The following is a 288,358-nucleotide window of genomic DNA, read 5'->3' on the forward strand; positions in this document are numbered from 1 at the left end:
TTAATTGTCTTAGGGCTGTAGGAAATGCAAGGATGTGTAGGAATCATCCCTTGTCCTGGAGAAGCTTACGGTAGAGAAGTGGGCTGTGGAGAACAGGGCCTGGGATGCATGAAAGAATTATTCATTTGAGCCTAGGATGGTGGCAAGATCCGTAAGGCAGGGAGAATGGCGGGGAGGGTGGCTGTACATGGCACCTGTGTTGCCCTGAATTTTGCCACTATGCTTCGTCCCAAAGGCACTGTGGAACCATTGAAACATTTTAAGCAGAGGAGTCCCACGGTGCCATATTGCCACCAGACTGTAAGTGGCACGCTGAGACTACAAACAAATGAGATTGAAGGCAAAAGAGTGTGGCTTATAGAATCATGTATCCCTAGCTCTCAGCACATCCACACAATAGAGGCTCAATACATGTTTGTTGAAGAATGAATGAGTGCATGGAGGTGTTTCAGAATAGCGGCAGAGATGGGACCTCTGGAGATGACAGGAAGTGGGGCCTCATGAAGTTTAGGAAATGTTTGGAATACCCATAATGGGAATCCAGGAGTTAATAAGCAAATGATGGATAAAATGATTGCCAGGTGGCTCAACAGCATTAGTCATCAGGGAACTGCACATCCAAACCATAACGGGGTACCACTTCAAATACGCTGGAATGGCTATAATCAAAAAGATGAATAATAACAAGTGTTGGCAAAGATACGGAGAAACTGGGAACCTCCTGGTGTGCTGGTGGGAATGTAAAATGGCTCAACAGCTTTGGAAAACAGCTCGGCAGTTTCTCAAAAAGGTTAAACATAGACTTTAACATAGGAGCCAGCATTTCCACTTATGATATATACCCAATAGAAATGAAAACCTCTGGCCACTCACAGATCTACATACGAATGCTCACAGCAGCACCATTTGTAATAGCTAAGAAGTAGAAACCACCCAAATGTCCATGAACTGATAAACGAATGAACAAAATGTGTTATATTCATACTGTGACACTTATAATAACAAGTATATATTTGGTCATCAACCTTATTTCTGGCAAGAAGCCCCTAAAACCCTTGGAATTTCCAAAGTGATGAAAGTCAAAATGGTGTCTTTTGTGATGGTAATAAGGTGACTTGGGGACCTTACCTAAGGCTGAGGCTGTTATGCCCAGAATTCGTGATCCCCAAAGACCACCAGGGAGCCGAGTCCAATGCAAAAGCAAAAGAGCCTTTATTCGAGCTAGCTCGAGCTCAATCCCCTACCTGCACCGACGCAGTGGTGAGATACTGTGGAGAGAGCGAGTTTCAAAAGGACAAAGGTTTTATTGGGGCCTAGGGGCAGTTAGTGAGGTAATGGCTGTGGCCTCAGCCGATTGGCTGGGGAAGAGTCCTGTTAGGCAGGTGGGGGGGGTTACTTAAGGGGAAGAGGCGTGGTCAAGGTGAAGGACACAGAACAAGATGGAGTTGGCCGGCGTAGGCCCGCCCTTTCAAGGCCTGATTGCTAGGGGAACCAACCTGAGGATTCAAGGGCTGGAACTTTCGGTCCCACCCCCTGACCTCCAGGAAGGGGAGAGGAGCTGGAAGTTGAAACAATTGCCAGAGACCAATGATTTAATCAATCATGGCTGTGTAATGAAGCCTCCCATAAAAATCCAAAAGGGTTTGGAGAGCTTCCGGGCTGGTGAACACATGGAGATTTGGGGAGGGCACCATGCCTGGAAAGGATTTGGAAGCTCTGTCCCTTTTCCCTATTCCTCGCCCTGTCCTTTTATGGTAAACTAGTAATCAAGAGGTGCTTTGGTGGCTCAGTCGGCTGAGAGTCAGACTTCAGCTCAGGTCATGATCGCCTGCCTGGTGAATTCGAGCCTCATATCAGGCTCTCTGCCGGCAGCTTGGAGCCTGCTTAGGATCCTCTGCCCCCTTCTCTCTACCTGCCCCTCCCCCGCTTATGCTTGCTCTTCTCTCTCTCTCAAAAATAAATAAACACTAAATATATATATTTTAGGGGCGCCTGGCTGGCTCAGTCGGTGGAGCATCCAACTTCGGCTCAGGTCATGATCTCACAGTTGGTGAGTTCGAGCCCTGCGTCGGGCTCTGTGCTGACAGCTCAGGGCCTGGAGCCTGTTTCAGATTCTGTGTCTCCCTATCTCTCTGCTCCTCCCCTGCTCACACTCTGTCTCTTTCTCAAAAATAAAGATTTAAAAATTTTTAAATAAATGTGTATATACACATAAAATAAACTGGTTATTAAGGAAAATGTTTCTCTGATTTATGTGAGTCACTTTAGCAAATTAATCGAACCCTAGGAGGGGGTTGTTGGAACCTCCAATCTGTTGCCAGTCGGTCAGAAACACGGGTCACTTGCAAATGACGTCTAGAGGAGGTGCAGACGGTCTTATAGGACTAACACCTAGGGTGCAGGGGTGCAAGAGCATCTCGCTCCGGGGTCCCCCAAACAGACCAGATTGTACCACTGGCTGCTGACAAGATCCAAAGGCAGAGAGACGAGCAGGGGTGGGAACAAGAATTTATTTCAGAGAGGTCAACACCGGAAGATAGCGGACTATCTTCTCAAAGACAGTTTCTAAAGTGCTGAAAACACTTCCAGGTTTATGTGAGGAGAATGTGGGACAGAGGTCGGTGGGTACAGGAAGGTAGGCAGTACAGGTCAGGCGGATCACTGTCTCGAAATCACAGGCTACCTCAGGGCAGTCATTATTGCTGGAGGGGGTACTTTTGTTTTCCCTCCAGGATGCTTTGCCCGCTGGTCTTTTGCCTGAGTTAAGAGAGAAGCTGGAAAGACTGAGGTTAAAACGCAGTAGTTGAAGTCCTCTTTCAGACCGAACCTGTGGAATCTGATGTTATCTCCAGATAAACAGTGGAGAAATCAGAAGGGATTTCAGTTGTAGGACACCCAGCTAGTGTCGGAGCATTGCTTGTTGGAGTGGAGGAAACTCTCCCCCATGTCAGAACTGAGTCCAGAACCCAAGAAACATACAACGAAGTATTATTTGGCCATAAAAAGGAATGAAGTGTTAATACATGCTACGACATGGGTGAACCATGAAAATATTTTCCTAACTGAAATAAAGCAGTCACAAAAGACCACATATTTCATGGTCCCATTTACGTGAAATGTCCAGAGCAGGTAGATCTAAAGAGGAAAACAGTAGGTTAGTGGTGGTCTTGGGCTGCAGGTGCTTGGGGGGAAATGGAGATTGACTGCAAAAGGTATGGGCTTTGTTTTGAGAGTCATGAAAATGTTCCAAAATTGATTGTGTTTATTGGTTGTACAACTCAGAATATACTAAACCCACTGAGTTGTACGCTTTTTTTTTAAGTTTATCCTTTTTTTTTTTGGTTTTTTGTTTTTTTTTTTTTTTGAGAGACAGCGAGCAAGGCAGAGGGAGAGAGAAAATTCCAAGCAGGCTCCCCACTGTCAGTGTAGAGCCCAACGTGGGGCTCAGACTCATGAACTGTGAGATCATGACCTGAGCTGAAATCAAGAGTTGGATGCTTAACCAACCGAGCCACTTAGGCGCCCTGAGTCGTACATTTTAACTGAGTGAATTGTATGATATGTGAAATACATTTCGATATAACTGTGACAAAAAAAACAAAACCCAGCACAATGACACACATATTTGTGGATAGAATGTTTACATACACACATTCACACACACATACCCACTGATGGTCAGGCCGTGGGGAGGTCCAATGTGGGAGTATAGTGACGCCACAGCCAAAGCAAGCAGTTTGATTCTCTAGCTTTCTCTGAGCAGCCACAATGGCTGAGGGAAGAAAGCAGGTGGAAAGACATCATGTCCTTCCCTACGAGGTAGGTGTTCTCATAAACCCCAGTTTACAGATAAGGAAATTGAGTTCCAGAAAGATGAAGTAACCTGCCTGCAGTCTCACAGGGAAGGTGTGGGGACACTGGCCAGGCAGCCTGCCCCTGAGCATCTGCCCTTAATTCTGATGGATGCTGCCTTCCCGAAGGGTGGGGGCTAGAGGCACAGATGAAGGTCAAGGAGAGTGGGTTGGCAGCACCCTAGGAAGGTCCAGGTGCCAGTGGTCTCAACGAGGGTGAAGAAATGGTTCTGTGCGTGTCGCAGTGTCATGTGGGGCTGCAATGTAAACTAAGGAGCTTGTGGCTACAACTCTTAGTTCTTGGAGAGGGGATAGTTTAAAGCTTGCTGCATTCCAATGTGTGGAGTCAGTGAGGCTGAACAGACTGCATGGGGGTCAGTTGTGAGGCTTGGACAGTGATGACAGGTTGCTCATCATCCCAGATAGCGAAATGATTGAAGTTTTCCAAATCATGAAACTCTATGGTTTTTCGAGGGAGGTACATACCAAGGACATAACCCCTAGGGGAAAATTGAAGGGAACTCTGTCACTTACCAACCAAATGTGGAGACTAAACACGCAAGAACCAGGACCCGGAAGGATACTGTTACTTCTGCCAGTGGTTCCCAGACTTGCCATCACCAAGGGCATCTTTCAGTGATATCCTCTCAGAATGGCACATTTGGCAAGATGTTGACTATCCGATCACATCTTAAAGAGTAATTTGTTTTCAACATTTTCATTAACCAGAGAGATTTACAGCTGCCAGTTAGAGCTTCTGACCAGCTGAGACCACCACCCCTGCTGGCTGGGTTGCTGGAAGCTGCAGGCCAGGAACCACAGATGTCATCAGCCAAAGTGGCAATACATGTAAAACTGTAGAATTTTTTTTCTGTCATGCTATTCAGGAGAGTGGAATGGCCCACATTTACTCTGAAAACACCTTCAGGCTCCTAAGGGCGCACAGGCCTATGTCAGGAACCCTGTCCTCGCCTTGTCCCTATGGTTAGGGCTGGCTCATTACAGGCCGCGTGGAGGGTTGGGGCAGCTGTGCACCGGGCCAGGGTTTGGGACGCTGGAGAACAAGGTACTGCTTAATTAATACCAAACTGAAGGCTAAAGCATTGAGATTACATAAATTGACATTGACAAGTCTGTGTGATTTTGTGCTTTTCAATGATGGCAATACCTTAGGTCTAGAGTCTAAAATGGCGATGTCCAGTCAAAATATAAAACAAGGCAATTCTGTGATTTTTTTTAAAACGTTTATTCATTTTTAAGAGACGGAGCATGAGTGGGGGAGGGGCAGAGAGAGAGGGAGACACAGAATCTGAACCAGGCTCCAGGCTCCGAGCTGTCAGCACAGAGCCCAACGCAGGAATCGAACCCACAAACCATGAGACCATGACCTGAGCTGAAGTCAGACACTTAACAGACTGAACCACCCAGGTGACCCAGTTTTGTGAGTTTTAATTTTTCTAAGAGCCATATTTCAAAAAAGGGAAAGGAAACATAAAATTAATGTTACTACTGTATTTTAAGTCAATATATCTAAAATGTCATTTCAACATTACTATTAATGTTACTGTTTATAATAGTAAAATAGTAATGAGAGATTTGATATTTTACAGACACGAAGTGTTCCAAATCCAGTATATGTTGTACAATCACAGTACATTTCAACTTAGCCTAGCTACACTTCGAGTGCTCGGTAGTCCCATGGGGCCAGTGGCTACCCAGCTAATAAGAGGCGGTGTGGAATTGGGACGCCTTCCTCAGGCCCTAGCAGCGCCACCCCTGCTGCTGCTCAAGCCATGTTTATTCCGACCCAAGGAAATGCCTTCTCTGAAGATATCCTTAACAACTGCCCAGGACATCTACTTGCCCGGGGCGTGGCTGCCTAATGATGCAGCCAGGCATCTGCAGGGACATACCAGCCCCCAGAGGTCCCTTACAACACGTTTTCCTGGTCACTTAGGGTAATCCCGTGGCCTTCAGATGCTTGCAGCCAAGGAGCCTAACAGCCTACCTTCACGCGGAGGCCCCAGAACACGTTCCTTTATGGCGAGAGCCACAGCCTCCAGGGACTCAGCCCACGTTCTGTCTCCTCTTCTAGATGGCCGTGAGGTCACTGCAGGTTCTCCCCACAGCCCCTCAGCATCTCTGGGCATTTTTTCAGCTCAAATTCCAAGCCCACTGCAGGAGAAGGGCAAGGAAGGAGCCTGAGCCCCCTCTGGCTGATCTGTGGGAAGCGCCGGACTCTGTGCCCTGCTATCTATCTCTTCTGCGCTGCCAATGAGGACTTGAGGCCTCGATGGGCCTGTGCCCTGTCCACCTCACACCTGGAGCCTTGTGTCTCCTCTAAGCCCCACACTGCCCTCCAAGTCTCCCCCGGTCCCTGGCTGGTGTCCTATGTCCCTTGCTCTGCACACAGGGCAGAGCTTAGCTCTTGGCTTCCTTCCACCTTGTTCGAGTTGGGAAGCTGACTGCATGCCCAGCATCCTTACTTGGTTGTGAGCTCCTTGATGCTAAGAACAGCATTAGTTGCCTTTTATTTTCTCAGCTTTCTCCCCACCCACCTCCCTCCCTGTGCCCAGTTAGTAGGTGCTCAATACATGTTCACCAAGGGAAGGAAGGTCAGGACTGAGAAAGGGAAGGACAGTGGAGAAGAAGCATCTGTAAGACAGTCATTTCAAGTACCAGATAACATCTCATCACATTGAATTCTGGACCAGCCTTGGCTCCAGCAGGACCTGCCCAGCCAAGGGGACCCAGGGAGCTGTTGCTCCTGTCATCGGAACTACGGCTGCCATGGTGCAGGCAGAGGCAGCCCAGGAACCAGGAACGGCGTCTTTTCCTAGGAAGCCACTGGTATTTATTTGAGCAGTGAGGCCCATCCTTCAGACCCTGGATTTCCTAGGGGATCGTGCAATTCCAGTTTGTTCCTGCTCACACGTCTGCTGCAAAGCTCATGTCTGTGAGCAGGATGGAAACAGTCTTAAAGAGGCATGTGGACAATCGAAATCAACACCTTTAGAGATTTAGAAAATGGATCTAACACCACACTAATGTTTTGTGAGGGCCTATTATTCCAGGTGGTCCGCTGGGCCCTGGGGCAACAGTGGTCAACAAAATAAAGAGACCATTAGTTCGTGGAGTCTCAAGATTGTTGTGTGAATTGCACAAACCAGACTCAAAAGAAAATCAGAGTCTTAAGGCAAATATGTATTAAGCATTTAAGAGGCAAAACTGAGACAATGAGAGGTTTGGCTTCAGACAGAATTGGATTCAAATACTGATTCTGTACCTACTGGCTGTTGACTTTATTTAAAAGAAATCAAAGTTTCACAAATTTCTGATTTTAACGGTCCGAAAAGTTCTACGAGCTTTGCCTACAACTGAGCACTCTCCTGCTCCATCCTCTACTCCCTGAATCCCACTCTCTAGACACAACCACTTTGAACTCTTTTAGCGATTTCTTGGTATTTAGCTCTATATATTCAAACAACACATTTATGTTGCTAGACCTAGATTTTATTTAGATTTTAGATCGTATCAACCTTCCACATGGAAGCTGAGGTTTTGCTCTCTTAAATCTCCTTGCCCACCTCCCCTCCTCCATTCGGCAGAGAGAACTATGTCCTCATTTTGGTTGAATCGATACTCAGGGCTTACACCCTATTGCCGTGTGATTATTAGGCCATGAAGTGCACTGTATATTTTCTTTCTTATATAATTGTTCATTTTTCTTGGAGTTAACAGTTATCACTTTTTTTTTTAATTTTCTTTTTTTTTTCAACGTTTATTTATTTTTGGGATAGAGAGAGACAGAGCATGAACGGGGGAGGGGCAGAGAGAGAGGGAGACACAGAATCGGAAACAGGCCCCAGGCTCTGAGCCATCAGCCCAGAGCCTGACGCGGGGCTCGAACTCACGGACCGCGAGATCCTGACCTGGCTGAAGTCGGATGCTTAACCGACTGCGCCACCCAGGCGCCCTCACTTTTTATTTACTTATTACTAACTCATCACTAACTTCCCTGCAAAAGTAGCAATCCCTCAGTACAACAAAACTCACTCTATCCTGTATCAGTGGCATCTTCTTTCTGGACAGTCCCCACCCCACGTCCTGGCAGAGCTCTCCAAACTCCTGCTCCGGCCTGGACTGGCTGCTCTCCATGCCGGCTCCTCAGAGCCACCCTGGGGCTTCCCTTTCCATCATCTTGGGGATTCTCAGAATGTATCTCCTGGGATGGATCACCACTTTCTTTATCCTATGTCTTCCTCTGTCTTGGATAATTTCGGAGGAACACAACTAAGGATAAACAGGTGTCTAAGTTTTAAAGACTTTGCAATCAATCTCGATTGATGATTTGGGTGTGTACAAAATTCTGGTTTAGAGAAATCATTCTCTCTCAGAATTTTGAAGTCTTGCTCCATGGTTTTCGACCATCTAGTATTGCTTTTTTTTTTTCTTCTTTTTTTTTAAGTTTGATGCCATTCTGACTCCTGATAACCCCTTGCTCTCCACAGAAGAAGCTTTTAGGGTCTCCTCTTCACCCCCAGTGGTCTGAAAAGTCATGATTACTTTCTTTGTTGTGGTCTATTTTCATGTGTGGCGCTTGGCACTTTGTGGACCTTCTCCATCTATACATTCATGTCCTTCGGATATGGGGAAATTTCTTGAATTGTGTCTTTGATAATTTTCTTCCATGTTCTCTTGTCCTCCCTCTATGGAACTCCTATTATTTGGATGTTAGACCACCTGGATAGATCCTATAATCTTATTATGTTTTCTCTCCTATTTTCCATCTCATTTATGTTATTGTTCTACTTTCTCATTTCCTTAACTTCATTTTCTAACTCTTTAATTTTTCCGCCCGCTCTCAAACTTTGAAGTTCCAAAGATTATTTCTGCTCTCTGTTCCCCATGACAACTTCCTGTGCTTCAGTATATATTCTCTGAGGGTCAATCACAAGACCTTGCTGTTGCTCTGGTGGTGGTTCCCTTCTGCCACCTAGATCGCCTGTTAATTCCCAAGTTCATCTTAAATCTTTCTTTGCTTTTGTCTCTTTGATATTAGTGATCTCTCTCAAATGCCTGATAACCCTTGGCCATCCACTCATTTTAAAAATTTTTTTAAATGTTTATTCATTTTTGAGAGAGAGAGTATGAGCAGGGGAGGGGCAGAGAGAGAGGGAGACAGAGAATCCAAAGCAGACTCCATGCTCCAAGCTGTCAGCACAGAGACCGATGTGGGGCTTGAACTCATAAACTGTGAGATCATGACCTCAGCCGAAGTCAGATGCTCAACTGATTGAGCCACCCAGGCACCCCGGCCATCCACTCATTTTTGAGAGTGGGGTACTGACTAGCAGATGGCAACCCTTTGTGTGGGGTCAGGATCCCTCCACTGTGGGATTCACCAGAGTAAATTTTGGGTCACTTTCACTGAGGAACCCCCAATCCTCGGCATTCAGTTCTATGCCCTGTGCCAGTTATCTTCCCCAGGAAGGAATCTTCCAGGCTCCCATGTGGAAGATACCAACCAGTGATCCTGGAGCTGGGTAGGGGAGTGGCCAGTGGTCTCACTGGTCAGTTCATGGACCATCCCCAATGTAAGGAAAGAGCACTGATAAGCAAGTAAGTTCCACGTGCCGCTTGACCAAAATTCTAACGATGTCATCTTGGGGAGTTACTTTGTGTCTCTGAGCCTCTTCTTCCTTCTCTCAAAAAGGCTGCCAATAATGCATACCTCACAGGGCTATTTTAGGAATAAAATAAGGTAACATTTAGGGGTGCCTGGGTGGCTCAGTTGGTTAAGCATCCCACTCTTGGTTTCGGCTCAAGTCATGGTCTCACGGTTCGTGAGTTCAAGCCCCACATCGGCCTCCATGCTGACAGTGTGGACCCTGCTTGAGATGTACTCTCTCTGTCCGGCTTCTGCTCATTATCTTTCTCAAAATAAATAAATAAACTTAAAAAAAATTTTTAATGAGGTAACATTTATAAAGCACTATAATAGTGACTCTAAGGCATATGATATATACTCAGTACCTAATGGTTACTATCCTCAGCAGATCCACTCTGAGAAAATGGCATGCAATGTAGCAAAAAATGCTCAGCTTATGATCAAGTAGAACTTCCTAAATTCATAAAAATTAGACACTAGAAGTAATCATTTGCCAAAGATATCATCTTTGCACACCCATAAAATCTTTAGAATATGATGGAAAGACAGGACATGATGGTTATTTTAGATACAGTCCTTTGTGGAAGCAGGAACTGGGTGAGATGGCCTCTGAAATGACAAGGAATCAATGCATTTCTTTTTTTTTTATTTTTTTTAAATTTTTTTTTTCAACGTTTATTTATTTTTGGGACAGAGAGAGACAGAGCATGAACGGTGGAGGGGCAGAGAGAGAGGGAGACACAGAATCGGAAACAGGCTCCAGGCTCTGAGCCATCAGCCCAGAGCCTGACGCGGGGCTCAAACTCACGGACCGTGAGATCGTGACCTGGCTGAAGTCGGACACTTAACCGACTGCGCCACCCAGGCGCCCCGGAATCAATGCATTTCTGATGAGTAAATAACATAAGGAAACAAGACTTTGGTAATCCAACAGCCCATTGGTCCTGGGAATTTTACATGTTTCATTTCCAGGTGGTAACTTATTGGAATATTAGAACTATCTCTGAGTGATACAATTCCAGGACCAGAAACATGCAGGTGGGTTATTCCAGTAAGCGGTACAGGGTAGGACTGCAAATTGTATTTGCATTAGAACTAGAAAATACATTTGAATTTAAACAAGGGACATCCAGCCCTTAGATTGACCATGAGGCCTTCTAACTAGGATTCTGGACTGCTCAGGCTTGAGAACGCCCATCTCCCTTAGGAGGTGGGTTTTAAAGGGGGTTTTTCTACAGCATCTGGTAGCTTTTTACCCAGGGTGAGTCGACATAATAGAAAGTTCACACAAAGAATACTTGGGAATACATAAATTTTGGTCAGAGAGAGAGAGACAGAGAGGGAGGGGAACATAGCTTCTCTGAGGAGTGATCATGCCTGAACATTTTCAGGTAAAATCAACATACACATTGATGCTAATGTTGGGGGAAAACAGTTGTATGTAATTTATAGATGATGAAAAAACATTTGACAAGAGTCTTCTGCAAAGGCTGTCTTTTTAAAGAAGCCATGGTTGTGAGGAATGTTCTCTTAGGCATAGAGAACTGACTTATGGGCAAGAAGGAAGGAACACTCATGAACAAGAATTGTCCTTGGAGGAGAAATGGAAACCCCCAAGGCTTCTAGATCTTTGGCCTTAGACCACTTTTTTTGCTTCTTTTAAACACTTTTAGTTATTACATCCTCAATGTTTAGGAAAAGGAAAATAAAATAAGTAAAAAGAAAAATTCCTTGAAATCCTACCAATCTTAGCTTTTTCATAAGTGATCTTTGTATAAGAGGAAAGGTTTAGAAAATTCTTCTGGTTTGAACATGGTATTATGTTCCTACAACAATGCCAAGCTTATGGCCTGTGCACAGAGAGCAGTCCCCTAGGGCCGGATTAGAGAGGGCCTCAAAACCTAGTCTACTCTGTTATGGGTCTATACTCTCACCAATACAGATGCCTTCTCACCAGGAAAATATTCAAAGTTCCCTGATGAAAAGCCAACATCTCATTGGCCATTAACATATCTCGGCAGAAATTACTTTGCTTTAATAAGGCCAACAGCTTTAAAAGCAGAGCAGAAGGTCTGAAGGAAAGGGAAGTAATACAGCACTTTGTGAACTGCAAAGAACTATGCAAGAGTGTTATTACGGGTCCTAAGCATGCGATTCTAGGTAAAAGTGTGATCAAGCTGCTGCACCGAGGTCATTAGACTCATAGGCCACCAATGCCAACAAAAGTCAGGTATCAGTGGGAAAACTATGAGTCTCTAGGGACGACCATCTAAACAACATATGCAAACATGAGACATGGAGACCCTGTCTTGCAGACAAGACCCTTGTCTTGCAGAAAGATAAGAGGATCACAGCTGATTGAGATTGTCCTTGGCACTATGGAATTGTGAGCTGGGGAGCCATTGGGCCATTTGGCTTGTGAGCGCCTAGCTTTTAGAGACTGTGATGATAACTGCAGTGAAAAATGCATGAAACCCTCCTTCAACACTGGTGTGATCATAAAATTATGCAGGCACTTTGGAAAACAGCTTGGCTGTTCCTCAAAAGGTTAAGCACAGAGTTCCCTTATGACCCAGCAATTCCTTTCCTATGTATACTGTATACCCAAGAAAATTGACAGCACATGTTCAAAAAAAACCTTGTACACTTATGTTCATAGCAGCATTAGTGACAATAGCCAAACAGTGGAAACAGCTCTAATGTCCATCAACTGATGATTATACAAACAAAATGTGGTATATTCACACAATGGAATATTACCAGCCATAAAAAAAGAATGAATATGGATGAACCCTTGAAAACACCGTGCTAAGCTGAAGTCAGACACAAAAGCTTACATACTGTATGATCCCATTTATGTAAAAATGTCCAGAATAGGCAAATCCATAAAGACAAGAAGCTCATTAGTGGTTGCCAGGGCCAGGAGGATGGGGGGGCAGGATGAAGGGGGGAAAGAGGAGTGACTGGTAATGGATATGGGGTTTCTTCTAGGGGTGAGAAAAATGTTCTGAAATTAGATAGTATTGATAGCTGTACAACTCTGTGAATGTACTAAAAAATCAAGGAATTGTACACTTTAAATTAAAAAAAATTTTTTTTAGAGAGAGACAGAGAGACAGAGCGTGAGTGGTGGAGGGGCAGAGAGAGAGGGAGACACAGAATCCGAAGCAGGCTCCAGGCTCCGAGTGGTCAGCACAGAACCTGACACGGGGCTCGAACCCATGAACTGTGAGATCATGACCTGAGCCAAAGTCAACTGAGCCACCCAGGTGCTCCAAGGAATTGTACACTTTAAATGGTTGAATTGTATGGTATATAAATTATATCTCAATAAAATTGTTATTAAAATAAAATGCATGAAAATCCCCAAACTGCTTACTTTTTCCTTTCTGATGTCCAGAAAAATCTTAGCCCCCATCCAAATACACCAAATAGACATCAACAAACAGCCTACAAGAAAGGGGGGGGGGTCGAGCAGAGGGGAGTAACCTGGGTGCGGAGCTATTCCACTGTGGAGCAGCCAGGGCATTTTTCTTTCATCACTGACAGGGGCTGTGTCTAGGCATTTTCATTATCAGTGAAAACACTGCATTGACAAAACAACATAATCAGAGGGGTGGGACTGGCCCCCCAGGTTACACCTCCGGCTTTGGTTGCCTGTTTCAGGAGGGAAGAAGGCCAGTTCCTACCCTGGCAGGTGTGTGGAGCAAGAAGATGAGCTAGGAGATATTGATGCTGATGGAAGAGACAGGCAGAAGTATACCTGGCCAGACACTGCTCTCACAGCACAGAATGCCGCTCAGTCACAGGAAGAAACAGAAGGTAGAAAACTCAGTCTGATGCCAGGAGCCTTTCAGATGGGTCTTTGCCTCAGCCTAAATGTCCATCAACTGATGAATGGATAAAGAAGATGTGGTTTATATATACAATGGAATACTACTTAGCAATGAGAAAGAATGAAATCATGCCATTTGCAGCAACGTGGATGGAACTGGAAGTATTATGCTGAGTGAAATAAGTCAGTCAGAGAAAGACAGATAACATATGAATTCATTCATATGTGTATCTTGAGAAACTTAACAGAAGACCATGGGGGGGGGGGCGGGGAAGGGAAGGGGAAAAAGTAGTTACAGAAAGGGAGGGAGGCAAAACATAAGAGACTCTCAAAGGGGAAAATGGGTGATGGGCACTGAGGAGGGCACTTGTTGGGATAAGCACTGGGTGTTGTGTGTAAGCGATGAACCATGGGAATCTACCCCAAAAACCAAGAGCACACTTTATACACTGTATGTTAGCCAATCTGACAATAAATTATATTAAAAAAAAAAAAAAGATGGGTCTCTTCCTCAACTGATTTTACCTTCAGCTGACAATTTGACTTCCACATACACAGCTTCTAGCAAAACACCCAGCACATGTGGGAACCCAATGAAGATGTGTTTCATGAATTAACAGCAACATCACTTATGATAGCAAACAAAAAAGAAACAACTTCAATGTCCTACAAAAGACTACTGCTTCATATACATTATAATGAGGCAAGTTATTTAATCTTTCTATGCCTCAATTTCTCTTTTTTAAAAAAATTTATTTATTTTGAGAGAGAGAGAGAAACAGAGAGAGACCGTGAGAAGGGCAGAGACAGGGAGAGAGAGAATCCAAGGAGGCTCTGTACTGTCAGCAAAGAGCTCGATGTGGGGCCCGAACTCAGGAACCATGAGATCATAGCCTGAGCCGAAATCAAGATTTGGATGCTTAACCAACTGAGCCACCCAGGTGCCCCTGAATTTTTCTTTTCGCTAAAATGGAGAGAATGGTGCCTATCTCATATGCTAATCATTTGGATTTAAATGAGCTTATGTATGTAACTTCCTAGCATACAATAAGAACAAAATAAGTGTTAACTATTATTGTTCCATGGAATACCGTGCAGCTCTTAAAACTGTGTTGAAGAAATACTTTTTTTTTTATTTAAATTTTTTTTTTTAATGTTTATTTATTTTTGAGACAGGGAGAGACAGAGCATGAACGGGGGAGGGTCAGAGAGAGAGGGAGACACAGAATCTGAAACAGGCTCCAGGCTCTGAGCTGTCAGCCCAGAGCCCGATGCAGGGCTTGAACTCACGGACCGCGAGATCATGACCTGAGCCAAAGTCGGACGCTTAACCGACTGAGCCACCCAGGCGCCCCAAGAAATACATTTTAAACATGGGAAAATTCATGGTAATTTGAAAAGTAGGTTATGTGATAATGCAAATAGTATGATTCCAAATTTTATAAAATATGCATAGAGAGAAAAAATTCTAGACAAATATACATGAAAATATCAATAGTTATTTCTAGAGAGTGAAACCTCCTCTCTCCTCTCCTTCTCCTCATTCACATTCATACTCATATAATTATTAATCTGTATTTATTAACAATGAATATAAATTATTTGAATAAGTGAAAAAATAAATATTCCACTTGAATACAAAAAAGCATTTGACACAATAACTCCAATTTTGAGATACTGTTTTAAGAAATAATTCCAAATACCAAAGAAAATATTGCCTATAAAAATTAGGTAAAGTATATTTTTTATACATTATAGAATAATATAGTGGTTTTTAAAGATGTTCAAGATGATCAAAACATTCAAAATGTTCAAAAATGTCCAAAAACATTAGAATAATGTTTTTTTGTTTGTTTGTTTGTTTGTTTGTTTGTTTTATTTAGAGAGACAGAGTGTGAGCAGGGGAGGGGCAGAGGGTGACAGAGAGTGAAACAAAGAAAGAGTTTTAAGCAGGCTCCATGCTCAGCAAGGGGGCTCTATCCCACATCCTGGGATCATGACCTGAGCCAAAATCAAGAGTTAGACACTCAACCAACTGAGCCACACAGGCACCCCTAGAATAGAAAATATTCTTGATATTAAGTAAACTAGGATAAAAACATTGATCTCAAGCCTATAACAAAAGAGAACAAATATCACCAGCAGAATAAACTAAAAAGAATTAGAACACAATATTATCAGGGAAAATGGTCATTAGCAGAAGGCATATTTGACTTTCTGTCCTTTGTTGATTAAAGTTAACTCCATTTTTCACCTTTGACCACACAGAGTGGATTCTTTCTCAATGATTCACAAATTAACTTAGAAACTTCTAGACTTATTAGAATGTCTATCCTTCCATAGGTGGACAGTATTCTATGATGTAGAACCCAAATCATCACATCTACTTGTTCTAGGAGGAGAAAGGCCCAGAGGAAATATGCTTTCAATTTATAAAATCATAAAGTTTAGTTTAACAAACCCCTGACCACTTATCAAAATGTGTGACAAAAGTCATTTCAATTCCAACATTTATGAGACCCTCCTACAAAGAAAGATGAATACTGAGACACAGTCTTTGCCCTGGAGGAGCTCACCACATAATGGTGAAGGGAAGAAACAACTATAATCAACTAAGCACAGTCTGAGAAGGACTCCATTAGAACAGAGGGTCAAGGGAGCCCAGAGAAGGGAATGATTTGGATCTAAAGGGTCAGGGAAGGCTTCATACAGGAGGAGACTTTTGCACTAAGCATGGGTACAGTTTTGGCAACTGGTTGAATAGTCAGATCCCAAGCAGGGATGATGTCCCTCATTGAACAACTAACAGGCACTGTGTAACTGATCACTCTTAGAGTTCTGTGTTGGTTCGTGAACGGGTCAATGTCAACCAAATGACTTGGAGATGCTGACGGGGACAACACTTGCATGAAGGAGCAGACATTGCAGAGATCCAGGGGGGGGGGATGTGGCAGGATGCCAACTCACTCAGGAGGGCACCTAATTGCAGCCTGTTTCTGGATCAGGACTGGTCTCTGCTGAGATATGGTGGGCAGTGTGCCATGAGTTCTGCTTGAAGGAGGACCCCATGGCCACAGCCTAACCTGCCCATTCTTGACCCCACATTTCCCATTCCAAGTTCTAGTTTACCTTACACTCAGACAAAAACCTTGTTGCAAGCAACCTTTAAAGTTATGAAATATACTCCTCCTCAAGGAGGGACTATTTGAGGAGAATTCTGAGAGCCAAGCAGATGGTGTGTGGGGTTGAGTTGAGAGTGGGGACATCCAGGGGAAAGAACAAGATCTAAGACACTAAGCACTCCCTTCTACAACGTGTCCTTGCATATTGGACAGCTTGATGTTGAGGTTAGTTTGCATGTCATTCGGTAGCAAATACCTGCAATGAAGGCTTACAGAAACAGCCTCCACAGCTTCAGTCTGAGGACTCCTGGGTTTGGCCACTGTGGTGACTCGTGCTCTCTGCTGCCACCCAGTGGATATACGGAGAAAGGCAGGTAGGAAATGTAATCCAGAGGTTCTCCATGTGCATCAAATTCTTGGCTGTTCTGGAAACTCTGGGAGTGAGGCCAGTAGTCTAAGTTTTAACAAGCCGTCCAGGCTGCTGTGATGCACACTCAAGTTCAAAAAGCACTGATTTGAAATAAGTAGTGATTTGCACCCTAGGATGTTTAAAATGGATAATCAGAGAATTCTCAGTCGGAAGAAGCTGATTCTCCTTATTGATAATCAAGGATCATACCTTTTATAAGAGCTAAGTGTTACCAGCCACTTAAAAAAAAATATTCATCTCCTTCTCAAAAAGGACAAGAAGGCATAAAACTCAACACTCTGGTTTTTGTTGGTGTTTGTTTGTTTGTTTATCCAGAGTCTCTTGTGTATAAACATCCTCTGCTTCCCTGTTTCTGGGAGTGGTGTTAAAAATCTTCCAAAAATATGTTCCCAAACCTGTTTTCTAGCCTCACCTCCAATCATTCCTCCACTTCATTTATCCTAGACTCTAACTGGCTGATTCTCTGAATCCAAGGCAGTCATGCGTTCACCCTGTACTTTCTACCAAAGCGGCACCCATATGAAAGACTAAAATTTCCTCCACAAAGCCTTCCCTAATTGCCCCAGCCAACAGTGGTCTTTCCCCCATGAACCACAACACATTTCACCTGTGTATTAGTGCTTTGAACTCTGCCCCTTGTTTTGTTGTTGTTGTTGTTTTGTTGTTTTTTTTTTTAATTTCTTACCGATCATTTCTTATTCCTTTGATTCCAGGGACTGACTCCTACTTATTTCGATGTAGGCCAGGACAGAGTAGATGCACAGCAAATGCCCTTTGAAAGGTACAAATGAGTAACTTTGGTCTCACGAAATAGCAGCTCACAACAAATGTTAGAATTAAAATCAGTGCAATGCAAATATTGCAACATAGCAGTAACTTAGGAGCCCCAGATGATCTGGGGTAGGCTGGGAAGACAAACCTTGGTATTGTCCAAAGTCCTGTTTGGGACTCCACCACTGATGGGTTACAGGGCTCACTCATCTGCTATCACGGCCAGAAGGGAGCACAGCTCCCCCTGCTGGCTACTGCAGCTGTTGGGCCAGGACTCACCCTGTGAAGCCTTCCATCCCATCAGTCTCTTAGCCCCTTAAAGAGCCCAAACTAGAACACAGAGGCCTTTAGAAAACTTCACACCTTCAGCCACCATTAATATCTGGTTGGGAATGCCACTTCCCAAAGACCCTGAGCCTTTGGTCCCAATCTTCTGTTGAAAATGGGGTTGACCCTGTATTTTCTCTCCTTCCAGGCTACTTGCCTCAATGATCCCCATCCTCACTGCCTTTCCTAGTAGGTGTCCCTATATTTAAGATTTTGACCATGTGGATCTGCTAGAGGAGAGAGACCCACTGGGTCTGACACTAGAACTGGGCAAAGGGTGTCCTTGAAAAAGAACCTGAAAGAAAGCCAGTGGGAAGTCAGAGAGTAAGGAATCTAGGACCTCCCCAAGAAAATGTGTGAGAAGCAGAAAATAGTCACCAAAAGAGGGACCAAGAGATGTGACACCTGAATGGGTAGGTGGGAAAGGACAGTCCACCAAGTTATCTGGGCCTGGATCCCTTTGCAAGGCCTAGCCCTCTTCAGACAGACCATGGCCTCTTGTGGTGAAGCCTCTCATGTGTTTGGCACAAAAGTTACTGGAAAAAAGAAAAAAAACTGTTATGACCAGCTTTCCTTCAGTATCACCCCACTGGGTCATGAGCTCCAGTCCTGAATGTAACCCTGCTAGAAAGCAGTTCAAAGTCAGGTGTCCTTTGTCGTGGGGAAGGTGGGGAAGGTGGGGAGGAGGTACCCTGGGGGAGGGGGCAGTTCCAGGGTCCACACTCTCCTCACCATCTTTCAAATCCCTTAAAATTGCTTTTATTTACTTTTGTATGAATGTGTCCAGTGGGACACTTATAAATTCTGGGGCCTGGATGAAAATCAGGAAGTTGGCTTGGAAGAAATCGAAGAAACCAGAAAGAGTGGTTGCTTCTGGGTGGAGATTGCAGAAACTAGAGTCAGAAATGGAGGAATTTTTTTGTTTGTTTTTTACTGTTTTACTCTGTTACACTATTTGCATTTTATGTTCTATGGTACTTAAAAAACACACCAACCTTAATAGATAAAAATTTAAAGAACACCTTGTGAAATAAGCCCCACTGACAATACGAAAGGAGATGAACCTGATCAAAGAGGTTGTCCTATTACTCAGAAGAGAGGTAAGTTAGCAAAGCTGAGGGATAGAGGATGTGGAGTAACCAGCACATTTGTACATCACTGGTATCTATGCAAGTTGGTAAACCCTTCCGAAAAGCAATTTGGCAACACTTAGAGAGACTCAAAGATTTGTTTTTCACATGACACCCCAGGAATTTCACTTCTGACAATCTACCAAAGCAAGTAATTTGAAATACGGGAAAAAAAACCCTACAGATACAAAACTATTTACTGTAGGAAGGCAAAACTGCAGATCCTAGATACCCAATAATATGGGGATGGTAAATAACAGGTGGTATTCACTCAATGGCTTGTTACGCAGCATTTTTAAAAGTGATAAAGAGGGGCGCCTGGGTGGCGCAGTCGGTTAGGCGTCCGACTTCAGCCAGGTCACGATCTTGTGGTCCGTGAGTTCGAGCCCCGTGTCGGGCTCTGGGCTGATGGCTCAGAGCCTGGAGCCTGTTTCCGATTCTGTGTCTCCCTCTCTCTCTGCCCCTCCCCCGTTCATGCTCTGTCTCTTTCTGTCCCAAAAATAAATAAACGTTGAAAAAAAAATTAAAAAAAAAAAATAAAAGTGATAAAGAGGGGCGCCTGGGTGGCTCAGTTGGTTAAGCGTACGACTTCAGCTTGGGTCATGATCTCGCAGTCTGTGAGTTCAAGCCCCGCGTCGGGCTCTGTGCTGACAGCTCAGAGCCTGGAGCCTGCTTCAGATTCTGTGTCTCCCTATGTTTCTGCCCCTCCCCTGCTCATGCTCTGTCTCTCTCACTCTCAAAAATGAATGTTAAAAAAAATGATAAAGATTATCTAATATTGGGAAACATGCTTTTTCTAATGTTAGGTGACAACAAAGCATATATAAAATCTCATAAACACCATGGTTGGAGTTATGTTTAAAGAAACTGCATAAGGAAAAAAGACCAGAAAGAAATGTGCTAAAAATGCTCATGATGGCTGCATCAGGCTGGTGGAGTTATTTTTCAATTTTTGGTAATACAGTTGTCCTATTTTATATGGAAAAACAAATACATAAAGAAAGAAATGAGGTCTTTCAGTCCCTCTCCCTGACAACCAGGAGCACACAGGAGGCCTCCTTGTAAGTTGAGGGGTGATCCTATTTGCAGAAACTTCAGGCCAGAAAATGCCTGCTGAAGGAAGAACACACACTACAATGATGCTTCTACTGCCATACTGTTTGAAGAGCTATTCCTGGGATGGAAGGATTCCAGCTACGATGTCACAGTTAAAAGGGAAATTTACCAAATGAAGCTCACATTGGGACCATCAAGGTTCCAGACAGAACACAGCAAAAGAAACATGGCGGCCAGCTCCCAGCTGGCCCTGAATGATGTGCACAGTGCCCTCCTCACCATCAAGACAGCAGCCAAAGAACAATAGTAATTCCAGGCCTAGGCTGGGTGTTTCCAGGAATGACAGAGGATGCCACCACCCATGGTTCTCCTGGGGAGATACACAGTGAGACCCGGATCTTTGTGAGCCTGGAACTGGACACAGGGGCACCACAGCCAAGCCAAAAATGCCACTTCCCAAACAGGCAAATCACTGGGTGTTCCTTCAATATTCTTTAATATTTGTTCACCACATTTGAGGGGCAAGGGTTAGGGAAGGAGAAGTAATATCTCTGGGGCAACATTTCACACTTGGGACATTCCAATTCAGCCAAACCAGGGCCCTGCCTGCCTGGGCTCACCGTTAAAAGGCAGCTTAGGGGCGCCTGGGTGGTGCAGTCGGTTGACCGTCCGACTTCAGCCAGGTCACGATCTCGCGGTCCAGGAGTTTGAGCCCCGCGTCAGGCTCTGGGCTGATGGCTCGGAGCCTGGAGCCTGTTTCCGATTCTGTGTCTCCCTCTCTCTCTGCCCCTCCCCCGTTCATGCTCTGTCTCTCTCTGTCCCAAAAATAAAATAAACGTTGAAAAAAAAAATTAAAAAAAAAAAAGGCAGCTTAGTCACCATGCCATTAGTCAAGTATGCCCCTTGGCAGTCTCATGACTCCCCAGTGTGGGTGTTGTCTCTCCCTCTATGGGTCTCACCTCCAATCATCCCTAACTCCATTTAATCTAGATGCTGATACACCTGGCTGATTCTCTCCATAGTGTGTGTGTGTTTCTTTTTGTTTTGTTTTTGGGTTTTTTTTTTTTTTTTTTTTTTGGAGGGAGAAAAGGAAAGAGCAGGCAGTGGGGGACAAAGGAGATATCTTCAACTTTATCCATAACATTTTATTTACAAATGTGAAGCAAGGGCACCTGGGTGGCCCAGTCGGTTAAGTGTCTGACTCTTGACTTTGGCTCAGGTCATGATCTCACTGTAGTGAGATTCAGCTCCATGTTGGGCTCTGCACTGACAGCATGGAGCCTGCTTGGGATTCTCTCTCTCTCTCTCTCTCTCTCTCTCTCTCCCCCTCTCTCTCTCTGCCCCTCCTCTGCTTGTTCGTTCTCTGTCTCTAATAAATAAATAAACATTAAAAAAATAAAAATAAAATAAACATGAAGCAGATACGACCAAATGTTTACCACCATTCATTCTTGATGATGGGAACACAAATTCCTTCAAAAAACATAGGGGAAACTCCTCAAGTGAAAATTCTCAGTGATTTGATGTCATGTTAACCTTACACATTTCTGTCTTCCTCCTATTTGGTGCTTCCTAAGTGTTTTTGTTGCTGATGTTGGTAGCCAAGTCACAGGGTGAACTTCACAGTCGGCCTCCTAACTTCCGGGAAGCAAGCTCTGAATGCAGGCTGGCACCCCTCAGAAAGCCCACACCTGCCTGCATGCCTCTGACTGTCCAGGGAGTTAACGAGCCCTGGTTTTCTTGGTCAAACCTAACCTTTCCATGGGGCCTGGGAAGGCCACCCAATTTTAGTGAGCCCACAAGCACTCTGTACCTTCATTTTAGAATCCAGCAGCAATGAAACACACAAACAAAAGAAAAATTGTCATGAAGGGGAGGAGGCTGTGGGGTCAGTCATTCATTTCAGAAAATGAAGCTGGTTGAGGACGCCATGTGTGGATCAGGCACGAACGTTGCTTGGGAGAGTCACAGCTCTGGACTGTAGCTGCTCAAAGGAGGAGGCTGCAGGGAGGTTGAGTGGAAGCCAGTTCTGTTTTCTGATCCTTTATTATCTAAATGCCAAGAGAAGCTGGACATCCTGGATAGTGACATGGACTGACTCCTAGAGGAGCCAGGAGCACAAGGGTTCTTGTTACCTGTGACAGATCCAGTTTCCCTTGTCTAGCTTTGCAGGTGCCTATCTCCAAAGAGCCCCGAACTCATGCCCACTGATAGGCTGGGAACTGCTAAGAACCACTGGCACCTGATGAAAGGCAAGGCAGCCCCAGCCCCAGCCATGGAACTGAGCAAACCTAGGAGCTGCACAGCAGGCTTATCAGTCCTGCCCTTTCAAAGGCTGGAGGGCATTTAACCGGAGACACCTGGTTTATCTTAACTTCCAAGCCCTTTCCTGGAAAACAAAGTCTGTCCTGGAAGGAACAGAGGACCCAGAGGTTAGCCAGGCTGGCAGCCTGCAGCTGGCAGGATGGGGGCATACAAAAAGGAAGAGGCAGGCCTCATGCTCCAAGTGCAGACTTACAGTCCAGAGGCTGGGGCACTGTGACCTCAGACAAACCATCCAGACTTTGTGGCTAATGGCCTCAGCTAGGGGTCAAGGGTGACTATTTTGGAGGGGTAGCAAGGGAGAATGGTCAAGTTACAGGGAAGCTCTAGGTTGGTAAGAGCAGCGGACCAGAAACTTCAGCCCAGCTCCATTTACTAGCTGGTGACTTTGGACAAGTTTATCTCTTTCTGTACATGTTCCCTAACATGTGAAAGGGGTAACACTACCCACTTCACAGGGCACAGATTAAGTAAGATAAAGTGCAAAAATTCCTGGCCCATGGGTGTTTTCCCAACTGCAGCTTCCACTCTGTCAACGGATTTTAGATGTTAAAAAAGAATCATTCCTATACATTAAAAAGTATCATTCACCACAGTCAAGTGGGATTTATTCTGGGGATGCAAGACTGGTCCAATACTCTCAAATCAATATGATACATCATATCAACAAAAGAAATGATAAAAAAAAATGATCATTTCCATAGATGCAGAAAAGCGTGTGACAAAGTATAATATCCATTCATGATAAAAAAAAAACCCTCAATAAAGTATGTTTAGAGGGAACATACTTCAACATAATAAAGGCCATCTATGAAAACCCACAGCCAATATCAACCTAAATGGGGAAAAACTAAGTGCTTTTCCTCTGTGGTCAGGAATAAGACAAGGATGTACACTCATCACTTTTACTCAACATAGTACTGCAAGTCCTAGCCACAACAATCAGACAAGAAAAAGAAGTAACAGGCACCCAAGTTGGTAAGGAAGAAATAAAACTTTCACTACTTGCAGATGACATGATACTGTATACAGAAAACCCAGAAGACTCCAGCAAAAACCTACTAGAACTGATAAATTAATTCCGTAAGGTTGCAGAATACAAAATCAACATACAGAAATCTGTTGCATTTCTATGCGCTAATAATGAAGTAGCAGAAAAAGAAATTAAGAAAACAGTCCCATTAAAATTGAAACAAAAACAATACCTAGGAATAAACTTAACCAAGAAGGCAAAAGACTTGTACTCTAGAAACTATAAAACACAGATGAAAAAAATTGAAGACAAATGAATGTAAAGATATTCTATACTCAAGGATTGAAAGAAACAAATATTATTAAAATGTCCATACTCCCCAAAGCAATCTACCGATTTAACTCAATTCCTATCAAAATATCAAGAGCATTTTTCACAGAACTAGAACAAACAGTCCTAAAATTTGCATGGAAACACAAAAGAGCCAGAATAGCCAAAGCAATCTTGAAAAACAAAACGTGGGGCGCCTGGGTGGCGCAGTCGGTTAAGCGTCCGACTTCAGCCAGGTCACGATCTCGCGGTCTGTGAGTTCGAGCCCCGCGTCGGGCTCTGGGCTGATGGCTCAGAGCCTGGAGCCTGTTTCCGATTCTGTGTCTCCCTCTCTCTCTCTGCCCCTCCCCCGTTCATGCTCTGTCTCTCTCTGTCCCAAAAATAAATAAATGTTAAAAAAAAAAAATTAAAAAAAAAAAAGAAAAACAAAACTTGCGGTATAACAATTCCAGATTTCAAGTTATATTCCAAAGCTTTAGTAATCAAAACAGCATGGTTCTGGCACAAAAAAAAAAAACAAAAAACAAAAAACAAAAAAAAAACACCACATAAATCAATAGAAAAGAATAAAGAGCCCAGAAATAAATCCATGGTTATATATGGTCAATTAAACTTTGACAAAGGAGGCAACAATATGCAATGGGAAAGTCTCTTCAACACATGGTGTTGGGAAAACTGGACAGCAACATGCAAAAGAATGAAACTGGACCCCTTTCTTTCACCATACATGAAATAAACTTAAAATGGATTAAGGCCTAAATATGAGGTCTGAAGCCATACAAATCCTAGAAGAGAGAACAGGCAATAACTTCTCTGACATTGGCCATAGTAACATTTTTCTAGATATGTTTCCTAAGACAAGGGAAACAAAAGAAAAAATAAACTATTGAGACTAGATCAAAATAAAAAGCTCCTGCACAGCTAAGGAAACAATCAACAAAATTAGAAGACAATCTACTGAATGGGAGAAGATATTTGTAAATGACATATCCAATAAAGGGTTAGTATTCAAAATATATAAAGTACTTACACAATTCAATACCAAAATACTCCCAGATAATCTAACTTAAAAATGGGCACAAGACATGAACAGACATTTCTCCAGAGAAGACATACAGATGGCCAACAGATCCATGAAAAGATGCTCAACATCACTCATCATCAGGGAAATGCAAATCAAAACCACAATGAGAGCTCATCTCACACCTGTGAGAATGGCTAAAACAAGAAACACAAGAAACAACAAGTGTTGACAAGGATGTGAAGAAAAAGGAACCCTCATGAACTATTGGTGGGAATGCAAATTGGCGCAGGCATTGCAGAAGACAGTATGGAGGTTTGTCGAAAAATTAAAAACAGAACTACCCTATGATCCAGGAATTCCACTACTGGAGATTTACTCGAAAAATATGATAACACCAATTTAAAAAGATACATGCACCCCTACATTTATTGCAGCATTGTTTACAATAGCCAGATTATGGAAGCAGCTCAAGTGTCTATCAGTAGATGAATGGATAAAGATGTGAGATATACATATATAGAATATTAGCCATAAAAAGGAATGAATTCTTGCCATTTGCAAGAACAAGAATGAATCTAGAGATCGTAATACTAAACAAAATAAGTCAAAGAAAGACAAATACCATGATTTAACATGTAGAATTTAAGAAACAAAAGAAATGAACAAAGAGGAAAAGAGACAAAAAAAACCAGACTCTTAACTGTAGAGAACAAAGTGATGGTTACCAGAGGGGAGGGGGATGGAATAATGGGTGAACCAGGTGATGGGAAGTAAGAGTACACTTACGATGAGCAGTGAGCCACATATAGAATCGCTGAATCTATACAATGATACTAACATAACACTGTATGTTAACTATACTGGAATCTATGCTATTATTTTTCTCCATGAGAATTATTATCTTTTTAAGTTCATGGATTTATTGAAGTAATCTCTATACCTAAAGTGGGGCTCAAATTCATGACCCTGAGATCAAGAGTCACCTGCTCTTCCGACTGAGCCAGCCAGGCTCTCTTAACTATAATGGAGTTTAAACAAAATAAAAAACCAAGAAAGAATCACCCACAGGGCAAAACTGATTAGATTTGTAGACTCCCTGTGTGGCATCCTGAAGGGGTGCCCTCTGTCTGTTGTGTGGCTGGGGAGGCAGTTCTATCGGCTTCCTTGACCAGCACACACAACCCCCATGCCCAGCTCATACACCCGATTAAGGTGACCAGGCGTCTGGCTTCTACAGCCAGAGCCCTCCCAGTCCTGGAGACAGCTGGGGCGGAGGGACCTCTTTCCTTAGTGATTAGCTGCTGCACACGGCTCCAAGTCCTGAAGTTGGCTCTGCTCAGACTTCCCCCTTCCCTAGACATGCTTTGGCCTCTGCTCACTTGCAGGGATCCAGGATCCAGAGCGCTTTCCCCCTGGGACCACCCCTCCCAGCCTAGCGAGACTATGCCATCACCTCCAGGAAGGCAGCCCACTGCTATGCAGCCCAGGGTTTTCAGATTCCAGCCCACCCACCTGATGTTCTTCAATGAGCTACTCTGAGGTGAGGGGTTTTATTAGTGACCTCAGTGGACAGTGTTCTGTTGAGAACAATCTGCTGATTTCAGGCTGCAAGTGCAGTTTTGAATGTAAGACTAATAGGAAAGGATAGTACACAATGGAAGTTATTGTTAAATACTGCTCTAGAAGGATCTCCCCAGAGAGCAATCTGGGGGCTGGGAAGATAAGTGTTCACTGAGAACCACCCAAATTCCAGGACTTGCTGATGTTCCTGAAAGACCACCTTTCATGCAGTGAGAATGTGGGGAGGCCCAGTGACCACCTAGAGCAGCCATCCCACCCCAGACTGGGAACGGAGAGGTCAGGTTAGCAAAGCACCAAGAGGCCACTGAGGGTAAAATAAGAGATCGGCAACCCAACAGCAAGTGGCACCAGAGACAGGAAGTCAGATGAGCAGCTAAAAATCTGTGACTCACCTCATCCATGAGGTCTGTGGCTCCAAAGGACTGCCGTGCTGAGAGTGGGGGCAGGCCACCAGTGGTTGAGCTGCCTAGAAACCAACAACTGAGGGAGTATCTGAAAAAGGAAAGATCCAGGGGCCTGAGGGGTCCCTAACACAGGATCACATGAAAGACCTCTGCCCCCTGGGGTGGTGAGTGTGGGTGAGGGGCAGCAGAGATTCCTGGGGGTAGAGTGGGAGCCCCAGAACGAGACCCAGACTCCACTCGTGGCACTCCACCTCCACCCACATGCCCTTGGGAAGGCCAGCAGCTAGACATGGGAAAAATACACAAATTTGCTATGTCATAAATGTATGAAGGACTGAATAATTATAATTTTCATTTAGCTTAATCATCACCATTTTATTATTATACTGTAAGCTCCTGAAGGTGCCTGACTGTGGCTTAAACCTTGTACTTGCTGCAGCACCTGACCCAGGGCGGCAGCTTCTGCTCACAGGCTGGCTACTGGCTCCACAGGTGAGCTATAGCCAAACATCTGAGGCTTCTCTGAGCCTCAGATTCCTTACCTCATGAGGTTTCTGCCTTGCTCTTAAAATAGTTTAATTTTGCTTACCCAAGAAACCTCTGGAATCATGCTCCCCATCCCCAAGGAGTTGTTGACAATCTGTTGTAAAGGCAAGCCGGATTCTGCACAGTGGGAAACTTGCAAACTTCCCCCCGCAGGGTAGATATTATTGTTGAATGCCTTTGGGAACTGCACTGGCACATTTTTTTCCAGCCCTGATAAGCCTGGCATGGGGTACACACTCAAATCTCGCCCTGTGGAGGAAGACACGCGTGAATGCCCACAATGATTTTCAGTGCCAGGTATTTGACAGGTGTGAGAATGTGGTCAAGGCATTGCTGATCCCTCTGCAAAGCAGGGGACTTCTGCCTCAGGGCTATTTAGCCCCTAACAGGAACTTGCTGTCAAGTCACTTCCCCCATCATGTGAACATTTCGAATAGAAAACTTCTTGGCTTGTGGTGCCTGGGTGGCTCAGTCCGTTAAGCGTCCGACTTCGGCTCAGGTCATGATTTCACAGTTTGTGAGTTCAAGCCCTACACTGGGTTCTGTGCTGACAGCCTGCTTCAGATCCTGTGTCTCCCTCTCTCTCTCTCTGCCCTTCCCCCACTCATGCTCTCTTGAAAATAAACAGAAATTTAAAAAAACTAAAAAAAACCTTTCTGGCTAATGACTGTCTACTAACAAAGACGGGATCACTGCTGCTATCAAGTTCAAAGAAGAAATGCCAAGAATGTGGAGGAGGGTGCCTCAGGCCTGGAAGGACTTTTCCCTTTGGTTCTGGGCTCACCTTGGGTCTCCTGATCCCACCAAGAGACCCTGGCAGGGGGTCCAAGGAAAGAGCCTAAATCCAGTTTCAAAAGCAGGTAACACTAACAAGAGCACCTTTTACTACAAATGAAAAATAGATACCTCAACAAACCTGACCTTAAGGAAAAACACAGGGGCACCTGGGTGGCTCAGTGGGTTAAGCATCTGACTCTTGATCTCACCTCAGGTCTTGATCTCACAGGGGCATGAGTTCAAGCCCTGCGTTGGGCTCTGTGCTCAGCATGAAGCCTACTTTAAAAAAAAAAAAAAAAAAAGGCAAACAGAATTTATGCAAAGCCTTTGAGGACTAATTAAAATTAGAGAATCTCATTTAATATCTGAGATGCTCCATTCAGTCAGAATAAGAGGAGTCAGGGGCTGCAGAATAGCTGGATGGGCAGGATTATTTACACTGTTGGGGGAATCGACAGGGCAGTGGGCACAGCTCTGTACAGGCCACAGCACCCACCTGCAGTGAACCAAAGAATTCAGTAAAGAGCTGCACTGGAGAGCTGCACTGAGGTGGGGGAGGGGGGTAGGCAATGTTGCAGGAACCCACCAGGGCTGCCAAGGGACCCAGAGGAATAGCAATAGGAAACCAGGACCAGCTTTAGGACCAGAGGCACAAAGGGGAGGTATGGTCACCCAAGTCCTGTGGGTGCTGGAGTCACGAGTCTCCCTAGGAGCCACAGCCCAAAATGTTACATGAAGCATGGAGTGACAACAGGGAAATACCCAACCCCCACCTGCTCCTATGGGCTGACCCCGAACAGGGTGGCCATAGGTCATGGAGGAGGCAGCCTTCAGGCAACAGGGCAGAGGATGTATGTGAGGACAAAGAATGAGCAACATAGGTCCCTTCCATGGAGAAGTAATTCTTTCCTGTAAAATGGGGACCCTGGTACCTGCAGTCAGCCTGTTGTCGATCAAGAGAGATCATGTGTAAACGCTGATTGTTGGAGAACCCATTTTAGTTTAGGTACAAGGAATAAACAGGGAGTATCTGTTTATTCTCAGTTACTAACACACTTCCCATTTTGCCTTGTTCTGCAAGTGGGCAGTTTGGATGTCTCAGCACATCACCAACAGCAGGCATATTAATTCTCTCAGTGTTTATCACTGACCCACATCCACCCTTCTATTTCAGAAACGGGTCCCAGGCATGACAAGTTCCACCTCCTCGAGCAGTTTCCAGCCATTCACCTTGCTGTTTCTTGGTGGACAAAGAGCCAAGCTCTGGAGCAAACAAGGGAGTCAAAATAATGGGAGAGTCAAGATTCCTGCTGGGTGACACCATTTATTGAAAGGCAACCTTGCTTTATCCAGTTCACGCACATGGAGGTAGATGTGCCCGAACGTCTCTTCCCCATGACAAACCAAAGCAATCAGACATACCCAAAAGCCGTAGCCCAACAGAAGAAGCCTCTTGCTTTTGTCAAATGACACTCTGAAGCAGGAAAAAAAATTATAAAGATATACGATGATTGTCTCCTCGGCATTGCATTTGGCCACGTATTTGTTTATTAAATAAAATATTTTTTTCTTTTTAAGCTAGCTAAAGAAAATATTCTTGAATAGGGTTAGTTCTTAAAGCAACAAACAGAAAAAAATGAGTATATAATAAAATCAAATGATAGCATGTCAGAGCTGGAAAGGACCTTGCACCATGGTCCTCATTTATTCCAGGCAATCTCTGGAGCACACGCCCCATCAAGGTCACCCCTGTCAAGGTCACCAGGGCAAGAAGAGCGAGGACTTGAAAACGCCTCTCAAGTCCCAGTCCAATGTTGTTCCCAGCCCGCTACACCACATGCTTCACTGCTAGAGCCATTCTTATGTAGGGTGATGTGTTTGTTAACATCTACAGCGGCCCATCTTTTCCAGTAAGGATTCAACCCTTTTGAATGGTGATCTCTGTTCTCTTTTCATGGGCACCTTTGCTTCTTGCAGCCAGACTCATGGCTACCACAAGGAACTGGCAAGAAAGAGAGACAGTGACTTTCTCACAAACCAAGATGGACACTCACCCCCAAAGTTCTTGCATCTCCGGCCTTTCTCATCTTCCACCTGCAGTTATGAGTGAGCTGAGGCATTTTTAGGCAGACTTCTTGGCAAATTCTAAGGATGGTGGAAGAAGCAGGGAAACCAAGAATATACTGAGGGTCGAAGGGAATTCCAGTGAACCAGGCTTGTTGTGTCCCCAAGAGCACAGAGGAGCTCCAGGGCTAGGTAGGGAGGGGCTCAGCCTCTGTGTTCATTTATGTGACTGTTGTCATCACCCTCTTTCCCCTAACTGCACTCCAGGAGGGGATTTTGGTCTGCTTTATTCGCTGCTGTATTCCCAGGGCCAAGGACTGTACCTGACACATGATGGATGCCCAATAAATATTTGCTCAATGAATGAATAGCTAAAGGGAAGAATCTCTCCACACCTCAAATAAGTAATTAGAGGCAAGAACCACTCCAAGCCAGCAGAGGTGGAAGAGGGTTTGACTCAACTGGAGTGGGGGAGGGGGGAATCCTGGGGTAGGGGACGGTGACACCTGCCCTTAAACCCAGCTGATTACTCTGAATCCTGCTCAGTGGGCTCTGTGACCTCAGGTAGGTAGCACACTGAAACACCCTGCTCCTCTTGGTAACTGTCATAGAGTTCTCTGGTCCACAGGCTTCCCATCAATTAGAATGCCTGGGGACACTGTCAAAGCAACTGAACACTATTCTCTCTGCCCCATTGTGTGTGTGTGTGTGTGTGTGTGTGTGTGTGCACGCATACACACACATCTTACAGTGTTCTCTCCCTGGCGTGGCCCTCCTGAGCTGTTGGCTCTACACTCTGCCCCTCACCTATAGGGGCCCAACTGTGACTGGATTTGGCCTCTGGCCATTCCTGGGAACAATCAAAGTGGGAGGTGACACTAGAAAAGCCAGGAGGAAGTACTGGGATACTGCATGTTCCTGATTCCATGTTCCCTATAATGCTGTCCCAGCAACATGGTCTTGCCACAGACCTCATTGAATCCCAATTACAGTATGCCTGGTGCAGGCCAATGTCCCTCTGTCCCAGGAAGCTGGGAGGAGCCTTCCAATTTGTACAGAAACACCTCCTATCTTTCATGTTTTCCCTTGCTTTTCTGACATAAACTCGAAATCCTACTCAATCTGCCCCTTGTCTACACATCCCCCCAGCTTTCAAGAACTTCCTTCTCTTCCTTCCTCCACATACCCACACATGCCTGCTTACCTCCTCTCCTCCCCTTCCCCGTGACCTTACTTGACACCACCTTTTCTTCCTCACATGGTTGTCCAGGAGCCTTGTCCCCACACCATCCTACTCCCCACTAAGCAACCCTAGGCAGAGGAGGCTACTTGGAGGCCTGATGTGGGCAGAGGGAGGAAAGAACCAATAAGAAATGACAGTAAGACCCCATCCCTCTAGAAACTACACCACTTGCCAAAAGCCTTACTTAAAAGTCTCCCTACCCCAACTGTGGTAAAGACATTGCAGTTGGTGACCAGGAATTGGTCTCAGCAGGGTTCAGAAATGACAACAAAATTCTAGATAAAATAAGTAAGCAGGGCCACAGATACAAGTGATCCTCAGACTTTGTCTCCCTCCATAAGTTATTTACTAGGACCACTTGAATTTCTCTTCTCAGAATTAATTGTCCCTTAACACCACGGCAATTCCTTCTTTCCAACTCTCATGTCCAAAGTAGTCTGTATTCTACCCTCTCTCCCAACTAGGTCTTAATAAAAATCTAATAGCTCTGTGTTTTAAAAAATAGTAAGCTAGAGGTGTGGAGTTTACAAACAAGCCACCCTACAAAGCCTCTGTAATATTCCACAGGGCAACAGAAGCAGTCCATGAGAATCTGGGTTAAAATATGTACAGTTTATACATCCTCTCTCTCCCCTGCACAATTGCTGTTAGATAATAACTAGCACTTTGGACCCTTTTCCTTGGTGGGGGAGGGAGGAGGGGCAGGAGCAGCACCGCAAACGGTGCCAGCAGATGGCGGTGCAGAACCCGGGCTTCCGCCTGCCAAATCATATTCTCCAAACCCTGCAATGAGTGGTGGCTCCTCTGCCTCGGGAGTCAACCAACATTTAAGCTGCAGTAGCCACCTGCCTTAGCTGGGAGAGGCGTGCTACCCCTTAGAGACTCTGGGAGGACCGCGACGTGGAGGAATCAGCCTGTCCTGTGTCCAGGGGACGCCGGGTCTCTGTTCCGCGTGGGCGCTGCCGCTCCCGCTCCCAGCCGCGCGTGCGCAGCTAGCTGCAGGTCCCCGCTGCAGGAGGCTGGCCGAGGGTCTCCGCGAGGCATGACGGGCCACCTCCACAGCCCTGGAAGGGGACTCAGATCTGGCTGATGGCAGTGCTGTCCTTGGGAAAAGTGTAGCTCAGCGGCGCCTCGTGGAGGCTCCCCCCGTCCGTGCTGAGGTCATCATCGTCCGTGTCATCCAGCACCTTGCTCGGCAGCTTCTTAAGTCTGCTGAAAGAAGAGGGGGCATGTTTCCAGGCCCTGGGCTACGGTTCATCTCTGTTCAGGGGATGAAGGAAGGGTCTTGGGTTCCTGTCTGTCCACCCCACTGGCTGGCAGAGAAGCCCACGGGCTGGTGTGCACCTGACAGTTCCTTCAGCAGCAGGGAGCAAATTGCCCCAGGCTGGTGTTGATAGGAAGGGCTGGGCAGGGCTGGGACAAGTTGGGTAGTACTGATTTTTCCTTTTGCCTCAAACTACGATATGTCTCGTCAGGGTACAGTTGTTGATCCACCCCCCCCCCTTTTTTTTTAAATTTTTTTAATGTTTGTTTGTTTGTTTATTTTGAGAGAGAGAGAGAGACAGAGCACAAGTGGGGGAGGGATAGAGAGAGAGGGAGACACAGAATCCGAACCAGGCTCCAGGCTCTGAGCTGTCAGCACAGAACCCGACAGGGGGCTCGAACCCACGGACCGTGAGATCATGACATGAGTCGAAGTTGGAAGCTTAACTGACTGAGCCACTCAGATGCCCCCGTTGTTGATTCCATCTTAAATTTTGGTATCTTGTTTACCATGGGCTGTTGGCATTTATTTTTTATAATATTGCATTAATTATCTATCTTGATTACTGAGATTTTTGGTGCCCCCTTAAATGGTGCACCCTAATGCCAGCCCTGGGGCCAGGTTCTTGATAGAAAGGCCCTGTTTACAGGATTCTTAACGGGCTGGGGTCTTCTGTCCATTTACAAGAGAACCACCTATGCTGCCAGCATAGTCAGCCTCTGAGAAAGGCTTAGCTCTATGGATGAACATGAATCTAATCCACCCTGCACCCCAGTGACCCTGGGGCAGGTAAAGTGATCCCCACCCCCAGTCCCCTTATCACAGCAGGGGAGCTTTAGAAACAGCTCTCTCCTGAGATAGTCTAGTCTTCATGAGGATATGAACCCAAACCTTATCTTATTTCTCCCTACAAGCAGGAGTCCTAAGTGCTGGCCTAAGAGCTGCCTTCTCCATGATGGTATGAGCTGGGCCTCCTGCTTTGAGCCTTGGTTACCCCTTATGGCTAAGAGGGATGAAGTTCCCAGCTGACATCAGGAGACTGGTTTGGGGATGACACATATGAGACCTGAATGAACAGATGGGGTGACCCAAGCGGATGCAGCCACTCTCTAGGATGGGATGACCCCTCAAGGTGACAACAAGGAACTGGCTTCAGACACCAGGAGTGAGAACGCCCTGAAAGCGCCAAGTTCTCCTCAAATGTCAGAGGAATCACGGTCCCCACGGGGCCACCACGCTCACCCACCTTAGGTCCTTCTTCATGGAATTGAGCTGTCCCTGCAGCTGCTCGTTGACATCCATCTGTTCCTCCAGCTCCCTCTGCAGCTTCTTTTTGGAACTTTCTAGTCTGTCAATTTCCTCCTCAGCCTCCTCCACCTGTCGCTTCATTGCTTTCAAGCGCAAACTCAGCTGCATTGGGAGAGAGGGCAGGTTGGGTGCTAGCTGGTCGCCCAGTCCAGCCGGGAAAGAGAAGAGTCCAGCACAGACAGGCCAGCAATCCAGCCACCGTCTCCCCAAGAGACTGAGAGATGGCAAAGGGAGCAATCAGTCTCAGCTCAGGGGCTAGGGCCTACTGAACCCCCTACTGAAGTAGGCTACAAAGGCCACACTGTTCTACAATGTGCCTGGGGTGAGGGGAAGGGACTCAGCCTCCACAACTCCATCGCCCTCCTACCTGGGGTGTAAAATCCCATCTGGGAATAAGGGTCCCTCACCTGGTCCTTCTGATCAGTCAGGGACAGGTGCTCATCGTCCACCTGCATCACCAGCTCCTTCACCTTCCGCTCCAGCCGACGGTTGCTGAGCTGGAGGCTGGCCCGCTCCCTGGAAAGGTGGGGGAGAGAGAATGAGACCCTCTCATCTCAGCCCCTCAGGAGGCCCAGGGCAGTCTGTGGAGGAGGGGAAGCTCCAGCCAGGCAGCCTGGTCAACGTGATGGTTAGGGTGGGAGAACACGACAGTATGGGATGAAGGGGCTGTTCCTGGACAGGTGAGGGAAAGGGTGCCCTACGAAGGGGAGTGACCCGCCTAAAACTACAGAGTCAGCAACAGGCAGAGCTGGGACTGGAGCTGCCCTGAGTTCTTCCAGTCCCAGACTCTACTTTTACAGCAGAGGGTCCCTGACTGCCAGGGTGTGAGCATCACAGATCTCAGGCTGCTCCAGCCCAGCCCCAAAGTCCTACTGAAAAACAGAGAGTGCACAGTGCCATATGCACACGCACCTCACCCCTTCCAGGAAGGTGAGGGGCCAAGAGTGAGAACGCAGGCCAGTAAAGCTCAACCCTGGTGCTGGCCCCCAGGCTGTGACCTTAGAGCTAGCTGCAGAGAATCTGCTGGAAATGAGCGTGGCCCTCTGATCCCAATGCCTCCCACCCACTGTGGGGGTCCCGCCAATCTCTGAGATGGCACTTGCCCTCTGCTCCAATACCTCTGGCCTCTGGGGCAGAGTCAACCTCCTGCCTCTAAACCAGCTCAACCTCAGTAGCTTATAAGGCAGCGTGGTCTGCTAAGGGGTGGGGAGAAGGGCAGTCGCATGGTGGGGAAGCCGGGGACTCAGGAGTAGGCTTCCTGTGCTGTCGTCCTGCTGATGTATATTCAGCCTGGTTACCTTCCTCAAGCACTCACTGGGACGGGTCTCGGTTTTCTCATCCACTGTACCTGCTCTACCCTCCTCACGTGAAGGCTCATGAGGACAAGAGACACAAATGGGAAAGCACTCTGCAGTGTGACCACCACTACGTGCCAGGCCTCTGCACCGCAGCTGGTCCTGGTGGGGCTCACCTCTCCTCGCTCTCCAGACGGTCCTCCAGCTCAGCGATCCTGGCCTCCATCTGTACCACCAGCCCCTCTTTGCTGGACCTGTAGGAACCTTCCAGGTGGATAATCCGGCTCTTTAAGTCCTTGTTCTAGAATCAGACGGGGGTGCTGTGAGGGGTGTGTGTCTGCCGCACTCTCTGTGCGGGTTTATGGGGTGGAGCCAGCATTTGGTGGGCAACTGTGATAAGGCTGCCTTCCGTGACAGGGTGCATGGCCCCAGGGGACCTAGGGAAGCCAGCAGTGTCTCCAGGGAAACAAGAGCACTCAGCTCCTGGCAGGCCAAGAGAAGAGGTTCTACCATGTGCCCTTAGGAGCCCAAGTGAAATCTTTGGCTGTCCTAGGACTCCTAGATGTCAGGCAAAAGGCGTGGCCTTCTCTTCTGTCAAACCTATCGGGGGTGGAGGAGGCAGGAAAAATAGGCTCCTCCGCCAATAACATACATAGTATTCAGTGAAGAATTTACGTCAATGGCATGTAAGAGAAATGATTCAAGTAAGCTTTGAGCAACTCACGGCTTTTTCATTTCTTTTGCGTTAAAATTTAGCCCTCTTAGGATCCAGAAGACACCACCTGCAATTTCTCCTCCCCAAGCTGCTCAACCTCCAAGCAGATTTAATATCATTGGGAAAACCTCTCTGGAAAAGACCTTGGGAACACCTCCACCTCTCGGGCGGGTTATGTCCCAGAGTTCTTTGGATGCCATGCAAAGACGACCCTGTTGGGGGTGGGGGGGGTGGTCTAGTCCAAAGCCAGCCTCACCTGTCTCTCCAGGGAAATCTTGTCACACTCTAAGTCCTGCTTGACAGCTCTCTCCTGGAGTAGCTCGCCCCTCATCTGCTCCATCTGCACCAAGCAGAACAAAGCCAGCAGTGAGACAGGCTGTCTCTAGATCCTTCAGGCTCAAATGGTTCCTGGGTACCAAATTCTAACTGCCAAGCCAGCTCCTCTTCATCAGGCCATCTCCTCTTGGGGGCAGGAGCTGTTTCGCAGATACTCTTGGTTTCGTGATGATTGCAAAGATAATGACACAAAAGGCAGTAATGGTCATAGCAAACCCTGCTGCTATGGACTGAATTATGTTCCCCCTCCCCCCCCCCGCAAAAGATACAGACTCCTTGTACCTAAGATATGACCTTATTTGGAAATAGGGTTTCTACAGAGGTAACCAAGCTCAAATGAGGTCATTAGGGTGGGCCCTAATCCACATGACTAGTGGCCTTATAAAAAGGGGAACTCTGGACGAAGGGACAGATATGCAGCCGGAAAAGATGGCCATGTGAAGAGAGACACAGGGAGAGTGCCACGTGGAGAGAGAGGATTGGAGGGAGACATCTATCGTCAAGGAATGCCTAAGGGCCAGAAAGCTGCCAGAAGCTAGGAAGAAGCAATGGAGCGTCTCTACAGGCCCAAGGGGAGTATGGTTCTGCTGACACTTTGATTTCAGACTTTTGGGCTCCAGGACTGTGAAATAGCACATCTGTGTTGTTCTAGGCCACCCCATTGGGGGCATTCTGTTACAGCAGCGCTAGAAAACTGGTACACCTGCTTAGCACTCCACAAGCACTAGCCTGTTACGTCCCCACAACACTCCCAGGAAGTAGGCAGTACTATCTCTGCTCGGGGCACCGGGGCTTAGAGAAGCTCATGAATTTGTCTGGAGACCAACCACTCCAGCTAGCTCGCCCAGGACCGAGGATGTTCTCAGGACACAGGACTTACGATGCTAAAACCGAGTCCAGGCAAAGAGGGATGAGTCAGTGATCCAACCTGACCAAGATCTACAGAACTAGTAATGGGGGGCAGGAGTATCCATATGAGTTCCTGACTGCTGCATTACAAGTTCAAAGTTCAGAAAAGGCTTCTACTACAGTTAGCATACCTCAGAGGCTGCTAGATTTCTCCCTTCGTGAGCCACAAACAAAAGTCAGCAAGAATACTGGGCGGCTCCAGGTGACCTGGCAAAGCCTAAATGCTACCGAGGATTTCTTCTGTATTAAGAGAAAATGAGGCTAACTGAGCAGCACCCAGAAAGAAGTCCTATCGCCCGCCTCTGTTTCCCATTCCCAGCGGGCTTTAGGCAGCAGTGAAACAAGCACCAGAGGCAGAGGCCCCAGACCCTTTTCCCAGGACTATCCAGCAGAGGGCAGCCTGAAGAGGCCAGGAGAACTGACAGGGGAAATAAAACCCACCCCCTCCCCTATAAGGTGGGGGTTCAGCCTGGGTAAGCGGTGTACACACGGGAGTGCCTGGATACTTGGGGAGCATCTCTAACAATCTCACCAGCCTGGCCTCCACTGGGATTTTCATCACCTGCACAAGCACCTTAGGAAAAGAAAAGCTCACCACCCCCCACCCCCCCCATCTGCCTGGAAAGCAAGACCCGGGGGTCCCGGGAATAACAGGAGACACGACCCTGTTGGGCCACACTTGCATCTCCTCCCTTCTCCCACAGTCCCTGAACTGTGCGTATGGTATGTCTGGCCTGGAGTGGGTGACAGGGAGTGCCAAGGAATAAGGCAGGCGATAGGCAGGGCCTGGACACGGAGGAGGCTGGGACTCTGCCCACAGATGAGGGGGTATCCGTGCAGTCAAAACAAAAAACATTCACATTTTTGCATTTCTGACTGGCAGGCTTCTAAGTCAGCAGGGTTCAGAATTTTACAACAGGAGACACTGATGCCCAGGGCGGTTATACATGTGACTGGAGATAGCAGAACTAGAACCCAAATCAAACCTACTCACAGCCCACGACTCCACCTGCCCTGGACCAACATGCCGAAAAGGCTTCAAATGGATCTAGGGTTCGCATACAGCTGTCTTGTAAAACCCAAGGGGAGAAGGCAGTCTCCTTAGGTCATCCTTGCATGCAGCAGGGGGAAAATGCCAGCAATGCAAAGGGTCAGCAGGCAGAGCGTGGAGAATTCTGCCTCGTGACCTGGCTCCCTCCCTGCATGGCCCCAGAGCCCTTGAGAATCACATGCTATAAAGGTGCCGGAATATTCCCGTAACTGCCACAAGAGCACAAAGTCCACAGCTAATGAATGCGGGCTCACAGCCCACTCGGAGCAGGGCCTTTGCACACACCACACCATGCACGGAGGGTGTCAGCACGGCCGGGCCATGGGACTGCAACGTGCCTCCCGGGAGGAAGCGTCGCGTTCACGCCCCTGGGCAGAGGCCAGGACTCCACTGAGAACGCGGTTAAACTGTCACTGTGATGGGAAGTAATTACACAGACGAGCAGTGGCCGCCTGGCTCTTCTTCTGGCTCCGGGTTCACTTGTGTGTGACCTGAGGGGCCTCACCTTTGGGAGGCAGACTCGTCTCTACAACAAGGCACTCGAACAAAACAGCCTGTGAAGGCCCTTTGAGATGGCCAAAAGCAATGTACAGTGAAAGCACATTTTGGTGGCTCTGCCACCCTCTGGGGTGCTGTGTGGCTCTCCTGAGGAAGCCAGAGGCCCCTGCCCCCATCCCTGCCAAAGAGGAGTCACCCCATCTCTCTGGACTCTGAGGAGTGTCCCCGGAAAAGGCTTTGCCCTGTCAGGTGCCAGTGAGCGTGTGTCTGTGAACACACCAGCTTGCCTGCTGGGGGACAGCGGGTCTTAGGATGATGGGATGGGTCAGGATACACTACACAATCAGCCCCGGGACGCTTAAGACCAACGCAGGACCTGCCCTCAGTATAGCCGTGCGGGGGACAAAGGAACCAGTCCTGTATATGCAGCACATGGCAGAAGTCACAGCCCAAGCTCACAGGACTGGGGAAAGAGACCCTCAGTTGCAACCTACCTGAGAGGTCTGAGGGGAGCAGGAGAGGGAATAGAGCTTGCCAAATCAGGGTCACTGGTGAGTCAGAGTGGCAGGTGGGAAACAGGACGGGCTGCTGGAGGAATTGGACACACAGGGACAGGGGACAAGCAGGTTAAGAGATGGGGGACAGGGAGCAGTCACATAGGGCCCGTCAGAACAGGTGACAGGAGCAAGCATGGAGACTGCACTCACTAAAGGAAATCTTGGGCATCTTTACAGTGCTGTCTCATTTTGTCCTCACCCCTCTGGAGGAGGTAGGTCCTGTTAATAGCCCCATCGGCCCCTGGAGCCCAGGAGAGGCTGTGGACACAGGCACAGAGACTGGGTGACACCAGCTGAAGCCGTGGGACTGATGAGACCCCCAAGGTGAACTGTATGATGAGGACCCAGAAATGTGCCCTGGGGAGCATGCTCCCCCAACTCCATTAGGGGAGGCCGGGAGGAAACCAGGGCACAGCCCTGTCCCCAAAGCCAAGAAGGCAGAGGATTGAGGAAGGTCAGGCATAAGGAAGCCCAGGAAAGAGCACCTGAGCAGGACAAGAAGTCCACTCTGGAATGCTCAGCAGAGGGGGGAACCCAACCACAAAAACTGGGAAGGGAAGGTGCCGGGCATGAAGAGGTGGGTCAATACCTCTCCTTGAACTCCAGCGGTGACAAGAGTCACCTACAACTGGAGGGCTGGGGACATGAGGTTCCCCAAAGAGGACTGCCACAGAGGGGCCCCAAACCTATCAGCAGGCAAGGGTGAGAATCACGGAGGAGAGGGAAATTCTAGATGCTGGACAGTAACGAGAAGGGAGCTGGACAGGGAGACTGACCGTGCACGGGGAGGGACAGGATGCAGGCCTGGTGCCGGGGGAAGCATGGAGTAGGAGAGACCATTCTCTGAGCCTCTGAGAGAGCATAATGCAGGACTTAGGGGAGGCAGGCGCCTGTAGCTCAGAGGCATGGAAGGAAGAGAGTGAGGGAGGGGAGGAAAGGAAAATTATTTTCCCAAAGTGTGGGTTAAGGAAGAACTGCAGGTTAACAGTTGCTGTGAGATATAAGGCCAAAAAGTACCAAAAGACAGTAATAGGCCAGCAGAGCAGAGGCAGAGGTCTCACTGCAGCTGTTTACAGCATCTGCTTTTAGGGGAAAGGTGGTGACTGCTACAGCTGTGCTCCAGGCCTGAGGACCGAGCAGGGACATACCAAGAAGCAAAAGCCCCCGGTGATAGGCACGGTGGGGCAACTGCCAGTGTCCTGGGCACGTGTGGGCCCTTCAATCCTCCTAGCACTCTGTGAGGCAGATGTTATCACCCCATTTTCCAGGTGGGAGGTTCAGGAACTTCGGAAGCAGTTTTGGGATTCTCACCCAGGCTTTCCAGCTAAAAATCATTCACTCCTTTTCTCCCTCTTAGCACATGTGGGAAAACCCCGGTCTCTCAATGAAGGGCAAATCCCACAAGGAGAGAGCATTCTGGCAGGAACTTCCACAGAGGAGTGAGGCAGACAGTGCCAGGGAGGGACTCGAGGACCACCAAGGGGCCATGCAGTGCTGAACCCAGACCGGGAGTTCAAGACAAACCTGCAACTTAAAGACGCAGCCGGTGCCCAAAGCCTTGTTCCCTCAGTGCCCCTTACTGGAAAATCTGGGTCCTACCAGGACACGGGCCTCCCAGTGCAAACGAACACTCAGAGGGTCAGCATGACAGAGGCCTCCACAGGTTCAAGACCTCCCTGGAGAGCCCAGGGCAAAGGGTGAAACTCCAAAGCAAGCAAACACACCAAAAAACCGAAAAACAAAAACAAAACAGTAATTATTTATACTTCACATCCCCTCAAACGATGACTATTAAAATGCAAAATATTTGCACTTAACAAAATGCACTATTAAATGCAAAATAAATCAGAGCAAAGAACAGGAAGGAACAAATGTGCAAGCATTAAACCTAACAGTTAATGTGACCAGGCCATCAATTTTTCTCGAGTCTTTTGCAATCCAAGGCTTTTAGCAGGCAGGACAAGTTTCCTTCCGTTCTTCAGAAAGAACAACCTGACAGAAAATTCCAAAATAAATCCACTGCGTGGAGCATTATACAAGGAATACCATGTGAAGTGACGGATGCCACTCCTGAGGCTGGCATCGGAGGCTGGCATTGAGGCTGCTCAATACAGTGATCTCTAGGATGGGCCCAATGACTTGAGAAGATTCTAGATCAGATCCTTCTTCCTCTTACCCACACTGGCAGGAAAGGAAAGGAAAGAAAAGGGGAAGGGGAAGGGGAGAAAAGAAAAGAAAAAAGAAAAAAGAAAAGAGAGAAGAAAAGAAAAGAAAAAAGAAAAGAAAAGAAAAGGAAAAAGAAAAAGAAAAGGAAAAAGAAAAAGAAAAAGAAAAAGAAAAAGAAAAAGAAAAAGAAAAAGAAAAAGAAAAAGAAAAAGAAAGGAGAAAAGCCTCTGGCTTGGCCAGCTTCCTCCTTTGGACTAGAGAAGTAAATCTGAGTCTGGGAAAATACTTCTTTATAGAAGTTTAGTGCTTCATATGCTGTTTACCCTTCAACTATATTAAATAGACCAAATAAAAACTTCCAATCAAATTAGAAACAGAACAGGAGCTGAAAGCAACAGTTTATCACAGCTGGACTGAAGGAATGTTAAACCTAGAACATTCCAATCGGAAATAACAGTATCAGACTCCAGTGGGGTTTATGTCAGAGGCACCCATGACCTGAGCCAGCGCTCAGGATTAAAAGCAGCTGCTCTGGGTTAACAAGAAGCCAAAGATATTTATGACTGCTAATAACAATATTTCATCCCATCACCTATGTTTACCACTGGGCTGTAAAGGGCCTTGTGACCTACACTCCTGGCTGGTGTTAAAAATACCAGGAAGATCCTCAATCATAAGAGAGGAAAATCATTATTAACCAACTATACACATTAGGTTTGGAGCAGCCCATACAGCAGCAAGCAGTTCTGAGAGTAGTATTGTTTTAATTACAAGGGGAAAAAAAAAACCCATTTTGATCCTTCTGTCACTGACTACAAAGGAGTACCGTACACTAGAGGATGCATCATCCTGGTGCAGACTGAGGAGCAGACTGGCGCCCACCACCTGGGAATGACTGCACAGGCCTGCAACCTTATTCACTGGGACTTCTCCTATAGTTGCCAAGGCAACAGCAAAGCCTCACTCAGCCCCTAGAAAGACCATAAAGCCACCCAAAGCTCTCCAGTTGGTATTTTTCCTCTTGTCTGACAGCTGCCCATGTCAGATCAATCACCTTTCCACTAGGCTGGGTTACCTTGGCCTCTGTGGACAAGAAAATGCCTCTCCATTTAGGCCCAGCCCTACTGTTAACTGTTGGTACTCAACCACCAGCAATGACACAGCAATGCCCAGTGAGCTAGAACATCATCCTGACACATTTAAAACCAATGCTGGGCCTCTTTCACTATGTAAATTCTGGACTCACAGGACAATCAAGAGAAGATCAGGTGAACATAAACCCTCATCCGTATTAAGAGACACCATGGTTTCATCTTTCACTTGGGAATAGAGGCCCTAAATGTATTTGGGGGAGGGGGCAGGTCTTTACCAGTGTTAGTCTAATGCTGGGATGATGGGAACAGGTGGGAAGCAATGGCTTTGGAGCCAAATCCTAGGTTCCCCTCTTACAAGCTTCAGGAGACAACACTTCAAGTCAGGAGTTTTGTTTTGTTTTGCTGTTGTTTTTTAGCAATTCCTACATGAATTTGAACATGATGCTCCACTCTTCCGCTTAAAACAGATACCAGGCTTCACCTTTCCCTCCCTACCTCAGAGAGGGCAGGGCGCAGAAAGGAAACAGAAGAGGAAAACAGAATGAACAGGACAAAGACGCTGGAGACTGCGGAACCCTCTCTTCGGACTTGCAGCTCAGACACAGGGAAGGATGGGGAATTAAAGAGTGTCTCAGACACTTGGTTATATGCAGCCAGTCATGGCACCTCAATGTTAGAATTTGGAGAAGCCTCCAGAAATCTCCTGAACAAACAGCCTCACTTTCACAGACTTTAGAGACTGTGCTCAGAGAGGCTAGGACTTTCCTGGAGCTCCCTGGGGCTGTTGCAGGAGTCAGGCCCTGGACTCAAAGTCTGGCGCTCTTTCCAGCAGTTCTATGCCTCCCATGCTCAGGTGAGAGAAGGAAGAAGAGGCCAAAAGAAACTGATTTAAGCGATCGGTGTTCTTAGTTTTAGGCCATCAGCTGAGCAGAGGGAGGCAACCACTTTCTGTGTCACTGGGTCTGTGTTTTGGTTTTGGTGTAAAACATGGGGTATGGGAGTCTGTTTTCCCTGCCTGGTTAGGGACTGGATGACAGACGTTCCCCCCATTCCCTGCATACATCATGAGAAGCATTAGCAAAACAAATTCATGGCCACTTCTGTTATCACGAATGCTCAGCAGATCCTGAAATGCCCTGTGGCAATGTGGCCGCTCAGCCAAGCTGGCAGGAACATGTCACCAAGCAGCTTTTATACCAGTATAGGAACTTAACAAAATGCAGACTTTAGCAAGAACCCGTGAGGGCTCAAGTGTCAAGGCTGGGCTCCCCATCTGGACTTCAGATTTTCACGAGACTCTTCTCTGAGCTTCTGCAGCTCCGGCTGGTTGGGCTGCCAGCCCCCTAAGCAGGATGCTACCAGCACAGCACAGAACACGCAGGCAGAACTGAATCTGAGCTCAGTGGGAAGGGAGGACGGAGCCTCGGATTGCAAGTTCTTCACTCTCAGAAGCAAAACAGCAGGACTGTTGTGCTTGTTTGCAAAGAGCCGGTTAGTAGGGAAACAGTGGCAAATGGAGAAGAAGCCAGTGATTCCCCTCTGACTCTGAAGAGGAGCTACCAGCTTGGAATGGCACTGTCCCCAATCACTGGCACCTCCAGTTTTGGGGCATCCTGAGGCGGGGCAAAGGTGGCGCATGTGGATAAGTAGAAGACTGAGTGACCTGAGGAAAGTGCTGCTTTGGATGAAGATTTTGCCCAAATCAACTTGCCTTTCTCAGATTTTTCATTTTAATCCTTTATACAGATATTTTTCTCAATTATACGCAGCATCATCCAAGGCTTTTAGGTTTTGTTTGCATTGTTTAATTAAGAAGGTGCCCAAAGCAAGTCAAGTGGCAAAGAGCTTTCCAAATGTCTATGTACAGCTTCTCCAGGACCATGTTCAGCCCAGCATACAACTGAGTTGTCAACCGAGTACATCCCTTCAGAGGTTTCTACAGGCAGCCACATGTATCATTTGTAAATGAAAGGCTGAGATTAGAGAATACAGGTTCTCTTCAAAACTGCCACTGCGTATTTTGAATCCTGTCCCATAATGGTTCCACGTGTGATCACTCTAAACTTTTTTTTAATTAAAAAATGGGAAAAAAAATTCAGAACCCTTGGGATTACACAGAGTGTAGTTTGGGAAATGAGTTCTATTATCTACGGTGTGAGGACAGAGAGAACTGCCCCTGCTATCTCCAGGTGCTGCTGTATGGATAGATCAAAGATAAGGGGAATTCCTTCCCTTTGAAAACTGCAAAAAGCATTCACTTGGAAGGGACTGTTATTGTATGGTGAATGCTTCCTAGGTGTCTCTATTGCTTCTCAAAGGAAAAGTCTGCACCACATCATTCACTTTCCATGGCACTAACACAGTGTCAGCCACAAAATTTCACGCAATTGTTTGTTGAACTAATGATTCTTAGAGCCTCTGCTCTAAAAGCACTTTGCCCATCATGGCCAGTAGATTGTTACCCATAACCACTCTGGAAACTTCCACCTTGCGTGCTTTAAGTTATACGTTATATCTCCGTCTTGGTGGCTTATTATGGGGAAGACTACTCAGTCCTCCATCGTTTCCAAAGGGCAAGAACTTTTCTTCCCTCCTCTGGCCAAACCCGTGGATTTAACTTCTCACATTTCCTTTTTCACGAAGGACACTCCATTCATCATTCAACTACACACAGTACCTGTTCCCTGCTCCGAGTGATCCTCTCAGACAGCAAATCCGAATTATTTCTTTCTTCTTCCAGTTCCATCTCCAGCTGAGACATCTTGTCCTAAGAAAGAAGGAAGACACAAACACGCCCAATGGAACTTGCACTGACCCGGGTTAAGGGCAAGTACTGCCCTGTGGAAAGAAAACCTCAAGGGAAGATCAAAGCAGGGGATCCTTAGCGTTTGGGGAAAGGACGTGTCTATTTCCCACAATGCCCAAAAAACTGTGTTTTATTGCTTTCATAAGGTAAAATATAATTGTGCATTTCTAAAATACATATTACCCCAAACCCTAACATAAGCACTAGGGATATTTTAACATGTTTCCTTCATGTCTTTTTCCCCCCTCATGAATCAAAGATCTACCTAAGGCTAAGGTCTCCAAGTTACCTGTTAAAAGGGAATGTGTGTACTCAGCTATCATCCAAGACATACTTCTCTAAATATTCCAAGCTCTGGAAAATGCTTTTCTCTCTCTGCTGCTCAGGGTTTCCTAAACCTTGCAGGAGTAAAGTCTACGACATACTTTTGCACCTGCCTGTTTCTTCTAGGGAACCTCATGTACTTTGCACTGTGGAGTCCCAAATCTGCACCAAAGTAACACAGAGACAGTGGTGGTCCATTCTGTTAAACCAGTCATTACAGAAGAACTGTCATCTCTTTCTTCCTCTCTGGGCCTTCATTTAACACCACGGAGTGCTAAGAGAAAAGCATTTCGAAGTAGCTGTGTGTATGAAAAAAGAGGCTTCTAACACAAACCACTCTGCTTGTGGGGTTTGCGCACATGTTTCTCCTGTCACTAGCCAATTTGTCATATGTCTGGGTTAACTCAGAGCCACGCACGCTAAAAAGCAATTAGCATGGTGAGTTTTTAAACACAAGTCTGTAGCATCTGTACGTAAACACTGTCTCTGCAATTGTCAAAGTTGGCTGACAAGCTATGGACGCCTCTGTAAATGCCAAAAATAAGACTCACAGAACTCATGCGAATGAGTAAATGTCTGTGAATGCCTTCCCTGTTGGTGAACAAAGTCTTTCGGGAACCTAGAAAGCTCCCTCCCCAGAGGCTGAGAGTCCCAAAGTCCAATCTGGAAGGGAGAGCTGGGTTCCGCACCAAGCCCCGTGTTTGTTCAGTGGTTCCTGACTCCTCCAGGGACAGTTCTGCCTTTGTCAGAAATCACCAAGGGTCCACAAGTGCTGTGTTTACATAAAACAGCCTCTGAGTTTCTGAGTCTAAAGAAAACGCCCAATTGTTGAGAAAGCCCTGGAATCCCGAGAATTAACTTGCTAAATGCAGCGAAGGAACAGGAAAGCTATTAGTCCCAGCAAGACAGTCCTGCCAGCCGCCTATCAGGGGAGGAGACATGCCTCCCATGTGCGTCACAGAGGTAGGCCCTTGAGAGCTACTAGTCCTGTAACTAATGGAGAAATAACTAAACCACGGCACAGGGGAGAGTGAGGCCCAGCTATGCCACTGCCTCTAGACCTGGAGTTGGCAAAAGGTTTTAGTCAGAACATTCTAGAAGATGACACCCCAATGTTTAGGTAAAAGCACCTCCTCACACGGTTCTCTTCCTGCCTAAAATCTGTACAATTCAAAACCCACCAGGAGCATTCAGGGGGCCACTACACCAAAGGTTCTTACACCACTGCCTGATGAGGCTTTAGCCTGCTTTTAACCAGATTGTTTAGGTCCTTGAAAAATCACTTCCTAGTTAACCAGGTTGACCTTAGCTTTCCTTAAAATGAGCCCCTCTAATGAGATCAGAACGAGGACAACAGCAAAATACACAGCAATCCTACAAAAGAACAACAGAACTGTAACCAGGTTATTCCAGCCTCTAACAAGGGCCCTTCTAATAAAATCTTTAATGGTTGAAACATCACTCCCTAGATAAAAATTGCTACTAAGTCTCTTGGAGGTTTTAAAAGTTATTTCTCTTTATTTGCAAAGTCAAATAAAAAATTCCATGGGTTTTAAATTCAAACTCTCTCTCTCTGTCCTTAAGCACTTTTATCAAAACCTTGACAATTTTAACTTCTCCCCTTGGTGTGGGGCTGATTCTCTTTCTCTCTCTAAACTCCATTGAGATGTGGGTGTGTGTGTGTTGGGGGGTTGTTGTGGTTTGGGGCTGGTTTTGTTCTTGAGCATTACTCTGTTTTACAGGCTCAGGGAGACTGACGTTAAGGTCCCTCCTGTCATGCTCGGTAGCCTGCTCATGTTCATATTCAAGTCCTTGATCCACACTTATCTGCCGTGTTGTGTTTTCACCCTGTGAACTGATCACCTCCAGCTGGCGATTCCAGTGAGCACATCCTGACCTACTGTCTGGGGTTATGTACATACGGTGTATCCAAACAAGAATTGAGCCACACAGTTTGCCACTAGCTTGGGCAAGGTGGATCATCTGTCAGAAAAAACGGGCCAGAGTCAGGAACAGGAATGGAGCCATGTGGTGAGGCAAGTGAGAGCCAGCAGTCAGGCAGTGTGGGTGCAAGGCACAGCTCAGCCCCTCTTTAGATGTGCAGCAGTCCTACCTCTTCTATAAGTGGGAAGCATCTCCAAAGCAATCAACAGGAAATGCTCTGTCTGTGTGCCCTTATGTAAAGTCACCTGGCCTCTTTGGAGCTCTGTTTTGTTTCCTCTTGAAGACAACGAGGGCACTGTTTCCATCATTCCTTTCAGCTCTGATGTCCTATGCGTCTACCAACTACAAGCTTCTTCCTCAAATTGAGAAATGACCACAAAGGTCTGGCTGTTCCAGAAAGTAAAAACCAAAGGCTTAGGTGTGCACGGCTTCTCTTGTGTCCCATGCTCGCCCTCCATAGGCCCCAGCTCAAGACTCACGCGGCCTACAGACCTCCATCTGCTTGACGAGTCTGCTTCGGTCATCTTTGAGGTGACTCTTGGCCTCCAGCTCATACTCCAGGTCCTTCAGGGTCTGCTCCAGAAGTTGCCTTTTTGTAAGTGCTTCATCCTGAGCTCTCTGGTGGTCCCGTAACTCTTCCTCCATCAGACGCATCTAGAAGGAGTGGGCGGTTATCTGGCCTGTATCAGGAGCACCTGGACAGCATTTGGACAGTGCAGAGGCTGACCCCAGCGGTGATCAGGGGATGCCCACGTACTGGAGATCAGAAGACCCTGAGCAAGTTCCAACTCCCTCTGGGTCTCAGTTTCCTCTTCCTCTAGCTACAAGTAGTAATCCCTTGGGTTCTAAATTCAATGTAGTAGATGTTCGTTAGCATCTTGAAATTAAGTGTAACAGAAAATATCAGAGTAGAGCAGTACAAGCAGATATTGCTTTGTGAAACCTTTGTGCCAGATATTCATATATTTGTATGGACGTACTTATTACTGGGTTGCGATGCGAGATTTATTTCTTTCCACATAGGTCATAGCCAAAAACACTTGAAAGTCACTGAACTAGGTAAGTGCTTCCTAGAGTGCAATTTATTACCCACCTGTACCGGCATCATCTCAGTGGAGGGTCAAAATCAGGGGAAAATAATAACTGAACTAATGACCCCAAAACAACCTACAGACACAAAATCTAATAATATAAATGTTCAGTATTAGGTGACAACCTCTGCCTCTAGAAGAAAATCCTGTATCAGCTGTCATAATTTACAGTGTTTTTTTCATCCACAAGGTGGCACTGAACTAAAGGCTTTGAAAAACGTGCCACAAAGAGATTCATACACAAGGGGCTGTCCGTGTTTTCTACTTCTCTGGAAGCTCCCTGAGGGAACCAGCCACCTCAGCACACAGTAGGTGTTCCTTACACATCTGTGTGGATTGATTCAGTGAAGACAAAGGCTATCTGTTTTGTTTCCAACTTCCTTCCCTCTTGGAGCTGGGGTGAAAGCACTCTTAGGAATAACTACACCAGGGGTTTATTTCCTTCAGAGAGTATACGACAGTGAGTGGCAAACTCCATTAAAGAAGAGCATCCTTTGGGGGTGCCTGGGTGGCTCAGTCAGTTAAGCTTCTGACTTCAGCCTCAGGTCATGATCTCATAGCTTGTGAGTTCGAGCCCCGCATTGGACTCTGTGCTGACAGCTCAGAGCCTGGAGCCTGCTTTAGATTCTGTCTCCCTCTCTTTCTGCCCCTCCCCCAATTGCACGCGTGCCCGCGTGCACTCTCTCTCTCCCTCTCAAAAACAAACGTTAAGAAAAAAATATAATTAAAAAAAAAAAAAAAACCAGCATCCTTTGAGGGTATTTTCACAGAGAGTTGGGGAAGCCTCAAAGATGGTCTTTGGGGCGGCCCAGCAGGTTGGCCTAGTTTCGGAAGTCCAGTGGAAAGACCTAAGGGAATGGGTTCCTGTCGTGGAGGCTGATCGCAACACCGGACCTTTCTATGACAACAGCATAGCCTTGAGGAAGATCTCTCCAGTTACAGACCTTCATCTGGCTTGGTGGTAACTGAACCAGAGCACAAGGGGAGAATCATCCCAAGGAAAAACAATGATGGAACATTCTTTAGATACTACACTATAGCGCATTAAAAAAAAAAAACAAAAAAAAAAAAACCTCTCCAGGGGCACCTGGGTAGCTCAGTCAGTTAAATGTCCAACTTTGGTTCAGATCATGATCTCACGGTCCGTGGGTTTGAGCCCCGTGTCAGGTTCTGTGCTGACAGCTCAGAGTCTGGAGCCTACTTCAGATTCTGTGTCTCCCTCTCTCTCTCTGCCTCTCCCCTGCTTGCATTCTCTCTCTCTCAAAAATAAACAGTGAAAAAAATTGTTTTTAAATCTCTCCAAAATAAAGTTTTAAATTACAAAAAAAAACCTCTGTGACTCAGTTTCCTTATTTGTAATATGGGATTATCATAAAACCTACCTTAAAGAGCTAAGATGAGAATCAAATGAGATTAATACCCGAAAAGAAGTTTGAGGGTCAGAAAGACTGACAAACCAATGCACAGCCCACACTCCTTTCTTGATACCCTTCCCACTGCCCAGCACATTCCTGTCTTCTAATGCCCAGTATGTCCCTCCTAACGTCTCGCAAGGGCTATGTCAAACTAAGAGTACTCAATACAAATATGCACCAGAGAATACATATAGTGTCTAGAATCACAAGTAAGCAAGTAACTTTTGAACCCACTAGTGTTACCTTTAAGTAGTCAGAACTGCCCTTTGCTAAGTGGGATTTAGAAAATAAACTGAATAGTGAATTCTGAGTCTTAATTCTCTAAAGATTACCTTCATCAGAACTTCCTAGATCCACACCAAAGGCAAAATATGTAAAACATCTATTTCTCTTAAAGCGAAGAAGGCAGTGCTGTGGCCCTGAGGATAAGACACTTTTTTGTTAATGGACAGTTTTAACTCAGCTCAACCGAAACACAGGGTTAGGGGCAGTGAAGAGTGCAGCTTAAGCTTTTCAAGGATCCAGAGTGACCCTAGCCTGTTTATTCATTTTTGTTTTAAACAACTCCACTGATTTCCATAGCTTAATGCAGGGCGGTATCTGACTGCAGTTTCCTTCCCGAATGATGAGGTGTCTGTTTCTGCCATTTATATGGAAACAGTGTCTCATAGGGTTACACCACAGAGAAAAATCTAGGAAGGGCCATCTTTGCTTTCACCCTAAGAAATCCTCTTTTGAATTACTGCTCTTTTATAAACAATATAGGTCTCCTGCTGGCCTTAACGAATCTTTCTGGATCTCAGTTGCCTCATCTAACTAGAGGATCTCTAAAGTTCCTTCCAATCCAAAGATTCTAGCAGAACAGTAACCGTTACACAGAGAGTTAACAGGAAGCACTTTGCAGGGGTCATTGTGACACTGTGATTTTTCCAAAATCAAAACAGCACACCATGTGGTTGTTGGTGTTAAGACACCAAATAATCTGAATCTCCCCTCCCATTTGCCATAGAAATGCAAATGACTTTTTTTTTTTTTAATGCGGAAGAGAACTGTGATGTCACTATGCTAATTTCAATGATCTGTGGAGTCCTGTATCATATGATGCTGAAGCTGAGGGGACCGGTTATCAGGGTCCTTCCAGAAGTGTTCTAGAGGTCTGTAATAAATATCCATTGTTCTCTCACTCGGTTATAGCACTGACTCATGGGTAACATTTCTTTGATCATCAAAGACATTAAAAGTTTGTTTTTTAAAGAAAATCTTGTTTTCCTGTGGAATCTTGGCACTGTTTGTGAAAAAAAAAGCAAGTCTTGGAATTAAAAAAAACCTTAACATTAGTGTCCAGGACATGCAAGCCTCTACTCTATAGTTTCATATGTTATCTCATTTCATTACGAAATGATCATTATTTTGTATACTTTTAAAGAGGAAAGAGGAGATGCTCAGAAAATTGGGGTAACTTGCTCAAGGTCATCCAGCTGGCAAGAGGCACAGCGAGAAATCAGCAGACGCTGTACTTGTATTTTAGAGCCTTCAGCTTTCCATTAAAATAATCAAAAACATTCCCTTTTTCTTAGTTCTTTACGAGTCAAGACTGAAGGGAGCTAACATTTGAGTTACTTTGCTCTATTATTCCTAAATATAAAGCTAAAAATGTTTTAATAATTTCAGTACTCCTAAATTCCTGAGGATTTCTTTTTGTCTCCACCCATTGTTGTTCTGAAGCTCTTGTCTACCCCAACCACCCTAATAAAAGTCTATATTTTCTAAATGAATGGCAAAAAGTGATTGTTTACTATAATACTTGCTCTATGATTAAATTAAAACATTAATACAGAGGAATCATTTGGGCACAGCTGGGTACACCACTCGTGCTCCACAAATAGCAGCTAAACAGTTGAGGCAGAAAATCTTGAATTAATCAAGAAGATGGCCACATTCAAGTTATGTCAGAGGCCCTAGGACTTTGTGTCTTAGAATGCCATTTGCCCCATGTATCCTAAGGGTTAACACTGAAGAATCAAGCACAAATGCCGTCTTAAGATCTACCCCGAGTCTCTCCTAGAAAGGTTTAAAAGCAGTCTCTGAGGATAGTTTGACTAAGGGGTAAACCAGGAACTGATCCAGCCAGGCATTACCTCATCCTGCAGTTTCATGGCAGTCAGACGTGACTTTTCAGCCTCTAGGGTTTTCTCCTTCAACTGCCTTTGCATTTCTGCAAGCTCCCTGCGATTTTTCTCCTTATACTCATCCAGCTGGTTCTGGAGCTCCAGGGTTGATATGCGGGACACCTCGACAATGTCAGCCATCTGGAAGGGGTGACATGGATGTGAGCCTACCCTGTGATGCCCCATGTGGGGCCAGGGAGCTAGGTCTGGGTCCCATCTAAACACAGAACACACATCTCCTCTTCTTTCTTTGACAACCTCCCCCAAAGACTGTGAAGAGAACCTTGTCATGGGCTGTCCAGGCTAAGTCACCTCTAACTTGGAGGCAGCATGGAGGGGTGAACAAGCACACCCTTTGCAGCTCGATATATAGACCTTGGTCATGTCCTTGCTTTGCCACGTACCAGCTACATAACTGGGACATGTACTTAAACCTCTCTGGGCCTCGGTGGCGTCCTCGTCCTCGTTGGAAATACCAGAATCACAGTATCTATCCTACAGGGTTGCTGTCAGAATTAAAACAATACATATAGAATTCTAGTTACAAAATAGCTAGTAAAGTGACTGGTACATAGCAGGTTATCAGAAAACGACAGGCACTCCTGTTGGCTCCTAGAATGTGGGGAAGCCAGTCAGCTTTGTGCCCTTCTCCTTCTGGGTACTCTGGGGCAGAGATGAGCTGAGAAGACAAGTAGCAACTACTGGCGTTTGGAACTGTCTTTCACGCTCCTGGACAAAACAAATGGACGCAGACACAGAGATTGTGATTCAGGTAACACCTGTGAAGTCTGCACTTACATGCCAGGCTCCTTTGGGTAATTGTGGAGAGGAGCTGGGCCCAGATTCCAGAGGGTATTTTCTAGACCAGTTTCCCTTTAACTGGGATTCTCAACAAGGCCAAAGAGCTGCTTCAGTGAATCTGGGAATCTGACACATTTGTGCTTAGACTAAGTACAGGTTTCCTTAGCTCCCACCAGGCCCTCCAAGGGCGCTGGGTCCCAATGGTGTTCTGCCCACACCTCTCCCTCCCCTACCCCTCACCTCCTTCTGCAGTTTCTCAATGGTCTTATCCAGGTGCCATCGCTCATTCTCCATCTCATTCTTTAGTCTCCTTAACTGCTCCTTCTGCTCTGTCTCATCTTTAAGCTTCTCAGACAACTGCTTCTGCTCCTGGGTGGCCCGATTCAGATTTCTCTGCAGACAGCAAGCAAAGTACAGGGCTGTCACCTACCTACCAGGTCAGCCAAAGGGACAGGTGGCAGAGGGAATTCTGCATCCACACAACAAAGTAATCAGACCTGCTACATCAGTGATAAGGAAAAGGAATAAAGCCATCAGAAGACACAAGGACATTGTTGGTTCTGAAATTTGGGAACCCAAATGTGAAGTTGACTTAGCCAAAAACACACATGAGAATGAAGGGGCAGACAAAGGATTTATTATAGAAATATAGAAAATGGTCAAGGCTGCTGGGGGTAGCAATTAAGGACAGTGTCTGAAAACACGGCATTTTCAAGTTCATGCTTGAAAACTGAGGTAAAGATATACATCAAACAAACCTAAAACAATGTGGCAATTTACATCCTGTGCTATACAGCATTATACTTCATGTTCTAGAATCTGCTCTGCTAATGACTCTTACAGTTAAAATAGCTAAAAATCAATCTATGAGGAAAGAGAACATTGTCCCATAGGTCAAGAGTTCATGTGGGTAGAGGAAGTTGTAGTCAACAGAATCGTGTGTTGGACTCATACACAGAAGAAAAGGGAATGTGGCAATCCACAGGTGGGTAAACTTGATGAGCAGAAGGTGTTCAATGGAAAAGGCAGTACTTAGAAAAGTGCAGTGTTATTCAGTGATTCAGCACCAAATCCTGGTACGTACCATAAAATGAAACTATCCTGAGGGCGCTGTTTGCCCTGGGATCCCCCCTGAAGCTCTCACCTCACCCAGTCACATAGCCTGACGTTCTTTTTGTAAGACCATGCAATTCTAAAACAAAATCCTAAAATATCTTAGAAAGATGGCTGAATGTTAAGGCCATTAGAGCAACGATAGCAAGAAGGCGCACAGCTCAGAAGGGAACAGCATGACCCAGATGTGGGCTGGATCATCTGGAAAATGTTATCGGGTCCTGAGGGCTGAATGTGGGTTAATATAGGTACTGCTTAGGACCTGTGTCTTGTGTCCATGTAGACGCTGTGTAAGGACAATGGTTTATATTCATACAGTGCTTAACAGTTTACAAGCTTCTGTCACATGCACCAATTCAGGCATCTTGAAAACACTCCCAAATCGTTTTGGGCACTCCTGGTTTGCAGAGTATAGCCAACCATGCAGCTGGCCAACCCTGTGACCTGGGGCCAAAAAGCCACCCATGGAGGCCTTCTGGCCCCTCCACTCTGTCAGGTTAACTGCACTCCGAGAACCAGCCAACACAACTGGGCTGCTAAAGTTAATTGCTGCGGTAAACCAAGGTCAACAAAAGCTGTTGGGAGAAAAGAAGGTGGTAAAAGGAAGGTAATCAGAAGTTCAGTGTGGGGGCAATTAGCAGGAGTGTGTCCCACCACAGTCCAGCTGGGCACATACCAGAAAGAGGGTCACCTCCTGGGATTTGTGTCTGTGGTTGATTTAGTGGTATTAGGGGCAAAGGGGAGCACACAGGGTAAGGCAAGCGAGGTAGGGTTCCAGGTGTGGGAGAAAACTGTCAATAATGTAAATTCCTGAAAAACAAGCAATATAGAGTGACATCAATGACTTTCTGTGGGATCCAACTCAATGCACGCCTCTACAGACCCCCCAGCCTCTCTTTTCCAACTCCTGGATCCCAATCCTGGAGGCTCCAGGCCAGCAGACAAGCCAGCCCTGGCTCCATCCAACCTCCATATGGTGTATGTGTTTCTGCTTCACCCTTGGCTCGGGCAGGGCTCCCTGCCTGGCCCTGATCTCCTGTGCCACTGGAGACACCAGACTCACCCACTCTGGGCCTGTGGCCTGGCCAAAATCCTGCACTCCCCACCCCAACACACACACATCTGCTTGGAAGAACAGTTTTGCCCAATTATTTAAAAAATATTTCTTGTAGATTGCTCCATTGCAAGGTAGTGACATCTGTCAAGGCAAGCAATAGGTTTTCTGTCTGGGTATGTCTCATAGTCCAGATTCACAATCAGGCATAAGATAAAAACACAGTGGTTGAAAATTAATACCTATCCCCAGAAGTCTTGTATCAGAATCACCAAGTAAGGACAGAGTATTCTTTGCCTTAAATGCGGATTCTAGCCCCTTGGGATGGAATCACAGTTTTTCTTAGACTGGGAGCCACAAATTTAGATTTAGAAGTTACCCAGATAATTCTAACATACTTTAAAGTTTAGAACAATGTTCTGCCTCCTCATTTCTTCAAGAAATGTATTCCAATACATCATTGCTGAGAAAACCTGTTCAGAATCCACATGAAAAGAAGCTAACTTCCCAATATGCAGTCAGAGGAGTAAAATGCTGTTGCTACAGTGACTGTATTTCCAAGACCAGCAATGCAAGCCCATTAACTAATACAGGGACCAAAATTGGGAACAAAATGATCAGTGAGGGGAATCCAAAGCACCAAGTTAGTGAATATATAGTAACACCCTTGAGCTTGAAAACCACTCTCTGTCAATGGACACAGAGCCTTTTCCTAATATGACTAAGACCCTATTCGTCCATATTAACAATAAGCAAGTGCAAGTGAGCTTATGGGCTTACAGGAATGACAGGCTTAATCAGACGGAAGCTGGGGTGACAGCCCCTGAGTTACGGCTGACCTGAGTGAATCCTAGTACAAGCACGTTCCTCTCTGCCCCTGAGGAGGGGGAAGCTGTATTCGGAAAGAAAAGCTGCAATTAAGCGTTTGCAAATCTGAACTCTTGAAAACACTTCTCGGGAGTGTTTTCAGGATGCCCAAGTTACTGCATGTGAGAGCAGCTTATAAACTGTAAGCACTATACAGATATAAACTATTGTTCTCACACAGCCTCCGTGGGGGCACAAGACTGAGTAGGCCCTAAGCGGTATCTTGCCACACAGTAACTGGGGACTGGAATGGCAGAAGCACTGGGGCTTTTCCCCTCTGTCATCTTGATGCACACAAGTCCAACAGAGTGGGAGGTGAAGGCATACGGAATCCATACCATGATCCACCCCCCCGAAGGAGAGAACTGTGGCTTCTCCAGAAAAGGTCTCTTTACTTCTCCACCTGCAGAAGACATTTCTCAGGGGAAACCTAGACATCACTGCCGAATGCAGCTCACGTAGATTTGCACAACAGCACATCCTACCCCAAGCGGGAGGGGCTGAGCCGACAAACTGTGGCATCTTACGACCCACTGCCACCTTCTGACTCTTAATAAATCAGACCTAAGTTCACACAGTCTTCAGCTACTATGTGAAGAAATACACTTCTCAATCATGAAGATGCCAGGGATTGCTAAAAGCACAAAGCCTTCGAAATACAAAATGCTGTGTATGGGGGGGGGGAACCCAGTTACTCTTTCCTCTTCCTTGAAGGGTAAGTTCCCTTTCCCTTGCCAGCTTAAGGAAGAGAGGCGTGCACAAAGTCACAGAACCACAGGAGCTGGATGTCTGGTTCCTGGTTTTAGAGAAAACAAAGTGATGGCACACTTTGCTTCTGAGACCAGGTGAGATAAGGAAGGTAAGACTGTTGGGCCTTTCTGAGCATTTGCCAGGTGGCACACCGGCCACGACTGCCATTTCCAGTTCCCACCGTCCCAACGCCGCTGGGGAAACAGGCCTGAACAAAAGCAACACGTCAGGGAGAATTTCCAAGGCAAGGCCAGAGATCTGGAGGTTGGGGTGGGTGGGGATTACAAGAAGATCTTTAGGCCCCGAGGCTATCATCTGCTCTCTCTGCGAATTAACCCTGAGCTGCAGATTCACAGCTGTGAAACTTAATGGTTTGACCCAAAGATGAGAAAGACAGGAGCCTGAAACAGCTGCACCCAGCATTCAGGGTGGATACGACAGGACACGAAGGTGCAGATTTTTGACCCTGTAGAGAAAATATGCTTTTTCTCTCTTCCCGTCCCCAACCAGCTCACAGATTCGCACCCTGTGCTTCGGGGTCAGGTGTGTAGTCAGCACAGGCCTTTAACAGCAGCACGGTGAATCCGTATTCCATGCAAAATTAACCTAACAAGGGTCTGTAACACAGATCTCAACTGAAAGAAAGAAGGCCACGGTGAGGACACTCAGACACCAGACTCAGAAGAAAAGAGGGCTTTACTGTTTGCAAAAACACAGTCTCTGTGCAAGGCTGGAGAGAAGGCACAGACCACTGATCTGGGGGTGATGGCTGACCTCAGTGAATCCTAGTTACAGCAGGTTCCTCTCTGCCCCCTGAGAGGGGGAGCTGTATATGGAAAGGAAAGCTGCAATGAGGCATCAGGCAGATTTATAAATCTGAACCCTGACTGCTTTGTCACTTTTCATATGCCCCTTCCCCACCTACCCTCGTTGACAAGTGGGTCCTAATGGAAAACGTTAACAATCTCCTTTTTGACAAACTGCTCAAAATCACTGGCTTTTGAATCCTCAGAAACTGCCTGAGGAACACTTGGTGCCGGTTCGTTAAAACCCGAGAGCAGGTAAAGGACATATCTGGTTCACACTGAGGTCGCTGTGCAAAGTCATTTTAGAACTTTAGTGCAGGCTTTGGTTCTTTGTTTGTTTGTTTTTTTTAGAATGTACTTCCACCTATCTTTCTAACCTTCAAATAGGAAAACCTAATTTTCTAAGAATCTACTGATTTTGAATACAGATAGCTATCTCGTTTCAAAAAAACGGACTTCCTCTTGCTCCTTTTAATAGTCGTCCTGAAGGACTGTACTCTATGGAGTCTATTTGCCCAAAGGAGAAAGGAAATTGACTTCTGCCAGAGAGCTGACTCCACACTGCCTTGGGGACCAATCCCGCCGGCCTTCTCACACAATTCATATTTTATCTTTGGAAAGCTGTCAAGTTCTTTAATGTCTATACCGAGGTTTCTCAACCTCAGCCAGATAATTCATTGTTGTGGGGGTCGTCCTCTGCTTTGCAAGGATGTTAGGTAGCATCCCTGGCCTTTACCCACTCGAGGCTGTCGGAGATTGGAGGGGACCAATGGCAGTCTGTACAGGCCTCTTCAATTTTGCTTCTCAGGCTTCCTGTTTGAGGAATAAAGACAACAGCTCTGTGTTTACCTGAGCATCTTCCAGCTCATTCTCCAGGGTCCTTCTGGCTGATGTGGATTCTCTTTCTTCCTTTCTTGCATGCACAAGGGCCTCCTCTAATTGTTGGGCTTCTCTCTACGATGAAACAGGGTCAGTGTGCATTTAGATGTGTGCTATGCCTATAAAGTTGACTCAGTGGCATGGAAGGAACACAAGAGACATATGAAGACACAGCCAGCAGTGGCTGTGGTCACAATGTGCCAGCCACAGGCCCGCGGTAGCTCACAACAGTTTTGTTTGTTTTGTTTTTTAATATTTATTTATTTTTGAGAGAGAGAAAGAGGCACATCCTGAGCAGGGGGGAAGCAGAGAGAGGAGACACAGAATCTGAAGGAGGATCCAAGCTCTGAACTGTCAGCACAGGGCCCGACGCAGGGCTTGAACCCACAAACGGTGAGATCGTGACCCGAGCTGAAGTTGGTTGCTTAACCGACTGAGCCACCCAGCTGCCCCACAACAGTTATTTCTTAGATGTGTGTGACCATCTGCAGTTACCTTCTTAGCCAGATGTGAATATCCGAATCATTTGACTGAAAATACAAATATCAGGCCTCACCCTTGGAACTTCAGAAACAGCAGGTATTGAATGGACGCAGGCACACAGAGTTTTGGAAAAGGCTTCCAGCTGATTCTGACAAATGACCATTTTGGAAGCTCCTGTTGGAATACATCTCCCTTTACATTTCTTTTGTCCTCTCTTTTACTTTTTTTAAGTTCATTTATTTAGAGCTCGAACTCACCAACCGCGAGATTATGACCTGAGCCGAAACCAACAGTCAGATACTTAACTGACTGAGCCACCCAGGTGCCCCTGTCCTCTCTTTTATTTTCAGTGCCAGCTCTCACTGCCATTGGTAGCATGTCTCTTGGCAAGAGCCTCCCGCTTCTAGATATCTGGCAAACCAGACCGTTGGTTTGTTAAAAACTGTAGGGGCGCCTGGGTGGCGCAGTCGGTTAAGCGTCCGACTTCAGCCAGGTCACGATCTCGCGGTCCGTGAGTTTGAGCCCCGCGTCGGGCTCTGGGCTGATGGCTCAGAGCCTGGAGCCTGTTTCCGATTCTGTGTCTCCCTCTCTCTCTGCCCCTCCCCCGTTCATGCTCTGTCTCTCTCTGTCCCAAAAATAAATAAACGTTGAAAAAAAATTTAAAAAAAAAAAAACTGTGCAACTTCAAAATCCATCAACTAAGTGTTCAAAAAGAAAACACAGTCATGAGTGACCGGGTCCAATGGTGGTATTAGGATGGCCTTTCAGACATTTAAAATCCTCTGTTCAGTGTCAAAAGGTTGAGTGTGCCTGATGTCTGGGTGAGTGGGGACCCTGACTTCATCAGCCCTGACCTTCGGCGAAGCCCGTCTCCCATGTTTACCACCCACAGGGAACAAGAAAAGTAGCTTGCAGAGAGGACTTATTCGAGACTGCCTCCACCTTTCCTACTGAATTATGCTAATAAATCCCCTTGCACTTCCAAAACCACTGACACAGGAGAAAAGAAGTTTCTGCAGCTGCCAAACCCGGGCTTGGGGCCCAGCGAGACTTACCTCGTACTTCTTGAGCATTTCTTTCGCTTTGGCCTCGTCGCATTTCATGTCAGCAATCTGCCTCTGAAGCCGAGCGACACTCTGCTCCAGCTCTTCGATACTTCTGCGCAGCTTCTCATTCTCCTCCTGCAGTGCCTTCACGTGCATTTCAGCCCCCAGCTGGCTCTGCTCTGAAGTGTTGCTCCGACTGGCTAGGACCTCAACATTCTGTTAAAAACATGTAGCAAGTGAACATGGGACCCACTGTCAAGGGGCAGTCCCCAGCTTGGAGCAGGGAGGACATTTATTAAAAATCCTCTATGCGCCAGGCACCGTGCTAAGCCGGGGAACGACACGCTATAGCCTGGAGGCCAAATCCAGCATGCCACCTGTTATTAAACATAAAGTGTTATTGGAGCATCGCCACGCCCACTGGTGAGCACACAGTCTACGGCAGCTTTCAGGTTACAACAGCAGAGTGAGTGGCAGATGCCTGAAGGAAAGGCCTCTGATGCTGCAAACCTACGATATTTCCCACCTAGCTCATCACAGAAAAATGTTGTCAACCCTTGCCTGTATTAAGTCTTTGACATGGGATTTCAAGCTTTTAACAGCTCTAGGAGGTGGGTACTATTATCACTATTTTACAGACAAAGAAACTGAGACTTGGGTAGATAAGGAACTTGTCCAAGTTCACTTAGGAGGAAGTGCATTCGGGCAGACTGAATCCAGAACCTGTTCTTGTAACCACTGCCTTCTGCTGAGTTCATGGCCCTGACCTCTCACCACGTGCAGGGCCCCTTAACAGGAGTTCTGGATGAAGGATGCTTTCTGTTTATAGATTTTTTTTTTAATGTCCAATACAAAATGGAAATTAAAATTCACTTAAATTATGATACAGCTCCTGGTGCAAGCTCTAGGCACGATCTTCTGAAAATGAGCTCGTGCTGCACAAAATTCATAACAGAAAGGCATGGTGACAATTACAGTGTGGTTATTGTTAGTTCCAGATGTTGCATGGGCTTTTTCTTTTTTGGCTCAGCAACACAAAGTGATGATAAGTGGCCTTGTCCAGAATTCCACTTCTCCCAGAAGATCTCTTGCCTTCCATCTCTCCACTACTACAAAGACGCCAATGTCAGCAAATCTAGTGCTCACAACACAGCGCTGCAGATGCCTGCAAGGAATGGCATGCCCAGGGAGGGCAAGCTGTGGCTTCGAAGGCTATGTCATGGCCCACTTGGGAGAACTATCTGCCGGAATTGCTTGCTTACTTGCGTAGCCTTACAGAAATATCTTTAAATCTTGTAACAGTACAATAAGCTGTATTAGCCTGCACTGAACCAATTAGAGCATTTCAGAAACCAAAGCATCTTTTCACAACCCAAAAGTTTAATTCCATACATCTTGGAAAGGCCATCACAGCCAAGCTACTGAGTCAGAACATGGTTAGCTTGCAATGCTAAGGAGAAAAGTAAAGTGCCCAACAGCTGGGACTTCTCAGGACTACGTGGGTATCCTCTCCTACTGAAACCAGCAAGATGAACAAGGAGAAATAAAGTGTGGTTGAAAGCCTGAGGAAGGAATCAAAGAATCTAATAACTGGCCAGATGGGGAAGGAGAAAGAAATGTCTAGACTGCTCATTCCTGCCCTAACTTTCCCAATAAACATGAGACTACAAAGAGACAGTTATCAGGACAGTGTGGCACTGGCATAAGGATACATATACAATGCAATAGAATTGAGACCCCCAAAATAAACCCAACATTTACAGTTAACTGATTTTCAATGAGGGCACCAAGAAAATTCAATGGGCAAAGAACAGTCTTCAACAAAAGGTGCTGGGACAAATGGGTACTCACATGCAAAGAGATGATTTCACACCCGTTCCTTACATAATTCACACCTATTCCTTACATAGTACACACAAAAGAACTCAAAATGGATCACAGACCTAAATGTAAGATTTCAAAAACAAAATTCTTAAAAGAAAACAGGAGTAATAAATATTTGTCACCTTGGTTAGGCAGAGTTTTAGATGCAACATGAAAAGCACAAGTAACAACAACAACAAAAATAGGTAAACTGGACTTCATCAAAACTAAACACTTTGGTGTTGCCAATGATACCATCAAGAAGGTGAAAAGACAACCCACAGAATGAAAGAACATAGTTATAAAGCACGTATCTGATAATGGACCCATATCTAGAATATATAAAAAATTCTTCAGCTCAATAATAACAAGATAGATAACCCAATTTAAAAATAGGCAAAGGATCTGAGTGGACCTCCTTCCAAAGAAGGTCTACAAAAGTCCTATAAGCACATAAAAAGATGCTCGACCTCATTAGTTATCAGGGAAATGCAAACCAGAAACCACAACGAGGTGCCACTTCACACTCACTAGGATGGCTATCATCAGAAAGACAGATGATAGCCACTGTTGGGGAGGCTGGAGAGAAACTGGAACCCTTATACATTGCTAGTGGGAATGTGAAATGGTGCAGCCACTTTGGAAAACAGTTTCGGAGTTCCTTAAAATGTTGAACAGAGTTATACGACCCAGAGATTCCACCCTTAAGTTTATACCTAAGGGAAATGAAAACCTACGGCCACACAAAAACTTGCACAAAACCTCAGAGCAACATTAATCTTGATAGCCCAAGAGTGGAAACAACCTAGCTGTCCATCAACTGATGAATGGGCAAACAAAATGGGGTGTATCCATACCATGCACTGGCTCCAAAACGAATGACGTACTGAGCCATGCTACAACATGGATGAATATTGAACAACATTATGCTAAGTGAAAGCAGCCAGTCACAAAAGCCCACATGCTGACATTTATACAACATGCCCACACTAGGCAAATCTATAGAGACAGAAAGTAGATCAGTGGTTGATTGGGGCTGAGGGTGATGAAAATGTTCCCTGAAATTGACAGTCGTGTTGGATGTACAACTCTAGGCACACACTAAAAACTACTGGATCGTGCACTTTAAACAGGTGAATCATATGTCATACAAATTATATCTCAACACAGCCAATTCAAAGAGGAACAAAAGACAAAGGAAACTTGGATGCAGAGTTGGGATGGAGGGGAGAGATGAGGGGTTTACCTCAGTGGTCTGAGGTCGGCCGAGGCACAAGTGAGAGGAAAGAGCAGGATGGAGATACCTGCCTAAATCTGGTAAAGCAAAGAACGCACTCATGCAGTCAATGCTCCTTTGTTCACCCAGAAATCTCATCAAGAACAAGACCACTGACAACCAGATCTCGCTGAACCTGAATTCAGAACTAACTGGCATCCTGACCTGCTAGATTAAGGACCCTTTGTTGTGGTGTGATGTTTAGGACTTGGTATTCTGTCTGCAAGCGGTGGAGGCACATCCTGAGTTCCGAGAACTTACTTGCAGGGAAGCCAGGCAAGTTAATCACTCGGTTTATGGCTGGCTGGCAGGGGTCTGCTCCAGTCCTAGCTTTCAGTAACAGAAACTGAGTGGGACTCCAGGGAGCCTGAATGGGTGGAGACACTTAGTCTTGTTTTGACTATCTGTAAAGTATGTTTTTCTCCTGTCTTCATAGTGTGGTAGACCATAGTATGTTTACAAATCAATTTACCTTAAGCCTCTGTTGGTAAACCTTTCCGGAACCCATCCCTGTCCCTGCCCACAAACACAGTCCCCTATGTTCTATCAAGCCCATAGGACTCAAACTTCCTTTTCCTGAAACCATACCTAATTCCCTGCATATTTCTTTGTTCAAGGCAGGTCTTACATGCAAGTTCTTCTACACGACTTCCCAGTGAAGAAAATGAAATTGGTCTAGAGGACCTCCAAAAGCCCCCCTTCCAACTCTGAACTTTGATCTATGTGTCTTTTCCAAATGCTTAAGTTTGTATCTCAGGAATGCTGGCAAAGGCAGAACTCTACTGAGCCCAGAGCTGGTAAGGACCTATGCAGAGATCACTGGAGACAAAGTACTGCTGACCTCACTGAAGTTACTGGAACCATACTAGATAAAGGACCTTGTGTTGTGTTTTGATGTTTAGGTGATTCTTTGATCTTAAGTCCTGTATGTCATAACAAGATTAGAGAGACTACTGCATCATATATAAAAGTAAAGACCACACAGTTTCTAACGATTCCTTTAGCATATCATTATCACCTATGTGATATCTATTTTAAAAGAATTGCATAAACTTGCTTTTTAATATTTTAACTACTATTTTATTCATGCAAGCAGGCATAAATAGTCAACAGAAACAAAAATTCCACAGCCACTGCAAAAGGCTGGAAACACCATACTAGGCCATCGCCACAAGGGCAAAAGTAGCAGATGTGCTATATTCTGATGTTTTTCAAGACAGATCCACCCCTTAAAATTGCACTGAGATCATTTCTTCACCTTTCAGGCAGCCAAGGTCAGAAGGTGGGTGGGTGGTATAAGGGGAACCCAACACACACACTGCTGGGGGGCAGCTAGAAACTGGTATGAGCTCCTAGGGGGGCAATTTGGTACTATCAATCAAAATTATAAAGTACATTCCCCTGTGACCCTGCAACTTCTCTTCTAGCACTTTATCCTACAGGTGTGCAAAATGACAATACAAACAGGATTATTAATTGCAGCATTATATGAGCAAAAGATTGAAATGAACTAAGTACCATCTGATGGGGCACTTGTTAAATAAGTTCTGTCAGTTCAGTGATAACCTGAGCAGCTGGAAAAATAAAGTAACAAGAAAGCAAGGAAAATGGAAGGGACAGAACAGTACACACAAGAGCAAAGTTTGTGTAAAAGGAAGGTAATGGGAGTTAAGTATGTAATTACCCGGCTACACAAGAAACTGGTAACACTGGCTGGCTGTGAGCAAGGGAGGCAGAGTTATGGAAAGGAGGAGAGGAACATATTCCCTTGCAAACCTTCTTTTAAGTCTTGATTTCTGAACAGTGGAAATTTAGGAGAGATTACATGTTTTGTTTTTTTTTTTTAATTTTTTTTTCAACGTTTTTTGTTTTTTTTTTTTTTTAATTTTTTTTTCAACGTTTTTTGTTTTTTTTTTTTTTTTAATTTTTGGGACAGAGAGAGAGACAGAGCATGAACGGGGGAGGGGCAGAGAGAGAGGGAGACACAGAATCCGAAACAGGCTCCAGGCTCTGAGCCATCCGCCCAGAGCCTGACGCGGGGCTCGAACTCCCGGACCGCGAGATCGTGACCTGGCTGAAGTCGGACGCTTAACCGACTGCGCCACCCAGGCACCCCGAGATTACATGTTTTTAAATAAATACACATTTTCTTTGAAAAGACGATCAACGGCCACAGGCACTTGGAGGACAACCACCTCCCCAGACCAGTTCTCACCTCCTCCAGCCTCTAGAAACCCTTCCACAGCACATTCACAGATACTTCTGGGCCATGGAAGACAGCAGAGCCTGGAGCCTGGGGAGCAGCTGTACAAACAGAGCACAGCGCCAACGAAATCTCCCACGCGGGCTCACATAGTTAAGAAATTCCTTTTCACCACATATAGGTGGGAGGGTGGAAAAGGCCCAGATGGCCCAGGACTTGCACTTATATGAGCATGTCTCCAAAATTTCCACCCAGCAACCTGTAGGAAGAGAAGTCCAATGTGGGCTGATGGGAGGTAGCCAAGGGGCTGCAAAGAACTCCCTTTCAAGGTTTGGGTTTTTCCATCAAAATTACCAATACAAAATTACAAGTACATTCTGCATTCGACTCCACAATATTTTTCATCCTACTCCATGTTCTCATTTTATAAGACACTGCGCCCTTGGTGTTCTGGACGAGGTACCACTTCTCCCCTGCAGCCGTTCCAAGCGCTCTCCCCCCCTCACCCACCTGGCACATGCACACAGATCTCAACCCGAGCAACACAGACATAAATCATCTCAAGAATGGAATCCTCAGTCTTAACTCTAAAAATGTGTATCTAACAGTGTAGAGGAGGGAGCAGAGGGCTCTATGGTCAGTCAACCACATCAGACTCAAACCCAGGCTATGGCTGTTTGCAGCATCTTTCGCTGGGCCTGGCCTCGTAGGGCCTTCCTTTCCTCACTTGTGAAAGGTGGATGAAGTTACCTACTTACTACACTGTTGTAAATATCTGGATAAGAGTCCTCACTACTGACATGACTACCAAGCCAACAAAACCCACACATGTTTTCCAAAGGGTAGGGCTCGGCACAGTTCATCTGCTGTGGTTCTAAATCCCCACACGTGGTTTCAAACTGCAGCCTGCACATTTTTGCCAGCTAAATATCAACCCTACATTGCTCCAAAGAGAGAGTCAAGATCCTCTAACGGTCTTTCCAGGACAACTGCACTGCACAAATTAGATGACCTCCTTCTTATTAGTCCAAGGGCAAATCAGGTTTCTTGGTTGGCTAATTCATTAAAAATTTAGCCTCATTTCCCAACTGAGGATGGTCTGCTAAGTTGATGGCAACTAAAAAAAAAATTTCCAAAACAAACAGCATGTTTCAATGTGTTAAATTGCTATATTTCCACTACTTCTAAAATAGTTGACTTTTAACCATATGCTCCAATTACTATTTAAAAGAAGAGGAGAGAATACACAACTGTATCACAAGGAAAAAAAAAAGCGCAAAATCCCAGTCTTTGCCAGGTACCACCATTCACTGCAAATACTGACTTGCTTATCAGCTGGCACATTTTCATGACTTAATGTTCACATTTAGAAATGCTCACACTGTCTCCTGGGGCCACAGGAAACTTTTATCCACAACAAGCACAAAATTCCCAAACGGTAGCAGAAAAAGCCACGCGTGAGTATTTTTTTTGACCCAAAGCTGCTGATGCACTTTCCTTGCAGGAGCACAGACACCTCGGACGGACAGGTTTGCTCCTGTTGGGTAACAAGTAGCCTAGGACAAGGCGCTCCTGGCTTGCCCTAGTACGGACCCAACGCATGGACATATCAGGCTTTACTAATTAACAAGGCCTCGGTCAGAGCCAGCTTTTGTTTCTTTTCTGTCTCCCTTTTTTGCTGAATGAGTGAAAACAGCTGAGGCATGGAGGCCAGGAGTCCAGGGAATGGAATGTTGCTTTGTCGGTTCCACGTCACTGGCCACCCCCCACCCTTGTGTTGAGGCTGCACGAGCTCAGCTGACCGGTACCCAAAGTGTCCCCTAGGTCAGGTCATCGGCTGGGAGGTTACCGCCTTTTCAACCATCACAGCTGTAGACGTCCACTTTCATTTCCACAGTGAGGACCTGGGTCACAAATAAAGAGTCCCTTTCTCACTGTGAATGTGTAGAGAACCAGGTCCCCTGCATGGGGTCCTCAGCGTCCCCCTCACCTGAACAACAGGAAACAGTTTAGGAAAAGAAACAGCATACAATGTAGTTGTAAGCCACTCACTTCATCTCTTTCCCTAGCTGGCTGGGAATTTCACTGGCCTAAAGCCTCCAAGCCAGGACTTCTCACACTGTGTTGAGCACAGGACTCACCTGGGGATCTTGTTCAATGCTCACCGTGGCTCAGGAACCCTGGAGCAGGGCCCCGACTCTCCATTTCTAACAAACTTCCAGTTGATGCCAGTGATGCTGGGCTGTGGGTCTCACTTTGAGGAGAGACTGCCCGATCTCAGGGCCTTCCTGCGGAGGCTCACAGCTCAAGTCCCAACTCTTCAAGTCCTCTGTGCTTCTTGATATGACTCCCAGTGCCTGGGATTGGGTGTCATGGGACTTGGACACTAGAGCAGGCTTTGCAGCCAGCCCACACTGTGACCTATGCAAACCTCTGACCTCTCCGAGCTCCATTCACATCATTAAAGAAAGTGTAATAGCTCTAAGTAGGTCAGAAAATTAAAAAAAAAAAAAAAAAAGCTAAGAGATAGTAGAGCTTGAAAAAGCTGACACCCTTGCACTAATGTAAAGTGATGGGGTTTCCCTTCCTCCTCTGACTCTGCCTACTTACCATTTTTGGTCACGGTGGGGTTGAGCCACGGAAAAACATCATTTTTTAAACCCCTTCTCTAAAAGCGACATCAGAACTTCCAAAACTTCTCTCACTCTATTTTCCAAATGCCAACACCGTTCTTCCCCAGCATATTTGCAGTTCAGAACTGAATCGGTCACGCAGCTGGACTGCTCAGTAAGCTGTGTCCGTCTGTGTTTTGGCAAGGGAGCAGGGCACGAGCGAGACGGAATCAATGTGGCAAAGGAAACAGCAAAGAACTGGAGGGTACTCGTTACCAAAACCCCAAATATTTCCAAGGAAGAGTTGATTCCAATGCCGAGAACAGTGGGTAGGAGATGTGGATTCTGGACCAGACTCTGCTAATAATACACCGCATGAGGACTTCGGGCAAGTCATTTAACTTTGTCTGCCTTCAGTTTGCTCCTCTGTTCATGAAATGGTCTAGCCAATTTCAGTGTCCCTGCCAGCTCTCACAGTCTGGGATTCTATAATGAACTTGAAGAAACTGGGGCAATATTCAGCAATCATGGGATTAAAGAATTCCAGAAGTTTTACTCTTTAACATCATGCTTAAATTTTCATTTTCAAATGCTGTCCCCTAATCTCAGATCCTTTTTATCAGTGTCCCTTACCTGGCATCTAGAAGTGAGGACCATATCCAAAAATGGGAAACTTCTGGCCAGTGAGCAAAACAAAGTGTCACTAACTTGCCTTAAAAGTCAGTTTAAATGTATTATGCTTACCGAAGATTCTGTTTACATCCTGGTTTGTTCACTGCTCTGGTGGTAGTTTTTCTGCTCACCAAAGCGCCTGAAACATACCCCCTTTTCGACATATTCAATTAGCCAGTTTTCCCTAAGTAACTCCATGGTTACATAGGTTAAAAACATCATTGGTTTTCTTCACCATGTCCTTGTGAAATAAATCAATATAATTCCCTTTAAGTAGTTAAGAAACCAGCAAGATTTGCTCTCTGAATGGCCTGTAATTTAGACACAGGTCCAAAACAAAAGTTATACTAATAAAACACCTCACACTTGCTTAGAGAATGCATTTTACACAGGTTCTCATTTAAGCCACAAAATAATGTTAAAAGAGATACCCAAGATAGGGATAAAAACACCTATGATAAAAATACTCTGCACCTAAATAGGTCAGGTGATTTTCCCAAGAAGCTACCTGCTCAGGCTCTGATATATGGTATGATCCTACTGAAACTAGAATGAATATAGAACATTTCTATATGAAATGTTCACAACAGGCAAATCCAGAGACAAAGAGTAGACTAGGGGTTGCCCAGGGACCAGGGAAGGAAGGAATTTGGATGTAAGGGGCTTCATTTGGGGGCGATGGACATGTTTTGGACTTGAAAAGCGGTAACGGCTACCCAACCTTATGAATACATAAACACTAAGAATTGTATACTTTAAAATACTAAAAATAGTGAATTTTATGTTAGGTGAATGTTACCTTAATAAAAACAAACAAAAAAAGCCTTGGAGTAAGCCGATCTGACTCAGCCCTGCTTGTTCATCTCTAAGCCTTGGTCTTCCTGTTGTTCTAATCATTAAGAGAGACATTGTACTGAGCCTGGAGCAGTCCTCCGGGCACAGGGTAAGAAATCAACCCATGACAGCTACATATTAAGGTTCGGTAGCCAAAAGTCACACAACCAGAAGTAGTATCCAGCTTTCAATCCCTGCCCATGACCTCTGCTACTTTCTTCTAGTTTCTTCAGAGTAGGGCAGCAGCTTCAGGAAAAATTCCCCACAGTGAGCCAGAGAATGGAAACGAGCCACACCTGTCAGCTGGGGTCTTTCCCTATGTCCATTCACTCACCCTGATTTAAAGGGGGGGAAAAAAAGCAATATGCAATTGTATCACCAAAACCATTTCAGGGGCTTCTCTGAAACAGTGCCGGGTTACAGACTTTTAAACATGCTTTTGCCTTTATTCTTGTTTTACACCACTCCTTAAAAAATTCTTAGAATATTTTCCCCAGTGTCCCTGGGTCCTCTCAATGCCCAGGAGATAAAAAGAGGCTCCCATCATATTTATAAGATGCCACTTCCCTCACCCTGAGTGCCACAGTCTAAGATATAATCTTGTAACCAGCATGCAGAAGTTCCTGTTTATGGACCCCTACACCTTCCCATGGTGTAGATGGCCCTTCAAGGATCTCCGGCCGGCAGACAATGCCATGCACCTAGAGCTCTGCATCACCAGGAAAATATGGTGTGGTGGGGGGGTGGGGTGGGGCATGAAAAAAGCAGGGGTTAGACCAGGTTAGATTCACTTTGTCACCAATAGGTCAGACAGCTTTACAAATGGTTAAAATCAGCTTGCTGTCAGCACACACAGGCCCAACAGGTTGAACAGGATTTTTGAAGAGAGACATAAACAAGCAGGTTCTCCAGAGCATTGCCTACTGGGGAGTTATGGGGACCCCTCCAAGATAAACCAAAGGCTCAATATGGAAGCCAACAGGTCCTAATCGAGTTCACAGATCTAGACTGTTCCCTTCTCAGAAATCATGTTACTATGAAAGCTCATCTTTCAACTTTCACATTGCTGCTACCATATTTCCATAAATACTGAAAGGATTAACACTAAGTTATAGAAATCATGCCATTTAAAATTTTTTTTTAATTTTCTTTTTAAAAATTTTTTTTTCAACGTTTATTTATTTTATTTTTGGGACAGAGAGAGACAGAGCATGAACGGGGGAGGGGCAGAGAGAAAGGGAGACACAGAATTGGAAACAGGCTCCAGGCTCCGAGCCATCAGCCCAGAGCCTGACTCGGGGCTCGAACTCACGGACTGCGAGATCGTGACCTGGCTGAAGTCGGACGCTTAACCGACTGCGCCACCCAGGCGCCCCGCCATTTAAAATTTTTAAATAACAATTCTTAGAGCAGTAACTCTCAATCCAATGACCATTCCATTAGTGCTTCCTTAAACCCCCAAACTAGACCAAATTTCCATGCAGAAAATTGCTACCTTTTGCCTTTGTGCCCCACCTCCATGGCTGCAGGAGTGAAGGTAACAGGGAATGGAGAAAGAAAAGGAGGACTGAGGACTGACATCAAGGTCAGGAGGCAAGAAGCTAGACCAAACTTCTCACCAAATTTGAGACTGGTTCCCACAATCACTGGGATTAAGACATACAACAAGGATGACCTTTATTTATTTCCTCCCAAGGATGACCTTTATTTATTTCCTCCTTCAAAGACGTTGGCTGTTCGCTGCAACAGAGTTGAGCAAGACTGAGCTCCTGCAAAGCCCACCCAGGGTCTCCGGACCCCTCCTTGCAGGCCAGCCAGATGGGGTCAGCAGCCAGCTCTGACAAGCAAAGGGAGCAGGGCCAAAAAGAGGAAATGTCCTAATCCAGGCAGGGTCACCTGCCCTTCCTGAGGTGTTGCTCAAGTAACAATTTCTCTGAATCACAGTTTGGTTTTCTTAAAAGCAAGGGTGGTGTTACGGATCCATTCACTGCATGGATCAAGGAAAATGACAAATAATGGTGCCAAATGTCAAAACACTCATCACTACATGAAGAGCAGTGTATTGGAACGAATTGGTGTATACCACCCAGAAGTTATAGAATATAAATTACAGATTTCCTTCCAGACAGAGGCTTGAAGGAGGTGTGGTGAGCTTCTGGCCTCCTTCCCCTTGGACCACTTGTTTCTGAGCCTTGGCTGCACACGACTCTCACTCAGTCCCTCCATTTCTGACTAAAGACAACAAAATATCACCTTTCCTGTTAGAAGAGCTGAGAGAAACAGCGGGGGAGGGATGGAGTAACCAAATCAAAACAAAGACCTACCCCAGGACTGCTCGAGGGCCAGGACCCCATCATTTTTTTTAATTAATTAATTAATTTTGAGAGAGAAAGCATTGGGGTGGGGGGGTGTAGAGAGAGAGGGAGAGAAAGAGAATCCCAGGCAGGCTCCACACCATCAGCACAGAGCCCAGTGTGGGGATCAAACCCACAAACCACGAGATCATGACCTGAGCTGAAACGTAAAGCTGGACACCTAAATAAATGACTGAGCTAACCAGACACCCCAACCCCATCATTTTTTTAAAAGAAAGGCCATTTGGGCACCTACCATGGAGGTCCCTATAAATCACGATGGTGGTCATTAATGCTGTTCACCAAATATATCAGTCCTTCTCACCTCCAGGCACACGGAGAATTATGCTTGCCTTCCCCTTGAGGACCGGTGTGATCATATGACTAGTTCTGGCCAATGAAATAGGAGTGCAAGCAGCACAGGTCATATCCAGGTCCCAGCTCTAAGAGCCACTTAGTGATTCACATATACCCCTCCCACTGTTGCAACAATCACAGACACTTGGGCCCCCAGTAACTCTGATGAGTAAAGCAACCTCCACCCACACAGTGCCATGACCCACATGAGGAACGTACTGTGAGCAAGAAATAGTCTTTTCTTAGTTAAGCTACTGAGATGTTGTTACTGCAACATAACCTAGCCTATCATGGAAAGACCTACCAAACACAGGTTGAGCCCACCTACCTCCAGTCCACTGAGAACAAAACTTTGAGCATATCTTAAACTTCATTCCAGAGAACCAGTGAGGCTATAACAAGGAAAAGGCGTGGGCTTCCATAGTCAGGGAGACTTAGGTTCAAATCTTGACTCTGCCACGTACTAGCCATGGGAGTCTGAGACACTGGATGACTCTTAACTGAGTTGCAATTATCTCAATCTTGAAATGGCAATTCTATTACCCACCACATAGGGTCGTGGTGCAGATTACAGGTAACGAATGGAGAGTACACAGCATGTGTCCAGGTACGCAGCGTGCACTAAAGAAACAGCGTGACTGTAGTGACCCTCACACCATTATCTTAACCCTACTTTGACCATTTACCAGCTGTGCAACTGGACCCTCAGCTTTCTGCTCTGCAAAATGGGGACATAGTGCTGTGTCCACTCTCAGGGCGGCTGTAAGAGCTCAGGGTGAGTGTGTCTGTGGCAGCACACAGCTCAGAAAGTGAAAGTACCCCACGTTCCTCCACATGCCACACTTTATCCAGCCTGTCCTGAGTGAGCCCCAGCACACCAAGGGCCAGTGAAGCTGCACCTTCATACACACAGAGAGCCCAGTCCTTGACTGGCCTTCTGCCCTGGACTCTGCATTGCTCTCTGGGCCCCACCCAATCAGAAGCCTACTCCCCTACCCCCAGCCAAGTCACCGGCTGCCATTTACTAGACCACAAGCACTGCTTCTGTTCAGGGACTCTGACTTTGGGGGCCCCACGCACCAACCTGACCCCTGAGATCCCCACACGAGCCCAGCCGACCCATGAATCTGAGAAGCCCCCTTGAATACTATCCACAGAGATCTGGCCCATTCCTGGGGCCACCTCTGCAGGAGGTGGAGGCTGGGGTCCCTCACCAGGGCTCCTGCTGATCTACTATTGCAGATTCAGAGAGCAAGCCTGGTGGCCCCTCCTAGTCCAACTTTAACACTCAGCACTCCAGCGAGGCTCTGAAGACACCTAACCTCACATCCAGGAAAATCTGCCATTTGCCACCAAACCCCTGGCCCAACGCAAAGAGTGTCCTGAAGTGAGTGTCCATAGATGGTAACTTCATGAAATGCAGTCACTGGTCCTGAAACATCCCAAATACTCACAAACCTCTGAGAGCGGCCTGTGTGGAAGAAATGCTAGAAACAGAACGGAGCAGGCAGCCTGGTCCCAGCTCAGCCCTTCACCTGCTGTTTGACCTGAGGCAAGGCACAACCTCTCTGAGCCTCGTTTCCACAGCCATCAAATGTCAGGAGAGAAGGAAATCCAATTAAGGATCTAAGCTCACACTAGATTGTCTACACTACACAAGTTGTAGGAAGCACAGTGCCATTTGTAGTCTAAAGCCCCACGATTGAGTTAAACATGTTCACAAATGAAATAATAAGTCATCACAGCCTAAACAGAGGGTTGTGAGCACAGAGGTCTAATGGCCTCTAAGACTGTGTCTATCTCTGTGATTAAGAATATGGCGCCTACATGGCAGATAAAGGTGACTTCCTCTCTCTGGCCTCCCGAAGTTTCCATTTCTCCAGATAAGTTAAAACAGACCTGGATATTCACTCGTTCTTCCATATCTTACTCATAAAGTGGTAGAATGTCAGCACTATGTGGGACACCAAATTTCTCTGGTTCAAACCCCAATGTGAATTTCCGATATCCCCCCCATCTCTCTCCACCCTGCCATATCTCTGGCTGATAAGCAGCCATCCAGTCTCTGCTTCCAGAGGTTGGAAACACGCTGCCTATCAAAATGTGCCCTTCCGTTTTGTGACAGCTCTCAGCCATGGAAACATTTTCATGCTGAGCTGATATCTGCATTCCTACAACACCACTGGGATCAACCAAGGAGGAAGCAGATTCCTTCTTGCCCAGAGACCAAGAAGGTTACAGTCCCTCCTCCAAATGACAGCCATTCAAACACTTGAAACCCCCATACCTCCCTCACACCACCTGTCCTGCCCTTTCTTCAGGCTAAACTTTCAAAGGTCCCTCCTTACCCCCTGGGGCGTGACATCAAGTACTCTTTCCAAGTGTGAGGCCCCAAACCAAAACAGTGTTTTCTGAAGAGTCTGGCCTGCCATCACCCCTGATTACCAACCACCCTGGCTCTGGAATCTCCCAGTAAATAAAACACTGAGACCCCTCACAGATGTGTGTCTGCATAGAGGCCAAAGATGACACCAGTGCTAGCTCGAGTTCACAAGCCAAAGAAAACTTCAGCCACCCAGAGACATACAGACGCCCATTAGACCCTTCCCAGGATCCCCCTGTGAGCAACACTGCAGGGACCAAGGGTGACGGTCAGGGTGTCACTGCTGCGGTCCCCCTCCTGCTTCCATCCCTTCTTTGGCTGTTGGCCCCTCTCCACTTCCCCCGCCACCAAGGTACCTCTACCCCCTCTCTGGTCCCCTCTATTTCTCACATAGCCCCAGAGCTCACCCTGTCGCCCCAAAGCATTTTCTGTGCTCATCAACTGTACCTTAACTTTTCTGGACGGAAAAGACTCTTTTCCTTAGCCTCCTTTCCCTCCCGCTCTTCCCTCCCGCTCTTCTCTCCAGTAATGGCCAACACCCTCCACTGCATCCTATCCGTTACCAGGGCTATGCCTGGGGGACCGGACCCGGGGCCCAATTCCCAGCTGGCCCCAAGTGAGCTGCTGGTTGCATCCCACAGGCCAAGGCTCCAGACCAGACAGGGATAACAGCATCTCCTGAGTGCTTGCTCTATGCAGACAGGCACTGTGCCATTCCAGGGGCATCTCACTTAATTCTCACGTTACCCCATCCCTCCTGAGAGAGACTGTCAAAGCCTTTGCTTAGAAGTAAGAACATGGAGACACGAAGAGACCAAGTAACCTGCTTTCAGTCTCAAGGCTAGTAAGCAGTCCCAGGCAACCAGACTTGAGAGCCCAACAGACTGAAAACTTGACACGGAGCCCTTCGCAGGCAGGGCCTGATCTCACTCTGGGCCCAGTCCCGTGCCTGGCACACAGTGCACTCAAATTCAAGTTCAGTGAATTACTCGGTTCTACATATTTTTCAGCACCTAGGTATATTTGCATCCAGTGATATCACCAAACACACACACTGTCCCACTGCACATTTATTTTATATTGTATTTTTATTGTTAACATACACTATCTCAGCTGTCATGAGCCAGACCAACTGTCATTATCTGACGGGAGAACCGAACCCCAATTTATAACAATGTCGCCATGAGAAAATTCTTTCAACTTTCAAACACCCTGTATAAAAATAAATTTATAGCACCCTCCTTTCCTAAACTGAGTCCCCAATTAGCAGATTCCTTCATTAGCGTGTTGTTTACCTTCCTATTACGAAGAGATCTGTCCTGACTGAAGTTGGCTTCACTTCACTGCACCTCTACCTCAGAAAAGATGCCTGGGCAAAGACATGTGTGAACTGGATACTCCTCAAAGGCCCCATTTTCAATCCAAATTTTCTCACAAAATTATCAATTCGGAGAGGCACAGGGTCTTGCTTAACCTGATAAATGAATTTTCAATGGATTTAGCAGGTATAATGCTAAGTGAAATAAGTCAGTCAGAGAAAGACAAATACCACACGATTTTACTCATATGTGGAATTTAAGAAACAAAGAAAAAAAAGAGACAAAAAAACCCAACAGACTCTTAACTATAGAGAACAATCTGATGGTTACCTGAATGGAGGTGGGTGGGGGATGGGTGGAATAGGCAAAGGGGATTAAAGATACACGTATCATGATGAGCACGGAACTGCTCACGATGTACAGAACTGGTGAACCACGAAATTGCACACCTGAAACTAATATAACACTGTACATTAATTATCCTGGAATTTTTAAGAAAATTTTTAAGGAAAAACAATGAATTTTCAGTTCCTTGAGATGGCTGAGAGTTTTAGCTTAGAAAGTGCCAGGTATCTTCTAGCCATTTTCCAAATGAGCAAACCAGGACTTGCCGAAGTTACATATTCAAAGTTACACAGTGGAATTTCCACCGTGGCAGGAACTCGGTGGACTCAGCATTATCTCTTAACCTCAGTAGTACCTTTCCTGCTCTTTCACAAGGACAAGGTGAACACACACCTTCTCTTCCAGCACTGCCTGGGAACCCAAGGGCTCCAGGAGAGTCCTTGTGCCTATCTGGCCTCAAGAAAACAGAAGAGACGCTCTTTCGGCCTCATGCTGCCACAGTGGTCACCACCGAGGACAAAGGGTGTGAAGAAACACCTCTTCCCAGCTCCTTCTCAACCTGAAAGATACATTTTCCCATCCCTCCCCTCACCCACCCAAGCCTAGGCTCTTACCTCCTCACGTCTGGAAAACTAACACACCTAATACACGCCTCCCCACTCCACTCCTTTTAAAACATGTCTTCCAGGTGGGCTTGCCAGGAGGACACTTCCTCCACGACACAGCTCAGCTCTGCATCCAGAGTGACTCCCAACAAAGAACAAACTGAATTCAAACTCCTCCCAATCTGGCCTCCAAGACTTTCTCAGCGGACCTCAGCCTACCTATTCATTCAATTTGACTTTGCCCGAGTCTTCAAACCCTGTGCCAGACTCCATTCTCTATACCATGTGTCAGGTTCGTTCCCAATGACAGCTCTTTGAACAGTATGCAGGGCCCTCTGCCACAAAGTACCCTCCAAAAAGAGATGTATGTAATGCAGCATTTGCCCCAACATATTCTATAAACCAAACTACTGTGGAGAATTCTTTGGGAAAAAAAAAGAGTTGTGTGGTCATATAATCTGAGAAAGTCTTACGGCCGAGTCCTTTCTTGGATAATCATAACCCACATTTAGCCCACATATCAAAGGCTCTGAAAGTCCCGTAATAAGAAAAGCCATTTAAAACTTTATCCCAGGAGTTCCCAAATTTGTCTCAGATCTACCGTCTGTTCTCTCTGTCATGATGCTAGTCCAGACTGCCACCATTTCCTTCCTGGACAAAAGCAGAAGCCCCCCCCGAGCTGGTCTACTAACCACATCCCCTCTTTTGCCCTCTCCAATCTACTCCCCACACACCGGGGCAGGAGAGAGTATTTTCAATCCCAAACCAGATCTGTTGCCCCCTGCTTAAATGTTTCAATGGTTGTCCTGTGCTCTTAAGGAGAAGGGCAAAAGCAAATAGCAAACCTTCTTAACTTGGTCCACCGGGCTTCCATGGTTTACCTACCTTCCCAGCCCCCTCACTTCTCACACTGCTTCTCACTCACCCCATCCCTTCCATTGGCCTTTTCTTCTACCGTGTTTTTTCTCCTACCCCAGGGCCTTTGCACCTCTGCCTGGATGACTCTGCCTCCCTACATCATTAGCTCCTGCTCAGCCCAATCATCACCTCCTCAAAGAAACTGTCCTTGACCCCCCCAGACAAGGTCAAATCCTAGCCCCTCCATCCATGAGCCTTTTCACTTGTCATAGTTGCAATTTTTGTTTACTTATTTGATATTTTTTTCCCCTTCTATATTCTCTTCCACTAGATTGTAAGCTTTCTGAGGGCAGGGAACACATGTCCATGTTTGCTCACTAGGTGTAATACGGTGTGTGGCTCAAAGTAAATACCCAAAATCACACACACACTAAACTGTTAAACCAATCGATCTGAAATATGAACAACGGACGTGAAAAAGAAAGTACAATGCAGTATATTCCATAATGGAGACATAAACCAAACACTATTGGAGAGCAAGGAAGGGAGCCCTAATTCTACCTGGGTGAGGTGGGTGAAGCTGCAAAGTTTTCGGTGCCAAGCGGAGAAGGAAAGGGAAAGGCCGCACAGATGGGAAAAACAAGGAAGGTGTGGAAGTTTGCAAAGGCTGGTTGCTTTCTGCTGGATTCTACCTTCTATCTGCAATCCTCACGGGTAAGGAGACTGTCTTCTCAGCTCCCTCTTGAGCACGGAGCCTAGTGCGCTGGGGGTGCAGATGTGCCTGCTAACGTGAGAGGATCATCTCCCCAAAGATCAGCGGTGCTAAATTCCATACAGGGAGACTTAAGGCCGCCCTCCCCGTGTGCACACGTGTGCCGGTTCACATGTCTGCCGTGCAGCACACACACAGGGCTCCCTGTGGCCCTGAGATTAAAGCCACGATCTGCAGATTCCGCAGGGCCTGCCCCTATGCCTAGCCCATCCTAACCCCTCTGCCCCACTTCTGGAAACTGCAGGCCTCTCTTTAATCCCACTCCACGGCTAGCCAGTGTCCTCAGTAATATTCCTACTGATGCAGAATAAGAAACCCAGACTAAGAGAGGTCAGGTCACCCATGACCCTTTTCTGTGGGCTTTAACTTTGCTGGATCCAAGTTTAGGCACATGCGCTATGCGTCTTTATTCTATCTGCAACAGGGAGACACATGCCAGATACTTCTCCCAGAGTTTGTTTTAACCAACAGGAATCCTGTAAGGAACTGCTCCCACCCCTCGACTCCCCAGCCCCCCAATTTAACCAGGCCTGTTCTTTGCTCTACAAAAACAAACAGCTAGTTCCGCCTGCCAGGGCAGACGAGGTGCACACATACAGAAGCAAACAAAGAGGCCCTCATGCCCAAGACTTTCCTTCCTGTTGGACTGATGTGGCCACTGGTGCCCTTTGTTTCAAGTCACCAGATGTGCCAGGCACCCACAGGGACCTGCAGCAGCTGGGAATATCACCCTCTGACCTTCCACAGCCACCCTCACCCCACCCAACCCGGGAGGATGTGGGGCCGGGTATCTGCTGCTCTGTTCTGCTTGCTGAGTGCTGGTCACCAGGAAAGTACAGCCGGCTCCCCTGCAGGCCAGTCCTCTGGCCCGGGCCTCCGCTCTCCTCCCCTCCCTGGCCTAAGAGCGAACGTCCATCTGTCACATCTGCAGCATGCCAGGGACCTCATGTCACCCTCACGGCGGTTCTATGGCTCTGTTAGTGTCCCCCCCATCCTACTGATGGGAAAAATTAGCACAGACCAATTAACTGACATGCCCCAAATCAGACAGCCAGGGTTCAAACCAGGTCGACCTGACTACAGGGCACAGGCCACCAACCTCTTTCTTGAATGCCTTGGTAGTTCCTTTACAAAAGGGACCCAAACATTGGGTCGAGCATGACTCTCGGTCAGTTCGGTAAATGATTCTGTTGATAATTAGAACAATTTTCTTGGAAATAGCCACATGTTGATTTCAAGACCCTACAAAGAAGGTAAGTGGTTTGGGTTTTGTCTCTCTTTTTTTAATGTATCTGCGGCCTTTGTGAGCACATCCAATTGCACTTTAGATCAACCCTGTGAATATTTTCCTTAAAAACACACATTTTCTCCTCTTGTCTTTCACTCATTTATCTTATCTCCACTCCCCAGAGCCCATGAGGCTCCATTCCACGGTCACTCCCGGTTATCAGTTTTTGCTTTTACAAGCAACATTTCTCTGGATTGCTAAGACATTCTTGGCCTTCTAGAAATATGCTTTCATTTTTCTTCTCAATTAGTTACTATGTATGCTTCCAACGTTATGCTTTCATATGAAAATAGATGCCTTCCTAACTCCCTCACCCGTCCTGTGGCATTAACCAAAGCTACAATGGAACGGAAACATTAAGACTATATGAAAGTCAGTCTACACCAGGAAAAATAATGCTGGTCGTCAACCAAGTCACAGTAAACGCTTCCCAAGACACCATGCACTGGCTTAACCCTCTTTCTTGGTGTTTATAAGCACCTCCCCTCAAATTGTTCATCAACGCAGTCGCGTACAGAACCCGAGAATGGTAGGGTGGCTACCCTTTCGTATCTTCCCAGACGGACTGACAGTTCCTAAGGCTGATGTGCACCGTAATCCTTTCTTTCTCTCCATGGTGGTGTTCCTAGGTCAAAAGGGCAAAGTTAAGCTGTTTATGACAGTCATCAAGGTATGAAACCAGAAGCTCAGGCTTCACGGTAAGTCTGATTTTAAAGAAAGCAGGAAGAATTCTTGACACAGAAAGGAGGCCTTCTATCAAGACAGATCAAAACATCCTGAAGGTATGAGAACTGGAAGAGGTTTCAGAGTTACTTCATTTTATAACCCACGAGGAAGCTGGCAATGAGGCCAACCCAAGGCAAGCCTAGTGGTTAATGAGCTGACTGACAGAGCAAAAAGAATATTAATAATACAATGCAAATGATCTGCTGACAACTGGTTTCTGGGTTACACATGCAAGCCAGTTCAGGGACTTCCCAGGAAAAACTTCCTACAGAAACTACAGGAGGGGCGCCTGGGTGGCTCAGTCAGTTAAGTGTCTGACTCTGGCTCAGGTGATGATCTCGCGGTTCGTGAGTTTGAGCCTCACATAGGGCTCTGTGCTGACAGCTCAGAGCTTGCTTTGGATTCTGTGTCTCCCTCTCTCTCTCTCTGCCCCTCCACTGCTCTCTCTCTCAAAAATAAATAAACATTAAAAATTAAAAAAGAAAAAAGAAAAAAGAAAAGAAACTACAGGAAAGGTCCATGGTTTCATGACCACGGGGTATCACCAAGCTACATGAACTGATTCTGTAACCTATGAAGCCCTTGGAAGGATGTAAAGAAAAACAAGACCCTGTCCTTGGAGCTTGGAGGTGATGAAAGCCATCTTCACAGCTCCTGTCACACAACAAATGGATGATAAATCCCTAAGAAAAGAGCAAAGAGAAAGCTATTGCATACAGAGGAGAGGAGTTACCTTCTGGCTTTCCAATCAGTGTTATACAAGAAGCACACGGAGATATTTACAGGGGTGGCAAATGTGCCAATATCTGAGCTCATGCCTAGACGCTCAAGTTTCCCAGGAACACCCTTGGCCACAATCTGTTGGATGGGACACCAGCTGAATGCTGTGCACCATCACAAGTGGCTGGGGTTCAGGAATGAACAGAAAAACACACAATCTTGTTGTTCTGGGATGGAAAATGTAATACACACCAGTTTGCAATTAGTCTAAAAGAAAGAATCAGGACCATTTAGCCCCAAACAAAAAGAACAGAAAGTTCATGGAATTAGGGCCTTTCCCAAAATAAAATCCATCCTTCCTAATGCTTTTTAATTTTGTATTTCTATTTTTATGTATAGGAGTAGTTTATTGTAAGCTGCTCACAAGTGAAGGGTGTTAAATGCTGAATCTGGGTGCAGAGGGGAAAAGGAACCAAGAAATAGGACAGTGGCTGAGGTGAGCTCTTTCACACCCTGGATTTCAACAGAACCACAGCAGGAACTAGAGATGAGGAGAGAAGAAAGAGAATTCTTTGTATTTCCATCGTAAATACAGCTTTTGGCCTCCAGTTTGGAACATAGATCCCTCTCACACACTATCCAGTTACAAATACCCATATGATGGCTACGATTTTAAAACAATAAGTCACCAGATGAGCCTATAAATGTAAAATTTTTAAACGGCAAGAACACAGGCATATAAAAATGATGGTCTATGGAGCCTTCCTGGACTTGTGAGATTTAAGTGATTTTCAGGTTGAAGTTCCCAATCAGTGTCTCTTACATCTCCAAGTGATTACTGTTTATCTTACCCTTCTGAGCAGTGTGGGGTACAACAGCAGCAGATGACTTCATGCCTCGCCCGCACATATTTAGGAGAGGATTTCTTGGGGATCGAGACCATGTCTCCCTTATCTCCTTGGCCACAGTTCCTGGACCAGTGTCCTATAAGCAACTGGCGCTCAATAGATATTTGTTATTTGCTGAATACCCCTGAGCAGAGAAAATTACTAAGTGCCTATAATAACCACAGCAGATGGAAAGAACAGAACTTAAGAATTTGCAATCTCATGGAGTCCAGTAAGTGGTACTTTGGAGGATTCTGATGTTTGACAGAATGCTGACTTATGCACATAAGGGTATCTATGTTCCTGTCAGGGTTGACGCAATGGAGCTTATGGCCATCCAAAAGGCCTACTAAGCTTTCAATCCTCCATTCTATACTTAATCCCTAAAAATGAAGGAAAAAGAAATAAGAGATGTCATTTATCTCTCTTTTCAATTTAATGAAGCTGATTTTTAATTCTTTGTTTCCACCTATTGAGATCGTTTTGATTCTTGAGTCTGTCATCTAGTAAGTTGCCTAATGTGGGTAACCTACAGACTTGATAAGAATGCTTTTTGTGTCTTCAGGTCACGGAAAACAAGGTAACAGCACAGGGCCAAGAATCCTGTCACCTAGAAAACTCCTTCCAAATCTCTCTGTAACCCCAATCTCTTGCCAATTAGCCCTGTTAAAAGAAAAAGCACATGACTTCAGTGAGTTTTTGACAACTTCCAGGGATTACCTCTTTCTTCAGCTGTCCCTCAAATGTTTAATATTTTCTAAAGAAGGACAAGAGGATCAATGTGATTGAACTGTATTGCCATTAACTTCAAATTTCAAATTTGAAATCATGTATTCATTATTCAAAGCATTTAGCTTTGGTCTAATATACTTACTTTTCCTGCATTGTTTATTCCTGGTGTTGAACCAGACCTCGGAATCATAAATATTCATACCCACATATGCCTGTTTGACTAGTCAGTCCCTTTTTCCACCAATGCAGAAGGACAGATGTGCTACCATAATTCTAAATATGGAAGTAAAATTTGGAAAGAAAATGCCCACACCCAAACAGCTATTCAATACTCCAGGGCAATGCCTTGTTTCTCTCTCAGTGATATGTGAGCTGAAGGCAAGTATAAATGACAGCAGGCACGTCTGGATCTTAGCATCTACCATCTCTCTCTGCTCATGGAGTCTCCATACTCTCAGGCTAGGAAAGAAACGGGTATAATTTTCAAAACTGTGTGTCAAGAGCAGCTTTACTTCCCCTTGAGGAGGAAGACAGCAAAAATCATGAGGTCAATCATGTTTCCTTTTTCACTCTGACCACCAGGAGTCTCAGGGCCACATTTCTAATTCACCTTCAGGATCTTCGGACTATGTGGTTGGGCTCTATTCTGTCCCCTCTACCCCTAGTACCAACTCTATTTGAATTCCTATTTCTCTTGATTTTTTATAAATACACACATTTTTATTTTATTGTACATGCTTTTGTGAGTAGTGTCAGACTCATCCTATAAAAAAAAGTATCAGAATGGAAACAAAGTTGCAAACCTATTGCTCATGGAAATTTCCCCTCCAAATGAGAGCCTGGCGGCCCTTAATCTTTGCACTGTGCTACTTGGTAAAATTATGAGTGTTATTCTGAAATGTGTGTGATGCCTCTGAAGAAGTCAATCAGATCAGACCTGCCTCATATTCTGGGGCCACTAAGAGGGTCAGACGTTCTAACATCTCCATTAAGAGGTGCCTAATTTACTACCCGCCAGGTCTCCTAGATTCTGCACTCATCAGCCTCAGAAATCTAAGTCTTCAGTTGATAAATAAAGTGGGCTCCTCGAGATGGGTCATCCTACCTGTGGATTTCAAAGAGTAAAAGCCTCAAATGAAGAAATAAAGCTTCTTAATGAGAAATCCCTGGGCAGGAAGCTGATGAACTGGGGAGTGGGTGCCACCAGTACCATGTGAATCCCACTTGGGATAAATACCTTTTTTTGAGAGCACTTTTACTGCCAGAATCTCATTATGAACCTTATGCTGGTCTTTACAGTAGACAGAGCAGGCATTTCGTTCTCTTGCCGCATCAAGGCATCAGTATCCATTACTATTCTACCTCTTAGCCACAACTTGAGCACCTTTGAGTACAAGGACCATAATTGTAGCAAAAGGTCATGCACACAGTAGATTCCTGAAATATTTGTTCTTTACGCTCGGTCCTTCATTACATCGGCTAAGAAGTATGTGAGTGCCTCCTGTGTGCCAGAGGCTGGCCATGAAGATGAACGAGGAGCACAGAGCCTAGTAGGATAGAAAAGAGTGCATGAACTACGGTGCAATGTGCAGTGATCTAACAGAGGTGCATGGCGCATACAATGGAGAAATGGTTCCCTTGAAAGGAAGTTGTTCAAGATGACCTCAAAGAACAGGTACTGAACTGTGTCTTAGAAAATTTCACCAGGTAGGTTCACTTTTTCAAATAAAAACTATTTTTCAGAACAGTTTTAGACCATAGAAAGATTGCTGAGCTAATATACAATTCCCATATACCTACACTCAATTTCCTTTATGATTGCATCTTACATTAGTAGGGCACATTTGTCATAATTAATGAACTAATATGGATACATTATTATTAACAAAAGCCCATACTTCATTTAGTTTTCCTTCGTTTTTACCTAATGCCCTTTTTCTGTTCCAGAATCCTGCCTAGGACACCATATAACATTTGGTCATCCCATCTCCTTAGGGTTCTCTTGGTAGTGACCGTTTCTAAGACTTTCCTTGGTTTTTAAAGACTGTCCAGGGGCGCCTGGGTGGCGCAGTCGGTTAAGCGTCCGACTTCAGCCAGGTCACGATCTCACGGTCTGTGAGTTCGAGCCCCGCGTCGGGCTCTGGGCTGATGGCTCGGAGCCTGGAGCCTGTTTCCGATTCTGTGTCTCCCTCTCTCTCTGCCCCTCCCCCGTTCATGCTCTGTCTCTGTCTGTCCCAAAAATAAATAAAAACGTTGAAAAAAAATTAAAAAAAAAAAAAAAAAAGACTGTCCAGATTTGAAGAGTACTGGTCAGATATTTTGCAGCATGTCCCTCATCTGGGATTTGTCTGATGCTTTTTGCATAATTAGACCAGGGTTAATTGTTTGGGGGAAGAAGACCACAGAGGTAAGTGCCATTCTCATCACATTGTACCAAGGGTATCAATGTGACAAATCACTGCTGATGTTGACCTTGATCACCTGGCTGAGTCAGTGTTTGTCACATTTCTCCACTGACCAAAAAGAAAAGTTACTCTTTTTTTCCCTCTTTCCACACTGTCCTTTGTGGAAGCAAGTCACTATGCGCAGCCCACACTTAAGGGGTGGAAAGTTAAACTACCCGGTTGAAGGCAAAGTGCCTGTACAAATTATCTGGAATTCCATAAGGGAGATTTGCCTCCTCTTCCCCATTTAGGCATTTATTCAGTCACGTGTTTACACACGAATAGATATTTGTATGGTCCCATGGGTATTTATTTTATATATCCATTATTACTTTACCTTATTGCTCAAAATTGTTCCAGCTTTGGCCACTGAAGTCTTTCAGTTGGCTCCTTAGTCCTTTTGTCATACCTGCATCAATGTGTGTGTGTGTGTGTGTGTGTACTTGTGTTTCTTTACCTTGTGGCAGTACCACATAGGTTTTTATAACGTGGTTTCTCAACACGTTGAGAAACAGAGTCTCACCATGTTGTCAGCATCTTCAAGTACACCAGCAGCACAGAACTTTAATATAAGAGAAGAAGACCTCAGAGGTTATTAATTCAGTGCCCTCCTGAGGTTACCTCAGTGCCTTAGGTCACAGAGCCATTCTGAGAAATCCCTGCTTTCTATTACTTAACCTCATTTCCTTCCCACCCCCCATCCCCTGCTATTATTCCAACTACTTATTATTGCCCATGTGTGAAAGCCCAGTCAATAAGAGAGAAACTGTGTCCATCACTGAATCTCTCCAGGTAACCAAGGGACCTCAGTAAGGTTGCAAGAAGAGCAGGGTCAAAAATGTGTTTAAGCTACCTGTGTTCAGGGAACACGGCACTCTTTATTTTCTATAACCAGTCGAATTTTCCTGGCAATCTCTCACTCATTTCGGATAGCAGTAACCACAACTTGAACTTAGCAGTTAGGGCTATGTCAGCCCCTTCTGGTTTGAACAGTCTCTTTTGGGGAAATGCTCAAATTCCCTCATGGCCAGTCCCCACCACCAACCTGAATCTGAGAAACAACTGGGGTGATAAGGGGCCTGGGAAGCACACCTTCATGGGGACAGAACAATGCTAAGATCACTCATCAGGACAAGAATAGACTCTTCAACAAAGGGTGCTGGGACAACTGATATCTACATGTCAAAGAATGATGTTGGAATCATATCTCACACCATAATCAAATTTTAACTCCAAATGGATCACAGACTTAAATGTAAGAGCTAAAACTACAAAAACTATAAAACTAAAACAGTAAATCTCTTAGCAAAGTAAGTCATCATAATCTTGATTTAGGTAATGGTCTCTTAGGACATAAGTAACAACACCAACAAATACATGAATTGGGCATCATGAAAATTAAAAATGTTTGTGCTTCAATGGACAATGTCAAGAAAGTGAGAAGACAGTCCAAAGAATGGGAAAGAAATTTTGCAAATTATGATGTGATAAGAGACTGGTATCTGGAATATATGAAGATTACAACTCAATAATAAACAATCCAATTTTTAAAAAATGGGCAAATGATCTGAACAGACAGTTCTCCAAAGAAGATATACAAATGGCCATTAAGCACATGAAAAGATGCTTACATCATCAGTAATACCATCAGTCATCAGGGAAATGCAAATCAAACCACAATGCAACACCATTTCACACCACTGTGATGGCTATAATCTCAAAGACAAATAATAATAAGTGCTTAGGAGAACGTGAGGACATGGGAACACTCAGACATTGCTGGGGGGAATGTAAGATGGCGCAACCACTTTGAAAATCAGTTTGGCAATTCTTCAAACCATTGAACACAGAGTTACCATATGACCCAAAGATTCTACTCTTAGGTATATATCCTAAACAAATGAAACATCCATCCCTACAAAAACCTGTACACTTCATATACTCCATAAGTATATGCAGAGACTGAAGAATACTGGAGACTCTTTTCAAGAAAGGCTATCTTAAGGTTTTTATTGTCCTACCTAGCATACCTGGCACCTCCTGAACTTGTTCCCAACTCTAGTTCATCTGGACAGAAGACATGGCCTCTAATTCTGGATCTACACATTATGAGAAGTAAAGAAGCCAGTATGGGCAAGATTCTTAAAAGCACCCTACCTACAAAGCTAGAAACTAAACACAGTTCTAATCACCCAGCCCCACAGGTATCTGCCTTAACCTTGGGCCTTCCTAAAAATATAAAATAATGTGAAGAGAAAGAATATCCAAGTATATAGATTTGGTAACACACAACGACACTTATATTGTTACCAATTATCAGAGAACACCAACCCCTTACAATTCCTAAAAACACCAGTATATAAAAAAAAAAAAAAATGCATTCTAAGCCAGTATGCCAAATATTCCCACTAAGCATCATTCTAGCCCATAAAAATAAAACTAAACCACCCTCCTCTTTAATAACTTTTTTTTTTTTTGGCTCTGCAATACCTGAAAATAAATAATGTTGACTCAGGCAAAGTAAACTAAGAAGATTAAATAAACTTAAGAAGAGAAAGGAAAAGTTATTCTTTGGAACTCATTTACCATCTTGGAAAAACTCATCCCCCAAGGAGAGGTGGATCTGAACTTCATAATAAATATGAATTGGAAAACTCAACCCCTCTTCTCCAAATACACACACACAATATAGAGAATTTGATCTTATTCTTTTCTACATGCTGTGCAATTAGAGTTTAGTGTGATTGTGCAGGTACAAAGGCGTTTAAGTCTGTCCGCTAAGAAGCTTTCTTCTGCTGAAATCTTGGCTTGCATCAGGAAAACAGTTGAACTGGGCTAGGAAACATAGCGCCAAAGGAGTGAAATATCTCCACAGTATTTCAATGGCAGGCAAGGCCAAGCCTACAATTGCTGTGACATCAGTAAGAAGTTCTAGAACACGTTCTCTCAATGGGAATATAAAACTAGGGCAGAATTCCAACAGCCTCTTCATTAGGATCATTTAACTATTTCAAGTGCCCACTGGGGCCAACCAAAATTGGTAGCTCCAGCCCAGTCTCTCTCTTGTGCCAAAGGCCTCTCCTTGGATGTCCCAAAGGCCCTTCAAACTCAACACAGACTCAATATGAATAAAATGGAAGTCCTCACCTCACTCACTACTCTGCCAAGACCTGGACCTCCTCTGGATTTTCAGTGCCTCCAATACTCATCTAATCACTTGATATAAATGTCTGAAAGTCACTCTTGACAACCTGTTCTCATCCCTTCAATCAAACCATGGCTGTGAGCAGGGACTCCAGTTTAAGGATGCAGATGGTACAAGTGAGGCAGAGGAGGAGTGGGCAGACTTACCAGAGAGGTAGAAGGAAGCAGACTTCACGATAACAACAGTTCACTTCTTCCATAAGCATCCAGTGTCTGTCTTACTTTCCAACCCCGTTTCTCTCTTTCTCACTCTTAGTTATTCACCTCCTTCTTGCTTTGCTCCCACCACCTTCTTCCTGACCCTTTGCAATGATATCATTCACATTTCCACAGAGGAAAACAGAAGCATAGGACCCTAAAATTCGGTTTACATTTTTTAGACAGGTAACTTAATACAGGAGAGGCAGGGAAGCTTGACCTGGGCCAAATTTTCTTTTTGGCCACTTCCGGTAGCCAAGCACTGTGGGAGATAAAGTTCAGACTTCAGCACAATTGAGCTCAACCCTGTCCTGGAGTAACAGGAAGGCAGCTTATCCAACAAGGTCACCACCTCAGCTTGTCTAAGTAGCCTGGGCCCTGCTCCTGACTCACCCTCACTTCTGATTCCAGTCCCCTGACTCAGCTGCTCATAAACTTGAATTCTGGCTCTCCTGACTCTGGCCTGGTTTGCTGACTTACCTTGGCAGGCCCTTTGATTTCTCTAGAAGGAAAGTGCGAGGCTATTAGGAGAGTTCGGTACGGCTGGGGCACCAGAAGAGGTAGCAGGTGGCCAACCCCCTATTGAATCATTGTCCAGCAGGCTGTACTGCTGCCAATAAAGAAAATATGGATGCCCTATGCTTGCTCATCCAATGACACTCCAAATATGCTGGGAGAGAGGAAAATACGTGTTGTCAAAAGTATGATCTGAAAAAGATTTAGTTTTTCCTATATTACACTCTATGCATGATTCAAATTATTTTAAAGTTTTTTTCTATCATTTCTTCTACTAAAAAACTATAAAACAGAAAAAATTCCTTAAAATTATGATCTGAATGGAAAAAGTGGCAAATAGGATACTTCACATATCCTCTACCACTTAATTTTTACCATGCAAATATAGTGTTTGTGAACCACTAAAAAGGATGCATTCTCATTCTGTTGATGCTATAACTAAGGCTATGAGCTAAGTAGCTCATCCAACTAGAAACAATCTTTCTCCTGCACAAGAAATTTATTTTTATCCCTGAGACCGATCTGTATTTACTATTTTAAAGTCTTTTTCTAGTAAAATATACATTCTTTTCAAGAACTCATGGAATAAATACCTTAGATAAACCATAACCTGGGCCCTAAAACAAATCTTAACAAATTGAAAAGAACTGAAATCATATGAGTGTGTTCTGTGACCACAATGGAATCCAAGTAGAATCAATCCAAGAAAGGTAATGGGAAAATACCCAAACACTTAGAAGTTGAACAACCCACTCCTCAATAATGCATGAGTTGAAGAAGAAGCCTGGAGGAAAATAAAAAACAATACACTGACCTGAATGAAAATTAAAATACAACATGTCAAAATTTATGGCACACAGCTACATCAGTGAAGGGGAAATTCACTAAATATTTCACTAAATATTCACTAAATATTTCACTAAATATTCACTAAATCGGTGTAGGGGAATAGCACTAAATATTCACATTTAAAAAGAGGAAAGGTCTGAATTCAATAATGTAAGGCGTCACCTCAAGAACCTAGAAAAGGAAGAGCATTAACAAACTCAAAGTAAACAGAAGGAAGGAAATAACAAAGATAAAGCAGAAATCCGTGAAACATAAAACATAAGAACAGAAAAAAATAAATAAAACAAAAAGCTGATCCTTTTAAAAGAGCAATAGGATTGACAAACCTCTGGCAAATATCACAGACACACACACACACACACACACACACACACACACACACACACAGTTACCAATATCAAGAACAAAACAGAGTATTGCTACAGACCCTACAAGCATCAAATGATAATACAGGAATACCACAAACAACTCTACACAAATGAACTTGACAACTTAGATGAAATGAACCACTTCTTCAAAAAGCATAGACTACCACAGATTACCCAATATGAAACAGTTCATTTAACAGTCCCATACCTAAGGAAACTGAATTCATAATTTAAAAACTGTCAAAATGAAATCTCCAGGGCTAGATGGTTTCACTGGAGAATTCTACCAAATGTTTAAAGAAGAATAAACATGAACTCTACACAATCTCTTCCAGAAAATAGAAGAGGAAGAAATACTCTCAATATACTTGGTGAGGTCAATTACCCCAAAACCAAAACCAAAGATAGTACCAAAACAAGACACACCAAAAAAACCCCCAAAACTATAGACCAATATCCTTCATGAATATAGACACAAAATCCTAAACAAAATATTAGCAAGCAGAATTCAGCATTATATAAAAAGAATTAAACACGAAGACCACGTGGAATTTATTTTAGGGATGCAAGACTGGTTTTATGTTTGAAAATTGGCACGAAAAGCACATGATCATATCAGTGATGCAGAAAAAACACTTGACAAAATTCAACACCCATTCATAAAAACACAAACAAAAAGAAAAATTCCCAGAAAACTCCAACTAGAAGGGAACATCCTAACGTTGATGAAGATCATCTACAAAAGACCTATAACTAACATTATATTTAATGGTGAAAGACTGAATGCTTTCCCCCTAAGATCAAGAATAAGGCAAGATACCCACCCTCACCACTTTTACTCAGCAGAGGACTGGAACTTCTAGCCAGCACAGTACGGCAGGAAAAAGAATTAAAAAGCACACAAATTGAAAAGGAAGAAATAAAACTATCCTTATTGGCAGATTACGTGGTTGTTGATGTAGAAAATCCCAAGGAATCCACCCCTCCAAAAAAATTTAAAACTAGTAAGATACTATTGGCTGATCTGATAATGTCTAGATACAAAGGGGAGGCTATTCTAGTATTGGTCATCAAGGAATGATTTGGAGTAAAGAGAAAATCTCCAATGACATATCAAAGTTGGTTTCACCAAAAAGGGAGATGGCCCCAAGCCAACTGATAGGAACACAAGACCCACCAAGTAAATGTTGCAAGCTCACAGGCAGATCACTGGGAACCAAGAATGTGTCCTCCTCCTCTTTGAAAGGCTGTATAAATTCTCAGCTGAAGTATAAATTTTTAAAAAGGAAATATTTCTCATGTCATTCTCAAGGATGGGACCTGAGTCACTTAAGTTCTTTAGACGTCTTTCCGAGGGTGTCTCTTCAAACTCCTGCCCAGACACCAAAAGAGACTAAAGCTACAACTTATTGTACTTCAGTCCTGTTTTCCTCAAATAAAGCCCTCTTTTAAACATCAAATCCAATCCATATTTTCACACCTATGCTCAAGGCTATGGACAGAGAGTCCTTAGAATTAGAAGGCAGAGATTACCCATCTTGGGTGACACTTTATCTAGGATAAATGTGTGGTGATACTTCAGGGCAGAAATCCCACCCACTGAAACAGAGCTCATGGCTTTATGCTCCATCCTCCGCCCTCCTCTTGGTTCTCTCAGAGTCATCCTTCCTCCCTTTACCATCTGATCTTGGGCTCAAAGTCCTGACTCCTCTGTCTTTCATCTCCTGTTGCTCCCAGCTTCTCCACTTTCTATCCACACCACCTCCCACCTGCTCATCCTGCCCCTGCCATCCCTTCTCTCTTCTGCCTCTGCTACACCTCACCATGCCCATCACACTTCCAACTAGGATTGTCCCTCTTGCCTGTTTCTAATGCTGATTTTCTCTGTAGCCGGGAGCTGGGCCCAGTCCCCAGCCCTCTCCCTTTTAGCTCCCTCCCATCCTTCCTCCTCCGCCTCTCCTTTTTTTCTGGCTTGCTGTGTTATTCGGTCCCCATCCTCCACACAGTCTCATCTTGGCCCAGCTGCCTTCCCCACAAGTACATGCGTATTTACAGAGTATGTATTTGTTGGCTGCATGTAAGTGCTGGCCAGCGTGCTAGAAAAAGCATTGTCCAGGGAACCAAAAACTATATGCAGGAGCCATCTCTAAACAAGTCATGGCACCTTCCTAGAGGTCTGGGAGAGGGGGAAGGGTAGCTGGCCTTCTACAGTGCTTTGCAGCTCTTGAAAGGTAAATAAGTGCATTCACACTTCCAGAGAGCAGAACAAGAACAGCACGGCCCTACCGTGCACCTAACACACAGTCATTCAGACAACTCCCTGACAAGCGAGTCTACCTTCGGATCACTGCGTATTTGCTGGCGACCTAGGCTTAGCCAAGAGTTAACTAGAACTTTTAATCCAGCTCTCTTTTTTGCCCCGAGGTTGGTTTTATGGCAGGGAAGAGAGAGAGCAAATTCTACAATGAGAGCTCCCCCATCCCCGAGTAAAGGGCCTCTAGAAGCTGGCAGTGCTGTTGACTTTACACTAGCAAGTTTACTCAGTTTAACCTTCTCCAAGCACCGGTGGTAGAAGATTCAGACCTGCTCGAGAAAAGGGGCTATGAATTTCAAATAAAGTGTGCGTGTAGGGTGGGGTGGGGTGGAGCGTCTTCACCTGCCTTACCCACCAAGCCCAAATGTTGGACTGCCTCTCCTAACAGGGCTTCTCCCTCATTGTGGCTTTTGTTCTCTACCAGGATGAGTGGCTCACATAAAGCCATGTCCCCTGACCTGGAATGACATCTTTATCTCACGTACACTATGAATATGGTGAGCAAACAGTCGTCCACTACTGAATGCAAACAGGACTGAGGCATATGAATGTCAACTGTAAACGCGGAGGCAGGATTCCCCTCTCAACAAGAAGTTTTTCTGTGTCTTATTATCCTGTTACTTAAATGCCAGGCCAGGCTCTGACTAATTTCCAGCAGAGTTTTGTCAAGGTCAACATCAGTGGCTGCACAGAGGTAGAGTAAATTATTAACCCTGGTTCTCCACAGGGCCCAAATCAGCCACAGAGCTCACCACCTGCCAGCCACATTTTCTCCCCAGTTCAGCAGCGGGAAGTTCACGGTACATAGCACACGTGTCTGCTCCTGCCTTGAAGGGTCACTAAGACAGATACGGGAAAGGGCAGCAGGTTGGAGCTATAAGGGAAACTGGTCATAACAGGATGGGTAGAAGGAAGCCAAGCAGGTAGGGGAGGTGCCTGGCATCCTGGAGTCTCAGAAACCAAGTACCAAAGAGGCAGTGGGAATCTTCTTCTCACACAAGGTGACAGGCTGATAGACATGGAAGAAAAATGCCTGACCAGGCAGAAAGGACCCTCCCTACAGATCAGAAAGTGTGTGGGCTTCAAACAGCATGCTGTTCCTTTGGGCTTGGCATGTGCTGGACTCAAGTTCACAATCATATTTATAAACCAAACTGGCTTAAAAGACTTCCCCATACAGACTCTGTAGGATGACCCCAGTGCCTGTTTTCCAGAGCTTCTTAATGCCCAGGCTCTTGCTCCAAAGCCATGAAGAATTCAGTGCTTTCCAAGTAACTGTGCAGGCATCAGAGCCTTCCCTGCACAGTTGTCTAGCCAACACTTTCCCTGGTGCAGAAGAGACATCTTTAGGCTCTTGGGCAATTCAAGGATGGAAAAGACAGAAAGTTTTCACATCCTTCCATGCCACGTCTCCCCGAATACTTTCAGATCCATCTCAATGCCACCTCTTCTGGGCTCTGTCATTTATTTGCTTGACTTTATCCCCAGTCTTGTTCCAAAAAGTCTCTGAAGCACATCCAGCCCTTTTTTCTAACTATAAGTGGACTCAGAGTTTTCCTAAATCCAGAGACAGCCAGTATTTCTTCTCTCTGGACCACACACTTGAGAAACATGTGCAGAAATTTAACAAATAAAACAAAAAGAAAGAAAATGAAGAGAAGTGTTAAAAGGAGAAATATGTGCACTTGGCCATATTTTCCCCTTCGTCTTTAAGTCCCCAAGGACAAGGCCCATCGCGACTTTGGAATTTCCTAGGAAAGGAACTGATCTCTCCCCTGTCCCTTCTCCCACCCAACTCCTACTCACCACTGACAAAACAACATTACCGTATTCATTACTGCAAAATCTACTACAATCACCCTGTGGAACGAACACCTTGCCCTTGATTTTGTCTCTCATGAAACCAACCTAACAATGCTGGCTCAAACAAGTTCTGTTCCCTGGTGACCACTGGGGCAGGCAGAGTTTTCCATTATATCTGCCTCTGACTTGTGCTCACACACATTTCCAGAATCTTAACATGTGGCCACCACACGTCACATGACTTAATCTGTAGTTCAAAACTCGCTAAACCACATCTAATCACTGTAAAGGCCATCTACTATTCTAACGGTTCTCTATTGCCATCCATCTGCCACCAACAATATGCCTAAATCCATTTATGTCTGTTTAGCACCTCAAATATAGAAAGCACTCAAAAATATTTGTTGGATAAATACATGAACACACACACCAATCTATTAACTGCCTAGGGTAAGACTTTGGAGGATACAAGGAAAATGGCTATCACTGAAGTCTCAGGAGAGAACCCCAAAATGTCCCATGCTGCAGCTTATGAAGTTCCCTCCATCTGGAATGCCCTTTCCCACCCTTAAGTCACCTCACTAACTCTCACTGCTCCCAAGACTCAACCACACCTCATTCCCTCTTAAGGAATTCCATTTCCTGGCCTGCCTACTCGAAGCAAAGTGATCCTTTCTGTGTTTCTGCTTTAAATTCTGGATGCCATCACTTCACACGATGCTCCACGAGCTGAGTGAAAAAACAGCTATTGTCAAAGCAAAACAGTAAATGCTCTAGGAGGGGCAAAGGCTCTGGGGATCTCAAAGACAAGGGCCAGCAGCCGCTGGACCATAGGAAGCGGGCATGTGAGCTCAGTCCTGAGGACAGCAGGGTTCTTACTGACAGAGACAGGGGTGCAGTGGTGGGAAGGACATTGGAGACAGACAGCTAACATGAACAGAGACAGAGGAAAGATGGCAGGGGGACACAGGAAAAGTCCAGGAGGAGGACACAGGAAAGCAAGTCAGAAAAGACAGACTGAGGCCAGAATATGTACAATTCTGGGAGACAGGCTCTGTTAGTATTATTTTCCCAACTGAGAGAAGAGGATTCTGGGGATTACAAATGTGGTTTGCCAAAGTATTCAGTCACTGCTCACCAACTACGCTTAAGTCACACAGCAGTCATCTGTGTAAAAGGAAAAGAAGATATACACACATGCACGCATGCACACACACACGTATGTATATACACACACATATACTTATATACATAGATTCCAATTTCTCAACAGCAACACATGTTAGGAGTAGGAGGGCTGTCCTGTGCATTATAGCATATTTAACAGCATCCTTGGCCTCTACCCACTGGATGCCAGTAGCCCTGCCCCAGTTGTGACAACTAAAAACATTTCCAGACATTGTCAAATGTCCCCCAGGGCAAGTGGGCAGAATCACTCCTAGTTAAGAACCACCAACACAGATTACCTCCCAAAGGGGGAAGGAGTTACAAGGATTTGGAAAAGGAGAAAAATTGAGGGTATTTTGGTGGTTGGTGCATAGAAATTGAATTTTTTTTGAAAAAATCATGTGCAATATCACTCTACAAAATAAAATACAATACTCCAAAAAAGGATCTCCCTGCCAGGAAGCACCATCTACTATGTCTACTGTGCCACACCGGCTTCCAGATTAAAGGAGACTGCATGGCAAAGGCCCAGAGGCAGAAAGCATGGAGTGGGGATGGAAACACATTTCTGTTTAGTGTCTCTGGTGCTGGGTTCATCATGGACAACAGTGAGGACCGGGGTTGAAAGACAGGAGAGAGGCAGCATGTGCAGGACTCTGTAATGGAGGAAAGCCATGGGGGATGGGAGAGGGGCAGTTGTCAATTGGCCCACCTGCAGCAGGAGGTGTGGTGTGGAAGGGCCAAATCCCGGAAACAGGAAGAGTGCTGCTGAAATCACCCAGGCTAAAGATAACAAGGCCTGAAGTAGGGCAGTGTCCACGGGAAAGGAGATGAGCCAACAGAACTGATAGCAAGGGCACAGAAGCCACAGACCAGGCAGCAGATGGAAGGGAAGGGACAAGGCAGAGACAGAGACCCCAGTGACAAAAAGTGAACGTTCATCACTGAACTCAAGGGTTCCTCTTGGCCCACATAGGAGAGGCACAGATCGGTATCCCACTTCATTGTACGTGGGATAAACTCAAATGGTCTGAAAGGTTTTATATGCTATTTTTAAAGAGCTTTTCTCTCCCCCCATCTCCCTACTTGTCCCCAAAGGCAATCACCATTTATGGCTTTGTATCCTTCCTGAGATTGTCTACATGTACACAAGCACATATGCATATGTATTCATTTATCGTTTGTTTTTATTAATACAAATGGTATCCATTTACAATAAAGGCAATAAAAAGCAAGGACCAGGAAACTTCTATAAAGTCCATAGCAGAGCCAGATTTAGAACCCTGACTTCTCCTTAAGCTGTTACTCTGTTTCACCTTTGTACATTCTGATTCGTTTACACGGAGCCTACTTATTGAGTACTCTGCAAGCTATCAGAGATACAAAGAATAAGATGGTCCATCCTTCACGATGAAGAGAATGACGTTATCACCTAACACGAACAGCCCAGCAAAACAAAAACTAGACCAGCGTGTGAGAGGATGCTGTAGTTCTGCTGGAGTCAGCAGTTATCAATAAATGCAACATAGAAGACATGGCTTAGTCAAACTGCAATATTAGTTATTTATTACTGCATTCCAACTTGTCCCCAAACTTAGCAGCCTCAAATAACACTAACCATTAATTATCTCAGAGTTTCTGAAGGTAAGAGTGACTTAGTTGGGTAGTTCTGGCTCAGGGTCTCTGATGAAACTGTAGTTAACATGCCAGCCATGACTGCGGTCATCTGAAGACTTGAGTGGGGCCAGAGGATCCAGTTACAAGATGGGGTGGTCACATAACTGTTGACAGGAGGCCTAGGTCCCTCACCACAAGAGACTTTCCACAGGCTGCCCGTAGGCCCTCACAACAGCTGGCTTCCCCCAGAGCAAGTGATTCAAGAGGAAGCAAGGAAGAAGCTACAGCGTCTCTTATGACCCAGCCTTGGAAGTCATACTCTACCATTTCCTCCTGGTCACCCCCATTAGCCCTATTCAACATGAGAAAGGAGTATGAAGCATCAAGAATATCAGGAAGCATAGATCACTGGGGGCCATTTCAGAGGCTGACTACTACAATTGCCTTACCTATCCTCATTTGCCTTGACATTGTACATATTCCTTTTTCTTTTTTAATTTTTTTTTACATTTATTTATTTTTGACAGAGAGATATGGAGTGTGAGCAGGGGGGGACGAGAGAGGGGGAGACATAGAATCCGAAGCAGGCTCCAGGCTCCAAGCTGTAAGCACAGAGCCCGAGGCGGGGCTCGAACTCACGAACCACGAGATCATGACCTGAGCCAAAGTCAGACGCTTAACCAACTAAGCCATCCAGGCACCTCAACGTTGTACATGTTTCTGTTTCCACACTGCTTCTTATCTAATGGACTTAGAGCTTATGACATGTTCCATTTTCTGCTTCACGTGATCAAATAATAGTGCCAAATTTTTCCACCAAGTAGAAATCTACTTAATGATCTTGGCAAGTCTTTAGAAAAATATTCATCGGGCAGAGTTTAGAGGGTCAGAGAGAGTATAAAGGACCTGAGAGAGTATAACACAGATTAAGCAGGATTTCTGGTAATAAAATTAAAGTGGTTTTCCCTTTCAGATGTCAACGATTTAACTATTTGCAATGTTCTACTGGCTGTGATGGTGCCTGGCTATTTAAAATAGGCCTCTCTCATTACACTGCCCAGTTCTGTGGGCTGACTGTAGCCACACCTGGACATGTGTCTGGTTACTGGCCCTCAGTGAGTCACTACTACCCCTGCCCTGCTCACACACCTGACCTCTGGGTGGTGTCCATGGATGGTTCAGAGATCTCAGAACACTCATTCCATTCAGGGAGACAGACAAGCACTCCACTTGGTTATTCTCACTACTTCTGTAAATGCATACATTTCCAGCATTGAGACATTAGAACAACCATATTAGACAAGAAACAAATGAAACATTCCTCCTACAAACCTCACCACCAACATAGTAAACTTTCCCCTTCATCCCTGGTCCCTATTTACCCTCATCCACTTGTTCCTCAGCACAGTTTACAAATTTAGGCAACCAGCACTTGGCAAAGAGCAAAAACCTCACCAACAAAATGGGGCCCTCCGTGACCCTACTCCCTTCCCTTTCTGCCCTTCAGCAGAGAGAGGGGCAGGTAATAATACCATTAAAAATGGAAATGGATTGCTAACAAGACCTCAGACAGTCTGTGCTTCCATCTTAAGTGGCAGCATGAACAAACTATCCAGGGCATTCCATCTCACTTGTAAAGACCAGAGCAGACTTTTCTACAGAGATAATCTGCTTGTGTCTCTGTGCGTGTGTCTTTCTCTGCCTCTGGCTCCCTCCGCCCACCGCCCCCCCCCTCCCGGCCCTCTCTCTCACGCACATACGCACACTAAAAGTCTCTCATGGGGAGCCTCAGTGGCCCAGTCGGTTAAACATCTGACTCTAGGTTTCAGCTCAGGATGTGATCTCACAATTCATGAGTTCAAGTCCCGTGCTGGTTCTGTGCAGACAGTGTGGAGCCTGCTTGGGATTCTCTCTCTCCCTCTCTCTCTGCCCGCCACCCCCCCCCCTCAAAATAAATAAATATATTTTTAAAAGTCTTTCATGATTTCCATGGCTCTTAGGAAAAAGAACAAAACCCCCCAGGTGCACAAGCCTGCAAGAGCCAGTCCCCTCTTTCCTCTTTACTTCCTCTCACACCAGACTTCCCCTTGCCCTGCAGAGCCCAACAACACTGGCCTTCACTCCACATCTTGCATAGACCACGCTCCCTCCTGCCACCAAGCCCTTTGCACATGCTCTATCCTCCTCCTGGAATATTCTTTGAGTTTTTTCTTTAATATAGTTAATTCTTATTCATCCTTCAGATGTCCATCATTTTCCTCAAGGAAGCATCCCCCCTCCTCTATTTCAAAGCGCTTATCACAACTGAATTACACATTTACACATGTGATTAACTGAATAAGGTCTGTCTCCCCCATTTTGTCCATTTTCTTTCCACAACCCAGCATAGACAGTGCCTGGCATAAATGGAATGCTCCGTAGATAGTTGCTTAATTAACTAATGACTATGAGCGAAGTAGTTACTGACGGAGATTCCACAAACTGTATCAGCAACCCATTCCCAGGGGTTAGGAATTGATGCTAATGTCCAATCTCCTGAATCATTTAAGCCTCACCCTCTGGTCATTCCTCAGTACAGATGGGAAACAGATGGAAGCTCTCCTCTCTCCTCCCAACCGACTCAAAGCCTGTGTCAGGCAAAGCAGGGACAGCATGGTTTGTAGACCAGGCTGTTCTGTTGCTCTTCCTGAGGCCAGGACAAGAGTTTTTCCTTCCCTCTCCATTTCTCTTCACACTGACTGTGAATTCACTATGATTTTCTGGGTCATCGGAATGCTCTGGGTGTCCTGAAAGCTTTCCTTTCCCCACCCCTCCCTTTGGAGCTGCAGGAAAAGGCCCTCCTGTTCAACCACACTCATGAAGCTACACGGTCCAATCATTAAAACCTGGCCAATGTCCTACCTATCCCATGTGAATAATCTTCTTAATGTGATTCGGCATCAGTTCACCCTCCTGCACCATGATGCTCTCCGCAGAACAGCAGCAGCCAAAGCCACTCAGGACAGCAGACCCAAATGAGAGCTCTGTTAATGCTGTGGTCCGAACTGGGAAAAGCAGAGGTCCTCCTTGTAAATATTTTATTTTATGGGGTGCTACCCTCTGGAAATCTTAACTGTAAGTGGAACCTAATTGGCTCTTCAAATAAATGAAATCTATTTTAACTCATCTCCCAGGTCAACATTCTTTCTTTGCCTTGCACTTAGGGTATTTAAACTGTCCAGGATTTCCAACTGTTAACTCTGAGTTTACTAAAAGGAGTCTAGTACAATGACAGTAGGTTCGAGGGGTGCTAAAGTCCAGAAACTCCTAGAGCGGTCCTAGGAAAACAAGTATCTTTTTCGTTTCTAAATCTTAAGTATTTGGTATGTAAAAGACACTCAGGGTGTCAAGGTACAGAAGGGACGTGCTCTTTCTCTCCTGAATTTTGCCATCTAAGGAAAAGCGGTCAGCCTTTCCTGATCTCCCACCCTGCGTGTGCCTCAACCACAGCACCATAACTTTATCATCCTCTTATTTGCATGTCTTTCCAGGACTAATAAAAGATCTTTAAAGCTAGAAACCATGGCGTGCCCACCTTTGTATCCTCAGTGTCCAGCACTGGTCAAACACACTCAAACATGTGATGAAAAAGGAATGGCTGCGTGTGAGACTCTTACCCTTTCTTCTACAAACCACAGCAAGTCAATTTGGCAGCTGAGTGAAAGCACCAGGAGGCAAGTACAGAGATGTCCTGTTTATGTTCACCACGGCTCCCTAAGAGGCGTTATCAGGACCCATGCAACTGGGATCAGAGTCCCAGCAGGGAGGGGGCATGTCTAGGGCTTAAATGGTGGGTCCAAAACAAACATCCTAGGACACCACACCATGCCTCCTATTAAGCTACTTTCTAATCAATACAGAATGCAAAAGAGCAATGAAATTATTAAAAGAGTCATTTCTGGAGGGGAAAAAAAAAACTAGCGAGAAAAAAATGTAGGAGACCTTGTTTAACCTTGAATCTTTGCATTTTACTTTTGCTGATGGAAACTTCTGTGCCACTCTGGGCGCACTTGAGTCGGTGGAAAAGAGATACTTCCCTTTACCTGAGCACCTGCCTGCCACCCTGCCATGTCCCCCGTTCTCAACAGCCGTCATCCAGGGTAAGCTGATTATGTGAAGTTAGAAAGCTGGGGAAATAAGGATTTTTTCCAGGTTCCCTCACTACCCTCGCTCCCGTGGAGAAAACAGAAATGAGATTTTTCACTGAATTAGCCCTATCTTTAGGGGAGGCAATTCCATTGATCCTGAGATTAGCACTGATTTTACCATCTGACCCTCTGGTGACCTTTTGCTTTTAAAGGAACCAGTCACAGATCAGTAGGAAAGAGAGAGGGAAAATATAGAAGTGACACAAGAAAGGGGCACTGAAGCACATCTCCATTTTTATAAGATGAGTGACATTTCCAAATTGTTCGGTGAAACATAAACATAGAGCCATAATTTGAGGACACTTTTGAGGGGGAAAGAAAGCTTCACCATTCTGAATTTGAATACAATTTATAGAAGCGTTACAGGATATAAAATGTGTTAGAAAGAATTTACACCATACAGAGCAAAACAAGATGAAAGCACAGAGATTTGTATGTATATGTATATATACATATATATGTATATGTGTGTGTGTGTGTGTGTGTGTGTGTGTATATATATGTGTGTGTAATGCAAAAACAAGCTGCTTCTAGAAGTTTCTCAAATACATCATCCATTAAGCCAAATGCAACACTCTTCCAACTTGCTTTCCTGTTACTAGACTTGGCCGCTTCTCATCCTGTCTCTGAGCCTGCGTCCTCCCGCTCTTCTACCCTATGCTCCTGTTTTCTTGTCTTGGAGCCATCACGACCCTCCGGGAGTGGCCTCCACCCTTGTGGACTGGCTCACCACCCCACCCAACAGGGCCGCCCTGACTCTCACCAACCGCCTTCCCCCAGAAGCCCCACCTGGAACTTCCCCATCCCCAGCAAGGCCTCAGCACCTGAGGCAATACCTTGGGCTTAGCCCTATCTCTTCTTTGTCCCTCACCCCAATCATGGCACTCATGTGGGGACTCTCCTGCCAGTCCTGCGTCTCCTGGCCACTGCCTCCTTGACCCCGCAGCTCCATCCTCCTATTTCTAACCTTTCTTCCAACTGCTAACTCCCCTACCTGCAGGTCACCACTATGAAAGCATGTCCCTGCTATACAAGCATGTCCCTATTAGGTCTCTGTGACAAATATCAAGTGCTCCCTCATCAATGAAAAACCACTCACGTGTCACGGCATTACGATATTTAATGAGTCCTCATATCCCTCTTCACCTCACCTTAGCTATCTTGTCTTTTTCTGTTCTTAAAAAAAATTATCATGAAAAATTTTAAACATTAGCAAAAGTAGAGTGTGTAGCATAATGAACGCTCATTTATCCATCATGCAGCTTTAATACTTATCAACACATGGTTAATCTGGTTTTATCCACACCCCCAATCACTTTCTCTCCCAACTGGATTATTTTAAAGCAAATTCTAGATAGCCTACCATTTCACCTATAAATACTTCAGTAAGTTTCTTTAAAATGTAAAAGACTCTTGGGGTGCCTGGGTGGCTCAGTTGGTTAAGTGTCCAACTCTTGGTTTCAGCTCAGGTCGTGATATTATGGTTCATGAGTTCAAGCCCGGCATCAGGCTCTCTGCACTGACAGTGCAGAGCCTGCTTGGGATTCTCTCTCTCTACTCTCTACCTGCCCCTACGCTGCTCATGCTCTCTCTCTCTCAAAATAAATAAACTTAATTTTTTTTTTTTTTTAAATAAAAGACTCTTAAAAATGGGTCAGCTATTGGGGCAGCTGGGTGGTTCAGTCGGATGGGTGTCTGACTCTTGATTTTGGCTCAAGTTTTATCTCATGGTCTGTGGGACTGAGCCCCACATCGGGCTCCTCTCTCTCTCTCTCTCTGCCCTTCCCCTCCTGGTGTTCTCTCTCTCTCCAAATAAACAAATAGATGATAAACTTTTAAAAATAACACTATCATCACTCCTAATACTTTTGCATACTCTATTTCTTAATATCACTAAATATACAGATGATGTTTAAGTGTCCCCAATCATTTCAAATATATTTTGTTTTTTGCAGTTCATTTGTTTGAACTGGGATCCAAACATGGTCCATGTGTTGGACCTGGGTCTCTGCCTCTCAAAAATCTCTGTTAATCTGTAACCATCCTATCTTCTATTGCTCTACAAGGCTCCAGCCCAGAGCCACATCTCACTTCCCTACCGACAAGATGCTGAATATGCTGGACCCAGCACCACCCATGTCCTCGGCCTCAAACACCGCTCGCTTCCCCTTCACATCAACCCTGCCCCCAGCGCGAGCCACCTCCCACAGCACTGAGCCACACTTCGCTTGGGACATTTACTCTTTCCCACTCTGTAGTCAGCTTCAGTATTACTTCTCTCCCCTCCAATCTTCTGGAAGGTACACTTCTCTGATTTATCTTCGTAACTTTCACCATACCTTGCACTTGACAATGGTTCAGTAAGTAAACTTATAAATGTTGTATTTACATATAATACAAATGGAGACGTAAAGGATGGCAAGAGTCTCTCACGTATCTCCATTCTCCTTCCACTTCCCCTCATCCACTCATCTAAGACATATTTGTTGCTTAACTGCTGTGTGTTGAGGACTTGAGATGGCCTAATGGCCCAGAAGTCATGTTACACAATACAAAAGTAAAAGTGGCTCTTTTAACACCCTCAAAATACCTGTATCTTTTAGACACAAATCAGTCCTTCGAAGATCAACATTAACATTATGAAACTGCTCTCAACAGACAAGATCTGGTCATTTTCACAAGAAACAATTTAAATTCATAAATCAGACCCTAAAATAATCTAATATGCCTTAGGACTGTCAGGACTCAAAGGCCATCTCTCTTTTGTCTATTCCTGTCCTCCAAAACCATGTATTGAACACCTATTAAATGCCACACACTGGGGATGCCTAGTGGAAAATGATGACAGTCTTGAGTATGAAAGAGAAAAAAAACCTAGAACAAGATTTCCAGCATTCACCAGTCCCTAGAACTGTAAGGTCCAAGAAGCAACCAGGGAACTCCTTGGAGGAGCTAGAAATCTGAAAACACTAAACTGTTTGCACCTGCCTTTTGCACGAGGAGTTGAAGATGGAAAGGAGTACGGATGAAAAAGAGGAGCTATCGGCTTCATTTTTCCACCAGACAACGGTCATTCACATCCCCACTGACTGTCCACTGACTGTCCATTTCCTCACTTAGATTCTAGCAACTGCCACAAACCCAAGAAGAGACAGAACATTTCGCTTTCAAAACCAGAAAGAGTATAAAAGGACATAGCACAAAGAAGTAGCTATGAAATACAGTGTCAAAGTCCTTAGGGGTCCTTTGGAAGAATGTTTGATAGAAATAACCCCCTTTTCTAACAGACGTCAAGTTCCATTTCTCAATGGGAAGGGAACTCAAGTAGCTCACCTAATGACCCAAACCACCACTGCTTGGAGGGGAAGGTACACTTCATTTTGCTGCACAAGGAAACACCACAAAACCACAGCACTCAGGGCTCAGGTCATCATCTCACAGTTTGTGGGTTAAAGCCCCGCATCAGGCTCCAGGCTAATGTGCAGGGCCTGCTTGGGATTCTCTCTCTCTCTGCCTCTCCCCTGATGATGCTCTCTCTCTTGCTCTCAAAATTAATTAATTTTAAAGAATTAAAAACAAAAAAACAAAAAACAAGCACTCATGAATTCTCATCTGGTAAGCAATCATTCTGTTCTTAAAAAGGTGTAGCTGCTTGGGTCTACCAAGACCACTCTTGCAGAGTGTCTATCTGGAATACCTGTAAAATGTTCTTAACACAACTTGGTGGTTTTCACCAAATGTTCTAGTAATTTAAAACTTCTTGCACTCAAGCTCAGGCCAGGATGAAATATTTGTTATTTGACAACAATAAAATAGCGCTTTAGGGGTTTTGGGCCCTGGGGCAGTGACAAAAATTAGAAAAACTGACGGCAGGAAGTTGGGCTGCCTCCTAAGACTTACCAAGGAAATAAACTTTTTAATGCAATGCAGTTCCTCAAAGAAATGTCAGTTTTTAGTCACAGTAGTGGATAAGTCCTTCCTCTGGGACAGCAAAAGGCTAAATGCTAATGCACACATTTAAGAAACAAGATACCAAATTAAAATGTTGTATTTAAGTCACTTAAGTGTCTGACTCTATTTCAGTTCAGGTCATGATCTCACAGTTCTTGCAATCGAGGCCTGTGTCAGGCTCTGAGCTGACAGCACACGGCCCACTTGAGATTCTCTATCTGCCCCTCCCTCCCTCTCTTACAAAATAAATAAAATAAACTTTAAAAAATTATATTTAATTCACTCTCCTCCAAGTAGTTAATAGAATAACCTTAAAATTGTATTATAGAATACTCACATGAAAATAATGTAACAAAAAGGCAGCATCTGTCTGCTAAACTGACTTTATTTTTTCCATTAGATATGATTCAGTCACATTTGTTCAGCAACCACCTTCAGAAGCACAAGCTAAACAAAAGACAAAAACGCAATCATGATGCCCTTTAGGAAACTGCAGGGAAACGTAAAGGCAACGTACAGAAATTCAGAGTAACAGAGTTTCTTCAAAGACCTCCCCCATCACCATTGCAGAAAAGCCAAGAGTAACTACACAACAGGGACTGAAAACCCAATTATGAGGGGAATTTGTCGTCTACTTCCTTTCACTCATCAGATTACGCAGATATAACTGTGTGCCAGACACTGTGCTAAACTCAAGAGACAAAGGTCACACGTTGGCAGCCTGCAGATGAGCTGAGTTTGGTCGATATCATTCTTTTCTTGCTAATTTAAAAGTCGGAAGATCTCACATCAACATCCAGATATCTGAATTCTTTAAAAAAAAAAAAATTGAGAGGTGATAACATGGGGCAGGATTCCTTTACTGACAATTTTCAACAGCAGTAAAGAAGCAACGAACTCTACAGCAAAGGGCACACTTACCAGTTTGCCACAGTCTCCACCGTGTCCTACTGTCCCCCCAACAACACACCCAGAAGTCCACTCATTCATGTCCTTGCCTGGGCCCTGAGGTACTTAAGTTTTCCACTCCTACTCCAGGAAGAAAAAGGAGGGATAAAAATGTCTCCTGTGCTTCTTTAAGAAGCTTAGAGTCTAACGAAGTCGCAGACATGATGAGTTACAACATGGTATCATAGAAACTACAGAAGATGAATAACTAGGGAGCAAAAGAAACCCTAAGAAAGGTGCAATTAACCCCACGAAGGGGAGTGGAAGTATCCAGTCACCATCACAGGGGAGAGGAAATTTGGGGAGGGTCTTGAAGGATTCTCAAGGGGGTAGTCTGGCAGAAAAGTGGACGGAGGTCAGCTCCCATGTACAGAAAGGTGAAAGGATTAAGAGAACATGGAGTTTTCTGGAAACGGGGTTAGGTAGAAAAAGGGCTTCTATCACCTACCACGATAACAACTTGGAACTTAAATGTAGCAATGGGGAGCCAAGAGAGCCTTTAAGCACAGGCTGACATGATCAAATTTGTCCTTTCAGGGGAAGATTCTGAGAGCACTGTAGAATATGACCTTGGGACAAAGAACCTTGCTGGCACACACCCCTTTGGATGCTGACGTGCATCCCTTTTTGGTTAGTTTCCTGCTGCTTAGAAACCCTACATTCTCTGCCAATGATACATGTCTTGGTTAACACACTTGTTACTTCTTTCACAAACCCATATGGGTCAACCAAGTTAACTGTCTTAAATTGGCATAATTAAAATGCTGTACTTGGGGCACCTGGGTGGCTCAGTCAGTTGAGCATCCAACTTCAGCTCAGGTCATGATCTTGCAGTTCATAAATTCAAGCCCCACATCGGGCTCTCTGCTATCATCATACAGCCTGCTTCAGATCATCTGTTCCCCTGTCTCTATGCCCCTCCCCCACTTGTCCTCACTGAAAAATAAAACATTTTAAAAAATGCTGTACGTTAACATACAATACTGACCTTTGAAAGAGTCAAAATGCAACAGACTATGTCTCTACAGATGACCTTGATGTCATACAACAAAAATGTCCTCTTTCACCTACCATGCTTCCCTTCCCCACTTGCACCATCTGTGAGAGGACCTACAAGCTTCTAATAACATATCCTGCATCTGACGCGTGGCACAAATTTAACTTTCCTTATATTCAGATCACTATACATATGCCCGAAACACCATCCTCAACTACCCTTCAATGAATAAACATATTAACTCGAGCTTTGATGAAAGGTCTGAACATGGTAAAGACATGTGGGTTCAAAGGAGAATCCTCTTACTCAGTAGCCTACTAGCACATCCCCCACGAAACAACAGCACAGAAAAGCTAAGAAAAAGGACACCAGGCTGCTGCGCAGAAAGAAAATCAGATGGAACAGACACATGCCCTCAAAGCAACGAAAATTAAATCAGTTTCCATTTTCTCCTTCAAACTAAACCTAATCTCCAAAAAAAAAAAAAAAAAAACCTAAGGCAAATCAATGCGAAGCTCTTTAAAAACTATCTCAGTTATAACAACCCCAAACACACTATTTCCCAGACCTTTTATTGTTATAACAAACAAAACCATCTTTCACTTCTTGTCATTTGCAATTACCATGCCATAATTGAAAATCAGTGAATCACTATGGAGCTTAGGGGAGGGGGGGGGCCTACAAGCTCAGAGCTGTCGCCATAATCATCACAGAATAAACCAACAGTATCAAGAGTTCTTTGCTCATCCTTTTTAACCTGTGCATCGCAGAGACTCTAAAAAACTTTATACTCTGTAATTCCCCTCATTCCCTAAAGATGGCATGATATTTCAAAGCATTTTCCCCTTCAAAACGTTGCTTTTTCTCTTCTTCAACAGCCAAGATGAGGCCTGCACCAGAAGACCTCAACATAATTTACAACCTATGTTGTAGGAGCCAAGAATTCAATTAAGAGAAAAATTATCTCACAAGGGTCTGGGCAATTCAGCCAATTAGCCCTGGTGGAACTCTGCTAAGAAAAGAACCCAAACCATTTAACAAAAGGCTTCACAAGTCAAAAGGAACAGGCTAAGGCAGGGGCAGGGGTCAGGATTCCAGAAATCTGGGTCTGGTCTGCAATCCTGTCGCAAAGCCACCCAATGCCCTCGGCCTCCAACCCTTAGGCACACCTGGAGGGGCCCCGCTGTGTGCTCTGCAAGGGGCTCGGCTCCCTCACGGGCCTCCAAATCTCACCTCAAATAAAAGCATTATCCATGTCCTTAACAATTTTTAAATTTATAGACCCAAAATGGTCAACAGCAACAGGGCTGAGCCCATTATTTGTGATCAAGCTCTATTTCCACAATCTGATGAAACTGAGTTTCACTCTGTAGTGAAAAGAAAAACAACTAGCACTGGCGTGAGCAAGGCGGTCTCGCCCCTTCGGCTGTCCCCACGCCACACCCTCACTCTCTTGCCCCGGGCCAACATGCCCTGGAGTCTGACCAGACCTGGCTCAGCAGACTCACCTTGGTGGCCTCTTCTACACTCTCCCTCAGGGCCTGCAGCTCAGCATCGTACTGCTCCTTCAGTTTGTCCATCTCCAGGTCGTGGCTGGAAACCTCTTCCTTCAGGGCTCCCTTCAGGGCGGTGAGTTCACGCTCCCGCTTTCTCAAGAGGTCTTCCTGCTCCTCTTTGGCGATGAGCAGATCCTGAAGATCCTGTTTTGCCTGTAAGAGTTCCTAGAGACAGAAGCATGAACAGGGAGGTAAGGATTAAACATCTTTGCTGAATGGCCCTACATGTCCCCTCCAGTTGGGTGGCCCAGACGAACGGCCATCCTCTCAACCTGTCCTCTCTGACTCTCTCCTCACTATAGTACGCACCAGTTTAGACCATCTCCTCCTCATCCCTTTCACTCCTCTGACGCCATCATTCCCCTAGATTTGTTTGCCTTTGTTTTGAGATTTGACTTGAAGGAGAAAAAGGGAAACTGATTTCATTTTCACTGCTTTGAGGGGGCATGTGTGTCTTTTCCATCTCACCTCCTTTCTGTGCAATGAATGGTCTGTTGCCCTCACAAAGGGCTCATGTGTGCTGTTGTTTCACTGGGGGACGTGTCCACTGTGTGGGCTCACTTAACTTCACGCCCCCCGTGGGGCCCTGCATGTGGTCAAACCCTTCGTTCACAGCCCTGGTACTGGGAGGACTCTGCCCAGTCTCCTGTCGCACTGGGGCAAGGCACACACTCCCATTTTCTCCTCATTCACTGCCAAGAGTTCCTGAGAAAAGTCACAAAACTGGGGCAACACGTTCCACTACAAATCGCATTACCTAAACCCAAGCGTGTCCTGCCAAAAGTTCGCATTCCTTGTACTTCACCATCTTTGTCTCAGACCTACTCGGCGATCCTCAAGTTCAGGACACTCCTCTCCTGCAGACGCCCCCACATCACACTGGCGGGACCCGGATGCGGCTGCCTCGGCGGCCCCTCCACCCCAGCTCTTCTCCGCACACCCAGCCCCCTCCCACCCGAAGCCACTTCCCACACCACGAGCTGCCCCTTGCCAGCCTGCTCCAGGCCTTTCCTCCATCAGCGATCTGTTTCTCTGTCACATTGTCCTTTTCTCTTTCCTTGAGTCTGTATTCTTTCCCTCAGGGCACAAGAATCCACTGGGTCAAAAAGCAACAACAACAACAACAACAAGCTTTGCCACTAAATTTTTATAAAGTGTAATTTCTGTCCACTGTGCTTCTTGACCACTTAGTCACTCTTTAATCTCTAGCTACATGGCCTTGGATCCTACTGTACTAAGACTGTCCCCTCCAAGGTCATAGTGACCTCTTAGTCAACAAGTCCAGGCTTCTCCCCGGTCCTCACTTTTCTCCACCAACCCTTCTTTGATCCTCCCAACCTCTCTTTAAAATTCTCTTTTGCCCTGCAGTTCAAAGACAGTACTTGCCTGTTTTCTTCCCTCAGGCTGCTTTTTCTATGACAATCTTCCCTGGCTTTTCTCTCCCTCTTCCCAAAAGCTAAGATGATCCCCAAGAATGCAACTTCGCATTCTTTATTCTTTTTTGGCAAGCTCATCGGTTGGGTTTTTTTTTTTTTTTTTTCCCAACTATTCATTCTAAGTAAGTAACTCTCAAACCTTTACCTCCCAACTCTTATCTGAGTTCAGACCTGCACTTCCAGTGACCTGCCAGACACATCCATCTGGATGTCCCACGGGCACCTAAGATTCAGTAGGCTTATATTTTTCAGCGAATTCTTCATGTTCCTTCCTTTCCTCCTCCTTTGTTCATTATTCTTTTAAATGGCACCACCTGCTTGAGAGCTTAGAAGCATCCTTGACCTCTCTTGTCCTTGTCCTTCACAACCAAAATGTTAGCTCTGTAACATCCTAGAGATCCTTTCCCTCGCCTCCCTGGTTTAGGCTCTCCTGCCACCCAACTACTCACTGCATCCAGTTGCTCACCTGTGGCCCCTATGACGTGATCCTCTGTCTCAAGCGCCCTTCTTCCCTCTCAATCCCACCTGCCTCTGCCTTTCAGAAAATCCCTGAAGACTCAGAGCAGGATCTCCTGCAAGAAGTCTTCCTTGAATCCCCTTCCTGATACCCATCTCACTCTAGCGGTGTGTCTCAGAGCACTTAATGCTTTTACCTTGCAGTCCACAGAGATTATTTTCTTTCCTCCCCTGTTAGACTGTCAGCCCCTTGAAAGAAGGATATAGATCTGACTGTATTTTTGGTGCACAGATCAATGATATTGGGAATGTGTCTGTTCTGAGTAGAAATAAATTCACACATGAAGCAGGGCAGAAGTCTGGAGATGTAAGAATTCTAAACTGGTCTATTTTTTCACTGGTGGCTTCTGAGTAAATGCACACCCTGTTCTCTTGGAATTCCTGGGGAATCAGAGGAATGGCTGCCACCTGTGGAGCTGAGGCCTTGGCGATGATAAACTACTTTCCATTCAAGAAGTATGTCGTTGATGAGGGGATGAAAATATGACTGACGATGGAATCTCTTAGCCTTTTCTCTGGCACATGCACATGCATTGAACCAGTCCCAGGGTAGAGCCACATGGCACAGACCAAGACTCAGCCCTTCAAAAATCTCGCTAGCAGGCACTGAGAAGCTCAGAAGAAAGGTCAAGAGATTCATCCAGGTAAATAAGGCAATTCTGGTTCTTCCAAAGCACCAAGCACAGAACACATATGCAAATCTTATGAAAATATACCCCATCCTGACACGCACCAAAGGGGACATCCTGGTGCCGATGCTGCCGGCCCCTTCTTAAGCGGTATCAGAACCACCCCCCCCATCACTGCTGTGACTGGCCACCCCATCAGGTCTTCCTGGGCTTTCTGCCAGCCTCTAACAGACATTGTGGTTCTAACTCCACTTCCTCCTCTTACTCTCACACATTTCTCAATTGTTTTGATGATAAGGCAGTTCCTCTTCCCACACTTATCTTTCCCAGGATGTATCTGGGCTTTGCGTTGCCTGGTGTGCCCTGCCACCAATGCATGTCAAGAACCTAGGTTTCTATGGTCCATTTTACACCGACGCGCCATTATCTGCGGTCGTGGCTTTGCTTAAGTGGCCTGTGTTGTACAAATCCAATCAGATTACACCTCACCCTATCACTTAGTAGCACTTGAGGTTTTCCAGGGTAGAGGCCAAAAAACCACGAGAGATTTCAGAAACTTTACCCAATCGCCTCGGTATCCTCATTTCCAGTTATATCAAGCCAAAGAAAGCAGAAAAAGTATATAAATTTCAAAACGTAAGTAAATACCCATCAGAGGTGACCATGCCTCTCTAGAGATACCAATCAGAAAACAAAGGAAAGCTTTGCCCAATCAGAATCAGCACTTTCAAAATTCATATGCATTCAGGCTAAGTGCAGATAACAAAGTTTCCAGGAGATAAAAGCCTAGTGAGTATGAATGTATGTGAGCAGGGAGAGGCGACAGATGTGATTGTGCTTGGTACATAGTATATAACAGGAACTGTGGTAAGGATTTCCAAAAATCCTAAGAGATGAATATTCAAGGCGATTAATATTATTCTCATTCATAGATGGAAAAAAAAAACCAAAACAAACCCTGGAGCTTTGAGACACTAACATGCTTACATTCACACAGCTTAGAGGTAGAAGATTAGAACACAGACTGGATACCAATGCCCCTTCTCTTAATCACACAGCCTCTGCAAGCCTGACCACAAATCTACACACTCAAGAGGGGCTGAGGAGCAAACAATTACCCTGTGTTCAGTCTCTCAGCTGCAAATGGAATAGAACACTGGGTATGGCTGGAAGTGCCTGTAAGGAAGTCCACCTCTTTTTTTAAATTTTTTTTTTTTTCAACGTTTATTTTTATTTTTGGGACAGAGAGAGACAGAGCATGAACGGGGGAGGGGCAGAGAGAGAGGGAGACACAGAATCGGAAACAGGCTCCAGGCTCCGAGCCGTCAGCCCAGAGCCTGACGCGGGGCTCGAACTCCCGGACCGCGAGATCGTGACCTGGCTGAAGTCGGACGCTTAACCGACTGCGCCACCCAGGCGCCCCGAAGTCCACCTCTTTAAAGAAAAGACACATGCCCGGGGCACCCGGGTGGCTCAGTCAGTTAGGTGTCCGACTTCAGCTCTGGTCATGATCTCACGGTTCATGAGTCGGAGCCCAGTGTCGGGCTGTGTGCTGACAAGCTCAGAGCCTGGAGCCTGCTTTGGATTCTGTGTCTCCCTTTCTCTCTGCCCCCAACACCAACTCACGCTCTGTCTCTATTTCTCTCAAAAATAAATAAACATTAACAAAAATTAAAAAAGAAAACAGACATGCCCAGAACCAGGAAAGAAAAAAAGCTGAAAGAAAAAGAGAAGCCCACTCTGGGGCCTAGCTGTTAGCAGCAGCAACAAGTGGCTGTCTGGAAAGCAGACATTCCAGAATATCCACAGCAGCAACTTACTTTCCATAGAAAGCCTCACTCCACACACCACCTATTGACAGGTATTCCAGGTCAACCTGAGAAAAATGCTGATCTCTTCCGTATAAATGTTTCCCAGAAGTTCAGCAGGGGTCCCCATCGCTGGCCCACACTCACTGAAAGGATACGTAAGGGTTTTGTATCAAAACTGTAGCTGATAGGAATTATGTAAATTTTGTTCTCAGGAGAACAGCCTAGAAAGCACATCACAGCTGATGAAAACCATGATTACTTTTTAGTACTTTTTGATTAAAATTTGTGTAATAATTCAGTAATATCCTGCAAGTTTAGAACTATTTAGAGACCTCATTTCTGAGCACAGTCTATCCTCAGATCAATATAATTTCAATACCAGAGTATTTCAAGTACTTGCTCGTGGCAAATGCCAGGGATAAAACATTACCAGATTCTGTTGGAGTGAGGCCCATCTGTCAGCACTGTAGTCTCCCATCAAAGATGATGGTTGGTAATTAGAAAACTCCACTGTCATGCACTTAGAGAGAGGTCTCACGTTCACCCCTTTCCCCCAGAATGGAGGGAAATGCATTCACAGACAAAGAAGTGACTGAAAACTTGTCCCATAATCATTTTGTAACCTGAATTTGGTTCAGAACCATCAATTGTTTAAGAATAACAAAGTCATCTTATTTTTGGTCAGTTATATGGCTTATCCCAAGCAAATTGTATTTCTTACTATTTCTTTCTTTATATCTTCTTTTTAGCCATTTTATTCTCTCCTAATGTTGCTTTACTGATGCCCAGTATTATTTAACAAAATGTGAAGTATTAGAAGAGATTTCATTAAAAATCTTATGGATTGTGGCAAGCCTCACAAAATAAAAAGCCTTCAAACTTTTTAAAACATTTAAAAGCAGAAGTGTTTAAGGTGCATTGTGTTTAAGAGCCTGTTCTAAGCTAAATGCCATGGAAAACTTGGCCATAACTATAATCTGTTATTGGATTCCCCCAAGCCACTTTTTATTAAGATATGAAGAATAAATTGAACGTGACAAAGAGATAGGGTCTATTTTATTAGTGGTATAGAAACCATAGATCAGGTTTTAAATGTTGCTGACAAGTAATAGGAACTTGATTAAAACAGTGAGGATGAATTTCCAGAGGAGAAACCCACTTTGGCACAGAGAAGCTAACTGTACCCCCAACTAATCCTGCAGAAAGACAGCAGATAACAGTCCTCCTGTTACAGGAAGAGGCAAATAATGAGAAAGCCAGCAACCCTGGGAACATCTGTAAGAGCAGATGTGCTCTGTTTCCTTTCTGTGTCTCTCATTACCAACCTGAAAACACATCACCAAAACTGAGGTTCATATGCTTATCCTAGTTACCACTGTAAATAAGTCACTAAACTATTTGATTAATTAAATCATATTCATTAATATACACTCAGTACACTGTGCTTAAAGAGGCAAAGAAGCACGTGGCTCAAATCAGAATTATCCCCTTCTCTTAAAAAGGTGACAATTGTAAAAAGATTTAAAAACTGAAATCTATTCCTTTGCTCTGTTGCTTAGTGCTGTGCTAGGCAAGAAATGGGGGAGGAAGCAAAGCCAACATGTCTTTGAATTAGCCGGCTAGAAGAAAGGGACAGAGGCATCTGGGTGGTTCAGTTGGTTGAACATCCAAGTTTCGCTCAGGTCATGATCTCACAGCTAGTGAGTTCGAAACCCACATCAGGCTCTGTGCTGACAGCTTGAGCTTGAAGCCTGGAGCCTGCTTAGGATGCTGTGTCTCCCTCTCTCTCTGCACCCTCCCCCCCCCCCCACTAATGCACGCACATCACTCCTCTCTCTCAAAAAAAAAAAAACCTTAAAAAAATTTTTTAGAAGAAAGGGACAAATACAGAATAAAGCAAGGTCAAATGTGCTAACATGAACCTAAAAGGATACAGCATACCAGATAAAAAGAACAACTAACAATTATAGGTTTCATTTAGTGAACAAATTGAGCAACTTAAAAGACTTCCCAACAGCTAACACCTTCCTCTTTTAGAATCAATAAAGTGTCCATACAAGAATCATAGGATTCATGGCAGTCTTCTATTTAAATTTGTTTGTGAAGCTACATTTTTATTGAAAGCCATAAACTGTTCAACGACATCATTTCTGGAAGCTTACCCTTAGGAAATTTTTCTAAAGTAGTAAAAGGATACATGTGAAAAATGTTCAATACATTTTTACGTAATTGAAAATAAAAAGAGAAACAATAAATATAGAAGGATGATGAAACGTATTACGGTTTATCTCCTTAAAAGATGAACTATGAAGACTATAGAGTATAATAAGGAAAAGTGTTTCTGAAAAATGAACTTCTAAAAGCAGGTATTGGGGCACCTGGGTGGCTCAGTTGGTTGGGCGGCCAACTACAGCTCAGTCATGATCTCGCGGTCTGTGAGTTCAAGCCCCACATCGGGCTCTGTCCTGACAGCTCACAGCCTGCTTCATATTCTGTGACTCCCTCTCTCTCTGCCCTTCCCTGCTTGCTCTCTGTCTGCCTCTCTCTCAAAAATAAAAAAAACAATAAGAAAATTTAAAAAATAAATAAAATAAAAGCAGGTATCAAAGCTGCAGGGGCACTATAATTGTCCCTAAATTACAGAAGGGCAGATGAAAGTTCTCAATGGATAGGAAGGCAACCAGAAAATGCAGAAAAATAGTCATTAAAGTGTGCGGAAAATGTTTCCACCACCTGTCCGTTTCAAGATTTCATTTTATGATGTTTTAATACTTCAAGGACAAATACACCCATTTTCAAAGCCTCATTCTAATGCACCTTGTCTTTGTAACTCAGCCCTCTGAAGAAGGCAGCACCACGAGAAGCAGTCTAATCCCACAAATGTGGTGGCTTTTAAGATAGAGGTCATTGGATAAAAAGGGAAATAGGTGCTAAGGAACAGGCCCGAGATCTGTTTGGGAGAAAAGGTCCAAACAGAGACAGAGAGATGGTTGTGTGGGGAGAAGAGAAGAGATTTCCCCCTGCCCATGTGAAAAATGAATCCATGGGTATGCCTATCCTGGGTGGCCACAAGCTCTCTGCTCTCCATCGCTGCCAAGTCATGGGGAAGAGACTCTAAGTTCTAAAGAGCAAGAACTAAAATCCCTCCTGGGCAATTACTCCAAAACCAAACAAGGAAGGGGGTGAGTAAACACCTGACAGCTGACACTTACAGGCAGCCAGAAACTTTAACTCCAAGACAGGGGATGAAGAAAAGACCCAGGTCCTTAGGGGGAAAGTGGTAGAAAATAAAAATTAAAGGTTGACAGGATACCTTTATTTTTTTATGGGCTTTTTTTTTTTTTTTGCATCATTCTAAATTTTGTATCATTTATTTGTGGCTGTTCCTATAAACCAACGCTTATAAGGAAATAAATGTCAAAACTATGCCAAGAATACAGGTTATGATAGTATTATAGCCAACATCAAAACATCTAAATGAGCGCAGAGATACAAGTTCTGTCTGTTTCTGAGCCTCGATTATACCCAATTCCCAACAAAACAATGTCAATGTTCATAACCTATGTGTGTATCTACCACCTCAACAGAATGGCAATCTAATTCAGGGGAGAGATAATGATGGTCTTTGGAAAACCACGCAATCATCAACAAATGTTAAGCAGTGGAAAGAGTCAACCTCATCCACTGAGTCATGGATTGAGAAGAGCTAAATATTCAGTAGGGAATATACTCATACAGGCAAAAGCCAGATAGGCAGCCTATGTACACAGCAAATATATTCATTCATTCACTTATTCATTCATTCATAATGCATCCATCCAACCATCCACCAAATATGTGCTGAGTGCCATATGTCCCAGTCACAGGTACAGCTATTGCAGATAAAACACTAAGCCAGTCATCACCAACCCTGCCTCCTACAGCTTACAGTCTTGTAGGAGCCTTAAACAAAAACTTAACTATGATAAGTGCTGTATGGGCACTAACATCTTTAAAATGCTTTCTCATAATTAGTATTACTTACAAAGTGTTTTTACCCAAAGTTTAACCTGAATCTGTTAGTGTTTAGATCTAACCTCAAATTTACTGGCAACGCACAAGATAGTGGAACAAGTTAATGGACCCCATAAGGAACAATCGGACAAATCCAAAATATGGGCCATTGGTCTGGTCTCTTCCAAAAACCAATGGAATGGAAGAAAGCTGGAAATATGCACCAAAATCTATACAAAGACAAACTCAAAGAGAGAAAACAATTAAAGCAATATGGGATTCTAGGTTGGATCCTGGCTTGGGGTATGGAGGAACAACTATAAAATATACTTGAGGGACAACTGGTAAATTCTCAGTAAGGACCAGGTATTAGCATTACTGTCATATTATAGGAATTATTAATTGTTTTAGGCATGATAACAGTATTGTGGTTATAACAAAATTCCCTAATTTTTTTAAGATGCATGCCAAAGAATTTAGGAGTGAAGTGTGGTATTATCTGTAATCAACTGTGAAATGATTCAGCAAAGACAAACAGATGGACAGATGAAAAAATAATGGGATAAATGAAGGGACAGATGAAGAAATGGTAAAAGTATGGCAAAATGTTGACGACTGTTGGATCTGGGTTGGAGCTCCATGGGAGTTCATAAATTGCTCTTTCTACTTTACTGTATGGTTGAAATTTTTCCTAAGACAAGGTTTAAAAACTATTAATCTAGAAGGAAATAATACTGTGATGCTTTTATGGAATCTAGTCATAGGCACAGTGCAGCAAATACACGTAACAGACTATGGCTCATAGTATCCAGTCTGCCCCACCTCCACCCATCCCATCCTCTCCAGGCAGATGCTTTCATATCAGCTGATCCCACAGTCCCCCTTACCTCAATCAGAGCTCCCTTCTCCCTGTCCTCGGATCGTTTAGCACTGTCCAACTCATCATGCATTTCTGAGAGCTGGTCCTGAAGATCTCTGATCTCAGTCTGGTGCTGTTCCCGTTCCATCTTCACCTGGAACAGTCTGGCAGGGAAGGAAGCCCATTAGAGAGACTCTCCTGGGCCCAGCTTTTTTTCATCCAGTCTGATTACGGACCTTAGGATGGTCAAGCAGAGTCATCTAAAGCCCCAAAGAGCCTCCCGTGTTGTCCATTCTATACTGAACAAGGCATCACAAACCAGAAAAGGCACTGGTGAGAACTCATGACTTCAGTCTAACTTGCCTAACAAGAAGACAAATGAGAACTCAAACCAATGTAATTGGAAAGGTTCTACAGTGACCATTTCTCCCCAGAAGGAGACCACAGGGTCCTGGAATTTAGACAATAAGATGAGAAATTGACCCCCAAAAAGCACAACCTCTTTGATAATGCCTTCACCAAAGCCACCCTATTCCCTACCTCCCACCCTACCCTACCCTACCCCCAGCCCCAGGAGAACTGGCAAATCATGGCCTATTGGCCAATCTGGCCCACAGCCAATTTTTGTAAATAAAGTTTTATCAGAATATAACCATGCTCATTCATTTATATATTGCATATGGTCATTTGCACAATACAATGGCAAAACTGAGTGGGTTCAACAAAGACCATATGGCCCATAAACCATAAAGTATTTACTATCTGACAGAAAAAGTTTGCCAACCTCTGCTCTAAATCAAACTGACAACTGTTTTACCTTTTTATTTTGTAAAGTCTTTACTATACCCTAAATTTTGCTTTTTTCTCACCAATTCTTCCGGAATTAACCTCTAAGAATGCTTTAAAAGCAGAAACTACGTCATCAAAATAGCAAGGGCAATTAAATGATTTTATTATATAATGTCTTATTTTTCTTGAATTCCCTTCTAGATTTCACCCCCGCTTAAACCTTCACTCAAGGTTTCCACCATGTCCACAGAGCTTCGTAGCATTGTACATTTTCGGACATTGGTTTCAGATCCTTTTGTTGCAGATTTTAATATGACATAATGACAGGGCCATCTTGGCTTTGACTTTCCCTCTCCACAGACTCAACAGATGCATAAGCACTGGTCAGCAACACTCAGGAGAAAATTCACCAACTAGGAGATTACAGAAGTGATATGATGTGCTTTTTAGAGGCTGGGTCCAGATCCCTCGAGAACTCTGTCTTTAGATATCAACACTCTGTATTCCCTGCTTCTCACTTATCTGCTATGAAGAGCCACTCTAAGGGGCTGAAACTTGACAAGGCATTTTTTAAGGTATATAAAGATTTTTAAAATTATTAACCTTTCTGCATGTGTCACCAGTTTCCCCATTTTAAAAGGTTAAGAGGGAGAAAAGGAATGGTCAGCAGCCCCTATTAACATCTGGAAGGCTGGTTGGTATTAAATGGACAAAAAGATTCTGGCTACATCGGATACAAGAACCCAGGAAGGGCAGAGGCTCTTGGCCTGGGACTCACTCCTCCAGGTTCTTCCGGAGCTCCCCTTCACTTTCTTCTAGTCGCTGTTGCAGCATGCAGTTCTCTTCCACCTTACTGTCGTGCTGGCCCTGGAGCTCTTCCAAGTTTGCTTTCATCCTCTCTCTCTCTTCCTTGATGTTCTGCTGATTCTAATATAAATACATGTGATCTGAAAGTACCTCCACTCAACACTAACGCAATCCCACAGATTACCTCAAAACTCTGATGGACTCCATGGCTTTTGCACTTACTTATTAGAAAACTTAATCAAACTACATCATTTCGCATGGGACTTTGCAACTGGAAAGAATATTAAATATTGAATGAGCTGTAATATGTCTAAAAGAACTATGAAGACAGCTAAACCTCGGTCTGCTATTTCTATCACTCAGTTTGGGTATTTTATATGCATTTAAGTTTCCTACTGGCCTGCCTGAATCCAACAGTGTTTCACTCTGTCAGAGCAAATGGTGTCTATATGCTCTGGTTACTTAAAAAATAGAAACATAAAAATTTCTCTGGACAGCAGGAGCCAAATATACAGGAATTTTTACTCAGCGGTGAGAGGAATGTTTCTTTTGGGGACAAAAAAAACCTGACTTTCACTTCACTTGGGCATCCCAATGTGCTTAAAATATTATCAAGCAAGACAGAAATGTTAATAATAACAAAGGAAAAAACAGGTACCTTGACTTCTAGCTGAAGCTGTCTCTGAAGTTCGGCCACTTCTGTGGTCAACTTGTTTTTCTGTTCCAACAGATCTCTGACTTCAGACGAAGAATTAGAAGCCTATAATTATTGCAAAGATTCTCTAATGTAAATGTTCAAGATGCTTTATTTTCTCCATCTCCCAAAATACAATCTGAGCAGTAACACCAAAATCTTAAGATCCAATTCAAATGTAAATCCCTATAGAGACAGGGACGCAAGGAGACTTTCTGGGGATGATCAGAACGTTCTGTATCTTCATCTGGGTGGTGTGTGCATGGACACACACCTCTGTTAAAAACTCAGTAGGGGCGCCTGGGTGGCTCGGTCGGTTGAGCGGCCGACTTCGGCTCAGGTCATGATCTCGCGGTCCGTGAGTTCGAGCCCCACGTCGGGCTCTGTGCTGACAGCTCAGAGCCTGGAGCCTGTTTCGGATTCTGTGTCTCCCTCTCTCTGACCCTCCCCCATTCATGCTCTGTCTCTCTCTGTCTCAAAGATAAATGAATGTTAAAAAAAAAAAAAAAAAAATTAAAAAAAAACTCAAACTACACAGTTAAGATTTGTGCAATTTACTGTATATGAGTCAGATGCCAATAGAACAATATAAAAAGATAAAAATAAATATTTGTTGAAGATTCATCCACTGCATAAAGTTATACCCAAAGCCCATGTCTCCGTGTCTCCGAGGCCCTTCACACAATCCATCTATTACAGAACTTCCATGACATTGGGACTTACTGCTCCATAACCAGAAATTTTCTCACTCTCTGCATATGCCTGTATACAAGTAATAAATAAACGGATGCTAGCTACAATGGCTTTCTTCTTTTGGATGCTACATTTCCATAATGAAGACAGATATAACAAAGAGGGATCTGATTAAAGAGAGCCTATTAGAAAATATCATCTCTGATCTGAGTATGAATATTAATGATCTTTTTGTTTCTTCCATGGATACAATAACAGGAGATGCTCTCAAAAGGATTTGGCTAAAATCCTATAGCAAACTGGCTAGAAAACTACAAAGGGGAGTCAGGAAATGAAGCTAGAAAATGCCATGTCCTGGCTCTCCTGCACCTGAATCCAGGTGTGAGCTGTGTATAATGAACTTGGAACGAGGTACTTCCTGACTTACTCCTGTGAAGTTAACTGAACCCAACAATCAACAAAAACACAGGACTTCCTATTTCCTTAAGCAAAATGAGAACAATCCAATATGGAAGTCTAAATCCAACTCATGAGAAATTGTACATTGTTCTTGCCCAAATGAAAACTCTACCTGCTCTGCTGTTTCCAACATAATCTTTCCTTCTCTCATAGGAAATCACTTAGCTGACACCAAAAATATAAAACTCCCAAGCCTTTGCCTGCAGATAATCAGATTCAGAAATAACAGGGAGAGATGGAGAGTAGAAAAGTATGGGCAATTCAGCAGTCATGGTGCTGTGATCTCAGCCAGAAGTCGAAGAGCTATGGTTCATATCAGCTCTGGCTTCATGCGCCAGCAGCCTAACTGATCTCCCTTCCTCTTACCTTACCTCTCTCCAAAAGCTGCAAAAGGAATAAATTTCTACAAATATGACACTATTCATTCCTGTTCAAAGTCCATCAATGATGGCCCATCACCTTCAGCCTAAAATGTAAACTTATGTGATATCCAAGGTCCTTTCTACCTGGCACTTCCTCCCCATATCCTGGCTCTCTGCTCCAGCTACATTAAACTACCTCCAGTCCCCTAAACATAGCAAACACACACCTCTTTATATTTGTTCATGCTGGTCCCTCTACCTACAACGCCCTGCCTTCCCTTCTTCTCCCAGAGCGTTCTTTACTCTTTTGAGACACCATTAGTGTCCTGGATTCTAAAGGGCTTAACCTAACTTCCCTAGTTTGATCCAGATCCCCTTACTCTGTGCCCACAAACACAGTCTCAACATCAAGACCAAAGATGTACGTTCTCACCCAAAAAATATGCCAGTGAGTGAAAAGCAAGACTCACAGCGATAATTTGGATTTAAGAGTTTTAGCAAAACACTTCAACTGTAAGAACTATGGAGAACCCCTGAAGCTTGCCTATAAGCATGGTATATAATTCAAAGATTCCCCTGTGGGAATAATTTATGTATGTAACTGTTCTACTGGATATCATAACAGCAGTCATGGGTTAGCTGAGTGCTGAACAGTAGAGAGAAGAGGGTAGCCGATGCCTAAAAACATCGTATACATATGTTTCCAAAGTTACAAAGAAGCTATAGACAAACTTCCTGTGACTTGTCTCTGGCACTTTCTTTCCTTTCCATGCAGAATTCCCCAGGAGGGAAAGAGAAGACACACAAGCAAGAAGTGGATGTCAATTCAGGTGGTGCAGGGTTAATGAACAAGCTTCTAGTCATCCCTCTTAAATGTTGCTTCCTCTCAGGGCACAAGGTGTGTCTGACATGTAGCAGATGTTCATCAAATATGAGAGGACTCTTCTAACAACAACAAAAAATCTCCAAGTCCCAACTGGAATTCAGTATAATAAATAGGATTTTTTTTTTTTTTTTTTTAAAGAATTTGGCCCCAATCCATTCCTTCCTTTCTCTCCCACCCATGCTGGTTGACTTCACCAGTCTCTATTCTTATTCTCTTGTTCTTATCCTCTTATTTCTTACTCTCTGAAGTTCTAGAGCTTGGGTCCAGTTCACACTTACCTTCCTTCAAAACCTTGGAATATGTTAGGGTTCTCCATCCATGATTTCAAGTCATTCTTCCTATTCTTTTTTTTTTTTTAAATGTTTGTTTATTTTTGAGACAGAGACATGGAATGAGCAGGGGAGGGGCAGAGAGAGAGAGGGAGACACTGAATCCAAAGCAGGTCACAGGCTCCGAGCTGTCAGCACAGAGCGTGATGCAGGGCTCGAACTCATGGACCATCAGATCATGACCTGAGCTAAAGTTGGACACTTAACTGACTGAGCCACCCAGATGCCCCATTCTTCCTATTTTTATTTTCTCTTTCTAAATTTCACTACCTATTTGTTTCACCACCTGTTTGTCTTGTTATAGGTTTTTTTTTTTTAATTTAATTTTTATTTTTTCTGAGAGAGAGAGAGAGAGAGAGAGAGAGACTGAGCGCAAGCAGGGGAGAGGCAGAGACAGAGGGAGACACAGACACAGGCTCTGTCAACACAGAGGCCGACCCGGGGGTCGAACTCAGGAGCCTTCAAGCCATGAGATCATGACCTGAGCCAAAGTCGGCCACTTAACCAAATGAGTCACCCAGGAGCCCCAATATGCTATTATTTTTAAAAATAAAATATCTTAAAACCTTTCTGAAAAAAAGTTGGTGCATAATAATAATATTTAAAGCATGGTCTTCCATCTTAGGTCCTGCTCACAACTCAGGTAACTTCCCACTTACTGCCATAACCAAATGTACAGGCTGAAGAAACAACAATTTGTTTGCCACATTCCAAGTTAAATGCCCTCTACAGAATACAAAACTCCAATTTACTTGATTATTTCCTTGTGTGCTCCCTGCTGCTCGAGACTTTAAAGTCTGGATTTTCTCAAAAACCAGGTTGACCTTCCGTTTAGTTGCATCATCATTATCGGTGCTTCTGGAAAACAGGCAGCAGGAAGAAAAAAAAAACCAGTAAGGGGCACAACCACGGTTCTCAGGATACTTCAGATGCCAGGACACACAAACAAGCCATTTAAGAAGATAAATTGCAAGAGGTATGAATTAATTAAGGCTGCAGACAAAACCACTGAGGGAAGAACAGGATGGATGGCGTATTTCTCTTCCAATACCTTGTTACACGTTACCACTCAATTTGGGAGAAGAGTTCCTATTCCCAAACATGTGAAAGAGATATACCCACATTCTAACCCTGGAGAAAACACACAGTGAAAATTTACTGATATGTTGTTTGACTCAAATGACTGATTTCATTCCAGCAAGGAATTTCTTCTGTGTGTGTCTCTCTCTCACAACCCACAGTCACACACTTTACTTTTAAATCTTAATGCTAAGAATGATCTAGAGTGATTTTAACTGGTTTTTATGCTGTGTTTAAAAAAAATATATCCCCCAGGCCAAGACTGTCAACACCGCAGCTGTCTACATTTTCACAGGTAATGATCAGAGTTTTATTAACTTCTACCACACCTTCTATCACACATACCTGGCAATTAGGAAAATTTTAAATAAGTTTCCTTAAATAGCCACCTCCTATTAAAGTCTGTCTCCCCAGTCTCTCAATAAATCATGAAAAAAAAAAAAAAAAAAAAATTAGAGAAAGAATTCTAAAAATCAAAAATTCTTCTCCCTAAATCTTAAGATGGTAAAAACCTTCACAGAGAGACACCGATAACTAGTTCTTAGCTAAAAGGATCTCTTCAGTTACTACCTCTCCCCCACCTCAAAAAAAAAGCCCATCTCTTATACTCTGAACCTATTTTGTCAGCTTTGTATTATTGATCTATATTTGTAAGGTACGATGCAAAAATACGAAGGGTTTTGATACCAATGGGTACTTGTTCAAGTAAGTGACTTGCAGTCACATCAGGCTGTAAAGCTTTTTTTTTCCTTTTTAATCCTATCCGATGAGACAATGGAAACAGAAACTGCAAATTCCTGACTTAGTATCTAAGCAAGGACTGAAAACCAGATTACTCAAACTCAACCTCCAAGATAAGTATGTGAAAAGCACTTCTTTTAAATGAGTCATACGTGCTTTAAAAATCATAGAAGTAGGGGCTCCTGGCCAATGTCAACTCGGGGGGTGGGGGAGGTGGTTTTCTTTCTAACTGCGAATAATTGATTACTACTCTGTGCATGAAGAACTCAAGGTGGCTGACTTAGTTGAAAACCGAAGAGTAGATATTCTTCCCATCTTTGAACTTCTTTTTAAACAAGAAAAAGTCATTTGAAAAACAGGGGTGCCTGGCTGGCCCTGTCAGAAAAGCATGTGGCTCTTGCTCTTGGTGTTGTGAGTTCGAGTCTCATGTTGGATGTACAGATTTAAAATAATTAAAATAGGGGCGCCTGGGTGGCGCAGTCGGTTGAGCGTCCGACTTCAGCCAGGTCACGATCTCGCGGTCCGTGAGTTCGAGCCCCACGTCGGGCTCTGGGCTGATGACTCAGAGCCTGGAGCCTGTTTCCGATTCTGTGTCTCCCTCTCTCTCTGCCCCTCCCCCGTTCATGCTCTGTCTCTCTCTGTCCCAAAAATAAATAAACGTTGAAAAAAAAAAATTAAAAGAAAATAAAATAAAATAATTAAAATATATATCACGTATATTCATTATCCCCTTGCTCTTCACACTCAGTACCCAAGACTCAAATACTGTTACGAAAACTCCAGCCATTGAGTCCTAAGCCTCAATAGTTCACACAGATCAGAAAGGCAAGGCAAAACACAAGGTCTCAGGAGAAAAAAATCAAGACCCCACCAGAAAGGACAATACTTTGCTCCTTTAAGGAATATCACTAACCCTTCTTTGAGGTAATTGTAAAGTATCTGCTTGGCTGTCTCCTCATTGCTTTGTTGAGTGAGCTCTTGCGGGCCTTTCAACAGATCTGGTGTGGCCTGGAATATAAAGGCTGTTATTAGATCACAGGATGGAGTTTCCAGGAAGCAGGCAGAAACCCTGAAGCAGAAGCTTCCAAACACCTTCCTACTTTCCGAAAACAATTCCTCAGGTAAGGATCCTCATTATAACTGGCTCCACCAGGTAGTAGCTCTGTAACCTTGAGCAAGTTACTTAACCTCACCTCAATTTTCTCACCTGTAAATGGAGATTAATCGTACCTACCTTCACAGAGTTGGTGCAGTCCTGTAATATGTAACAAATAGTGGCTGGCACTTAACACCCTTATTAGCACTTTTATCACTATCATTATTTTTTATGGGTACTACCAAAACACTAAATATATCACTTAAATAAATTCCATCACTTTCGGATTAACCTAAATTAGAATTAACCTAATTCCTCAGGCCAGGTATTAACCCGGTCGCTCAATTTCATGAGAAAAATCAGTATATCTACACATACCTCAACACTGAACCTCCAGATGGAAACAAATTCTGCACACTTTGAGATCTCACACATAGGCTGACAAAAAAAAATCAAGCCTCTCTGTACTCTGACAAGTCCGTTTACAGGCAAGACCACAGTGGGATTCTCGGTGTACTGAACTGACTTGGAAAACCATACAATTGGCAGTGGGTTGAAAACTCCGCAGGGGAAAACTAAAACAATATCAGATATGCAATTGCTGATTCAAGATAGAGGGTCTGTGTTCCCAGAGCCTCCTGCAGCATGAGGCTGCAGAAGGAATGCAAAAAGAAGGAAAGAAAGAAGGACCCACTAGCATCACCTGAGTATCTGAGGTGGAAGTAAACGTCTTCACAGAAATCTTCTTGGCACCAGAGTCAGGCGAAGTTGCTAGCGCCCGATTCTGTAACATCAGCGTAGCGGTGGCTGTTTTGATTTCCTCCTCCTTTTTACTTTGTGCTGGGAGGGAAGATGCATGCGTGTTTGTACTCTCCCGACCACTTCTGGTTTCTGGAACTTTCCCATCTTTGCTCTGCTGGGGAGGCCTGAGGGGGGCCCCCTGTAGCTTCGCGAAGGCACGGCCCACACTCTGTTTCCCACGGTGATCCTGAGCAGGTGACCTCTGCGGGCAGACCTGTGACGGGCGGAGGAGGTGTTCGCTGGACTTGCCCAGGTTCCGGCTAAATTCACTCAGGTACTCGGAGTTCCCCTGGAGACCAAAGGGAAAGGCACTATCCACGCTTCTGGACCTCTTCCTGTCTTCAGGGTTGATTCTGTTTCGCTTCCCAGACCTTCCTCTCCTCTGGAGCCCAGATTTTTGGTCAAACTTTTCGATCAATTGATCCACGCCAGGAATGGATCCTGTATCAATATCCCGCCCAGTTCCTGGCAAGAAGGGGATGTACCGTCTGTTTTCATGACGATTCACATTGTCAGCATGGATGGCACATTCCTGATCATCAAGTAAAAATCTGTACAGAGAGTTGGCCGAAGTGGGAGTTGCCGATGAGGAAGAGGACCTCCGGGACCGAGCTCCATCCAGGACGGGTCCCGCGGAATCCTGTCGCCGGAAGGGAAGCACGTCCGGCCTGGCTTTCTTGGTTTCGGGATGGGTGTGAGGGCTGTGGGCAGTTAGGGACCTCCCACTGGGGGAAAGGGCCTCCTCTACCAGCCCCTCCTTGGTGCAGCTCTGAACATTTACGCACACTGAGGTCTGCTTCTTGGGGTCATCTATGACCACAGAGCTGCACAAACGAATGGCCGTCACGCTGGATTTGCCCACATCTTCCAAAGGAGAGCTGCTAGGCTGCGAACTACTAGGTTTGGGGAAGCATGTCCAAGCCTTCTTATTGTTGGTACCTTCTGTTAAAGTGTTTAACCAATTACTCTCAGGAGGCTGGTGATTTTGCAAGTTCAATTCATTCTTTTCAGGGTCGTAGGGCTGCAAAAGCTCTGGATGCCGCTGAAAGTTGAGCATGTGAGATGGCTTCACCGGCCCCTCTTTGCCTTCTAGAACCCCATTCTTGCCCTCAAAGAGAGAGGATTGTTTCAGGTTTCTTACAGGACCAGGTTGGGCATAAGGATTTTCTGGGAGCTGCAATTCTGCGCTGTCCTCCTCTAGCACAGACCCGTTGCTGGAATGCAGAGGCAGGTTATTTATCACTGGAGACGGAAATGGTGGCCCGTTTTCAGAAAAAGACGAGCCTGCTAGACACCGCTCTGTGTTATTCAGGACGATATAGGGGTGGCCATCAATTCCCTGTACCCGAATACTGACACCATAGGAGCCTGCCTTAGAGTTCTGGGCATTCCTTGATTTTTTGCCATCATCACTTGCGAGTCTCAGATGGACACCATATTCTTGCTGCACATGTTGATATTCACCAAAATACAGCTCCATGGTTCACTGGTTCTCGCTACCAGGGAAAAACAGGTAAAAAGAGGGCATTAGGTACGAATCGTATCTGTTTAAATGAAGATTATGAGGGGCAAGTTCAAGAAGACACAAGGAGCAAGGACACTTCAGAACCAAACGGTCACCCAAACAGGCCTTTCCGGATGCCCTCTGTGACCACAGTGTTGTCAACACTGGGCTTGAACCCTGGCCTCTGGGCGGAAGGCTGGCATACTAACCTGACGCCTTTGGCATAACTTCCTTACTCCGTTTCTAGTTGACAGCCCGTTCTGGTTGCTTTGGGTTTTTTTCCTTAGTTGGTTTCTTCCCACTTTATGCTATTTATTTTTAACCAATAGGATGTTCCAGTTACCAGCATTTGAGAACAAGGTACTTTTCCACGGAGCAATTAAGAGCTAAGGAATTCTGATGCTCACCATTTTTCTTTTCTCCCGTACTATTATTGACCTTCTTGTGGGAATAACACTTTCAACCTTTTTTATGTACAGCCTTGCTTTGAAATCTTTATCACTATTTATTTGGATATAACATTTAAAACATTTTTGACTTTGTGAGGCTGACAATCAGAGAAAATGATTAAAAATAACTCTTCATCATCTTTTCTTACCAAAAGGGCTCCAGTAACACATTGATCTGAAAAATGTAATAAAACACTGAGGACTCAGGGCCCTTTACTTTGTGATGTATCCTAATGCTAAGAATCGGGTGCCATCACCTTTGGTGGGGTGTGGCCACCATGTCAGAAAGACCGCACACAGATGACCGGGAAGGACACCCAGCCCACCCCACCCTCAGAGACCTCCCACCAGAAATCACTTCCACCCCCTGAAGAACTCTGAGAGCAAAGAAGCCCCAGGAAGAACAGTAGCAACTGGTCACAGAGAACAGCTGTGTCATTTCTTTCACTGCTAGGGGCCTTTTTCAGTTGTCTTTCTATTCTGGACTCAGTCTGGCAGCACATTTTCTGAGAAAATTATCTATCAGATCCACATTTTCAAATTTATTTGCACAGAGTTTTTTTCTTTACAAAGCATAGATCATTTCATCTCTTTTATATCTCGAGTTATCCAGTGTCTTTATTTGTGCTTTCTTCACCGGTCTCTTGTGTAAATAAAATGTGTATCTATATATATTTTTTAATAATTGTTCTCCTAAACAACTAGTTCTCAAGACATAGCAATCATTTTTCTAATTTTTTTTTTAAGTTTCTTGATTTTTGAGAGAGAAAGTACAAGTGGGGGAGGGGCAGAGAGAGAATCACAAGCAGCCTCCACACTGTCAGCATGGAGCCTGATGCAGGGCTTGAACTCTTGAACCATGAGATCATGACCTGAGCCAAAATCAAGAGTCGGATGCTTAACTGACTGAGCCACCAAGGTGCCCCTCCTTTTTTAATTTTCTTATTGAGTTCTAGTTCTTTATTATTTCCTTCTGCTCTCCTTTGCTTTTGTTTTTCTGTTTCCAATTTCATGACTTGCGTGCTTCATTTACTTTGATTCTTTAATTATACCCCATGAGTTGTGATATCTATGTCAGTTAGGAACTGGGCTGGTTTCTACTAACAAAGAGACCCAAAATAGCAACTTAAGAGTTAGGATTTTTTTTTTTGCCCCCAGAGGTAGGAAGTCCAAGGCTGGAATGGATGGCAGGATATTTCTGAGCAACACCTCTTTTATCTTTCCAGTCATCTACTTGTAGCATGTATTAGACACTTTATGATTGGCTAACCAGCATCACATATGCCAAAGGTTTATCAGGCCAGCTGAGTCAACCTTTCTAAGGAGATTTCCTGAAAGTCCCATCCATCAATATTACTTTATATCTACCTCATTGGTGAGAACTTGATCATATGGCCACCCCCATGTACAAGGATGGACTGGGGAACAGATTTTTAGCTGGTCACTGACACTCAAAAAAATCAACGTGGTGTTAGTAAAAAGGCAGAAGCAAACAGACACTCGGAGAGCAGCCAATAACTTCCACCACAGTAATGTTTCTATCATTATTTCCTAAATAGTTTCAAGTTGTGGTTCTGATTTCTTCTTTGACCCATGAGTTGTTTCTCAGAAAGTTTTTTCACATCCAGTATGTTTGCTGTTGTGTTCTTTTGGTTTAGAGGATCTTTATTTCTCTATGTTGTTAATTTCTACATGCACTGTAGCCAGAAAATTAAACTTCTATTATTCCTTCCTTTTTAAATGTACTGAGGTTTCCTCTGTAGGGACAATTTTTGCCAACATTTAATGGGTAATGGACATAGTCTCTTTTTTAAAGCATGGAATTCAAAATACATCCATACAACTTTAGCAATTATTTATTCAGCTATCATACATCCTTACTTATTTCATCTTTTCAATTTGCCTTAAGTCTTCCTGGATGTAGCTGTCTCCTACTAGCATGGTGCTGTCACTTCTGCTGGTGACTATTCTTTTAAATGTTTTTAAATATGTTAGATGTCATCACCTCCAATTTTACAAAGAAGAACAATTTACAGTGGTATATTCATCTGCAAATTCATTATTAAGTCACCAATCCCAATTATGTCATTATGCCTACTTTTACTTTCAGAGTTATACTAACAGAATTAAGTGATTTCATTTTAATCAAAATAAAACAAGACATAATGAAAACCTGGCCTCTTCAGCCTCCGTTCCCCATCCCGATCACAGTCCCCAGAGGAAACCAACTGCAAATTTTAGCTGTTTCTCTGCTATACACCTCCATGTTGCTCAGTACTATGCCTCGCAGCGACTTTGTATCCCTTTTACATATGGGACACACCATACATACCAATTTCTCACTCTGCTAGCTTCTCAATATTATTTATATTTGTATTATTATGATAATATATTTTTATATTACTTTAATATATACTGTTATGATTATATAAATGTTTATTCATTAAAGAGCCAAACTGAAAACTATGGCCATCTCTCCTTAAAATATTTAACTTTTCTAGAGTTAATATGTGATTGCTATTTGCACTTGCCTTCATTTCAATATACCTAACCTTAAATTCTTTCATCTGCTACATGACGTGTTAGATGCTTACCTGTATTCATTTTCAAATAACCAACATATTAGATGATCTGGTGCCCTTTTCCCCTGGTGCAGCCGCCAATCCTCCTGCTCTCTATTAAGGTCTGGTTACTCTCTTCCTTCTGCGCCATATTGTTTCCTAAGTTTTGGACCTTCCTTGTTCTTGGTTTACCCAATTGGTCTGACAGAGCACAACTGAGTAGCTTCTTAAGAAAAGACCCAAGAGAGTAAACTTTTTCAGTCCTTGTATTTTGAAAAATGTCTTTATTCTATGCTTACTTTTGATTGATAGGCCAGCTGGATTTAGAATCCAGGTTAGAAATAATTTTCCCTCAGGGCGCCTGGGTGGTTCAGTTGGTTAAGCGTCTGACTTCAGCCCAGGTCATGATCTCATGGTTCGTGAGTTCAAGCCCTGCAAGCCCTGTGCTGACAGCCCAGAGCCTGGAGCCTGCCTCGGATTCTGGGTCTCCCTCTCTCTCTCTGCCCCTCTCCTGCTCACGCTCTGCTTCTCTCTCAAAAAAATAAATTATTAAAAACAATTTTTCTAAGAAATAAATTTCTCTCCAATTTTTTAAAGTATTACTTCCATTATCCTGTAGCTTCCAGGGATGCTGTTAAGAATTCTACTATTAAGACATCCTTTCTTCCAAGTGTGCCCTGTTTCTTTTTCTCCCACAGTTTTTAGGACCTTTTCTTTGTCTCTGCTCTTCTGAAATTTCACCATGACGTATATGAATGAGGGTTTTGTAAGACTGGGCACTTTTATAAAACATGGGTGTTTAATGTAGTTCTTCAATCTGGAAATTTATGTCATCAGTTCTATGAAACGTTATTATTTCTCTGATAATGTTCAGAGAACTGTTTTGGTCTTTGCATGTAATATATTAGTAATGTTGTATCTGTTAGGCTGTTTCAATTTTCTTTTCTTATCCACTTCTCAATTCTGTCCTTTTAATTCTACTTGAGAGCTACATCCTCAACTTTTTAAAAAATTCAAGTATTTATCATCCCCCTTATCTCCTTTTTGTTCTCCAAGTGTTCCTGTGTCATAAACGCTATTCTCATTTTAGACATAAGATAGCTTCTCTCCCTTGGAAGATACTAACTATAACTTTTTTCAAAAAAATAAGTTTTTTCTGCTTTCTGCTGTATCTGCATCTGCTATAAGGTGTCTCCTTTCTGGTTTGTTTTGGTCCTTTCTTTCACGTTGAAACCTTTCCTAATAAGACTGGGATCCTTGGCTGCCCAATCCTATTTAGCAGTGAATTCCTAAAAGCAGATTGGAGGCTCTGTGTGTGTGCAGCAGAGTTATTAGCTAGCGAGCTTCAAGTAATGGGCGTGGAAAGGTGCCAAGATTTCCAATGAGGGACACGCACATTTCAGGATCTGGAGCATTTTTTTCTGGCGCAGTCTGATTTCTCAAGGAAGGAATCTCCCAATCCATTGCTGGGGCTGCCCAGGCCTGGCTGCGGGCACTGTGAGACAGGGCAGGGGAAGAGTGTAGAGGTTCCAGCTTTCATTCAATCCCTTTATTTTCAGCCACCCATACTCCCTTCCCTTCCTCGGGGTGGGCAACAGAGCAGAAGCACGTGGGTATCCAGATATCCAGGGTGTAGACGAGGCCCTGGACAGCTAGCTGCTCCAGTTCTCAAGGCACTTACACAGTTCCCTAGAATTTGGCCCCTCATCCCTGCCTCCTATGGCAACCCAGGCTTCATGCCTTCCATCCCTGAGCCTCCCAGCAGCTCTCTAGGAAAGTCACCTCCTTTCTCCACCACTGCCACCACAGGGTGAAGCCCAATCATGCCACCAATACAATGGTCACTCTTCTGTGTGTGATCGAGCTCATCTCCACAAGGTCTACACTGCCATTCTTCATCTTCATAGCTTTTAACATTTTTGCGCCTTTATGATCTTTTGAGTGTGATTTTGAAAAAGGTAAGTCGCCTGCTTTTAAACTGATCTAGCTTGACAAGGCTAGTAATATTTATAGAACACCTCAACACTAGAATAAGAACAGCCAACGTGCCTTACGCTGAAGAAGCAACGCACAAAAGGCCAGGACCAAGATGACCGGGTGTGTCTCAATCCTGACTCCGAGCAGGACTGGCACGTTTTATTCTGGATGTCTACAAGTGTTCGTATTCATTCAAGTTTGTAACAAGTACTTTTTTAACACAAGAGCCTCTGAACAAACAACTTTACTCCCTGCAATGCTTTGTTTATGATATTTGCTAAATGGGTCACAACCTCCTCACCAATAATCTCTTCTATGCTGACTCTGAGTTTTCTATGAAAATATTTCTTCTAATATTTATTAAGAAAATTCTTTTCGAGGGTTTTACAGCCCTTTTCATTAGCTGCTGCTACTACAGTCAACACTAATTACATTTCAATCTTTGAATAAGGCCACCTTGGTTTATTATAATCTTAGCTCCCTGTTAGTAAATTAATCCACATATTTGAATTTCATGAAATGTCCACTATTTACATTTCCTTGACAACAAACCTCAATCCAATATTTTCACAGAATGACATTTCTCAGCTGGGCACGGGTGTTTTAAACAAATGTGGATTTCCTTCCCAATCACAGTGTAAACACTGAATTAATGAATGAGTTTAAGGACAGCTGTTCATTTTCAGATACCAGGCCATGCCACAATCCTAATGCTCTCCACAGACACATTTGCTCAGTTGGGGACTAAGCCCAACCAAGGACTTACATAATTTGGCAATAAATGTGGACCAGTTGCCAGGATGTAACATTGTGACACTTGGCAAATAAAAGTGGTGTTTTGGAGTGGAAATAATGCTTTTGGAAAAGACCACTAAATGATGATAATTGCTTTAGTTAGCGAGATCAATGAGTGTGTTTCTGAGTAAGAACAAAGAGCTTAGCACTTGGAAGTAGGAACATATGCCAGACAGAAACATTTCCTCTCTCTGGGCCATCACATGTTATCAGCTGAGCACAGAGATTAGCGACAGTGCTGGGCCACACATCCCACCTCACTGCTCTAATTCCCAGGGGAACCCCCAAGACCTGGAAACATAGTCACTAGCCACTCCAGAGGCTCTCGTAGGTACCGGGGAAACACCACTAGGCATTTGGAAATGTCTCCGCCATGGCTTGCCCTCCGTCCTGAGGATGACAGTCCCCACGAGCGAGGCCAGGCTCGCTCAAGCCCCCAGCACAGCACCTGGCACAGGAAAAGAATTCTGTGTATGTCTGCATGGAATGAGTAATTCTTATTTTATCATACAAGTCGTTTAAAAGAGCATCTAAAGCAGAGGCAGGGAGCCAATGAGCTTCCTCAGAGCAGTCTTGAACTTAATTCCAAGAAACAGGAAGTGAGCGACAAACCAAAAAGTAATGTCCCCTGAGTGGGATCCTGTAATTGTCTCGCTCCGAGGGAAGCTGCCGCCAGTCTGATGATACACACAAGTTAACATGTGTAAAGAGTGGACAAAACATTCACTCTTAAAAGACCACTTGTAGGACAGGTGGGAAGACATGAATTTTAGGGGAAGTATCCCCAGTAGAATGTCAACTAGATAAAAGTGAAAAATCAGAATGCGGAAAGCCTAATATTAGCAAAATGCAGATGGGTTTTTAAATGTGCTCATTCCCAAACATGACAGAAAGAGGCAGTCTTACCTCAACTAAGCTTTATGTTCTTTCTTTTCTTTTTTTCTTTCCTTCCTTCCTTCCTTCCTTCATTCATTCCTTCCTTTCCTTCCTGTCTGTCTGTCTGTCTGTCTGTCTATCTATCTATCTATCTATCTATCTGTTCTGTGGTGCAAACACAGGAAACTGATCAAACTTTTAAGATTTCAAAGGAAATGTCTTCACATTGTCAAGCCTTCAGAACTCCCTGGGAAAACAGTTTCAAAAATAAGCTTTGAGGTTTGAAAATGACAGCAGAGTTGCTGTCTAACCTACGTAGTTCAGTGTGGTTTGAAGAAGGTAAGAATGACAACCGAAAGTTTTCTATTTAGGGGGAAGAAATTCAGCTTTTTTTTTTTTTTCTTAATGTTTTTATTTATTTTTGAGACAGAGAGAGAGAGAACATGAGCAGGGAAGGGGCAGAGAGAGAGACACAGAATCGGAAACAGGCTCCAGGCTCTGAGCCGTCAGCACAGAGCCCGATGTGGGGCTCGAACTCACAGACTGTGAGATCATGACCTGAGCCGAAGTCGGACGCTCAACCGACTGAGGCACCCAGGCGCCCCTAAATTCAGCTTTTAATATTGAAGGCTGCCGCTTTCTCCTAAATACCCTCCCCTCATACAAAAAGTAAAGTGGCTAGAGGAGGGGGTGGGGGGAGTCGGTAGAAAGGTTCCTTTTATACTAGGGATGGACACTTTGGCCATCTAGGAGTCTAAGGATCGGGGGTCACTAGGTCTAACCAGTCTAACCACACTCAAACTGGAGCACGGACACCAAGCTGGCTTTCCAGGGACCCCCACCTGGCCTCTGGAAGTCTGCTCCTCCTGTCCCCATGGATGGTCTCCATCACATCGGTCTCTGTTCCACTTTTGTCATTTTGATCCCACTCCTCTTTCCTTACCTGCTTGGCATGTGTATTATCAATAAATTTATAGTGTTCTTACATTCCCAGCTTCAATTCTAAAATTCATTGCCTGACATTTTATATTCCACATGAAATATAAATACATTCTGAAAAAAATACAGAATTCGTGTCCAAACAATGTTGATGATCTGTTATTCATCCCTTTTTACCTCTTAACCCTGAAATCATTTCTAAACAATTCTCCTCCCAGTGCAGGGACAAGAGATAGAAGTTTGCAATTCTGGGGGTGCCTGGGTGGCTCAGTCGGTTAAGTGTCCGACTTCGGCTCAGGTCATGATCTTGCAGTCCATGAGTTCGAGCCCTGCGTCAGGCTCCGTGCTGACAGCTCAGAGCCTGGAGCCTGCTTCAGATTCTGTGTCTCCCTCTCTCTCTGCCCCTCCCCTGCTCATGCTCTCTCTTTCTCTGTCTGAAAAATAAATAAAAACATTAAAAAAAAAAAAAAAAGAAGTTTGCAATTCTGGGAACACAGCACCAAGGTACAAGGGTGGGGAATGTGTCTGACATTTGACTCAAGTCAAATCCTGGCTCTGGACAAGTTCTTTATCATCTCTGAATGTTTCCCTATCACTAAAGCCAGATTATTGATGATGAGTGTATTTGGTAATTGAGAAAATTAAATCATATATTATATGCTAAACAAAATAACAGGAAATAATAAGTGAAAAATAAGGAATGTGGCATTTATGGCTACAAGAAAGTAACTTTGATCATAAAATGTTTTTCAATACTTACGAGTCAGAGACTAAAAACCACACTGGTTAACCAAACAGCTCTTAACCACCAACATCCTGAAATAAGTTATTAACTAATTAAGAACGCAGACAGCTGAGAATCTAAAGTACAGTGCTATGTCTACAGTGGAAATTTAATAAACAACTGTTGCAAGTATAAACGGATGTCTGTATGTTGCCAAGCACACAGAAAAGATCTTATCCAGAGACAGATCCATGACATTTGTGCTACAGTTTCCTATAGGGAGCCTAAGCCCAAAATACATAAACACAAGGTTATCGATCACTGCCTTTTTTCTACAAGCCGAAATCTAGCCTCAAAATCCTCCTCAACACTACACCCCTGTAGTCACTGACAATTAGTGTAGACATAAAATAAAACCTACTTGCCGGGGTGCCTGGGTGGCTCAGTCAGTTAAGCGTGTGACTTTGGCTCAGGTCATGATCCTGCCATTTGTGAGTTTGAGCTCCGTGTCAGGCTCTGTGCTAACAGCTCAGAGCCTGGAGCCTGCTTCGGATTCTGTGTCTCCCTTCTCTCTGCCCCTCCCCTACTCACATACTCTCTCTGTCTCTCTCTCTCTCTCAAAAATAACAGTAAAAAAATTAATAACTAAATAAAATTGTTCTTGATATTTTAAAGCAAGTTGTCCTGCCGCTATAAAAACGAAGAACCAGGGGCGCCTGGGTGGCTCAGTCGGTTGGGCGTCCGACTTCGGCTCAGGTCACGATCTCACGGTTTGTGAGTTCGAGCCCCGCGTCAGGCTCTGTGCTGACAGTTCGGAGTCTGGAGCCTGCTTAGGATTCTGTGTCTCCCTCTCTCTCTGTCCCTCCCCACCTCGTGCTCCATCTCTCACTGTCTCAAAAATAAATAAACATTAAAATTTTTTTTTAAATAAAAAAAAAGAAGGGTTACTCTTCAAGGAGGCCTTCCTGCTTGCCATATTCCTGGCAGCCAGAACAGCGTCTTACACATGGCAGGCACCAAATGAACAAATGAATGAACTAATTAGTAATGTATGCACGATGCACACAGCTCCTTTTAAAATGGGAACAATTTTTAAAAAGTCAAGGCTTTCCAAAACAAATCTCCTATGCCCAGCTTTCACACTGTTATTATATGTGTCGCTGTTTAAAACACTAGAACCTGGGGCTCCTGGGTGACTCAGCCAGTTGAGCTTCTGACTTCAACTCAGGTCATGATATCATAGCTCATGAGTTCGAGCCCTGCATCAGGCTCCATGCTGACAGCTCAGAGCCTGGTGCCTGCTTCCGATTCTGTGTCTCCCTCTCTCTCTGCCCCTCCTTCATTCGTGCTCTCTCTGTCTCTCTCAAAAATAAATAAACATTAAAGAAATTTTTTTAATTAAAAAAATAAAACGCTAGAACCTGAACATCAGGATTATTGTGGCTTTTCTTCCCACCCCGGGCAGCCACGTTCATATGATGTGTGTGCTCCAAAAGCGGAAAGCAGGCCCTGGGTTATGAAGCGTCTCCTAAGGGAAGTAAAGAGGACACTGTGGAATTCCAACAAGGCCACCTAGAACAAGCCCCGTTCCTAGAACCTCCTCAAACGCAATTTCTGCCAAGTGAATTCCAAAGCTAAACATTCTCCCCTGGAATATACGTTATGCCTTCTGCAAAGTATCTCTTCTTGGTCACTCAAAATAAGATGACCAGGGAAATCTGTCCACCTTTGCCCACATCAGGGAAAAGATGGCAGGAGTCAGTATCATGAGCAAACCTGGCCAAATGAGAGGAAAATCCAGAGCCACCCAGGAAGGGTCCATGGCACGCAGTCTTCCCACTTCCCTTCAGGCGTCGATTCATAAGCCAACCAGGTGCCTTAAATGTACCTCTCAGCTATCTGCACAGGACCCAGCAAGACTGCTACAAATGACAGGCACCTGGATTTGTCCCCAGAAACTTACTCAGTATCATACAGCAGGACTGTTAAAAACAAAAGGTAACAGTGTGTAGCCACCCAAAAATCGTAAAATAGCAAATTAAAATAAACCTGAAATAGAAACCTAGCAGATTCCCACATGTGCAAATGCAGGTTTTCTGTTCATCAGTTATTACCCCTAATGTTTGGTGACGCCAGAAGCCTGATAAACTCTTGGGCACGTGGCAGGGGAAGGGGGACTATCCCAGAGGCCAAAGTCACACCAAACATGCTGCATCTTGCTCTCACCGGTTACTCGGGTAATTAGAGAACGGGTAGTTCTTTTAGATAATGTGAGCGTTTCTGAGGCCCTCACTTGCCTTCTTCTTTCCTGAAACACCCCCACCCACCCATCCCTACCTTCACACTCCACTCTTCATCTTCTGCCCCAGCCTCCCGGGCTGCACAGCTCCACACGGCTGAGCTCATTAGTACGACAGCCTTGAATTATAAATGGAAGTTGCCATTGTTTGTGCCCCACCACCACCACCAAATTCATGTTGAATTTCTAACCCCCAAAGATGATGCTACTAGGAGGTAGGGCCTCTGGGAGGCGTTAGGTCACTGAGGGTGGAGCCCTCATGAATAGGATTAGTGTTCTTTTAAAAAAGATGCCAGAGGGGCGCCTGGGTGGCGCAGTCGGCTAAGCGTCCGACTTCAGCCTGGTCACGATCTCGCGGTCCGGGAGTTCGAGCCCCGCATCAGGCTCTGGGCTGATGGCTCAGAGCCTGGAGCCTGTTTCCGATTCTGTGTCTCCCTCTCTCTCTGCCCCTCCCCCGTTCATGCTCTGTCTCTCTCTGTCCCAAAAATAAATAAACGTTGAAAAAAAAAAAATAGTTTAAAAAAAAGATGCCAGAGAGTCCCCTAGTCCTTTCCACCCTGTGAAGATAACAGCAAGAAGGCATGAGCTATGAAACCCGAAAGAGGGCCCTCACCAGAACATCACAGGCTGGAGCCTTTATCTTCAACGTCCAAACCTGTGATAAGTCCATTTCTGTTGTTTATAACCTACCCAGTCTCTGGTATTTTGTTAGAGCAGCCCTAAGGTACAAAGACAGAAATGAACACGATATAAACAAATGCCATGTATTCAAATGAAATGTGTGTGCAAGTACCATTCACAGGTCATTTCAAAGCAAGAATCTGTCTGCTCTTGGGTCTCATTTCCCAAGTGCAGAACCCCTCCTCTCTGGTCTCGTGGGGCCAGAAGCACCAAGGTCAAGTCAGAACTGGGAGCTTCTCCCTGCACACCTTTGTAACCCCAGTCCTGGCAGTGATGGGCAAAGGCCGTCAATTCCATTGTCTTTGTTTTATACAGAAATAACAATGTTTTATGCAGATGTCTCCGGTACGGAAGTTGTACAATTCATGATGTTTTTCAATGATTAGAAATTGAAGCAGTAACCAGAAACAGAAGGTTCAACTATGTAAAAAAACAAAAATATTACATATTTTATCCTTTTGGGATTTGTCAGTATATTCTTTGGTATTCATAGGAATATGGATGTTTCAAAATTTCACTCTCTTGAAAGCATGCTAAAATAGCCCACTCAGAGCCTCCACTAATCTTATTTTGTTAAAAATAGCTTTTCACAAGCAGTTTGAAACATTAAAACGTATTCCTAGGTGTCCCTATTTTCGTCTTTCACAAGCTTGTATAATGTACAGATGCCTTAAAGAAAAGGTTCTCAAAGACCCTTAGTGTTAACTTACTGTACAAATATAAAACCATTATAGTTCCTATGATACCATACAACCGTGTTTAAAAAAAATACATTTAAGAAGCCAATGCAATTTTTAAAAATACATTTAAGAAGCCAATACAATTCAGGGCACCTGGGTGGCTCAGGCGGTTGAGTGTCCGACTTCGGCTCAGGTCATGATCTTGTGGTTTGTGAGTTCGAGCCCCACATCAGGCTCTGTGCTGACATCTCAGAGACTGGAGCCTGCTTCGGGTTCGGTATCTCCCCTTCTCTCTGCCCCTCCCATGTTCATGTTCTGTCTCTCTCTGTTTCTCAATAATGAATAAATGTTAAAAAAAAAAAGAACACTTTTTTTTTTTTTTAAAGAAGCCAATACAATTCAAATTCACAACATAAATTTGTATCTAGGATAATGTTAATTTTGCTGAAACTAAATCACGATACCGGTGTGAACAAAAAGACACTGACCCATGCAGTGCAGATTTTCATGGTTTCACTGTGCAATTTTTTGTGCCCAGTTTTTAATTCAAACGACTATAAAACCTCCCTTTGTGCAGTCTGGTCACAAAACTACTGGGTATTCACATGGTGTGATGGCCTCATTTACATGCCCACTGTATCTCCGTGTTTTCCCAACACATCATGATCATTGAAATATGATGTTATTACCTAAACCCAACCCTTATAAACACAGCCATTGGAACTGAGTGTTAGTATCCAATTGTCACCTCATCACTCAGGATATGCTGACTGATACTAATGTTTCCCTTAGTCACTAACAACTTCTCATGGAGAGCCCCTCCGTGCTAGGCCCCCTTCCAAGGCAGTTACCCATAGAACTTACGCTCTAGTGGGGAGAACAAACAAGGAACTCATACAGCAACAATGCTATGAGGAAAAGGAAGCAGGGCAAGAAGAGTGCAAGGTGGTGGTGAAGGTCCTTCTGAGCTACAATGATCAAGGAAGCTCTCTCCGAGAGGGAGACACCTGATTTGAAGACTATCAGGAGACCTTTGCAAAGTCGTGCGAAGGCCAGGTAGACACAACACCAAGTTTACAGTTCCCAAGAAAGGGATTTACGATTCGAGTTAGAAAATCAGCAAGAAAGCCAACCTGGCCAGAACTAATTAAGAGGTGAGCAGGGGAGGAGCAGGGGAGGAGCAGGGGAGGAGCAGGGGAGCACAGAGCAGTGGGCAGGAGCCAAATGATGGGGGTATGCAGGAATCCCAAAGGGCTCCGGTCTCATCCCAAGTCAGGTAGTTAGTCACCAATGGGAGTCAAATGATGTTGAAAGCCAGTGGCTGGATGAGCTCCACTAGGAAGTCATGCAGATGCAGGGGCGGAGGACAGAGCCCCAGTGCCTCGCTGCACAGTGTGCTCCTGGACAGAGTAACAGCATCCCGTGGGAGCTTGTGAGAAATGCACTTTTAAGTCCCACCCACACCCAGTGAATCATTATCTGCATTTAACAAGATCCACCAGGAGGGCCTAAGCCCCACCCCAACAACACTGAGGAGTGAGAAGAGAAGGAACAAAGACATAGAGTAGGGACTGCCAGGGGGCAGGAGAAAACCAGGAGTGGGGTGGCCTCCAGGCCCACAGAAGCTGGGGTTCAAAAAGGAAGGAAGGTCCAATAAGGCAAATGCTGCTAGTAAGTCGGTGAAGACTAGAGAACGATCCCAGTATTAAACAGGATGGAGATCAAAGGTAACCTTGACAAGAGTTCTGTCACTGAGCAGGAAGGCAGGGAAACATGATCAGAGCAGACCAGCAAAAGAACAGAGTAAAGACAACTCTTCCAAGGAATGTCAATTATCATAGAAACTAAAACACAAAAATACAGGCAGTCAGGGAAAACTTCGGTGCCTCCTTTGCCCACCCCACTCTCCTTCCACCCCAAAATGAGCTATCTGCAGAATTTGTTTCCAATCCCCAGGGATGTGTTTGCAGCCCGGACAGTGGGGGGGGGGGGGGGGGTGCCAACGAAACGCAAAACCTGGTATTCACGCTCAAGGAATTCTGAGCCAGACTTTACCTACTTGAATGGAATATTACTTTTCTCCTTCCCCCTGGCAGTTGCCTATTGTCCCCAGTTGCAGCTGAACCTCCAAGGGTGTGCCAAGAGCAGCTCAAGTACAGTCTGCATTTAATTTAGACCAACGGCAAAGCACATGGAAATACCTTTTCACCCTGGGAATGCCAGAAAAGACATAAACAATTCCAACCCAAAAGAATCCAAAGGGGAAAAAAGTCACTCTTTTCCCCTCTCCTCTGTTGGTCTCCCCTTGACCTATTAATGCCCATGCCCACCCAGTCCTACTCCAAGCAGAGGGGAGTCTACAAAGAATCACAATCTAAAGGTGGAAGGGTTTTCAGAGACCACACAACATACCCTTGACTTCTGTTAGAGGAACCACTTTCAAGCTCCTTAGTTCCAAGTTTTTAGACTCAAACCACTGCCCTGGGATCCGTTCCTATCCCCATTATCACTTCTCACTCGCCAGAACAGCAATTTCAGCTTACTCTCCTCTGCCTACACCCAGTATTGACGTTAGGTCCCTCATCTCTGTCTTACTGTCCCACAACATACCACATGGGAGCTGTTCGTTAGTTAATAATAGTAATAATAATAAATAGTAATAATGTAATTAACCCTTAAACATTCACACTATGCACCAAGTACTCTTCTAAATGCTTATATACTAAACATTAACCTACTCCGAGCTGTAATGTCTAAAACTAACCTCTGGACATCAGCCTAATGTTGAACATTAACACATACACTTCAACATGGGTGGGTAAGTGATGACCATATAGAAAAACACTGCAGAAGAAGAATGTACAAAGGTCTTATTTTTCTCCTAAGGGCTGAATTTAGAAAGGTTTTGTATTAAAACCCAAAGTGTAATTTGTTTTCCTGGCTAGCTCTCCCCAGGGGGAGCCTTCTAGGAGTTACAGCACTAGAAATCATGCTGTGAAGCCCTGGCAAATTTACCCTGTACTCTTTGACTGTCCTGACGGTGGCAGGAAGCAGACATTCCTATCAAAACAGGTGCCAAGTTGTGAAATGAAACAGCCAACAAAAGTAAATAACTTTTTTTTTTTAATCCTAGACATGAAAAAGATCACTACAAAGGAAAGAGAAAACATGAAGAGGAAAAGGAAGAAACACAAAAGGAAAACAATGAAAGGAAGTCCCTCCCTGGCAGTTAAGAGGTTTTAAAATTGCCCATCTGTAAGCGTAGAGGGTCACACATTTCTCTGGAGCGTCAGGCTTGTTTCTGTTTCCCATGCCAGGGACAGCGCCTGTGACTTCTCTACTTACACGGAGTGAGCAGACAGCTGTAAGACAAAGACCTGATGATCTGTCTAAAGAAACCAGAAACACAAAATCAGCATCCCAGAGAAAAATCTGCCTCAAGGAAGCCTCAGCCTTTAATGTGGAACTTTTAACCACCACTCACATCCACCTTGCCATGTTCTGGCTTACAAAGCACTTCCAAGCTCACGATCTCGGGCAGGACAGGAGCACATGATGCTGTCTGGCTGACCACAGTGAAGAGCAGGGAGACGAGTCCAGCTCCAGGCCACCAGAGAGCATGCTCCCAGACCCTTCTCAGTGCTCTTCCTGCTTCTAAAACCAGGCCCTCCTGCTCCCAGGTAGGCTCAGTATGTTTGGGGAATGGGGTTATGTTTTTCTCCAACTAGGTGATTATAATCTTTCCAGTGAGCAGTATTCCCTTGATCCTAAGGCTTACTTTGGCCAAAAGCATCCCATTAGATAGCAGCAGACAATTCCAACAGAGGCTCTACCCAGGAGCTCTCACTTATAAATGTATCACTAAGAACACTACCTAAACCTACCTCCTACCCCAGATCACCAGAGGGAAGAGAGGTGCCTTTGTTGTTTAAAGGTAGAAAGGGAATGGAGGATATGGTTTATGAAACGGCTCCACAACAGTACAGTGGTGCCCATCCTTCCATATACAGGGCTGCATTAGTCTGCTCACAACAAGTACCACTGACCGAGTGGCTTCAACAACAGAACTTTATTTCTCACAGTTCTGGAGGCTGGGAAGTCCAAGATCAAAGTACTAACCAATTCGGTTCCTGATGAAATCTCTCTTCCTGGCTTATAGGCGGTAGACTTCTCGCTGTCATCACATGGCCTTCCCTCAGTGCCTGTGTGTGCAAAGACATCTCTCTCTCCCCCTTCTTCCAAAACCACTACTCCCATCATGAGGGCCCCACCCTTATGACCCAAACTAATCTAATTCTAATTACTTCCTGAAGGCTCCATCTCCAAATATGATCACCTCAAGGGTTAGGACTTCAACATTTGCATTTGGGGGGAACATAAACCTTTAGTCCATAGCAAATGGGTAGGGACAAAAGGAAGCAGGGAGAGAAAAGATTCTAAGGATCCTGTCATCCAGTGGCAAAGAACCATCAAATATTTGGTAGATATAATTAAATGTCCCCAAGTTTTTCTAACTCAGTTCCCTGACAGCTGAGTCTTCACCTCCCCATTTCTCTCTCCTAAAGAGTCATCAGACCAGAAGAACCTATTTGTATTACAAATGTATGAAAAAACTTCACAGAAGGGGGTGAGGGAAAAGGAAATGATCTAAGTAATTCTAGAAATGAGTGGAGGCCCTAAGACCAAAAGGAACCAGACACAGATATTTTACTGTAGTTGATAAAGTTGTTCCCGAGGAAGGAGGGTTAACAATGCTGAAAGCACAGCGTATACTGCGACTGGTCAAACAAGTAAACAGATGGCAGATGGGTGGGGCCTTATTTCTCACTGGAGGGAGTGGGAAGCTACAGATATGCAAGGGCAGAAGGGCTAGAATGATCTAATGATAATGGATTCAAGTTGGAGACATCAGCGTGAACTCATGTTCAGCACAATACAGATACAGATAATTACATATTTATAAATAGAGTATATACATGTTTTTCCTTGCTCTGTCAGCCAAGAGGGCTTAGAAGCAACAATATTACAGTAGCCATGGGCACACCCGACACCCAGATCTTGCTTTATAATGCCAATAAATTCTCTAGTAAAAGGAACCAGGGATCCTTGAGGAAATGGCTGATACCAGGACGGGGGCAGGAAGCATACAAAAGAGCCTGGAGCGTCTTGTAGTGTCAAAAAGTAAGGAAGTGCTTTAAAAAATAAACAAAACAAACAACCCACAATGCCCACAATAATGGAGATAGGTGTGAGAGACATGGAGCTTCCAAAGGCCAAAGCTGGAACACACTGAGCAACAGATAATGAAGTGTTAAAACCCAAAGTATAAAAATAAATACCTATGAGTACATACATGCTGATATAAACAAATGATTAAATACATAAATGAAGAAAAAGGGACAAATCCCCCATGCATAAGAAGTGCAAATAATTGATATAGACACTTTAAAAAAATTTTTTTTAAATGTTTATTTGATCTTGAGAGACAGTGAGCACGCAGACGAGCGAGCATAATCGGGGGAAGGGCAGAGTGAGAAAAGGACACAGAATTAGAAGCAGGCTCCAGCTCTGAGCTGTGAGCACAGAGCCCAAGGCGGGGCTCGAACTCAAGAGCCATGAGACCATGACTTGAGCCGAAGTCTGAGGCTTAAGCAACTGAGCCACCCCGGTGCCCCTAGACACTCAGCCTTAAAGGAAGGAGAATATAATTCCTCACTCCCTGAGGCTGCACACACTGACTTCCTGAGAGAGAACCATATGGAAACAAGAATAAATAATAACTTTGCAGTGAATAAACCTGGCAACATGGCTTCAGCCAGGTCCATACTTCACCAAAGTCAACATCAACAGTGAGAAGTCATAATGATAGAATATACTGTGATGAAAATGGCACTTTACTCTGTCATCTTCCTCTGTCAAACCCCTAGCCCTAGTGTAATCATGAGAAAAGTCTAAGACAAAGAGCAATAGAGGGGCATCCTATAAAGTTACCTGACCAGTACTCCTCAAAACTGTCAGCATCATCAGAAACAAAAAAAGTCTCAAGAAATTATCACAGCCCACAGGAGCCTAAAAAGACAGGACAACTACACATAATGTGGTATCCCAGATGGAATCCTGGAATAGGAAAAAGACATTAAATAAAAACTAAGCAAATCTAAATAAAGTATGGACTGTAACTAACAATAATTTATCAGTATTTGTTTCTTAATTGTGACAAACCAAACATATGATGTTAATAGAGGAAACTGGGTGGGTGGTATATGGAAACTCTCTGTACTATCATCACAATTTTGTTGTAAATCTAAAACTATTCTAAAATTAAAAAGGTGTTTTATTTTATTTATTTTTTATTTTTTAAAATTTACATCCAAATTAGTTAGCATATAGTGCAACAATGATTTCAGGAGTAGATTCCTTAATGCCCCTTACCCATTCAGCCCATCCCCCCTCCCACACCCCCTCCAGTAACCCTTAGTTTGTTGTCCATATTTAGGAGTCTCTTGTGTTTTGTCCCCCTCCCTGTTTTTATATTATTTTTGCTTCCTTTCCCTTATGTTCAACTGTTCTGTGTCTTAAAGTCCTCATATGATTGAGGCCATATGATATTTGTCTTTCTCTAATTTTGCTTAGCATAATACCCTCCAGTTCCATCCACATAGTTGCAAATGGCCAGATTTCACTCTTTTTGATTGCCAAGTAATACTCCATTGTATGTATGTATGTATGTATGTATATATATATATATATATATATATATATATATATATACATACACACCACATCTTCTTTATCCACTCATCCATCAATGGACATTTGGGCTCTTTCCATACTTTGGCTATTGTCGATTGTGCTGCTATAAACATGGGGGTGCATGTGTCCCTTCAAAACAGCACACCTATATCCCGTGGATAAATGCTTGGTAGTGCAATTGCTGGGTCATAGGGTAAAAGGTTGTTTGTTGTTGTTGTTGTTGTTGTTGTTTTTAAGTAACATTAAAAAAATAAGCCACCAGGCAGTCAAACTCATTGTGGTGGTCATCGTGGTCACTCCAGAGCCAACACCTGCAATTCCTGACCCATCTCCAACCTCCGGCCTGGTGGATGGCCAGAACACAGATACTCATGTCCTTCAACAGGTCACTAGGCATACCACCCTGGTTAGAGCTCAAAACACTGCTCCTGGATAATACCTCTGCCAGAAAAACAACAGGGTACATCATCTTCCAGGATGCAATGAATACAGAGCATCCCACCACAGGGACCTGAAGAGAAATCCAGCAAGTTCCTGAGTTCAAAGGCTACACACGGTGGCATGTATATTATACAACCTGAAGACAGTTTCCCGTAAGACAAAGAGGACAGGTAAATGACTAAGAAACTTGCAAACTACATCTCATTCATGGAAGGAGGAATGAGCAAGTAGAGAGCTGGGCCAACACTGAAGCTATCTATACCTTCCGCAGAGAAGGCAGCATGGGGGGCAGACTTTAAATGGGGTATTAAACAAAACCTATTCACCAATGTTGCTTATGGACTAAAAGAACTCTACCCCCTTCCTCCTCCATCTCAGACCCAAAGAACATTATTCTCCAAGAGAGAAACATTAATTGGATGAAAAACAGAAGAGCTGAGTTAGTCACAGAGCAGGAGAAATCAAACAGGAGAAAACAGAGAAATAGAAAGGGATTGAGAGCAAGAAAGTAGTCGTGCAAAATGAGTGATGAGATGGAAGCTATTATATGGAACAGGATATTAATTACACTCGCTTGGCTATTAGAAGCCACAGTGACAGGAAGCTTGGACCAGGGTATCATTTGGGCTGAAGAGAAGGAGGGGCCAAGTTAAAGCCCCATTTAAAACATTCCTTAATAAGCACCACCTGAGGACTCTGGTGCCCTGACCTGAAAGCCATGGTTCCTCCCCAACCATACTTTTCACAGCTGTTCCGTTCTTATAAACACTTGTCCCTCTGACAGGCCCTGAGGTCTCAGACACCTTAGACTGTCACCTGCTAGAGCCCAGGCTGTCACTACCCTGCTTCGATCTGGACCCATTGCTGCCAAAGCCCTAAGCCATTCGGCTGCAGGCGATGTCTGCCAGGCAGTGACACAGATTCAACCCCAAGACCCACCAAACACCCAGGCAACATCTCCCCAGACCCTCTCCCAGCTTCCTCCACAGCAACTGTATTTTCACATTTCCATGATTTTTTATTTTAAATTAATGTCTGTCTCCCCTATCAGACTATAAAATCCATGAGAACAGGAACTATACCGGGTTTTGCTCACCATTTTACCCCCAGTTCCCTACAGCATATGTGACAGTGCGATTGTTTCTGGAATGAATGAATGAATGAATGGAGACTCCTTCACCCACAGCAATCTGAGACCTCCAGAAGAAAAAAGAAGTACATTTCAATTCTGAATGGCTAGCACAGAATTTAATCCTGGAATCCGTTTACCCATAGAAATGGCAGTATAAATAGTGATTAGATGTCTGGTGCTATCAAACTAGATACATAATTAATAGTACAGTAATAAATAATACCAATCACTCCTTGAACATTTACCAAGCATCAAGTACTACACTAAGCACTTTTAATACATTATTCAGCAACCCTGCCAGGGAGGTTATTACTTATTACCATTTACAGGTGAGGCAACTGAGGCTCAGAGAGGATGAATCACTTACCCAAGGTCTCCCAGATAGCTGTGTCACAGCCAGAAGTCACCTAGAGCTATCTGACTCCAAAGCTCACTGTCTTCATGACTCCGGATTTTGACCACCTAACAAGTACAACAGATGTTGGTTGGGGGCCTAGAACCTCTAAGCACCATTTATGACACTAAATCCCCAGGACAAAGCATTCTAGCTCCAGACAATCAACGAATTGCAAAATAAACATCTAGAACTCATCTGGGTGATAGGTTGAGGACCATCTGCAGAAGATCACGAGGAGAAAGGAGGCTGAGGCTGCGGTTGCCGGGACCGTGACTAGAGAACAGCAAGGAGCATCTCTGTGTGCGCCCCAGCAGTAGAGACGAGATGACGTCCCAGGTCACACTGACAGCAGGCATCTCCAAGAGCAAGCACTCACCCAGAAGGCCTTCCCAAATATCTCCAATTCAAGCCAGAGAGAAGATGGCTGGCCGACCGCTACAGGCCCAGACAGCAAGGAGGCCATGTTAAGAGCAGGGAAGAGGGCTAGGGTACAAGAGGATGCTGACTTAGTGGAAAAGGAAAGCAGAATGCTAAGTGCTGTCTGGAATTCTAAGGGGAAAATAAGAATATTTTCACCACCTCTTTAAGGTACAATAGAGGAGCCCTGGGAACAGAAACATCTCCCCACCCACAAGAGAGAGACTGGGCAGGCCCTGCCATGAACTCTGGGCCATGGAAAGTGATGATGGGTTTCCACCCCAAAATATGAAAAGTTTGGATGCTGTCACTCCCATAATTAACAAACTGAAAACGGGTTGGCCACTTCATGGGGCCACCATAGGGATTAAATGAAATCCTCAGTGTAGAAGCACTTTTTCAACTGTAGTACATTAAAGAAAAAGAAGGCACCAAAACCCACTTTCTGTCGTTTTTTTTTTTTTTTTTTTTTTTTTTTAACCTCTGGTATTTAAAGACTAGGAAAACATGGCAACTGTTCAGTCTCAGAAAGTAGGTGGACTCACCACACAGAGGCTCTCGAGCAGACACCAACACTTACGGAAGGTAAGAGGCCATCTGGAAGCCCACACAGGGCTGGCTGGGAGAGAATCATGAGGGACTGGCCTTATTCCTTTTCTGGCAGGGCTGTATGCTGGGAGGCCAAGAACTGATCCTGCAGCCAGATTTCTGAAAGGCACCTTAAGGTTTCTCTTGGAGTCTTTGGTAAGTCCGTGGAGACATTTACCAAGAACCCACCCCATGGAGGGTCCATGCTGGGCCCTGAGTCAGACAACAGCAATGAACAAAGTGTCAAGGCAGGAATGGTCCACACTGCCTCCAACGTGGGCACAAGGAGCAGGTGGGGAGCTCATGACTGCAAGAGGACAGTCAGCATGGAAAAGACTTTAAAGAAGGCACTTGCAGGTGAGTGGCTTAGAACAACACACATTGGTTTTTACTGTAACGGAGGTCAGAAGTCTCACTAGGCTAAGGTCTAGGTGTCATTAGTGTCGCATTCTTCCTGGAGGTTTTAGGGGAAAATCTATTCCCTCACCTTTTCCAGCTTCTAGAAGCTGACTGCATTGCTTAGCTCTTTGGTCCCTTCCTCCATCTTCAAAGCCAGTAGGGTAGCATTTTCTGACTCTGCTTCCTCCATCAGGAGCCTGCTCTGATTTCCGAGTGGGGAGTGCCTTCCTTATGAGAACATGTGATGACCATGGGCCCAGCTGGCGAATCCAAGAGAACCGCCCCATCTCAAGATCCTTATTTTAATCACATCCCTTTTGCCATGTAAGGTGACATATTCATGGGTTTCAGAATTAAGAGGTAGATATCTTGGGAGGAGGACATTATTCTGCCTGCCACATAAGTCAGTCTCCAGGGGAGAAGGAAAAAAAAAAAGTAAACATTCAGAAAGAAGCAGGGATGATATCTTGTTTCAGCTTCCCCACTTCTGATTTCCTGAGGCTGCTGCCTCCTGCCCTTGGGTTCCTTAAGATACCACTCATCCATTCTGTCAACTGCCCCAGAAGATTCTTCACTATGCCCTTGCCCCAAACCACACACCCAGTAGGTGGTAGACAGGAGATTTACACCCTAAAGCCCATGCCCTGAACCACGAAAACCACAGAAGCCCAGGAAACACAGGCAGTGAGTTCAGAGTTAAGGGGCCAAACAGATCAGCAGACTGGACAATGGGTGAGGCCCAAGAAAATGAAGTTTAACAAGGAGAATCAAAGGCCCTGAAGAAACTAATTGTTTGACTCCAAGATGATAAGGCACAGGAGGAGCAAATCTTGTTTTTTTAAGAAAAAAGACTTGGGAGGTGCCTGGGTGGCTCAGTCAGTTGAGCGTCCAACTTCAGCTCAGGTCATGATCTCACACTCCGTGAGTTCGAGCCCTGCGTCGGGCTCTGTGCTAATAGCTCAGAGCCTGGAGCCTGCTTCGGATTCTGTGCCTCCCTCTCTCTCTGCCCCTCCCGTGCTCATGCTCTGTCTCTCTCTGTCTCAAAAATAAATAAAAACATTAAAAAAAATTTAAAAAAAAAAAAAAGAAAAAAGACTTGGGTTGTAGCTGAGAACAAAGTTGCTGTGAGACAGATGATGGTCAACGACCACAATGATCTCTGGAAATTAAACATCCAGATTCAGCAGGGCAGGGCAATTAACCACACTGCAGACTCCCTGGAAATCAACAACAAGTACCCCCAACTATCTCAGAAGTGTATCTTCAGCCCAAGCACACAGCCTCCAGGGAACACGCAGGGAGTCTTGGGGACAAAAGAGCCACCAGTCCAGCAGCCACAATAGCCAAATGGACCCTGCTGATCAGTGCTGTCGCTGGTGAGTTAGGGAGCCCCCTCTGCTTGGGGCTATCAGCAAGAGTCTGGTTTGAGTGGCCAGGATGATTTCAGGACCCAGAAGCTCAGAGAAGGCACTGGGTACAGAGGAGGGGAACAGGGCTGAGAACAGGATATATTGTCATGAAATAGAAATACCAGAAGGGCTGCCATTTGAAAAGGGATTAAACTTGCCTTGCATGGCTCCAAAGGTTAGAACAAGGAATCATGAGTACATGTGCCAGGGACACAAATTCCAATTCGATCTAAGGGAAGGAAGGTTTTCTAACAGTTAGAGACACCTAAAGCTAAACCAGGCTGTTTTGGGAGACAGTGAGTCTCCCGTCAGTGGAGGAAGGCAAGCAGGCAGGTTTGAGAAGGGACTCCGGGGTCAGCTCTTCAGAACCTGCAGGTTCTTCCAAATCTGGGAGCCAATGATTTCATCTCCTATTTACTCGTAACAATCATCCACTTACATATACTGAGAAAAAATATCAAGGTGATCGGCACCAGAGATAACAAGTACAGAGGTAAGAATGGCCCAAACAGTGCTGAGAAGGGAAGAAGATAAGAGAACAACCAAAGAGCAGAGTTTTCTCCAGATCTTATCCCCCACTAAGTCCCTTGACTGGAGGGAAGCCACTCCTGCCTGCAGCTGGGGGTGGGTGTTCCGGCTCACCCAACACATCCACTCAGGGACTCCAGCCTATACAAGGAGTGAATGAGAATTACTTCAGGCACATCCTCGACGTCAGGACATACTTGTGTCATATTCTGACATGGAGAAAAACACTGACAAGAGCACCATCCAGTATGGTAGAAATTTGATACATGTTAGTAAACTCCTTCAAAAGTTGGCCTGTGGTACAGTGCTCATTTTTGTTCTCTCAACTGTTACAGCTTATTTTCAGACTCCTGTATCAAAATACAAAACTACAGATGTCTTAACATTTTCAAGTAAATCTGATTTTCTCCACTGAATCTGAAAAGACACAAACATGATAAACTTCACTCTTTGTAAGAAAAGGACCGCATTTTATCTTTTTAGCAAAGGAGAGAAGACGCTAAAGTCACACAAGAGTATTGCGTTTAAAAAAATTTTTTTTTCAACGTTTATTTATTCTTGGGACAGAGAGAGACAGAGCATGAACGGGGGAGGGGCAGAGAGAGAGGGAGACACAGAATCCGAAACAGGCTCCAGGCTCTGAGCCATCAGCCCAGAGCCTGACGCGGGGCTCGAACTCACGGACCGCGAGATCGTGACCTGGCTGAAGTCGGACGCTTAACCGACTGCGCCACCCAGGCGCCCCAAGAGTATTGCGTTTAATACAAGAATTAAAAGGCACCCTCATAAGCCATGACAAAATTAGGAAGCAGAGGCTTAATATTTTGAAAAAGCAGTTTTGGTAGGTTCTATTTACAGTTTCTCTAGTAGTTAACAAGATTTTTTGCAGGTCTTTAACAAATAATATAGCAACAGATATATTTAGAGTGTATTTATTTTTTCCTCTCTTTCAATCATTATTATTGAGCCTCCTCATTCCAACCCTCCAACCCCAAAGCACACACATGGATGTACATGTACACACGCATACACAGTCTCACAGGCACTATGCAGACATCATGAGAAAGAGAGAGGAAGTGATAAGAAGGCCTCCACAACCCCCCCCCCCCATCTATTAGCCAAAGCAGGTACAGGGAGTACAAGAGAAAGAAGGTGGCTATCTGCCCAAGGGATCAAGTGTCATTCAGGTGATAAACAGAAAGCCAGGGTTCCTGCCCAGTGGTGATACAGACATGTCCCACATCAACAAAGGAAACAGACTGACGATTTACTGAGTGCCTACCACGAGCCAGGCACTACTTAGGACACTCTACTTAGGTTCACATCTAACCTGACATTCTGCTCAAATGGGAAAACTTGACTCCCAAGATGGCAGACCTACTAGGCTCCATCCTGAACTCCAGGGAGAAGTCACCCAGTCTCGGTGACCAGGAGTCTTGGCACAAGGCCCAAGAGCAGGTCGCTCGCCTGAAGAAACTACAGGAGCAGGAGAAACAACAGAAAGTGGAGTTTCATAAAGGATGGAGAAAAAGATGTCAGATTTCATCCAAGACAGTGGGCAGATTAAGAAAAAGTTTCAGCCAATGAACGAGATAGAGAGGAGCACCCTACACAATATGGTGGAAGTGGCTGGCCTGACATCCTTCTCCTTCAGAGATGATGAGTGTCTCTATGTCACGATCTTCAAAAAGGAGTTTGCATGCTCAGATGAAGAGCTGGACTCCTATCATTATGGGGAGGAGTGCAACCCCCAGGAGGCTGAGGAGAAACCCCAACTGAAGGAGCTGGCCCAGTGGCAAGAGGACGCAGCCCAGCAGGGACCTGTGGTGGGGAGCCCTGCTAGTGACGACAAGGACAAGTACAGCCGCTTAACCGGCAAGGCGGCAGCCAAGGATGCTACAGGCCACATGCTACAGGCCAACAAGACCTACAGCTGTGTGCCCATGGCCAACAAGAGGGACATGTGTTCCATCAAAGAGGCCATGAATGAGATCCAGGCCAAGAAGGATCCGCAACAGAGCAGGGAAGAGTTGCCACCTAACCTCTCAGACACTCCAGCTCTCTGAGGTATGGCAGGGGGTGGGGTGGGGGGGGGGGGCAGGGAGAGACAAGGCTGCTGCTATTAGAACCCATCCTGAAGCCTCACCTCCGAACCAGCTCCTAACAGCTGTCCCTCAGGATGGGGAGGCAGGTGTTTGCTTTGTCACTGTTGGAGCTTGGATACGCATGTGTTATGTCTGCTGGTGCGTGCATATGAGTGTGAATGCACGGGTGGGCATTTAATCTCTATTCTTCTCCTTTGTCCTAGGAATTTTCTCCCCCACGGAGCTGGGATTACTTAACATTCAATAAACACTGCCTGACACCCCCCCACCCCTGTAAAGAAAATGGGAAAACTGAAGGACAAGGAGATTTAGTAACTTGGACAAGGTTATAAGCTAACAAATGACAGAGCTAGGATTCTGAGGGCATCTGGTCCATCCCAGCCCCAAGTCCCTGTTCGTCCACTTTACTAGACCATGTTAACTCCCAAGTATGCAGCCCTTACCCCGCAAACAGCAGATCCCCCCAACTAGGGCACAACCCCAGTTTCTTCAAGTGGCAAGCTCCTGCCGGCCAGAACCCCAAACCTTCTTAGCTTAAATACCTTCTGGGCTGATGGTTGGTGCCATCTTACAAATAGAAGGAATTACTGCCACCTGCCAACATAGAACAATGCCCTAACGCAAGACAGCCTACAGTTAAGATGCTCTGTAGGGAAACTTTCCATTCGTAATTCTCTTCTAGTAGTTTTTTCAAACCAAACAACATTTTATTGGGACTTGTTTCTCTACGTTTTTCTCATAAGAAAAACAACTCCCTGGCTAGACCCAACTTACCATCATGCCTACTCTTGTTATAGTAGCTTCCAATTGTCCAACAGTACAAAAGGTCCCAGGACCATTTGATCCTTTCCTCAAACTGCTAAGCACAGTACAAAACATTAATGCCAACCCCACCAGGAAGCTGGGAAGCTTCCTAGATTCTTCCTCTCCCTCAGGTACCACACCAGTTAATGACTGCTTCTTGTTGACCCTGCCTCCCAGAACATCTCAGCCATTCGTCGGCGATCCCGTGCTGGCTCCATGGCTTTCCATGAGCTTGCCTGGCAACCCCTCCTCTCCTCAGGCCTCACCTTCCCTGACTCCCCCGGACCACGTTTCCTGTCTTCTGACCCCCTCAACCCCTCCCCACACATGTGCCAGTGCTGCCCACGCCCACTCACTGGGACTGCCCTCTCCCTTCTCTACCTCCCATCACAGACTGTGGGCTCCTGGAGGGCAGGGCTGCCCCATAATCTCTTCAGCATTCAATCCCGAATGGCCTTCAGTGAATGCACACACCACAGGGAGGAGGAGGCCAAATGGCGATCTCAAGAGTATTCCCCTCATGAAAGAGGAGCCAAAAGGTCCTGTGCTGACCCCTGGGAAAGGGCATAGTCTTTGGAAGTTTAGCCCTCGAAACACTGCCCAAACTTTGCTTTGGGGCTTAAAGTCACATTTCTGAATAATCGATTCTTTGAGTCCAAAGGGAATAACTGGGCACTCCTCATATGAAGAAACAGATTTACCTCTGAGCGAGGCATTTGGGACCAAGGTCTCCATCAAAGGAAAGGAGTCCAGCTTATGAATGTATGTGTTCATCATCCCTGACATCTGGGGCCCCAAGGAAAGCTAACTCTCTTTTCCCTTTACCAGAATAAACACAAAATAGGGTGTGACCCACCCTCCACTGCTTTTGGGAAACGACCTCTTGGAACTATTTTCTTTCTGAGCATCCCACCTGCTATAAGATTTCGGCAGCACATGGATATTTAACCAGGTCACTTAACTTCCACCCCACCCTCTCCACTCCATGCCTCTTGAAGATACTAAACAGAGTAATAATATTTTCAGACATGGGAACAAACTGTCTGAATTCCTTTTTTGAACTTCAAAATTTAAACATCATCAAAAGGGGACTGCTGTTTTCAGTAGCAAAAAGGCTACATGTTATTCTAATGAACTTTCTGATAAGAAATCCAATCCACACTAGACCTACTTTTCACAATTATTTCCCTGACGATGTTTTTGCGTGTTAAGACTAAAAGCAATTCAGAAAATAAAGCCGGTGAGAAATCCACCCCCCCCCCTTCATATTTGCTAAAAACAAAGAAAAAAGCAGACCCAGGCATCAGGGAAGTTTCAGCGAGTCAAGACCTCCCATAAATGCTAAAACTTAGCTCTTGCTGCCATAACAAATGTATTAAAACTCCTCGTGTATACAGAAAGCTTTTTAAAAGTGTTTTTCATATTTATTTATTTTTGAGAGACAGAGAGAGAGCGTATGAGCAAGCAAGCAAGCAGGGGAGGGGCAGAGACAGAAGGAGACACAGAATCCAAAGCAGGCTCCAGGCTCTGAGCTGTTGGCACAGAGCCTGATGCAGGGATCGAACTCACAGACAACAAGATCCTGACCTGAGATGAAGTTGGACGCTTAACCGTGTAAGCCACTCAGGCACCCCCAGAAAGCTTTTTTAGGAGCCCACCTCCAAAGAGCAGAGGCAGATGACATGGCTTTGTCATCAGTAGTCAGATGGTTCAACCACAACTGATACCAACTCTATCCCCATGAGGTAACAAAAAACTCACATCAAAGAAACAGATGGCCCAACCTTCCATGTGGCCTGTGAACTGACCAGAAACAAGACAACAAATTCTAGTATCATTCAGTAAGCACTAAGTTACTATTTCATAAGTAGTCAACATTTTGATAAACAAATGAACGCAAGGAAAAGCATTTATTTCAGAATGTATTCAGAGCACGGCACTATCGGTAACTCTGGCCATTAGTTCGGTATGCATATTAATACCTTTCTGGATTTACACAGCACTCTCCTGTGACCTTCTTACTACACTCAAGTGTGTTTGGTCAACATTTTCAAACACATTTTGAACCAGCAGGCACGTGGTTTCCTGAGGTACTCACTCCAGCTTGTTGTTCCCACCTTCAGTGCCCTTTGTTACTCCCCCCTCCTCTTCTGTCACTAAGCCACTGCCACTCTCAGTGGCTACAGAACAAGTCCATAGCAAGTCCTGTGCTTTCTGTAAGCCCACAGAAAGTTCTAGGTTGTCCACTTCCTTCGTTCTCAAAACCCTGCACTGGCTTTCCATGGCCATCACAATAAAAGCCTTAAGATGACCTGTGAAATCAAGCAGGCTCTGCGTCCCCAACCCCACCACCTCTTAGAACAGTCTCCCATCCCTCATTTCCCCTTGCTGCTCCCAGAACACACTTTAGGGCCATAAGGCCCCCATCTCCTTTTCCCAATGCTCTTCCCCTAGGATAGCCATGCTCCAGACTTTCCTTCCAGCCTCAACTTCTTGTTGGCCATCTCATAGGAAAGACGATCCCCATAAAGTAGGATTTTCCACCATCCCCCACCCACCTTACCTCACCAAATTGTTCTTCTGAGCTCTTATCACCCACTGATATGCCTTTGTGTGTTTACTGGCCTCTCCTCCAGTAGATCTCCCCCAGCGAAACACAAGGTACCAAGAGTAGGATCTGTGCTTTGCAATCCTTTGATAAAGATACCACCACCTATCCTCTAGGGTTAATGTAGGGTCTGGCACTTAGTTGTAAACATAGTAGTTGGTAAGCATCTGTATTGAACGAATAAAAGGCATTTGTCTTAAATGTAAATTGCAGCCCCACACAATTAAATAAAGCCAACACCTTTTAAGAGCTTTTGCGTCTTCTCTGAACCCTGGGGAAGAGGGCAGAGTCTGGGCTGGGGAAGGCAAACATGGAAGAAGCACAGAAAAAGATTAATAAAGCACCTTTTCAGAGGTCCCCATCCTTTCTCCCCTCCCCACACACTCTTAAACAATAGAAAAGAGTTGAAGATTGTACAGAACAAAGCTAAGAATGCTGCAGAAAACAGAGAACCTATCAGAGTCCAAACAGGAAGATTTAGAAAGACAAAGGCTTACCTGGGAGCAGGAAAAGCAAAGATCACAGCTCCCAAATCAGAAGCAGGGCCAAATGGTGACCCAAAGTCAGTGACACAGGTAAGTGTGAGAAATGAGGTGAGTATGAGAAAGATGGTCCAGCCCAGGGATGGTGGAAGCAGTGATGTTGATGTCACCACTGACACTGGAGGCCAGGAGAAGGGCGAAGTAAACAAGAGAGCCATCAACATTGACACAGCACTTTACAGTTCAGAAAGCATCAACACCACATGACTGTATTGAGTCACAGAAAAAGACAGTGAGACGGGCTGCACAGTTTTACAGGTAAGGAAACTGAGGCTCAGAAAAGTCCAGTGATTTCTCATCTGAGATCACACAGCAAGCAAGGAGAGGTGGAACTTCAGTGTCTTAGGGGTCTGAGGACTTTCAGCTCTTTAACCCTTTAACCCAGATAAACTCCTTTCTTGAGTCCCCTTCTCAACGTTATTACTAGGACTTACTTCAGCCACATTACACTAACAACTATTTATTCAAAAGCAGGATGTCCCTCCTGCATTCCTCCAGGGATTTATTCCAAGACCTCTTGACTTGAAAGAAATTTGGTCTTCTCTAAGCCTTCTTCAGGTGCTTGAAAGCTTAAGAGACCAGAGAAGTCAAACCCAGACTTCTAAGACCATTGTCTCAGGCTCCACAAAACCACAGCCAAGAGTAACAACTATAGAAGAACTGAACAAAACTGCTACTAGAAGCATTTCTCTGTGAAAATGCACCATCTGCAAAAACTTGCAGAGGGCCCAGATTTTCCAGTAAGTCCTTCAAAATACCCCTACCATAGCTCTCATAGAAACCCAGTGTCTGAAAATCCAGAATAGTTCCTCAGATTTATTAGAACTGCATTCTTTCTTTGAACACATATCGCATGCTATTAAAAAAGAAAAATCGCCAACATCCATAAACCCATGAAGATGCTGTTCTGCTTTCGTCACTAGCTGGCGGATGTAAAAATTAAAAAGGACCAAAGGGATGTGCCCTGGAGTTTCAAGAGGTCTAAAGCTGGGCCCCTCCGAACTGAGCAGGCAGAAATGCTGCAGAGCTCCCGGGTGCTGGGCATGGCTGGTAAGGACAAGCAAACGGCACCTTGAAAAAGCATTGAGGGGGAAAAGACATGTCTAACCGTCTAAATGAACACCTCAGATTGCACTGGAAGCAGATGAGAAGTCAAGGCTGCCTGCAGAGCCCTGGCCCAGGGCACTCCCTGGGCAGCAAACCCATCTCAGCTCTGGGAGCCAACCAGAGCCATAAAAGGCCCCCTTTCCTCCATGAAAGCCTCCTCAGAAGTGCAGGGGGTAGGTCACTGGGCTCTGGGCTGTGCATCTGTCTTCTAGAAAGGCTGGGAGGGGTGCCCTTCTCCAGGGGAAAAGTCAACCCGAGGATAGAGAGGGGTATCTCTCTAGACATGGGCTCTAAAACTCACTGGCCCTTTTCTCGGGCTGTTTCTTTTCCTTCTGTGCAACGTCACCTCCATCTATTTAGATTGAGTATTTGCCAGCTCGCCTCCAGCCAGCCAGATGTTGCCTTTCAAGGATTGCATATTTCTATAATTATTTCCAGGAGAAGCAAACACTCTTGAGCCACTAGGGTTTGCCACAGAATTCACTTTTTCCCACAAAGGGGTGTGGGTCTTCCTCTGCACCCTGCTCTCAGTGGGCAAACCGAGATGGGTGGGCCATCCAAATCAATGCAGTCAATGAAACCTGTTTTGAAATAAACTCCTTGGTATTGGTGAAGAGTTGATTCATCTCCCAGCTTTTGCTTTTAAGTCTGGGTTTTTTTAACCCCATATTTCTTGGAAAGGAGCTTTACTGTTGAGGAAGAGTTTTAAACACACTCCCATTAGGCCATACTTGCAAAAACAGTACCATTTTCTTAGCAGCACAGCCTTGGCCCCCATGCTTCCAGGAAACCAGCATGTTGTCCTGGCCTCGAAGGGGCGTGTCAGCCTGGCCGACAAAGCTCAGCATGAGTCAGGAGCAACTTGGTCTGGCCAAGACCACCTCTGAGGTTGCCACTGAGAAGGCAGACCCCCTTGTCAGTAGCTGGCAATGAGGGCCCCTTAATAGTCGCTTTCAAAAGAGTCCCCTGACATCAAGTTCCTGGCCGGCACTGTGGAAAGAACAGCCTCCAAATGATAGCAAAAGATTCCATGGTGGCCTTTTCTGACGTCACTTGAAAACCACCTTCAATTTCTTGTGTAGATTCAGAAAAGTGCCCAGCCCTTAGATTTTCATTCGAAATAATGTATGCATGCAGTTGCAATTTCAAAGCCCACTATCTGCTGCCTTGTCAAAATATTTAAGCGTGTGGCCCTAAAGCCCTGTACAGAGGACTGTGAACGACCTTCCTGGTGGTTGGGACAGAACAAACAAAAGGTCCCTATGAGTAATTTAATCTAACATAAGAAAGGCAGAGGTGAGAGCAGCTGGAGCCTTCAGTACCACTGGGCGTTTAACTTATGAAATACTTATGGAGCACCTACTATGCGCAAGCCACCTAGAGGTGTGGAAGACATATTGTCAAGCCTCCACCCAGCAGGAGTATCAGTGAGGTTAGGTTTAGCTGTTCATGATCAAAAACACAAAACAACTTTGGCTTAACCAGCAAGAACGAAGTGTGGAGATAAGCACTCCAGGGGTGGTATCACGGCTCCAGGGTCCTTGGGGATCCAGACTCCTCCTTTCTTTGTGCTCTACTTAGAGTATGGCTTCCAACTCCACCGTTACATCATGATCCAAGATGGCTACTGGATTTCAGCCGTTGTGTCCATGTCCCAAGCAGTAGGTAGGAAGACACAGAAAAAGCAAAAGGATGCACTGTCTACACAAGTCAGTCTCTGGAACCTTCCCATAAGCCTCACACATAACACTTCACCTTTCAGTTACTAAAGCTGAAGTCCCTGGCCCATAGCCATGTGAAAGGGAGGCTGGGAAATAGAATCTTTTAGCTTGGCACATTACTACACCCTAGAAAATTATCAGGTATTTTGGTTACCAAAGAAGAAGAGAATAGACACTGGATGTAAAATTAGCAGCCTTTGCCACAGAATGCAGAAAAAGAGAATTTGAAGATGAGACAATGTGGAGCTCCATTAAGTTCAGAGAAGAGTTGATGAAGATGCCTAATAAAAATCAATTTTCCAGACCACCCACCTTTGAAATGAACACGTTTCATGGAACATGAAAACTGACAAGGAAACTTCTTAGGCATTCTATAACTGTGGCACCATCAGAATCACTTGCGAGTTTTTTTTTAACAAGTCCCCCAGACCCCTTTTGGAAATTCTGATGGATGGATTAGAGTTGAGGCCTAACATTCTGCACACACGCACGCGCACACACATGCAACCCAGGTAATTCTCCTGATGGGTCGTCTGATTCTAAAACAATGACTTCATCCAAAACCTCACTTAAAACATAAGGACACAATTTAAAAGTCATGGGGTTTGTCCCACATCCCTCTTAGTTGTCAGAACCAACACTAGAATCCAGGTGTCTTCACTCATAATCGTCTTCTTACCGGAAGTCATTGCTCTGAGGAACTTGAATTTGGGCCTCCTGACTCCTCAACACAAATAATCTGACCATGTAGTCAGACTATCTACGTCTTCTGGCTGAAGGGTCTTAGTTTCCAACCTAAATCCAATCTCCATCTAAATTATCCTTATGTACCCACCCGCAAACGTGGCACAACCAACCATCTGCTGAATCCCTACCCCCGCAGTTGGACCGAACATGTGCAAGGGGCACCTGGGTGGCTCAGACGGCTAAGCGTCCAACTTCAGCTCAGGTCATGATCTCATGGTTTATGAGTTTGAGCCCCACGTCGGACTCTGTGCTGACCGCTCAGAGCCTGGAGCCTGTTTTGGATTCTGTGTCTCCCCGTCTCTCAGCCCCTCCCCTGCTCATGCTCTGTCTCTCAATAATAAATAATTGTTAAAAAAAATTAAACATAAACAACAACAACATGTGCTGCCATGCTACCTAACGGGGGAGCATACAGAGTGATTTTAAAAAGGCTATATGTATCTAAGTATGTGTGTATGGATGTGTCTACATATCTACACCTGTATCCCCCTTCTCTGAGATCTCAAAGACCCTGCAGAAGGAGGCAAGAGGGATTACCCAAGGATAGAGGCTGGAAATGATCCATATTTCAGTCAGCATCTGAACACAATCTTTTCCTCTGTTGGGGAATTCCCCATGTACACAGGAGAACTGAAGTGAGGCAGAGACCACAACTAACTGGTAGAGGTGAAAAGGCCAAATTCTCATCTCTGCTGCCACAAGGTGGGCCTGTGTCCCCAGTGCAGCATGGCCCTGGTGGCATGTCCTACCCAGAGCATGCCTGTGGCCCTACGTACCCAGCTTCCCTGGACCATTTCCATAGTCTGGTTCCCACTTTCCCAGCAATTTCGTGAGCCTCACAATATCTGAGCTCTAAAAGGGCTAGCTTCTATTCACAATTAAGATCTGTGCTTGATGTCCTCATGGAAACAAGGAGGCCTCCATTCCCCAAAGGTTATCCACTTCAGGGTAAATGGATAACCTGAAATGGTGAGAAGGACGGTGGTGATCTAGGAAGACCCTCAGGCCAGGCTAGAAAGTGACACACACAGAAACCAGAGGGCACAGGAGGGATCTGCTTCTGGTGGAAGACGAGCATCTCCCCTGCCATCTTCTCTTTCTTCCATTCTTCCCTCCTCCTTTTCCAGGCTCTACCTGGCCTCTCTTCTTGACAGAGGCATTTCTCCTACTTCTTGCCTCTTTCATCCAATAAATAAAGGCCTCTCTTTGGACTAAAAACCGAAACACAAAAATACCTCATCTGACACTTCTGATTCACAATTTGCACTCTGAAAACACCAGGAAATACACAGAAACAGTCTTTGATAAAAGAGTAAATTGGTACATTGTTTTGTACCATTGTTACCTAAACAAGAGTAAATTGGTATACACTTATGGCAGACAGCACCAAATTTTAAATGTATACACCATCTGATCCAGCAATTCTACTTCTAGTAACTAACCTTAAACAGAAGAATTACACAAACATAATCCTAAGTGTGTAAATACTTGTATACAAATAACTCAAATTTCCATTAATAGGAAGCTGGCTAAATTTTTATATATCCACATTGCATAATACCAGAAAGCTATTAAAATTTTTTTTTATATACAGCCATGGAAAGTATCATGATACATTGTTTTTAAAAAGTATCAGGATAATGTATATACAGTTATATATATAACTGTATATATATATAATATATATAATATATATAATATACATATAAATATATATTTATTATATATATAACTGTATATATATAACTATATATATGTTATACATATATATATAACTGTATCTATATGTTATATAGAGAGAGTAGCCTCATTTCTGTAAAATAACATATTTATAAAGTTACATGAAAATCTAAAAAGAGCTTACCAAATTCTTAAAGAGCTGTTATGCCTAAAGGTGATAAAATGAGTCCCTCTGAATTTATTTTTGATGTTTATTTATGTTTGAGAGAGAGAGAGAGAGAGAGAGTGTGAGTGGGAGGGGCAAAGAATGAGGGAGACACAGAATGTGAAGCAGGCTCCAGGCCCTGAGCTGTCAGCACAAAGCCCGACGCAGGGAACTCACGGACCTCAAGATTATGGCCTGAGCCAAAGTCAGACACTCAACCAACCGAGCCACCCAGGCACCCTGGGGCCCTTTGAATTTAAATCACACATTTCTGTAGTGCTTCAATTTTGATTACAAACAAGTCATTATTACTGTCAAGAAATAAAGATAAGTAAATAAAAACAGAAACGACCTTTGAGCATGCAAAAACAGTGGTGCTGGGAAATGACTGTTTCCTTTTTAGGCAACATGTGGTCTCGGACCCAGCACCCAATATATAACACAGTTCATTGTCAGCTTCCTTCTTTTCTTCTTACACACAATCCTACACAGTTGGAAATCACAATCCCTAGTCCAAAGCCAAGTAGAAGCAATGACACAGAAGCGTGAGCCACTGTGGAAGCAAACAAGGTGTCAGCTATAGAAGACGACAGAAGAACCACAAAAAGCAGTCATATGAACTAGAAGCACAGTAATTTCCACAAGCATCTAACATAGGAACAAGGAGACGTATGCACCTAGAGCCTCTAAAGAGAGCTCCACATGAACGTAGCCCGTGTCCAGACAGATGGAAGGATAAAGAAGTGGTATACATACAATGGAATATTACTCAGCCATAAAAAAGAATGAGATCTTGGGGCACCTGGGTGGCTCGTCAATTAAGCACCTGACTCTTGATCTCACAGTAAATGAGACTGAGCCCTGCATCAGGCTCTGCGCTGACAGTGCGGACCCTGCTTGGCATTCTCTCACTCTCCCTCTTTCTCTGCCCCCGTCCTGCTCACACACTCTAAATAAACAAACATTAAAAAAAATTAATAAATAAGAATGAGATCTTGCTATTAGCAACAACATGAATAGATCTAGTGAGTATTATGCTAAGTGAAATAAGTCAGTCAGAGAAAGACAAACACCACATGATTTCACTCCTCTGTGGAATCTAAAAAACAAACAAAAAACCGGATTCTTAAATACAACTGGTGGTTGTCAGAGAAGAGGTGGAAGGGGGTAGATGAAATAGATAAAGGTGATAAAGAAGTACAAACTTCCAGTTATAAAATACGTCATGGAGATGAAAAGTACAGCATAGGGAATACAGTCAATAATACAGTGATAACGTACGGTGACAGATAGGGACCACATCTATCAGGGCGAACACCAAGTAGTACACAAAACTGTTGAGTCACTACGTTGTATTATACACTTGAAATTAATAATAACATTGTATGGTAATTATACTTCAGTAAAAAATTAAAGTCTAAAAAACGTATCTCCACGTGATAAATAAGACTAATAAGAACAGTAGGGACACGTGGATGGCGCAGTCGGTTAAACGTCCAACTTTGGCTCAGGTCATGATTCGCAGTTCATGAGTTCGAGCCCTGCTGACAGCTCTAGGCTGACAGCTCTATGCTGACAGCTTGGAGCCTGGAGCCTGCTTCAGATTCTGTGTCTCCCTCTCTCTCTGCCCCTCCCCTGCGTGCGTTCTGTCTGTCTCTCCCCTCCACCCCCCAGAAAATAAAAAAAACATTAAAAAAAAAAAAAGAATGCAAATGGTAATTTTAATTAGTATCTAGGTTTTAGTAATTCTGGGAAATGTGTCCCTGTTGAAATTTCAATTATAAAGCTAAATATTTAGTCTTACCCTTTAAATAAATAAGCTTCAGAAATCAGGAAAATGAACTAATGTGAAATACCTAATTGTCCAACATGTCCAAAATTAAGCTATTGTTTTTATTTAGGTTGTACTGTCTGAATAAAGTTTAATGAATTCTGGCTTTTGTTTGTAAAGACCATGAGAGTAGATATTCACAATTCTTTAAAAAAAAAAAATTTTTTTAACTTGAGTACAGTTGACACAATGTTAGTTTCAGGTGTACAACTTAGTGATCTGACAAGTATATACAAAATATTTATCGCTCTTCAAAGTTATTCCCCAACACACCCAAAATTAACTTAGGCCCACATGAGAGAACTTTACCCTAGGCCAGCCATCCTCAACGGAAAGATCCCATACCCTCTGCTCTTGAAAGAAAACCAAGAGGTCTCTACTGATTGTCATGAAAATATAAAGTACATTCAGGATTATAAGACTGTAGATTTCCGGTCTATCTTTTTTTCTATCCTCCCCCCACCCCCACCAAAGCATTTTTATTGGCAACAAAAATTAGTCCTGCGTATTCAGGAGATTACGCATGGCTTCAAATAACAAGGTTCCATTTGGCAAAAAAAAAAACTAACCAATGAAAACTTCAGCCAATAATGCAAATTATTCAAATATAGATTTTAATTAGGATTTTGAGATTAGATTTAATGTTGAAAAACAACGGCATTGGCAAACAATGCATTTGAAGGAAACAGGACAGTTGTTAAAATATGAAGCCTACGCACCAAATAATGAAGTAATCTCCATGCAAAGTGGTGCTCCCTATGTGTTAATATTCACGTGGGTTAAAACAATAGGAGTATGTGCACTTTCGCGACTGGGCAAACAACCTGCCAGTGTAATTAGAGTCCATTTACACTGGGACATGAGCCTAGTTTTCCAGCACGCTCAGTTACAAGGTGTGAAATAAGACTTATTTTTCAAACATGCTGTATATCAGACGGCTGCTGCGTGGGTTACACTTTCTCACAGCACTCAAGTCCACTCTGGACGCATCATCACTTCCATCAGCAGAGTCCAGGGCGCGGCAAATATAAAACAAATGCTGGCTTCCTTTCCTTTTTCCTTCTTCCTCCAAATAAAACAGGAAAATGGAAATATGAGGTACATTTATACTATCATTAGCCCTCTATTCTTGGGCATTCCATTTGTGCTTTCTTATTTCATTATATAGGCACCCAAAGTATCCTCGTTAACAGTATCTTGCTTGCACAAAACAACTCCAATTTTGTATTTAGCGTGCATATACACATACGCAGTGAGAAAAAAAATACACCCAAATATTAACACCTATATATCTTGATGGCAGAACTAAAGTTTTTATTTTTCATCTCATACTTTGCTGTGATTTTCCAAATGTTTTACAATATGCATCTATTAATTAAAAACCAAATTTGATACAACACGGTTCCACTACACACTCACAAGAACAACTAAAGGGAAGATGACGCACAATACCAAGCATGGATACTGCAGCCACTGTGCTAGGTACAAACATCAACTGGTAAAACCACTCTGGAAAACTGTTTCACAGTATCAACCGCAGTTCCAGACATATGAAGATCCAGCAATTCTGCTCCTTTATACCCAAAGAATCTACAAGCAGAGGGGCACCTGGCTGGCTAAGTCAGTAGAGCATGTGACTCTTGTTCACCGAGTTGTGAGTTCAAGCACCACATTGGATGTAGAGATAAGTTAAAAAAGAGAAAGAAAGAAACAAAGAAACAAAGAAAGAGCGAACGAACATGCATACATATACTGATTAAGACTTTTAATTATAGCCAAGAAATGCAAACAACTCAAAAGTCCATCAACAGTAGGGTAGATAAATCAATTACTGAGGTACAGTCATAGAGGGAGAAATATAGCCATATATTAAACCATAAGAAGAAATTACTGCCACCTGCAAATCCATGGATGAATGTCAACATAATGTTGAATGAAAAAAGCCAGACACAACCGAGTACACACTACATGAATATGATTCCATTTCTATGAAGTTCAAGAACAGTCAAATTTTACCTACAGTGATAGAAAGAGGACGGTGGTTATCTTTGTTGAGGAATGGTAAGTGGGAGGGAAGAGCAAACTTCTATTAAAAACTATACACTTATGGGAGAGGGACCAAGATGGCGGAATAGCATGGAAGGTTTTTTTGCATCTCTCATCCCAGGAATGCAGTCAGATCAACACTAAACCATCTTGCACACCTAGAAAAACTATACACTTATGGGGCTCCTGGGTGGCTCAGTCAGTTGAGCGTCCAACTTTTGATTTCAGCTCAGGCCTTGATCCCAGGGTCCTGAGATTAAGCCCCGACTCAAGCTCTGCACTGGGTGTAGAGCCTGCTTAAGAGCCTGTCTCTCATTTTCTCTCTCTCTCTCTCTCTCTCTCTCTCTCTCTCTCTGCCCCGCCCCCACTTGTGTTCTCTTGCTGTCTCTATCAAGCAACAAACAAACAAAAAAAACTATACACTTAATGATTGCTACACTTTTCTACTTAAAAAAAAAAAACAAAAAAAAAACAACCAAAAACAAAAAACCCAGTTTGCACCATAGCTGTAACCACTTACTACCCATATGGCCTGGGACAAACTCTTCACCTCTCTAAGCTGCAGTGTCTACTGTAAATGGGGACAGACCATCACCTCCTTGATGGGAATGCAAAGAGAATTCAACTAGGCAATGCACAAGGCAAGGGCCCAACACACAACAACCATAGGAGGGGCAGACGTCTCCTGAGGTCTTCCCAGGTGCCAGGCACTGCTCTTGGCTTTAAGTTCTTCATCACTTTGCGATCACATCTCCCCCAGGAGGGGCTCCTTACCTATCGCTAACTCAGGGCCAGAGTGCAGGCTGTGACCTGGGCATTCAGAAGTCATCTGTGTAGAACACCAACCTCAGCATTTATTTCAAGAAGGGTGAATCACTAGTTATGCTGCTGCTGAAGTTTCAAAGAAAGAAAGAAAGCTGGCAGGAGACACACATCAGGACTAAATACAGACCACTGAAGAGAAAAATGACTTCAGCTTCTGAAAGCAGTAGCTGCTTTCTGCAGGAGGAGAAAGAATATTTTATTCCAGGGGAATCATTCATTTTAAATTGAAGACTCCTTTGGGAACTGAAAGAGCTCATCTTTCTTCCCTAAGAAAAGAGGAGACAAGTAGCTCTCTAAAGTTTCTCATGTTGATTAGCTAAATTTACTGTCCTTCAATGTATGTCAGATTTACAACTGAAATAATTTATAAAGTATATGCTTACTGTGGAAAGTAACTTAAAACGTGGATTGTGAAACAAGGGGCTCAGATTAAATTATTTCAGTTAAATGAAACACTGTAAACACTAATAGAAAAGCCTCTGATTTACAAGATGAACTGGTAGATTTAGGAATGACTCAAATCTCATGATTTTTGCTTCAATTAATTTTTAATTTGCTTTCAACGAAGTCAAGACAGATGATCCAGTTTTGAACATAGCCCCACTATTTACTAAGTGCATCACCTTGCATGAGTTACTCCATGTCTCTCTGCCTGTTTCCTCAACTGCAAAAATGGGATAATAATAGGGTTACTCTAAGGACTAAATGAATTCATAGGCATTATGTGCTTAAAACAGTGCCAAGCGCTATCACTATCATTATTTTTTATATTTCCTGAGGTAGATGCAGATTTCACCTGAAATTATCAAATTTAGGGGCACCTGGGTGGCTCAGTCGGCTAAGCATCCAAGTCTTCATTTCAGCTCAGGCCAGGTCATGATCTCACAGTTCCCGACTTCAAGCCCTGCATCAGGCCCTGTGCTCATAGGGCAGAGTCTGCTTGGGATTCTCTCTGTGTCCCTCCCAATGCTCATCCTTGTGCTCATTCTCTCTCTCACAAAATAAATAAATAAAACTTAAAAAAAATTATAAAATAAGTAAATAAAAAAATAAAAATAGATTTCAAAAATAAAATTATCAAATTTAGGGGTGGCCTGCCTGGCTCAGTAGGTTACTGCATGTGATTCTCGATCTCAAGGTCACAAGTTCAAGCCCCACATTGGGTGTAGAGATTACTCAAAAATAATAAAATAATCAAATTTAATCACAGAATTCACAGATATTAGACTGTCTGAAAACCGGAGGAAGATGTATACAAAAATTATGTGAGGTGAGCATAAACATTTAGGTTTACAGGTATATATACATGCACACAAACTTTTTCTCCTTACCTCCTTCCTCCCTTCTTTCGTCCTATACCCTCCTTCCCTCCCCTCTACCTCCTCATTCTCCTTCCTCCCTTCCTTCCTCTCTCTCTCTCTCATAAGTAATTTAAATCAGGTCCACTCTAGAACATAATGTACCAGCGATCATAGGATCTTTTGATCCCAAAACGATCCCAACAAAGATGTGAAATACTACTCTTCTTCCAAGTATTTCTAAGGACCCATTACAAAAACACTCTGAAAAGGTATATTTGCTTCTTTTATTTCAAAGGCAGCCTGGAAATTTCCACAGCACATTTGAACCACAAAGTTTATGGTGTTCAAACATGGACTCTTTTCAATCTCAGCAGAAGAGGCCTACTAAAATTTTACATTTTCCTCCAATTGTGAGTGCAGAAAGCTTTTCATTTTGTTCCAAAGGAAATGATCTTACCACAGCTCAATGGGTATCTTTATTGTCTGAATAAAGTGGGCATCCGGTGGCCATTATAGAGAGCTAAATGCTAAAACCCAAGGGTATAAAAGTTAAAAGCAACTTAATGGAAATGTCAGTTACAACATTCTTTCTTTGATTTACAAGAATCAAATTCAGAAAGCGCCCTCTAGCAAAGGAATTATGAAGAATATCAGCACAAAGTAATGGTGTCACCTTACTGCCCCTCCCCCCACCCTAATATAAAGACTTTTTAATGATCATATGCCTTTGCTTTTCCACATGGAAGAGAATCCTAGTTGAAAATACTATTACATATCATTGTTTCATTTCACTGATAAGCATATTCACACTTTTCTACCAATACTGGCCAAATAAAAAACTCTATTTCACTACTGTTATCCTATTATCAGAATGACATAATTAATTTTTTGATTTGTTAGTGTGGGGTACCAAAGGGCCTTAATTTGCTTTAAAAAAATAATTGCTCAATCTAGGCCATCTAGGTATCTCTCCATTGAAGCCACAACTATCAACACAGCTAACACATGCTGGTGGTTCCCCTCTTTGCCCTTACCTTAGTTGTAAAAATCTTATTCAGCTTTATTATTCAGAACTTGGCACAGCAGGTTTCAGTTTAAGATGGATGATGAACAGAAAGTTGCATACTCTGATTTTTAGCAATGAATTAGATTCTGGAAGCTCAAGGAAATAGAGGAAACAGCAGCCATATTTTATTTGCAAAATAAATTTCGAGCAGAATCGACTTTCTTGCTGACTTGAGCTAAGTTGGGTTCTGGCACCTCATAAAGTTGCTCTGGGTCTTGATCTAAATATTCATTCATTCTTCAAATGTGTATTTGAATCTACTACGTGTAAGACAATGTGCAGTATACCAAGGAAGATTTTTAAAAAATGACTGTTTCACTCCTGGACTTTTTTCCTTCTCAACTTCCCTTCAGGCCAATTACACACAGTCAAGTGGCCCTCCCATTCCTCATAACGCCCATGTTAGAACCCTGGTTTCCTCTCTTTAAGCTCCTGTACACACTAAGAAAATACCTATCATTTTCTTTTCTATTTTAAAGGTAATACATACAGTGATTTTTTATAAAATTCAAACAGTCAAGAAAGACTGTTGAGGGGCGCCTGGGTGGCGCAGTCGGTTAAGCGTCCGACTTCAGCCAGGTCACGATCTCGCGGTCCGTGAGTTCGAGCCCCGCGTCAGGCTCTGGGCTGATGGCTCGGAGCCTGGAGCCTGTTTCTGATTCTGTGTCTCCCTCTCTCTCTCTGCCCCTCACCCGTTCATGCTCTGTCTCTCTCTGTCCCAAAAGTAAATAAAAAAAAAAAAAAAAAAAAGACTGTTGAAATGGCAAAGAAACATTCCTTCCCAGCCATACCAATCCCATAACCAATAACCATGTTTCTTGGGACTGTTTACAGAAATTTACCTTTGCCAACCAAGAATTAAGACTTTTTAAAAACAAACATGGGATCTGAGGATACATACTAATTTGTACCTTGCTTGGGGGGGGGGGGGGAAAAAACCTCATGGTATATTTTGTGAATTTTTCCTTATCAGTATTTACAGATCTGCCCAATGACTGGAAGATATTTAGGTTATTTCCAGTGTTTTGTTATTATAATGCTGCAATGAATATCTTTGTACGCTTGCCAGAACACTTATGCAGGTATAAGATACGCTCTTAACTGTGGAAGGACTGAGTTAGAATATATACATTCTTAATTTTGTAAGAGAATGCTGTGGCCAACACTAGAGGTTACCTACAACTGCCCCTTTCCTCCTGGCCAGCAAAGCTCCAGTTTTGTCCCCTCTCCTCCCAGTACCCATGTGCTTCAGGGAAGGCTGGGCCTCTAACCCAGAGACTGGTCTAAGCAAAACATGGGAGCCACCTCTCCCCATGCAAGTCATTGGTTCAGGTGTGGGCATCTGACCCAGTTTGGCCAAAGGGGCTATGGAAGTTCCGCAGGGGGCTTCTGGCAGAGGCATTCTCCGCTTGGCTCTTTTCCTGCCTCTGGACATCACTGTATATGAGGATACGGGCTGGAGCAGCAGCAGCAGCCACATGAGGGCCATGGGGAGACAAGCTTGAGGACAAATGCCAAATACTGAAGCTGGCACAGAGAAAAGAGAAAATGCATCTGGGTCTTCTATTAATTCATGCCCAAAATGTCCTAGCTTTGAACTTCCGGTTTACATGAGATAATACATATCTTTATTATTTCAACCACTTTTAATTGGGTTTTATTTACCAGCTGGTGAAAGAATCCCCATTGCCAAAGTGCTCTCCAAAAAGAAGTCCACTGGATTTATAATCCCACCCATGGCACATATGAGTGCTTTGTCTCCTCACACCCTTGGCTTCACAGGGTTTTAGTCCCCACCTGTTCTCAGTGCATTTTCACTTAATGGCCAGAGTCTTTTTTCCCTGGGAGAGCCTGACAGCTCTTCACGAAAAAAGACACACTGCAAACAAGTAACACAAGGGCTGACTACTCTTTTTTTTTTTTTTTTTTTTAATTTTTTTTTTTTTCAACGTTTTTTATTTATTTTTGGGACAGAGAGAGACAGAGCATGAACGGGGGAGGGGCAGAGAGAGAGGGAGACACAGAATCGGAAACAGGCTCCAGGCTCTGAGCCATCAGCCCAGAGCCCGACGCGGGGCTCGAACTCACGGACCGCGAGATCGTGACCTGGCTGAAGTCGGACGCTTAACCGACTGCGCCACCCAGGCGCCCAGGGCTGACTACTCTTAACCAACATTTCATTCTGCGCCTCCCAAGGCACTGCACTTTGGCACAAGGCTCACGTGACTCCTTCAGGAAAGTAGCCACTGTCACATACGGTATACAGGATATGCTGTAATGCCTTAAAGCCAGTCACCATTCTCTTTCTGGGCCAAACAGTCATAGGTGTGTGGAAGGACAAACCCTAGACTGGAAACTGGATGACCTAGTTTGGATCCACTTGAAGAGAAGTCACCCAACCCTCCAGAGGCCTGTTTCTTCACATACAAAAGGAGGACTCTGGAAACTAAGGCCCAGGGTCCTTATAAGAATAGGGACCATGGGGCACCTGGGTAGCTTAGTCAGTTAAGCTTCTGATTCTTGATATCGGCTCAGGTTGTGACCTCGTAGCTGTGAGATCAAGCCTCACATCGGGCTCCGCCCTGAGTGTGCAGCCTGGTTAAGATTCTCTCCCCCCGGGGCGCCTAGGTGGCTCAGTCGGTTAACTGTCCGACTTCGGCTCAGGTCATGATCTCACGGTTCATGAGTTAGAGCCCCGAATCGGGCTCTCTGCTGAGCCTGGAGCCTGTAAAAAAAAAAAAAAAAAAAAAGATTCTCTCCCCTAAATCTCTCTGCCCCACCCCCATTTGCACGCATGTGCTCTCTCGCTCTCTCCAAATAAACATTAAAAAAAATAAACATGGGGCAGCATGCATGAAGGCCCTGATGCTAAAGAGTGTCAGTGACTATTAAAGGTGGGATTTAGGCTCACTCCCAAAGACTAATGCTGAGGAGGGACCTTGCAAAGGGTAAGTCAAACCCCCAGTCTCCCTGGATACTTTGGTCCTTTGTCCTCTTTGCTCTGTCACTCTCCTGCCATCACAGTGGGCACCTGTCAGGTCACAACTACTGACCAAAGAGAAACCCAGCTCATCACTTCTGCCCCTCCCACAGATAAGCAGAACCCCCAGGACCACCATCACTGTGAATGAACATGAAGTGATGTTTGGCTAGCCAAGAGTCAGTGCATGTCAGGCTAATTTATGATAATTACCAAGCCATCGGCTGGTACCTGGACAAACTGTCTGATTCTTCACCCAGCTGGCCTAGGTTCCACAAGTTCCCAAAAGGCTGTTCTTCCAGATCCTCCAGTGCCTCACTCCCCTGTAATGGGGTGATATGTCCAACATCCTTGCCATGTGACTTTGCAGTACCTCCCCCTAGAACAGACCAAGCATGCCTCCCCACCAGACTGATGTTGGGTTTGGCCGTGGGTTGGCTAATGGAATGTTGGTAGAACATTTGGCAGTTAGGAGCCAAAGTCTTAAGAGCCATCACACGTTTCCACTCGACATCTTCTGCTGGAGTGAGCTGCCATGCGATGAACCTGTACTAGGTAACTGCTCCCCCTTCAGCCCTGGCCCCAGAGTAAGCCCATGTGGAACAGACCTGAAGCCAAATCAAAGCCTGATCCAGTCAAGGCCAGCCTAGGTCGACCTAACCACACCCAATCAAGAGGAGCAAGTGGGAAAATACAAGTTTGTGGTTGTGACACCTTGAGATCCGGGGTTGTCACCCAGCACTATTATGCAGCAAAAACTCACATAACCACTGTTAACACCAAAAACAATGATTTGTGCTTAAAGAGATCTTACTTCATTAACCAAACACACATAAAGCAGCTCTATACACGTGGCATCATCCTACTCCACAGGGAGCTGAGATCAGAAAGTACAAAGGCAACTCATTCCTACAAGTATCTTTTTAGTCTAGCAAAACCCCAAGGTTCCTAATCCTATTGGGGTCGAGGGGTCTCTGTTAACAAAGCTTCTATTCATTTCATTCATTTATTGTCCTGGATTAAATCACAGGAGGGATGAAATCTAACATTTATGCATCTAAGTGATCCTATTTGTACATTTACTGATGGTGCAATCTACTTTCTTCTACAAATGTACTATTTAACTAAAAGACAGAAATGAGAAGTTATTTTTTAAAAGAGAGAAAAAACTCGACTTATTTTTTAATGAACTCCTCAGTTCTATCAATTTTCACTTATTCATTCAACATCTATTTACGGAGCACCTGTGGCCTCCTTAGCCCAAGCAAGCTCCAAATCCCGGTGGAAAGCTCAGGCCTCTCCCGAAGGACCCAGGACCTCAGAAGCTCTGAGCTGCTCTCCTCAACACTTTAATCTCTTCTTGCTGAAGCCCCCCACCCTATTACTAAGGTCAGAACAAGGGAATACACCACCCCCTTTCAGCCCAGTCCTCTCGGGTGAGCTGGTTTACATCTCCGAGCTGCTTCAGGTCTGTCCAATCTTCTGCCGGTCTGGCTGAAGGGGGAGGGAGGGACAGGATAGAGTCAAGATTGTCTGGATCAATGACAAGCTACAAATCTGGCCCAGGCCTCCACCTGGAAATCTAAAGCAAAGGATATTATTAAAGTCACAGGTTAAGGATCACTCACTCCACAGCTTCTCATTTAGAAACCCACAGTGCTGTTCAATGTAAACACTTCCCAAGAATGCTTTAAAACAGAGGGAGGTTTTTATTAACCAACTTAATTGAGGGCCACTTCTCATTGTGGAAAGCTTTTAAACAGAGGAATAAAAAGGGCCTGGTAGGTGTTTTCCAGACACTTGTTTTTAAAACCTGCCACCCTGTCCCAGGGAAATGAAGCTCAACTCAAGGCCCGGGTGCACACTCCTGCTGCTAATTGTTCAACAGAAACAAAATACCCGTTAAGACCTTACTCCCCAGCAGAACTGAGGACCCGGCTGGGCCCTTCATTCCAATATTCATTTCAAGGGCCATTAGAATCACTGGAAAAGTGGACAAAATAAGGCTGGCCAAAATGGGCCAAAATAAATGAAGAAAAACATCTCAAAGCTTGCCAACAGGACATGACTTGTGAAGAGAACAGGCCAATGAAACTGAGGCTGGGGCTGCTCTCCAAAAAGACCAGGTCAAGAGGCATGAAGCGGTGGTCACTGCTGCGACGCATGGATATGCCTGGAAAGCACAATGTTAAGTCCGAGAAGTCAGCCACGAAGGCCACAAACGGTAGCATTCCATTTAAACAAAATGTCCAGGACAGGCAACTCCACAGAGACAAAGAGGAAACCAGGGTCGTAGGGCCTGGGTGGGAGGGTGGGAGGGAGGGAGGGAGGGGGTCACAGGGACCATGTGAAGTGACTGCTCTATGGGACACAGCTTCCCTCCGGGCAGATGAAAAAGTTCTGGAGTTAGTGGACATGGTTGCTCAACGCTAGAAAGGTACTTGATGCCACTTAAAATTTAAATTGCTTCAAGTTACACTGGTAAAAATGGGCGAGCTAATGTTGTGTGTATTTCACTACAATGAAAAGTTACAAGATACCATGAACACCAGAGAAAACCTTCTTCAGCTCCTAACCCAGGGGCAATCCCTTCCTCACCTGAGAAAAATGACACATGCGGCAGGCCAAAATGATACATAGTATTATTTTATTAAGACCTCATCTACTGGGCTAAGCTTCCCATGCACAGGGCACACTCAAGGCCAAGTCACTTCCCCTACGCCTACCCTCAGGTGGGTGGTGGTGGTACCGGCAGCCTCATTTCACAGGCGAGGAAACCAGGCGTGAGCAGGGCAAGGAGCTTACCCAGGGTCACAGAACAAAGAAGGGAAAAGCCAAAGGGTGAAGCCACAGGTGGGGCGACCAAGTAGTTCACACCCACACACACACTCACAACCACGAATCACACGCTATGCCGCAGGAATGTTTTCTGGGCCTAGTTTACCACCTGGCCAGCAGCACAGCATTCTTTGGCTACTGAGCCCTAATCCTTTGTGATGCCACATACTGAGTGGCCACTTAGGAGCAGAGTTCTCTGAAAAACGCGACCGAAAGGTCTGCCGGAGGAGCCATACCACACCTTCACGCACGTGGGGCTGTTTCTACACGTACACAGTTATTTTCGTTAGTCCTGGAGCAACATAAGATAAGATGGTCACCTGCTCTCTTTTACGGAAAAGAAAAGCAAGCCTCCCCAGGTCTGTAGCTGACCTTAGGCCACACACAGGTAGCAGGAGCCCGGCTTCTACGCCAGGGCCCCACTCTGCTGTCTGCCTTCAGGGCCCGGGGTTTAACTACCCAGAGAAGTTAAGGGTTTTAGCATATTAGTTATTTGTATGTAAATGTATATGTATTATTTATATGCAAATAGATGCAAGCAATTACAAATGAAGTTGGGAACCCCTTAGCAGAAAGTAGCTATTTCTCACACTTCAGGGGCACCTGTGGGGTAATAGAGAAACATCAGTAAAAGGTTAATTTCCATTCCTTCCTCCCTACTTAAGAAAGGAGGGCTCTTTGTCACTGGTCCTGTGTCCCTTTATCCCTTTGATAAGAATGTTTTTTTTTTTTTTTTTTTAAATTTTTTTTTTTCAACGTTTATTTATTTTTTGGGACAGAGAGAGACAGAGCATGAACGGGGGAGGGGCAGAGAGAGAGGGAGACACAGAATCGGAAACAGGCTCCAGGCTCTGAGCCATCAGCCCAGAGCCCGACGCGGGGCTCGAACTCACGGACCGCGAGATCGTGACCTGGCTGAAGTCGGACGCTTAACCGACTGCGCCACCCAGGCGCCCCGATAAGAATGTTTTTAAAAACAGCCACCGCTGTTAGAGGTCCCAACTTGCCAGGTTCTTAGCTTGGCATGACTGACATTTCGGGCCAGGTAATTCTTTGTCATGGGGGCTGTCCTGTGTGCTTTGGGGTGTTTAGTAGCATCCCTGGACTCTGTCCACTAGACGCCCGTAGCCACCGCCACCCCCCAGTCATGACAACCCAGAAAGTCCCCAGAGATTGCCAAACATCCCCTGCGGGGCCCTATTTGAGAACCACTCTATAGGGTGGCTCAGTAGGTTAAGTGGTTAAGTGTCTAACTTCACCCTGTCAGGTCATGATCTCACAGTTCGTGGGTTCCAGCCCCACATCAGGCTCTGTGCTGACAGCTCAGAGCCTGGAGCCTGCATCAGATTCTGTGTCTCCCTCTCTCTCCCTGCCCCTCCCGGCTCGTGCTTGCCTGTGCTCTCTCTCAAAAATAAATAAACGTTAAAAAAAATTCTAGTGTCAAAGAGATGTGGCCCTAACAACTCTACGGGGCAGGCACTTGTAACGACCCCATTTTACAGGCAAGGAAACAAATCCAAAATCCAAAAGGAAGCTGCCAGAACTCCACACTCCTAGCGAAGGGCAGCCGTGGCTCCCAACCCAAGTAGGAGAAACCCCAATACTCTCACCCCGTGGTGTGGAGACAGAACGAGGATACAAGGCACAGAGCTACTTGCTATGTGTATTTAAATGTGAGCCTGCGTCTTGCCCTAGGAAAAGGGATGGTAGGCCTGAACCCTCTTGTTATTTGGTGCTCGACCCCAAAGAAAATAGTCTCTGCTGCCTCTGCTGAGAAGAGCAGTCCCAACAATGTTTGAGAGTCTCAAGGACCTCTTTACTCACAAAATAACCCGCAAGGGTTAGGGTTAGGAAGAGGCAAGCCCTGCAAATAATAAATGCTTGAAGCATAAACATAAGATCCTGGCCATGGGAACTTGAAATACTTTTTTAAATGTGTTTTCAGAAATTCTGATTACTTTTATGAAACACTGTCCCACGCTCACTCATGTTTCTTTTCTGTTTAGAAACTGCTGCAGCTGCTACAGATAGAAGAAACACAGGGACATCAAGTTATGAAAGGCCAACTGACTTCCATCCTTCCTTCCGTGAAACTTCACCAAGCACCCACCTGCTACTAGATCCAAGGATACAAAGCCAGTGGAGAGCTGGAGAGCCCCCCTCCTCTTTATAGGGTTGTTCACAGGTTTGTGGGAGTTGAGCAGGTACACAAAGAGCTCCAATGGTGTGAGATAAAGGCCTCTGCAAGCAAGCCTTTTTTGGTCAAAGAAATGAAGAGCCAGTGTGGAAACCAGATGTCTGGGTCTGAAGAGGCCATCTCAGTCATTAGTAGCACAGCAAAGGGCCACACTAGTTTGAACCCTGGATCCTACTATCTGGTAGGTGCACAACTTTGACAACTTACCCAGTTTCTCATGGCCTCGTTTCCCTCACCTGTAAAATGGGTTTATGGTAGCACTTGTTTCCTAGAGTTGTTATATTAAGAGCCTCTCAGACAAGGCTGGCAGTTAAGTACTCTAGGATGATTTGCTGCAATCATGAGAATTAACTCATCTAGGGCAGGTCTCTGGAGAAATCTGAAGCCCGCCCTGCCCTCTCTCTTCTGTCTACCACCCAGCTGCCTCACCCAAGAAGCTGGACTCACTGCAGGGACCCAGTCCTGTAGTGAGAGGCAGTCATGTCCTGAGCAGACCAGACACCAGGGAACCAGTGGCTTTAATCCCTCCCCACTCCCCATTTGCCCTCTTCCTCCTCCTCACCCTATACCCTCACCACCCCCACCTAATGCCCCCCCCCAAAAAAAAATTCACAGGTGGCCCAGGGCAACACAGACAAGGCTAAGTTGATCTGCCTACATCTGGAACAAAGGAGATAGACCCCCAAACCAGAAAATTACAAGTAAAAGAAATCTCCAATTTGGTAAAATCCACCCTGCAGTCTCTTTGCAAATTACTCTGTTATCTCTCACTCCATTCTTTCTCTATCAGTTCCTCTCCAGCTCCTAAAGCTTCCACTGTAATCACATGCTTAGTAAACTTTCCAGGTTTTTGATATTAGATTAGGGCAAGGAGAGAGGCTAATCGACTTTTCAGCTGTTGCTGTGTAATTCTGAGTAAGTCACTGTTTTTAATAAGGAGGGTAAAAATCTCAGAGGCAAAAATCTTTTTTTAAAAAAAGGGATCAAGGATATAGATTGACTCATAGAATATACTAGAACTCTTCACGGCTTTGAGAGCTGGGCCATTTATTTTTCCTTTCAAATGAAGTCCAAACAGGTCAGCTGTTTAGAGTCTGAAACTCTGAGCTGGAATCCCCAAACTCCCACGGGGTACTTGACTCCAGACCTCACCAGGTCCCTCACCTGGAAAAACAGGACTAAAAACACTGATGTCACAGGGTCCCAGAGAGGCATCCTGGTCAAGGCAAGTCCTCTCCTTTGTATGGACTACACAGATTTGCAAGGAAAAACAGAAGGCCTGTTTCAAACACCATAAAACACAAGGACAGACAGCCAGGGAAAGTCAGAGGTAAAAACCAAGAGAATCATTAAAGCCAAAACTAGAAAATCTTGGCCACCTTGCCTCAATCCCGAGATTAAGGCAAGATAAGCAACAGTGAAAGATTATTAATACTGGGGCTTTGTAGTTCTTTAGGGGAAAAAAAAAAAAAAACCAGTACATATTAACAACCTGAACCACTGTGTACTCTACCTAAGGCCAGCAGAAATGCCTGTGATTGGGTGGCAGGGAATAAGGTCCTCCCTATAAACAGGCTGCCAGCCAGGCTGGCAGAAATTATCCATGCTCATGACGAACACCCTGTGCACTCTAATCCCAAACACGCCAACTCCATGACGACCCTCCACTGAGTCCCCTGCAAATGTTCTCTGGAGCTGATCCTTCTCAGTTGAAATGCTGAGCTAGAATCCAATGCAGTAACAAACCCACACTCACTAACCTTGTTTTAAATGCATCTTTACTAATTATAGCCGCATAGGGCCTTGAAGCCCTTACTACCTGTAATTTTAGGAGCTGGAGATAATTACTACCCGGCAAAGTTTAGTTTTTGTCGAAAGTACCACATAAATAAGAATTGAACGTGCACAGATTTTGCTCCAGAATGTTCAACACTAAATTTTGTTTTTAATTTCTTACCCAGCAACCAATTATCTACAGAAACTCAGAAGTTTGCAGAGCTTTAAGAAAGGAGAGCTGTCTCTCTCACCTAGGATTTGAGATCCTTTCAGAGCATTTGTGAACAGCCTAATCTATGCTCTCTATTAAAAAACAAAACAGGGGCGCCTGGGTGGCTCAGTTGGTTGAGTGGCCGACTTCGGCTCAGGTCACGATCTCACAGTCCGTGAGTTCGAGCCCCGCATCAGGCTCTGTGCTGACAGCTCGGAGCCTGGAGCCTGTTTCGGATTCTGTGTCTCCCTCTCTCTGACCCTCCCCCGTTCATGCTCTGTCTCTCTCTGTCTCAAAAATAAATAAACGTTAAAAAAAAATATTAAAATAAAAAACAACAACAGCAAAACAAAGGACTCCTGAGTAGCTCAGTAGGTTAAGCGTCTGACTTCAGCTCAGATCATGATCTCCCAGTTTGTGAGTTCAAGCTCTGCATCGGGCTCTGTGCTAACAGCTAAGAGCCTGGAGCCCACTTCAGATTCTGTGTCTCCCTTTCCCTCTGCCCCTCCCGTACTCACACTCTGTCCCGCTCTCTCCTGCAAAAATAAACATTAAAAAATATTAATAAAAATTAAAAAATAAAAAGCAAAACAAAAACCCCATACAATGCCATAAAATTTCCCTTGGGATGACAAGCCCACGGGGCTCTTCAGTCTAACATCACACGTCATCTAGTAAAGGAAAATGACAAATCAATCCAGACCTGAGAAGACTGGATGTTAGAAAAATAGGGCACTGAAAACATAATTTCTCAATCAGCTCTGCTTAAGAGGTACCCAGAGCAGCCTCTGTTTTCTCTCTGTAAAGTGAAGCCACTGCCACCTGCCTCTCAGGCAGGAATAGACTCAGAGCTGCAGCAGACAAGTGTTGAGCACACTACCTGGCACTTGGAAGGGGATCCAGAAACAAACAGTCACTCCTCTTACAACCCTGGCATTATTAGCCCACTGGGTCAGCTCTTTGGAAACCACCGTCCTGAGGGACCACAGTGTGAAGTCCAGTTTTCAGTCTGTCCAAGGAAACATGAGCTGAAGTGACAGAATGATGAAGAATGAATGTCGCCTACTGGCTAGAGCTGCAGACAGGAACCAAACCTCTGGGTCTACAAGTCCAACAGCTGCCTCTTAAACTTGGCACCATGGGGCTCCCATCCCAGTGCCACGGGAGAGGCAGCCACTCCTGTTATATTCACAGTTACCACCCAGCCACATTCTCTACCCGCTTCCCAGCCACAGGTACTACCCTCACACTGCTTGGTTAAGCACCCCCTTTAAGCAAATGCATCTGGCAGAATCCGGCCTCCTCTTTCCTCACTCCCCACTACTTTCTCAGCATGACCTTCCCTCCCTGTCGGAAAAGTATGTGAAGCCAGTCATTTAAAATTTGATATAGAACCTAATAAATTCTAACTTAAACCCAAGCAAAGCTGTAACAAAGAACCCAGAAGGCATTTATCCAGGTGAGGCTAGCTAGGGGCTACCTGGCCACCCGCCCCCCCCCCCCCGCCGCCCCAGTTCCTTGCGCTCCCTGTGATCCTAAGACCTCCCAACTTACCGAAGCCCCCAGTTTTCACCTCCACCAGATGTAAGCTCCATCAAGTCAGGGGCCGTACCCTGTTCACCAAGAACTCAATGAGGAATGCAGAGCTTTGCCAGTAAGAGGGGCTGTATAAGTATTTGTTAAAGGAGTGAACAAAGAAATGAAATGACACTGTGTCATTTCAAAACTTGGTGTGAATTTAAGATGAAGCATCGTCTCCCCCAGGGATACTGGTTGGGGGGCTGACAGGCAACACTGCCTGACAGAGGAAGGTAAAGGCAAGTTGGAACCGGGGTGTTTGATTACAAACTTCAATAAGCTTCCCCTACACCAAAGGCCATCAACCGTGGTGATATTCCCATCACATCCTTTTTTCCCCCCCATTTCCATTTTCAAAGTCGTCATGCCATAACTTGTTTCTTGATAACAGGAATGTCATGTGACAGAATAAAATAAGCACTTGGTCATTCAGGGAAAATTACCCAATTTTCAATTCCCTTGAACTTTGGTTTTCTCTGCTGATGCCAACCTCTTAGCCACTGCACTGCCCTTTAGTGCCAGGATCAGAGGGGAAAAGAAAGGAGAAGCTCACAATCAGCTGGTTTTTTCTTTAATTTTTTTTAACATTTTATTTATTTTTGAGACAGAGAGAGACAGAGCGTGAACAGGGGAGGGTCAGAGAGAGGGAGACACCGAATCTGAAGCAGGCTCCAGGCTCCCAGAGGTCAGCACAGAGCCTGACGTGGGGCGTGAACCCACGAACCGCGAGATCATGACCTGAGTTGAAGTCGGACGCTTAACCGACTGAGCCACCCAGGTGCCCCACAAAATCAGCTGGTTTTTTTAAAGGTCGACGGCACCTCTTACATAAACAGGTTTCAGGGAGAAAGGGAGTGAAGAAAGCATTACATTTCTTTAACCACCCCCACTCCCCAACACTACAAGCAGGTTATCTGTCCCTAAAGACAGAAAAAAGGGGAAACCAATAGGGCAGTCTACTCTTAACACAAATCAAGGATCACACTGCTGAGGGCCTTATACCCTTTCCCTAAACGAAGAAGCCCCTCATTATTAGCTTTCTTGTTTTTTTTCACTCCCAATCACTTTAGAATATCAGAGCTTAGAGGGGCGCCTGGGTAGTTCAGTTGGTTAAGCGACCGACTCGGCTCAAGTCTCATGGTTCATGAGTTCCAGCCCAGCGTTGGGCTCCATGCTGACAGCTCAGAGCCTGGAGCCTGCTTCAGATTCTGTGTTTCCGTCTCTCTCTTTGTCCCCTGCTCATACTCTGTCTCTCTCAAAAATTAAAAAAACAAAACAAAAAAAAAAAAAAAACGTCGGAGCTTAGCTGTTATCCCAAAGTAAGAAATGTTTCAATAAATCTGTTTAGATCCACAGTTACAACCACTTTTCCTTTCTTTTTTTTTTTTTTTATTTGGCCAGAATGTAGTATTATATTCACAGTGTAAGTATTGCTATTCAAGTGCAACTTTTCAGACACCGAGAGTTCAACTAGCATCCTCAAATAAACATTTTCCCCAAAAATGGTGACAAGATTAGAAAGGTTACAATCCATACAATACCAAAATAAGCTAGCCTTCATTTTGTTGGCCTGGTCCAAGAACAAGAAAAAAAAATCAACGGTAGGAAAACATTTTCCATATGGTCTTGTTCCCCAAAGGTTGAGGATTCAGGTCAGGGGCCACCCTGTGAGACCATGCACTCCACATAACCTCCATTCTCAAGCCAAGACAATTAAGACCGCTCCCACAGCGGCCCCATTTCCAGCAATTGAACACCGGCATAGGAACAGGGTATGGTAGTGGAAGGTGGGAAAAAGAAAACCCAACTTGCAAAGCTATACAACTTTCTATTTTTTAAATTCAATATCCTTTTCGACTTTTGTTAGGGGCTAGAAATGAATGCAAATGCATCTCCATCTCTAGAGAGCATTCTCTTAAAAGTCACATCACTGATACGAAAAACTCAAGGGGGCCAGTCAGGACCTCAGAAAAAATAAAATCCCCTGGTTTGTGGCCAGATAGCAACATCCAGGTAGGAATTTAATACAGACATCATACTTGGATGATGACAGGAGACTGTCAAAATAACATGGACACTGTAAACACACTTTTTAAATAAAATATAATCACATTTAGTATATATATATTAGTATATATATATACATATCTATATACATATATATATATACCCATATTCAATTTTTCCTTAGTCATATTCCCCTATCATTTTTAAGATCATCCAAAAGTGGCTAAGGACTCACCCCAGATGTGCATTGCTATGGTTAAGGCACCAACCCCGTAACTCAGATATTCTATCAGCAAGAAATATACACTGTGTTATATCTGCTGGGCTTAATCACACAATAGGAAAAAGCTTTACTCACAAAAGCACACACATTAACTTGACAAAATCAACCACAAAACCTTAAGGATCTTCTTAGCTTGCTTTCCTGAAAGACAAATCCTCACACGAAAGCAAAATCATTACACCTGTAGCAGAGGGGCTCCGAAAGTTAATGGATTCCTGAAGTATTTTTCCTGTTTTTAATCTGAAATCCTTTCCAAATAGGACAAGTCACACTATCACTTTGTTTTTGCTGAATAGGACAACACTGTATTATAACCTTGATCCTGCAAGGACTTTGTGGCTTTAATTCCTACACTCCCACCTCCTTGGCAGAAAGTGCCCAGGCAATATTTACTGTAAACAGGCAGAAACAAAGCATACTCCAGAAAAAGTCACCCTCTGAAGTCCAAGGTTGGAAAGCACAAAAAAAACAGGCTCTCCAGGTAGAGAGGTGGCCTACAGAAGGCAGAATCAAGCGTTCCTGAGAGGAGTTCTGTTAGTACCGATCATTCTTTAGTAGTTCAACAAGACGCAAGCCTCAAGTGTGGCCGTACATTGCAATCACCTGGCTTTTTAATTCCATCATCCAGGCTGCCCTCCGACCCGACCCACTGAATCAGGATCTCTAGAGGTGGGACACAGGCATCAGTATTTAAAAAAAAAACAAAACAAAACAAAACAAAAAAAAAACCTCTCTAGACGTGCAGCCAAGTTTGGGAACCAATGCCCCAAAAGAATTCCCAACGTGTTTCGAACAGCGTATTGTGAACAGCGCTGGAAGGGCAGTGCTTCCGTGGGTATAATAAGTATACAAAGTTTTTAAAAATCCTGTGTAACTCCAACCTGATAGCCAAGCACCTGTCTCGGGGCCAAACAGTGATGCAACTTGGAAAAGTCCCTTGGAAAGCGAGGCTCTGTGCTCTAAGAGAGGCGGGGGCCTTTAGGGAAGACCTGTCGGGACGGGGAGGGCCAGCCACGGCCGCAGCCCTTTCTTCGCAAGGGCCGGTCTGAACGAGCACGCCGAGAAATTAAGTCAAACAGGGTGGGACTGGGGCTGAAGGGCTCCGTGTGGCGCCCTGGCTCACTCGCAGCTGTCACAGGAACCCGGGGGTCGAGGCAGGGTGCGAAGGCTGCCGATCCCTCTTCCTCTGCGGGGAGGCCCCGAGGCCCTGCCCCAGCCCCGACGCCGCTCCCCCCAGGAGTCCCCACCATATGTTCCGCACGGCGGCCGGCCGCGCGGCGGGCTGGAGCCGCGAGCGCACCTTCCAGCCCCGGCCCCCGCGCGCCTGGCGGCGGGCGCTGCACGGCCCCCGAGCACCTGGCGGAGCCCCAGCCGCTCCGGCCCCGCCGCCTCGGAGACGCCTCTGCCCCGGGCCCGCGCCCGCTCCCGCCTCACTCACCGCCGCCCGGGTCCCGCTCGCGCCGCAGCCAGCAGAGCCCGGCCCAAGTGCAGGAGCCACGGCGCCGCCAGGAGGCCGGGCGAGCCCGCCCCGCCCTCCGGGGAGGAGGGGCAGGGGGCCGCGCGGGGGCGAGACCCGCCCGGGCGGCCGCGGGCGGGCTCGCCCCTCGCTGCCCGCCCCGCCTCGGCCCCTCGCGCCGCCCACCGCCCTTCTGCACCCTCATCCAGCTGGCCGCACGAGCCGTCCCGCGCCGGCATCTCGTCCCGCCGCACCTCACGCCTCACACCCCTCTCCTGCGACGCTTTGTCCTCACCCTGCCCGGGATCGGAATGTCCTCCCACCTCCCCTCCACCACTGCCGGGTGTCTTTCTCTCCGAGCCTCCAGCTTCCCAAATTTCGGGTTTCGCAGCCCCCCACCCTGGCCTGTCTCTAACTCGGGGGCCTGGAGCCCAGTTTTCGCTTTACCCTTCCCTGCAGCCCTTCGACCCCAACTGAGCAGAAACTTTAAAGTGTAACCTTTCTTCCATCGCAATCAACTCAACAAACATTAATTGAGCACCTAGTATGTCTAGACACTGGTGGAGGGGGATCAGATAGGTGCCGCTTACAAACTTACAATAATAAAAGTCTGTCCCTGCCAGCGAGGCAGGGGGGTGAGGTACCCAGGACACACAGCTGATGGTAGTAAGACTGGGATTGGAAACTAGATTTCTAGCATCGAGTTTTGGCCCATTCCAGGGGAAACGTCAGGATGCCCCTGACCAGCTGTGAGAGCTTGAGACCAAGTGTGAAATGAAGAGCGGGATATACCTAGCCCGCCAGGTTGGGAAGGTTGCCTGAGAAAACATGGAAATGTCACACAACTGGTACTTAATAAGTGAACAGTTGCTGACATACTGAATGAAATAGACACTCGAAAACTCAATAATTTCAAGTAACAATATAAAAGGCATGGGGCGCCTGGGTGGCGCAGTCGGTTAAGCGACCGACTTCAGCCAGGTCACGATCTCGCGGTCCGGGAGTTCGAGCCCCGCGTCAGGCTCTGGGCTGATGGCTCGGAGCCTGGAGCCTGTTTCCGATTCTGTGTCTCCCTCTCTCTCTGCCCCTCCCCCATTCATGCTCTGTCTCTCTCTGTCCCAAAAATAAATAAAAACGTTGAAAAAAAATAAATAAAAGGCATTAAATAGTAATAATGGAAAAAATGTATTTGCCAACTATGTACCTGATAAGGGATTCATATCCAAACTATATAAAGAACTCCTACAATGCGATAACAAAAAAAACAAAAAAGCTGATTTAAAAATGAGCAGAGGATCTGCTCTGATTTTTTCAAAGAAGACTTACAGATGGCCAACAGATACATGAAAAGATGCTCAACATCACTCTGCAAAGGACATCAGAGAAATGCAAATCAAAACCACGATGAGATATCACCTCACACCTGTCAGAATGGCTACTCTCAAAAAGACAAGAAACAAAGTGTTGGTGCAGATGTAGTGAAAAGAGAACCCTTGTGCAGTTGGGAATGTAAAGTGGTGCAACCATTACAAAAAAACAATACGGCAGTTCTACAAAAATTTATGAAAAGAATTACCATATGATCCAGCAATTCCACTTTTGGGTATTTATCTGAAGAAAATGAAAAACACTAACTCAAAAGATATATGCACCCCTTTGTTTACTGTAGCATTATTTATAATAGCCAAGATATGGAAGCAACCTAAGTGGCCATCAATGGATGAATAGATCAAGACAATGTGACATATATATATATAACATATACAAATGTATATATGAATAAATTATATATATATATGAATTTTATTTCAGCCATAAAAAAAAAAAGGAGGAAACCTTGCCATTTGCAATGACATGCACGGCGCTTGAGGGCAGTATGCTAAGTGAAATAAGTCCGAGAAAGACACTACCATATGATCTCACTTATGTGTGGAATCTAAAAAAAAAAAACAAAAGGAGCTCATGGACACAGAGAACAGATTGATGGTTGCCAGAGATGGGGAGTGGGGGGTAGTAAAATGATTGAAAGGAATCAAAAGGTGCAAGCATCTAGTTATTATATAAGTCATGCGGATGTCAGGTACAGCATGGTGACTATAGTTAATACTGTACTGCATATTTGAGAGTAGCCAAAAGACTAAATCTTAAAAGTTCTCACCACACACACAAAAGTCTTTGAAACTGGATGTTAACTAGACATATTGTGGTGATCATCTCACAACACAAATATCGAATCATCATGTTGCACGCATATTAGAAAGGGGAACGGGGCCAGACAGATGCCTTTGAAAAGGCATCAAATACCAAAGTAAGGGGGCTCAAGTTAAGCAAACAGTATTTGGACACTGCAAAATGGTTAGAAGAGAACTTGCACCCTATGGAGGGAAGGCATTTAAATGGTCCTGGAGACCCCGAATGGCAGAAACCTGCAGCCTGGGAGGAACCAGCAAAACAATGAGGAGGGTTTGCAGCAGGACAGGACTGGGAAGAAAGACACTCCCCAAGAAGAACCCAAAGGACTTGGGAACCAGGTACGTGCAGTGAGGGACTGGAAAAGGCAAAGACAAAGCTCCAACAAACGGAGATTTCCATGCCTGTGGCTTGGAGCGCTAGAAATAAGAATGGTTTTCTATGAGAGCTGTTAAAGGTTCCTAGGCTGTGGGGTAATGATGGCGCTTTTCAACAGAAATAGCCCTGCAGGCAGCAGGGGGTGGGGATGGGAGGGCCAGAGGTGAGCAGCTTCCAGGTGGAGGGTGAAGCGGAGTAAGGGCCAGACCAGGTGCAGGGAGAGAAGAGTGAAGTGCCCTCACTTAGGGCAGAGGAGGCTGAGGGTACCAGCTAAGGCAGTGAGAGCTGTCAGGAAGACCTAGGGAAGTCTTGGATGGCTACTGATGGGTGAGTGGTTCATGAATGAAAGGGTGGTGGTGCGGAACCTCACTAATCTTACTTCTTCCCTAGATCCTTACACAAGGAACTATAGAAAGCATGTGTTCAGTAAATATTTGTTAAGAGTCTAAAAAGCATTAATCAGCAATTGCACCCCCCCCCACTCCGAGGCAAATATTTTCCTGATAAGGAAAATAAGGGGAGCCTTTGGGGGCAAGGAGAGAGGCAGGGTAGAGATTAGTTTATCAGAGAATTTGCTTTTGATGCACTGTTATCAGGGTGCGTGCTCAAGCTTCTTCAGCCTCAACCAAAAGCAAACATTTCTCTCCAGGCAAAGCTTCAGAAATTTTGAAAAGCATCCTTCCTTTATTTTTATTCAATGTAAGTCTCTCTCCCTTGACTGTTGCTATTGAGCCTATAGAAAGAGATGTTTTTGGTTTTTGGTTGGTGGCGGTGGTGGGTTTTTTTAGGGTTTTGTTTAGGTTTTTTGTTTTTGTTTTTGTTGTTGTTTTTGTCAATTGCAGCAACTTGCCAGAAGAGAAATTTTCAGGAGGAAGAGTAAAGAAACATCACCTCTTTTCTCCACCAAATTTTGTGTACAAGGAAAACGTGATGCAGAAATATTCAGAGAAATGCTGTGGTATGAACAACATAATAGTAGTGATGTGCAACACAGGAGGGGCCATGGGAGGGAAGCTCCCTGTGGAATGCTTCTTGTGGCTCTCACTTGGAGGATATAGTGAGTGTGAGTAATAAAGGGAGCACAAAAGGGCATTGGTAGAAGGTGACATTAGACACAAGACAGGGAACAGGAGGAAATGAATAAAGCAGAAAAGAGTGAAGTGGTTTATTTGGTTGAGGTGGAGAAACCCTGCTTGGGAAGAAAGCGAGGTTGGAAAGGAGAGGAGGAGAGAGACTTCCTGCTGGAGCCTTTGGAAGAGACTGCCATAGTTTGGGTGGCCCTGGAAATGGAGCCTGAGACTGGACATAGGTCAAGTGGTTATTCCAGAGGGGATCCCCAGAAGCAGAGTGAGGGAGAAAGAAGAGTGAGACAGGGAAGGAGGAAGCCCCCATTGGGGTGTGTTGTTGAGCCTGGCACCATGTGCAATGGTACCTCTTAGGAAGCAGCTCAATGTCTCCCCCACCCCCACCCCAGAACTGACAACCTGAAGGTCAGAGGGGATGGGAGGAGCTGGAGTATTTTCCCAGAGGTCTGGCAAGGGCTGTCCCTAGGGGCTACACTCCCCACCCCAGCTCCCTGGGGCAAAAGCGTTCCGTCAAGGTGGGCAGCTATCAGCACTTAGTGACACTGAGTCTGTGTAGAATTATCCCAGCAGCTACAGTTCTCACAGTGCGCATGGCTCCTCAGGACCTGCCGGCTATGGCGGCTTCTCTTGGTACTATCCCCCACTTCATCACCCCCAAGCTGTCTCATAGTGGAGAGACTCCCCCTTGAACCCTAAAGTTCAGACTTCTAGCGAATTCCACTGGCCTGACACCACAGTGACTTCTCTGCCATCCAGTGAGACCTACTGTGCCCTCTCCAGCAAGGCCTGGCTCTGAGCCAGAGCAGAGGAGAGGCTATTCCTTGGGTGCCCTATCTCATTGCTAGACCATCCACCCTTCCCACATGAGGTTAAGAATGTCTGCCTCAACCTATTCACTTTTCAAAGTATTCATTCTTGCAGGTGCAAGAGGAAGGTACTTAATACACCAAACGAGTTTCTGTTTGAAGTTCTGGAGTCCCTTGGGCAGGCAAACTTGCTAGGTCCTCCTTCAGCCCACAGAAAAAAAAAATGCAACCCCTTGGCAAGGTGTGGAAAGCCCCACATGCACTGGCCCACATTGCCAGAGAACTCAACAAGAGGATCGTGCCCCTGCCCCCCCCACCCCGACACCGTGGGCCTGCTCTCAAGGTTCCTTGACCTGGAGTGCCCTTCCCTCTGGCTCTTTATCTTTAAAGGTTTAGCTCAAGCCCTTCCTCTTCTGTTCTCCCCTTGCCTTGCAGAGTTTTATCACAGCACCTATTTAATTATAATTCACTCCACCACCACCACCCCCCCCCCATACATGGAGAGCTCCTTAACTGTATGGAGAGCTCCTTAACTGTACGGAGAGGGCCAGATCCCTCATTGAGTCTCCAGCCACTAGCACACAACAGGTGTTCAGTAACTGATTGATGAATGAATTAATAAACACATGCTTGTCACTACACCCAGCCATAACCATCAGGAAATGCCACTGAAAACAGGTTCTGAGTACATCAATTTGTGGCCAGACCAGGGAATAGCCAAGCCCATCTGAATTCTAACAAAACTTGCCCCGTGGCCTTGGACTAGTAACTTAATATCTCTGTGGCCTGGATCCCAAGGTCTCTAAAGGGAGGTGATATTCATGCACCCCACGGGGAAGAGGTGGAGTCTAATTACTATTTAAAGATCCTAATTAGCCTTCAGAAAAACAAATGTGTCTGTGTATAGTGTGGAGGAAGGTAATGAAGCTAGTGTGCCATTAACACGTTCTTATTCTGTGGGAGACAGGAGGATTAAGAAAGTCACTTTATTTTTTTTTAATTTTTTAATGTTTTATTCATTTGAGAGAGAGACAGACAGACAGAGATTGGGCAGGGCAGGGGCAGACAGAGAGGGAGACACAACACAAAATCCAATGCAGGCTCCACGCTCTGAGCTGTCAGCACAGAGCCCAACGTGGGGCTCGAACTCATGAACCATGAGATCATAACCTGAGCTGAAGTCGGACGCTTAACCAATTGAGCCACCCAGGCGCCCCTAAAGTCACTTGATTTTTTATTTGCTTTAAAGGTAGGACATCCCTATGAGGTGAAAATGTCAAAAGAGGAGGAGAAAAAAAAATGAAACATGGTTAAGTTGATTCCATGCTGCCCTTCAGGACTTGCTCTAAGAGGACCACAAATTTTTCCCACAGGTGCTTCAATGTACACAATAAAAAATTTTTTTTAAAAATCCAGAAGGGGGGCGCCTGGGTGGCGCAGTCGGTTAAACGTCCGACTTCAGCCAGGTCACGATCTCGCGGTCCGTGAGTTCGAGCCCCGCGTCAGGCTCTGGGCTGATGACTCAGAGCCTGGAGCCTGTTTCTGATTCTGTGTCTCCCTCTCTCTCTGCCCCTCCCCCGTTCATGCTCTGTCTCTCTCTGTCCCAAAAATAAATAAACGTTGAAAAAAAAAATTAAAAAAAAAAATCCAGAAGGAATAAATAGCAAGATTAGAGGGATCCAGCATAGTCCAAAGTATTTTATGTACATTTTGTAGATCTGTTGGCCCCAAGTAGGCTGGAATTTCTAGAAGCTTGTCATTCCTGCTTAGAAGCTGAAGAACAAGAGTGGGAGTGACAGAGCTCAGCAGATCAGATGAGGGAGGGATTATTAAAGAGCAGGAAAGGTTCACAATCCCTGTCTCCTCGGTTATTCCAACTCCGCTGATACTAATTCGGTGAAGATGCATTGTTAAATATTATCCCCAAAGTGTCCCTGGCTATGTCGAAACAACTCTAGGATATAAAAGTTTGCCTTTCACCACACTTTAGCCAAAGTCTTTTTTAATGTTTACTTATTTTGAGGGAGAAAGAGAGAGAGAGAGAGAAAGAGAGAGAGAGAGAGAGAGAGAGAGAGAGAGAATGAGTGGGGGAGGGCAGAGAGAGAGAGGGAGAGAGATAATCCCAAGCAGGCTCCATGTTGTCAGCACAGAGCCCAACACAGGGTTTGATCTCACAACCAGGAGATCATGACCTGAGCCAATATCATATCAAGAGTCACCTTAACTGACTTAACTGACTGAGCTACCCAGGCTCAGCCCCTCCCAATTTTTTTTTTTTTTTTAATTTTGACTCTGTGGGCCATATTTTCTCTGTAGCAAACTAATTAATCATTTGCAGGGTGTTGAATTACTTGATCATAGATCATCTAAGCCACCTTGAGGGTCACATTCTCAGACCAACTGGGCAAAGATGAGACCTGAGACAGCAGATCAGATGTTTTTAAATGTTGTGTTTTTGTTCATTTAGGATTGCCAAAGCTCTCAATCAAGGGAGTTCTCCTTCCAGAATGCATGTGTCCGGATATGTCTACAGAAAAAATAACAAAGGACTATCTGGTGGCTAGTCCTGAAATAATGAAAACTAGAATTTAGGTTATCTTAAGTAGATACAATTTCTTTTTCTAGAACGTAGGTGTAAGGAATTACCATAGGGCTTGTGAGTGGTCCACAGACCGGCGATGCCCTCTGCATACAGTCCTGTGGTCAAGGAGACGGTGGCTGCAGCAAGAACTTGGAATTCTGCAGCAGCCTGAGGAACTGTAAGTGTAACATTTAAATGTCTGAACAACCTGGTGAGGTAGATGCTCTTATCCTCATTTTCCAGATGAGGCAGTTGGGGCTCAGAAAAGCTACACAACTTGCCCAAGACCAAGTCCTTAATAAACAGGTGGAGGAGCATGTCCACAACTCCGGGTCTGTCAGAACCAGAGCTTTGCTGGAGAAGCACAGGATAGTCAAACTGGAAGGCATTTAGGAAGCATCCCACCCCTTCCTTCCCTCATTTCAGAGCAGGGCTGGCTTTCGCATCTCCAGCTCCCTGCAGGAAGCCTAAGGGACCTCAGCGCCTGGGCAACCACAGGGAGTTTCCAGATGGGTGATTTGGGGCAGTTTCCCCACTGTGTGCTTTAGTCTCATACCCAGGCCTCACAGGGGACCACGTCCTCTGAGCCCGGCCTGTGCCAGTGGAACCCAGCATGAAGTTATCCCTACATGCCTGCTACCTCGGTCCTTCCCAGCCCCGAGTCCCTTCCATGAAATATAAGGACATGGACATTGATATCCATAGGCCTTTCCCTCACCATGAGATTTCCACAATTTGTGCCAACACAATGAAGATGACTTTTAAGTTTTTCATGTGGGCTTGGAAAGAAGGGAAAGGGGCAGCAGAGGTTGCTATAACTCAGCCTTAGGAAGCTCTGCCCACAGGAGAGGCCAGGCAAGAGCTGAGCTGGGCATCAGGGGCCAGCACAGCCAGGGTAGAGAGCCCCCACACCGGTGGGGACAAGAGTCACCTCAGGCCTCTCACTCAGGGCCAAAGCTTCTTTTTCTCCAAGGCCTCCAATCCACTCCGTCTCTAAATCTACAGGGACCTGGTCAGTGGCTCCAAATTGAACATGGCATTTGATGTTGAATAAAAGACTAGACACTCAAAAATGCCTCCTAGGGTATCATTGGCAAAGCAGCAACATTGACATCTGGCTCACTGAAATGGGGTAGAGACCACCGTGAACCATCCGTAGAGGACAGGCCATGAAAAAGGAAATTTAGATATCACTACTGCCAGTGCAAGGTCTAAACATTACTGATGTATTTTAATGTGAACAGAATAATTATATTTAGGGATATTCAAAGATGTATCTTGACACACTGGTTCCTTTACTATAGTACTATGTGGTCTCCTGTGTTCCCTGGACACTTTGGTATTGTGGGTTCCTTCTTCCAAAAAAATATTAAAAATTATGCTTTACAAATGCGTTGGTATAAAGGAAAGTATGTTAATATCACATAGTGAAGAATGTTCTTTGATCTAAACGTTTTTTTTTTCCTTCTAATTTTAAAAGAAATTAAACATTTTTGTGGATTTCTGAAAGCATTGTGGGCCTGGGCAGGGTTCATTCTTTGTCTAATGAATGAGTCTGCCTGTTTATACGTAGAGGGTCCCTGCCCTACACCGACTACATAGAGAACTTTAAAAATTAGCTTTTTTTGGAACTTCATGCCAGGCCAATTAAATCAGTCTCTAGAGGTGGGCCGAGGCACCCTGTTTTTGGCATTTTTAAAAGTTCCAATAGGGTCACCTGGGTGGCTTAGTTGGTTAAACATCTGACTTCGGCTCGGGTCATGATCTCCTGGTTCATACGTTCGAGCCCCGCATCCGGCTCTGTGCTGACAGCTCAGAGCCTGGAGCCTGCTTCAGATTCAGTGTCTCCCTCTCTCTCTGCCCCTCCCCTGCTCATGTTCTGTGTGTGTGTGTCTCTCTCTCTCAAAAATAAACATTAAAAACATTTTTTTAGGTTCTAATAATATTTTCCTTGTAAGGACCTTAAGTTTCTCACTAGCAAATTCTTTTTTTTTTCTAAAAAAATTTTTTAAGAGACTGTCCTTTGAGGCTGGAGAGGAACCACTATTCTGTAGATCAATTTTCCAAGTAGAGAAACTGACTATATTTTATTTCTATCAGACAAAATCTACTTCTTTTCCTTTTTCTTTTTTTTTAAAGTAAGCTCTAGGCCCAACCTGGGGCTTGAACTCATGACCCAGAGATCAAGAGTCACCTGCTCTACCAACTGAGCCAGCCAGGTACCCCAACAAAATTTCATCACAGTGCGACAATGTGTTTGAAATATTAATGAAAATAAGCCCTTTCCTTTCTGTTCTCTGTAGCTGTACCTCCCCTTTTCAAGCCCCTGTTGTTTGGCTATTGCCTTGAGGGTGAGATGTGACAGGGTGGGAGGCAGACAAGAAAGGAATTCAGAGTAGTAGTTTTCAAATGCCTTTGGACTTGGGGGTCTTTAGGCTCAGACTAAAAGTTTGGGAAATACGGGGCTTAACTGTGGGATTTGCTCTGGAGGAATAGAAAATATTATTCTAGACTAGAGGAGAGGAGACTAACTGGGGGGTGGGGGGAGCAGATGTGAAGAAACCATTCAAACAAGAATGAAAAAAAAAATAGACGTAAGGGCCACTTCAAGGGACTTGAAGAGCACTGTGGGAGCTGCCATGCTGGCCCACAGACTATGCCAGCTCTCCCTTCCTGGGCAAGGCTTCCCTTCCTCCACAGTCAGCCCTTTGCCTGGTGACCACTCAAAAGGGGGATGGCTACTCATGCCAGATATTTCACATACTCCCCTTCTCCTGATCCTGGATGCTTCTTTCCAAACTTAGAATATTCTAGAACACTCTTAAGCCCCAAGGAGGTAGAGCTCTAGATACCATTCTCTAATAAGATGGCCTGGTATATTTTCAAAGGATTACAAAGTTTTTAGAAAATATAGAAGAAGTGATGGGGCACCTGGGTGGCTCAGTGTGATAAGCGTTTGCCTTTGACTCAGGCTGTGATCTCACAGATTGTGAGTTTGAGCCCCACATTGGACTCTCTACTGTCATCCCGGAGCCTGCTTTGGATCCTCTGTCCCCTCTCCCTCTGCCCCTCCTCTGCTGTCTCTCTCTCTTTCTCTCACAAATAAATAAACATTAATTTTTTTAAAAAATAATATAAAATCTTCAAAAATATATAGAAGTGAAATATAACTATCACAAACATAGTTCAAGTCCTGCTTCACTGCCTTAAAACTCACATACATATATATATATATATATATATATATATATATATATATATACATATACCAGATAAAGATCTATCCAGTCAGCAGTAAAATTCAGACCTCTCAGAATTATAACTTCCTTAATGGATACAACAAAGGTTGAAAACATTATAGGAAGGAAAATGACTTACATTTGATACTATGTAGACAGCTAAGAAGTATAATACTAAGGGACTTTAAAAAAAAAAACAGTATAATATAACAAACTGAATTGGGCCAGAACATTCTCTGATAAGGGAGCTCTTAGGATCACACACACCATCTATCTTAATTATATACTTGTCCAAAAGATAGAACACAAGAGGAAGAATGAAGTTTTAACGAGCTTGGAGGGCTATAAAACGGTTACCTTGTTATAAACTTTGGTTGTTATGTGCCAGCAGGGACAAAGTATTTGTTTTCTATTTTAAATTTTGTTTTCATAAAGCAAGGAATTTGCAAGGACTTGCAAGGAATGATAAAATGGGAAAAGATTTTTCAAAGGGGGATACTTTACTACTTCTGAAATGTAGCAGCTGCGAGTGTCCATATTGCTCAGTCTATATTTCTTTCTTTAGCTGTTCTGCTTGAATGAGAGGTACTTAATAAACTCGATAGTTTTCAGAACATTGTGTTTTGGTGAAAATTTTCTGGAGAATGGATGGTTATGGCTGCACAGCAGCGTGATGTACTCGATGCCATTGAAAATGGTGTATATGGGGATTTTTATGTTTATAGATTTCACCACAATTTTAATAATAATAATAATAGTAACAATAATAATAGGCCCCTAAGTCCAGATTGTAGGGGGAAAAACACAAAACCATTTTGTTTGTGGTTTTGATTTTGTGTGTGTGTGTGTGTGTGTGTGTGTGTACTTATATATGACAAAAGGAAAAGAAAAGATGATTCACATTTATTTAAAAAGAGTTTTCTGGCTGACGAAAATGTCAAATATGAGCATCAGTGCATGTTTAGGATGTTGTAGACTAGTAAAAGTCACTAAGAAAGAGGGGAAATTTAAGTCTGGGTTTTACTTTATTTTTTTTAATTTTTAAAAAAATGTTTATTTTCCTTTGAGAGAGACAGAGGCAGAGGCGCTATTGGGGGAGGGGCAGAGAGAGAAGGAGACAGAGAATCAGAAGCAGGCTTCAGGTTCTGAGCCAACTTCAGCTCAGGTCGTGATCTCACCATCTGTGGGTTTGAGCTCCACACTGGGTTTTGTGTTGACAGCTCAGAGCCTGGAGCCTGCTTCAGATTCTGTGTCTCTCTCTCTCTCTCTCTGTGCCCCTCTCCTGTTCACACTCTGTCTCTCTCTAAAATAAATAAACATTTAAAAAATATTTAAAAAAAGAAAAATCCTCAACGAAGTATTAGCAAATCAATATAGCATTGGATTAAAAGAATTATACATCACAGGGATGCCTGGGTGGCTCAGTCAGTGAAGTATCTGACTTCGGCTCAGGTCATGATCTCGCTGTTTCCAAGTTCTAGCCCCACATCAGGCTCTGTGCTGACAGCTCAGAGCCTGAAGCCTGTTCCGAATTCTGTGTCTCCCTCTCTCTCTGCCCCTCCCCTACTCACGCTCTGTCTCTCCCTCTAAAAAATAAACATTAAAAAAAATTATACATCACATCTAAGTGGGAATTATTTCAGGTATGCAAGTCTAATTCAACATTTAAAAATCAATCGAGTCTATCACATCAACAAGTTAAAGAAGAAAATTATATAATCAAGTCAATTGTTTAGGAAAAAGCATTTGACGAAATCCAATATCCATTCATAATTAAAAACTCTCAGCAAACTAGAAATAGAAATTTCCTGAACTTGGTAAAGAACATATACAAAAAACCTACAGCTCACATCATCATATTTAATGGTGAGAAACTGGATGCTTTCTCCCTAAGATCAAGAACAAGGCTAGGATGTCTCTTCTCACAACCCTTAGTCAACATTGTACTGGAAGTTCTAGTCAGAGCAATCAGAGAAGAAAAGGAAGCAAAAGACATAGAGGGGTGCCTGGGTGACTCAGTCAGTTAAGCATCTGACTCTTGATTTCTGCTCAGGCCATCATCTCACAGTTTGTAAGACTGAGTCCCAAGTCAGGCTCTGCACTGAGTGTGGAGTCTGCTTGGAATTCTCTTTCTCCCTCTCTCCCTGCCCCTCCCCTGCATTCTCTCTCTCTCTCTCTCTCTCTCTCTCCCTCTCTCTAAATACATAAACATTTTTTTTAAATCAGGAAATTAACATGGATACAACACTCCTATATAATCTACAGACCTTATTAAATGTACACCAATTGTCTAATTATCTAATGTCCTTTTTCTTCTGCAGGATCCTTTAGGATTCCCCATTGCATTTAGTCGTGTTTCCTTGGCCTCCTCTGCTCTATGATGGTTCCTCAGTCTTTCCTTATCTTTATACATTCATATTGATCTCTCAGATTCCAATCCAACACCACAGGGTTTATTCCAGCCTCCCCTCTTCTCTTATTTGTAACTTCTTTCTCTGACAGTGACAAATCTGGCTGTCAACATCTACAATATATTTACTTATTTGTTCAGCCTTAGTCTCCACATAAAGTAGTTTCAGAATTGTTAACCTAGAGAAATTTAGCAGGAGTACAGAATTGATGTACGGTTTCTTTGTCTTTAGCCTTTTAGTATCTAGTCAAAATTCTATTTTCCAAAGGTTTTTAGGTTAGTTCTTTTCTTCCCCACCCCTTTCAGTGGGGTTATATAATTCACTTGTATGGGGTTCATTTGTAACAATCTGTGTTCTATTTGGGGAACACACATTCTGCTTAATTTTTTTTTAATTTACATATAGTAAAATTCACTCTATGTGCATTGCAGTCCTATGGGATCTGACAAAGGCACAGGGTCATAGCTATCACCACAGTCATGAAATGAACAGTTGCATACCCCACCCTAAAATTCCCTCATGCTGCCCCTTTGTAATTAACCCCCTCCCCACACCCCCTATTTCTGGCAACCACTGATCTGTTTTCTGTCTCTATAGTTTTGCCTTTTCAAGAATGTCATATGAGTGAACTCATGTAATAGCTTGGGGATAGCTAGCTTTGGGGATCTGGCTTCTTTCACTTAGCAAAATACATTCATTTTACTCAATGGGTCACGATCCACTGTTACAGTTATTTATTTTGTTGCTCAAATTCCCCAGACTTGGCTATTGAGAGCCCTTTCAAGTTGGCTCCTGTGATCTTTTGACATGTCCCCATCATGTTTTGAGGACTTCCTTCCTTCCTGGCACCACGAGCTGATCCTAGTTTATTTTGTATTTTCCCTTTTTCAAGGGAAATCCCAGCCCACTTTTTCAAGAAGCCCTTGTACCTGGAGAATCCACTCTAGAGGGCCAGACATCCTGTCCTCCCAGAAGAGGACCTGGGGAAAACTGACTCATCCACTGCAGTGCCTGAGAAAGGGAAGCGGAGGATTCTTCTCATCAGAAGGCCCTGAGGTGGCAGGATAGAGGAGCTGAGTCAAGATGTGGGCTGTCTATGCAAATCAGGCCGTTGGAGGGCTCATACCCGTGTTGACATTGTGCATCTATGGCTCCTGTGATTCTTGGCAAGATTTCCAAAACAGCATTATGCATGGAAGTCTGTCAAAGGTTTTCAAATACAATGCTAAGTCTAGGAAGTCCCCCTTCATCATGGCATGCAGTCTGGCTGCCTTTATGCCACTGTCCTTGTGCTCCCAGCCATCGGTAGTCACATTAGATTTTTTTTTTTTCAACGTTTATTTATTTTTTGGGGGGACAGAGAGAGACAAAGCATGAACAGGGGAGGAGCAGAGAGAGAGGGAGACACAGAATCTGAAACAGGCTCCAGGCTCTGAGCCATCAGCCCAGAGCCTGATGCGGGGCTCGAACTCACGGACCGCGAGATCGTGACCTGGCTGAAGTCGGACGCTTAACCGACTGCGCCACCCAGGCGCCCCACATTAGAATAGTTACAGGAGAGGCGCCTGGGTGGCTCAGTGGTTAAGCCTTCGACTTCATTCAGCTCAGGTCATGATCTTCCAGTCTGTGAGTTTGAGCCCCGCGTCAGGCTCTGTGCTGACAGCTCAGAGCCTGGAGTCTGCTTCAGCTCTGTGTCTCCCTCTCTCTGCCCCTCCCCTGCTCATGTTCTGTCTGTCTGTCTGTCTCTCTCTCTCAAAAATAAACATTAAAAAAAAAAAAAAGAATATTACAGGACTTTCCCATCAAAGCACTTCAGTTGAGGAACCTCTTGATGTCTACATAAAAACTATGTTTAAGACTTACTTTAAAAATATGGGATTCTCTCAAAACCCCTTGCTAAAGCAGTTTGCATCAGGAGCTGGCTGTGATAGTTCCCTGAGGTTGCTATGGGAACTGGTGTCTGTGAATTTCAAGTGCCACCTAGTTAGCAGCTGGCTGTTAGCAACTCTTTGGAAGGAGGCATGTTTCACTCTTTGAAAGTGGAACATTTTTTTTTCCTTTGGGTTGTGAGCAATTAGCCAAGGGGGTTTCACTCAGGAAAGAGATACTGTGTGACTGGATTCGCTCCCAGCTGTGGCATCCTAGAGGGGGTGAGGCGGGTCAGACTTGCTCATGGAGGGGAGGCATCGGCTGAGGCTAATGTCTCTGCTTTGATGCAGGGAAGCCGCGTGTAGCCTGCAGGGTGTATGAATGTTGCAAGGGCAGGGGGAGGTGTAGGTAGCAAGAGCCACACTGGGCACCACGGTGCCTGCTGGCATCCCCTCCCTGCCCAGGGTCTGGTACCAAAGACCAGATTGCTGACTCTTCTGCCTTAAATCCTGGGCTGCGATCCAGATACCTGTCTCCAGGTGCTCTTGAGGTCATTAACAGTCCCTTCAGATGAGTTGCATTTGTTGGCCGACCTGATGCTGGCATGGCACGTTCCTGTGTTCTAGGGGTGACCCAGAAGCCCTTGTCCCCAAGAGCCTAAGCCCATGTGGTCAACGCCAGTTCAGCCAGGACTTGGGTTCCTGGGATCATCAGGCCTCCGTAAAACCCAGCCCTGGGGTGCCGTCTCCTGCACAATGGGTGTCACGGCCACTTGCGCAGGTAGCAGCCTCCCTGGCTGAGCGCGAAAAGAGCACCCGGTGAGATTAAAGGCTGCATCAGTGGCTGGGCCAGGGATGTGCTCCAGAGGTCTGGGCCACAGGGCAAGCGGGGACCCAGGGAGGAGGCAGGTGAGGATTATACCTCACACAGGCACCAGGGCCGACAAGTTGTGAGAACACGAGGAGTCAGTGAGAAAGTGGGGAGATGGGTCAGAGCGGCAAATGTGTGAGGAGAGCAGCTTTCCTGGACCAAGGCCTGGGTTTGTCCGTTTGGGCTCCTAGAAGAGAGACAGAGGAGGGAATTCGTGAGTGTCTTACCTGTGCGCTTCTGGAGGATTTGGGATGCAGAGCTGGCCCGAATGCCCACGGCTGAGATCCCAGGACTTTCTGAAAGTGTCGTTTGGCACTAAGATGGAATTCAGCATCAGTTAGGACAAAGCATCTTCTAGTATAACAATCAAGCACCCACGGATGTTGTGGCTCTTTAGAGTCACTATTAAGTAAACTAGATTTTATAAATAACAAAGCAAAGAACAAGAGTGATGACTGTCATCTAAGGCAGTGGTTCTCAACCCTGACTGCACGTCGGAAGAACCTGGAAAAGTAGAGTCACTTTTTAAAATTTTTTTTTTTTCAACGTTTATTTATTTTTGGGACAGAGAGAGACAGAGCATGAACGGGGGAGGGGCAGAGAGAGAGGGAGACACAGAATCGGAAACAGGCTCCAGGCTCCAAGCCATCAGCCCAGAGCCTGACGCGGGGCTCGAACTCCCGGACCGCGAGATCGTGACCTGGCTGAAGTCGGACGCTTAACCGACTGCGCCACCCAGGCGCCCCTAGAGTCACTTTTTAAACCAAATGATTTTAACCCAATGTTTCAATGGCTCTGGGGTCTAGCCTTGGGTTTTAAACATTCTCTGAGTGTTTCTTTTTCTTTCTTTTTTTTTTTTAAGTTTATTTTTGAGAGAGACAGAGCATGAGCATGAGCATCAGAGGGGCAGAGAGAGATGGGGACACAGAATGTGAAGCAGGCTTCAGGCTCTGAGCTGTCTGCACAGAGCCCAACGTAGGGCTTGAACCCACGAATGGTGACATCATAACCTGAGCCAAAGTCAGATGCTCAACCAACTGAGCCACCCAGGCACCCCTCTCTGAGTTATTCTAACGGGTGGCTAGAGCAGAGAACTCCTGCTCTAAGATAAAACATCTGTAATCTAACAATAAAGAAATAAAGAAATAAATGTAAACCATGTGAGTATGACAAGTATTACCATCACATGGAGGTCGCATGCCACAATTTGGTTCAGTCCTTCACTACTAGAGGAAAATTTCCTCTAAGCTGAATCTGTACTTAGATATAGGATGACTCTCTGAAAACAAAGGTGAGAGGATCTGGAAAATAGATGGTGCCATGAATATCTTCCAATACTTGTGACACTGTTCTTACAGTAGGTAATAACACAGTGTTTTATTTTCTTCCCATTGATTCAGTAGTTGCCCCTAACACCGAATGGAGAAGCTGGACCCAGAGGACATACCCTGCTCGGAGGAAATGCGAGATACAGATTAAAAGTTCTGCTGCAGGGGCGCCTGGGTGGCGCAGTCAGTTAAGCGTCCGACTTCAGCCAGGTCACGATCTCGCGGTCCGTGAGTTCGAGCCCCGCATCAGGCTCTGGGCTGATGGCTCGGAGCCTGGAGCCTGTTTCCGATTCTGTGTCTCCCTCTCTCTCTGCCCCTCCCCCGTTCATGCTCTGTCTCTCTCTGTCCCAAAATAAAAAAAAAAAAAAAAAAAAAAAAAAAAAAGTTCTGCTGCAAACATCACCATGGGCCGGGGGAAGTATTCTGCTCTGATCCTGAGCAAAATTGTGAAGCAGGAGTCCCTGCCACATACCTCGTGGCTGAGAATGGGCATGGTGCCCTCCCAAGGTGAGGAGGATGCGCTGGGTCTAGGCAACAATGTCTACCATGACTTCCCAATTGAGCCTGTGGGCAGGGGACTCATGAAAAACAAGGGAGCCCCAGAAAGGGTGGTGAAGCAGAGTTGATGAAGGCCTCAGGTGCTGACTAGTTAATGACCTTGGCATTTGAGATTAATGGTATTAGACTTTACAAGTGTGACCAGTTGTAAGGGGGAGACTCACCCAGTGGTGGCTGTTGGGAGAGAAAAGGAAGTCAAGGGACGTGTTCATGAATCAACTTAAAAGTTACCCAAACATTAGAGGCATCAAGCCTGACATCCTTACTTAAGAGGCATGGAAATTGAGCCACTGGAAGGTGAGGGGACTCATCCATGCTCACACAGCCAGCTGGGGCCTGGAAGGACCGGATGCCCACTCCTTCATCTCAGTCAGTCCTGTCGATACTCAAAGCACTTCTTGAGTCCTGGGCATATGACATCACATAGATGATGGGGGTACAGCAGAAACCCTGTCACCAAGGAGACCACGGTCAACTCACACATCTGTGTTGGTTTCCTATTGTACTGTAACAAATTACCACAAACTTGGTGGCTTAAAACAAGACAAACTCGTCATTTTATAGTTCTGTGGTTCACAAATTCCATGTGGGTCTCACTGGCCTAAGATCAAAGATTTGGCAGGGCTGTGGTCCTTTCTGGAAGATCCAGGGAATAACCCATTTCCTTGCTTTTTTCAGCTTCTAGAGGCGACCCACATTCCTGGCTCATGGCCCTCTTTCCCCATCTCGCAAAGCCAGTGACGTCAGGCAGAGATCTTCCACACTGCCCTCCTCTGCCCTCCTCTTCTGTCCCCCTCTTCCGCTTTTAGGACCCTAGTAATTACACCAAGCCCAACCTGATAATCCAAGATAATTTCCCTATCTTAAGGTCAGTTGATTCAGAACCTTAAATCCCCTTTGCCATGTAACAACACATTCACAGGTTCCAGGGATCAGGGCATGGACATCTTTGGGAGACCATTTATTCTGCCTGACCCACTTCCCATGAGACTGTGTGACAACCTGGTTGGCAAGAGAAGGGCTAGGACTCAGAAAGTTCAGGAGGGTTGAATGAGGTGTCGGAAGAAAACTGCACTTGGTGCTTGTCACAGCCTGGAACTTTCATGCATAAACAAGGGGCCTTGGAAGGGAGGCCCGAGCATAAAGGATCTGTGTATGCCTCCCTCACCTAATCAAGCACAGGGTGTTTCCCAGAAAGTGGAAATGTTATGCGGGGTCGGGGAGGCCAAATTCTCTCTCAGGGCCAGAGGCGTTGTGTCTGGAATGAACCAGAAGTTTAAAAGCTAACCTGTTATGAAGTTGGCCAAGAGCAGAGAAGGACAAAGCTCCTGACCCTGCCCCCACTGCAAACTGCCTTGCATAATTCTGAGCAAGCAACGAGAAGGTTTAGCCACTGGAGAGAATGTCCCCATTGCAGGTGGACAGTCATAGAAACTTCACCTGAAAGGATATATTTAAAATGAAAATAATCTTCCAGCTGGTCTCCCTGTCTTCAGCTGCCCCCAACCCCCAACCTCCCTGCTGCCCCAGAGATCCTTCCAGAGGGCACACTTGAGCACACGAGTCCAGCTTACACCCTCCGCCCTCCAATAGCTTTCTGTATCCTTCACAATAGAGGCCTACGCTGTACTGAATTGGAGGGCGGTCAAGTCCCCTCACCGCATGGGACCTGCACTTCCCTGCAAGCAGCTCGTGTTCCTAAAAACACAACCATCTTTTCAACTTCAAGGCTTCTGGAACAAACTGCCTTCCTTCTCTTTCTGGAAAACTCTAATTCACCTCTCAAGACCAAATATCACTTCCTCAGGGATTCCTGCAGGAGCTGAGTAGCTGCCTCTCACTTGCTCTCACTGTTCACGGTGCCATTTTCCTGCTGCGCTGAACACTTGAAGGTCAAGGGGTTGTCATTTTCCTATATTTCCCCAGGGCCTACTGAGCAAGGGACCTGGCCCAGCTGGTGCTCCCAAAATGTTTGTAACACGAAGAAGGATTGTAGAAGGTTGGCATGCTCTGCTTTCCCAGTTCCCCAGGAATTAGAAATCTGGAAGTAGAGCCTGAATGAGTTTCACTAATGTGTGAAATTGGACTAAGTCTGCAGTTAAAAGAAAAATCACGTTGGCATTTCTGATAGATTGATGGAATTCGTGACCACAATTAACGGCCCCCCTGCATCCACCCCTTGACTTCACGATTTTGTAACTCCTCCCATTAAGAGGTGGGGTATGTTTTTTCTCCTCTTGAATCGGATCTAGCCTTGTGACTGTCTTTGGCCAACAGAATGTAACAGAAGTGGTTATGTGCCATTTAAAAAAATTTTTTTAAATATGTTTTTTAATGTTTATTTGAGAGAGAGAGAGCGCGCGCATATTTGAGTGGGGGAGGGACAGAGAGAGGGAGACACAGAATCCCAAGCAGGCTCCAGGCTCTGAGCTGTCAGCACAGAGCACGATGCAGGGCTTGAACCCATGAACCATGAGGTCATGACTTGAGCAGAAATTGGATGCTCAACTAACTGAGCCACCCAGGCGCCCTTGAATGTTGTGTGCCATTTAGAGTCCAGGCCTCAGGAGGCTCTGAATGTTTTCTTAGGACCCCTGCCTCAATTATGAAAACAAGTCTGGACCAATCTGCTAGAGGAAAAGAGAACAACGGGCTAGTCTATGGAGTAGAGGCAGCTCATCCTACCCGAATCCACTAGCCTCAGCTCCGGAAACAGCTGGCCACAGAGTACGCCCAGCTGAGTTCAACAAAACCTGGCCCAAGTCACCAGAACCACCCATCCAACCTGTAGACACATGAGCAATAATAAATGTTCGTTGTTTTAAGCTGTTAAAATTGGAGACATTTTGTTACACAGCATTACTGTGGCAATAGATAACTGGTACAGGACAGCTCATGACTGAGAAGCAAATGAGAAATGAATGTGTGGCTGTGGTGGAGTGGATAGAAGAGGGTCAAGGAAACCCATCTTCTTTATTGTTTTAATTATTAAAGTTTCCTTCTAGGGAAAATGAGTTCCTTTCCTCCTTTGATCTGTCCGCACTAAGACGGCTTTTCATTTGCTTCTTCCTTGTGTTCTCTTGGGGACTAGAAGCGGGAATGGGCTCCAACACAGTATTTTCCTGAGTGGAAATAATTAGTTCAATGTTTCCTGAAATAAGGAAGCCATCAGAGGCCTATTTTTTTTAACCTGCCTAATGGATCTGGTATTAGCATTCTGCATGCTGGTTTCAGGAAGAAGTGACAGGCCTGGTGGAAAAGATCACTTGAGGAAAGCTGTGTTTGGAACATCAAAAATAAAAGCAAAGATAAGAGTCAGTCTGCCCCTGCAGTTTTGATGAAAGTGGAAGTGAGAATTCAGTCAGGGAGCCAGGGGGCTGGAGTCTGAAAGGACATGGGGCAGGGATGGTCGACTGGAGGCATCATGGAGACCTGGAGGTGTGATTGCCAGTTCAGCACATCACATGCTGAGCACATTCATTTCTGTCTCGGATGGGCAGGTTCACCTTGCTCCTCACATTCCCTCCTTATTGGGACTCATTTGAGGCTAATTTGGGAATTGCCTCAACACACACTTCAGAAATTTCCATAACAAAAATGAGGAAGAACGACCCAGGGGTTGCTCCTGCCCCTGAAATGTATCTACCACTCCAAACCCACCTGGAATCTCACCACTTCTGTCTCCTATCCAGAAGGGCTCCCCCACCCCTTAATCCCTCTAACACACCAGCGGGCTGCAGGCACACATCTGGCCTCGAGTATAACTTGAGTGTGATCCAACTTGCCAAACCTTTAACATTGGCTTAGCTACTTCAGGTGCAAATGCTCAACATTTAAACTGAATAAATAAACTTTGGAGGGGGAACTTGGGAACCCCACACTTCGTCTAACATTGTCCGTTGTCCGTGGGAGATGTGTTCCCCATTCTTAAACAGCCAGCGTACAAATGATCTTTTCTTGGGGCACAAGCCATTTCCCAGGTGGATCATCTCTGAGCAGAGGAGAAGCACACCTCGCTGTGGGGCCCTTTGATTCTGGTTAAGCTCCACATTCAAGATGGTCTGCACGATTGATCTGTTCTCTGGTTCAGGTCACTCTTTTCATCACAATTTTCCCCAACTGCTGATTCAGAAATCACCTCTCCCTTTCCTACACTGCAGTGAGCTCTCAGCTACCTTTTCCTCCTCCTCCTCATACACCTCGGCTCTTTGTTTTCTGAAGCGCTCTGGTGACCATAGGGCCATGGGTTAGAATCCTTGCTCCACAACAGCGGAGGCCACACGTGATCGCCTGCTCTTACCTTAGTCCACAGAAGCCAGCTTTCTTCCTGTGGAAATAGCGGTGAGGCCAGGCCTAGATGGCCACAGCCACTGAGAGCACTACCTCCTGGGACGAGTCACAGGACAAGGGGCAGGGAGGCAGTATGGGAGAGTGGAAATGCATCAGCCTCAGTGCAGACAGCAGATCAGCCAAAGCAAGACTGTCAGGTCCAGTCCACAGCTGAGGGATGTGCCTGACAGCCCACCTCAGCAATTGGTTTGCCTGTGATTTTTCTCTTTCATTTCCCCCTTTCTTATTTCCTTTGAAATAACAAACAGGGAAATATGGAAATTTTCAAACCCACAGAAGTAGGAATACATAATGACCCCACCCACACCCCCATGCCTGTCACGCAGTTTCCACAATTGTCTATTTCTGGCCGATCTCATTTTATCCACACTGCCACTCGTTTCCCTCTCTCCTGATTATTTGGAAATAAATCCCAAGCATCACATCTTTTTTGTTTTATTTTTTGGGTAAATATTTCGGTAATTCTAAAAGATAAGGACTCTTTAAAATACACACACACACACACAAACACAACCAAAAAAAATGCTATTATCAAACCTGATAAGATCCAATAAAATCCCCATCAAAATTCCAGTGGATGGAATTTTGTATGGGACCACAAAAGATCCCAAACAACCAAAGCAATCCTGAGAAAGAAGAGCAAAGCTGGAGGCATTGCGCTTCCTGATTTCAAAGTATATTATAAAGCTATAGTGAAGAAACAGAACAGTATGGTCCCGGCACAAAAACAGACAAATAGATCAATGGAACAGAATTACAAGCCCAGAAATAAACTCATATATATATGGCTAACTAATATTTGACAAGGGAGCCAAGAATACTCAATGAGGAAAGGATAGTCTCCTCAAAAAATAGTGTTAGAACCTGGATAACCACGTGCAAAAAAATGAAATTGAATGCCTATCTTACACCACTCACAAAAATTAACTCAAAATGGATTAAAGCCTTAAACATAAGATGTGAAACCATAACACTCCTAGAAGAAAACTTAGGGAAAAAGCACCGTGACATTGGTCTTGGCATGACTTTTTGGATATCACAAGCAATAAAGGCAAAACCCAGTAAGTGGAACTACATCAAACTAAAAAGTTTCTGCTAAGCATACACCCAAGAAAAATGGAAACACGTTTAACACAAAAAACTTGTGCATGAGTATGCACAGCACTGTTATTCATAGAAGCCAAAGGATGGAAACAACCCAAATGTCCAACAACTGATGACTAGATAAACAAAATGTGGTCTGTTTATACGGTGGTTTATTACTTGGGAAGAAAAAGAAATGAAGGACTGATACAAGTTACACCATGGATGAACCTTGAGAACCTAACAGACCTCCAATGAGACTGTTTATATGAAAGGTGCAGAAGAGGAAAATCCATAGAGACAGAAGTTAGTGGTTGCCTGGGCCTGGGGGCAATGGGAGAGAACGGGGAGTGACTGCTAATGGGAACAGGGTTTCTTTTCCGGGTGATGAAAATGTTCTGGAATTAGATAAGGATGATGGTTGCATACACTTATGAACATACTAAATAGAAGCCCCACTGAATTGTAGACTTTAAAATAGTGAATTACAGGGGCACTTGGGTGACTCAATCAGTTAAACATCTGACTCTTGATTTGGGCTCAGATCATGAGCTCGTAGTTCCTGAGATCAAGCCCTACATTGAGCTCTGCGCTGACAGTGCAGAGCCTGCTTGGGATTCTCTTTCTCTCTCTGCCCCACCTCTGCTCATGCTGTTGTGCTCCCCCTCTCTATCTGTCAAAATAAATAAATAAACTGGGGCGTCTGGGTACCCCAGTCAGTTAAGCATCTGACTTCAGCTCAGGTCATGATCTCGAAGTTTGTGAATTCAAGCCCCACTTCTGGCTCTGTGCTGACAGCTCGGAGCCTGGAGCCTGCTTTGGGTTCTGTGTCTCCCTCTCTCTCTCTCTCTGCCCCTCCCCTACTCATGCTCTGTCTCTCTCTCTCTCTCTCAAAAATAAATAAACATAAACAAACAAGCTTTAAAAAATAGTGGATTTTATAGTATGGGAATTATATCTCAATTAAAAGAAATACAGGCAGTCCTGATGAATTAAGGATCTAGGCACAACAGCAACAATGGCTAATAAGGCAAAATGAAAGACAACCAGACACAATGAGCCTCCTGTTGGAAGGACACTCAGCCACCTATGAGGGATCTTTGCCAAAAAAAGTGAACAGGAATCTGTTCAAGCCTGTAGCTCCAGCACAAACTTACAGGAAACACACAGGCAGAGAAATATGTTAAACGACACCACGCGATGTAATTCAGATTGAGGGAAACTGTATTGGACAAACATTGACATTGGTTGTGTGAATAAACAAATTCTGAAGGAAAAAAAAGAAAACGGGAATTGCTGGTTCATGTAACAACTCTAGGTTTCATCTTTTGAGGAACTGCCAGACTGTTTTCCACGGAGGCTGCACTTAAATTCCCACCAAAGTATGAGGGCTCCAATTCTCCACATCCTTGCCTGACCCTTATTATTGTCATCTCTGTAATCATAGCCCTCTTAGTAGTGGGTGTAAAATGCCCACCAGTCCCTGCCCAGGCTTGGGCTGTGCTCACTCAACAGTCAAGCTCAAACGTGCTCTGTTTTCAAGGCAGGCAGGCTGGTAGTTCTGGATCCTTCCCCACAACACTCCTGCCATGTTCCTGCAGCGTGTGCTGCCCGGAATAAAAGCTGAATGAGACATCCAGACGCTCAAAGTCCAGCCAAGGAGATGTGAACTAGCTCTTTTGTTGGCAGGAACAGATTCCACCCCCACCCCCCCTCCCGCAATGGGCTTCAGTGGAGGGAAGATTTGCTGCAAGACCTCCCAGCAGGTCTCACAAATGAGGACCCAAACAAGAACCAGGATGCTCTCAGGAGCAGGGCCAATCTCTCTCCCTCTCTCTCTGCCCCTGTCCACCCCCCTGACTCTCCTGCATCTGTTAACTACTTTCATCAGGTCACACACGGCCTCTGCATCCTGACCAGCTCACAATGTTGACTGACAAGTGGCTCCTGACGACACACGGCCTTTCTGCCCCAGCACCAGCCACAGTCCCCCCGCGGCCCTGTCTCCTTTCTTCATGCCACCCCTTCTGGCAGCCACGTGCTTCTGCAGCAGGCCACAGAAGGCCTGTGAAGGGTCCCCTGGTCAGGCCAGCTGTGGCCAGGGAGAGGAGCAGGGGCCCGTGGAAGGAGAGAGAGCCTCCCAGCGCTGACAGTCAGGGAGCACACAGCCACCTCCGAGGGGTGGGAACTGCACCGGGCCTTCAACCCCAGGGAATCAGAAAGACAGAGAAAAGAAGCCTTCTAGTCCAGGCACAGAGACGTCCTCAGGGCCCGCTGGGTGAGTGGCTTTGGACTGAGAGAAAAGTGGAGAAAAACAGAGAGGTGGACCTTGCTGCATTGTTCTGGGTCATGACTGTTAAGCTGAAGAACATGGATCCTATCGTACAGATCAGTGGTTTTCTAAGTTATTTTTAGCCACAGAAACCTTTGTTTCCATATCAAACAATACCAAGAAGCTTCAAGCATGACTCAGAGGGAAGCAGGGCCGCTCTGACCAAAGCAGAGGTGCCAATGAAGTGGCTTGCCCAGGACTGGTGCCCCCTCCACCTGTCCAAGGCCCCTGTCTGATTCCCTGAACTCTGAGGCTCAAGGGCAACCTCTGATGGGGGCCTGGGAGCTTCAGAAGGCTTTTGAGAAGAATGGCAGGGTCGTTTGAAAAGGGAGTGCACCGAGCAGAGGCCCCACTGTCCTGAGAAATGCTTAATCCGAGCAGTTTGCTGAGAACTTCCTGGATTGGGGCAGGGAGGTTTAAGGCCCAACACAAGTGAGAGTTAATTAAATCACACTAAACTGCAGTAAAATACCATCATTTCCATTTGTTTTATTAAAAATCGTGACCATTTCAAAGCCACGGCTAGTCCTCAACCAACGCGTCACTTTTTATTGCTATTTAATAAAAAAAAAAAAAAAAAAAATGCTGAGATAAGCCAAAGCTGGTAAATACAAAATCCATTGGGGGGTTGGAGAGTTTTTCTTTTTGTTCTTTGGATTTCAAATTAATAAGGTTTTATTGTAGAAAAAGTTCAGATACATGTATACAGCGATGCCAGCAGAATGCTGACAGCCAAGTAATATACCTCTAAAATAATTTTTCTCCTTGGCCTGGCAACCTAGAGCTATAGTTTCTAGAGCTTTCCCCCCAGAAAATTGCCATCGTATGTTAGGAGAATCTAGCCCATCCATACAAAACCAACTTTTGAAAAAGCACTTTTCAGTCCACTGACTATTTAGTTTTAAAACAGTAGTTAGCTACGGTCTCCAAAACAGAGCATGGCCCAATATGCCACCTCATCGGGCCCCTGGTCCAGTCCTGGGTGGGAGACCCCAACGGGGACCAAGCACCCCTGCATGATCCGTCCTCTCTGACCAGCTTTGGCATTTGTGCCTGCCCACGGGAGTCCCCCACCCAGGCCCTGCTCAGTGGCCTTGCCAAAGTTGCCACACTGGCCTCGGGGCCCTAGAAGTCACTTTGCCATCTGGCTGACCCTACCCGAGTCCCCAGGGCTACCTGCCCCAGCTCCTGATGCCTGACTCGGAGCTCAGCTGTGACACAGGGACTAAGTGTATCTGCTCATTTATCTTCCCAAACTAGAGTCTGTGCCTGGCCACAGCTTTGGTTAGCACAGGCCATCGGTCTTTAGAAGACAGGGGACTCTGAAAGATCCCTGTCACTTTCAGGCCATATACAGTTGCAAAGAAACAAATGAACATGTTTGAAATTTGAAAATTCATTACTCTCAGTGCAAATAGCTCCTTTAAGAAGACAGGTACAAATTATTCTGGAAAAAGGGATTTATTATTGCAAGAAGCTATCTTGGCTTCTTCTATCCTTATGGCCTCTTCCCCATTAGTCTGTATAGCTCAGTGTATTCGTTCACTAGAGCTGTACATAACAAAGGACCACAGGCTTAAGCACAGAAATTTATTTTCTCACAGTTCTGGAGGCTATAGGTTTGTGATCAAGGTGTTGGTGGGTTGCTTTCTTCTGAGGCCCCTCTCTGGAGATGGCTATTTTCTCTACACGTCTTCACCTGGCCTTCCCTTTATGCATGTATCTGTGTCCAGCTTCCCTCCTCTTATAAAGACACGAGTCATATTAGATTAGGACCTACCCTAGTGACTTCATTTTAATTTAATTACCTCTTTAAGGAATCTATTTTTTTTAATGTTTTATTTTTGAGAGACAGAGAGAACAAGTTGGGGAGAGGGACAGAGTGAGGAAGAAAGAGAATCCAAAGCAGGCTCCAGGCTCCAAGCTGTCAGCACAGAGCTGGATGTGGGCCTCGAACTCACAAACCGCAAGATTATGACCTGAGCTGAAGTTGGACGCTTAACCGACCGAGCCACCCAGGCGCTCCAAGAACCTATTTTCGGAATGTACACATTCTGAAGTACTGGGGGTTAGGACTTCAACATATCGATTTTGGGGGGGCACAATTCAGCCCGTAACACTTGGGAACTGGCATTATCTCTACACAGACTAGAGTTTAGATGTAATAGGTTGAAGGATGTTCAAGTTGTTGGTGATATGCAAAACACCTAAAAATATTCAAAGTCCCTTATTATTAAAATTACAGAGGTTATAAAATTATAACCTTTTATAAAATAAAATTATAGAGTATAGAGGTTATGCCACATTTATGAATCTTATTTGTCGATAACCTGCTTTTATATTTGTTTACAGAACAACTTACGGAATTTTATACTTCTACGTGAGAAGCTGTACAGAAGGAAAATCTGAGTTAGACGGCAATGATACTTGACTACTAAATCTTTTATGAACATCCTGTATAACTGTGTTTAAATAAATCATGGACATTTTTATATGACATTTAAAAAACTCATTGTTCATTTTTTTACAGATTTTGTGCAGTAGTTATAAAAATAAGTGGATACCTGTCATCTCAAGATAATAGGTTAGTATTTAAAAAGGTATCTCTTAAGGTGTAATTCACAAAGTTTGTCACAGTACTTTACATAATTTTTCCCAACGCAGCTTAGAATCTGTCTCTAGCACTCCACATTCCTTCCAGCAAATTCTCCACTACTGGCTATTTATTGTGTGAAGGCTGGGATAAGGCTTCAGAGACACTGAAAGGTAAAGGCACTGATGGAGAGCTTCGGACCCTCCTTCACTGAGGTGGTTCCCTCCAGACAGGTCAGAGCTCAGCAGCCAGCACTCTGAGGTACGGCCCAAGGTCCTGCCTTGCCCCTCAGGAGGAAGTCACTCTCCATCTTGCCTCTGGATCTCCTTCTCTGGGGAAACAAGCTGTCCACACTGCCATACAGTCCATGTCTGTGTCCCCAAAAGCACCCTTCCCCAGCTCCTTTCCTGACCCCTTGCCCTCTTTCTGATTTTCTCTGGGTTATGGGAAGCAGGTGTTTTGGAGGTTGTTAAGACTTGTAATTCTACTTGCTACTTCACCTGCTCTTTGAAGGTAGTCCTGGGCATGTCACACTTGGAGTTGTGTGTTCCCAGTGTGGGCATCAACAACTCAGGAATCTGGCTGCCCATTATTTCCCTTCATCAGGAAAGATGCATCTCTTCACATTTTAATGCTGGGGTTTCCGTTTTGACTCCCTACTTCTCCTGGGTGAACATTCCCCACATTTGCAGAGCATGTGACCGACACCCTTGAGACTATGGTGGAGCTAGTCCAGTGACTTCCCTGGGCTCTTGGTTCCTGCCCCACCATGCCATTCCTAGGAGCTTCCAAATCCAAGAACTAAGTTAGCAGTGGAAAGGACTCTGTCTATGAACAGTATGAGAAGTGTTTATTCCCCACTTCTCTCCCCTTCCCTCTCTCCGACTCCAAGGCTCCCCAAGTTCCCAACCCCACACAGAGGCAAAGGGTGGATTGTGCAAAGCTGCCTGCTTGGCCCCCAAATGCCTGGTCAAACACCACCACGACTCTTACATGACCTCTGACCTCTTCACTTTCAATCCACAGGGAACACCTGTCCCTTCTAACCCTCATTACAGAGTTTATCCTGCTCCCTGAACCTCCAGAGAAGGAAGCACAATGTTTTCAGAGACAGACCAGATTCTATTAAAAGATCTAAGAAGCTCAAAATATTTTTAAATAGCTGCTGGGTACAAAGGATATCTTTGCTAAATAGATGAATTAGTAAATGGACATGAGCTGACTTTCTTATTCAGACAGCAGCTCTTGTCATCGGGGGAACATGAGCTATGGACAGACTAGGCGACAGCCTTGCTGGACTTACCAGATCTTTGGCGACTTTTGGAAAGCAGGCCACTCCCCTGGGAAGTATTTTCCATCCTGTTCGGGGTTGAGTCAATTGGGTGTGCAGGTGTTGTGCAATGGTGCCACCTGCTGGTAATTTATAGAATAACCACTGTAGTAGCTCCTATCCCATCCCTAAAATTCCTGAGACTGAAATTTCTGTTTTCCTGTTGTTCTGTCTGCCCATGTGTCACCACAAGTGAAAGAAGAGAATATGGGCATTCACCTCTCTTGCTTTTGTCTGTCTCAAAAAATGGAGTTTCTCAGTTATATTCACTGATATAGGATGGAAAGAACACAAGCATTAAAAATTGGAGATTCAGGTTCAAATCCTAGTTTGGCAAGCTACTAGTTATAGGATGTGGGAAAGTTACTCAGCACCCTTAGCACCCATTTCCTTGTCTGGAGAATGGAAATAAGTGTAGGATTCTTGTGAGGATGACATGAGATAATACATGCACAATTGTGAGCACAGTGCCTGGTCCGGGACAGGTGCTTAAATTCAAGCATGCACATTATAGAAAGTCGTGGTGATGCATTCTCTGAAGGAGGGCTTAGCCAGTTCTACCTTCATTGGTGGAATGTAATAGTCATTTGGTCACGTTCCACCTGTTCACCAGCAGTGGCCAAGGTTGTGATAAAGGCCATGTCTCAACAGATGGGTAACAGCTCTGTGGCCACAGGGCCAAGAAAGTGCCCACCACCATGCCTGACACTGGTCAGATTGAGTGGGTAAACACTGGAGCCAATGTCTTGGTAAATTTCAAGCCAGGGTTGTTGGGAAAAGCCATCAAAAAGTTGTGACCAGCAATTGACCCCTGACCTGGACCTGGGCATTCAGAGGCTCTTCACCATCTCCCCTGTCCTTGAAACGTGGGCTCTGCTTGCTTTCCCTGCTCCCAGAGGCTACTCCAAGGACATTGCCTTGAGATGGTGATATGGTGTTGAAAACACCTGCACGGTATTTGTGACTGAGCCCAATTAGGGCCTTTTTATAGTCTCCTTAAGAGTTGGAGGGTGGGTGTGGGGATCCATTCATCTTGCCATCCAGGCGAGCCTCAAATTTAAGTTCCCTTTGCTATTCTTTTTTTTTTTTTTTAATTTTTGATGTTTATTTATTTTTGAGAGACAGAGAGAGACAGAGCATGAGTAGGGGAGGAACAGAGAGAGACACACACATACACACAGAATCTGAATCAGACTCCAGGCTCTGAGCTATCAGTACAGAACCTGACACGGGGCTTGAACCCATGAGCTGTGAGATCATGACCTGAGCCAAAGTCGGATGCTTAACTGACTGAGCTACTCAGGCACCCCAGTTCCCTTTGGTATTCTTAAAGTTGCCAACCTACCAATCTGGAACGGCCTTCTTTTTTTTAAGTTTATTTATTTATTTTGAGAAAGAGAGAGAGAGAGGGTGTGTACACACATGCACGTGCAAGTGGTGGAGGGGCAGAGAGAGGGAGAGAGAGAATCCCAGGCAGGCTCCGTACCGTCAGTGCAGAACCTGATGTGGGACTTGAACTCACAAACCATGAGATCATGACCTGGGCCGAAGTTGGACGCGTCACTAACTGAGCCACCCAGGGTGGCTGGCCTGCTTCTTTCTTCGGTTCTTCCTTGACCTTCACAGAGTTGGGGGAGGGAAGCCCAGAGGGTTGGGGAAGGAGGTGGTTTCAGATTACACCAGAAAAGCTCCCTAGAGGGTTGTGAACCTAGAAGGGCCAAGTGGTACCTCAAGCACCCCTCTAAGTCTTGGCTTCTTTATCTGTAAAATGAAGCTAATGTGACGAGTTGAGCTATTTAGTGAAATTTTAACAATTGGTCTTTGGGGTTTTATTTGTTTTATTTTGTCGGGGCGGGGGAGCGATGAGGGAGTGGGGGATAGAAGGTGTCATTTGGCTAATAATGCTTTTGCTCTGGATTCCCAAAAGAAGAACAAAGCAACTTCCTGCCTCCCTATTCATTCCTACTCGGAGTTTCTGAAGGGCTGAGCTCTCCCACCCACACCCACCTATCTCAGCTCCACAAGTAAAGAGCTGTCAGGTTTTACCCATGCGGAGGGAGGAGAGGGGGTAGCTGAGTGGTCTTTGAGGGGAAGGTGGGGGGATACTGGCATCCTGAATTGAAGAGAGGGGTTAATAGTGCCAGGAGAGATGGGGGGCAGGGGTGGTGGTCTCAGAAAATGGGGAGGAGTCAGGGCTGGGAACGTGCGAAGATAGCTCATGGACGCAGGGCATGGATGCCTGGGGTCTCAGCCTGGACTCAGTGGTGCCACTGCCTCCAAGGACCGAGATGAAGAAGAGCCAATCTCTCAGCGGTGCCCATGGTGTCCTGAGGCCCAGACACCACTTCTCAGGTCCCTAGGACCCCAGGGAGCAGAAAAGGTCCCCAAACACAACAGATGGGATTTCCTTCCAAGCCTGGTAGAGGGAGCCTGGAAACTAACGGAAGCTCAAGACTTCTGGCCTGAGTGTCACAGAACAAATCCACAGCCAGCATCTGACACACCAGCCTCAGGGAGATTTTGGGAGGACTCCATGGCCCTGCCACACTGCTCAGTGACCGCTGGCCTCTTTCCTGATCATCGCTGGCTCATATTTATAGGCTCTGGATATAGAGGCCTGACACAAGCAGAAAAGGGCTCAGAAAAGGAATTTTACGACCCACTTCCTGAGGCACTGCCTGCAGATTGTGCTTTGTCACACCAAGAAATTCTGGCTCCGGAGCCCACATTTTTAGTGGGAATGTGGTCAGTCATGTGCATCCTCTGGGCTCGCTGTGAACCAGGTCACAGGGAAAGCGGGGCTGCCTTTGGTGGCTGAGCTCATGCCCGTCACTCCCCCGGGAAGCTGCTTCCATCCACCTCCAGTTAGACAAGTGCAGCTACACCTGCCCCTACCAGGCTCAGGGAATTGCAGGGATGGCCTGTCCGGCCACAGTTTCTCTCCACGCAGGAGGAGACTTTGGTTAGTTCTTGGTGGCTCAGGTCTGCCCGCCTGCTCTTTTATTCTGAGTCCCCAACCCCCTCCGCCCCAGTCTGGAGCTCTCTGAGCCCCTCCACTATAATAACAAACCCAGCACAGAGAGGGGCGATAGCCTCCCATGGCCCCCTATTGTCTCACCGAAATGTCCCAGTGAGTCCCAAAATGTTTCAGAAGAAAAATACATTCCATCTCGGAAACACTGAAAAGCCACCAAAGGACACAAAATCACCTTCATAATTTGGGAAACATAAACAGCCATGTTCACACTCAGGAACTGAGAACAAAGAAACTCTCTGACAATCACATTATGGAGAGGACCCCCCTCCCCCCCCAGTCATCTTGGTCAGACTGGGCCTCTGTCTGTGGGCTCCCACCCCAGGTAAGTGGCCCCTCCTGGGGGTGCTGCTGAACCCACAGGACCTCGTGACCTCTCTTCTTTCTCTGGAGTCACCAGAAGCCCAAAGCCAGCCCTGCAGACCCAGTGGCCTCAGTCACTTAGGACCATGCTGGCCCATAGGGCCGGGCACACACAAGGAAGGCATGGACCTGTGCACCTGCCCCTCCTCTGAGAGGCCTTCCCTTTGCCAAGGAACACTTGACCTCCACCTCCAGGAAGAGCACTGCTGGGACTGCAAGGTGGAGAGGGCAGGGCTGGGTGACCTAGTTTCCTATATGGGACCTTGTTCTTCCTCCCTCTGATCTGATGTGGGGGGGAGGGCAGGATGGGCAAACCCCTTTCTCATAGTGTCCTGCCTTGTTGGCTTCCCAAGCATCTTCCCATGACCTTATGACTCACAGACCCTGTGTGTGAAAGAGACCCTAAAAGAGATCTCCCTTTTGGCAAATGAAGAAACTGAAGAACAGAGAAGTTATGGAATTTGCCCCAAATCACACAGCAGACGGTTCCTCTGTCCCCAGGCGGTGTGCTTCTGCTACAGGCTTTGGAGCAATGGTTCTCAGCTCCTGCAGCCTATTAACATCACTTAGGGAGATTTAACTTCCCCTCCAGGCCCTATCAATTAAATCAGATCCTCTGGGGGTCGCAGCTGGAGGGTTGGTAGTTGCAAAAGTTCCCCCAGTGATTCCCTAAACAGCCGGATTGGAGAATGTCTCTAGATTCAGGCATAGAGGTTCCACTCTGCCTCCAGATCATGGGGCTGTGTGGTTTTAGTAAAGTCACTTAACCTTTCTGAGTGTCATTTGCAAATTGCTATGTAATGATGCCCATCTTCCTGATAAAGAGCAAACAGAAGGATCTGCACCCTGGACCCCCTCCAGAGATCAGAGAGTAGGCATTCTGAGATATGGTCGATTATGGAAAGACTTTTATAAGCTTGGCGTTCTGCGGTTATCAGGTTCAAAAGACTGGTTTTGTTTCTATAAGTAATTATTTAAAAAATAGTGATGGCCTTTCTGTAACAGAATCGTATTTGGAATAAAGCCCCTGTACAGGGTCCACTTTCAAGTGGTTCAGCCACAGTGTCGAGCACACAGTAGGCCCCCGATAAATGTTGGCTGAGAAGAGTCGGGATGGGAGCCAGTGGTCTCTGAAGGCACCTTGCTCTGTTAGAAAGCCCGTGCACACCTGACAGCCAGCCTCCCATGGTAGCTGCTGAGTCTAGTGGGCGTGTTTGTCCCAAGGAATTTCAGATGCTCTCTGAGCCGGCCTCAGCCTGAGGGACTCTCAAAATGACAGAAAGCCAATGTAGTGCTGGCTTTGTGGTTCAGAGAAGGGCAGAAGGATCATTTTCTTGGGGGAAAAAATTTTCATTAAACAGGCCTTTCCCTCTTGGCAAAAACCAAGTAATTTCCTCCAGCAGTCTTGGCCAAGGTTTTTTGGCAGATAACCACTGAACAAGGAGACCTGAGGGGCTTGAGCGATCATGTGGCAAAGGGTCAGCTGAAGAACAAGACAACAGGCAGTAGGGAGCCACTGTGGGTTCTTGAGTAAGGAAGGGGCATGAGAAGCCCAGGCCTAGGGGGTGGATAGGAGAGGACAATAAAGCAGAAAATGAGCTAGCCTCTGGGGCCCTGGCTCCCTACTTGTAGGAAACTGCTGAGGCCTGTGGCCACCTGGACCTCCTGCCTCTCGAATACCTGCAAACTTCTGCCCCCAGAGACAACCCCATTGCAAACGCTCCTCAGCATAGTTTCTCTTACAGATAAACTGCTGAGCACAGACAGTGTGCACCCACCCAGCCTCAAGCCATCCCATTTCTTTTGCACCGAGCCTTGAGGTCAGAGGGGTCTCTTCATCTTGGAAGATCCCGTGAATGGTGGCAATTGCCATATTTCTAGGAAGCCTGTGTTCTCCTAGAATGCTAGTAATGATGATAACCATGACTGCCATTTATGGAGAACGTCTATGTGACTGGATCCACCCAGGTCCTCACCCCAACACTGAGGTTCCTTGACCTCTCCTTTGGTCACTCTGCCCAGCGTGCCGAATTGATGCTGTCCTTGAATTCCAGACGTATACTCTTACCTCAGGACCTTAGCACATGTTGTTCCAGCTCTCTGGAATGTTCTTCCTCTTGGTGATGTCAGGATTCCCTCCCAACATGTCACCTTCTAACACAGCTCCTACGTACTTGTATCCCTTCTTGATTTTTCTTTTAGCTGGTCACACCTGATATATACATTTGTTTCTTTGCCTGTTGTCTGGTGCTGGCCGCCCCACTCCTGTTTATGAGCTTTGGGTTTATTTCATCCCTACTCCTTCTCCCAGAGCTTAGAGCTAGCTTGACAGTCACAGGCACTCTGACAAGCTTTTGTGGAGTAACCTTCTAGGTGCCGGGCACAGCACAGCCGTCCAGTTTTATATCAGGGCCGTGGCAAACACCAGAAGCAGAGAGGGTGACCTTGAGGGTCTTTGCAGCTCCTGGACTCTTGCTCTGTCAGGGGAAGCCTGTACTGCTCCCCAGATCTGTGTATGATGACTCCTTCCTTCCTTCATGATGCAGGCCCTGGCACCTCTCCGCTGTTCCTGTGGTCAGGCAGGCCTGTCCCTCCCATGCATCACTGCCCCCTGAGATCACCTGCTGGCCCTGCTCGGTGCACTGCCCTGTATTACTCCCTCCTTGCCACTTTTCTCTATTTGCGATTACCCCTCTTTGTTTACTTGTTTACATTCTGTCTTTCCATTAAACTTTTTTTTTTCACATTTATTTATTTTTGAGAAAGAGTGAGTGGGGGAGGTGCAGAGAGAGAGGGTGACAGAGGATCCCAAGCAGGCTCCAAGCTGTCAGCACAGAGCCGGATGCGGGGCTCGAGCTCACGAACCGCAAGATCACAACCTGAGCCCAAGCCAGACGCTTAACTGACTGAGCCACCCAGGCACCCCTAGAGTCTCTTTCCATCTAGAGCTATGCGGACCCTTAGAAATATAATGCGAGCCACAAACCTGAGCCACATATGTGATTTTACATGTTTTAGCGGCCATGTTTAAAAAAATAAGGAGAGACAAGAAATACAATTTTAATAACATTTTTTCTTTAACTCAATATACCCAAAAGATATATAATCTCAGCATGTGATCAACATAAAGTACAGGATATTTTGCATTCTTTTTTCCTTCCTAAGTCTTGGGAATTCAGGGTGTATCTTACACTCCCAGCACATCCCAGTTGGGATTTAATGACATTTTCGGGGCTCAGTAGCCACCCTCCTGGCCAGCACACACTTGGAGCGCTTGGTCTCTCCTTGTGCGGGGCTCCCAGGCCCAGAGAAGAGCTGCAGAATGCAGAGCACATCCTCAGAACATATCTACTGATGAAGGAAGGTAAAATGTCGGCCTGTGGGTCCTTCGCTGGTGGCCCTGGAGCAGGGGCCCACAGTTCAGATGTGTGTGTGCACGTGCAGAAGTGCATGTGTGCAGGCGTGTGTGAGTGTGAGAGTGCCTGTACGGGACAGAGTTTGGGGCTCTGGACTCAGACCAAAACCTGGTGTGGATCCCTCCTCTGCCACTTCCTTTGGGCCTCGGCTTTCTTTTCTGTGACAGTGAGGATGGAGGTACCTTCTTACCACAGAGTATATATAGTTGGGAAGACTAAATAGTGCATGTGAAAGCACAGGGCACTAGCCCAATGAATAGAAGCTTCCTTTCCTTCCTCTCCTCTCCTCCCTCCCTCTCTCTCTCTCCCTCCCCTTCTCCCTCCCATCCTTCCTTCCTCCCATCCTTCTCCCCTTCCTCCTTTCCTTCCACTCCCCTCCTCCCTCCCTCCCATCATTCCTTCCTCCCATCCTTACCCCCTTCTTCCCTCCCTTCCTTCCCCCCCCTTCCTTCTCCCTCCCTTCTTTCTTCCTTCCTTCCTTCCTTCCTTCCTTTCTTCCTTTCTTCCTTCCCCTTCCCTCCCTTCCTTCTCCCTCCCTCCCTTCCTCCTTCCTTCCTTCCCTTCTTCCTTTTCTTTCTTTCTTTCTTTCTTTCTTTCTTTCTTTCTTTCTTTCTTCCTCCCTCCCTCCCTCCCTCCCTTCCTTCTCCCTCCCTCCCTTCCTTCCTCCTTCCTTCCTTCCTTCCCTTCTTCCTTGTCTTTCTTTCTCCCTCCCTCCCTCCCTTCCTTCCTTCTCCCTCTCTCCCTCCTTTCCTGCCTGGCTCACAGGGCTATTGTGAAAAGCAAATGAGATCAGGCCATGACAGAACACTGAAAACTGCAGCCGTGCCTGCCTGACCGCCGCATTGCTCATGCTCTTAGTCACTGCCTTGTGGACACTGTGCCCGTTATGTGCCAGGCCCTGTGGGTGTGTGTTCACCACTGTTTCCCCCAGCTCCTTGCCTGGTGCCTCTACTGACATATAACAGGTGCTCAACATGAATATTTATTGAGTTGAACGAATGAATGACTGAATGGGGATCAGGAAGATTGTAGCTTCTGCACTATCAGTGCTTCCAGAAGCCACAGGAAGGCTCCCACCTGTGGGAGAACCTGGGCAAGTGAGAGGGAAGGGTCTGCCCCGCAGGGCTGCTCTGCACTGGGGACTGGGCTTCCCACCTGTGGCCGAGCAGCAGTGACTTGTGGCAGGGGACAGTCTCGAGAGCTGCTCACCCTCCTCACTCAAAATGGGGTTCTTCTGAGGGACAGATCTCTTTCCTCCATTTTCAGAACATTGATGCCACAGAGAGAGACCTCAGGCATTGGTTGTTTGTCTTTGGAAATGAGTAAAAGGCATCACCCAGATTTGTTTCTAAAACGGGCCTGGAAAATGTTCAGGGAAAGATTTATTTTTGCAAGTAGGCTTCTGCCAGACACAGATTGTATCTTCTGGGAAAATGCTGGGTCCTGGCTAATGAGGGAAAAGAAACATGAAGGTGGGCTGGATGTTGAAGTCCACGGCCATTGCTAAGCATGGGTAGGGCTTGTGAGGCCCAGAAAGGGCTGGGGACCCAGTCCAGGAGGGCTGATTAGGGCTTAAAGGGCATGGCCTGAGCACTGTTCTCCCACAGAGGGGCCTCCTCTCTCCCTTCAGGTAACAGGCCACCAGCTGCACCTCCAGTGCCCCCAACAGCTCTTACACAAAGACAGGACACAAAATCCTGTCTCAAGTGTCCCGGGAAAGTGTCTACTGAGGAGCCTCACCTGCTGTCAGAGGCCCGGCTCCACAACACCCCACCACTTTCCCATAGGAACAGGGATGGGGGCTGCAGGGCCAGGGAGCACCTTGGGCAGATATTTGTCTTTCAGGGTTGTGGTGAGCCAGCCACAACGTGGAAGGCCTGTATCTCCAGGGCCCTCAAGCCCTCAAAAGCTCCAATATCCAAGATAGCCATAGAACGGGGTTCACTCACCTCCTCATAGCTCATAATGACAAGTCTATCATGGAGGTCTGGGGAGAAGAGCCCATAGCTTCCCTTCCCCTGTCCATTTCCCCAGCTCTCTTCTGGGCAACTGAGTGCAGGAGACACCCAGAGGGGACATGTCATTGTCCAGGTTCTTACCCATGTTTGAGGAGCTCTATCCTGGCCTCATCTGTTCACCAGGATCTGGTCCCTTTAATCCATGGCTCGTCAGGCTTCCTAGGGGCTGTGGCCCCTAGCCCCTCGCTGTCCGTGCTGTCTGCGGGATCCTCAATGACCAGCGCCTTCCTGACTTCCTCCAGCCATGTGTGTCTTCTTTGGGTTTCCACACACGGCCCTGCTTCCCACCCACCCTGCACTCTGTGAAGGCAGCCAGGGGGGTCTGCAAGCTATTTTCCAGATTTCAAAAAGCCCAAAGGAAATCCCACATTTACCTCAGTGAGGTTCCCAGACTAAATAAAACATTAAGTTTATTTGCTTTTGGCTAGAGTCATATCAACTCAGTGTCGTAACAGTGGTTATCTTGACTGATCAGAAGCACTAATTGGCAGTTATACGTCTTTGATGGATAAAACGCAAAGAAACAAATTATTATTCAATAAATGTAGTTTGTTGGGTAGATAAAAGCTTTCAAAACATGGAATCCCTTGAGGAAAGAACTAAAAAGGATCTTTCGTGGTGAAAAGGGTGGGAACCTCTGATCTGCACAAATGTCATGTTTTCTTTAGAGCAAAGCACACACATTTTTCCATAGGCCTTTGATGCCAGATTTCTCATTAGTGAATTTGGCCTCACAGTGTTCCTACAAACAATACGTTGTTCACGGCAGCTTTTCCCAAAGTGGGACTCACCAGACCCTGTTCATAGATGTTCCTTGGGAGCTCCCAGGGAAGGGTTCATGACCAAAAGAGTTGTGGAAAAAGAGTTTGGAAAAACCAAAATGAAACCATTTATTATGGGATTTTTTTTTTCCCAGGGCTCTTAACAGATAATATGAATCAAGAACCCCCCTGGAGGGAAGCGGAGTGTGCAGCATTGTCTGCAGTAGGGCACACGGTCTGTTTTTTTAGACACATTCTCAAGTGACAAAATGTTCCACAGAGCACGAGTTTACGATGAAAGAAGTGACCCCAGGGCACACTGGCAGCCACAGGAACAGACAAAAATGAAGAGAAAGATGAAGAGGTAGTGGAGGGGCAGAGGTGGGGAGGCCAGCTGCAGGGTGGAGGTGGGGTGGGGGGCCGAATGCCAATCATGACAGCCCTTCCTCATGACTCTTCCCTGCCCCCCTGCAGAATGGAGATGGGGGCGGGTGTGACTTGGGTGTGGCTGGCAGGCCCTGTTCCCCCAGTGGCCTGGGTCAAAAGGAAGAGCTCCAGTGACTTGGAAAACCCAGGTTAATTCAATTTCCAGCCCTCAGTGTCTCCCGTGAAGACAGCAGGAAGTGGGGACTCATGGACAGTCAGCAGCCTTCAGTGAAACCCACTTTGTGGGATCTTACCTGACTCCTCACGTCAGGCCCCCCGAGTCCCTCTTTCTTCCTCTGGGGCCACCCCAGCACCTACACGCAGACCCACACAAAGCCTTCTCTTGGCTTGCCAGCAGCACAAATGACATGATTTTCAGTGTGCCATTACAGATGTGACACACCAGACGCAACATGACAAATTAAGTGACACATCCAGACATTCCCCCCATACAACTCCAAATGGGAAGAATCTGGAACAATGCAGAACAGGCCAGTATGGAAGGGGAAGATACAGCCTTGTGAGGGCATTTCCAGGAGGTTGCATAGACATGTGGCCAAGTTTGTGTTCCAGATCCCCTTTGCAGACAGAAAAGACAGAAAATGGAGCACCCAATCAGGAGAGAGGAGACGGTGCCTTACGGGCACCAGAATGGGGAGCAGGGAAAGAAGGTAAAAGGAAAAAAAACCCCTATATTCAGCTCCTCCCATAAGCTCTCTTGTTTCAACCTCTTAGACACCCAGTAAAGTATATTTATTGGCAGATGAGAAAATCAGGGCTCAGCAAGGTCCACAGATAATAAGTGATCCGTCTGGCCCAGAGCCCCACAGGCTGCCCCTATGCTATGCTGCTTCTAAGAATTGAGGAGACCTGACTTGGGTTAAGGAGGGTGGTTGCCCAGCCAAAAACTCTGTGTGGAGACTTCAGAATTCAGAGCTGAGAAACTGTGAGGAGAGTAGTTTCAGAGGACGTTTCTGTGGTCCCTGCTTTCCGGGTGTCACGGGTAGAGAGTGTGAGCACGCAGCTCGGGCTGAGCCCCAGGGGTCTGGCCAGAGAAAAGACCACTGACCACCTGGGATGTGACCTTAGAACCAGCCCAGGCTCCATAGCAGGGACATGTTTAATGAATTCCTAAAACTTCAGTTGGAAATGACTGAAAAACTTCATTAGAAAGAATCTAGAAATGACTTCCGCTAGTGCTTTCTGTTTGTTAGAACTTTGAACTCTGGATGGCAATTTCATACGTATATTATCATCTGACTCATGTCACCTGTTCTGGGAGGGTGGGCTGGGGAAGTAAGTAATTAGTGTTTCCACCTGACAGATAAGGACGCTGTGGCCCAGGGAGTAAGGGAAAAAGCATCCTTTATGGCTGGCTACTGGTGATTGACAGAATTCCTTACTTTTCTTCACTTTTGATATAGCGCAATATCCAATCTAGCAACACCTCCTAAGAAGAGCCATCCAATGACTTGAATTGCTCAGCCTGTGGCAGAGTGAGAATTCGAGTCTCCTGGCACCAGAGACACCATTTCTTCCCCTCCTGCCATCCCATTTCTAGACTTAACATCAACAGTCGCCTTCCACAGATTTCAAAGGATTTACATACCAAAATGGCATCCTGTCTCTGGAAATACTTTCTGGGGGACTAAAAGATGGTCACCAAAAGTCGCATTGACCAAGAATCGGTGACTTCATGAGCAAGCTATCTCCAGCCCTGGCAGTCTCTGGAATTTACCCAGAGGACTTCTGGAACCACAAGCAGATGACTGTTTAGTAAATTGACCCTGGCATTAACGGTAAATTTAACGCCAGCGCTTCTTCCCAGTGACCTCATTTGTTGAGTCAGACTTAATTCTATCACAATCCCCTGAGCTCAAAGGTCCAAGTCATTGGATGGCACGTCTCTGAGGCATTTTTAGACTGGGCGCTGCACTTGATCGCCTTAAGGAATGGGAAAAAATTCTGTCAATCAACAGTTGCTGGTTTTCAATGATGTATCCGTTCAGCTGCTTTTTTTTCTTTTCTCTTCTTTTCTTTTCTTTTCTTTTCTCTTCTTTCTTTTTTACACAGTAAATTCAGCCAGGTACTTTGGAATGCAGACATGAATTCATCATTAATTTTCTGTTAATGTTGTCATCAAATGTCATAGGGTTGAGTGAAATTGAAATATTATTCTGAGAAGACCATTCTGAAATCTGCTAGGGACAGGCAGCCAGTTCAGGGCAGTTGAATTTAGGGGCGCTGTGCTTTCTGCCTGTTATTGACACAGCTTCCATTCTGTGGGAATAGAAATGGGCTGATTATAAAGTTCATTATTATGTTACCTTGGTGACAGAGACAATGGCATTTTAAGACAGCACAATGGAGAGTTATAGAGTTATCAAGGCACTGGTTAAGATAAGGAAAGAAGAAACAAGAAGATCTGTTAAAATAAATAAGCACTTTGGAGCCCACATCAAGTAAACAATTCTTTTTAATTAAGGCAGAAATTTAAAGCATGAAGGAAGAGAAAAGGGGCTTAAAGACAATTTCTGTCAGTGTGAGGTATTTTCAGGAAAGAATTAGGGCAACCAAGGATTATTATTTTCTTAAGCTTTGATTGAAATCTCAGACTTTCATCCCTTCTGCAGTTAGAAAATCGAGAGACGAGTTGCACAACCTTCAGTGAGGGGAACTAAAAGCCAGAAATAATCTGGGGCTGTTGAAATTCCGGGAGCAAAGTCAGTGGGCAGGAAGTGGCTGTTCACCGATCCCTAGAACAACCCCACTTTTTCCTACTTAGCTTCCTGTCTTGGCCACACAGCACATCAAATAATTTCTGAAGTCCGTGCTCCCCAGCAGGCCTGCCGTCTCTGGTGTCACTCAGGCCTCCATCCTGCTGGCGCACAATTCAGCCCTCCTCATACAGCTGTGGCACCACTGTCTAGTGGCAGGAGAGCAAACTCCTTGGGACAGAGCCATCTCTTTGTCTTCACCCACAACCTCACACAAGGTTGCTGATCTTGGCTCTTGAACCATACAGGTAGTTCACTTCCTTGCCAGATAAAAAGAATTTGCTACAGTCTCAAGCATTAAAAAAAAATCTATTTCTAGGGGCGCCTGGGTGGCTCAATCAGTGAAGCATGGTTTATGCGACCTGCTTGGCTCAAGTCATGATCTCACGGCTCCTGAGTTCAAGCCCTGCCTCAGGCTCTGTGCTGACAGTGGGGAGCCTGCTTCGGATTCTGTGTTGCCCTCGTTCTGTGCCCCTCCCCCACTTGTGCTCTCTTTCTCTCAAAAATAAATAAAAAATTTAAAAAAATGGATTTCTATTTTGCCATTGGAGAACAATCTCTTAGGTGTGTAGGAGTGCTCTATAAGTCCATACTGTGGAGGATTCCACACCATTGGAAAGAATAAGATCCATATCTGCTCATGCAGAGGGCTTTTCGTGATGCATTTGCTGTTCAGCGAGCAGTGGCAAGGAATTGTATTGGGTATAATCCCATTTTCGTAAAACAAACAGTGACTTAAAAGGAGTGACACCCTTTACATGTCAGTATGTTTGAATGCACAAGGAGAAAAGCACAAGACTTCAGGAGCCTTTACCTTGGGTTATAAGAATAGGTAAAGGGCCTGGAGGGATGTAAGAGAACGTGTTTTAAAGAAATGGTTTACAACAAACACAAAAACCCAAGTATTTGTAGCCATTACAGGTTCTCACATAGGGGTAAAATGAAAAATAAAAAGACTTCCAAGTTGAACCTTAGGGTTTTAGTTCAAGTAATTGTGGTACAAACACACGTTGTGGTCCATCCCTCTTGCCCGCAGACGAAGGCGCGGGTGGGTGGATATGGGGTAGGCACTCTGGCTGAAGGAGCAGGGTCAGGGGCCTGGGTAGGAGGGGCAGTTAAAGACAGTCCCTTCCGCTCTCCCTGGTCTGGCCCTTCCACACCAGACTCCTCCCTGCCTCCTCCTTCCCCCTCTCCTCTCCCTCTGTACCTTCTTCCCCTCCTCTTTCTCCTCTTCCCTCTGCTCCTCCCCTCCTCCTCTCCCTCCTCTTCCTCCAGGACTCAGCCTGCTCTTCTTGCAGGGCCTGTGGACGGGAGGGCCCTGAGCCTCTGGAGGGAGCAGGTCTGGCTCTTCTACCCCCTGTCCCTCCAGGACCTGGTGAGATAAGCCACATATCCAAGGTCACAAAATCTGTCAGCCTGGGACCCAGTTCCCCCACCTCCAAGAGGAGTCTTTTTTCTCGTGCATCAAGCGGCTGGAAGAAATCAGTGTGGACAGGTTTTCTGACCGCTCTGAAATCCCTGCGGAGGGGAATCCGAGCGAGCTGATTGCCCCTTCATGAGTCTCCTACAAGCGAAGGTGCCTCCGGGAATGTGGGGGGGAGGGGGCGGGGGGCCTCACAGCGAAGCTCACTGCCTGAATGGAGTGTTCACTTCCTGCTCTGAGGTCCCCCCTGATCCGGAGGGAGGGGAGAGCCCTGCTGACACCGGGGCTGTGGTCTGGGGATCAGGCAATTCTCCTTACTCTGTGCTCCACACAAGGGCTCTTCGCAAATTAGCCTTTGCTAATTTTTGCCTTTGCCGTGGGCTGGGCTGCCCTGGGCGAGCAGCTGGTCTCAGCTGGCCTGTGTTCTCCCTGCCTCTTGGCCTCCTCACATCTCTATTCCAGGCCCGCAGCGAGGACCACTGGCCACCCGCCAGGCCCTGCTTGCCACCACCTTGGCCTCTGCAGGTGAGAGTGGTAAGGGGCTTTGGAGTGGATTCCAGGAAAGCAAGGTCTCTCGAGCTCCAGGTAGGCGCCGAGATTCCGAAGACTCTCCCAGGTCCTGTCTGCTGGGAACTGCTTCCTGCCCCTAACACGGCATCGTTCCCATGCTCCCTGTTTCAATGCACGTCCACCACCCACCTACTTGCACAAGCCAGAAACTCGGGGCTCAACCCCGACACTTCCTTCTCCTTCACTCTCATAGGAATTAACCAATAACCTGGTCACTTTTATCTCCAAAACATCCCTCAAGCTCCTCCAAGTCCCTCCATTCCTGTCCAAGATACTGTCACCTCCGGGATGCACCACTGTGGGGTCTCCTACCAGGACTCTTTACTTTGGCCTCCCGCCAGACCAACTGAATGGAGAGGTCTGGGTCCTTCTCACACTTCGGGCATCCCTCACTTCGGGAACTGCAAACCACTGCTCTAGGCTTTTCTCTGTACAGCAGCCAAGATCATTGTTCTAAACACAGATCTGATCTGCCACTACTCTCTCTCAAAACCCCTGCAGAGGCTCCCACCCACCTGCCCAGCAGCTCACTTCCCCCTGGCCCCCTTTTCTGGGAGGCCTCCCCTCACCCTGGCCTTCTCTGGCCTCCTGCACATGCTCTTCCCCTCCTGGGAACACCTCCTTTTCTGCCCACCCTCTCCTTCCCAGGTATCAGATGAGCTCTCAGAGAACCATTTTCCTCCTCCACACGTCTCTGTTTGGAATTACACATTCATGAACCCAATTACTTGATGAATGCCTCCCTCCTCGCCCCCTCCATGAACACAGAAGTATGTCCGAATTTGTCACTGTCATAGCACGTTCTAATCGGTCAGGAATATTTGTTGAATCGAACGACTAGATAATTTACAACATGTGTTCAGGTGAAGGCAATGATGGTGGATACAGGAGTGAAAAGAACACAACCCCAAACTCAGCATTCCAGGAAGACTTCCTGAGGGACGTGGCATTTTAACTGAGAGCAGAAAGACTGGATTTTTTCAAGCCAGGGCACTGGGGTAGGAGGAGGTATGCTCTGCAGGTAGAGAGTATTAACACAGGTGTGAAGGCTGGGTGGATGGAACAGTAAGTACTCCACAGGAAGTAGCAAATGGGAGGAGAGAAGACTGAAAAGATGGGCTGTGACCAGATCACATAGAGCCTTGAGCTCCAGGCAAAAGAGCTTGGGCTCCATGCTGTGGGCCACAGGGAATCCTTGAACACTAATTTTAGCATGGAAAAGGCTTCACTAACATTTCCAGCACAGGTGCAGTATATAAACCTGTCATCACTGGAAGGATACACGCTCATTCTAGCCCTGCCCTTTCAATTGGCCGGTGAGAAAGTTGTGGCCCAGAGAGGAAGGGTGATTTCCCCAGGGTCACATAGCTGACTCCCAGTGCAGTGCTCTTTCCAAAAGAAAAGAAGGATCATTTCGATCAGATTTCAATCTCATTTTAACCCCTCATTACTTCTTTTTCCTGCTCCCAGCAGCCAACCTCCTTTTCTTTGCCTGTTATTAGAGAAGAGGTTTGTTCCTAAAAGTATTCCTCCTGGCTTCTGCTCTGCTGGCCACAGACGCTTAGAAGGCTGGCTTCTGGGCCTAACTTGGGCCTTACATACTACTGGGGACTTGGGTCAGTCCAACCTCCTCTGTGGACCTCAGTTTCCAGTCTGCACTATGAACCCCAGGCTTTCTGGAGAGAATCAATGTAGGAAAAGCCCTCTGCCCAGTCAGTCATAATGCAAATGAATGTGCAAAAACCCTGTGGCACCCTTGAGCTAACAACTTCATCCAGCCAGCTGGGTCCAGAAATGGCTCACCAGGGGGATTCTAACATTTTTAACCTGTCCTCAGATATTGCGAAGAGGCAAAGGGAGGTATCAGGCAACAGCCAGAAGCCTGTGTGCAGAATAAGGCTCTGGGGAAGCTGCTGGTGGGCCCCAAGCACACACAGGGGTTGAGGAAGAAGAGGAAACATGCAGAAACTAAAGCCATTTATCCTTCCTCTTTTAAACACTATTACATTACATCACATCATCCCCAAGGACGGACTCTTCATCCTGAAAGAACTTGTGAATCATCCTTTTTTCTGAAAACTATTACTCTGCAAATGAAGGAATCCCCATAGCAACCATTTTATGTCTTTGGAGCCTTAAGAAGGAAGTACAGTGAGAGCTCTCTGCATCTTCCTGAGATCTGAGGCCTCTCGTTTACATAAGTCTGAGAGACAAAGCAATTGGCCTAATCTTCAGATTTCAGCTGAAGATAGAAGGCAGAAGCTAAAGGGAACATCGAAAAGGAAACAATAACCAGGGATATCAGTGTTGGAGCCAAATTCACGCGCCTTCTGAAGAACCGCGTGGGAAGCACAGAGGAGGAGGGCTGCGCAGTTCGGGAGGTTCTAAGGCAGGAGAGCCCAGGCCATCTGGTCTCATCAGGCAGTGGTTGGGCCTTGGCTTGCAGCCAGGGCCTTTTCCCAAGCTGCTCTGGTGAGAACTCTTTCCCTTCTCATTCCTCCTTTTCCTCCTCCTTTTTTCCCCTTGAGTCAGGAAGCATCCCCTTCCGTCCTTGACAGAATGGGAAAAGAATTAGAAAAACCACTCAGGTCAGTCTGGGCCTCTACCACTCACCTCACAGGGAGGAAACCGGGCAGGGCGCCCTCCTTCCAGCAGAGCAGGAACGTAGGGGTCTGCTGATCCCAGCAGTGAACTGGTCCCACATGGTGGTGCCTGCGGGAAGTTGCCAGCTCTCTGGAGACGGGGCTCTGTCTTCCTCACACACCCCATGGCTGCTCCTCCTGTCCTCCCCGTCCATAGGCGCTTCTGCTGGAATGAATTTGGACAAGCACCTATTTACATATGCAGGGACTTCTGTGGGGCCCCTGCCAGGCAAGTGGCCAAGCTGGGGTTTACCTCGTGACTTGCGGACTGTTGGCACCTCCCCACACCTCAGCCCTACTCTGGGCCCCCAAGGCACAGAGAGGCAAAAGAAATGGGGTGCGGAAGGGCGGAGCTTCCCCTACCCGGACATCGCGGTGCTCGTCTGCGGTTGGAGTCTCTTTCCTGCCTCCCAGGCCCCAGGATGGTGTTCTCTCTGTCTCTGTCTCTGTCTCTGTCTCTGTCTCTCTCTCTCATTGAACACCTGTCATGTTCACACCATGCACTTCAGTGTCCTGTTCGGGCCTGCCCTGCTCACCACTGTCTAGGACTGCACAACCTTTTCTCTCCTCACCCTGGAGCAGTCAAACCCCTTTGCTCTAAGCCTTCACATTAGGAATGCAGGCCGTCTGGGACATGGGCCTTCCAGCCCCGACTCCCACCCTCATCCAGGCTTCCCTCCCACGGCACAAAGGGCCACCACCTGCCAGGCTGGCGAGTGCCGGCTGCTTCCTCTCTCCCCAGAACACAAGCCACACGTCCACCGGGAAGGAGGAGGGAGGGAAGCACCAGCATCCCCAGGGGAGGGATAAAATGCAACAGCTATTCCTGCTGGGACCCCAGAGCTTGGGGACTGCAGATCCTGGCCAGTCTCAGCTGGTGGCCACACGGGCAGGTGGGGCTGGGCACCGGTCAGTAGAGGGCAGGTGGGCTCTGTTCTAAGTGCTTGGTTGTTGGGAGTCTGTTCCTTGGGGCATACACAGTTCACTGCTCATCATCCTAAAGAAAAAGGAGAACTAAACACTTTCACTTTCCATCCATATTTTAAGGAAAAAAAAGCAACTGTGCAAAGGATTCACCTATGCCTCGGTTTCAAGCCCTAAGATCACTGTCTGTCTCCCCCCACACCTTCCTCAGCATCACCCCCTGAGCACTTGTTCATGGCACAATTCCTGGGCGCCCCCTCTGTGCCATGGCCTGTGTTTGCGGCTGGGAGGAAGGAGGGAAGACAGGATCCTGTCCGCAGGTCCGAGCAACTATGGCGGGAGCTGTTGTCAGTGTCCAGATGGGGCAGTCGTGTCTGCCACCTCCTTCCCCCTCCTGCCGCCTGTGGCCTTTATTTTCCAGACTGAGCTTTAACGGTAAGGTTTTTCACCTGGTGAATGCGCTTTGGGCGAAGTCTGCTCCAGGTTGGGATATAAATAGTGTTTATATACATGTTATTCAAAATTCCGCAGAACCGGGGCTCTTCCCTAAGGCTGAGTACAGCTCTCTCTTGCCCTGGTGGTAGACTGCCTGCCTCCCCACTAGACTGAAAAAACCATTTGAAGGCTCTCTCCCCGCCTCAGGCCCCACAGTGCTCAAGGAACCACAGCGGTGAGCCCCGTGCCTGGCACAGAGTGGGTTCACAGTAGAGCTGACCTGACAGGCAGAGGCCCCTCAGAGAGGAGAGGCAGCACTGGTCCCACAGGCCCCCACTTCTCTCCCGAACTTCCTCATCCATAGATCAGAGATCATAATGTCCTTCTCGTGGGATCACTGGGAGGATCACAGACTGTGAATGTAAAACCAAAACAACAAGTGGCAAGGGGCCCTCTCGTAAAGAGTTTTCTAGAGAATCATTTTGGGATGGAGTTGAAATTTCCAGGAAAGAGGTTCTTCTGCCAACAAACATTTTTTTACCACCTCTGTGCTAGATGCCCTGGCACCTGGGAGTACCTGAGAACAAGGGAACCAAGACTGAAAGGCAAGGAAGGTGAGCAGAAGTGAGTGGTCATGAGCAGGGCAGACGACACTGAGGGGCCAGACAAGGAGCCAGGGATGTGGGTGCTCAGTCAGCATTTTCCCGGATCCAGGGACAGACACAGAGGGCACCATCTCCTCTGCCCTCAGGTGGGGACTGAGTTGGGCGGAAGGGCTGTGCAGAGATTCACCAACGGGCTCAGCCTGGGTGGATGTGGGTTCAGCTAGTGCATCTTGTTTGCCAGAATGGTGGCTTTGACTTCAAGCCAAGGAGGGTGGCTCTAAGGCTTAGAGGGGAAAGACTCCCTGTCAGCAACACAGGGAGGCGTGAAGGGCACCTGAGCCAAGGGCTGGGGCTGGCAAGGTATCAGACGTCCCAGGCTGGTCCCTGGGAGCAGACAGGAGTTGTAGCAGACAGCACCCCCAGAAGTGGCTTAGTGTGGCCTTCGCAGGGCACGGCTGGGCCAAGGCCATCCTGGCATGCACGTGGTGGCAGGAGGGTAAGGGACAAGCTTGAAGTGCCGCCATCAGGCCCAAGAAGGTTGATGGACATCGGATTTTCAGTTGAGCAAGAGCGTCTTCTGGCATGTAAATTCATGATATGTCCCATCCACACATGAACCTGGAGGGCTTTTCCTGCTTCCAAATGATGTGAAGTCACATCGTCGATAACCAGGAACTTCCACATTGACCCTAAGCTCCTTTTTACAAAGATGACAGGATACGGTTGAAACGTGCATCAGCGGATGAATGCACAAACGAGATGCGGTTTGTCTATGCGATGGAGTTATCACTCAGCCGCCGAACAGAATGGACTGACACAGCCTACAACAGGGATGGACCTTGACAATCTTAGGCTGTGTGAAATACACCAAACACAAAAGGTTCCATATTATATGTTTCCATTCCCATGAAATGCCCAGAATAGGTAAATGCAAGGAGCCCCCAAAACAGATGCGTGTTTGCCTGGGGGTGGGGAGGAGGGACATGGGAATGACTGCTTAATGGATGGGGGTTTGCATCTGGGGCGATGAAAACATTTTGAAACTTGATGTAGGTGGTAGTTGTACAACATTGTGAATGTAGTAAACGCCACTGAATTGGCATTTTAAAATGGTTAATTTTATGATTTTATGGTATGTGAATTTCACCTCAAAAAAAAATTTTTTTTTAATTTGCCGATGGACAAGGAAGGATGAAATGTTGTCACAGATGCCATGATGCAGTCGGGTCCCTCACTGGAAGGAAGAACTTATTCCTCCTGAAGCTGGGGTGCTGCCCATAGTCTGGCCTGACTTGTCAGTCCCTCGCAGGGCAGTCACAGCAACCCCCAGGTGGCCACGCCCAATGCCTAACGGATGGGTGGAAAGGGGTTACAGAAGGCCTGAACCCATATGCCCCTTGGCAGCTCTGGGGTCACGCAGCCTCAGACCCCAGATCTGCTGAGACTGCACCCCGGCGCAACTCCTTCCTCTGCCCACGCCTGCCCCCTTCCCACCTCCGCCCTTCCCTTCCCCTCCTGGGTGCTGAACCCGAGAGTCCCCCCCGCCACACTCCCTGCCTAGTGACCCCCATCTCCCAGCTGAGTGGGCTTGCTGGGGACCCTCCACAGAGGAGCCTTGGATAGGAAAATTTTATGTGTCTGCACAAAGTAGGGGGATGATAATCTGGACCCCTTAGGGACCTGAGGCCAGAAGGTTCTCTTCGTCATCATGTAGAACAGACTGTGAGGGTCCAGGGTGCCTCCGGTGTGTCTGTTTTTATCACCTGAGGTGCAGGTTTGCAGAGAGGGACCTGTGGTGGCATTTTGATTTCACAGTTGCTCTGGGACCCCTGCCAGGACAGGGCCTCTGGCCGGGAGAACTTTAGAAAGGCATTCACCCAACCTCCCTGATCCCCAGGTTACTTGTGTCCAAAGCTTTTAAAAATAGAAGTGTGAAAACCATGTAATTGCCAAGAAGCTGTGGGGTTCTGTGCTTCTGCGGCCATGGTCAGGTTGGAACGCAGCCTTGGAGATGTATGAGGAAAACAAGTCCCTGTTTTTCCCGCTTGCCTGTGACTCAGGCAGGGCAGACACACTCGGTGAACATCATCTTGTGCCAGGCACAGTCACGTGCTGGGCAGCGATCACCGGACAGGCCGTGTTTGTGCTATAATTACACGGGGCTGTGGAGGTTTCCGGAGCAGCATCCCCCCCCGCCCACCGCCGCCCCCACAACCCTTGGCCTTGCTTTCAAGCCAGGGGCTGTAATCAGAGGGAGTTATTGCCCAGTAAAAGAGGTGGAGATGGGAGGTGGGGGTCCGGGGAACTCAGGCAAGTAATAAAGCTACAACCTCAACATTTCTGCAACTTATCTTCAAAAAGAAAACATCAGACTCACCTATGGTCATGGGTCCAGTAGGTTCTTTAAAAAGCATTTTAAGAGCCTAGGATAAAGCCGGATAACGTATCAAGGATTTACTTAAATGCAGCAAATTTGATAGTTTGCAGAATCAGGGTTGACATTTACTTTGCTGGAAATTATGAGGGCAGAGTCAGCTGAGCAAATGATGGCGTAAACAAGATGTCACTGTGGTGGAGAATAAACAGGCTTTTCCAGAGCTATAAAAATCTCCCATTTCAAAATGGTAATGATAAGCTAATGATAAGCCATTTTTATGTCTTCATTAAAAATCCCAAAGTTTTCCTGCCTGAAATTTCTGTCTCCTAAACTTCTACATGCACTCAAAACAAGAAAGCTGTTTAGTTCAAAAGATGTATTCAGATTTCATTTTACTAATTTGGTGAGGCTTCCTCCTCTTAAGTGAGAGTAGTCGGTAAAATGCCACAGAAGCTATTGAAAATAGTAATATGTTGGTGACGGAAAATCATGCTGAATAATATAAATGACATTCTTTCAGATGGGTTAGGTCAATATTGTCAGCGAAATGCAATCCCAACACTGGACTCCGTGCCCTTGGCCTTATGTTCGGAGGCTCATGCTTTGTGATACTGCCCTTGTGGGTCCGTGCATACACGGATATTGTGTCCAGGTCCTTGTCAAGGATGAATCACAGTGTCTTCCAGGAGGTTTGTGGAGACCAAAGAAGCTCTTTGCCTTCCTGACACTGTCCCTCTGGGGGCTCGGTCCTGACTCTCATGGGAGTTGGGGCTGGGACTGGGAACTATTTGTATTTTGGGTTTTTTTTTGCCGGCTGCCGCAGGCATGTTTTCTGGACTCTCTTCTTCTCTTCAGGGTCCCTCCTGAAAACTCCAGGCTGAGCTGACATTTTCACACCTTGAAAATGCCTTCCCTGTTGCTCTATAGCTCTAATTAGGGAAATGCTCTCTAGTTTCTCATCCTTGGCTTTGAAAAATGCTTAAAAATAAAATGAGAAAGCCTCTGATTTGAGGAAACATTGAGTAGTTTTCTTGATGCCTTAAAAAAAAAAAATAGCCTCTTTTCACTGCTGTAGAGTAGAATCAGGGCATATGACTTGTGCAGCCATAGAGCCCTGTGCCCGGAAAGGCCCCACACTTGGTTCAACACTCTGCTGTCACGCTGGATGAGCCTCGAAGACATTATGCTCAGTGGAATAAGTCAGACACAAAAGGACAAATGGTACCTAGGTGACCACTAGTATGAGTGGTCAAGTTCATAGAGACAGAAAATAGAATAGTGGCTGCAGGGGCTGTGGGGCTGGGCAATGGGGAGTAATCATGTAAGGAGTACAGAGTTTCAGTTTGGAAAGATGGAAAAGTTCTGGAGATGGAAGACGGTGATTGCACAGAATGAGCATAGTTAATGCCACTGAATTATACACCAAAAAGGGTTAAAAGAGCAAATTTTATGTTGTATATATTGTACCACAACAAAAACAAAAACAAAAACAAAAAATTCTGCCACTGCTGTTTTGAAATTGTCAATTTTTTAACAAAGCTTCCGTCATTTTTTTTTTTTTTTGCCCTGGGAAGTTATGGAGCCGGAACTGAACGGGGCTTCTGGAACCTTAATGGACACCATTCACTCAGGGGTTAGAAGAAATGAATTTTGAGTCACTGTCTGGGGTGGGGCCGGAGAGTCTGCGTTTTTTTTTTTTTTTTTTTTTTTTTTTTTTTTTAATTTTTTTTTTAACATTTATTTATTTTTGAGACAGGGAGAGACAGAGCATGAACGGGGGAGGGTCAGAGAGAGGGAGACACAGAATCTGAAACAGGCTCCAGGCTCTGAGCTGTCAGCACAGAGCCCGACGCGGGGCTCGAACTCACAGAGTGCAAGATCGTGACCTGAGCCGAAGTCGGCCGCTTAACCGACTGAGCCACCCAGGCGCCCCAGAGTCTGCGTTTCTAATAAGCTCCCAAGTGTTGCTGACGTCATGGTTTGTGGGCCACACTTTGCAGGAGAGTGGAGCAATGTGATCTGGTTCAGAGCCCAGGAGGGTTCCGGGCACAGATCCTAAGGAACTTAGCTGGTTTTGAGGAGGGCATGACTTCCAAGGTCCTTTTGGTGGCCACAGGATATGCTGAAATGTGAGCCAAACCCCTGGCTCTTCCCCCTGCCCCTCCCCCTTCACTGAGCAGGGAACTCACCAGGTCTTCCAGTCCCTGGGGGGGCCCCTTTGCTAGCTTGGTTAATGCTGTCCCCACCACACTTCTCAAACCCAGTTCTTTGCTGCCTCTGGCAAAACAAGGACCTGCCCCCGAAGGTGTCCCGTGCCAGCTCTGCCTCAGCAAACTCCTGCGGTTCCTTTCTTTAATCTTTTGCAGCCCCCAAACTCGTTAATTAGGCCTTCGGAAACATCCATTGTTGAGGGCTTGGCTGGGACTTGCCTGTTGTCCTACTCAAACACTGCCTTCCGTCTTTGGGGCATTGACTCCCCACCCCGGGGTGCTGGATTTCCCTAGAGAACCTGATTGGCACAGTCCACTGTGTGTGCCCCGTAACCCCCTGGAAGCTCAGAGTTCTTCCAGGTATTCTCTTTCTTTTTTTTAATGTTTATTTTTGAGAGAGAGAGAGAACATGAACAGGGGAGGGTCAGAGAGAAAGGGAGACACAGAATCTGAAGCAGGCTCCAGGCTCTGAGTTGTCAGCACAGAGACCGACGTGGGGCTCCAACCCACAAACCGCGAGATCACAACGTGAGCTGAGATCACAAACTGAGCCATCCAGGCGCCCCTGGTTTTCTCTGTCTTTCTGACCCCAGACTTCCTAAAGAGCTTATGTAAACAAAACAGTGCAAATAGTAAACATAATAATCGCTAACTGTGCCAGTCATTGACTTATTGCCTCTCAGATTCAAACTTACCCCTTTTGCCTGCTCCACGAAATTAAATATGGGCCCTTCAAATATTTTTCCCGCTGGCAGCTGGCACCGAAGCTCTGTGAGTAGAGGGCACTGGAGAGACACTGAGGAGGAAAGCATTCCCGCGCAGGCTCCCCGCAGCCGGTATCAGTGGCCCCATCAGGTCCGGCTTCTGCCTCCATAGCCTTGGCGGCCCGGCCACTGCAGGCTTCCTGCGGTGCAGGGAGGCCAACAGCACCCAGAAACATCAGCTACCCCATCCCCTCTTGACCGAAACCTTCCTGGACAGCCTTCTTCAGCATCCTAGAGGGCACGTTTCCAGCAAGTTCCACAGCTGTGACACCGCAGTGGTGTGCCCTCTACCACCAAGTTTGGTGTGGGGGCTCTTCCTCGGGTGTGTTCTCTTAGCCTGTAGCTCGGCAACTGCTCTTTCGTCTGCTATCCCTCTATTCCTTGGTGTTACTCCAACCTTGTTATGAGTGGTAAGTCTTTATGTTAACCTTTCCTTTTTTTTTTTTTTAATTTTTTTTTTAACATTTATTTATTTTTGAGACAGAGAGAGACAGAGCATGAACAGGGGAGGGGCAGAGAGAGAGGGAGACACAGAATCTGAAACAGGCTCCAGGCTCTGAGCTGTCAGCACCGAGCCCGATGTGGGGCTCGAACTCACGGACCGCGAGATCGTGGCCTGAGCTGAAGTCAGACGCTTAACCGACCGAGCCACCCAGGCGCCCCTATGTTAACCTTTCCTATTCAAATCACTGTGGGGCTTTTCTCTCTAAACTGGACTCAGACTCACAGACTAACATAGTAACATTTGTATAGCATCGACTATGCACCACATACAGTTTTAAGCAATATATAAAATGTTTAAGATATATATTCATTTAACTCTTTAAATGTTTATTTTTGGGGGGCGCCCGGGTGGCTCAGTCGGTTAAGCACCAGACTTTGGTTCAGGTCATGATCTCATGGTTGGTGAGTTCAAGTCCCACGTTGGGCTCTGTGCTGACAGCTCGGAGCCTGGAGCCTGCTTTGGATTCTGTGTCTCCCTCTCTCTCTGTTCCTCCCCCACTCACACTCTGTCTCTCTCTCAAAAATAAAAATTAGATTAAAAATAAATAAATAAATAAATGTTTATTTTTGAGAGAGAGAGAGAGAGAGAGAAAAGAGAGAGAGAGAAAGCATGCACACAAGTGGGGGAGGGGCAGAGAAAGAGAAAGGAAGACGCAGAATCTGAAGCAGGCTCCAGGCTTTGAGCTGTCAGCACAGAGCCTGATGCCGGGCTCGAACTCTTGAACCGTGAGATCATGACCTGAGCCAAAGTTGGATGCTTAACCAACTGAGCCACCCAGGCACCCCTCAGTTAACTCTTAAATGCAATAAGTGCTTTTATTATCCCAGTTTATGAATGGAGAAACTGAGGCACAGAAAGGTTAAAGTTGACAGTGGGCTGGCCTTTTCAGGAACTTTGCTTCCTGGTGCCAAACATCCACACCATGAGCCAGGTGTACTCTGGTTCTGCTACATGAGGCATGAGCAACGCCCCTGTCATATCCCTGAGTGCCTATCACTGTGCCAGGCCCATGATAGGCCTCCATAATGGCTCACTACTGTCAGTATCACTCACTCTCTGGTGATCAGAAGGAAGGCTGGGCCATATTGCAAGCAGAGCCTCCCTGGTCGGCCACAGGCCAGCAGAGGCAGGGTGGGCCTTGGTGGAGGGTGCTGGGTCACAACTGAGCTGGCAACGTCAAAGGTCCTCCTACTTCAAGATTCCGTGGCTCACTGAAATCGCAAGGGTTTGCATTCTGGTTTAATGGAGGACATTTCCGGGAGCAGTGATTCCTGCCCTACTTCTACAAAAACCATGAAGATCCCAGGCTGGTGTCAACTTACTGCTAGGTGCCACGGTGGTAGCACTGGGCATCAGGACCACCAGAGATGGGAAGGGTCTCCAGACAGAACTGCATGTAAGGGGAGCCCCGGCTGAGCCTAACCCTGGGTTCCAGGCATAGCTACATCTGATGCGTCTACGGGCCGGCAGCCTTCGCGACTTAATACCATTGGCTGTTCTGTGTGAGGACGGAAGGAAGCAATAAGAAGTGTGTTTTGGGTGGAGGTGCCAGAGAACAGAGACAGGAATAATGGGGAGTGGAAGAACAGTGTGGGGGCCTGTTCCCCGTCTCCCCCAATAACTAAGTCTGTTTCCTGTGAAGATTTTCACAAGGGTTTTTATGGGGCACAGAGCACAAGGAAAGGCTCCGGGTCAGGGCTAGAGGACAAGACAGGGACTCAGAGGGGGGCCTTCCTAGCCACATGGAAGCACAGTGGGGTCCCTGGCCCGGGGCCCTGAAGGGGGTGCAGCACTGTCTTGGCTACTCCAGGGTTTCGGCTCTGAGGAGGTACAGGCCCCCTGGAGGCAGCACCTCACAGAGGTTATGGTTGTGGGGGGGGGGGGGCAACACTTTCAGTGTCTCTTCATCAACACGCGGCACCTGGCCTGTTGGTGAGCCTGGGCAGGACAACGTCTGGAAGCTCCCAGAGGGACCTGGGAGACATTTACTGGGAGCTTCTGAGGACCTGAGGTATGCAGAACAAAGTGGGATGAGCCTGCGAACTGTGAGCATTTATGCTAATGCCACTTTACAGGTATGAATTTGCCTGAATTGTTCTGGGTTTGATGAGGAGTATAGGAGCACAGTGGGTGCTTAGAGACATGAGACACAAATGAAGGATCTCTTGAGACCCTCTTGCAGAAGTTCACAGAAAGGCTTCGGGCCTGTTCCAGGAGCTTCCTGGAAAAGAACAGGGCTGCAGAGGAGGCTGTGGTCCATTTTGTCGGCAAAGGCAAGGCAGTCAAGAGCCTGGTTCACTCTGGGCTTACACTGCATCCAGGGTAGCTTGGGGGCTATTGTTATCCTGTACAAGTGACTCCGGGCTGAGTGGCAATCAGCATGGGATTTAGTGTTCCTCCGAACCCCGGTCAGCATCTGGAGACGTGAGCAGAGAGGTTTGCTTTGAAGGAGAAGACACAGCTGCAATAGTGTCCCCTTCCCTCAGTTCCCTCAGCATCCACCCTGGGGGTGGAGGAGGTGGGGGGATGTGGGCAGGGTTAAGGGAAGGCCGGAAAAGATTCCTGCCAGAATGGGTAGGATTAAAAAGTGATCCTCCAATTCTTTCTTGTTCTACCAGCAGAATTGATACGCTCAGAACAGAGATCTGGAACTGTAGTAATGGAGGGGAGCACCAAGTTGGGAAATGCTAAATAGTATTTGATCTTAAAATAGACATTTTTAAAAATTTGCATGTGACTTTGGAGTACTGGGAATAATTCTTTTTGGAAAAGATTACTCTTCCCTACTTTATTCCTCTTTAGCTTTTTGAATGAACTTGGCCCTGAGCATGCACCAGCCAGCTGAGTGGCACAAATAAAACTGGGGTATGGACATAGCAGTGGCATGGGGGGAGGCCCCTTGAACATTAGCATCTTTCCAAGAATGGTCTACCCAAGGACTGGATAAGCACAGACTAGGTTTGTACAAGATTCCTCCATGAAAATAATCCTCTAGGAGATTCTTCATAAATTCAGTTCATGAATTTGGAGCTTCAGTGGTTGAATAATTATTGGAACAAGGATCTGACTTTTTGGTTGAAAAGGTGGGTGATGTCTGGTTTGAGACAGCATGGGCTGAGTAGGCCTGCGGGTTGGGGGGAGGCTGCCGCTTTCTAATGTAGTTTTTACTCTGGAGTAAAAAGAGTATCCATCAGTTTAGATCAAGGCGCACTAAATCCCTCCCATTGATAATAATCATTTCATGAGCATGACAAGGGAGTCTTCTCAAGGGCTGGCCAAGGGGACCCATCTGAGGAGAGCCTCCTTTTCCCCCAGGCAAGCATCTACTCTCTTGGTCTCCATGTTAGGCAGGCTACAGCAGCGCTTTGCCTGTTAAGAACCATGGTTCTCATCATCCTGGCCTATGGCCCCCAAAGGTATGTGTCCTGCCTGTCACTTGTCACATTGTCACCCTTCACAAGCTCAGATTCCGTAGTTCCAGCAACCATTTCTGAGCATGGAGGTGAAGGTGGTGGTGGGTGTCATGAGCTGAATTATGTCATCCCCCCCAATTCAGATGTTGAAGGCCTAACCCCCCAGTATCACAGAATGTGACTGTATATGAAGATAGGGCCCTTAAAGAGGTAATTATGTGAAAATGAGGTCACTGGGGTGGGCCTGAATTCAATGATTAGCGTCCTTCCAAGAAGAGGAGATCAAGACACACATACACAGTGGGGTGGCCATGTGATGTTAGAGAGGAAGGAGGGCCGGCAACAAGCCAGTGAAAGATGCCTCAGAAGAAATGATCCCATCAGCACATTGATTTTGGACTTTTGTCCTCCAGAGTTGTGGGGGAATAAATTTCTGTTGTTCAGCCCCCCAGTCTGGGGTACTTTGTTATGGCAGCCCAAATAGACTAAAAGAGTGGGGAAGGTAACAAAGTAGATATGGAAGAAGCTCCCGGAACCCCTGACAAGGCCACCCCTGACAAGGATACTTAGGAGGGTGGCCTGTAGAAAGAAGATAAACAGGTTGGACTGCAGGTTGGACTGGGACACCACCTGGGGGCAGGTCTGGATTCTGGAGAAAGACCAGCTGGATGGCGAAGCCAGGATTCCAGAGAGATCAACTGAGGAAGGGGGCACTGGAGGGGCTTCCTTGCTTGCCCCACCCACCAATGAACGACCTGATATACTGTCCCTCCACTCCAAAGGGGGTCGAGCCTGTAACTACCCAGAACATGAAGGAACAGCCAAGAGTACATAAGAACCATTTCCTAAGACGTGAAACACAAGCCAGGGTTCTGTTTGTTCTCTGGCAATGAAACATTACACATTTGTATTAAGAGAGACAAGAAAAAGCAACGAATCCACATGAGACTCTCAAGAGAGAATCCTATCACGGCCACATTCAAGGAGTCTGGCCTTCCCCAGCACTCTTCACCCTGCGGGTCCTAGGATGGCTGCCCAGGTAGATGGCCATGTCCAGGGGCGCTTTAGGGGTGCATTAGGGCTCAGATGGGCCCTGGACACTTTGGCCTTCATGGACCCTTTTCTATATCAAAATAATATTTAGAGTTATATTTTACAACTGTGTTGGTAGAAAGAGGAATATGCTAGCATTGTATATCAAAATATTTTCTTAAACCTAAACGTTTATCTCTTCCTTCTGATTTGAAGATAAATTAAAACATTCTCAGGGGCTCATACAGTAGGGTGGGCTACTCAGCCTCATGGGTGAACGGGCTCTGGTCCTCGTGTGAGGGCCCCTGGAGCTCAGAGGTGACGAGCTGGGCAGGAGGGTTGGGGAGGATGGAAAACCAGACTTGGTTCTTGGCAGAGCCTGGGGCAGAGAATAAGGCACAGGAGGATGAGACCAGGATGCTGCCATCGGCTGCTGTGTGGTCCCCAAGGCAAGAGAGAAGTGGGAGTGGACCCTAGTTCAGGGAGGCACCATCATGCTCCCTCAATGGCCCTCCTGGCCTAGGGGGCTTTGAATCTTCCCATCAGAGGGGCAAGCCTGGCCCAGAGCCTTGGGCTGGCTTTGAAAGGTGGGTCGGGGGCGGGGGGTGGGGGAATGGAGCTTGGAGCAGGAGGTGGGCAGGGACACAGGGGATGTGGCCTAGTGACATCCCCCTGGCTGTAACCCAGCAGAGACTTACTCTGTTTCCTCCACGATACCCAGCACAGTTCTGGCCTGTGGACGGCTGGGAAGTTATTTTTATTGATTGCCACCAAGTTTGTGTCCGTGTGACTGTAAACTCGACCACCCCCAAATAGAACCCTCTGTCCAATGGTTACAACAGTTCCAGGCAGCAGGGGGCGCCCGGGAGCTGGAAGTTAAAGGTGACTGGGTCAGGTGTGTGAGCCCTGGGCTTGGGTGGCCAGAGGAGGGCAGAGGCTCCAGGAAAACTAGGGGCAGAGAAGAAAGTCAGAGGGTTCAGAAGCTGGGGCATTCCATAATGCTAAGGCAGGTGCCGACAATGGCAGCTTTGGTCTAGAAAGCCCTCCTAGGCAGGAGAGGTCCAGTTTAAAAAATAAATCAGGGGTGGGGCACCTGGGTGGCTCAGTAGCTTAATGTTAAGAATAACTCATTCCCTTCAAAGCACCTCCATCTCTGTAAAGCCCTTTTCCACCCTGTGATGACTCCTTGCTTCCTCCCTGAAGCACCAAGAACAGCTCTACACCGGTCCAGGAACACATGCGTCAGGGTCATGAATGATTGGGGGACAAGCTGAAGCCAACCCCCCTTCTGAAGACTATGAATCTGGAGAACCTTTCCGATCACTTGTCTTTGTCAAAAAGTAAACACAGAGGGAAAAGAAAGATAGGATCCACCTTTCAGAGAGAGGCTGGCGGGCCACCTCTGAGGACTGCATAAGGCCGTCCCCACCCCACCTCGAGGAACCAGGAGTGAACAATCAGGGGCAGGTGAAAAGAAGCAAAGAGGGGCGTGTGTGGGAAGTACAGGGCAAAGACAGGCCGAGCCAGTATTGTAACTCAGAAAAACTTCGGGCATTGGCCCGGCTCTTTCATAAGCTCTAAGATTGCGGCACTTGCTTTGAAAGCATGGTAGGGAATTGGGCTGGGTCATGAGAAAAGTGGGGTGCCAGAGGGAGAAGGAGGGGGTCGATGCCTTGCCTCTAAGGCCTGGGCCTAGTGCTCATCTTTCCTCAACTTTCTCACAGTTTACGTATATGGAATATGAAGCCCAGACAAGTTAAGTAATTTGATGCTCAGGGTCACACAGCAGGTTGGCAGAAAAATCTAGAATGTGAGACCCAAATAACGGACTCCCACCCTAGTGTTTTTTGTTTAAATTATCGAGCCATTCAACCAAATGAATGATTATTCAGAGTTCGCCGTGTGTGGGGCTCTCCCCTGATCTCGGCGTCCAGAGTGGCTTCTGAGTGTTTGCTTCCCACCACCTTTCTATCATCTCTGCTCCCCCGCAAATCCAATCCACATACCACAACTTAGCCGAGCTCCTCTGTGGTTGTCTCTCCCTGACTGCCTCCCTTCTGCCTGCCAGGCTATGCCCCCGGTGGACTTTGGGCAGTCTGCCTGCAGGGGTCACAGTGGGACAGAGACCAGGCTGACACCAGCCAGGCCCCAAACGGCCCCCTCTCAGGACCTTTACTCCCTAGTCTGGGGAGACCAATACCAACAGAGGCACAGTGGACTTAGAGGTAAGTGATGCCTGCAAGTGGTTTGATGTGTTTTTCGGTCATTCCCGATCATCGTATTTAGCCTTTGCTGGTGCTAAGTGCTTTCCACACACACCATGTAAACCTTCCAACAATGCTCTTGGTTGAGTCCAGCTATTGTCCCCATTTCACAGATGAGAAGCTGGGGTTTAAAAAAATTAAGTAGAATGAGGCACAAGGGACACATCTTCCTCACAGAAGAATTCCAAATATAAAGGTGAAAGCTCTTCCCTCTAAGAGGTGTGGCTTAACTCCTCTGCCCTTGAAGGTGGGCTGGATTTAGTGACTGGCTTCTAAGTAATAGACCATGGAAAGGGAAAATGGTAACTCTGCAGTGGAGAAACCAGGCAAACACCACTTTCACCAGGTGATCAAGGTAACATCACTAGTGATGCCATGTTGACAGCAGGTACCCCCTCACATGATACGATGAGGGCACTTGGCCTTTGTGGTGTTCTCCCCCAAATCCATAACCCCAGTATTTTTTTTTTAAGTTTATTTATTTTGAGAGAGAGTGCGAGTGGGGGAGGGGCAGAGAGAGAGGGAGACAGAGAATCCCTAGCAGGCTCGGAACCATCAGCATGGGGCCCCATGTGGGGCTTGAACTCATGGAAGTGTGAGATCATGACCCAAGCCGAAACCAAGAGTCAGATACTTAACCGACTGAGTCACCCAGGCACCCCCATAACCCCAGTCTAATCATGAGAAAATGCCAGAAAAATCCAAATTGAGGTATAGTCTACAAAATACCTGCCCAGTACTCTTCAAAGTGTCAGAATCGTGAGAAAAGAAGGAAAGATCGGTTAATGGTCACAGACTGGACACATAGTAAAACGCAAGGCAATATCATGGTTTGGAGGTCACGGAACAGAAAAACGATCTAAGTGGAAAAAATGGTGGAATCTGAATAAGATCTGTCATTTAGTTACTAGTAATGTTCCATTGTTAATTTCTTAGTTTTAATAAATGTACCATGGCTATGTTGTTATGTAAGTGATTAACACTAGACAAAGCAAGGTAAAGGATACAAGGGAACTTTCTGTACCATACTAGCAACTCTTCTGGAAATCTAAAATTACTGAAAAGAAAAAGTTAAACAGAAAAAGATTAAGCCTAAGGTCACAAGCCAAGTCAGGATTCAAATCCAGACCCCTGGGTCCCTAAGGCCTTTGACCTTAACGACTGCCTTTGGTTTCTTGAAATAACGTTACCTGGTGTTTATTGTGTGTTGTGTTCCTGGCACTTTTACATAAATTATCCTCCAAACAAATCATTCCTTGTTTTACAGACACTTTCTCTGTGTTTTTCCTCTTGTGGCTGGTGCATTCTTCAAGGGATGGGGACTTTTCAAAAGTAGGAGTAAAAGTCTTCACATCGATCCAAATGCTAGCTTGTTCACAGGTGCTCTCTCGCTCACTCCCCCTCTCGCATACACACACATGCACACACACAACACTCTCTGTCACACACACTCTCTCACATGTACACTCTGTGTCTCTCTCTTTCACAGCCAAACATTTACCCAGATGTATGCTTAGGATGGTTAGATCTTCCCTTTCCTGTTCTCTAGTGGAGAGGGGATCATTTTACTTCCCAGTCAAAAGATACACTGGGGAACTGTCCCAATCAAAGATGCAAACAGGGATGTATTTACCCCCAGAAATTTCGGTTCCTTGGAAGCATGATTCCATTTTGGATCCAGCTGGCTCCAGCCAACAGCATTCCCAGCCGCTCTTCCTGTCGAAGGCAGGGCCCAGGAAGCCTGTAAGAGAAGGATTCCCCAGGAGCCCTTCATGTTGCCTCCGGTCCCCAGCTGGGACCCTCTCTTTGGGAGCAGTGACCCACTTCCTGTTTAAATCCACTGGGTTGTTGGAAGTTTTGCGTTTGTTGTTATCAGGTCCATCAGGAGGAATGATCGCCTGCTGGCTGGAGGGCACATCAAGCCTAAGGCCAGGATTTGGTCTCTGAGGAGGAGACTTGGAATGGAGACCCGCATGGGGAGAGAAGGTTTGTGGATAACTTCCCCAGTAAAGGAAAATGAAACACCCCCTCCTCGTGCCATCCCCTCTCCATTGCTTTGAGTTCCCTCCTCTCATCTTACTTTGTTTGCCTTCCAAGGAGGAGCACTTGCCTTCCCTAGAGCCCTGTGTGGGCAGAAAAGGCAGGTTGTCCGTGATCACATCGCCTTCCCCGGGGAATGGACCAGCCAGCGGTGTTGGCTGAGCGCCTCCAGTGTGTCCTCTGCGTGAGGGGCTATGATGCACATGGGTAGGGGTGTGGGAAGAGCTTGAAGTTCAGAGATTCTCCCGTCTCGCCTTCCACAGGCTTTTTGGTCTCTGGATGAAGTTGAGACTTATTTAAAATTTTTAAAAATGAATCTGATTTATTTAGTTAGTGTAAGTAGTCTAATATATTTAGTTAGTCTAAATAACTAAATTCTTTATTCAATGATTGAGACAATTGAATGGACTTGATCCATATCCACATCTTAATTGATCTTTTCTAAGCCAGCTAAGAAGAGTGGTTTTTGGGGCGCCTGGGTGGCTCAGTCGGTTAAGCATCTGACTCTTGATTTTAGCTCAGGTCATGATCTCAAGGTTCGTGGGTTCAAGCCACACTGGGCTCTGCACTGACGGTGTGGAGGCTGCTTGGGATTCTTCCTCTCTCCCCGTCTCTCTGCCCCTCTCCAGCTCACACTGTCTCTCTCTCTCTCTCTCTCTCTCTCTCTCTCAAAAAAAAGAGTGATTTCCATGTTTAGCAGGAAGAAGTAGAGCAGCATGCACTCAGGTTTAGGTTCATCTAGGCTGGGCACGGGAAGGATTGAGTGGCAGGTCAGAAGGCCATGAGACAGGGGGGGCAGACATGGGAGTCAGCAGGGGCAGGGGGCAGTCAGGACTGAAACAGCAGGGCCAAACTCCGGGGGGACTGAGCAGTTCATCCTCATTGCTCCAGAAAGGAACATGGAGCGTGGGAAGGTGAATTTCTCCTTTCAGGATACATGGGATGGGGGTGCTAGGCCACAGAGACGGGACTGAAAGCAGGGTGTGGGCGGTGCCCCCATGAAAGGTCATCTGGTTGCATGTCACTCTCCCACTCCTACCGTGTGATAGCTGCAGCTGGCTTGCAGACCAGCATGACTTGGCCATGCTCTGGGGCACTTAAGTCCTGTGAGTCTCTGCTGGGCTCTGGGTCCCTCCCCTCCCAGGTGTGGAGAAATGGGGCAGGATAAGAATTCCTGACGCAGAGAATCCCAAGAAAGGCAATTTCAGGGGTGCCTGGGGCTCAGTCAGTAAAGCGTCTGACTTCAGCTCAGGTCATGATCTCACCATTCGTGAGTTTGAGCCCCACATGGGGCTCTGTGTTGACAGCTCAGAGCCTGGAGCCTGCTTTGGATTCTGTGTCTCCTTCTCTTTCTCTGCCCCTCCCCTGCTCGTGCTCTGTCTCTCTCAAACATAAACATTAAAAAAAAAAAAAAGGAATGCAATTTCACTTTTAAATTGTTTGGGGTCTCTTGCTGTCTGAGTCACCTATTTCCTAAAAAGACTTGGCCATCCCCTGGGCCTCACTGAGCAGTTAGGAGGGGAGGTTGGCCCAGGAGCTCTCGCTCATTCAGCGGCAACTATCCTGCTGCCTCCCACTTTTTACAACCAGCGGAGGGGAGGGCTCACACCCTAGCCCCAACTTCCGGATGTCTCCTCCCCCTGTATACAAATATGCACCCTTTTTCCAGGTCTGTGTACACCCCAGAGCTAGGAAAAAGGGGTACCTAGTTACACAATGTCAAGTCTTTGAGCAGAACAACATGCAGGAGATGTGCTCACAGGTGGCTTGACTGGGTTGTGGCCGGGGTCTGGTTCTCTTACACATGTTCCATCTGCAGGATCTGGTGGCCCCTTCGCCTCTGTCCATCTGGAATGATGCTGCATGATGGGCAAAGCCCTGGTCTGGCAAGAAGAAGTAGGACCCAGGGGAGGAAGAGAAGTTAGAGAAAAGATAACCATGGAGGAGAAGGGGACACCCTAGTAGAGGAGGCACTGATCAGGCCTGCAGGCTGAGTTCACAGCACCCCAGGCATTAGAGAGCTGGGGGCGGGGGTGGTGGTGGAGGGTGAGTGGAATCGGGCACAGAGTTTGCCTCGACACAGACCTCGCCCTGCCCTGTGCAACCTGTGTTAGAAGATATGACTTGAACCGGGAGGTAAGAAAAAATTGTATGTTTTTTAGACTGTGTGTGCTTGGCTGGCTACAACAGTAATATTATTTAGCAAAGAACCTTTCATCTTCTAGGAAGGACTCCTACCATGAAGACTGAAGATCTGAAGTGTAGTACTCATGGAGTGTAGTAACTTTGTGTTGACCTACCTGCCTCCCCAACGAGGCGGTGAGCCCCTGGAAGGTAGGATGACCCCAGCTAATGCCACGTGCAGCAGAAGAACTGCCCACAGAGCCCTGCCTCAATTCCTGACTCATTGAATTGGAAGAGATGAAAAATGATCTGTAACTAATTGAATGAATGAGGGAATGGACACGGGACTGAGGCTTGTCTAGGAAACCTGATTTATTTCTACTACGAAGACTGAACTCAGTGGCTGGAGCAAACCTTACGACGTCCTGCTCGTTCAACAGACGTCTAACTCCTGTCTCAGGAGAATCCAGATGGGTTTGATTAGAATTCAGCTCCATTGATGCCTGGGTGACTCGGTTGGTTAAGCCTCTAACTTGGGCTTAGGTCATAATCTCACGGTTTGTGGGTTTGAGCCCTGTGTCAGGCTCTGTGCTGACAGTGTGGAGCCTGCTTGGGATTCTTGCTCTTTCCCACTCTGCTCCTCCCCTACTTGCACTTTCTCTCTCTCTCTCTCAAAATAAATTAACTAAAAAAAAAACAACAACAGAGAATTCAGCTCCATTCAGCAAGTAAAAGAATAAAAGAATCTGTGTGGTGCAGTGGATGGGCTTCTGATCTAAACTCCCCCAACCGCGGGAGGCCCACAGTCCCCCAGGCCACTGTTTCTGGCCTGACGCTCAGTGTGACTGTGACTGTGACTGGTCTTGCCTGACACCTTCTCTCCTGAGTTAGCTGCTCCCTCTTCAGGTCCCAGAACCTTGCATCCCCAATATGCAGGGGTGCACGCTTTGCCCCCTTGTAATTTCTCATTCATCTCTTTGCCTCTCCTGCTGGTCTGTGCTGTGACTGTCTTCATTTCTCAAAGCACCAACTTCAGAGATGCTGAACGTTTGAAGGAGGGAGGGAAGGTCAGGGAACCCCATCAGCTCCCCCAGGAGGGAACTAGAGCTACAGGGACAGAAATTTGTTTTTGTGACTTTAACTGTTTATTATGAACAATGTCAACCACACATAAAAGTAGTGGAAAATAAAATAATAAATCTTCATGTCTATTCATCTGGTTTCAACAATGATCAATGTTCTGGCATTCTTGTCTTACCTACTCTGTGCTTTTTGCTAGAATATTTTATTTTATTTTTAAAGTTTTAAAAAATTTATTTATTTTGAGAGAGCGTGTGCGCACAGACACACATACACACACACACAGGGTAGGGGCAGAGAGAGAGAGGGAGAGAGAGAACCCTGGCCGGATTCCACACTGTCAGTGCAGGGCTCGAACCGACCGAGATCAAGAGCCAGACGCTTAACTGACTGAGCCATACAGGCGCCCCTGCTGGAATATTTTAAAAATAAATCCCAGATATCCTTTCATTTCACCCGTAAACACTTCAAAAGTGTGAGATTGAAGGTAGAATCACCGAATTTGCGGGTTAAATGAACCTCAGGTGTCATCCTGTGTTCCTGCAGGCCAGCCCTGGGCCAGCCTTAACCCTAGAGGATGGGGCCTACACAGCATATCCTGCTATCAGCACTCTGCTTCCTTTTCTCCAGCTGCCCTCTCCTCCTACACCACATCCTTGTGATTTAGGGACTGCCATTTCCATTGACGAGCAAGGCAGTTTATGCTTAGAGAGGCTGAGGGATTTGCCCAGGGTCATCCAGGCAGTGGACGCAGACACAAGATTCTCAGCCACTTCTTTCGAACTGCAAAGCCCAGCTTGCCTGACTGCACCACGGGCTGGGCTGCTGTCCTCTCAGTTTATCCTTAAGAGGGGAGCAGTTGTGAGCACTCCCTTCGCAATGGCACACAGTGGAGGGCAGGCTCTTGTGTTTCTCCCGGTCTCTGGTAAACGGTGCTGTTGAAAAGGTGGCTTTGGGAGTGAGGTTTTAGGAAAAGCGTTAAATCTGGGAGGTAGGTTTTAGGAAGAGCATTAAATGAGTGGGAGACAGTTTTATCTTTATCTCTTCAAAGAGATCCTCAAAACACACACTATTGGGAACTCTCCTCCCCCCACGCCAGGGACCACTAGGTCTCTACTCCTGCCCTGCCTACGCTGCCATGAGCCTCATTCCCTATTGTAGCTCCTGTCCTTTGATGTCGGATAAACACAATTCATCTCTTTCATATCACTACAAAGGAGCTTCCTAATTACTTTGTTTAGACAGTCTCTTTCCCAAATATTAAACATTTGGTCTTCTCAGGCCCCTCAAGCACTTAACATCATCCAGGTTGTTGCAAAATCCACTTTTACCCAAACTGGTTGGCAGATGCTTTACTCTCCATTACCAGCCTCTCTAGGCAAATCTGGACATGTCACCCCCTACTCCCGCCCCACACACATTCTTTCCCCCATGAGGATGTGCTAGGATAGAGCCTCCCTCTGGGAGAGGGTCAGTGCAGGAGGGTTCTCAGCCTGCTGGAAACCTCTGGAGAAGCCCCAGGGAAATGGGAACGCTCTCATCACCCAAGGACTCAGGGCTGGCCTATCATTCCTGAAGAAGGCTTGTGGGAGAGGCTTTGCCCTTGGTGGTGACCGGGCCAGTACCTAGGCCAGGGCCATATGCTGGCTGGTGGAGGAACAGATGCTTCCTTGAGTGGCCTGGGTCTTTCCAGATGCCTCCTGGCTTGTACCTGGAGGTAAAATAGGACCCCTTCTCCTTCAGAAAAAAATCACTCTAATCCTGGAGCACTCTCCCCTCCACCCTGCCCCCCTTCCTTAGGTAGGGAAGTTGGCTCACATTGCTTCCTCCTTGACAGCTTTTAATATTCTCCCTTCTAATACCTCCCTCCTGGTTCTATGATCCTTCACCACCCAATGTCATGTGTACCTCCAGAGCCATGTTCCTCCATCGTCAGCCCGTCCTGCTGTCTCTCTCCATGCTGTGGCTGGTCCCTGAGCTAGGGATGTTCCTAGGGTGTCTCTCCTGTCTCATGAGCCTCACTGCTCCAGCTGAGCAGAAAACAGCCTGCTCTCCCCCTGCCAATGTGGGGATCAGGGAAGATCTCTCAGAAGGGACACTTGAGCAAAATCTTTTTCCTTCTTTCCTTCACTCCCTCCCTCCCTTCCTTCCTGCCTTCCAGTCTTTCTCCTTTCTTTCCACTTTTTATTATGAAAAATTTCAAACATCACAAAAGCAGAGAGCATAATGCAACCCCACATAACAGCTGTCAACTCAAGCCAGCCTTGTTTCATCTAAACCTCCTTACTCCACGCTACCCCTGCTCCCCACCACGGGATTACACTAGCTAATTCCAGACATTGTATCATTCCCTCGATAAACACTTCACTATGTATCTCTAAAAGACAAGGACTGTTAGAAAAAGCACCACAGTATCACATCTAAAAACATAAACCATTATTTTAATAGCATCAAGTGTCCAGCCTGTGTTCAAATTTCCCCAAGTGTCTGATAGCTTTGATGTGAAGGGGTTGATAGAGCCCACATTTTGGTATGGATGTGGGTGGTTGGTAGGGAGGGGCAGGGGATCCCCTCCATTCCTGCAATGCCTACCACTGATGGCAGGGACTCCCATTTGTTACCCTCTTGAGCTCATCACTAGCTTGCCATTGAACTCTCTTGTTCTTTCCTGGTCAAACTCAAGTGTGGCACAGCTTCTTTGTATCCCCTCCCTGGCAGTCAACACTGGCCAGAGTCCTTGTCTTTCTGTACTGACTCTACTATCTTTCCCTGGTCACACTGTCTGCAACCACCGCCCCCCCCCCCCGCCCCCGCTGGCCCCACCACCACCACCCATTTGTCTTCCCACTGTGATCTCAGCAATGGCACGTCGCTCGTATGGCTTAGATTTCAGCAATCTGACACATTGTCAAGCCTATTAAATGTGTGCCAGAGAAGAAATAATACATGTGCAAGTTCTCATTTTTTATTTGCTGCTCCCTTGGGTTGCTTTCATTTAGGGGTATTTGCAAGTGTCTATTATGTGCCATGCACCTCTGAAATTCCTCAGTTAATTCCCACAATCATGTGAGTTAGTATGATTATTATTTATCCCTATTTTACAGAAGAGGAAACTAAAGCTCTGAAAGATTGTTTAGTCAGATCTCATGGCTGCTAAGTTGTAGATCCCTCGTACCTCACATCACTTTCCCCACTACCAGGGAAGAGCCTTTTGGGCTGTCAGTCCTGGCTGGAAAGTTCTAGAAAATGCCAGTAATAGAGCAAGAGGTCTCCTGTTTCCCAGCTGCAGGAAATGGTTCTTGCAGGAAATGGTTCTTCCCCTATTTCTACTCAGGTCTCAGGGTGATTATCCAGTCCACACACCCAACCTTTCTCCTCCAGCGCAATGCAGCCGAATTTTCCTCTGCTGGCATCCTCGGTCCCCCTGGATAAGCAAGCCTAGAGCAGGTAGTTCAAAGCCTCCTGCTTAATTGTGCCTTCCTATGCATCATTAGGCAGGGAGCAAAGCAAAGCAATTAAACACACATTTTCACAGGAGACCTTTGCAGGAAGGCAATCCTTCCTCGGCACTGTTTGCGTTCATGGGCTGGCGGCCCCAGGTTTGGACCTGGGGGAGGCAGGAAGCTCTCAGGTGCTAGGACATGTTTACCTGCTTCTTGCTCTGTTTCCTGCTTCTCCCCCTCCACCCTTGGACAGAGAGAAGGACAGCGGTTCAGGGGAAAGAGTAGTTCCTTTGTGTTTTCTTTCTTTTCTTCCTGTGCCTAATTAGGAATTATGTTTGGGAATCAAGCTAATTAATCTCTGCCAGCCCAGGGTGAGATCAAGCTCCTTGCACTATCAGCGTTGATCAATAACTCATTGCCGAGAGTCTGAAAAACAGCCCTGCCCCTTTCAGCACAGGGTTTAATGAGGATGAGGTGGAATTGCCCAGGGGAGGCCTGGAATGAGTAGGTGTGGTGGCCCAGCCTGACAGAATGGAGGTGTCAGCGAAGAGGATCTTCTAGCCTGCACCTTTTGAGTGTGAGGTGGCCCCCACGAGGCAGGGCTTTCGAATGAATGCTCGAGGCCCTACAAGACAGAGGGGTTCTAGCTTCATTACTGTGCTGGTTTGAAACTTTATCCAATTTCTCTGAGCTGCGAGGGTGGTCACTGGGAGCACTCAGAGGATGGAAAAAAACCATCGTGGCGAATAGCTGGGTCATATTTCAGGTCAAGGTGGTCCCTCCAGCTTGCTGAACAGAGGCCCTGCCACAGCCTGCTCCCAGCATGGAGTTGCCACCTTGGCCCATGAAGGACCAACTGTCTAGAAAAGACTGCCTTGCAAAAAAAAAAAAAAAAAAAAAAGGCTGCTAAAGTCCAGAGAAATGGAGAAAGCAAAATACCTCATAGGGCTTCAAGGGACCCTGCCTGAGATCAGGGGAAAAGGGGTCTGTTTAGAGCTTCTAAAAAATCTGTGCTGTCCCTGGGGGTCCTCATGGCCTTAGGCGCTAGGTTAGATCTCCAGACATACAGAGAGGGACCTTGCTCCAGAGGGTAAGACAGTGTTCTGTTTCTTCCCAAGGAAACAATCAAGAAACAGAGAAGAAAAAAGTGGTAAGTAAAAAGATTGTGGAATTGAAGAAACCCAGAATGGTTTTACGACCTTTGGAAGACCTAGTCTCCATTATAACAAATACATTGATATATATATGTACAGCTGGCACCTGGCTGGCTCAGTTGGTGGAGTATGAGACTCTTGATCTTGGGGTTGTGGGTTCAAACCCCACGTTGGGTATAGAGATTACTTAAAAGTAAAATCTTCACAAAAACCAAAACAAAAAAATGAAATATATTAAAAAGGGCTCAAGTTCCACATTAAAGAGTAATTTTATTTTGCTATGCAACTTTGAGATAATTTTAATAATTATTTTTAAAACTATTTTCATTTTTGCAATTTTTTAAATCTTTTAGCTCTGTAATATTTTTTCAGGTTGTACATGTTTTCAGGGCTTGGAGGCCTGGGGCATTGTGTTTACAGTGCCCAAGGTTAAAATGGATCAGAGAGGCCGAATACTTTAGCCAGGACCCTGTCTAGTGGAGCATCGACCCTCAAGAGTGGGAAAGGAAAACTTGGTAGCATTGCAGCAGCATCCCATATCAGTTTTGGGAAAAGACTGGAGGTCTGGGCCAAAGGGAACAGAAAAACCCTTTCAGGTTGCCTTCTGGAATACATGATTCAAGAAGGAAAGAAAAAGAAGACAGGAAGGTGATTTCTAGTCCCATGAACATGCCCCATGTGCAGGGGTAAGAGCTCCTGGGCAGGGGAACTCATAGGGGACCACTCCAAAAAGATGAGGACATTGTGGCCCTTCAAACCCAGGTGACTCTGGACTACCCACTGATCCAGCAGGCAGGGACTATCTCAATGTCCTGTGAACACCAGGATACCAGACACAAGCAACCTTAGAAAGTTTGGATCCAGACTACTGGTCTGCATCACAGACCACAAAAACGGAGGAGGAATGGGATTCATCGATCTCAATAACACCACAGACTTCCAGGAGTTAAGAGTGGCAATTTTTCAAATACTGATTATCCTGTTGAGATCGCCTATGGTTCCAGTGACTGCTCTGCAATCCTCTGCATTTTGCCAGTTTGTTTTTTGAGAGTGAGCAAGTGAGTGTGAGTGGGTAGGGGCAGAGAGAGAGAGAAAGAATCCCAAGCAGGCTCCATGCTGCCAGCGCAGAGCCTCACGTGGGGCGCGATCTCATGGACTGTGAGATCATGACCTGAGCTGAAACCGAGAGTCAGACGTTTAACCGACTGAGCCACCCAGGCGCCTCTGGGTTTTGCCAGTTTTTAGGAGACAGCAATGAGATGCTGTGCAAGCTGTGGCAGGACAGCTCTAGCTCCCTTACAGGGCTAACCTGTTGGGGGAATTCGCTGTCAGCTTCCAGGTGCAGCACCTTGGCTGCAGTGTTCCTGAGGTCTGCCTCCCCAGGTAACTCCCACCAAATGACTGGCCACAACAGGGACAGAACTACATCATTTCTGCCCAACCCAACACTCCTCAACGAGCAACCTTCATGGACCCCATTAGACTGCTCAGGACTTTTTCAGGGCTACAAGGCAGCCTGATGCTCTTCCTAAGACTTCTTCCTTCTCCACACTCCCCACCCTCCACTTTCTTTTATAGATATCAGAGCTGCATCCCCGACTACTCTGGATTCCTTTCCCTGTTGTTTCCCACTGGTGCTAGCACCAATAAATCCTTCTAACTTCATGTTGGCATCTGCTTCTGGAGGATCCAAACTGACACAGCTACCAACCCACACAGTGTGACAGGGCAGCCTACTGGCTCACTCTTTTGAAATGTGATGGCTTAAAAAATGTGGCCATTAGGAGGGTGGTGAAAATAAATGTTTTTTTGGATTGCCCCCGAAAGAAAGTAGGCTGCTGCAAAGATGGGTCAACATCTCTTGGGGTTGACTTGACCACCATTTACCTCTCACAGGATGGCTAAACAGGAATCATCCTGGGAGCTGGTTTTAAGGAGAGCTACTATTTATTTAAAAAATATTTATCATTTATTGAGTACTTATTATGTGACAGGAACCATGGTAAGAGCTTCCCATACATTGTTTCATTCAATACTTACACAATTCGAATATGTGTCGCCACTTTTCAGATAAGGAAATGGAGCTAATTAGATGAGCTTGGGTTTGAACTGAGGACTGTTTGATGCCAAAAGCTAATACTCTTTCATCTTTATGCACACAAACACCTACATACACATGTACACACGATGTAAAATTTTGAGTTTCCACAAAGAAAAAAACATATGAACCAGAGGAGAGAAAAGCAACTGAGAAAAATACAGTAGAGGAAAACAAAAACAAAGCCACTGCATAAAATTGGCCTAAAAATCTATAAAGAAGAGAAAATAAAGCCAAGGAGATTTTGTAGAAGTTTTAAATGTCTGGATCTCTTACTAATTACGTGCTCTTGGAGACATACAACCCTCTGGGCCTCAGTTTTTACAAATCTATTAATGAGGCAATTGATGAGATGGTCTCTAGATGTCATTTCAGCTCTAACATTCTATATTTTCTTCTTAGATACAACTTTTTAGTTTATCATTTTGTATAAAGAGAAACCAAAGTACAATGTTTAATTGCTTTCACATATCCCACGATTAGTAAAATGATCTGTTGGGCCTCCCAAGGTGAACAGTGGACTTCACAATTAACCGAGAGAAGCAATGTGCCAGGATCCCAAGAGAGTGTGATCACAATCATAGGTATCTTACACACAGGCCATACGGAAAGTTTGTCCAAAAATGTTTGTCCATGGTTCATCTCAGGTTCTTGCTTGGCACTAAGTCCTCACGGATAGTCTCTACATATATCTGTGGTGGTGACGGGTGGATGCGGGTGTGTGGGAAAACCTAGATGAAAGCAGAGCTTTTTATCTGAAAACAGTAAATAATAACATTTTCTAATTATGACATAGGCATTTGTGAGAAAAGGGATATAAAATGTGAAAGTACTTCAAAAATTGTTAATTTGAAAAGCCTCATTTGTATGTTTTTCCATCTTTGCTTTTTTCTCAATCTGCAGAAGAGATTTTAACTACTAATCAAAGTTTGGTCAACCTCCAGGAAAAGGCTAAAAAGGCCACAATCAGTAGAGAGGGCAAGGGGAGAAATACACAAGCCAGGGCAACTACAAAGTAGATTACCAACTTGGCTCCACAAGCCTGATTCTATCCTGATGGGCCTCCCAGATAATGTTGTAAATAATGCAGATTATGAAAAGCACGGTCAGCCTGAAAAATTGTCACCACACACACAGAAAAAGCAATTATGTGAGGTGATGGATATGTTAAAACTTTACTGTGGTAATCATTTTGCAATATATGCAGGTCTCAAATCATTATATTGTCCACCTTAAACTTACACAATGCTATGTCAATTATGTGTCAACAAAGCTGGGGAGAAAAAAGCAAAGCAGTGTGGAAGGAATGAGATGGAGAAAAGAACAAAATGCATTATTCTTTGAGAGAGGAATGTAAAAAACTCACTAGTTTACTATGTTAAAAAAAAGATGGCACATTTATTGCTACATAAATGTTATATACATATTGTGTTTTCTGTTACAGTGACAGAAAAAATTTTGAACTTCTTGCTGCTGGTTGAAAAGGTTTATCAATAATACCTTGAATTTGACACAGGATACAAATCTGCAATAAACCAACAATGGAAACTGGAGAACAAGATGAGAAGCAATTCATCTCGGACAATTAGCTCTTACAATACTCCATAGGTACTACACGGTATGCTAGAATCCTACTATGGTCTTAAAATGCTATTGTAAATTTCTGATATTAATGAACAGGTTATGGTAAATAACCCTACATTTTTACTACCTAATATAATAAAATAAAGTAAGAAACTTTTTACTGAAAACTTTTCGATTTCAAAAATCTAGAAAGAGTAATATTTAGAATTCAAGAAATTTTCTTACAAGATTATTGTATAAAAGACTAGCTACAGTGAAAAATAAGCCAAATGTTTTTTTCTTTCTATTTTATGAAGGAAAGCTTCTGGGCATACTGCAAAGTCTAATATAGCGAAAAAGACAACAAGCTCTGAAGAAAAAAAGGCCAGGCAGTGGCGTATGTTCACTCACACATCATAAGCAACGACTTCTGTTTAGCTGATTAACACTGAAATGAAGAACAAGGCCACAGATAGAGTCTGATGTAATTGGAGAATATATGCAAATTAAAGTAACCAAAAAGTCCACTAAGTTCACAAAAGACCGATTTGTTAGGAATCATCCTGATTGGAGGATCTGAAGTCCTGTCTTAATTGTTTTTGTTCTTTCAAATTAACAGAAATCTTTGAGTTACATAGTGATTTGGGTCCTTTCTTCTGTGTGCTGACTGCCTTTGTTGATATTGGCCATAAGGAATTATTAAGCCAAGACAACCTTGTTTAGCATGTTTTTCTCTCCCAGGGCTGTTGTGGTGGAAGACAGATTTCATGGAAGTTCAAAGTGATTATGATATCTTAAAAAACAACTCTGAAGGATTAGAAACAGAGGGGTGCCTTAATGTACTGTGCTAAGATGGACCGACAAGCACTGGTTTACTGCTAATCTGGCTCATCTTCTTGGGACAGGGGCAGATGGTTTGCGGTTGATTAAATCACCCACTGAATTCCTCCCCATTGACCAGCCATCCAAGTGACAGAGAAATAAAGGCGAGGATAAGGAAACACGGGTGACCATTGCTCTTGTATTCCATTAGGTAATTAGCCTCAGAGTGCTGTGTTCATTTATCACACTACCTGCCTCGGTGACTACTGGGTTTTGTTACAGTCACCATAATCACAGCCTGAAAATCTTCTTTGTATTTTAAATCCATTTTGTGCTTACTTACAGCTAACACTTTACAAGTACTATATGTAGTACTTACTGCTTGGAAAACAAAGCAATTTCTAAGTAGATTCTTCCCTTGTAATTTACACTCTTGCTATTACAAGCTTTACTATGAAACCTAGAAGCTTGAAAAGTCTTGGTTATTATTAGAAATAAAGCAATGTTTATTTTGGGGAAAATCTAGGGGACAAAATTTCCCCCTTTAAAATCTTAGCTAGGGTATGGTCACAGATGGTCTCTGTTGATTTTTGTAAGGTAAATATGCAAAGCACATAGGGCTACATGAGGATTCTGGATTGTGATCATTAACTATTCAGATTCAGAGACCAAATATAACACCCACAAAGAGAAAATAAAAATGAATGAAAAAATGAGAGTGAGAGAAATGCTATACCAAGTAATATTTTCCTATTTCATGGAAAACACTATTCATATGGCAAAAGGATAGGAGAGGGCAAACAAAAGACTTTTCCCTTCCTTTTTAAGACACTAATAGGTATGCCGGGAATGCTAAGGGCCAATGGTTGTCACTGCTTTGTTCTGCACGTGAACAGCTTTAACGAATGCTGGCATCAGCTGAGTATAGATCAGCTTTCCACATTAACTTTTTCCCTTTATATGTAGACCTTACAGTTCCATAACAATAAATAAAATTTGTAGTTACAATGCATTTGTCAATTCAGTTTAGGCACAAGGCAACTTCCACGGTGAGTGGAGAGAACGAGACAGTCTCTGATTGTGCAGAAGCGACACACTGCTTGCAACAAAATGACATGCTGCAAACATTTCATGGGCTGACGTTCTATCTGATGAGCTTCCTATCTTCACTTCTGATGGAAGTGTTGACCAGTTGCTTTGATCGTAGGATTACATTTGAGTTTCTTGCTTCAAGTGTTTTGTTTTTTCTTCTCCCTCCTAACAGGTTTGTGTCTTCAGATAATCTGAGTTGTCCAAGTCCTTATGAGGAGAGGTCACCTTCTATCTAGCCTACTGATAACTCTGGAACTGTGGCAGGGAGAGCCAAAAGAAAGAACAGAACCAATTAGGATATCACTGTTAAAAATAAATACCTCCCCAGAAAAAAACAAATCGATATTGATATTTCTCATTTATACCAGGTTTATTCTAAATTAGCAGTCTGCTCAATGACTTATAAAAGAGTTTCAGAATTGCTTTTAAGGTGTAATTGAAATGGTGTGGTAAGATTTTTAAAGGAGATCACGTGATTACAGCAATCACAAGATACAGGATTATACGACAGCAGGGGCAATTATGCAAACTTTTATTTTGAATGGTATGCAACACTCAAGTTGGCAATACCTGAGCTCTGAGATTCTACTCGTTCATTTCTCAGTGGAGAGACAATGTGAAAGCATCCCTTTACTGATACATCCAGTCCACCATACTGTGTTCATAGTTTATACATCTTCTCTAAGCAGCAAGTTTCTGAAGTTAGGACCATTTGGTATTTGTTTTCACATTGGTCCCTATTCCCAGTCCATTAGAAGATCCTCAATAAATGTTCAATGAGTGAATGAATTATTAAACTTTACTAGTATTAGTACAAATTTTTTACACACTTATAGTCTCAATACACATAGTTGTTAACACTGAAATTTTCCATGTTAGTCATTTTTGATGACAATAATCTTACCAAGAATCACACCTTTCACATCTTTATTAAACTAACCACAGTACTGTTTCCTAATAGAGTTATGCTCTTAGAAATGGATAACTGAGATATTCAAAGCTACTTGGCTTTATATTATGTGGTGGCAAAATCTGTGCTTTTAGGGTCAGTCACCCCAAGGCCATTTATCAGCCATTTTTGTTTTAGCAGTCATTTTCCTGCTGGCCAGTCTTTTGCTGGTTTTAATCTGTTACTCAGTTCTATAAAGAACTGAATGTTATCAGGTGAAACCAGATAACCACCTTTATGAAATTAGCAACTTTTAAAACATATGTTAAGATAATAAACACTAACTTATAAAATGTTATGGAACAAAATTCATTTACTGCATTTCTTATAATCCTGAAACTTTTTTTTTTTTTTAAAGGATTCTTGATCTCTTTTTGACAGGTAAGAATGCTCAGGTTTAATTTTACCCTAAGTGTGGGAATTTCCTCATTCTAGAGATAAGGGTAGAGACATGAAAGCAGTAGGAGATATAGAAAAGTCATAAAAGAAAAGGAAGTAAACAGGGGAAGAGATGTGAAGTAGGGAGACAGACCTGAAGGAGAAAGAGCTGGAGAGGGATGAGAAAGGAGAGTAAGAGGAAACAGGTACAACTAGAGAGAGACACAGGCTTTGTGATAAATCTGACAGCTCGATAAATCTGACAGCTCTTTTCACAGCCTGGTGGCTACCTGGGACCTGAGCATCTCAAATTACCTTTCATCACTTTTCTTTAAAATGAACTGACAATTTAGAAAGTCACTTTTGCATTGAGGAACAATGGCGTGTTTTTATTTTAAAACTTTAAAGTCTATTTTCTCATGATATTCTACATTTCCCACAAAATATTAAACATAGCTTGTGTTAAGGATCTGTAAGCTAACTAGCTCTTGCTTGAAGTCTCTCTTTGATATGCATAATTAGGTTGCTGGATATTTTTTGTGGGGGAGGTGGTTTTGGTTTTCTCCAGTGTGCTAGTGTTATAATTATAAATGACAAATAATTACATTAACTTTTTTTCCTTTTGTCCCCGAATGAAATCTTTAGTATTGGTCTAGTTTGATCTCAGGAAGGATACATGTAGAGGTGGTAGGAACCAAATTCTTCAGGACAAGGTGAACTGAGTAATGTTTGTAGTTTACAAAATATGCTATCAAATTCTACACTTTCAGCTCAAAATGAGATAGGCGCAAAGCTGACCAAATGAAAGTGCACTTCATATTTTTTTGTGCTCCACACCTCCCTCCCATCCACTCAGCTTTACCTTACTGCTTTTAATATGTTGATGAAACTGGGAAAAGAACTACACCCTGCTGCAAGCAGATTATATGAATGAAGTTCCCAGATGTATTCCTAATCCATGCTGCCAGTTAAAGTGCTAGTGTCCCAAATATTTAATTATAATCTATATTAGTTTCTGCCACCTAAATAATAACTACAACTTAGATTATTATAGATCATGTACCTGTATATAGTTAAGAAAAAAGATGATTCACATTAACTACTTGGGCAAAAACTTCTATTACCTTTGTCATTTTGTTAAACAAAAAAATCATACAGAAGCGAATTGTGTTTACTCCATGAATAGAAAGATAAAAGAACAGCTTTTCAACATGTAAAATTCCACAGAGAAGGGCACTGTGGTTCTATCATATGTAATACCTTTATGTTCACTAGATTCCAAAAGGTATAATTAATAGCCTTACAAGGGAAGAAAGATGCATATTACAAACTTGCATTGTCGTTCCAAATGGAAGCAAACAGTGCCTCTTTTGTGTATAAAGATTTCATGATAAGAAGAGGTAGGTGGATTAACAAAAAACTGGTTGATGATCACAGTCAAGTATTTTTGAGTAGAGAAATGAGGAGTATGAGCGGCAGCAAAAGTATCTGACAGATGAGTCACTGCACTGTTTTCTTCTTGGATCAGAATAATACTCATGTGAGAGTGTACACATGATGATCCAGAGCAGGAGAACCCAAAATTCTTCATAAATCACAGGATACTATCACACTGAACAGTAATTTGATATTAAAGGACACTGGCTTTCTAAGTATGGTGATACCACAGAAAAGAAACTGTTGGGATTTCAAATTACATGTGACCTTTAGCATTACCATTGCCACCAGAGAATTCTGTTCAAAGGTTCTAACTCAGTTTAAGATGAATCAGGTAAATTCTTGTTTCTTTTCATACTCGTACTTACCTGGCTGATGTTTACATATGACCCATAGGGTTGGTAGTTTCACTAAGCCCAGGATGGGTTCCTGGCAGTGTGGTTGGCGGCTCTGCCGATACGGCAGAAACTTTTTCTTCTTCCCTTCTCTTAAGGCAGGCTGCTTTGGGGTTAAGGTTCCTCTCTGAAACAGGGGAAAATAATTTTTATCATTATAGTCATTAGTTATGAATCAGGGACTCTTAGGTCTTAAACTGAACAAATTGCTCTTCTATTTTCTTTCTGTGGATATTACCTCTCTGTAACTTCATTTCCACACTGAATAACATCACACAAAGGCAACAACGATGTGCTCCCACAAACGCCCGGATTACATGAACCTCCAGGCTTAAGCTTTTTAGTATTTGGTGTTTTCTCCTTTTCTACTTATGCTTTAGTCTTCAAGTGTTTGATTTCATCTACATCAACCTCCAGAGGCAGTTCTTTTATTGCTTCAAACATTTTGGCAAGTGCTGATGTTAGTCTACAAAGTCTCCTCACTATCCTGCTAAGACATGGTACATGGGATTGATATAGATGCTGACATTCTCCATGTACCTGGAGAGAGACATCTATGCTTTACCTAGACTTTTATCAGTTCAGAAAATGATGAAATAGATACCCTCAGCCAATCTTCTATAAAAAATGTGCCAACTCCTCTAGGGAAAGAGGTAGCTGGTACATATCTCGTGCTTACATATATATATATATATATATATATATATATATATATATATAATGATTGGTTTTTTCTATAGCTAGAGGTGTGGTTAAAAGGGTGATAAAAACCTTCTCTACTGCTTTGTATATAAGATAGCAGAGACAACTAGACGGAACTTTTGAAGTGGGCATTTTTAAAAGTAGTGGGTCTTACTATGCAAAATAAAAGGAAAGAAAATCCATTGCACTGGAGACCTACTGGATCAAAATCCATGTGAGAATTACTTATCATGTTATATTTTCTTTAGATGACTTTTAAGCACAAGATATCCAACTCATAACAGCTTCTGGTTTTTTGTTTCTGATAATAACATAAAGTGTAAGTGAAAAGTTGTTTTATATATTTTTATAAACTGACTAAAAATGTCCTAATTAATGTAATATAAAAGGATCACTTAGTCTGCAATGAAGGGGCACCTGGCTGGCTCAATGGTGGAACATGTAACTCTAGATCTTGGGGTTATGGTTTTGAGCCCCACACTGGGTGTGGAGATCACTTAAAAGTAATCTTTGGAAGGGGGGTTGTGCCTGGTTGGTTCAGTCGGTTAAGTGTCCGACTCTTGGTTTCAGCTCAGGTCATGATCTCACTGTTTCTGAGTTTGAGCTGCATGTTGGGCTCTGGCTGACAACATGGAGCCTGCTTGTGATTCTCTCTCCCTCTCTCTATAAGCCCCCTCCCCTGCTCTCTCTCTCTCTCTCTCTCACTCACACACTTTCTCTCTCTCTCTCTCAAAATAATAAACTTAAAAAAAAATCTTAGGGCATCTGGCTGGTTCAGTCGGTAGACTATGCGACTCTTGATTTCAAGGTTGTCAGTTTGAGCCCCATGTTGGGTGTGGAGAAGACCGAAATATAAAATGTTAAAAAAAAAAAATCTTAAAAAAACTTGTTTATAATGAAAACAGTATTTATTATGCTAAATCTAGTTAACTCTACTGACTGTTACTCATACGTAATGATAAAATTTCGTCTTAGAGTTCTCACTTTCTCAGCTCCTGCATTTAGGAAAAGACATGAAGCCTATAAAATGAGGAAGATCAATGAAGAAAGAAAGGTACACACTTATTAGGATAAGTAGTAAAATAAAAAGGCATGTTAATCATTATGTAAAAATATCAGGAACTGCTTTCTTAACAAGTAATTGTGCACCTCTAACTAATAAGAATAGTTTTTAAAAAATTTTTTTAACATTTATTTATTTTTGAGAGACAGAGACAGAGCACAAGCAGGGGAGGGGCAGCGAGGGAAACAAAGAATATAAAGCAGGATCCAGGCTCTGAGCTGTCAGCACAGAGTCCAATGCAGGGCTCGAACTCACAAACAGTGAGATCATGTACTGAGCCAAAGCCAGATGCTTAACAAACGAAGCCACTCAGGCACCCCAAGATTTTTGTTTTTTATTAAGTGTCACATCCCTTTACCAGGCAGGCAGCAGTCTAATGACTAAAGAGACCAAAAAGAGGGCATAAATTAACATGTTAAATCCAAAGAGGAGAAAGCGAGAACTGAAAGTTTTCCAATTGAAACAGGTTCACATTTTTCTCATAAGAAGGCTCACATTGCTCTTATAATAAAACATTGCTGTTAGCTAACTATGACCTTGTGTCACATGAGGATCTAGCAGGCATGATCAGAATAGCTAGAAAGGACCAGAAGCAAAAACTCAAGTTAGGCAAGATCCTGTAAGCCAGTTAGTCAAAGAACACTAAGGGCTGGAAGAACCAAGAAAATACTACAGTAAGCTCTAGAAAATGTGAAGTTTGATCCAAAAAAGGCAAATGCTAGTGTTTTTTAATACTTTCTGGTATGTGAGAGCAGCCCATAGCAAATATATTAAGTAGCCAGAAGGCCTGATGTACAGGTGAGTAGAAGAAAGACATTACCTGCAGGGCTTGAGAAGTGATGGTCTCTCTCACATTTCATTAATTATAAGAGAGCCAACCTACCCAAAGCTCAAATTTTGGCTAACTCCATAGTCACTTCTTACATTATTATGATTAAGTAAATATTTCTTATAATAACTATGTGGACAAACACACAAGTCAAGAATTTTACATTGTTTCCTTGCTCATATGACTTTTTGCTTTTCCTCTAGTTAATAGTTGCCTTACTTTTCATTTGCTAGTAATACTAATTTTGTCCTCATACCCATGCTCCAACAGATCTAACAAATGCCTGTCAACATTTTTTTTTTATCTTAAAACCTCAAAGACACCATCGTATCATCTATTAATTCCATCTTCTTTCCCTGGAAAACTTTCTTCTGCAGTTAACCATCTTCTATTTTCAATGTGGACTAATAGGCACCTTGATTTTCTAGGCCTAGCAGATCTTGTCATGAGATTTCCTTTTGATGCTCACTTGTGCTGGAATCTTTGTTTCCTGGCTCCCATGCCTTTGTCTTTATTGGTTACCTACAGCATAGGTTCCAGAAGCTTTCTGAGAACATGCACATGGGAGGTAAAATTTTAAAGCCTTTGCATATCTGAAATATCTTTATTCTGTTCTTCACTCTTTGATTAATGGTTTGACTACACACAGAATTCTAGATTGAAAATTATTTCTCTTCAGAGAAATACACTGCTACACTATCTCCTGTAACCCAGCATTATTTGTCCAGAATTCTGTTAATATTTTGACTCACAGGGATACAACTTTTCCATAGCAGACAGACCTGCAGTTAATCTTCCTGTTTTCAGGTAATGCTTGACTTCTGCCTTTTCCAAAGAATAGAGCCTTTCAGGGGCTAGGAGCTTTGTGGAACAAAATTATCTGCTTCTTGTTGGTATATCCCTCCCTGCTCCACTTAATTTCTTCCTTCTAAATAAGTCAATTACCACTACTTTGTCTACTTTCCATCATATATACATATTTTGCTCTCTCATTTGCCATGCTTTCTTCTCTCCCATCTATCCTTGTGGACTAATTTTATTTTTATTCATTTCAGTGCAGATTTAGTAAGGAGTATTACCAATGAATATGCTAAGACTATGAATATGCTATTATCAAATCATTTCAACTAAATTAAAATATCCTGAGGGGAGGGTCTGGAAATTTGTTTGGGAAAAGGAAAAGCTTCAGGTGATTCTGGGACCAGTCAGATTTGGGAACCATTGTCCTTGCTCACTTATCTTCAAACGTCCTAAGACACCAGGAAACTAAAATCCTAATAGTTCTATTGTCCGCAAATTATCACTGGAAGGGAAGTAAGCTGACTGAGTAGACCTGTGAAAGAATCTGAGGAGGAAATGTCTGACCATTAATCTAATCATTAGTAAAGCTGAAAGTACAAACTTGAAAGTAATATGTAAAATCTATTGATCAGCAAAATTGTAATGTTAACATTATACTGGTCATAATGGAAAGGCCTAAATTGGCAATGGCAGGGACCAGATGGAATTTGGTATGTGAGGTACCAAGGCAAAAAAAATGCTTTGACAAAATCTGAGGCTTGGAAGGGAAGCCACTCCTCCTGCTCTTCTCCAGAATACACTGCTGATTGCCCTCCTGATATATATAGCCACTTGTCCAGGGAAGACAGGTTGTAGATAGCCAGATACAGTCTTGAAGCACTATCCCAAGGCAGAAGGTGAGCACAAGACTCCAGAGAATGTCCAAAGTAGTCATGTAAACAAAATGTGTACCTTTCTAGAAATTGCTGGGCCCAGTGACCAGTGGGTGAAACCCTTGCAGGGATAAAGAGGCTGCCAAAAATAAACAGGTTACCAAAATAACTCACAACTGCTAGAGATAAAGTCCAGAGAAGGACAGTGGCTATACTAAACTCTAAAGGTGCTGCCATAGCAAAGCGCAGGTATATGGGCTGCATGAAGGGTTCTAAATCCTGTTTGACAGACAGACATCAGAGTGCCTTTCAAGAAGGATCTTGCATGGATCCCAAGGCTTTTACATTAAAGCTGTAAAATAAAAGCTCTGGGCTCTGAAGCCCAGAGTGTAAGAGTGGGAGGAAGGTGGTAGGCTTTTATGAATAGGAAAGTAGCCCCTAATGAGGTTATATTTCAGTGTATTTTAATGTTTATTTATTTTTGAGAGAGAGTAGGGAAGGGGCAGAAAGAGAGAGAGAGCATGAGCAGGTGAGGGGCAGAAAGAGAGGGAGACACAGAATCTGAAGCAGGCTGCAGGCTCCAGGCTGTCAGCACAGAACCTGACATGGGGCCTGAACCCACGAACCGCGAGATCATGACCTGAGCTGAAGTCGGACGCTAACCGACTGAGCCGCCCAAGTGCCCCTATATTTCAGTGTATTTTAAATTCTGTTCAAACTCTAATCAGTCAGTGGTTCCCTATAAAGAGCTTTCCAGAACTGTGGAAGAAAGTCAGTACCCATTAACAGTGACCAGAAAGTTATAACGCAGTTGGATGAGCCTAGATGTTACATCTTGTTTCAGACTCAGCTTTCCTGTCCTAGCTACTTGTAAGGAACCACTACAAAGTCAAATCTTGCAAGTGAATGAATAAGATCCCCCCAGGCATGGTGGAGTTTATAACTTTTCCAAACACAGAGGTATTTCTCATTGATGACTTAGGTCTGAGAGTAGGAACCTCTGATCTTAAACAAAAAGCTAAGAATATTCTGTATTCTAGCTCTAATAAACAGTGGGAAGGAAAGGTACTATACAGGAGTAAGTTTTGGCACCACTGCTGTCCAGACAGTCCAGGTGGTAGGAATGGTCTTGACAGTAAATGGCTGGGTAGAGTCAGGGTAGAAAATATCCTGGGTCTGCAGAGCAGCGGGATGGATGTACTGGGATCACTAAACACGGGTGCTTCACTGCCTTCAGAGTGAGACAAAAGGTGTCAGACACATTAAAACCAAACCAAACAAACACAAAAAAACTTTGATAAAGTGACAGGAGATATTGAAGGCTCAAGAAACCACTGATCCTGCTACAGATGAGCAGGCAACAATCAGACTGTCTTTATGAACATCCCAAGGGAGTTCATACATTTTTGAAAATCAGGTTTCATTAACATTTACCCTTTACACATATTCCAATGGCCTTATTAGGAGCAAGTATCTGGTTTTAATGGTAGATTGGTTATGCATGAAATAATCTACTCATCATTCTTATTAAATATACTGGAGGGAAGTGGATGGATCAGTTAATTACTATGGTTAAGTTTTTCTGCAAGTGCGTTCAAGTTCTCCAACTCTGGTTTCCTCAGAAATAGTATTCTTTCTGTGACCAATGCTGAGGGTCATCCACAATTCTAGCTGTCAAGTGTCTGTCCTACTCCTATTCTTTTTCCTTTTCCAACTTTCTTTAAATAAAACCCTACATAAATATCCAGTACATCAGAAAGACAGAGTTGCTCTTAATGAAGAGAGGTTAGAGGTAGGGTCTAGAACCCAACGCCACACCTATAATTCTTTGTAAAAAAGACTTAGGACAAAACATTCATAACTCTGGATAAGAAGACAAATAGGTATATGAAAAATATCAAGCTCAATGGTAAAACCTTTCAAGGGCAGGAAGCTCATATTAATCGGTAACCTAGGGTCTAGCATATAGGTGACTGGGACAGAAGAGGTGAACAATAAATACTTGTTCAAAAAATGAAGTTTGAAAGCTTCTTCAAGATTCCATCAAATTTCCTGAAAGATGAAACCGTTGGGGCAGTTGTCTGAGCCAGCAGTGGATGAGCCAGTATAAACCATACATGTGTCTTTTAGAGACACTCAAACATGTCAGGGCATATTAGGCCAAGAAGTTCATGGCATTCCTGATCAGGGATCAACAAAAAAACCTTGAGACCTTTTTGACTTGGGTATAAAGGACATTCATATGAAGTAAAGCCAGAAGGGGCCATGATCAAGCATTCTATTAATCAGCAGGGCCATTATAATAAATGGCCCAGGGTAAAGCAGGCAAGAAATATAGTACAGAGCATGGGGAAGACAGGAAGCAGCAGGGAAGGAAGCAGGTCTAGGCAGGTAAATTTAACAGTGTGGAAGACCAGATTCAGTAAGAACAAGAACAAAGGGGCAGAAAGCACTAATGCTGAGCAGTGAGCAGAGGCTGGCTATTCCCTGCAACATTTGTAAGATTGCACTCTACTGGTTTGTGGGAAGCATTGAGCATACAGATATTGACCACTACTGTGAGATGGAGGTGGAAGAACTACAGAGAAAACGCGATCCAGATGATGCAGTGGCAGAAGTACTAGTTGAATTCATAGACAACTTCCCAAGCAGAAGAGAAAGTGGAAAAAGAAATGTCTGCCTACCTAAGGCAGAATAGTTATGCATCTCTGCTGAACCTACTTACCTCTGACTTGCTGTTCTAGACTAAGGATGACTGCCACGGCCTGATGAAGAATAAGGAGTTTTGTTTGGGGTTTTTCACTCTTTAAATGGAGCTGACACATTCGACCAAGCTCTTTGAATGCCTCATTAATATCCCGCACACGTAAACGTTCTCTGGCATTGTTAGCCATCCGCCTTTCCTTCTCCCTTTCTATCTTCTGTTCTGGGTTCAAATCCTCATCTTCATTAGTACTGCTAGAAAACAAAGTAAACAACAATGTCTATTAGATTCCCTATAAAATATGATGTGCTTATTATATAAAATCATAAAGTATAAAGATGGAAATGAAACTTATCTACAAACTTTACCAAACAGTAATAACAGTTATACTTAACATGATTATATGTATATCTTTCCAGTCTTCATTTTATGCACACTTATATAGTTGAAATTATGCCACATATATTTTTAAAGCTTATTTATTTTGAGAGAGAGCGAGTGGGGGAGGGACAGAGAGAGAGGAAGAGAGAGAATTCCAAGCAGGCTTCGCACTGTCAGCGCAGAGCCCTACGCAGGATTCAAACCCATGAAAGTGTGAGACCATGACCTAAGCTGAAATCAGGAATCGGACTCTTAACCGAATGAACCACCCAGGCGCCCCTACCACATAAATTTTAAAATGCATTTTCACTGTGCATTATAACATAAAGTCATCTCTATACCAGCACCACTCTTCATAAACATAATTTGAATGACTACGTAATATTCTAGCACCTTGCTACTCAGACTGTGATCATCAGAATCAGCATTATCGGGAGCTTGTTAAAAACAAACTCTCAAGGGTGCATGGGTGGCTCAGTGGGTTAAACATCCAACTTTGGCTCAGGTCATGATCTCACTGTTTGTGAGTTCGAGCCCCATGTTGGGCTTTGTGCTGACAGCTCAGAGCCTGGAGCCTGCTTCTGATTCCGTGTCTCAGTCTCTCTCTTCCCCTCATCCGCTTGCGCTCGCTTGTTCTCTCTCTCAAAAATAAACAAACATTAACCCCCTTCCCCCAATAAAACCCCCCCAAGCCCCATAAACTCTTAAGTTCTACTGCAAGCCTACAAATTGGAAGTTACATTTTAACAAGATCCCTGGCTGGTTCATATGTACATTAAGGTTTGAGAAGCACTGTCCCAGTACACTAATGCATTCTAACTTGCCTATCCCATCTTCTTAAATATCTTCTAGCAGGCACCTGGTGAAAAGGAGAAAGACAAGCTAAAGGTAGAGGATGAGAGAAGGATCTCAGAAAAGGACTACTTTTTGTTTCACAGAGAAATATCATCAGTGGCAATGATTTTAAAACATGGGTAAACTGGAACAATTTTTTTGAAGGACAAACTGGCAAAATATCCAAAGCTTTAAAATGTTTATTACATCTTGATCAGCAATTCTAACTTTAGAAATTCATCCTAAGGATATAATTAGAGATGTTCATAGGATTTTATGTAAAAATTGATCACACAATTATTTACTTTAGCAACTAATTGCAGTCCAATAATAGGAGACAGGTTAAATAAAGCACAGTACATCCAGACAACTACCTACTATGTAGCCTCTAAAAATTAAGCTTCAGACTATGCTAACTAAAAGATGCCAGACACAAGACTACATACTGTATGATTTACATGAACCTCTAGAAAAGACAAAACTGCAGCAATGGAAAGCAGATCAATGGCTGCCAGGGGATGGAATAAGGGTACTGATTACCAAGGGGTATAAGGAAACTTTTTGGGGCGGTAGTAATATTCTCTATTAATATGGTAGTAGTTATTAAGACCATATACATTTGTCAAAGGACAAAAACTGTACACTTAAAATTGGTGTATTTTATTATATGTGAACTAAATTTCAATAAACCTGGCTAAAAACAAAAACAAAGAAAAAAAAACCATGTTTGAGAAAACTCAGGGACAAATGAAAATGTTAAAAATACACTGTTATATGAAATAAAAGTTGACATTATAAAACATATATTCAGTTTAGTTCCCATTTAAATTGTGTTTATGGAAAAAGAAATATTCCTTAAAAAGTAAACAGTGGTTAAATCTTGGTAGTAAAGTTTCTTGCGATTTTTGTGTATTTTCCAAATTTCTGTAGTGAAAATGGACTAAATAATCAGATAAAAAAATTGAGGATGCATTGGAATAACTTTTAGAAAATTCTATTTTATATCAGAAATGACCAACTGAGCAGAGTCTCTCAGAACCTTGAAATAATGTGCAAAGAATAGATGTTTTCTCTTCTCTAATAACCTTGAATACTGTAATAAAGGGTAAATACACAATAGATTTTTACAAGCTAATTGCCAAAAATTATGTAAAAGTATTCTTTTGATAATAGGGAATCCCTAGCTCTTTTACTTCAAAGGAACCTTTACAGGTCATCGAGTCCAAAGGTTTCCAAATGTGGTTACCATCACAATCTTCAGGGGCACTTGAAAAATAAAGGTTTCATAGGTCCCACTACAGAAGACGTTGATACAGTGAGCTTAGGTTGGTGCCAAGGCAACCTGTGTTTCTAAAATGTTTTAGGATTCCGGGGCACCTTGGGTGGTTCAGTCAGTTGAGCATCAGACTCTTGATTTCTGCTCAGGTCATGATCTTGCAGTTCATGGGATCCAGCCACATCTGGCTTGTGCTGGCAGTACACAGCCTGCTTGGAATTTTCTCTCTCTCTCTCTGGCCCTGCCCTGTGTGCACGCACACATGCGCTCTCTCTCTCTCTCAAAATAAACAAACAACAACAACAACAAAAAACTTACAAAAAAAAAGTTTCAGGATTCTATGTAGTGGGGCTGAGAACTACTGCTAGATCCAGAGAAATCAGAGATTTTCTCAGGATCATACAGCTAATTAGTGGCAGTGTAATGACAAGGACCTAGGTTGGTATTCCATGGAGGCAAGCCTACACCACATACCTAAAATTATCATGATAACAGTAAGTACAGTACCTTTACTGAGTATGTACTGCATGCAACAGAGTGTGTAAAGGGCTTTATATGCATCATTTTTCAGTTTATTTCCATAAGAATCCAGCAATAGAAAGTCTCTTTTCAGAGAAAAAGAAACTAAAGTTCAGAGAGCTTTAATAACTTGTCCAGGGTCATGCGGCAGGTATGTGATGGAGCCATAATTCAAACCCAGGTAAGCCTAACCTATTAATTATTATTAATTACTAAGCGTTGCTGTTATTAGTAACCTGTTTTACTGCCTTCTCAATTTCTGATGATCTATAATAGGTTTAGTAACCTATGGCCCATGATCTGGCTCCTTGTTTTCTTACATAAAATTTTATTGGAAGAGTCATGCCCATTTGTTTATGTACTGTCTGGATGCTTTTATTATAACGGCAGAGCTGAGTAGTTGTGATAGACACCAAAAGGCCCACAAAGCCTAAAATAGCTATCATCTACCCTTTCCACAGAAAGTTTGCCAAACTCTGACCTATAAAATGAGAAGATGCAAACTGTTTCTATTCAAATTCTACTTGAATAACAAAACCATGAAATAATTAAGATGTCTCAAAGGAGTGGTCTCTGGATTCCGTGACCCAATTTTTACTTCTTTTTGCCCCTATACAACTGAATGCAATGCTTACTAAAATGACAGTATTAGAATCTTAAGGTTTAATTTTTAAATTAATTTTCAATTTAATGTTTTTAGTTTTATCTACCATACTTAACACAATCTCCTTTGCACCCTAATTTAATACAAAGAACAATGTTTTAAATATCTTTATGTGATAAATACATATCATTGATACTAAAAAACAGGATATGCCAAAAAATATACCATCTAAATTTAATGTAGAAGTAGAAGAAAAACCTAAGGGAAGAATTTGGAATTCATTTGAAACTAATGAACTATGTGTCAATATCCATGCTATAAAGCAACGTCAAGTCCAGTTTCTAGAAAACCTTCCCCAACAACATAAGTCCACCTGGAGCACTTCCCTTTCTATACTCTTCTCAAATTATTGTTTAAACCAGGAGTTGGCAAAACTTCCTCTGTAAACCAGAAAGTAAATATTTTCAGTCTCATGGGCATTTGGTCTCTGCTGCAACTACCCAAACCTGCCATTGCATTGGGAAAGCAGTCACAGATAATATGCAAATGAATGGTATGTGACAGTGATCCAGTAAAATTTATAAAAATAGGCAGTGAGCCAGATTTGGCCCAGAGGCCATTGTTTGCTGCCCTCTAGTTTAAATCATACAATAGAGTTTTCTCATATACACAGCCTTAAAATAATATATTCAAATATTGATGTCATGTACCTAAATGTCTACAATGGATAATTTTACTTGTTTTAATTATTTTGTCCTCTAATTGAAGAGAGAGATGTAATTCTCTTTATTTTTTTTTTTTTTAGTTTATTCATTTATTTTGAGAGAGAAAGAGAGAGAATCCCAAACAGGCTCTACACCATTAGCACAGAGCCTGTGGTGGCGCTTGAATCCACAAACCATGAGATCATGATCTGAGCCAAAACCAAGAATCAGACACTTAATCAACTGAGCCACACAGGTGCCCTGAGATGTAATTCTTTTTTATACGGAGTCCCTAAAATACTGTGGTATGATGGAAAACATAATTTTGGAGTCAGCATCATATGCCTCCCTTTTTAGGGATGTTGTGAGCACTAAATGAGGTAACATATATAAAGTCCCAATATAGTATTTAGAACATATCTGACACTTAATAAATGCATGGCACCTTTCAATTTTCCAAGTATTTTCACCCATGGCAAGTGAGTGCAATGTAATACCTGGATGGTAACAAATACCTTGTTCTGCCTCTAGATGAAACCTTGATATCTTTTTGGGAGGATTCATCATCTGATTTCATGTCATCTGATGAAGGAGGTTCATGTAGGTTTTCATCTTTCTCTTTGTTTTCAGTCTTGATTTCTGCTGGAACAACAGTTCCAGACTGACTTTGCAAGCCACCTAACAAAGAGGTAAAGAAACAAAATAAATGTCCAGAATTAGAACTAAGATAGTAGAAAGCTTTCTAGATGATGAATGCCCTTACTTGTTACAGGACTCTGATGGAAATCTGAAAATGTAGGGTAATACACTATTCAGGTTGGAAAGAACATATACACATACCTTAGAGAAAATGATTTCTAAATCATCTGTATTTAAATTTTTTTTTCATGTTTATTTGCTTTTGAGAGAGACGGAGACAAACACAGAGTGCCAGTCAGGGGAGGGGCAGAGAGAGGAGACGCAGAATCTGAAGAAGGCTCTGGGGTCTGAGCTGTCAGCACAGGGCCCCACGTGGGGCTCAAACCCATGGACTGCGAGATCATGACCTGAGCCGAAGTCGGACGCCCAACTGACTGAGCCACCCAGGCGCCCCTAAAGCGCGTATTTAAAAGAAAAAGTCTGACCTTGATGCTCATTCTGACACTTACTTTAAGGCACTATTTAAGAAATGAACTAGGATGAGAAACTTGATGCAGTTTAGAAACTGACTTCTAAGATGCTAAGGTAAATAAAGGAAGTAAGTTGTAACATTTTTTTCAGATAAATACAATAAAATGGGTGTCATGGTTAAATATACCTGGGAAAACTTTATTTTGGTGGTCTTAACACTAGTTATATATTTGTACTTATATTTATATAAATTATCTATTTACATAAGTTATATATTTGTACTTAACATTTATGACAGTTTGTTTCTAACAGAATTGTCTGTTTCTCGAGTTGAATTATAATATTTTAAATAATAGCTACCATCATTTATAGCTCTCAACGTATTTGGAATAATTTCTCACGGCTTTTTGGGACCCTGAGGATTTAGTCATGAGGGGAAGTGATAAGAAAGAGAGACATGACAGAAGCAGAAGAATGTAAGACGACCAGTAAGTACTGAACAGTTTGCACGCGGTTCCATCCATCAAGAATTATCTACAATTGGCCCAGCCAAATGGGGCAATTGGAACCCTAAATATCTATCCTCTGCATTCAGTAGCACTACTGTTTGGAATTCCCCCACCTAAGATGACTTTTGATTCACAGATGTCAATCTGCTTGTAAAAAAGACGATAGTGTTCCAAGTGTTATTTATCTCTGTATACATTACTGCTGAAAGCCAACAATACAGTTACCTCTGTAATTTTCTTGTGTTTTGTGGTTCAAGTCTGAGCTTGAAGCAGTGACTGTACTAGACAGGACTGAATGATTGCCATTGAGACTGACAGAGTCTTCTCGATGAGTTCCAACCTAAAGTAAAAAAAAAAAAAAAAAAAAGTTAAGACTGTTCAGAGGCAATAATTGTTCAAATTCTTTTAATGGGTTTAATAGAGAAAATATCTACTTGAATTTAGCAACTTTTTGGGGATGCTAGTTTTCTCATTTTTGGATTTCCTTTTTTTAATTTTTAATGTTTTATTTTTATTTTTGAGAGAGAGACAGACAGACAGACAGACAGACAAGGAGGGGTAGTGGCAGAGAGAGAGGAAGACACAGAATCCAAAGCAGGCTCGAACCCATGAACCATGAGATCATGACCTGAGCCAAAGTCAGATACTCAACTGACTGAGCCACCCAGGTGCCCCTGATTTTTGGATTTCAAAAGACTTGACAGACTACTATAGATTGTTTTTAAAAAAAAAAAAATTTTTCTTTTTAACATTTATTTACTACTGAGAGACAGAGAGACAGAGAGCATGAGCAGGGATGGGGCAGACAGAGGGGGAGACACAGAATCCGAAGCAGGCTCCAGGCTCTGAGCTGTCAGCACAGAGCCTGACATGGGGCTCAAACTCACGAACTGTGAGATCACGACCTGAGCTGAAGTCAGATGCTTAACCGACTGAGCCACCTACGCGCCCCTATAGATTGCTTTTGAATCAAAATATTTAAATTATAAAATTCCAACTTTCAAATGTTGTATCCTACAGAAGGTTGTTGTGTGAAGCAAATAAACTAGACAGACAAAGCACTCTGTAAGTCATAAAATGCTACACATTATAGTATCTATTAATAAACCTACATCATTCTGATCATGTATTTCATATACCACCTAAGTATGAATTTGCATTTAACAAAATATTGCTATATTCCAAGTAATATTATTTATTTATACTCTGGTATACTCTTTTCCTCACACACACACATATAGTGTCTTGTTTTTTCTTCCTCTGACTCCCTCAAAAACCTTAAAAAAGCAGTCTACGGGTGCTCAGTCAGTTAAGCATCCAACTCTTCATTTGAGTTCAGGTCATGATCTCGTGGTTTATGAGATCGAGCCCTACACATTGGGACACTCTCTCTCTTAAATTTTTTTTTTTTCAACGTTTATTTATTTTTGGGACAGAGAGAGACAGAGCATGAACGGGGGAGGGGCAGAGAGAGAGGGAGACACAGAATGGGAAACAGGCTCCAGGCTCTGAGCCATCAGCCCAGAGCCTGACGCGGGCCTCGAACTCACGGACCGCGAGATCGTGACCTGGCTGAAGTCGGACGCTTAACCGACTGCGCCACCCAGGCGCCCCGGGACACTCTCTCTCTTGAGCGTGTGCACCCTTTTGCTCTCTCAAAATAAATACACATTAAAAAAATGAAATTAACTTAAAGCAGAAGTTCTGGGGGCACCTGGGTAGCTTATAGTTAAGCATCTAGTGTCTGAGTCTTGATTGTGGCTGAAGTCATGATCTCACGGTTCATGAGATCAAGCCCTGGGTCAGGCTCTGTGTGGACAGTGTGGAAGGAACCTGCTTGGGACTCTCTCTTCCTCTCACTGCCCTTCCCCTGCTTGTGCTCTCTCTCTCTCTTAAAATAAGTAAATACACTTAAAAAAAAAAAAAAAGAAGTTCTGCACTGCCAAGCAACAAAAATGCCATATAATTTTTATTGTTTTAGTCAAATTCCATAAATCAATTAGCCCAAAATTGGAAGGTAAGGCATGCAAATACCATCAAGTATTTAAGCTATAGTAGTATTTTTAGAAAAACTGGTAAAAAATGAAGCTTTTTGTTAGAACAGTAGCACATGTGTCATCTACAAGATTAAGCCTTTAATTAAAGAGGTTTATTGCCTGGAGTTGTACATGAGAATCACTGTTTTTCAATAAATCCTTCAATCCCAGTAAACTACTTTGTTTGAATCTCTCTTCAGTAATTAATATAGCTTTTATCTTTCATGACTTTGTATGGATTTTACCTTAAGAGGTATAAATACCCTATGCAAGTTTACCCTTTGGTTTCCTGTAAGCTACACAAAAGGAACCAAAGCAAAGTTTTAGGCAATACAGGCCATTTGATACTGGACCTGATTATAACATGTCAGGTCTTCTACCACACTTTGTATTTTAAATTGACTTATTTTATTTGAGAGAGAAAGTGTGAGTGATGGAGGAGCAGAGAGACAGGGAGAGAGAGAGAGAATCCCAAGCAGACTCCGCAAATCAGTGAGGAGCCTGATATGGGACTTGAACCCACGAACCGTGAGATCATGACCTGAGCTGAAGTCAGATGCTTAACCAATGGAGTCACCCAGGCACGCTTTCTACTGCACTTTTAAAGAAATGTCTGTTTTCCACCCTTATTCTTTGATGTAGTTTAAAAAAAAAACAAAACAAAACACCCCACCTAGTGTATTCCCTATCTACTTCTAAATTTATTTGAGGATTAGTCATTGCTGAAGATTAGTTGGCTTTCTTTGCTTGCTATGAACTACTCAATGACCTAAGGAGAAGGTCAGTTCAAAAATCCCATTTATAAAAATATAGTATAAATACATATACAGCTATATAGCTGCAAATTCTTTGAGACTCTAAAAGCCTAGGCCTATTCTATAGATAGATATTACCATGACAATTTTGACTGGCTGAAGAAATCCCACAGGATACAGTAAAAGCTAAGAATTCTGTGTTTGTATTTATAATGTGAACTAAAACTTCCTGTGATCCTTGGTAATATGTGCTGAATTTTGTTCTTACCTAGTATTTTGAGCTATCATACCAAGTAATTTAAAAGAAAATAGACTGTTAGTTAATATCCAAAATCTATAAAGAACTTCTCAAACTCAACACCAAAAAACCAAACAACCCAGGTAAGAAATGGGCAGAAGACATGAATAGACACTTTTCTAAAGAAAACATCCAGATAGCTAACAGATACATGAGAAGATGCTCAATATCACTCATCATTAGCAAAATACAAATCAAAACCTGATGAGATACTACCTCACACCTGTCAGAATGGCTAAAATTAACAACACAAGAAACAACAGGTGCTGGCAAGGATGCGGAGAAACAGGAACACTCTGGAACTGTTGGTAGGAATGCAAACTGGTACAGCCATTCTGTAGAACTGTATGAAAGTTCCTCAAGAAAATAAAAATAGAACTACCTTACAGACCAGCAATTGTATTATTAGGTATTTACCCAAAGGATGCAAAAATACAGAATCGAAGGGGTACATGCACCCTAATGTTTATAGTTTATAGCTGCCAAACTATGGAGAGTGACCAGATGTCCATCAACTGATGAATGGATAAAGAAGGTGTGGTATATACACACAGTGGAATATTACTCAGCCATCAAAAAGAATGACATCTTGCCATTTGCGACAAAGTGGATGGAGTTAAAATGTATTAAGCTAAGTGAAATAAGTCAATCAGAGAAAGACAAATAACATAGAATTTCACTCATCTGTGGAATTTAAGAAACAAAACAGATGAATATATGGAGAGGTAGGGGGCGGGAAGAGAAGAGAGGGAAATAAACCACAAAAGACTTAATAACAGCAAACAAACTGAGGATTGATGAAGAGGGAGGTAGGTGGGAGATGGGCTAGATGGTTACTAAGGAGGGCATTTGTAGTGATGAGCACTGGGTGTTGTATGTAAGTGATGAATCACTGAATTCTATTCCTGAAACCAATATTGCACTGTATGTTAACTAAAATTTAAATTAAAAATAGTCTTTTAAAACTTAAACTTTCAAAAATATGTATATTTACTCTATATTGTATGTATACAACTCATTTTATAGCTCTGTAAGCCAATAGCACTGAACAGCCACAAACTGAACTCTTTTTTTAAATGTTTATTTATTTTGAGAGAGAGAGAGACAGAGCAAGAGCGAGAGTGACCAAAAGTGAGCAGAGTAGGGGCAGAGAGAGGAGAGAAAGAATCCCAAGCAGACTCCACACTCAGCGTGAAGGCTGATGCAAGGCTTGATCTCACGACCATCAGATCATGACCACAGCTGATACCAAGAATTGGACGCTTAACTGGCTGAGCCAGCTAGGTGCTCCACAAACTGAATTTTCACTGGAGTGATAAGTGATGATGCATCTTCTGAATTCTTATTTCTTTTTATTACATTAGTAAAATTTAATTCTGATTTTCTGAATCTCAACTAATAAAAATGTTCTATCATTTCCTCTCTGATGAAAGGCTTGGCAGACAAAAGATCATTATCTAAGTAAATTCTAGGTATTTGTGCTTTACCTGAAGGAAAATCAGTTGGTTGCTCAATTTGTTTTGGGATATAAATGACAGCAAATATTTTCGTCTCTCTGGAATGCTATAAACTAAGTACCTTTTTTACACCAATTTTCATCAATGGCTTCCAAAAGAAAAAAAAATTAATCTTTAAAAAATGGCCTCAGATTAGCAAAAAACCTTAAGTCTGGAGTTTTTCATGTTAATGAAGTCAGCAGGAACTTTATTTATTTATCTATTTATCTATTTATTTATCTATTTATCTATCTATTTATTTATTTAGTAACTTGATTCCCCTTGCAATGGCCCTCATATATTTTCTGGAGAATTTGACTTTCACAGTTCTTAAAGTTCTATTTAACCCTTGCTCACACACTGGCTCCCATGTCTTCCCTTTAATCTGCAGCTACCCATTCAAATGGCTCTGTCCACAGACACAACAGGTGTATAAACAGTCCTTTGTCTGAGCTCAGAGACTGGGCCAGCCAGATAGGACCCTATGTTTAATTGTTCCTCTCGTTAGCATACAGCTGACAGGCTGCTGCTACTAGGGGAGTAGCAGGGGAAGGCAAACCCCTAGGCCTGCCATGCTCTAAATTTCAATCATTATGAAGAGCTCTATTTCAGAATAAAAGGCCCAACTCATTAAATGACATCATCCTGCATTCTGAATCTTCACAATTTGTGTATGGCCTTACTTTTGTGGGAACACCCAACAAGGGACCTGTTTTCATTTAATTTGGCCAAAAGCTTTAAGCACCCACAATGGAAAAATGCTAAATCTAATTAGTTGATGAATAAGAGGTCTTGTGAATTAAGGAGCAGATTGAAAAGTACTCAGTATGAATTCCTCTCTGATTCTGAATTCTATTCTAACAATTTGTTCCATTTATACTATTCACTGAATACTAATGATTTAGATTAATCAGTATTAATCTATGGACTGCTTAAAGGATCTTTATGTTCTGTATGTATTTTGTTTTACCTGAAGAGGGGTTTTAAGCTAGAAACTTGATAGAATTTAATTTGTTATGGTTCCTTTTTAATGATATTTCCATAAATATATATAACCTGTATGGTTTTTAAACTTTTATCAAATCTCTTCAAAAGCACTATAATGTAGTTTTAATAAAAAAAAAATAAATTGCCCATTCAGGACAAAAATGGTTAGAAAAATAAAATACAGTTAAAAATAAACTCTTTCAATTCAGTTTAAACATAGGTACACAATTTCTACGGTATATAAACCTATACTAATAAAATTAAATACTGTCTAAATGTAAGGTTAAAAGGATTCCAAATCTGATATGTGACAATTTTGAATACTACTTTATTTGCTTATTAGGCCTTTAATAACTTAATCTTACATCTCTCAACTAAGAAAAATATAGTTTCTCTAACTGCTTTAGGATTTAGAACACAGACATAATTCATATTTTTAAATTATATAAAACACTTTAAATCCTACAATTTAACATTATTCTGCTATTATACAAGAACACCACAAATCTCCAACTACAGCTTAAACTACAAAAACCCCAAGCAATTAAAAAAAAAAAAAAACTAACGGAAATGGTTGGATTACGTTTCCTCAGTACTTAAAGCAATAAAAAAAAAAACCATGGATAAAATTTTGTATCATAAATAAGGAACTTTTCAAGATTTGCATCAAGCTTCCATTAATATAAAAGCTTCTAATGTAACTTAGCTTGAAGTTGAAATCACTGTTGGAGGAATAACTGAGTACCTTCTGTTAAGGATAAAAGTATCATGGAATTATCTCACTGGGCCTCAGTAGTCTAGATATTACAGCCATAAATAGGTGTGATGTACAATAACTTTATACTGTTGAGACCTTTTTGTAATGCCCAAATGAAATTAACAATTCTAGTCCTTTTCAGTTTTCCACTTAATACCAGTATATTTTCCTATCAGCAGTTTATTCCAAAAGTTTGTGCTTAAACTAAATACATGGGAGCAAAACTAAAGTCCAATGCTGACATTTTAATAGTTCTAAAAATCCTGATTTTGTGCTTTAAAATTTAAACAATATGGGGCGCCTGGGTGGCGCAGTCGGTTAAGCGTCCGACTTCAGCCAGGTCACGATCTCGCGGTCCGGGAGTTCGAGCCCCGCGTCAGGCTCTGGGCTGATGGCTCGGAGCCTGGAGCCTGTTTCCGATTCTGTGTCTGCCTCTCTCTCTGCCCCTCCCCCGTTCATGCTCTGTCTCTCTCTGTCCCAAAAATAAATAAACGTTGAAAAAAAAAATTTTAAAAATAAAATTTAAACAATATATCAATCGCATCCTAGTAAGAGTGTATGACAAAAAGTCTTAAGTTTTCTATCTGGATTCCATAAACATGGAGAAATCATCAAAAATATTGAAAGGGAGTATGAAATTAAGTGAAAATGTTAACCCCACTCAAAAATAAGAGCAGGAGCGCCTGGGAGGCTAAGTTGGTTAAGCGTCAGACTCTTGATTTCAGCTCAGGTCATGATTTCAGGGCTGTGAGATTGAGCCCTGGGTCAACTCCCTGCTAGGTGTGGAGCCTGCTTAAGATTCTCTTTCTCCCTCTCCTTTTCCCCTCCCCGGCTCATGCTCACTTATGTGTATTCTCTCTGTCAAAACAAAATAAAAACAAACAAAAACAAAAATAAGCAAATATAAAAAAAACTATGTGGCTATAATTACTTATAAAAAAGTAAGAATTATTCACTTCTTAGTTTCTTTTTCTGGCATAGTAATCTTTCAAGAAATTAAATTTTTCTGTGTATTAGACAGCTAAAATCATGTTAAATGCCTTCTGTGGTTGAAACCTCATTTAATTCTAAGGTTTTATTTTTCAGTAATCTCTATACCCAATGTGGGGCTTGAACTTACAACCCTGAGATCAAGAGCTGCATGCTCTACTGACTGAGCCCGCCAGGTACCCCCTAAACCTCACTGAATTCTATTCTTTGGTGCTGGTCAAATCTGCTTGGTTAAAAGTAACAAAAATCAGGGTGCCTGGGTGGCTCAGTCGGTTAAGTGTCCGACTCTTGGTCAGCTCAGGTCATGTTCTCATGGACTCTGAGATAGAGCCCTGTGTCCCTGCTTGGGAATGTCTCTCTCTCCCTCTCTCTCTGCCCCTACCCCATTCACGTTGTGTCTCAAAATAAACAAAAATAATAATAAAAAACAGTAACAGTCAAAATTAAGTCTTTTGATATTGGCTCCTATTGACATATGTTTTTGGCATTTGGTAGTCTTATGTCCTTGGTGTGAAATATAAAAATCCTTTTCTGGAATAACTAAAAAATACCAGAGAATTATTTCATCTATAAGAAGATGGTTGTCCCACAAATCAACAGTATCAGCTACAGATGACTTTTATTTTTAAAAAAAATTTTTTTTTTTCAACGTTTATTTATTTTTGGGACAGAGACAGAGCATGAACGGGGGAGGGGCAGAGAGAGAAGGAGACACAGAATCGGAAACAGGCTCCAGGCTCTGAGCCATCAGCCCAGAGCCTGACGCGGGGCTCGAACTCACAGACCGCGAGATCGTGACCTGGCTGAAGTCGGACGCTTAACTGACTGCGCCACCCAGGCGCCCCTACAGATGACTTTTAATGACATATTTTTCTTATAACTGAAAACATTCACATTGTAAAGGAAGTTTATCAGCAACAAAATTATTTCCCTGACCAAGAGACACTATCTTGATTAACCTGTCTATGTAGGTTTTACACCACAAATAATCTTGATAGCATTGCAGGCTGAGAGCTGGGCTGTCTGTATCACTTCTATATTGATATCAACTTTTATTCTTCCACTCTAAGTGTATTCTGGCTTACCTCAAATATTCCAGCTACTTCAACAGCACTCCCAAACTAATCATTAAAAAAATAGGAAACATCTATAGGCTCCAGGAAAAAGAAAAAAACTTGCCAACCCTTGTTACCTGCACTAGGAAGCTAATTTATGTTCCAATTCAAAAAACTGGCAAGGTACGGCCTGTCGGCTAAATCTGGTCCTGGTTTCTTAAATATTAAGGAGCTCTCTTTTTGTAAATGAAGTTTTATTGGAACACAGCCACACCCATTTGTTTTCATAATGTCTATGGCTGCTTTCATGTTAGAATGTTAAAGTAAATTTTACTATCTGGCCTTTTACAGAAAAAGTATGCTGATCCCTCTACTAAATGGAGCAGAGAAAGCAATATCATAATTAAAATCTGCAATTAGGTTGGTGGTCTGACTCTTGGTTTGGGCTCAGGTCATGATCTTGCAGTTGTGAGATAGAGCCCTGTGTCAGGCTCTGCACTGGGTGTGTAGCCTGCTTGGGATTCTCTCTCTCCCTCTCCCTCTGCCCCTTCCCTGCTTGTGTGTCTGCATGTGTGTGTGCTCTCACCCTGTCTCAAAATAAATAAAAGAAGCTTAAAAAATAATATATATGTGTAAAAAAATATATATATGTATATATGTGTATATATGTGTATATATGTGTATATGTATATGTATATATATATATATATATATATATATATATATATATATATAAAACCCCTGCAATTAGGATAGTGACCTACAGTACATGCCCATGAGAACAAAAATCCATTACAACAAAAATTTTATTTGAACGTTCTATGGAATTCCTGAATTGATATTTGTTTATTAAAATAATTCTTCTCCCTGCAGAAAATAAATCGAATAATGAAAACTACATATTTTAGAGAGAAGGTGACCTCACAAATTCTACAAGGTGATATAAAATTGCCGATAAACTGGTGTTTCTGTG

The 288,358-nt window shown here is 44.7% G+C and overlaps 3 protein-coding genes across 13 annotated transcripts in view; 1 reads left to right on the forward strand and 2 right to left on the reverse strand.

The window, feature by feature from the left end:
- Positions 1-30,376: 30,376 nt before the first annotated feature.
- Positions 30,377-186,597, reverse strand: CGNL1 (cingulin like 1). 3 transcript variants are annotated; one of them, XM_030318097.2, is made up of 19 exons: positions 186,549-186,597; positions 127,006-128,599; positions 126,120-126,214; positions 124,138-124,243; positions 120,621-120,722; positions 119,934-120,082; positions 118,395-118,530; positions 109,075-109,287; positions 60,207-60,413; positions 58,639-58,743; positions 53,440-53,592; positions 52,369-52,539; positions 48,217-48,378; positions 45,328-45,417; positions 36,296-36,379; positions 35,501-35,625; positions 34,437-34,545; positions 33,968-34,131; positions 30,377-32,666 (listed from the first exon to the last, which is right to left on the reverse strand). In XM_030318097.2, exons 2-19 carry the CDS (start codon positions 128,581-128,583, stop codon positions 32,534-32,536), a joined length of 3,882 nt encoding a protein of 1,293 aa, XP_030173957.1. In that variant the 5' UTR covers positions 128,584-128,599; positions 186,549-186,597; the 3' UTR covers positions 30,377-32,533. The 3 variants fall into 3 exon arrangements, with proteins under 3 accessions (XP_030173957.1, XP_030173955.1, XP_030173958.1); XM_030318095.2 differs by having other exon boundaries at positions 30,377-32,669; XM_030318098.2 differs by lacking the exon at positions 48,217-48,378 and having other exon boundaries at positions 30,377-32,669.
- Positions 154,123-154,718, forward strand: LOC115516986 (sperm-associated antigen 7-like). Its single transcript, XM_032593509.1, has one exon. It carries the CDS (start codon positions 154,173-154,175, stop codon positions 154,716-154,718), a length of 546 nt encoding a protein of 181 aa, XP_032449400.1. The 5' UTR covers positions 154,123-154,172.
- Positions 186,598-259,319: 72,722 nt separating the features above from the next.
- Positions 259,320-288,358, reverse strand: part of TCF12 (transcription factor 12) — a 397,584-nt gene continuing 368,545 nt past the window's right edge. For 5 of the 9 annotated variants that reach the window (XM_032593633.1, XM_030318099.1, XM_030318101.1 and 2 more), the window contains 5 exons: positions 279,237-279,351; positions 277,908-278,070; positions 273,096-273,328; positions 266,077-266,230; positions 260,837-263,199 (listed from right to left, as the gene is read on the reverse strand). In XM_032593633.1, coding sequence (XP_032449524.1) covers positions 266,088-266,230; positions 273,096-273,328; positions 277,908-278,070; positions 279,237-279,351 — 654 coding nt within the window. In that variant the 3' untranslated portion in view covers positions 260,837-263,199; positions 266,077-266,087. Of the gene's footprint in view, positions 263,200-266,076; positions 266,231-273,095; positions 273,329-277,907; positions 278,071-279,236; positions 279,352-288,358 lie in introns of all 9 variants that reach the window. The other 4 variants (XM_030318100.1, XM_030318103.1, XM_030318106.1 and 1 more) reach the window with 2 other exon arrangements.

Source organism: Lynx canadensis, chromosome B3, assembly GCF_007474595.2.
Source record: "Lynx canadensis isolate LIC74 chromosome B3, mLynCan4.pri.v2, whole genome shotgun sequence".
Classification (NCBI taxonomy): domain Eukaryota; kingdom Metazoa; phylum Chordata; class Mammalia; order Carnivora; family Felidae; genus Lynx; species Lynx canadensis.

What these genes read in the sequence shown, in the direction of transcription:
- CGNL1 (XM_030318095.2), bottom strand. Translation starts at nt 128,583, where the DNA reads ATGGAGCTGTATTTTGGTGAATATCAACATGTGCAGCAAGAATATGGT. An exon ending in TTGAGAAACTGCAGAAGGAG is followed by an intron (nt 52,540 to 53,439) that starts GTGAGGGGTAGG and finishes CACCCCTTCCAG; the next exon opens with ATGGCTGACATTGTCGAGGT. An exon ending in TCACTCGGAGCAGGGAACAG is followed by an intron (nt 36,380 to 45,327) that starts GTACTGTGTGTA and finishes TGCTTGGTGCAG; the next exon opens with ATGGAGCAGATGAGGGGCGA.
- LOC115516986 (XM_032593509.1), top strand. Translation starts at nt 154,173, where the DNA reads ATGGAGAAAAAGATGTCAGATTTCATCCAAGACAGTGGGCAGATTAAG.